Source organism: Cololabis saira, chromosome 14 (assembly GCF_033807715.1).
Source record: "Cololabis saira isolate AMF1-May2022 chromosome 14, fColSai1.1, whole genome shotgun sequence".
Taxonomy (NCBI): Eukaryota; Metazoa; Chordata; class Actinopteri; order Beloniformes; family Belonidae; genus Cololabis; species Cololabis saira.
This window is the reverse complement of record NC_084600.1, coordinates 32,794,978-33,021,503: the sequence shown is the minus strand read 5'-3', so window position 1 is coordinate 33,021,503 and position 226,526 is coordinate 32,794,978. Positions and strand designations below refer to the sequence as shown.

The 226,526-nt window shown below is 41.5% G+C and overlaps 9 protein-coding genes across 13 annotated transcripts; 5 read left to right on the top strand and 4 right to left on the bottom strand.

Moving 5' to 3' along the window:
• Window positions 1-1,012: 1,012 nt before the first annotated feature.
• On the top strand, window positions 1,013-61,730 carry LOC133460011 (A disintegrin and metalloproteinase with thrombospondin motifs 2-like). The gene is made up of 25 exons (XM_061740473.1): window positions 1,013-1,332; window positions 4,346-4,803; window positions 14,617-14,797; window positions 20,988-21,094; window positions 21,174-21,257; window positions 24,062-24,145; window positions 28,943-29,096; window positions 29,330-29,435; window positions 30,193-30,336; window positions 30,434-30,566; window positions 34,364-34,477; window positions 41,228-41,373; window positions 41,446-41,535; window positions 41,618-41,700; window positions 43,919-44,052; window positions 46,174-46,297; window positions 49,082-49,162; window positions 49,252-49,415; window positions 49,508-49,667; window positions 54,966-55,098; window positions 55,196-55,406; window positions 57,402-57,531; window positions 57,609-57,683; window positions 59,087-59,405; window positions 60,871-61,730. Exons 1-25 carry the CDS (start codon window positions 1,245-1,247, stop codon window positions 61,508-61,510), a joined length of 4,143 nt encoding a protein of 1,380 aa, XP_061596457.1. The 5' UTR covers window positions 1,013-1,244; the 3' UTR covers window positions 61,511-61,730.
• Window positions 61,731-65,703: 3,973 nt separating this feature from the next.
• ndufa2 (NADH:ubiquinone oxidoreductase subunit A2) lies at window positions 65,704-70,804 on the top strand. Its single transcript, XM_061740472.1, has 3 exons — window positions 65,704-65,861; window positions 69,965-70,071; window positions 70,660-70,804. Exons 1-3 carry the CDS (start codon window positions 65,758-65,760, stop codon window positions 70,749-70,751), a joined length of 303 nt encoding a protein of 100 aa, XP_061596456.1. The 5' UTR covers window positions 65,704-65,757; the 3' UTR covers window positions 70,752-70,804.
• A 2,379-nt stretch (window positions 70,805-73,183) lies between these two features.
• ik (IK cytokine) lies at window positions 73,184-87,319 on the top strand. Its single transcript, XM_061740468.1, has 20 exons — window positions 73,184-73,370; window positions 74,842-74,908; window positions 74,998-75,090; window positions 75,174-75,233; window positions 76,600-76,767; window positions 76,838-76,952; window positions 77,075-77,145; window positions 77,294-77,340; window positions 79,438-79,601; window positions 80,930-81,038; window positions 82,112-82,151; window positions 82,221-82,428; window positions 82,514-82,532; window positions 82,790-82,874; window positions 82,977-83,063; window positions 83,793-83,850; window positions 83,928-84,016; window positions 85,134-85,242; window positions 85,329-85,363; window positions 86,918-87,319. The coding sequence occupies exons 1-20, from the start codon at window positions 73,361-73,363 to the stop codon at window positions 86,943-86,945; spliced, it is 1,662 nt and encodes a 553-aa protein (XP_061596452.1). The 5' UTR covers window positions 73,184-73,360; the 3' UTR covers window positions 86,946-87,319.
• Window positions 87,320-89,219: 1,900 nt separating this feature from the next.
• On the bottom strand, window positions 89,220-107,085 carry dacha (dachshund a). The gene is made up of 13 exons (XM_061739261.1): window positions 107,047-107,085; window positions 105,667-105,745; window positions 105,320-105,611; window positions 101,592-101,701; window positions 97,500-97,619; window positions 95,757-95,905; window positions 94,440-94,572; window positions 94,063-94,107; window positions 92,977-93,134; window positions 91,711-91,858; window positions 91,084-91,209; window positions 90,869-90,955; window positions 89,220-89,912 (listed from the first exon to the last, which is right to left on the bottom strand). The coding sequence occupies exons 1-13, from the start codon at window positions 107,083-107,085 to the stop codon at window positions 89,878-89,880; spliced, it is 1,521 nt and encodes a 506-aa protein (XP_061595245.1). The 3' UTR covers window positions 89,220-89,877.
• Window positions 107,086-111,182: 4,097 nt separating this feature from the next.
• On the top strand, window positions 111,183-128,257 carry chm (CHM Rab escort protein). Its single transcript, XM_061740465.1, has 17 exons — window positions 111,183-111,234; window positions 113,908-113,974; window positions 114,652-114,724; window positions 114,909-115,033; window positions 115,131-115,237; window positions 115,350-115,408; window positions 115,500-115,646; window positions 116,900-117,016; window positions 117,173-117,284; window positions 118,248-118,470; window positions 120,164-120,241; window positions 121,845-121,952; window positions 122,519-122,582; window positions 123,735-123,831; window positions 125,232-125,330; window positions 127,340-127,503; window positions 127,855-128,257. The coding sequence occupies exons 1-17, from the start codon at window positions 111,183-111,185 to the stop codon at window positions 128,182-128,184; spliced, it is 2,022 nt and encodes a 673-aa protein (XP_061596449.1). The 3' UTR covers window positions 128,185-128,257.
• A 950-nt stretch (window positions 128,258-129,207) lies between these two features.
• Window positions 129,208-134,458, bottom strand: rps14 (ribosomal protein S14). 2 transcript variants are annotated; one of them, XM_061740466.1, is made up of 5 exons: window positions 134,361-134,458; window positions 132,138-132,288; window positions 131,891-132,052; window positions 129,439-129,515; window positions 129,208-129,308 (listed from the first exon to the last, which is right to left on the bottom strand). In XM_061740466.1, exons 2-5 carry the CDS (start codon window positions 132,284-132,286, stop codon window positions 129,241-129,243), a joined length of 456 nt encoding a protein of 151 aa, XP_061596450.1. In that variant the 5' UTR covers window positions 132,287-132,288; window positions 134,361-134,458; the 3' UTR covers window positions 129,208-129,240. The 2 variants fall into 2 exon arrangements, with proteins under 2 accessions (XP_061596450.1, XP_061596451.1); XM_061740467.1 differs by lacking the exon at window positions 134,361-134,458 and adding an exon at window positions 134,223-134,246.
• A 9,642-nt stretch (window positions 134,459-144,100) lies between these two features.
• On the bottom strand, window positions 144,101-197,363 carry camk2a (calcium/calmodulin-dependent protein kinase II alpha). 2 transcript variants are annotated; one of them, XM_061740470.1, is made up of 18 exons: window positions 196,956-197,361; window positions 194,128-194,222; window positions 186,319-186,378; window positions 170,020-170,074; window positions 169,871-169,936; window positions 169,704-169,776; window positions 168,130-168,232; window positions 166,239-166,322; window positions 166,054-166,148; window positions 164,836-164,958; window positions 164,610-164,693; window positions 161,036-161,078; window positions 155,119-155,159; window positions 154,123-154,171; window positions 153,856-153,931; window positions 150,234-150,328; window positions 149,915-150,143; window positions 144,101-146,587 (listed from the first exon to the last, which is right to left on the bottom strand). In XM_061740470.1, the coding sequence occupies exons 1-18, from the start codon at window positions 197,015-197,017 to the stop codon at window positions 146,584-146,586; spliced, it is 1,437 nt and encodes a 478-aa protein (XP_061596454.1). In that variant the 5' UTR covers window positions 197,018-197,361; the 3' UTR covers window positions 144,101-146,583. The 2 variants fall into 2 exon arrangements, with proteins under 2 accessions (XP_061596454.1, XP_061596453.1); XM_061740469.1 differs by having other exon boundaries at window positions 166,054-166,322; window positions 196,956-197,363.
• A 13,532-nt stretch (window positions 197,364-210,895) lies between these two features.
• Window positions 210,896-212,269, top strand: LOC133460003 (uncharacterized). The gene is made up of 2 exons (XM_061740461.1): window positions 210,896-210,963; window positions 211,298-212,269. Exons 1-2 carry the CDS (start codon window positions 210,932-210,934, stop codon window positions 212,160-212,162), a joined length of 897 nt encoding a protein of 298 aa, XP_061596445.1. The 5' UTR covers window positions 210,896-210,931; the 3' UTR covers window positions 212,163-212,269.
• A 3,549-nt stretch (window positions 212,270-215,818) lies between these two features.
• Window positions 215,819-222,657, bottom strand: sra1 (steroid receptor RNA activator 1). 3 transcript variants are annotated; one of them, XM_061740463.1, is made up of 6 exons: window positions 222,461-222,657; window positions 220,708-220,992; window positions 220,466-220,620; window positions 216,866-216,974; window positions 216,547-216,793; window positions 215,819-216,338 (listed from the first exon to the last, which is right to left on the bottom strand). In XM_061740463.1, the coding sequence occupies exons 1-5, from the start codon at window positions 222,483-222,485 to the stop codon at window positions 216,558-216,560; spliced, it is 810 nt and encodes a 269-aa protein (XP_061596447.1). In that variant the 5' UTR covers window positions 222,486-222,657; the 3' UTR covers window positions 215,819-216,338; window positions 216,547-216,557. The 3 variants fall into 3 exon arrangements, with proteins under 3 accessions (XP_061596447.1, XP_061596446.1, XP_061596448.1); XM_061740464.1 differs by having other exon boundaries at window positions 215,820-216,793; window positions 220,708-220,794; window positions 220,879-220,992; XM_061740462.1 differs by having other exon boundaries at window positions 215,819-216,793.
• Between the last annotated feature and the right edge of the window lie 3,869 nt (window positions 222,658-226,526).

The window sequence follows — 226,526 nt, the reverse complement described above, 5'->3', positions numbered from 1 at the left end:
TTTTACACCATATTCTAGTTGAATTATTGAAATAAGTTAACTTTTACACCATATTCTAGTTGAATTATTGAAATAAATTAACTTTTACACCATATTCTAGTTGAATTATTGAAATAAATTAACTTTTACACCATATTCTAGTTGAATTATTTAAATAAATTAACTTTTACACCATATTCTACTTGAATTATTGAAATAAATTAACTTTTACACCATATTCTAGTTGAATTATTGAAATAAGTTAACTTTTACACCATATTCTAGTTGAATTATTGAAATAAATTAACTTTTACACCATATTCTAGTTGAATTATTGAAATAAATTAACTTTTACACCATATTCTAGTTGAATTATTGAAATAAGTTAACTTTTACACCATATTCTAGTTGAATTATTGAAATAAATTAACTTTTACACCGTATTCTAGTTGAATTATTGAAATAAATTAACTTTTACACCATATTCTTCACCTGTAGGCTATATTATACATCTGGGCTGATGTGGACGTACAGAGCATAGGAGGATATTTCAGTTGCTAGTATGGTTGTCTGTCTGTACAGTCATGCAAGTTCAATGCTATTAAAGCACTTTAAACTTTAAATCAAAGCATTTAGTTTTTTCATATAAAATAAACACATTTTTATTCAGTTCAGAAGTTTTGGGGCTTTTTTTTTTGGCTCCTGTTCTGCTGAAATCAGGGCGTCCCTTATTTCTATTTCTGAAAGGTGGCAACCCTAAGTGTAACAGAACCTTCAAGGTTCTCTCAGGTGATTCAGTTTGGAGCGTTCACATGTTAGACACCAATCCTTACTTTGTTTGAACAGCTGAAGAGAATCAAGTCTGAAAACTCAAGTCTCTGGATCTACTCTAGATCTGCTCTGCATCTACTCTAGATCTGCTGTGAGTGCAGTTGTTGTCCAGCAGGTGGAGCTGCTGGATCTTCACAGACAGAGGAATAAATACTTTCTCCGGCTTCCACGTTGAACTTTAGACAGCAGCCGGACAGAGAGAAGGTCTTTGTCAAACATCTGTGTGAACCAGAAGACCGGCAGCAGGACCTCCAGTGCTACCTTCAGGACCATCAATGTTGCACTCAGGAACTCCAGTGCTGCCTTCCCTCCCTGCAGGACTGCAGACCGACCCACAGACGGACAGACGGAGGTTCAGAGGGAGGAGATAATGACAGAGTGGAGGAGTGTCTGGGTGTTCAGGCTACTCTCAGTTTGTCTGTCCGTCCGTCAGCATGGAGGAGTCTCGTCTTGGATTACTGATGCTGATGTTTGTGCTGCAGAGCGACTGCTGCCTGTCCGTCTACATCAGCAACCACGCAGGTGAGATTGACAGCTTTGACCTCTGACCCCTGTGTGTGTGTCCATGTGTGTGCATGTGCGTGTGTGTGTGTGTGTATGCGTGCAGCAGTTGGCCAATCAGAGAAGTTGCCGGGAGCGACTCATCAGTAAAACTCTGAGTTTTTTAGTTTTCAGGCGTTTGGGGAATGTGACCTATCCAGATCAGGTTTCAGTATAACCTTCCAGCCTGTGTTGTGTGTGTGTGCGTGTGTGTGTGTGTGTGTGTGTGTGTGTGTGTGTGTGTGTGTGTGTGTGTCTTAATCATATCAGATATGGTTGAAACACTTAATTATATTCTCCAGTTTAACATGTTTCTTTAATAGTTCTGTAGAACTTTGGAGATATTTTCAATAAAAACTGATCTGTAACATGAAAGTTTCCTTGAAAACCGTCCTAACAAAGTTCAACTTTGAGATTCCTGGTCCATCTGAAATGTTTGACCCCAAACTACAATCCTTTGAAGCTGGTCACTCATACTAGAACTATTCTGGCCTTAAATCAGATCTTGTATTAGAAGGTAAGAACTGAAGTTTACGGCTTTGTTCTAAGAACCTTTCAACCCTGTTGCTCAGGGATGTCCATGGTCCTCTTTATTGTATGAACTCCTTTGTACAATCATCTCCAGAGATTCCAGATCAGTCCCCAGAACAGAACCAGCCTTGTTCACCAGTTTTTTTCAGTTGCTGGTTCTGATTCTGCAGACTGCAGATGTGATTGAACTTTCCACAACTGACTTAGAGAAGATATTCAACATCTTGCTGCAAATGCTGAAAGACCTACGCTTCCTATAGAAATAAGGTCTTATCTGTCTTTTCTAAACAGCTTCAGTGTCATATCTCAAGTCCAGTCTGGTGTCCAGGTGAACATTGAGGTATCTATACTCCTCCACCACCTCCACTTCTTCCCCCTTGATGGAAAAACTATCTGACTTAGTCTTGGCTCTCCTAAAATCCACAATCATCTCCTTTGTCTTGTTCACATTCAAGATGAGATAATGGTTCCCACACTATGCCATAAAACGGTCCACCAGTTCCTTGTCCATCACTGATACACCCCACAACTTCAGAGTAATCTGGGTATTTTTTGCAGATGACAGGACTCCAACTTGTACTGGAAGTTTGAGGTACAGTCCCCAGTGGGGCTCCTGTGTTGCTGACCAACTGGTCAGACACAAACTGTGGTCTGTTTGTCAGATAGTCAGTATTCCAGGTGATTGTGGAGGCATCCACATGTGTCTTCTGGATGATCTTATGTAGTAATACAGGCTGGATGACATTAAATGCACTGGATAAATCAAAGAACATGGTTATTATTATTATTATTATATTTCTTTATTTGGTATGGACATCACAATAACATAGGACAAACCAAATGCACTGTTTGAGTGTTTTAGCATACATGCTAATTTGCAACACTTGTCCACAGGAGGCTTTTAAAAAAATAATATAAATACAATACAATAAGATATACAATAAAATTAGAGGATGACATAAGATATAAAGCAAAGACAACATTCAAGAGCAGAACCAGACCTGACCTATTCATGCAGGCACTGTTGTTTAGACTTGAGCCATAGTTTGAGTCCTCTGTTGAAAATATTGCCACACGTTTCTAATTTTAAATTAGTCGGTAAAGAATTCCAGAGTTTTGCACCCTTCACAGAAAAAACCGACTCACCAAAAGAGGCCTTATACTTTGGGATACGACAGTCACCATTGGTGCAGGCCCGTGTGGTTACTCTACCAGAGCTCTGATGCCTAATAACCACTTCAGAGAACAGGGGTGAAACATGATTATATAAACATTTAAAAACCAGTTTAAGACTACTAAAATTCACAAAGTTTTCAAAAGTTAAAAGGTTGTGTTTTCTTAAAATTTTACAGTGGTGCCATCTCATAGGTTTCTGATCCATAATTTTTATTGCCTGCTTGTATAATGATGGTATAGGTTTTAGAGTTGTTTGAGAGGCAAATGACCATGATGTGATGCAATATGACAAATGTGAAAAGATCATTGCATGCATGTATAATCGAGCAGTTTGACATGACAAATTCCTTCAAAAATAACTAAATTAATTTAGATTTGGTTTGTCCTTTTTGGAAATTTGCTTAACCTGACTGTTGAATTTTAAATTCTTGTCCAGAATAATGCCTAGGTACTTGACTTCAGTCACTACATCAATTTTTTCCTGGTCGATCCATACCTCAAATATGTCATTAGCAGCCCTATCACGTATAGAGAAACACATGGAGACAGTTTTCTTTACATTAAGAGTTAAATATGACAGCTCAAGCCATTTATGAATGTTTAGTAGTGCCTGCTTTGTCCAGATGACTGTGGGTTGGTTGAAGCAGGTATATGATGGAATCTTCAATTCCAACCCTACGATGATAAGTACCACTGCAGGTGGTCCTGGAAGGTTTGATTGAATGTTTAATTTGAAAAAAAAGTTTCAATGATCCTTGTGTTATTTTATCTTGTTACGTAACAAGAACTTGTTAGAAAAGAATAAACTATCAGTTTGGTATCCAGTAGGGCTGTTCGATTTTGCCCAAAAATAAAATCTCGATTTTTTTCTCTCAAAATCCGATTTTCGATTACGATTACGATTATTTTGGGAATTGACAAAAGGCAAAGAAATGATTTCAAATATGCTGTTTTTTTATTGAACATTTGCCCCAAAATGAATGAATAAAGTGCAAAACTCTGTAAAATAAGTTGAAAAAAAGTTTTGAAAAATATAATAAAATATAAAGTTTTATCTCTGAAAAAAAAATCAGCAAATCAGCACTTGCAAACATACAGTAAGTTATATTTCCAATAAAAAAAAAAAAAAAAAAAAAAAAGTGAAAAATCGATTTTACGAGTTTCACGTTTTAACATCGTTCTAATTACATAATCGCGATTACGATTTAAAATCGATTAATCGAACAGCCCTAGTATCCAGTAATGAAAGTAAAAAATTATGTTTATTTTTTCTCTTTCTGTCTCTCAGATTCTCTCCATCAAGTTCTGTCAGAGTTCAGTATCATTCGTCCAATCAGAACCAACTCAAATGGGCATTTCCTGTCAACGTCAACCTCTCCCCACCAGCTGCAGCGATGGAAAAGACATGCCCCTTCAACAGAGGACTCACCCATCATCCTGAACAATGACAGGACTCAAACAATCACACCCACAAAGCAACAGGCCCGACCAACACTGACGCCACCCTGGAGGAGGCAAGGCCAGAACATGGAGGCAGAGCTATACTACAATGTGACGGTCTTCGGTCAGGAGTTCCACCTACGTCTGCGTCCCAACGCTCACCTCGTTGCCCCAGCGGCCACCATGGAGTGGGAGGAGTTGGGACACCGTCACTCTGCCCCAATCGAAGACAGTGGCTGCTACTACACCGGAACGGTCTCTGACATGGAGAACACATCTGTTGCCATCAGCAACTGTGACGGACTGGTAGGTCTGACCCAGATAACATCTGAATCAGATCTTTCATCACACAGGTTCCAAACTGCGGACAGCAAAACATTTGTTCCTGGGTCACCTGAGGTCTGATGATTTTATGAGGTCTGGTGACTTTACTACATCTAATGGGTTTATGAGGTCTGTTGGTTTTATGAGGTCTAATGAGTTTATGAGGTCTAATGAGTTTATAAGGTCTGAGGGGTTTATAAGTTCTGAGGCGTTTATTTGGTCTGAGGTTATTACATCTGATGAGTTCATAGGTTCTGATGAGATTATGAGGTCTGAGGAAGATATGAGGTCTGATGAGTTTATAAGGTCTAATTACTTTATGAGGTCTGAGGAGTTAATAAGGTCCTTTTAGTTTTTGGGGTCTGAGAAATTTATAATATCTGAGAAATTTATGAGGTCTGATAAGTTTATGGGGTCTGAGGAGTTTATAATATCAGATACGTTAATGATGTCTGGTGGTTTTATTATGTCTAATGGGTAGGGATGGGCAATATTTTACCGTTCACAATAAACCGTCAAAAAAATTCCCCACGGTAAGAATTTGTCATCTCACGGTAAAAAAGATAAATTCCCGTTGATGACGTTTTTGTGTAAAGCGGATTTATTCTGTGTTAAATCCACGCACAACGTACGGGAAGGAAGGAAGGAAGGAAGGAAGGAAGGAAGGAAGGAAGGAAGGAAGGAAGGAAGGAAGGAAGGAAGGAAGGAAGGAAGGAAGGAAGGAAGGAAGGAAGGAAGGAAGGAAGGAAGGAAGGAAGGAAGGAAGGAAGGAAGATGGAAGATGGAGGAAGGAAGGAGGAAAGAGAAAGAAAGAAAGAAAGAAATGAGCCAGAAAGAAAGAAAGAAAGAAAGAAAGAAAGAAAGAAAGAAAGAAAGAAAGAAAGAAAGAAAGAAAGAAAGAAAGAAAGAAAGAAAGAAAGAAAGAAAGAAAGAAAGAAAGAAAGAAAGAAAGAAAGAAATGAGCCAGAAAGAAAGAAAGAAAAAAAGAAAGAAGGATAAATTCCCGTTGATGACGTTTTTGTGTAACAAACATGGCGGATCTGAGAGCGAGATAGATTTATAGTTACAAAGGTGGAGTTGAATTGGTATTCTTTTTATCGTCATTTTATCGTTATTGGGATAAATGCCAGAAATTATCGTGATACATTTTTTAGTCCATACCGCCCATCCCTACTAATGGGTTTAGTATGTCTGATGACTTTATGATATCTAATGGTTTTATGAGGTCTGATGGTTTTATGAGGTCTGATGAGTTTATAAAGTCTGACAAGTTTATGAGAAGTTTATAATGTTCATGAGGTCTCATACGTTTGTGGGGTTTGATGAGTTTTTAATTTCTGTGAGTTTATGAGGTCTGATGGTTGTATGATGTCACATGGCTTTATTATGTCTGATGGTTTTAAAATGTCTGATGACTTTTTGATATCTAGTGGTTTCATGAGGTCTGATGAGTTTATGAGTTCTGATGAGTTTATGAGATCTGAGATATTATACAAGTGAGCAAACCATAGGATCTTAGCTCACTGTTAAAATTCACATATCTGTTTGCTGAACCAAAAATGCAGAAAAAGGAAAGGAAGAGGTAGTCTTGTAAAAAATTATATTCTCATCATACGTACGAGAATAGTTTAATAGTATATTTAAAAAAACACTGCACAAAGCTAGAACAGCTTATTATTCGTCATTGATAGAAGATAATAAAAATAATCCATGTTTTTTTTCAGCGCTGTAGCCAGGCTGACAGAGTTAGTTGAGCCGTGTATTCCTGCAGTTCTCTGTAGTGAAGAGTTTATGTGATTATTTATCAGTAAAATCATCAGAATTAGAGAAGACATCAACTAGGCCCGCCTGGCAGTGGCTGTGCATGTTTCTTCAGCTCCAGTGAATCCCTTAGGTTGTGACCTGACTCTAGACTGTTTTGTTCCTGTAGACCTCCTTGAGATGACTTCAGTCGTCAATAAAGCTGAATCATCAACGTGTCTGTTAGACCAGCTCCACCACTCAAAAATGTTTTCTCCCTGCCCCCCCTACACGACTCACACACACATAGGTCCGAGGGGGCGGGGGGTCCGGGGCGTGGGGGACACTGTCCCACGTGCCCCGGTGCTCCCGGTGCACGATTCTAATAACATCTTAGACATTGCACACTCAACATTTAATAGATACACTTAACAAGAATATTTAGTGTCTTGGAAGGGGAGGTCATTGTCAAATATGATACCCTGACCTCCTCCTCCCTGTTTTTATTGCATTAGCCACATGCACTTATTATTATTATTATTATTATTATTATTATTATTATTATTATTATTATTATAACAAGGATGGTTATTAATATTATTGTTATTATCATTATTATTATTGTTAGTATACTATATTATTATTATTATAGAAATTGGATGGATAAATGAATGGGAAGCCTGGGTCTGGGGCCCTCCGTTGTTGGGCCCACGCGGGTTTCTCCTTGTTGGGGGTGTTCCCTCTCTCCAGGCCCGTCTCCGGTTCCCCCCTGCTGCCTCTGCGGCGGGGCGCCCCTCTGGTCCTGGAGGGCCGCTTTCGTAGGGGCGGGTGCACCTGCCCGCGTCGGCAGCCGGGGCGGCTCTGTCTCTCCGGGCAGGCTGGCCCCTCGCCGAGTGGGGGTCGTTGGACTGGGGGGTGTTGGCTGCATGTCCGGCCCGGGCCGGGTGGTCGGGGTTCACCTGGGTCCCGGTCCACCACCGTGGGTTCCCTGGCTGCCTCTTCCCGTGGTCGTGGGGGCCCCGCCCGCGGGTCCCCTCGGTCACCGCTGGGGGGGGTGGTGGGCCTCACTGGTGTGGGTTGCACCCGCCCTCTTCTCGCCCACTGTGGGGTTGCTGGTTTCCTGGGTTCCGGGTTCTTCCTTGTCGGCCTCTGGTCTCTCGGGTGGCGGGGTTGCGCCCCCCCCTCGTCCACTATAGATACAGTTCAGGTGGAGCATTGATAGGACTATTACACACACACGAACACACACACACATAGCCACACAGACATATACATCGTCCCGTTCACCGGCATGCTCGCTCTGTAGTTTTGGGGGTTAGTTAGTCGCGGTAGTTTAGCCTAGCAGTGATATTTTGAATTACCTTGTGTTGAATTGTGCTATATAAATAAATTTGCCTTGCCCGCCTTGCTTTGATTGGGTCTTGGGACCTGGGACGGTTGCTGCTCGTGTTTCTGCCGGTTCCGTGTCTCCTTCGTGTCTTTTTTTTTTTTTTTTTTTTTCCTCTGCTTTTTTTTTTTCTTTCTTGCAGATTTCCAGTGCTCGATGTGCGCCTCCATGTGTGTTATCGCGTCCTGGATTAGCAGCGGATGTCAACCCCCCCCCCTGTGTGCAACACGCAAAACAGGCAAAAATGTTATCACAGCAGAGGACAGTGAATCCCATCTAGTTGTGTCATGTCTGTGATCTGTAAAGTAAAAATTCCCTTTTCTGCCTCTTTCCCAGCGTAATTTTGGCAAGTGCGGTCCATGGACAAGTATCATGTTACAATGTCAGCCTATATCCAGCCCATATAGTAGGCTGTAATGATCTGATATTTTCAGGTGGTAAACATAAAGAAATAATCAATATTAAGCTTCTCAAAGAGACTTGTAAAGAAGTCCTGAACAGCAGAAGAACAACAACGAGACAAAGACACGTGTGGCTGCATCATGAATTACGAAACATTTTATCTCTCATCACAACACAAAACCTTTAGGGCTTCAAAAATAACTCTGGCTACATTTAAGTTTACTGTTGCTATGACAACTTAAAACCAAGATTGATACGCCTTTTTACGATTTTATCACATTGTCATAATGTGTCGTCTCTATAATCAAACTCTTGAGTGTCTGATCACGTGCTTTTAGCTCAATGTTCAGATTGAATGTTAAAAAAAAGATAATTGTTTAATAAAATGTAATTCCTCGACGTCACATCTTGGATCAATGCAAATCACGGTAAAACACAGACTTCACAGGAATGCATGGAACTAAATACAGATGTCGGCGGGGGATTTCAGAATGCAGGTCCAGAGGTAATTTTAGTCTAGTGCAGATTGGACATTAGACTAGAGCAGCTCCTCTTAAACTGAGCTTCATCCTAGATATGCTGCTATAGACCTGTGCTGCAAGGGGACACCAACATGATCCACTGACCTGCAATCCCTCCCTCTGACACCTCAGTGTCTGCTGTCTACACCTGTTTATATAGGTGTCTCTGTAATCAACCAAATAACCATGTATGAGTAATATGTAAATAGAACTCTTAGTTCTGCAGTTAAAGGAGCATGAGGCAGGATGGAGGCAGGATTTATGAAAATAATTCGTATACGTTTTAAGTTTTCTAGTAATAATGTCAGATGAAGCGTTCCAAACCAAAAAGAATGAGCCCTCTAGTGTATCTCTCCGTTCTCTTGAACAGGCTGTGTGCTGCAAAATGTGCTGCAATTCCGGGCCCAAATTTCCCGCGCTGTCCTCCGGATGTGACGTCACATGACGCTGCATGTGCATTCTCCCCGTTCTCCCGTGCCGGCTTCACTGTTGGCTGCAGTACCTCCGACGGCCGTCGTGGTGAAGGGTGGCGCTAGAGAGTCTCATTTCTTAAAAGGAGCCTCATGCTCCTTTAACAGATAATTGTTACTAATATATCTGTCGCTCATCTCTCTGTTCCTCATCCACTCTTTCCTGTCTTCTATCCGGTCTGATGAGTTAATGACATCTAATGAGAGAATGAGGTCTGATGGTTTTAGGAGATCTGAAGAGTGTATGGGGTTTGATAAGTTTTTGAGGTCTGATGGTTTACATGGTCTCAATGTCCAATATTACCAGATGATTAAGATTAGTGTTTTCATTTGTCCCTACCTTAATGAAGAGCTTTAGATGACATGTCTTTTCTTGAAACTGAGTTCTTTTTAGATGTTCTGCACATCAACTGCTCCAGAACCAGTTTATGGCTTTCTAGAAAAGGAACTTGCAATACCACATGAATCTCAAGAAAAGTGCCTCCAGATTAGCAAATGGAGGGGGTGGTGATCCTGGATCTATGCCAGGGTGCTGAAGTTGAGAGTCCAGTCCACATTCAAGGAAGAGCAATGTGGTTTCCATTCTGGTCTTTGAAGACCAAATCAGTTTTCTACTGTCTTCAGGGAGTAGAAAAGATGAGAAGAAATGAGAGAAGCTGGCTGGAGAAGACTGTTTGAAATTGTTGATGGTAAAATAACAGAAGCAAGAGTAAAAGGAAAGGTTTCCAGGCTTTGGAGCGATCAGGAGCTTCTCTACAGTTGGAGACAGCAGCACCGACCAAGAGACAGGAAGTAGAGCTGCAGGTGCAGACATGAAGATGTTCTTGTCTTGAGTTAAATTCATAGAGGGTGGACTGAGAAGGTCTGGAAACATGAAGAAGGAAGATAGTGAACATGTTGGTAAAACTATGCTGGAGATGAAGCTGCCAGATGGAAATTTCTGGATATGGTGGAAGAGGCAGGTTGTTGGTTTACCAGAGGGAGATGGAAATGGGTGGTCTGATGTGGAGACCCTGGAGTAAGGCCTAGGGCTTTTTGGGTGCACCTGAAAAGCTGGGCCTTGACACAGAGGGCCCACCTTCTGCAGAAGGACCTGTATGGCTAGGGCAGGGGTCGGCAACCCGCGGCTCTAGAGCCACATGCGGCTCTTTAGCGCCACCCTAGTGGCTCCTGGAGCTTTTTCAAAAATGTTTCACTTTTTTTTCCTTTTTTTCCCCTTTTTCTTCTTTTTTTTCTTCCTTTTTTTCTCTTTCTTTCTTTTTCTTTCTCTTTCTTTTCTCTTTTTTTTCTTTCTTTTCTTGTTTTTTTTTGCTTTTTTCTTCTTTTTTTCCCTTTTTTCTTCTTTTTTTCTTCCTTTTTTTCTCTTTCTTTGTCTTTATTTTCTCTTTTTTTCTCTTTTTTTCCTTTTTTTCTTTCTTTTCTTGTTTTTTTTCTTTCTTTTTTCTTCTTTCTTTCCTTTTTTTCCTCTTTTCTTTCTTCCTTTTTCCTTTCCTTTTTAATCTCAACATTTCGGCTTTTTTCTCGACATTTCGACTTTTTTCTCAACATTTTAACTTTTTTCTCGAGATTGTACTTCAACATTAATCTCAACATTTTGACTTTTTTCTCTAAATATTGACTTTTCGACATTTCTCCTTTCACCATTTGTCTTCATTCTAAGGTTTATACAAGACCTTTCATTTTTTGCGGCTCCAGACATATTCGTTTTTTGTGTTTTTGGTCCAATATGGCTCTTTCAACATTTTGGGTTGCCGACCCCTGGGCTAGGGTCATCTGTGGGACGGGTGGTAGCCAAAGGCAAAGACCTCTGTCTGGTTCCAAACCTCGATCACAGAAACCAAACCTCCACATCCAGGTCTGGATATCAAGGTACTGAAACTTCATCTGAAGTCCAGGTGTTGGACCCTGACTGATGTCACCTGAAGTGAAGACCAGGACCTGAGGGGACCTGGGATTGTAGATGTGGTTTCAGGAGCTTCCAGACCTTCATTCTCCTCTGTGAAGAAGATGCAGCTGCTGAGAAGTTTTGAGTCTCATCAAGTCCTGATTTCCCTCTCGAGGAGCAGTGGAGCTAGTCAGTTCCAGCAAGTCACATGTCAGAAAGGTGACTTAATGCAGAGCGACACAGAAAAAGGTTTCATCATGTCAAATCAGTCCAGATCTCAGCGGCAGTATCACAGAGGACTAGCAGAAACATGAGCAGGAAAGACTTCAAGCTGCAGATTCTTTCTCTCAGCGGCCATCACTTCCATCAGCATGGGTGGAGCTGCTGACTGGAACCAGATGTGGAGGAAAGATGAGAGGTGTTCAAAGAGGACAACAAGAGGAATGCTCTCCTGAAATGCTTCCAACGCAGTGGACTTAGAAGACCTGAGTAAACCGAGAGAAGAAAACCATCGGACTTGCTGCTGCTGGGTTGTTATGGATCAGTATCTGAAATGGTGACTCATGTTTGAGATTCTCGTGTTTGGGAAACTTGTATCTGAGAAACTTTGTCTTGTGTTTCAGAAAATGTAACTCGTGTTCTACAAATGCTGACTCTTGTTTGAGATTTTCATATTTGATAAACGCTGATTTTTCCAAAAAACGCTGGCTTGTATTTAAGAAACATTAACTTGTGTTTGAGGAAGACTGACTCGTGATTGAGAACTTTTAACTCATGTTCTTGAAACACTGACTAATGTCTGAGAAATGCTGACTCTTGTTTCAGAAAATGTAACTTGTGTTCTATAAACACTGACTTGTGGTCAGAGGGGGGACTGCAGGTCAGTGGATCATGTTCCCCCTGCAGCGTAGCTCTATAGCAGCATATCTAGGATGAAGCCAAATTTGTCAACACTAGTCCCTGATTTACCTGGAGTGCAGGGTCTATATCAGGGGTCGGCAACCCGCGGCTCCAGAGCCGCATGCGGCTCTTTAGCGCCGCCCTAGTGGCTCCTGGAGCTTTTTCAAAAATGTTTGACTTTTTTTTCTTCTTTTTTTTCTTTTTTTCCTTTTTTTCTTCTTTTTTCTTTTTTTCTTTTTTTTCTCTTTTTTCCTTTTTTCTCTTTTTTTCTTAATTTTTTTTCTTCTTTTCTTTCCTTTTTTTCTCTTTTTTTTCTTTTTTTCCTTTTTTTCCTTTTTCTCTTTTTTCTTTTTTCTTCCTTTTTCCTTTTTAATCTCAACATTTCGACTTTTTTCTCGAAATTTTGACTTTTTTCTCGACATTTCGACTTTTTTCTCAACTTTTTTCTCGTGATTTGAATTTCAACATTAATCTCGACATTTCGACTTTTTTCTCGAAATTTCGACTTTTTTCTCAACATTTTGACTTTTTTCTTGATATTTCGCCTTTCGCCATTTGCCTTTGTATTTAGGCTTATACATACAAGACTTTTCATTTTTTGTGGCTCCAGACATATTTCTTTTTTGTGTTTTTGGTCCAATATGGCTCTTTCAACATTTTGGGTTGCCGACCCCTGGTCTATATGCTTGTGGCTGGTGTGAAATGTATTGTTTGTTTATGAATACTGGCCTTGTTTGGTTGGGGGATGTATATACATTCCTGTGTTGCTGAGGGGGAATGAGAGCGTGTCACTGCTAGTGGATCGGATAGTGTGTGTGTGGGAGGGGAGCAGGAGTTATGTGTAATGTTGCTTTCTAAATATTGTATTTATCAATTTTTTTGCCTTTACTACTACGCCTTGTGTTCCTTCTGACAGGGGGACTGCCAATGGAAATTAGCCTTTTGGCTACAATTGGGTGCATTTACATTTTTTTTAAATGTTCATTAATGTACATCGTCCCTTTTTTTGAAAAAAAAAAAAAAAAAAAAAAAGCTCTGTTTAAGACCAGCTGGTCTAGTCTTTTCCTGTAGCTGCAGCTATGACTACTGGCCTTAACCCACTAGAGTTTACACTAAATATAGGCTTTACTAAACATAAATATTTGCTTTTAGAGATGGAGGTGGTGTCAGCCTCCTTAACCCAAACTGGAAGTTGGTTCCATAGTAACGGTGCCTGATAGCAGAAGACACGTCCTCCAGATCTACATTTGGATACTCTAGGAACTACGAGTAAACATGCATTCTGAAAACGAAGAGCTCTGTTACGAACACGAAGACCCATCAGGTCTTGGAGATAACCAGGTTTTTAGCTGTTTAGAATTTTATATGCAAGTAATACAATTTTTAATTGGATTCTAGAGCTGGGTATCATCACTGACCTCCCGATACGATACGATTCCGATACACTAGGTCCCAAGACGATACGATTTCCGATACGATACGATACGATTCGATATCGATATTCTGGTTACAATAAGGGAATAACATGATCCTTCCACGCACCACGTCCGGCCAGAGAAACCCCACCCTGCCTGGTGAAAAGAAGCAGCCTGCTCACTCCTCAAGTAAGGAGGAGACTTGAGCTCAGAGCAGGGCCTCCCAGGGTTGGTAGATGGAGCAATGCCCATGACTGACTTAGGTAGGAGCACTGGGTGATAAAAAAAATCGGGATTAAAAAAAAAAAAAAAAAAAAAAAAAAAAAAAAAAAAAATTAAATCGATACTTGGATTTATGAATCGATAATCGTTCCTACACATGCATATCGATAAAATATCGATATATCGATATTTTTAACCCACCCCTATTGGATTCTGAGTTTTACGGGGAGCCAAAAGAGTAACACAGGAGAGACGTGGTCTCTCTTGCTTGATTCCTGTCAACATTCACGCTGCTGTATGTTGGATCAGCTGGAGGATATTTGGGGAATTACACCCTGCTAATAATACATTACAGTAATCTCACCTAGACGTTACAGACGCATGAAATATTTTTTCAGCATCACTCTGGGAGAAGATTAGATTACTAGATTAGATACTAATCTTCTTCTCTGGCTTCAGAAACTACCTGAGTCTGTAGAAACACTGACAACATACAAAATGCAATGTTTAATTTATAATGCTGACTATATATATATATATATATATATATATATATATATATATATATATATATATATATATATATATATATATATATATATATATATATATATATATATATATATATATATATATATATATATATATACACACATCATGCTGACAGATCTTTTTTGTTTTATTCATTAAGGCTGATTCGAGTTATCAGCAGCTTACTCGGTCATACTATTTAATTTTGGTGACTCGTAAGTCAATAAGCCTGACTGGAATTCAACAATAGAAACTTCAACAGTAGCAACATCAACGACAGAAACAGTATAACCACAGTAGAATCCTTTTCTCGTGTTTCCAGGCGGGGGTGATCCAGACAGATCAGGATGAGTTCTTCATCGAGCCGTTGGATCAGTGGAGGTCAGGAAACGAGGAGGAGGGAGGACGACAGCACATTGTTTACCGCTCTTCAGCCATCAAGAAACATCCAGCTGTCAATCCAACTGAATCTGTCAGTCAAAGCCCTGATGACTGTCACCGAGGTGAGATGATGAAGCAGGCCTCCAAGCCTGGTCAGTGATCAGGCTGAACCAGAACCACACTTGGTTACTTCCACTAACATGGGGCCTCATGTACAAAAACTTCAGTGAACAAAAAACATGCGTGCACCTTTTTCCACGCACATGTCGGGATGGTCATAAATCGACTTTGTGTGGATTTATGCGTACAGGTCAATGTTGTCAGGTGACAGAACCCAACAATAAAGTAATGAAACTCGCTTTTATTCACCTAAATATGTTACGCTAGATCTTCTGAAGTAAAGAGGGATTTGAAAAAAATCTTTACATTTGAACACTTCTGATTTACACCTGAACAACAAAAGAAAACCACATCTAACCTCATTTCCCACAGAAATAACTTCAAGTGAGTTTTCTCACTTGAAGTTTTCTCTGTTTGTGTCTTGGAAAGATGTGAACACACATCAACGATCGGTTGTGAGGATCACAGACGTCCATCACATGAAATGAGATGAAGAAAACAGTGTTGATGATCAGATGAATTAAGAAAAAGTCAAATGAGATTAGTTACAAAATTACAAGGTTTGACAATTATATTTCCTATAAATGACTGTGTAAAGTTGCACGTAATTGTGCAACTGTGCAAGCTTTGGCACAACAAGAAAACATTAAAGAGATCAGAGGGAGCGAGTCTTCAGGGACCACGCTGAACTGCTGGTCCAGGATGAAGACTGGATCATCAGCTGATTTAAGTTACCAAGAGGATCCTTCTGGATCTGCTCAACTGGACCCAGTGACCCTCTGGTTCTGAGCCACACAAACCTTTCAGCGAGAGATGCTGACAGGTCGGACATTTCTCAGTCGCCATGACGACCGTATGGGACGACTACTCGAGATAAAATCCAAATCCTGAAATATCCCTGTGACTGAACAGACAAACATTAAAACACAATTTGCAGCAAATAACCGGTTCCTTAAAGTTGTTTTGTTAAATAAAACTAACACGTCACTGAAAGTTTGGTTGGTACAAACTGATTTTAGGCTACTTTAAGAGTCTTATATCTAGTCTGCTGCAGGTGTTGCAGGGCTCGCTGATAATGGAGGCCAGTCTCTCCTCCTGCGGTTGCAACAATCCGAATTGAAGCAACTCTCTTTCTTTATTCTTATTATTTTTCACGTTTCTTTTTTTTTGTTTTGATATTTTTATTAGGGGGTAAGGCACAGTTGAACAGGAATAAACAAAAAAAGATATACAGTCTACCTCCTTTTGTTTTTGTTTTTTTTGGATTAAGAACAGAACAAAAAATCCACACAAAACAATGACAAATACATGAAAATTATTATATTCTTATATATATATATATATATATATATATATATATATATATATATATATATATAAGTAATATTTAAGTATTAAAGCTAAACAGTATGAATTAAAAAATAGATGAATAAAAAGGGGGAGAAAAAAAAGAAAAAAAAGAGAAAAAGAAAAAAAAAACCAAAGCAAAAAAAAAAAAAAAAAAAACAACCCAAAAACAAAAGAAAAGTAAATAAAAAGATAAATAAAAAGGAGGAAGAAAGAGAGGAATGAGAGAAGAGAGGGGGGGGGATCCGTCAATCAGGAGGCAGGGACTGGAGAGAGTGGAAGAATGTAAGAAAAGGAAGCCACTTATTATAAAATTTGTTGCAACTACCCTTCAGTGAATATTTAATCTTTTCCAGCTTCAGAAAAAACATGGTGTCGTTGAGCCACTGGGTACTAGAAGGAGCCTTAGTCGACTTCCAGTGGAGAAGAAGGTGGCGTCTTGCCAGTAAGGAAGTAAAAGCCAAAATGTCTATTTGATTTGAAGTAAACCGGCCATGGTCCTCTGTGTTGATTTTCACATTGGCACAACTTGGCTTTATTTCTGCAGCGGAGAGGTATCAGATTGTGTTGCTTCAAAACGTAAACATAAAGTCACACATTGTTCATCTATGAGAGCGGTGACTATGGAAACGTCCTACTTGTGTTGTAAGATGCAGGACACCTGTATGTTTGTCCAGTTCTGTACCTTTATAATATAGATGAAGTTAACTGGAATGAGGACCGTTACAATTCGTTCCACAGCCTTCAGTTATGGTGTGATATGGTAGTATTTTTTTTATACTTAAAAACTTCATTTTTATAAGTCATAAGTATAAAAAAAATTAAAAAAAAACTACCATATCGCAAGTTTCGCGGAACTACAAACATGAAAAAAGAGTGAAATGATACGCCAACGCTAAACATAAACATTCACAAACCCGTAAGAACACAATAAACCCACAACTCTTCACGGAACACATCACAAAGCAAAGAACAACAACACCCATAACGCACTGCAGTCAACACAACTGCAGCATGTTACACTGTTTGTTTTTTAATACGGCTTAAATCAGAAGAAATGCCAGTAAATACAAATTTTTTCCTGGATTCAACTTCTGGCAGTAGTGCCTCCAGCTCACGGCCGATGTTTGTTATGTGGTTGTTTTTTTTACTTGCCTTTGCAAATTCCTTGTCTGGATAAGCGGTTTTCATGGATATTTATGCTCATTATCAATTTCAAACTGATCTACTTGAGGGAGCAATGTCATGCACATGTATTCGCTTTCAATTTCATGTTGATTGTGATGTTCAGATGAAGCGTGCATGGATTTGGGCGTACGTGCAGCTGATTCTTTTTTTTTGTGTGTTGGCAAAGATTTCTGAACAAGGATTTATAATGAAATCCACGCACTATTTGTACAGGGGGCCCCTGTTCTGGCATATTACATGAAGCCAAAAGTATGGCAAGCCAACAGGGTCATAATGCAGCGATTCTCGAACAGTTGAAAACACTGTTTTACAAACTAATAGAACATACATTTAAACTGGTGTCTTCTTGTAACTAGAATGTGTAGGGCAACTTCATATCATAATGACAAATCCACAACCTCCACAGACACGGAAGAAGCCAACTGTAGAAGTTATATACAAAAAACTCTCTTTTTACGTACCTAAAAATGCCATGCACAAGGCCTAATTGGGAGAAAGCCACAGAATACTAACTACTACTAAACGTGTTCCAAATGCAAGAAAGTGCTAGACTGTCTGGTAGAAGTTTTATCTTTTAGTAAAAAGAAAATGTCGGTTGTTTTTCCCAAGAACCCAACATTTTCTATAAACCTTCCTCCTGCAAATGACCTTGTTTTTCTGAGGGCTCAGGTTTCTGTTTTTTATAAACATTTCTCAGAGAAAATAAACAGATTTTTAAATTTGTTCTTGTTAAAGACTGCCGTTTTCTATATGTCCCCATTTAAAAGACCTGTTTTTATTCCACATTCAAGAAAACTGATAATAGATAAATAATGTGTCAAGAATTGCCAAGAAATAATGTGCCAAGAATTGGCTGATTTGTTTGCTCCTTTTTCCCACAACTTTTGAAACATTCATTTTTTTAAAGGCTTTTGTGCTGTTTTAAACACTTCTTTTCCCAGTTTTGTACCTTTTTTTTTTTACTATTTTGTAACAGACACGTTTAAGGGGTTGACATATTGTTTCCTTCTCGGTTTGCCTTAGCTGAACCAGTTAAGACAGTATTTTCAGATTTTTTTTTAAGTAGTTAATGTGAAACTAAAGGAAATCTGTTAACAAGCAGCCGGCAGATCTGAGATTGCCCCTAGGAACTGATTGGTAGAAGGAAGGTCACGTGACTGCATGAACGTAGCATGCAGTGGTGATGGTAAACACGCAGAAGCTCACTTCAGCTGCTAAAGATCTGCTGAAGGAAAGAACCGCAGAACGTGGACTCGTTCCAGGAAACTTTCACACACACACACACACACACACCAAGCCAGCTGCGACGTGGCAGTCCGAGTCTGCCGCCTCCGCTGGATCTGAGTTTACAGAGAGTTCAGCTCCTGAAAGTCAGTTTGTCTTCAGAGCAACAGATCCACCCCACCGACCCCCAAGTCTGATGCTGAACCCAGATCTCAGACACACACACACACACACGCACGCACGCACGCACACACACACACACACACACACACACACACACACACACACACACACACACACACACACACGCACACACACACACACGCGCGTTCATGATGGTATCAGACATGCGGATCTACGTGTTCACGCTGGTTTATTTTAGTTTGACTCATCGCAGCTAAAATCCACTGTGATTCCTCTAACAAACACTAGGGTCCAGATCCAGACCTGCAGTTCATCTGCTGACCACTAGGGTCTGGATCCATTGACCTCCATGTTGGAATGTTCAACTTTACAGCAGAAATCAACGTATTTACAGTCTGGAACAGAAACAGTTTTGGTCTTCAAAGTTACATTTCACATCCATTACAACTGTAAGGGGGAATATTATGAACACCAAAAGGTAAAATTATATAAAGCAATAAAGTGTCTGTCAGGACCCGGCTCTGACAAAGCCCTGGGACCCTAAGTCCGAGCATGTGAGCTGAGCATCGTCTCCTTGAGGGTTCTGCTAGAGCTGACCAGAGCTCGTACAGCCCTCATTTGAGATTCAGTCGCAGTTACATCAGAACCAGGAATGGACATGCTAGGCCCAATCCCAATTCAACTTCACTCGCCCTTCTTTTCTCCACTCGCACTTCTTTTCTTCCCTAACCCCTAAAAAAGAAGGGGGAGATTTTAGGGCACTTGAGATCTAGGGCACTTGGCCCAGGTGCCTGTCCCATTCCTCCTACTCCCCCTCGTTTTCATCCCTAACCTGTTCAGGAAGCTGAGAGCCAAAAGCTGTTTTAATTTCAGCTGTAGTGCTGTTAATATGGCACTTTATTAAGTTTTAATATTTTTTCAGGCATAATGGTAACCTTAAGATCCGCAACCTGGGCTCAGTTTATCCAAATAACGCCTGTTAAGAAATTTGACCCGATGTTTTCGGAGATGAGAAGAGCCACCGCCCCCGGGGAGCAGCCTCAGCTCACAGCCCGAAAACAGACGTGTCCGCCGGGTCAAGCTGCTCCGTCAGCCCCGGGAGAAAGTTTCTCTCCCGGGACGCAGCTCTGTGAGAATTCTCTGTGAGAATTACGCTGGCTGAAATAAATCATTTAGGAAGATGTTGGTTTAATAGATGAAATCTAACAGTTGTACCCACGCCTGTTAAGAAATTTGCTCCGAAAATTAGAGATTTCTGTCTGCCGGCTCCGGAGTTTGGGTCCGCGTTAAATCGATGCAGAGCCTACGGCGTAGGTTACGTAACCTACGCCGTAGGCTCTGTGTTGGTGTCACGCGGAACCATAAATCCCTTTATTCTGGCGTGATCTTCGGCAACTTTATCTGAAAGTGTGTAAATTACCCAGATAACAGCTGGATTACTTTGTGGTTTCTGAAAACTATTATATCAGAAACATCCAAAACAAATCTGACGAGTCACAGGATTATTTCTCTGTATTTCTCTGTATTTCTCTGAGACGAGTCTGCCTGTTTGCCTTCGGTCGGCGAGTCAAATCGATGCAGAGCCTACAGCAAAAGCATTCTGGGACATTTTCATACCCCCTCGCTCGCCAAGTCAGCATCTGAAATCCCTCGATCCGTAGGGGCTATTCTCAGCCCCTAGCCCTCGTTATGCCCCCTCCCCCTTGGTGAAAAGAGGAATTGGGACACCACTACCTTCACGGGAACGCGCAAAAGTTAGGGTTAGTGAAGAAAACGAGGGCGAGGGGGAGTATTGGGACGCAGCCGTCTCTGATTTTAGCCAAGTTAAAACTAGCTTGTGTAGCTTGTGTAGGAAGACACCCTAAATCCCCTAAAACAGTCTCTAGGGGGCGCGTTGAGGATATCACACATGTTTGGTCCTATTGTTTTTATAAGGGCCTTTAACAGCGCCGTCCATCTGTCTCTGAAAGTGGGTGTGGTGGGAGAAACTACTATTACAAGGGTTGATGATCCATCCACACCCGTCAGTAGTTTGAGTTTGGGTTGGGTTTTTTTTAGAACTGTCTGAAGATCCTGGTATGACTGATCTTTAATATTTTTACTGTTTAAAAAACTGTAAACAGTTTAATATCCTTCTGAACCTTCGAACATAGGAAAAAACAGAACATGGGACCTTTAAAACTTTAAACTTCTCCGTCTCACTGGAGTTTAACAGAAGAAGCCCTGGAACCGTCAAAATAGTGCTGAGCTCAAGCTGATCATCCTTAACCTGGTTCTGTTTGTCTGCAGGTCCTCTATTGGGCTCTCTGAACTTGACCCGCAGTACGGTCCCACCAGGATCTGGTTCTGGTCGCAGACGGCGTTACGCTGTGGAGGCTGAGCTCTTCAGCATCGAGGTAATGGAGCTGTTTGTCAGAGAGACGGATGAACTGTTGAGGCGAGGCTTCTCTGAGCGGTTTCTATCTCCTTCTGCAGGTCCTGCTGGCTGTGGACTACTCTGTTCTTCTGTTCCATGGTTACGAACACATCCAGAAGTATCTGCTAACGCTCATGAACATAGTAGGTGAAAAACCGGAGGTCTCAGTTTGGATATAACTGTAGGTGGATCATGAAATCTGATGACTTCCTCTTAGCTGGTGGCTTCCATGAGTCCCATCACCACTGTAATGCCTGATATACTTGCAGTTCAGATCGCTTACGCATCATGGCCGCCACGCGTATCCTGCGTTCATTTGACGCGTCGACGTACACGTTCTCAAAAAGACACTGAACGCGTACGCGACCTGCAGTTCTCACTCTGGTCGCGAGTGCCGCTGGTCCCGGTCAGATACCAGCTGGCCAAAAGTGACGAAGCGGAGGTCGCTGGCGCCGTTTCCTTTGCCGAGATCGCAACCAAAGCAATGTTATAATCTCCTACATCATCCAATGGTGTCATGTAAACTTGTTTGTTGTTCAAATCCGCTACTGCTACTACCGCTGCCAGGCCCGGGTCTACGAGGGTGCAAAAGCATGCATTGCACCCTCAGTTTATGTGTTTGCATGCTCAGTTGAAAAGACGAAAAGAGAACTGACAAATGCGCGCGCGTAAGCCTGATTTATGGTTCCGCGTTAAATCGACGGCGTAGCCTACGGCGTAGGATACGCGGCGACGCGCTCCATACGTTCACGTCACCGCGTATCCTACGCCGTAAGCTCTGCGTTGGTGCAACGCGGAACCATAAATCAGCCAGTGTCCGTCACTCATCTGCTTCCAGCAGTTTCCTGCACCAGCAGGACGCTGCTCTCTGCTGCTCCGTTAACACAAAGTAACGATGGATATTCGGAAGTGGTTCAAGCACAACGACGCAAGCAAGTTTACAGGATTGTCTCAGAAAATTTGAAAATATGATAAAGTCCTTTATTTTTCTGTAATGCAATTAAAAAAAAAGTTATACATTCTGGATTCATTACAAATTAACTGAAATATTGCAATCCTTTTATTATTTTAATATTGCTGATTATGGTTTACAGTTTAAAGGAGCCGTCTGTAAGAAATGGCCAAAACTGGTACTGCAGTCACTTTCAAAATATTGTTGAGCGGCGTGTACCCTCCCCCTCCTCCCCCGACCAGAGGTTGCCAGGTAGGCTGCAGAATGCAGCAGGAACGTAGGCTGCCATGGCTGCGATAATTAGAGCCGAGCTGGCAACCCGGATGCCGAAACAATACTGACTTGGTGATTGGAAGATAGGTGGAGGTGGAGCTTCAGAAACAATACTGACTTGGTGATTGGGAGATAGGTGGAGGGTGGAGCTTCAGAAACAATACTGACTTGGTGATTGGGAGATAGGTGGAGGGTGGAGCTTCAGGCCAAAACAAAAAATGACAACATAAACATCAGTTGAGGGCTGCAACTCCTCTTTTTAAACTGGAATATCCTGGCTTGAGTGCTGTTGTCAGTGACATAAGTATTTGAAATTAACATGATTTTTAAATGTCTGTTGACATATCGGGGTCATTTTATGATTCGTTTTATTATTGCTCTTACATACAGCTCCTTTAAGATTAAGATTCCCAGAATATTCTAATTTTTTGAGATAGGATATTTGAGTTTTCTTAAGCTGTAAACCATGATCAGCAATATTAAAATAATAAAAGGCTTGCAATATTTCAGTTGATTTGTAATGAATCCAGAATGTATGACATTTTTGCATTACAGAAAATAAAGGACATTATCACAATATTCTAATTTTCTGAGACAGTCTTGTATATTTATGGTTAAATGTATTTTTGTTGCTATGTTTTATTTTCTGTTGCTAGATTGTCTGATGGGTGAGGTAGTCCAGACTAAATGTATAGCATTTTCTTTGTTCTGCAGCGATATTGCTGCAAAAATGCACTTGAAATACACTTCAAATATTCTTGTTTTGCTATTATTATTCCGCTTGAAATTATGGGAAAATGCATAATTTAGTGTTGAATAACGTGCCAGGCATGTGCACCCCCTCTGATCTGAAATGCACCCCTAGTCATCATTTTCTAGAACCGGCCCTGACCGCTGCTACTACTGCTACTACTAAATATTTAATCACTTTTCCAACTGTTGCTCTGCTTACTGCCCCCAATCGGTCACCGCCGGTACGATGCACTCTCCTCGCGTACTACGCGAGCGACATTGCGGTTGAACGGACGTGAACGGACGCGAACGCAAGCACCAACAGCAAGTATATCTCAGGCTTAAGAGTCTTGTCTGGCCAAACAAACCAGAATCTGGTCCAGAGCATCTTGGAAGTCCAGATCTGAACCCCACAGGAATGTTGTGGAGTGAGCTCCAAAGAGACGTTCACTCCAGACATCTTCAGATGTGTCTGAAGGAGTTCTGGAAGGACAGATGATCCAGAATTCCTCCTGAACACTGAGCAGCTCTGCTCCAGAGATCCTGCAAGATCTTGTTGAAGTCACTGCTGCTGAAGGAGCTTCCACCAGCTGGTAATGCCAAAAGGTTCTGGTCACTTTTACCTCCAGAACTGAGCAAACAGACATAAACTCTAACAGTTTTGTGTTTTCAGCTTAAGCACAAAGTAATTCCAATGTAGATGAAGATCAAATCACTTTTATGGTGAAATCCAGTTAATTCAAAGTGCTTAACATAGTTTTTCTTGCTGGATGTGTACTGATGCTGATGGTTCAAGTTCCAGCCCTGCACATCCTCCTCAGTCTTCTCTGAACTCAGAGGAAGTCCTCAGTTTGTCAGGCTTCAACATTAGACTGAAGCCAGACCTGCATTTATCTCAGTGAAGCGTCTGTCTCTGGTCTGGAACACAGATCAGGAACCCTGGTGTCAGTTCTGGTGAGATTAATCTCAGATTTGTTTGTCTGTTTCCAGATTAACGAGATCTACCAGGATCATTCTCTGGGGGCCAACATGAACGTTGTCCTGGTCAAAATCATCCTGCTGTCTGCAGCAAAGGTACTTAACTCCAAACATACGGAGAGATTGTGGTCTGGAGGGACCAGTGTCGGTGAACTTCTGAGCAGGTCGATGGGGCTGCTTTCATCACATAATCTAAATCAAAACTTCAGAGCTTCAGACCTCAGAGGTGGTAGTTTTATTGACTATAGCACCTCAGAGCTTTTGCCACTGTACTGTCCATTTTTGTTGGTCAGAAGATAACAGAACAAAATACATGAGAATTATTTACAATAACCTACAATCATATAAACGAAACCAAACACCTGAGAAGGACATTCACAAGACCGGGATGGCCTAAAAGATCATCAGCAAGAATGAATTGTTTATTTCGGTTACATTACATTATTTGCAATTCAAACTGTGTGTGTGTGTGTGTGTGTGTGTGTGTGTGTGTGTGTGTGTGTGTGTGTGTGTGTGTGTGTGTGTGTGTGTGTGTGTGTGTGTGTGTGTGTGTGTGTGTGTGTGTGTAAATGACAAAACACTTTCATACAAGTTTACACTCATCAGTTTCACACAAAAAATAATAATAAACTCTGTAACCGAAAAAGGAATAGGCTGAAGCCAAAGCTTATATTTGCCTACCCTGTACTTTCCAACAGAAAACCCAGATTATCTGCAATATGAAAAGAAACAAAAAGAGAAATTTCCCTTTAAATTGTTCTGCTTAACCAAATTATACTCCAATCATTTAGCATTGTAATCCTTAATTATTTTACTTTTCAATATTTTTTTTAAATTCAACAGAGATTTACACAGTTTCACTTCAGCACTAAGTTGATTCCATAATTTGACTCCCAAAAATGAAACACATCTATATTTAACATTAGTCCTCACACGACATCTTTCAAAGACCCACAGCCTTCTTAAATTATAATTTGTTTCTCTTAATTTAAAGAAATGCTGAAAACAAGCAGGAAGGCTATTATTCAGACAAGAAGCTTGATGAGATGAAAACAACCGCTGATGGGATCATTCAAACATGGAAGTAATGCAAAACAACGTCAGTCGCCTCTGTCTGGAGTTCCATACATGATCTCATCTCCTAGGGATCACAATAAAGGTGAAGGATCTTCCCAGAACTACATAGGAAGAGCTGGTTGATGGACTGAAAAGCTGCAGCCTCTGCTAGGTCCTTCCACTCCAGGGGGCCCATAAACTGGTGCATCTGGAGGCTTGGAAGAGCATCCTCGATCAAATGGGGCCAAAATCAAGCTCTTACTATGTCTGGAGGAGATTAATTCTGACTATGACCCCAAGAAAACCATCCCCACTGTAAAACATGGAGGAGGAATTATTATGGTCTGGCCTTTTTCTCTGCTAAGATGACAGGACATCTTCACTGCATGGAGGGGTGAAGATCAGGGAGTGCCGTTTCTAGCTGTGTGGGGGCCCTAGATGCTCTCTGGGACCTTTGTTTACCAGACTATGATGGAGAGATTCCTAATCCAGTAGATGATCCATTAACATCACTTAAGTTATGACACCTCACGAGGAAAGCACGCCACAGGAATGGAAAGATTTTGCAGCGACACGCATTCCCAGACCCCAAAACAATAGTAAAATAAACAAACAAAGTGATCCGATTAAAATAATCCTGCAGAGAAGTTCTCCAGAACAGCAACCTTTCAAGAAACTAAAACTTGTTGACTCATATGTTTGTGTACATTTGACTGTCAAACCTCATAACAGCATTGGGGCACAAGCCCCTGATTTATGTTTTATGTTAAAAATAGTGATATGAATACTAAATATTGTGCTATAAAGCAGAACCCAGAAGGTTTTGGATCAGTCTGATTTGTCTCTTATGAACACAGGTTGGTGTCCTTCTGTTAAAGTGTGATTGGTGTTTGATAAATGTGTTGGTGTCCTTCTGTTAAAGAAAGGAAATCTCACAATGGTAACTGATATAACCTGAAACTGACAAAAGTAATAATAAATTATAATTTCTGACTAAAGAAAATCAGCAGAAAAGATGTGAACTAACACTTCCATGGTGACATGTTAAACTGAAGTGAGTCCTGTAATGAACATCTGTCTTCCGTCAGTCTGACTATTTAAAGGGTTAAAAGTGGTCCCTCTACTGTTTGGTATGATGGTGGCCACCACACTGAACATGGACCAGAGATAGTGAAAGAGACCAGACCAGAGATCAGGAGGAACATTCTAGACCAGCACGGGACTGTAGACAACCTTCCTGGACGTGGACACAAGAGGACAATTGATAAAAAACTAAAGAGACGGAAAATACTGATGAAGCATTGTTACAGTTTGGCCCCCCTGCAGGGACACAACGACGCCTTGCAGATTGCTCAAGCCTCATATACCCCTTAAGACATAGACATGCAGGTTCCAGTCCCTGAAGACCCCTGCCGGGACATTGTCACGCAAGGTCCGGCGTCTTGCATCCCCTGGCATCCCCCGTGGTCCCAAAGCTAAAGGGTCCCACCTCTGACTGGCTCTCACTGGGCTGGTTTATCCCTGTAACTTTTGTATAAAAGTCCTTTGACCAAACCAATCGGGGTCGACACACCAACTACAGACTCGATCTGTGCTGGTCATGTCCACCGCCGGCTTACTGATTAAAAACTCTCTATACCACGAGCGGACTTCTGAACTGGTTTTTGATAAATTCCTCAACAATTTGGTGCCGTGACCCGGATGACAATAGACCTTCGATGGAAACTCCTGTTCCAGAACAACGGCACAATCAGCGACTCTATCTCAAATTTTAGAGGTAAGGGATCCACTTACAAAATCCCAAATTATTGTTGCTGAGTTGTTGTCGAAAGTCTGTGAATTGGAGTGCCGGAGAATGGTTGACGTCATCCTGAAATTTTAGGTAAGTCCGCTGTGTGGTTGTGAGGGTTATTTTTTATTATTTTGTGTTATTGGGAACGTTATTGTAGAGATGTTTTTAGGAATGCTGGCAATTTCATAACACTTGAATTTGATTGTGTTCTGAGAATGCTCTGCTTCTCCTGCCTTAGAATCTGACTCGCTCTTCTAAAAAAAAAGGTTTAATATCTCGGGTAACATTAAGAGAGAGAAATGGCCAGAGCGCCATGGTTGGTCTGAGTCCAGTGGGACTTATGGAAAAGTCCGGTGGGACTAGCTCTCCCAAATACTTGGGGTATATTTAATTTCAGTAAGAATCGACTCGCTCTCCTTACATTAAGCCGAATGATTTGTATGCTCAAGTAGACTGATAGTTGGAAAGTTTTTGGGAAGTTTTTCAGTTCTTTAAATACATGTATGGTAATCACGGTACCAATAGTTTTATTTGTTAGTTTTGTTTGTTACTTAGTTAGTATTAAATATTGTTAGAATAACTAAAAGCATTTCAAACTCCCTCAGATCTTTGATGAAAGTAGACGCCGTAATGCAGAATCCCAAATAGCTTCGCTTACTGATTAAAAACTCTCTATACCACGAGCGGACTTCTGAACTGGTTTTTGATAAATTCCTCAACAATACAAACTGAAACCAAGGATTCCAGAACAACTTCCAAAGAGATTCAAGGTGGCCTCCAAGGTCCAGGTCCAGCAATATCAGACCATACCATCCATCACTGTTGGAACCGAAGTGGATAACCCAAGGAGGACTCCACGGTTGAAAGAACATCAGTCAGAAAATCATAGTGACAAACAACAAAGCTTCTGGGAGAATGTGTTTTGGACAGGTGAGACAAAACTGGAGATTTTTGACAAGTCACATGAGCTCCATGTTCACAGATTTAAAAAAAATGAATAATTCAAAGAAAAGACGACTGTAGCTGCTGTGAAACTTGGCTTGGTTTTGTTCTGGGGCTGCTTTTCTGCGTCTGATACAGGGAGTCCTGAATCTGTGCAGGTTCAATGAAATCTCAAGAACATCAAGACGTTCTGGAGACAAATGTGCTGCCAAGAGTCAGAAAACCTTGTCTCAGTCACAGGTCATGTGTCCTCCAGCAGGATAACAGTTGAAGTTGATACATGATGACTTACTTTAGTTTTGAAAATAAATTTGACGGACTTTCATTAACATGGACTACCTTTCAGAGAACTTACGGAGTGGAGTCAACGATGACCTATCGATAGTGTCAGTGTCCTCAGTAGAACCAAACCAAGGACTGGATTTATATTGATATTCCCTCACTGAAAAACCGGGATGGAGCAGTGCTCTCTCGCTCAGAATTTACCCTGAAATAAATCAAACCAACAACTACAAAAATAGGTTGTCTGCTATTCATACATTGTTTAGGGGTTGGTCCTAACGATGACCCTGCAGACAGGTAATGATGTGAACATTCAGCTTTGGAGCCTGCTGGTGGCTTGTGGAGCTCTAAGCATTTGCATAGTCCACGTGAATGGATGGGTATTCTAACCTGACGATTACCCAGGATATACCACCAAGCACATGAAGAAGGACATTAAGGTCATGGAGTAGCCGAGTCACTGTCCAGATCAACACCCTGGAGATGGACATGTCCCTCCTGGGATTTATGCAAACCTCCTGACCAGCATCTTCGGTTACCAACAAGAGGTTCCTAACCAGTTATTTCACTTGATCAAATACAAATTAATTTACAACCTTTATATAATGTGTTTTCTGTTCAAAGTTGTAGACCTTTTTTGTTTTGTTTTGTTTTTGGAGGCTAAACTCAATTTATGATTTCATCACTGTAGGTTTTATCATCACTGATCCAACAAAAGGTGGTTACTTTTTCCAACCATTAAGATTTACCATATTACACAGAGCATGTAAGAAAAGATGAAAATCAATTATATTTAAACGCCAATTTTTTCCCTCCATCAGTCCCAGGAGCTGATCTCTGTGGGGAATCCTCAGAAGAGTCTGGAGAACGTTTGTGGATGGTCGTATCTCCAGCACAGGGATTTAAGTCCCACTGAGCAGCACGACCACACCATCTACCTGACCAGGCAGGAGTTTGGCCCCTCAGGCATGCAGGGTACTACTGCTAATACTCTGATTACAACTACTAATGTAAATGTCCTGATTTGAAAGGCATTTGAGCATTTTGGCTTCTAAGGCACTACTATTACTATTAATACTACCACTAATAATAATATACTACCATTACTGCTCCAAACACAACTGCTAGCATTGTGTAGCGATATAACGAAAATGGTCCTGAAGATACAAACCTGCTCTGGTGAAATATTCTGCTATGTTTCTCTGCAGGTTACGCTCCGGTTACTGGAATGTGTCAGCTCCATCGGAGTTGTGCTCTTGTTCTAGAGGATGGATTTACCGCAGCTTTTGTAGCTGCACATGAAACAGCACATGTGTAAGATATAGAAACACAACATGCCAAACACATGCTACTGTTCTGGTAGTTCTAGTACCCAAAAATATCTAGAAACCACAACACCACAATCTTGACAGCAGCGATGGTAACATCTGCAAGGTGCCGGGTTCGAGTGAAACCAGGTTGGGCTTGGTTGGAGTTAAAAGGTGTCCATGAGCTATCTCCTAGCGGTCCATGCTAGGAGATAGCTTTGATGACTCTCAACTGTTCATCAAGAGACAAAAATGACACAGATGTCCATGAGATGACACTTGTGACTCCCAGGTGTCCATGAGGAAACATGAATGACTGCCAGGGGGTCATGAGGAGACATATGTGACTCCCAGGTGTCCATGAGGAGATATTCCTTCTTACCTGGCAACAGACATCACACCGCGACAGCAGACTCCAGCAATTCTGATGAAATCGCTCAACAAGCACACCAACCACAGCTGATTAATGCAGCTTTTTTAAATTATTTTATTCCACATTTCTTTTCAAGTGTATAAAGGATCCAGACAGAAAGGGGCTTCACTAGAACTTTTGAACTTTGAGATTCCAGGTGTCTATGCAGAAACTCTCCTCTTTTTATTGGAGTACAGGGATGACTTCCCAGTGTCTCTAGAGATCAAACAGTGTCTTAAAGGTTCTTACATGTTGCCAAATATTCAGACGATGACTGTTTAGAACATTCTCTGTTATTTAGTAAAGTTTGTCAGTGTTTTTCACGACCGTCCATTCCTCTGGCTTTCGTCAGGTTGGGTATGGAGCATGACGGTGAGGCGAATGACTGTGCTGACGACGTGGTGTTGGGAAGCATCATGTCCCCGCGGGTCCAGGCAACCTTCTATCGTTACCACTGGTCCAGGTGCAGCTGGAGGGAACTGCACAAATACCTACAGTGAGTACTACAAACAGTACAACCCATGGTACTGACCGGGGCCAGTCTGACAGGAGGCTTGACATGCTGTGTTACTTCCTGGTTGCTTTCTCTGCAGCACCTATGACTGTCTCCGTGACGACCCATTTGACCACAACTGGCCGGCACAGCCTCAGCTCCCGGGCTTCCAGTATTCTATGGACCAACAATGCCTCTTCAAGTTTGGGCCAGGATACAGTCTTTGCACAGCAGTGAGTCTTTCCAGGTGTCTCCAAACCTCCTGATGGTCACATGGTCCTGGTAACTCTTAATGTAGCTGGTCTTTCTTTTTTATTCATTTTTATTTTTCTAAGTGCTTTAGCTTTTATTTTATTTATTTACATATTATATTTTAGTTTTTACTGATAGGCAAAGTCGATCGTATAAAATTCCTTGATTCTTTACTTGTTACACCACACTCCCGTTGTAACCTGGTCTCTGTTGTAGCTGGGGTCTCATCTGGTGCTGCACACCTGGTTTTGTTGTTGCTGGGTTCTTCTCTTGTGCTGTAGACCAGGGATCTCATGTACAAAGTGCGCATGGATTTCGTCGTAAATCCTTGCGAAGAAATCTTGCCAATGCAAAAAGAGAAGAATAAAACTTTAAGTGACATGTTAGTTTTATTTTATTTTATGGAACCAGTTCTTCACTGCAATTTTGTTTAATGTTTTTTTCTGTTCAGACACAGTTATGGGATATTTTAAGGATCTGTTTATCTTGAATAGTCATCCCATATGGTCATCATGGCGAAAGAGAGATGTCCGACCTGTCAGCAGCTCCTGCTGAAAGGTTCATGTTGGTCTGAACCGGAGTGTCCATGGGTCCTATTCAGCCGAAAATCTTCTTCCGCTTTATCCAGAACCAGGTAGTGGGGGCAGAGGTCTCAATAGGGATTCCCAGACTTCCTTCACCCCAGACACTTCCTCCAGCTCCTCCGAGGGGAGTATGAGACGTTCCCAGGCCAGCCGAGAGACATCGTCTCTCCAGTGTGTCCTGGGTCTTCCCCGGGGTCTCCTCCCGGTGGGACATGCCTGGAACACCTCCCTAGGGAGGAGGGACATGCCTGGAACACCTCCCTAGGGAGGCGTCCAGGAGGCATCCGATACAGATGCCCGAGCCACCGTGGAAGACTCCTCTCAATGTGAAGAAGCAGCGGCTCGAATCCGAGCTCCTCCCGATTGACTGAGTTTCTCGCCCTATCTCTAAGGGAGCGTCCAGCCACCCTGGGGAGGAAACTCATCTTGGCCGCTTGTATCCGCGATCTTGTCCTTTCGGTCATTACCCTAAGTACATGACCATAGATGAGCTCCTTCTTCACCATGACGGCTCGGTACACCGACCACTGCAGACGCTGCACCAATCCGTCTGTCAATCTCATGCTCCATCTTTCCCTCACTTGTGAACAAGACCCTGAGATATTCAAACTCCTCCACTTGAGGCAGTACCTCTCCACCTACCTGCAGAGGGCACACCACCCTTTTCTGGCAGAGAACCATGGCCTCGGATTTGGAGGTGCTGATTCTCATCTCTGCCGCGTTGCACTTGGCTGCAAAGTGCCCCAAGAGATCTAGCAGAACATATTTAAGTGTATAAAAGTGAATTTCACTACTTTATTGTTGGATAATGTCAACTGACAACATTTGCGTGGTGGTACAACATTTTCACAGCAGTGAGTCAACCACCCCGCACATGTCTGAGCTGGGATGAAATTTCCCACTTATATTATATCTTAAAGTGATCACCACAATGCTAATTTTGAGATTTTGGAGCATCAATTAGCTCATGAAATGAATTATTATGGAATTATGGTTTATGGATGTTGTTCATTCATGTCTAAAAATGAAAGCTAAGCAGCCTAAAATTGGAAATATATGACAGTTTAAACTATTGTGAACCTTTGAGAGTTTGGAAAAGGGGGATATATTAGCTTTAGATATAATGAATCAAAGTGAGACTGAAATGATCTTGAACAGCAGAACAGCAACAGAAACAGAGAAGAATCGGCAAGAAGAAGCGAGTGTGTAGAAATCTGGTTTCCATCCTGATAAAAGCTCAGAAGAAATCTGATCCAGAAGGAAAATAATCTGAGGAAAACCTCGAGAAGCTGCTGACGTTGACAAGAATCACCGTGGTGTGAGACTTCAGAATCAGTTCAGGAAAACGGTCGTCAGTCAGATGAGATTAATCTGACCTGATGGTTTCTTTCATCGTGCTCTAGAGATGTTTCCTGCATGAGGTCACCTCTCTAACGTCCTGAACAGATGTTGGCTCCGCTCAGCCCACATCTGGTCTCATCACTGAAAACACAAGAAAAGCCAGTTGAAAGTTTTCCACTCAGAGTAAATCTCCTTGCATGCTGCCGGCCGTGGTGGAGTTTCAACTGCTTTTCACAGATCCGATGAGTGCTTTTAAAGTAATTTCTTGAACATTTTCACAGTCTGAAATCAGACGCACCACATGTTTCAGCAAAATCATTTCTCTGTTTTCCTATGAACAATGTTCATTTTTCATTCAAACTGGAAGTTTCGTTCTTTTTTTTAATTTAAGCTGAATTTTTTACCATTTTAAATTCTAGCTGAACTCTTTGAGGCGACAGGCTCTTGAGTCGTGCATGAGCAGCAGTTTTTTTGGTGTATCTTGAAAGTCAAATTTTACATTTCACATTTTATTTAACCCGGAGTACCCCGCAGTTCAGTCCTGGGACCTTGGGAGCAGGGTTCTCAACATTCTGTAGATGAAAAAAGTTTAAAAGTTCTCTAGAGGACCAGGGTTCTCACCTTTCTGTAAAGGAACATGGTTCTCAATGTTCTGTAGACGGACAGTGTTTAGAGTTATCTGGAGGATCAGAGTTGTCAAAGTTATGTAGAGGAGTAGGGTTGTCAACATTTTGTAGAGGAGCAGGGGTCTCAAAGTTCTGTAGAGGATAGGGTTTAGAAAGGTTCCTGCTAAAGTTAAGTTTTAATAGTTCCAGTCAGCCATCAGTTTGCTGTGGACACCAGCTGGTGTTTGTGAATCCTCTCTGCTGTTCTTACTGATCCATTAATGGCAGCTGGAGATACTTAATCTTCCAACAACCTTCAATCCTGAAGATCTTGTTCTCCCACCATGCATTGAGAAACCCCCACAGAAAGTCCATCTAGTCTGGTTAGTGATTGGCTTAGGTCATAAAGAAGAACTGATGATGGGTATCTTTTTATTTTTATTTTTTTTATTTAACCTTTATTTCACCAGGAAACAAAAAACTCGTTGAGATTAAAAATCTCTTTTACAAGAGGGTCCTGGCCAAGACAGGCAGCAACACAGTAACATGACATATGACACGACACATAACAAAACACAAAACACTGTTGACATTACTCATAGCATTTGCAGGCAGAATTGGACATTTCAAGATCTGTCAGGAGCGATTTAAAAGCATTAAGTGAGACCAGTTCTCTTAGATTCAAGGTGTTTTGCAGCTGGTTCCATGAGGAAGGCGCAGCATACCTGAAGGCCTTCTTTCCCAGCTCAGTATGCACTCTAAGGACAGATAGTAGCAGACGCTACTGAGAGCGTAGATGGTAGCCTCCTGATTCTTTACGGTCAATGTATGACTGTAAATATATTGGAATCAGACCAAGTATAGCCTTGTAGACGAAAATGTACCAGTGGTTGAGCCTGCAAGTGGACAAGGCCGACCAACCCACCCGGGCATACAATGTACAATGGTGAGTGAGAGCTCTCATATTCGTAATAAATCTCAATGCACCATAATAAACAGTGTCAAGCGAATGGAGGCATTGAGAAGATGCATGCATATACAGAATGTCACCGTAATCCAGCACAGACATAAAAGTGGCTGCAACCAACCTCTTCCTAGCATCAAATCAAAAGCATCTGGTATCTGTCGCGATCTTCATGGTCACACAATTAATCTGTGACTGAAAATAGACGTCTGAGACGGCAGCTGTTAAAAAGGTTTGTTTAACGAATGAACTCTTATCTACTGAATGTTGGTGTTTCTCTCCAGTACACGACCCCTGACCCCTGCAAGCTCCTGTGGTGCAGCGACTACATCAACCCGTTCTACTGTAAGACCGCCAAAGGGCCGCCATTGGACGGGACGAAGTGTGCACTTGGAAAGGTGAGAATATGGCTCTTTGATTTATTCCATGGACTGTTTTCAAGATTCCTGTTGGAACATTCCAGCATGGCTGGTTTCTGGTTCTAGTCCTCAGTCATAGTCATGGACCGTCATCGTGTATGGCTTCTGTTATCACTGATCTTCTAGTTTGTCAATGGTTTGTCTTGAACCTCTTTTTTTTATTTGATGCTTTTCTTTTATTATTTGTATAACTTTATTTTTTATTCTAAATCTGGCTTGTGTGAACAGGAACAGGTCAGGGTCAGGACAAACAGTACAGACATATTCTCAAATACCAAACTTCTGTGTTAGGAGTCTGTGTTTGTAGCAATCCAAATTTTCCCAGAATTACTCAGTTTTCCGTCTAAAGTTGCTGAGTGGAAGTCAGCGCTTTCGTGTTGTGAGTTGAGTCTTTAATATTTATAAAAAGTCTTGAGGTGGGAGCAAAGAATAATAAGGCTGAAGTGGGGAGGACACTGAAGAGGAGGAAGAGTGGGAAGACAGTTGGTCCTGATGATACAAACGTGGAGGTGTGGAAGTGTCCAGGAGAGGTGGCAGTAGACGTACTGACTAGGACATTCAACAAGATCTTAGAGAGTGAGAGGATGTCTGAGTAATGGAGAAGTGTGCTGGTGCTGATTTTTAAGAATGAGGGAGAAGTCCAGAGTTGTGACAACTCCAGAGGAATAAAGTTGATGAACCAAACAATGACGTCTTTCTTTTTTTTACAGCTATTTCCAACCTTTCTGACTGACCAATGATTATAGGTGGAGATTTTATATGGGGGTATTATTGTTCCAATATTATTTGTGTGTGCTTAGGCCTATCTCAATCTGTGTGTGCGTAAAAAGATTTATGTGTCTGTATTCAGATTTGTGTGTGGTAAAAAGATTTGTGTGTCTGTATTCATATTCATGTGTCCGCAAAAAATCAGCCGGGAGCTCTCGATTGGCTGTCTTTGTACACGTGGATTTTGACACACTTCTGCCGCGGCAAATCTGTAAAAAGATCCGTGTGTAAAACGATCCGTGTGTAAAACGATTTGTGCGTTGCTTTTCCTTTGCCCTGAGCTCGGACTCACAGGCTCACGCCAGGCTACAGTAGCAATACAGCCTTCACACCACTAGTCGGCGCGTAGCACTCAGTCGGATATTTAGTAATTGGGTTGCATATGGAGTAAGATATTATTTATTTTTAATACCAAAGAGCGAAATTACCGGAGTCAAATTCCTTGTTGGACAATGTTCGAACCTGGCCAATAAAGCTGATTCGGATTCTGATAACTTCCAAAAAGATGTGTCCATGTTATAACTATTCGTATTCGTAATGATAAACATTTGTATGTAAATAAAAAAGTTGTACCCCAAATTCTCCTGTCACACACAGGATAAAGTCTGATAGAGTCTGACAAATTATTAGGGTTAGGATTGTTTTTATGTGAGTGAGAAATTAGGTAAGAAATTTACCTTTTACGTCTTATTTATTCATTCACACACGCACTAATATATTTGGGAAACAGTTAGGCACCAAATATAATATATTTAATTTTCTATAAAGTTCTTATTTTTGCCATCTGAGAAAATTGTCGTACAAAGACAATCGTGTACAAAGACAGCCAATCGAGAGCTCCCGGCTGATTTTTTGGACACACATGAATATGAATACAGACACACAAATCTTTTTACACACACACAAATATGAATACAGACACACAGATCTTTTTACGCACAGATTGAGATACGCACACACAACTTTTTACGCACAGATTGAGATACGCACACACAAATAATATTGGAACAATAATACCCCCATAATTTTAATACAGTTCTTAATCCTGGAGAAATCCTGGAACTGCAGTAAAACGTATAACTACCAAGCTTCAGAAACTGTCAAACAGTTCCTGGCGGATTGTGGTCTTGGAGATGGTTGGAGGCTGAAACACCCCAAAGACAAAGAATTCTCTTATTTCTCACAAGTTTATCAATCTTATGCACATATAGACTATCACCTTATTAGTATTTCCATTATCTCCAAAGTGACTGACACTGTAATAAATCCCATCATTATTAGTGATCACGCACCAATCCTTCTGACCGTGAATAAAATAAATCTGCTAAAATCAGCAACAGGTGGTGATTTAATACATCGCTACTTCAGGATCCCAACTTTGATGATTATACTAAGAGAAACTGGGCATCCTTCCTTGAAATAAATGATTCAACAGAAATAGCTCCATTACTTCTTTGGGAAACAGCCAAAGCTGTGCTAAAAGGACAGATCATTTCATGTTCTTCCCATAAGAAAAAGGGAGAACAACCAGAAGAAATAAGCCTGGAAAGAAGATTAAAGAATATAGAATATAGAATATATAAAGAATAAAGAATATATATACACTATATATTTAATCACATGTACATGCTTGTATGTATTTTAAATTCATGCATAAGTATAGCTATTTCGACTAGTGTGCTATCATGAATTGTAATATAGTACACACTTTGACAGCTTTGCTACAAACACAAGCCTACATGCATCCCAAACAAACTGTACAAACACACATCACACATCAAATTTAAACAACTGTAAAGAAAACATTCCTCCCCTTCTCTCTGTCCTTCGTAAATCCCTGGTTGTCCTACATTTAAATGTCTCCTTTTACTCCACCATAACATGTTACACACTCAATCACACACACTACAACACATCACACACCAAACTGCAACCACTGTCTTGTCTTTTCAGTCCTTTCCTTCTCTTTCACGTCCCATAGTTGATATTAGCTTTCTTTGACATATTTTTTTATTCTTTTTCTTTTTCATCCATGGATCAAAAAAATATGGTAGACTATCAAGAGGGCTGGTAAAGGAAAAACACACACACATGCGCGCATGCACACACACACAAACCCCTCTATTGCAAGATTAAAATGCATATTTATGTGGCTTTTGGGTTTTACCAAACTTAGTATTAACCATTAATATATATGCAGACAAAGGGGGAAAAATGAAGTTATGGGAAAGAATTGTGGAAGCTAGACTAAGAGCAGAAGTGAACATTTGTGAGCAGCAGTATGGTTGCATACCAAAGAAAGGAATAGGCCTACTACAGATGTAATATTTGCTTTGAAGATGTTGATGAAAGACAGAGAAAGTCATGATAACCCAGGAGTTATGATATATGAGGATGTCTGGAGTAGCAGGGAAGTATGTCAGAGTAGTGCAGGACCTCTACGGGAGCTGCAAGACGGTGGGGAGGTGTGCTGTAGGTGTGACATAAGAGTTCAAAATGGAGTTGGGATCAGTTCTGAGCCCCTTCTTGGTTGCTATGGGGATAGACCGATTTATAATACATCCATGGGATAGACCATGGATAGACCTTTTTTTCCTTTTTTTCCCCTTTTTCTTCTTTTTTGCTTCTTTTTTGCTTCTTTTTTTCTTCCTTTTTTTCTCTTTCTTTTCTCTTTTTTTCCTTTTTTTCTTTCTTTTCTTGTTTTTTTTGCTTTTTTCTTCTTTTTTTCCCTTTTTTCTTCTTTTTTTCTTCCTTTTTTTCTCTTTCTTTGTCTTTATTTTCTCTTTTTTCTCTTTTTTTCCTTTTTTTTTCTTTCTTTTCTTGTTTTTTTTTCTTTTTCTTCTTTCTTTCCTTTTTTCCACTTTTTTTTCTTCCTTTTTCCTTTCCTTTTTAATCTCGACATTTCGACTTTTTTCTCAACATTTGGACTTTTTTCTCGACATTTCCACTTTTTTCTCAACATTTGAACTTTTTTCTCGAGATTGTACTTCAACATTAATCTCAACATTTTGACTTTTTTCTCTAAATTTTTACTTTTTTCTCCACATTTTGACTTTTTTTCGACATTTCTCCTTTCACCATTTGTCTTCATTCTAAGGCTGATACAAGACCTTTCATTTTTTACGGCTCCAGACATATTAGTTTTTTGTGTTTTTGGTCCAATGTGGCTCTTTCAACATTTTGGGTTGCCGACCCCTGGGATAGACAGACTGGCAGATTAGGCTAGACAGGAATCCCCATGGACCCTGATGTTTCCAGATGACACTGTGATCTGTACTGAAGGCAGGGAGCATGTGGAGGAAAATGTAGACAGGCGTAGGTATGCCCTGGAATGAATGTTGAGGTTCTCTGTGGGAGTGAAGACGATGGATAGGAACAGGAATGAGAACATTAGAGGGACAGCGCATGTTAGATGTTTTGGAGAGAAAGTCAGAGGGGCCAGGCTGAGATAGTTGAGATGTACAGAGGACGGGTAGATACCTGTAGAAGGATGATGAGGTCAATTAAGGTGGATGATTCACTGTGGTGACCAGAGGTGGACAGAGTAATCGACCCCAGTACTTGAGTAAGAGTAAAAATACTACTGGTCAAAATTTACTCCGTTACAAGTAAAAGTAGCTCAGTCAAAATATTACTTGAGTAAGAGTAGAAAAGTACTTGCTTTTAAAGGTACTTAAGTATCCAAAAGTAAATGCTTTTAAATTTACTTTAAGTAAAAGTAAGAGTAAGAGTAAGAGTAAATTTCTTATTTTCCACGTCAGTAAATTACTATATTTTTTCTAAATTAATTTAAGGATCTTTTAACTCTTGTTTCTGAGAATTAACTCTTTGAAACCAGCTGCACTGATGTGCTGCTTTTAGAACCACAATGTTATATAAAACCTGCAGAAACACCAAAAACAAATCAAATGAATGGGATCATAAGAGGACAGCAGATGATGCAGAGTTTATTAACTTTCTTCTCCTAACGCAGGCGTAGCCATTGTTGCGGCTCTGTCTTGACAAACGCAGGCTACTTTGGCGGTATCGTTTTGAGGAGGCTTGACGTATTTCCGCTTTACGTACATCCCAGTGGAGAGCGTGCACTGTGATAGGTCTCCTCCTTTGACAAAAACAGCTTGTGTCCAATAGGATTTTAGGGAAGAAGAAAAAAGAGCAGACCTGAAAGTAACAAGTACTTTTCAGCCTTCCTAGAAATTTACTTGAGTAAAAGTAAAAATATTTGTCTTGGAAATGTATTCAAGTAAGAGTAACAAGTACCAAAGAAATCTAATACTCAAGTAAAGTACAAATCCTCTGGATATGTACTTAAGTACTCAAGTAAATTTACTCCGTTACTGTCCACCACTGGTGGTGACATCAGAAGGAAACAATTGAAAAGATAAAGAAGGACTAAAAAGTATGAACATAGTCTACAGGAAACTCCCTCCAACAAAGCAACACTTATCTGTGAATTCGAATTCAGTTTCAGGGTATAAATAAAGAAATAAAACTCTTTCAGCAGAAATGTTCCCGTAGAAAAAGAAAAGAAAAAAAAGGTGTTTAGTGAATTCTTTCCCCTAATGCAGATCTGTTGAATTTCATTTGTGGGAATGAAACTTCTGTGAATGTTATGAATAATACCTTTTCTAGCTTGATTGTCATGAGCATTTCTAAATATCTTTATTGTACCTGACTTTTTATCTAGGTCAGGAGTCTTTATTTGTTTTATGTAAATAATGACACAATTCTTTACTTAGCTTACTGTAATAAACCTGACACGGTTCCTGAAAAGATTAGATTGCCATTTTTTTTACTATCCTTTATTAGTTTAATTTGAAAGTGCATTTCCCACCTATGTTCTGCTGTATTTCACCAGCTTTTGGTTGTAAGCAGAGTGCTGGGTGTCCTCCCCTTGCTAGTCTATTTGTTGTGCTTCCCTGATGTGCTCTTGATGAAATTGTTCCTGACAGTTTTGTTCTGCTTTGCATCCAGGACTTTTCCTTTATTTTTATTTCTTTTTGTATAATGGAGGACTTAACTTGTGCTCCTGTCTCTCTGGTCTCCATAAATACCTGACACCTGAGACCAGAGCCGGATTAAATAAATGGACTAAACTAAGCAGACTGTGATTTTTGGGCCCCCCTCCATCGATGTTATTTATGAATTGAAATCTTAAACTTACCAAAGTTACTAATAAAAGTTAATTCACATTTTACATAGCATAGTCATAGTCAAGTTGGTTCTTTGTATTCCAAAATAAGTCATGTGTTGTATATTAAACAGTCTATCAGACTATTTTTTGATTTTGATTATTTATACGTTATTACACCGCTCTATTAAATGCTATTAAATTATCGGTATCTTATCGATTGCGAGTATCATTGTTAAGGTATTAGTACCAGTAAATCCCCAATAGGTGTCAGCATTGCTATGTAAACAGAGTAAAATAAGATAAATGTTTTAAGTTATTGCATTTTGCAGAAAATCTTAATTAAATGTGTTGATTAAATTGAATAGTTAAATAAGAAGTAAAATCTACAAAGACCAATAAAATTTGCAGTAAGACAAAGTGTGCTGTAGTATGTATGTCTGTATGTGTATATGTATGTATGTGTATGCGTATCGTATGTATGCGTATATGCATACTAAATATAGTAATAATGCACATATATATATATATGCCTTAGGTTTTTACCGGCATGGTATCAACCATTAATATGTGTGCAGAAAAAAAAAAAAAAAAAAAATTGTCCCTCTGTCTGGGCCCCTCCCCTGTCAATTGGGCCCTAGGCACATGCCTAGTTTGCCTTTGCGTTAATCCGGCTCTGCTTGAGACAGCTACAGAAAAGCACAGACATCCACTGACCTTCAACTCCCTGGTCAAGCTGACCGTGAACAAGTTGTTGGTCTCACAGAAGCTGAATGTAAGTGCTAAACTAAGCTAACTTCTGTCTCCATGGCAACTGCCGCTGGTTGCAGCACTGCTTCAAAGGTTTCTGCATTAAGCTGACCCCAAACCTCCTGAGACAAGATGGCGGCTGGGGGACGTGGAGTCCGTACGGCAGCTGCTCTCGAACATGCGGAGGCGGGATCCAGTTCCGGACCAGACGATGCGACAACCCGCCGTCAGTGAGCCATCTGTCATCAGTGATGTCACACAGCACCGACAACACACACTGACCTCTCGTTGTTCACAGTCCGGCCAACGGGGGGCGCACCTGCTTCGGGAACAGCTACGAGTTCCAGTTGTGTAACCGGGAGGACTGTCCCCCTCTGACGGACTTCAGGTTGGTTCATACGCGTTTCTCCACGCCGTCTGTCCTAAGATTGACAGTAGATCAGCACATCTGAGGTGTGTTTGTGTTTCAGGGAGGAGCAGTGCAAAGTCTGGAATCCGATCTTTGAACATGAAGGACGGAAACACCACTGGCTGCCGTACCAGCATCCTGACCGTAAACACACAAACTCACACACACACACACACACACACACACACACACACACCTGAAACTAAGCACAGAATACATGTAAGCCAATGCTATCTAGTGTCATTGGTGGCATCATAGACTCTATTTTGAAGACCAGTTTTGAAGCCTGTTTTCCTTTGTATGGGGCGCAGCCATATTGCTAAGCAAGCTGATGGGAACACACCACCGTAGGTCAGTCAAAGTTAGCTCTGCAAAGCTGCCGTCAGACATTTCCAGCGGGATATACCATTAAACATGTCGACAAGGCGGCTACCAGATTCTACCAACATGGCCCTCTGCACTAAGACAAAACAGAAACCTGTGTGTGATGTCACAAGGGGTGTGTCCAGTTGTTTATTAGGGGTGTAACAATATATCGTGCCACGAAATTTCGCAATACAAAAACGTCACAATACGTGTCGTGGAGGTGACAAAGTGTATCGCGATATTGGGTTATTAATATTAATCTATTGTGTTGACTAGTAACGCGCATCAGACCATGACCGCATCTCGACCTGCGGACCAAAATCTTACTCCGCTCAGAAGAAACTAGTCCCATTTTGTGGTCCCGTTTTGAGGTCTGAACTTTTACTTATGTAAGGCTGGTGTAGAGTTAAGCCTTACCTTATTAAATTAAACCCTTTTTGGGTCGTGAGTAGGATAAACACGCGGGCAACTTCTGCGTGAGTTCGAGTGTACTTTAATGTCCGCTCAACAGCGTAGGATTTTAGAACATCAACACAGCACCTAGTGCTGTATCACTCCGCCCAATCTAAAACATATTAACAACTAAAGATAAACTGACTAGTGTAATTATAGTCCCTGATTTACACCAGAATATAAAGAATATATTTATAAAATAATGAACCCTGAATTACCAAAATAACCTTCTTAACAAAAATAAATCTCCTCTTACACTTATAAGGTGAGCATGAATCAATCTTTTTTATGATGTAAAATTGTATGTATTTATTTACTTTTATTTATTTATTTAATTTTAGTTGTTAAATTAGAAAGAAAAAAGTCAAATCATACATGAGAGAAACTATTCAGTTTGTGGCAAAATATTTTTACTTGTATGAAACTGAAGATGCATAATGCAAACCTGACATTTACTTTTAGTTCAGTTTGTGGAAAATGGTTGGCCTGGCTTTCTCTTTAAAACTTAAACAGTTATAAAGCATTACAAACTGTAACAATAGGACAAACACACAGTATTGTTTTGTATTTTGTGTCTTTCAAATAAAAGACAATTTTTTCCAGTCATATGTTCCTCATTCAAGGTTGTTAAAAAAAAATACTGCTATAATATCGTATATCGTACCGTATCGTGAGATTAGTGTATCGTTACACCCCTATTGTTTATACATGTTGAATTTTATACACGGTGCATGTCTGTCTGTCATGACTGAGTCGTCCGCCATGGTACCAGAAAGCTCGTTAGAATTCGGTTAATGAATGTGTTTGGTAATGTGACAGCCCTCTGGTACTTCCTGAGAATGTTTTCCTATCCAAGATGGCTGACAGGAAGTAAATGACTATTTGGGTTCACTGGCGTTGGACTGATAGGCAGCTGGCTGTTTAAGTTGGAGCAATCAGAAACCCAGGGCTCTCCTTCAGTTTCTCTTTCAGTAATGGCTGGGCTCTGCATTGGTTTTTGTTTATGAGCTGTATGTTAAATACATTTTTTGTTTAAATCTTATGTGTCTCCTGCCTTTGTGGCTGACAACAGAAATGATAAAGGTGTATGTGCTATCAGCTTAAAAACACTGTTTTTGAGACTTAAATGGTTAAATCAAAATAGTTGACATCATTTTTCTTGCAGTCAAACATCAATAAATGTTCTTACGAGGTAAAAGAAACAGATCTATTACGTCTTTGTGAACTTCAAACACACAGTTACATATCCGTCTTTGTCAGGACTGAAGAATTTTGTCTTTGGGGTGAATGTTCATGGTTCTGGTTAAAACCCAGGTTCAGGTCAGGGTTGATGTCCTGGAAAAGTGTTATGAAAGCGAAGGTCCTCACAGAGCCACAGAAATGCAGCAGCGTGTTTGTTCACATGTTAAAGTCATCAGACTGGAATTTTTGTTGGAAGGAAACCGGCTGCTCTCTCCTTTAACTCTTTACCCTCAAACGTCCAGTTCCACCTTAAATCTTCCACCTTAAGTCCCTCTAAGTGGGCGTGTCTGTGTGTCTGCAGCTGATGAGCGATGCCACCTTTACTGCCGGTCCCAGGATACACGGGCCGTGGTGTCCATGAAGAGAATGGTGCATGATGGGACGGCGTGCTCCTACGAGGACGCCCACAGCGTCTGCGTCCGAGGAGAGTGTGAGGTCTTTATTGTGCTGCAGTTTCCATCAAACATTAAACTCCAGCAGGATGAAAGCAGCTCTGGCTTCCACATCTCCTGCTTTTAGTTGGTTTCCTCTGTTTCTGTATTCATATTCACACTGGGTCTGACTTCTACACAGATGCAGCTAAAACTTGGACTCCCCTGTCTTAATCCGGTGAAGAAAACAATCATCTGATCATAGAACAACAACAACACCTTGACAACATTGATTTAACAAAAATTGAGCTCAAAAAGAAAAATAAAGATCCTGTCTCAACAAATACTGGACGTTGAGGCTGAACTTGGAGCTTGGAGCTCCCTGGTGGCTGCAGGATAAACTGTTAATCTGTTCAAATAGCTGCTCTACTGAAGATCCACCTTCAGCAGCAGGAAGTAGAAGTGTTTCCTTCAGCAACAGGAAGTAGAGGTAGATGTTTCCTTCAGCAGCAGGAACCCTCAGTAAATGTTTCCTGTCTCTGATCGTTCTGGAGGAATTCTGGTCCAGAGGTTTTTGGACATCCCACCACAGCATCTCAACCAGGTTCAGGTCTGGACCAGGTCATTAAAGAACCTGGATTCTTTTATTTTTCATCATTCTGATTAGGGCTGTTCGATTAATCGATTTTAAATCGTAATCGCGATTATGTAATTAGAACGATGTTAAAACGTGAAAATCGTAAAATCGATTTTTCACTTTTTTTTTTTTTACCTTGTCTGCACACATATTAATGATTGATACCATATTAATGATTGATGGAAATACCTCTCAATACGTGCGACAAGTGCCCCATGGGAGAGGCTCTTTAGTGTAGGAGGGGGCGTTGTAACATGCCACCGGGCATCCCTCAAGCCAGATGCGGTAGACCGGCTCGTGTTCCTTGCAAAAAACTTGCAAATGTGAATAGCAAATGTAATGACTGACATTACACACCTCTACCTCCTTCATGGGTTGCATTATTATTTAGCATGCAAAGACCCAGTTTAGTTTAATTAGAAAATGTCTTGTTTTATTTAATTGGAAATATAACTTACTGTATGTTTGCAAGGGCTGATTTGCTGATTTTTTTTTCAGAGATAAAACTTTATATTTTATTATATTTTTTAAAACCTTTTTTTCAACTTATTTTACAGAGTTTTGCACTTTATTCATTCATTTTTGGTTTAATAAGAGCAAAGTTTGCACTTAAAGCCCAATGGGGCAAATGTTCAATAAAAAAAACAGCATACCGGTATTTGAAATAATTTCTTTGCCTTTTGTCAATTCACAAAATAATCGTAATCGAAAATCGGATTTTGAGAGAAAAAAAATCAAGATTTTATTTTTGGGCAAAATCGAACAGCCTAATTCTGATGTAGATCTGCTGCTGTGTTTAGGGTCATTTCCTGTCACATGACCCTGCTTTATCTGTCAGACAGATGTCCTCACATTTGTTTGACATATATTTTATGTTCCAGCAGTTTCCCCCAAAGTTCCAGCAACATTTAACCAGCATTTCAGTGATGTTCCAGCAAAGTTCCCTAAGCGTTCCAGCAGTGTTCTAACAATGTTTTGGCAAAGTTCCCCCGATACTCCTGCAAAGTTTCACCAATATTCCAGCCAAGTTCCAACATCCTGCCAACAATGTTTTAGCAATGTTCCTGGAACCTTCCAGTGGTTATGAGATGTTTTTGCTGAAATGTTTGGTTCTCTGCAAATGTGATTCTGGACAATAAAACCAAACAACTCCACTTTGATCTGCAGCAACTGTAGCTTTTCTAAGAACATTGCTGATGTCTTTCCCTCTTGGCATTGTGTTAACACACACCAGAATGAGACCAAAGGAGCAAACATCTGCTTTTACAAAATCTGCTGATTATTAGGTTGTTTAATTCTTTGATCAGATGATTTTGCATGAAAAAAGAATTAAGTAAGTAAAGTATCCTTTATTTGTCAGTGGACATTTTTTACATCACACACCAAAATATGTCCTCTGCTTTTAATCCTTCACTGGTTAGACTAGGAGCAGTGGGCTGCCATTTCTCCTCCTTTCTCCTCTCTTCATGTCCCAATCTCTTTGTCTCCTCATCTTCGCACTTTTTCATCTCTTAACATCCTCATCTCCTTGTCTCCTCCCACCTGCAGCATGTCGGCTGTGACAGTCAGATCGCTTCGGACCAGGAGGAGGACCGATGTGGAGTGTGTGGAGGAGATAATTCCAGCTGTAAGATCGTCAAAGGAAATTTCACCCGCAGCACCAGGAAACAAGGTGATCTGAACTCCAAAGTTATCTGTTCCGACATTGGGTTAAAAAAAAAAAAAAAATCACTGGGTTTGTATGTGTATATTTATGTATGTGTACGCATATGTATGTACGACGGAGTATTAGGGCCAAACTAAGACAAAAAAAAAAGAAGGAAATTACGAGAATAAAATCGTAAAATTACGAGAATAAAGTCGTAATATTTTGAGAATAAAGTCATAATATTATATATATTATAAATATAACTTCACAAAATGCTCAATATTCCTCATTTTTACATAAATTATAAATTATATTCTCATAATATTACGACTTTATTCTCGTAATGTTACGACTTTATTCTCGTAATGTTACGACTTTATTCTCATAATATAACGACTTTATTCTCATAATACGACTTTATTCTATTACGACTTTATTCTCGTAATATTACGACTTTAATCTCATAATATTACGACTTTATTCTCGTAATATTACGACTTTAATCTCATAATATAACGACTTTATTCTCATAATACGACTTTATTCTATTACGACTTTATTCTCGTAATATTACGACTTTATTCTCGTAATATTACGACTTTAATCTCATAATATTACGACTTTATTCTATTACGACTTTATTCACGTAATTTTACGACTTTATTCTCATTATATTATGACTTTATTCTCGTAATTTCCAATTTTTTTTGTCTTAGTTTGGCCCTAATACTTGGCCCTAATAATGCACATATATATACCTTTGGTTTCTACCGTCATGGTATCAATCATTAATATGTGTGCAGACAAGGTAAAAAAAAAAAAAAAAAAGACATGTTGTTTGTTACCTTAACGGTTTCGACGATCAGCTATCGCCTTCTTCAAAAGCGTCTCACTGACAGCATGTGACGTGTTAGCCGGCTTGGCAGAGGGGTCAGGTCCGTGGGGCGAGGTACCACGTTGTGGGTGTGGTTGGCCCGGGGGACCTGACAGCTTTGGTGCTACTGTCTAAGTACATTTACTGTACATGCACTAAGAGAAAGTCGAATTATTGTCTTAATCCGACTGATATCGAAGTTTTAAAAGCCATGTATACACCTTGGTCGGGCTGTAGTCGAACCGAACTGGGGCTATTAGCCAGATAATGAGGTTCTAAGTCAAACTATTCCGGCATGAGCAGTGGTGGACAGTAACGGAGTAAATTTACTTGAGTACTGTACTTAAGTACATATCCAGAGGATTTGTACTTTACTTGAGTATTAGATTTCTTTGGTACTTATTACTCTTACTTGAATACATTTCCAAGACAAATATTTTTACTTTTACTCGAGTAAATTTCTAGGAAGGCTGAAAAGTACTCGTTACTTTCAGGTCTGCTCTTTTTTCTTCTTCCCTTAAATCCTGTTGGACACAAGCTGTTTTTGTCAAAGGAGGAGACCTATCACAGTGCACGCTCTCCACTGGGATGTACGTAAAGCGGAAATACGTCAAGCCTCCTCAAAAGGATACCGCCAAAGTAGCCTGCGTTTGTCAAGACAGAGTCAAGACAGAGCCGCAACAACGGCTACGCCTGCGTCAGGAGAAGAAAGACAATCCGCTGAGTCGTCTGAGTCTGATAATGAGCCGGACTCGGAGCAGGGACTTTCACAAAATCCTTGGCCGTATCTTAACTCAATGTTTGAGTTCGACCGAGTAAAAAACGAGGGCACAGACAAACCACAGACATTTACAACTTAAACTTTACAACTTAAATTAATTTAGAAAAAATATAGTAATTTACTGATGTGGAAAATAAGAAATTTACTCTTACTCTTACTCTTACTTTTACTTAAAGTAAATTTAAAAGCATTTACTTTTGGATACTTAAGTACCTTTAAAAGCAAGTACTTTTCTACTCTTACTCGAGTAATATTTTGACTGAGCTACTTTTACTTGTAACGGAGTAAATTTTGACCAGTAGTATTTGTACTCTTACTCAAGTACTGGGGTCGAGTACTCTGTCCACCTCTGGGCATGAATGCACAAACCACGGTTAACCGAGCTATTGACTGCCCTGGGACTCCCCCTTCCAGAAGTGACGAGACCGAGGAAATGGGAATAACAAGAGTCACGGCATCACAACAGCCCAGGAGCAGAAGAAGAATAGGAAGACTTTACGTGCATCACGATCAGGTTTAGTATGTATGAAATGTACAGAGCTGCTGCTGTTGTAGTCCTTCTATGTCTGCTTCCAATCCTGCTTGTTTACTAATTGTTCTAATGAACCGGAAGAATGCCAACACAAAAGGGCGTGTGGCTCCACCTGGCGTCTGCACAGTCGAATTCACCTCACTCAATAATTTGATTCTCTACCCACACATAAATATTTGGTTAGGAAACTTTGGTTAAATCCTCAGCTTGATTATTTGCCAATAGCTCGATGTAGATGTGCGTGTAACCGTACTGTCTGAGTAAGACTCATCTTATGAAGGCGACAGCTGATTGCCGAAACCGCCATGATAAAATCTCTTTTTTACCGAATGTCTGAACAAAAGGACAAACAACTTTAGTTTAACAACAAAACATGATTAACATATTTGAACTGATCTGAACTCCGCTGGAACTTCAGATCTGGTCCAATCTCCTCCCTGATCTAGTACTCACAGCAGTTCCAACACCAGAACTGATCTGGATCCAGAACGTATTCGTACTCAATATTTCTAATAATTCCATCACATTCTCCAGTTTCAGATTGGAACATGTTTCTCTCTACGTTGTAACTCTTTAATGAAGACTTGATTGTGGTTAATCCCAAACTTTATCATGCGTCAGGTTTCCTGAAAATCGTGGAGATCCCCAAAGGAGCTCGGCACCTCCTAATCCAGGAGTTCAAGGGGAGTCCTCATGTCTTGGGTATGAAAACATGAAGAGAAACCTGAACCATCCTGCAGCTCCTGGATTTCTAGGAAAAACGCTAGTTGTCCTGTTTTACTCTGTTGCAGCCGTTAAGAACCAGGAGACAGATCACCTTTTCTTCAACGACGAAGACGAGCTTCCTGAATCCCGAACGGTGATCGAGAAGGGAGTGGTCTGGGAGTACAACAATACTGGAGCGCAGGAATCCCTTGTGACTACCGGACCTCTCAAGTACAAGGTTCTGCTCATGGTGAGTCCACCTACACAAGACAAAGAACAGTTAGCAGCAGAATAGACAGTAAACAACAACATACACCGCCATTTCCTGTTTCTGCCCCTCAGGTCCGTTCACATGGCGACTCCAAGGTGACAGTCTCCTATAAATACATAATCCACGATCACCTCCGGTCCTCTCTAGAGTCCAACTTGGTGCAGGAAGACTCCATCTTCTATGAGTGGGCGCTGAAGAAGTGGTCACACTGTTCCAAGCCCTGCGGTGGAGGTAGCTGCTGGCTAACAGATAACAACCTGTTTGTCCATAAACAACATCTGGTTTCAGACCTGCAGTCCCTCTAATGACCATGAATGTCTGGATCCAGACTTAGGGCCCGATTTACTAAGATCCTAAATAAAGAGTACTAAATTGCGTGTGCACTGAAAAAGTTTGCGCGTGCTGTTGTTGTGTGTTTTGCGGGTGATCAACTAAGATTGCGTGCGCAATTGATAACAGGTGCAAACTGCAGTATTTAAATGAGGTGTTGCGTGTCTTACGGTTTGCGAGCGCAAACTTTGCGCCATGGAGAGTCTGGATGGAAAGCAGGATATAGTCGCAAGCGCAAAATGAAATTTGACGCGGTGGAGTTACAAATATTAGTGGAAGAGGCAAATAAACACATTCATGAACTACAGCAAAGACATTTAAACATTACCAAAAGAAACGCAAAATCGGAGAAAATCTGCGATAGAATAAATGCAGTTATAAGACAAAAAGAACAGCAGATGAGGTTAAAACAGAGTCGGCGGCAGAACAGATCTAATTGGGGGGCACATAATAACCAGCGATGTAAATGCTTAATATGAGTTTGCCATCAACGATCACAGCAAACCAGTTTCAATTACACAACATACTGCAAAATCTCTTTTTAATACACACACACACAAGTGTATTGTGCACCCAAACTGCAAAAAAACAAAAAACAACGACGTACAGGCCACGTCTCTCCCTCCCTCCCTCGCCCTCTCCATCTCTCTCTCATACAACGCATACACATAAAAATGTGAACGGTGAATCTCCAAATTTAATTTGACGAAATTAGACAGACCCAAACATTCCACATCGCCGTCGATTTAATGCAGAACCATAATTCAGGCGAAGCTGCAGTCTGTCTGCGCTGATCACACACACCGGGTCGGAGCGGATTTGGTCATGATGTTTAACCTGTGTTTTGTGATTAATAAGCACAGGTTTTAATTAAATGTAATTTACGAAGGATGATTTCACGTTCAATAAGATAAGTAATCAATAAAATACAAAAGTTTTGGCACAAAGGCTTGGCCTGCTTTTGGGCGAGTGGAGGGGGGCACATTAAAAGAAGGTGGCAAGATATAAGGCGGAGAACTAAAGAAAAAGTGGCCTTTAATAAAACTTGTGCAACCATTTTTAAAATAGCATGCAGCAGAATAAAGACTCTCTCGCTGCGTATTCTTTGATTTTGGATGTCGCCTCCTTGCCACAATAACAGCAGCAGCAGATAAGCACCTTCCTTTCGAACGTATTAAATTCAGACGCAATCACAATACGCGCAATTACTTTCCGGCTTGGTAAATCTCATTGCGCGTGGTAAATGGAGCAATTTGCATCTTCCCCTCCCAGTATTTAGGATTTCTGGCGGGTACGCCCCATATTGATTATTCATCAGGGCAAAAGTACTAAATGAATTGCGTGCGCTATTTTGCGCATTTGAGAGACGCAGTCCTCTTTGCACGCTGTTAGTAGATCAGCTGGCACATTGGTTTGCGGGTGCTGTCAAGTTTGCACACGTTTTTACACACGCAAACCTTTAGTAAATCAGGCCCTTAGAGTACAGGCCCGCACGCTTCACTGACCTGTGCCTGTTCCAACCTGTTTGTGGAAAACCAAGCAACTGCAGATCACAGTGGCACTCAGAAAGTCCTGGTTTACGGTTATACTCCTGGTTCTGGGTCAACTAGTCCTGGTTTCAGTTCTCCTACTTCTGGTTTAAATTTTACTAGTCCTAGTCTGAGCTTCCCTAGTTCTTTTTTCAGTTCTCCTAGTCGTGGTTTTAATACTAATAGTCCTGTCTGAGCCCCCCCAGTCTGGGTTTTAGTCCTACTAGTCCTGGTTTCAGAGGTTATTTCAGTAGAGAGAATAGAAACAAGGACGTTTGGGCAGATTTCATTTGGACTATTATAGGCTTACATTGGTTAGCATCATAGGTTAGCATGTGCACAGCCAGTTAAGCTTAAAGCAGCACTGAGGGGTCTGTATTGCCTTCACTGGCACTATTTAACTTCGAGGTGCATGGTAGGAACCCTTCCACACTAAAAATCTACAAATGTTTACGGCTTTGACTGCTTTACGGCATACGTCACTTCCCCCTCCTTCCCGATTCGTAGTCGAGACGAAAGCTGGGCGGGGCGTGGAGCGCAGAGCTCAGCAGAAGCTGGTATCATGGCCGAAGCAGCGAAAAAAACTGAAGAAAATAAAAGTTTTATCGGAGGAGGCGAAAAAAGAAAGCGGGAGAGTAACAAGCTAAATGCCCAGACAAGACTAAACATTGGCCCGGCGTTCACTCGCTGGCGTGGTTTTGGTAATTCTAAAATTACTGACAATATCAACAACAGACACATAGAATAATAATAGTGATCATAAAATTGTGTAATTCGCAATGCGAGGAAGCTTTATAAAATTATAATACAATTGAATAGAATTACAGCACTAGAGGAAAGAATGCAATGCAAAGAAAATGTATAGAACATTTCTAGTATTTTTCCTGAGGACTGTAAAATTGTGCAGGGCTGATCTGCAAAATATAAGGAATGGGCATTCAGTTATTCACAGGTTATAAAGTATTTTTTATTTTGTCATTAAGTATGTTGGACTAGCGTATGAGTTTGTAGGGCGCATTATCTCGCTGAAACAGGACGGGGGGGGCGGGGGTGACTTCACTAATAAAACCAAGTTGAACTTAGTGATTTTCAACATCGTCATATTATATTGTTTAGCCAAAAATAGATACATTACCTCTTCGCTATCCATCGTGCAAACGACCGCTGAAAACAGAAAAGTATTTTTTTTTATAGTCTGTCCCATTCATTCACTATAAAAACAAATGCACACGACGGGAGATCAGGATCTTTCTGGCACAACCTGATCTCACAAAAATCCGTGAAATGCCCACGACCTCTCACTACTATTTTCCGTGGTATATACATGGAAAATGGTATAATTCCGTGTGAGCACCACGGATATTGTACCATGCAAAGTCAATGGGATCCGTTGTCGTGATATATACACGGATTATGACATTATTATTATTTATATATTATTCTTTGTTATAGTGGGTAAATTATGAGTTTTTGTCGTGCAAGGTACTGTTTGTTACTGTCAGTTTGTAAAAGCATGTTTTTAACGCTGTTTTAGCTGTGTTTTATTGAGATTTTAATGGGAGCACCACGGATATGGTACTATGCGAAGTCAATGGGATCCGTGGTCGTGATATATACACGGATTATTACATTATTATTATGTATATATTATTCTTTATTATAGTGGCTAAGTTATACGTTTTTGATGCGCAAGGTACTGTTTGTTACTGTCAGTTTGTAAAAGCATGTTTTTAACGCTGTTTTAGCAGTGTTTTATTGAGGTTTTAATGGGAGCACCATGGATATAGTACTATGCGAAGTCAATGGGATCCGTCACCCGATTTGACTGCTGTCATACCATTGAATGAAGGACAAAATGATAACAATCATCCCATAGATACGGGCCAGTAGGGCCCTACTCTACCTACTAGTAGGCGCAGGAGGCTGTTATCGCCCTTTTCTATGGCTAACCCCATGTTATTAATGCTTGCTATGGAGCTCACACCTCATTATCGCCCCTTTCTGTGGCTAACCCCATGTTATTAATGCTCAGTAGGCACAGAAGTTTTGTTATGAAGCTTACACCTCACCTCCCTTTTTTATGTATTTAGCTAGAGTTTTAGAACCTGAACAATAGAATTCAATGTAAAATGCCGGATCTTGTCCATTAAAAACAATACTTTTTGGAACATAGTGTAACGACCACAGATAAGATAAGGCCTTGCCCGCCTGGGCAACACATCAGCATTTGGCCGACTGGTTAGTGCAGTTGACTGTGGTCTGGGAGACTGGGGTTCGAGACACGCTCTGGGCACGACTTGTTCGCCACAGTATTTCCCTCATTGTGTTATGGTTTTCTTTTAATATCTTTAACATTTCTAAACACAAAAACACGAAAGTGTCCTTGATAATTCAATAATACAATAGGTTCATGTTAAGGACATCCGTTTTAATTAGTTCTCCTTCGATTATGACATGTTATTAATGCTCAGTAGGCACAGGAGGTTTGTTATGTATTGTTATAGGTTTGCCTATGAGGCCTATTTCGTGTCTATTTTTGCACAGTTCACTAACGCTTTGAGCTAATTTAGCCACTATAACAAAGAATAATATGTAAATAATAATAATGTCATAATCCGTGTATATATCAAGACAATGGATCCCATTGACTTTGCATGGTACAATATCCTTGGTGCTCACACGGAATTATACCATTTTCCGTGTATATACCACGGAAAATAGTGGTGAGAGGTCGTGGGCATTTCACGGATTTTTGTGAGATCAGGTTGTTCTGGCAGTACACGCTGGTGCTCATGGGAAATGTAGTGTTCTTTCTGGTAAAGCACTACCACTTTTGTCCAAAGGAGCCGCCAAACTCGACAAAAGCTGAAAGTTACATTGTGCTGCTTTAAAAGGCTATGGAAATGTTTATTTCGACTTCCAGACCTGTTTGTCCTGCATCTCTACATATTTATGGATTAACCAGGGGTGGGTGGAGTCATGTCCTATCGTCAGGTTCCTGTGCGTTAAGATGACAAAGAAGCTGCAGGAGGTCTTTAGAAATATATGGTCTCTTCTTTGATCTCGTTTTCTCCTCCATGATCATTTTCTCGGGTCTCTTCATCTCCTCCACCATGATGTCCTCGGTAGCTCTGTAAGCTAGCTTCAGCGATGCAGATGTGGTGCATCGCGCTGCAACAACAGTCTTAAAGGAGCTTGAGGCTGGATTGTGGCAAGATTTATGAAAAAAATCTGTATACATTTTAAGTTTTCTAGTAATAATGTCAGATGAAGCGTTCCAAACCCAAAAGAATGAGCCCTCTAGTGTATCTCTCCTTTGCCTTGAACAGGCTGTGTGCTGCAAAATGTGCTGCAATTCGGTCCCGAATTTCCCGCGCTGTCCTGTGGATGTGACGTCACATAACGCTGCATGTGCGTTCTCCCCGTTCTCCTGTGCCGGCTTCACTGTTGACTGCAGTACCCCCAACGGCGGTGGTGAAGGGTGGCACTAGAGAGTCTCATTTCTTAAAAGGAGCCTCAAGCTCCTTTAAGTTACTCTGGCTGGTATTTGTAGATACCAGGGATGGAGGAGAGCCTAATCCTGAAAAAACACTAAAAGTAATCAAATACTCCTTCAAATGGACCAGAAAATGAAAACACTCCTTGTCGCTGCTTTGATCTCTGTTGCCAGGGAAACAGTACACCAGGTTTGGCTGCAGGAGGAAGGCTGATGGGAAAATGGTTCAGAGGACTTTCTGCTCCAACATCAGCAAACCAAGAGCTATCAGTCGCAAGTGCAATATAGAAACCTGCACGTCACCACGGTAACATACTGCAGCATGAAAACACACAGCAGGTTTCCATGGCAACGTATCAGGATTTTCAGAAAGCAGCAGACATGTCTGTGTTTGTGCTCCTCAGCTGGGAGAGTGGGGACTGGGGGGCCTGCAGCGCCTCCTGTGGTCAGACCGGATGGCGGCGACGCTGGGTGAGCTGTCAGCAGGAGTCCAGTGACGGGCAACAGCAACGCTCGGTCAACAGCAAGTTCTGTGGGCAGGACCGGCCAGAGTCCAAGCAAACGTGCAACCGTGTCCCCTGCCCTCCAACGTGGAGAACCGGACCCTGGACCCCTGTAAGACCTTGGTCTCCAGGATTCCTTTGCTCACTTCCTTCTCTATGAACCACCTCTGAACTTCTTACCCAACTCCTTCCTTATCATTCAAATCTGGTTTCTCACCTTCTGTCGAGAAGATCTCCGACCTACTTGTGTATGGACCTCCTCTTTTCTGGACAATCATGTCATTGTAATGTAATTTCCTTACAGGTCATTTCTAGTCATTAAGGTGTCCTGCACATGATTCTGGAGAGTTCAGACGCTGTAAGATTATCCGTGGTGACGCAGTAACCTGTTAGACTTTAAGAAGAAACCAGGATGGATTTAGTTAAATGAAAGTTCAAATTCAAACCGAGCAAGTTAACTAAACCTAGCTGGCAGAAATAAAGAAGCTTTTAGACTACAGGAGATGTTTAGGGTAGTAAAAAGAATTTGCAGTGAGGAAGAGAGGGGACCTAAGCGGATTAAAAACAAATGTACTTTATAAGTTTTCACATTTGCAAGAATAGCTTGACTTGACAGGCCTCACAGAACCCTGATTACTATTATCTTCATCATTCTGATGTAGATGTGCTGCTGTGTTTGGGATCATTTCCTGTCACATGACCCAGTCTTATCTGTCAGAAAGATATCCTCACATTTGTCTCTTAAGCACTATGGTCTCCAGAGGACTTCATGGTCCACTCAGTGATGGTGGGTATGAGTCCAGATCCCATTCCAGACAATCCGTATCTGAGTGATAAATTCAATTCTTAACAATCAAGAACCTAAATGTTCTTATTTAGGAGGCTACAAATGAAGACAGCTTATTTTATTTCTCCACGAATTCTGAATATTAAACTGGTAGATATGGGGGCTCTATGGTGGCTGCAGGAGCTCCAGATGAGAACATCTGGGCACTTTGCCTTTCAACAATGTCCCTGGCCCTTTTTATAGATGGCGGTTAATCCAACTCATGAGAAGTAGATCATGTGATTGCCGATTCCTAGAATGATGTAAGAAAACGTTCAGATATCAGGATGCAGACATGTAAGAGTTGTCATGTCCCATCACCAACCATGACCTCCCTTAATCTCCAGGTGGGAGAGAGGTGCAAACAACAACCAATCTAATGTCTTCCTGCTCGCTACACAGATGAACTGCATATGTTTAAACTGTCCAGCCCACAAGGATGGATGGATGGTTGATGGATGACAGATGAATGATGGATGGATGGATGGATGGATGGATGGATGGATGGATGGATGGATGGATGGATGGATGGATGGATGGATGGATGGATGGATGGATGGATGGATGGATGGATGGATGGATGGATGGATGGATGGATGGATGGATGGATGGATGGATGGATGGATGGATGGATGGATGGTTTGAACTTCAAACTTTAAAAATAATGTTCAAAGCAAAAAATAGATCGTTACCAGAACAGTTGCAAAATTTGTTCAGATTGGAGGATGAGGACAACAGACTTAAACACGATTTCAAACATACTTTTGCAAGGCTAAACATAAAACAAAGGTGTATTTCTGTTACAGGTGTAAAATTATGGCATGGACAAAGCAAGGAACTGAGAGGTTGCACAAGTTTGTATCAACTTAAGAAAATGTTTAAAAAAGAGAAGATAAGTGCCTACAAAAAAGAAGAAGGGGAAAGAGAAAAAGAATAGATAGAGTGGTATTTTCTGTTTGTTTTCATGTTATAAATATGTGATAGATAGATTGGTGTTCAGTAAGTCAACGTAACTGTATTTACAGAGAGGGGCAGGTATCATAAGTTTTCTTCTTCCTGCTCCTTTTCTTTCATGGTGATAATGTGTACTTCATGAAATTTTGTACAACATTATTGAGAATATATACCATGAATGGAATAAATGAAATGAAATGAAAAATGGATGGATGGATGGATGGATGGATGGATGGATGGATGGATGGATGGATGGATGGATGGATGGATGGATGGATGGATGGATGGATGCATGCATGCATGACTGGTCCTTCTTTGTGTCTGCAGTGTTCGGTCTCTTGTGGAAATGGGACTCAGGAGCGACAGGTTGCATGTTTAAATCCAGAAGGTGCTGCTGGAAATTGCCAGGAGCCTCAACCAATCACGACACGGCTTTGCCAGGCCCCGCCCTGCAGTGGTAGGCATCGGCCAATCCTGTTCTTTGTACTTAAAGGAAGGAGGGGCCTGTGATATTGTTGTTTGTATCCCCCGTAGATGACCCAAAGAGCGCCATCATCCTGTGGTTGTCCAGGTCCAACCCACACTTCCCAGCTCCACACGTCTCCTCCCGTAAGATCAACATTCATTCATGTACAGAGTTATTTCCTTTCTCTTCTTCAACCTCCTCTTCTCCTTCTTGCTTAAAGAGGATTCTTAGATGTTTCAAATGATTCAATTCAATTCAGCTTTATTTATACAGCACCAAATCATAATGAATGTCATCTCAAGGCACTTCAGCAACACAGTTCAACAGTTATTGCTATGGAAACCAACAGATTGCATCCAAACTTGTTTTGGATCCAATCCCCAGGTGACTGGAAGGACCGGAGGAACCTCTGACCGAATCCGACTCAGTTCGGACCTGTATCCACCTGGACCAGTTGGAAGTTGAGAAGACAGGAAAGAGGAGAGAACAAGAACAAGGATGAGCTCTTTTAGATATGATGGAGCTTGGCCATGAATAGCTTTATATGTGAGGAGAAGAAGTTTAACTTAATTCTGGATTTTATAGGTAGACAATGAAGAGAAGATAAAACTGGAGGAATATGGGCTCTCCTGCTGGTCCTCCTTAGAACCATGACTGCAGCATTTTGCATGAGCTGGAGTTTTTTGGACAACTCAATAATAAATAATTACAATAGTCCAATCCTGCAGTAACAAATACACAAATCAGTTTTTCTGTCAGTCTGAGACAGGATGTTTTAACAATATTACCAAGGTGGAAGAAAGCAGTCGTAGAAACCTGTTTAATATGTGAATCAAAGGAAAGATTCTGGTCAAAAACAACTCCCCGGTTCCTAAATATAGTACTTGTACTAAGGTAGTACTATCTAATGTACCACATAGCTGGACTTGTCCCTGAAGGACTCAGATCCAAATACAAATACAACCTTCAGTTTTATCTGAATTTATCTGGAGAAAGTTTGGAGTCATCCAGGTCTTTATGTCTTTAAGACATGTTTGTAGTCTGTCCAACTGGTTAGTGTCCCCTGGTTTCATGGACAGGTATAACTGAGTATCATTAGCATAGAAATGGACATTAATAACATGATGTCTAATGATATATCCCAATGGAACCAAATATAAGGAAGAAATAATCAGTCCTAACACAGAACTCTGTGGTATGTGAGGACGACTCTTCATTTATGTCAACAAATTGGATTCTGTCAGACAGCTACTATCTGATGATGATATTGAACAGTTCCAAAGTATTTTTGCTCTGGAGGGCTTGGAGAGGGTAATCAACATGAATGCAGTCAGTCTCAGCAGACACTTTAATAGGAAACTGAAATAAAAATATAACAAATTCAAAGATTGTGTTCGAGAGAGATCTTTCAGAGAGCAAATCCACTTCCTGTCACCTGGAGCTACCCTTTAGAATAAAAGATTCTTCTGCATACAAAGAATGTGAATGAAACCTTGGGGGCTTTGATTTTGATCTCCTCAGCCTGATCCTTCTCAACTGTTTCTAGGACAACGTTGCCGCAGCGACCGATCAGTCTTTTGTCGGATGGAGGTGTTGAATCGCTACTGCTCCATCGCTGGATATTGGCAGATGTGTTGCAAGTCCTGCAGCGAGAGAAACTCCAACAACTCCAGCAACTCTTTCAGCTTCAGTAACTTTGAAAACATCAGCAGCTCCGAGAACTTCAGCAGCTCCGAGAACTTCCGCAGCTCCGGGGACTTCAGCAGCTCCGAGAACTTCGGCAGCTCCGAGAACTTCAGCAGCTCCGGGGACTTCAGCAGCTCCGAGAACTTCAGTAGCAGAAACCCATCGTTGGGTAATAACAGGTCAGAAATCTAGAGGGGCAAACAAAAACCATCAGATTGAAATCTTATATTTAGAACTGAAAAGATTAAAGGTACTGTGACATAATTTTTAACATGCTTTTAACACCATTAAAAGTCTTGGCCAACATCCCTCAAATGTGTCTAAAAGAGTGTAACAAGAAAAACTTCACTCTAGTACTCCATTCCTGGCTTTTTATGACAGTGTTTTTTTGCGCCGTGAAAAACGCTTCCTTTTCCCCCTTTCCTGTCAATCATTGCGTCGCTCCTCCTCCAAACCTCCTCCAACCCAGCCATACGCACACAGCGGCGTCGGAGAGTTAAGCCGGGAGCGACAGGCGAAGCATGCACGGAAAAGCAGCAGGGCGAACCACAGCAAACAATCATAAAAATAAAGGCATGCAAGCAGCAGTGTCCCCTTATCTTAAGTCCAGTCAGTGGCCGCGGGTCTTCTTAGCAGTTTTCCTCCGGTGATGAGAACAGAGGGGGCTCTAAACAGCTCCGTGTTAAGCCTGATTTATGGTTCCGCGTTAAATCGACGCAGAGCTGCCGCCGTAGGGTTCAGCGTACGGTGCGCGTCGCCGCGTAACCCTACGCCGTAGGCTCTGCGTCGGTGTAACGCGGAACCATAAATCAGCCTTTATGGTGCGCTGGAGAGGAGAGGAGGCAGGGAGCTGGGTGGAGGGGGCGCCGTTTTTGCCAGGTGCGCCGTTTTTGCATAGTTATGCGGAAAATCCCAGAAAGCACACAATACACTGAATGTTAAAAGTTCGTTGTTTTTTGGGTGTAATTGATGTCAAGACACCCAACAAAACACAAAAAATCAAGAAAAATTTGTTTTTCATGTCACAATACCTTTAAGGTTTCATCTTTTTTACACAAAAAACTGTTTAAATTCAAACTCCCAGTAACTGCAAGTTGCTATCTCCAGTTCATACATATATACTGACTGGCTGGTTGGTTGGTTGGTTGGTTGGTTGGTTGGTTGGTTGGTTGGTTGGTTGGTTGACTGGCTGGTTGATTGAATAACTGACTGGTTGGTTGATTGAATAACTGACTGGTTGGTTGATTGAATAACTGACTGGCTGGTTGATTGAATAACTGACTGGTTGGTTGATTGAATAACTGACTGGTTGGTTGATTGAATAACTGACTGGTTGGTTGATTGAATAACTGACTGGCTGGTTGATTGAATAACTGACTGGTTGGTTGATTGAATAACTGACTGGTTGGTTGATTGAATAACTGACTGGTTGGTTGATTGAATAACTGACTGGTTGGTTGATTGAATAACTGACTGGTTGGTTGGTTGAATAACTGACTGGTTGGTTGGTTGGCTGAATGACTGGTTGCTTGACTGATTGGTTGGTTGATTGACACCCATGTTTCCAAAGATGTTCTAGCTTAAGAAGACAAACTGAAAACATGCAGAAGGTAAAAGCAGCTTGTTTGTGTTTTTGTCTCTTAGTTCTCTGATGGTAACCACGGAGACAATGACATCCATCGCCACCTCCCTCCACGTCAACAGTGATGTCACCACCATTCTACCACCCACTGTCAGTCTTACTCCGCCCCCCACCAGCGCCGACTTTGTGTATGTGGATTACGACGATTACTACGAGTTCTCCTCCTACGAGGATCCACCACTCCTCTCCGAGCTGGCCGACGTCAGCACCACTACCGTGACAACTACGACAGCAAGACGTCCAAGAAGAACGGCTGCACCGCTCCTGTTCAAGAGGAGGAATCCTAAAGTTCCATCAGCTACGGTTGCCATGGTAACTGTAACACCAGCACTAGCCACGACACCATCGGCATCATCAGGAGGGCAGAGCCTCGGCAGAAAGACCAGCCTCACAAAACCACCTTCGTCACCGCTCTCGAGGAAGAAGAAGAACAAGCCGGTGGAGGAGGTCCAGTACCGGATTGTGGGAGTGGATAGCGACGCCACCAGAGAGCAGCAGAACTACTTTGTGCCACGGATGCCACCTTTCCGCGAGCGGACGCAGAACAAAAGGATTCAACAACTCCTGAAGGAGAAACAGCTGCAGGACCTCCTGAACCGGCTGAACCGGACCAGAACAGGCCGGACAGGCCAAAGGAACTGAATCAGCGGAGTTACTGCTGCGTTCCTTCAAAACCGAGCGTGAAGCGCTGATGAACTCTGAGCAAGGAGCTCAAACTGTCTGGTTCAAGTCCAGAACTTTCGGAGACGGAGAGACTGGAAGTTGCACTTTAGCTTCAAAAACCTCCATGTCTGTTCTGGTTTCCTTTTCACCATGTTTGTATCAAATAATCCTGTTTCTAAATAAAGCAACGTGTCATTCAGCTGATGTCATTGTGACTCATGAACATCTGGATCACATCAGGCCAGGAACCTTCAGGTCTTCTCTGACCTGCTCTCTGAACACGTCTGCTTTCAAACATCTCATGTTTTACTTTACAGCGCTCGGGTCAGTCTGTTAACCCGTCCTAACTAGTCCTGAACTACACTGCCTGCTCTAACAGACGTGACTGCTCTAAAACCATGTTTGCTCTAAAATTACATGTTGCGTCTGATTTCCGTGCACTGCAGGTCCAGGACTAAATTAATAATAAATATAAGCAGAGCAAAGTAAATGACGGTGGAAAACAGAAGAATTATGATATAAATCGTCCGCCTTCTCTCTCTCTTTTTTTTTAAAGGACATATCTCAGGAATTGCTGGGTGGATGTTGATGATTGACAGCTTTATGGAACCTTCACAGCCAGAAGAAATTTCTGCTAGTTACTGAGAAAAGCTCTTTTCACACCAGACATGTCATTTCAGAGCTGGAACCTCAGAATCAGAGCTGGTTAGACAGAGGTCAAAGCTAAACCTTTAAATTCTTTACATTGTCTCTTATTCAAACTGATGTAAGACCAGAATCATCAAAATAAAATCCCTCCAAGAGTCTTTCTGAATTAAAGGGCTTCATTGTTCTGGCCATTGCTCTTCTAAACTGGTATTCCAGCAGGTTGAAGGTCCTTGTTTTTCATTTGTGATGTTCCCTGGATGAGGTCCCAGCATGGATGAACTACACCAGGGGTCGGCAACCCAAAATGTTGAAAGAGCCGTATTGGACCAAAAACACAAAAAACAAATATGTCTGGAGCCGCAAAAAATGAAAAGTCTTGTATCAGCCTTAGAATGAAGGCAACACATGCTGCATGTTTTTATATTAGTTAGAACTGGGGGAAGATTTCTTTTTTCATTATGCACTTCGAGAAAAATGTCGAAATGTCAAGAAAAAAGTCGAAATGTCAAGATTAATGTTGAAGTACAATCTTGAGAAAAAAGTCGAAATTTTGTGAAAAAAATTCAAAATGTTGAGAAAAAAGTCGAAATGTCGAGATTAATGTTGAAGTACAATCTCGAGAATTAAGTCAAGAAACAAGTCAAAATTTCGAGAAAAAAGTCGAAATGTCAAGAAAAAAGTCGAAATGTCAAGATTAATGTTGAAGTACAATCTTGAGAAAAAAGTCGAAATTTTGTGAAAAAAATTCAAAATGTTGAGAAAAAAGTCGAAATGTCGAGATTAATGTTGAAGTACAATCTCGAGAATTAAGTCAAGAAACAAGTCAAAATTTCGAGAAAAAAGTCGAAATGTCAAGAAAAAAGTCGAAATGTCAAGATTAATGTTGAAGTACAATCTTGAGAAAAATGTCGAAATGTTGAGAAAAAAGTCGAAATTTGTGAAAAAAATTCAAAATGTTGAGAAAAAAGTCGAAATGTTGAGAAAAAGTCGAAATGTTGAGAAAAAAATCGAAATTTCGAGAAAAAAGTTGAAATGTCGAGATTAAAAAGGAAAGGAAAAAGGAAGGAAAAAAGAGAAAAAAAGGAAAAAAGAAGAGTAAAAAAGAAAAAGGAAGGAAAAAAAGAAAAAAGAAGAAAAAAAGTAAAAAAGAAGAAAAAAAGGAAAAAAAAGGTCAAACATTTTTGAAAAAGCTCCAGGAGCCACTAGGGCGGCGCTAAAGAGCCACATGCGGCTCTAGAGCCGTGGGTTGCCGACCCCTGAACTACACCAACCTACTTTCATTGAAAACACTTTTGAATATTCTGCTTGCTGCCGTCTGTTTCCTCCTGGTGTTTCCATCAGCTCCAAACATCTTTAAGTCCTTCCATGAAATTCTACAAACAGACTCAAATACAATATCTGCAGTCAGGGGACATTTATTGTTTATTAGTTTCACGTCTGAACCACACTAGCCCAAACGTACCTGCAACTGGACACAATAACCCACATCTGGCTGCAGTTTCCCACCCTGCCTCAGTCAGATGAAGATGGCTCCTGAAAATTCTGGATCCTGACGTTGGTCTTGTAGATGTAGGTTGATCTGAGCACCTCCTAGTGGTTGCAGGAGAGCTAAACATCTGGAGGTCTGTGTCCTTTGGAAACGAATGTGGAACAAAGAAACCTGCAGATGTGGATCGTGTTATGATCAGATGTTCTGTGATATCAAACTCGTGCGTCCTGAAACAACCAAATCCCCTGAAGCTCAGTGGAGGATGAAACAGACACAGATTCATCAGTGATCCAGAACATCAGGAATCAGAACCAATGAACTTGTCTGCTCAGCTTTCAACCTCCACATTAAGAATTTACCATAAACAGCTTCATTTTAACCTTCTCATACAGAGATGGAGATGCTTAAAGCCATGTTTCTCAATTCCAGTCCTTAATCACCACTGGCCTGCATGTTTTAGATGTTTTCCTGCTCCACAACTGAATCAAATAAAGATGTAATTGACAGACTTATGCAGATTTTAATGCCAAGCAAAAGAGGTGATCCGTACATTTGAATCAGGTGTTTTGACACATAAACAGGGAAACACCTAAAACATGCAGGACATTGGTACAAGAGGACAGGAACTAATAAACACTTATTTGTTTATTTATTTGTTTATTTAAAAAGGATCCCCATTAGTCTTCACCATGGGAAGACTGTTCTTCCTGGCGTCCACACATAGACATACAAAAGAACAATAATACAATAATACAACTCAAAAAGGGTGAAAAACATTCACTAGAATTCCTGAAATAATAAATTGAAACAAAAATAAAAGATTAAGTAACCAACCAAAACCATCCACATCTTAAGTAACAATATTCGCTACTATCACCAGATCTGTATCCACTTTTGAGCAAAATAGTTTGCAACGACTTTATAATTTTGAATATACCTACACCACTATTTATATTAGTATAAATATAATATCATAATTTACTTATACATTATAATATACTTATACTACTATACTATATATACACTCATAGCCTACAGTAATTTAGAATATATTTACTATTAAATTCATAATATACTTACAAATTGCAAAATAATCACAATATATACCTAGGACCGATCATGACTTCCTTCTGAACCACAGCTGCTCCAGTCTCCTTTTAAAACTTGACACCTTGATTATTGCAACTAGACATGGGGGGAGATGGTTCCAGTGTGTTACTGCTCTATACATTAGATTACATTATTATATTATTATTACATTATCTACTGTTTTTTTTCCAATGCATTGGTTCTGGGCATAGGCAGAGAAAAGTAACTAGGAACTAAGGAACTAATGCTGCGTTCCATTTACCTCGGAAGTCGGAACTCGAAACTGGGAATGACGTCACAGCCGAGTTATCAGCGTTCCAGTTACGTAGGTAGTAGGTAAAGTAGGTAAACAAGTTTGTAGTTCGCATATACCACATGAAAAATGTAAATTACACTATAGCAGCATATATATGCTGAACAATACTTGTATACGACTGATTTAGTGTGACCAAAACTAGAATGAAGTGCTACGAATTTTTACAGAGCTCTCTGCTACTGTTTTACTTGTTATATAATAGATCCATGTTTACAACCGGGGCAGCCATCTTGGAATGTGAACTCGGGGGTGGTGAAGCTTCTCTTCTTATATAATACATCCATGAGCTTCTCCCACTTTCCCAGTGGGAAATCCCACTTCGAGGGGCGTTCCAGTTGAAAAATCCAACTGGGAACTGGGAAATCCCCACTTCCGAGGACAAATGGAACGCGGCTTTACGCACTTGCCGTGTTTGTTTTGCTGTGACGCCTGTGAGAGTAGAAATCATACGTTAACTGAAGTTTCTTCTGTTTTCCATGAAAAATAATAAAAACAGTGCACGTTTTATTCAGTAGAGTGGTTAATTACTTAATATTTAGTTCCTCCCCCTTTAAACGCGGTGTCTGTGGTCGATCGGCGCCTGCGAGGACAAACTCGGGGTTGACGTTCCAGTGAACAAAGATCCTGACAGTCATAACTGTGGGAGCAGCGACCCCAACAGTCGTCCTTGACGGTGACAGAAAGATGGCGGCCGCCACGGTGAGGAGTCTGGGCTCTGCTCTGGGGAAGAACCTGCGGGAGATCCGCCTGCACCTCTGCCAGACCTCCGCGGCCAGCAGCGGGGCCAGGTGAGCTCCCGGCCGGCGTCCCGGGACGGGGACGGCCGCTCATTCAGACACAAGAATAACTGCTAACACATCAATAAATAGTAAAACTTATTTCTTCCTAGATTCCTGAAGTAAATGTTGGAATAAAGAGACAAATGTTTGACACCAGCACGAGACCGAATTAACAACAAAAGAATATTCGGAAAACATCCAACACGAGAGCAAATAATGCGAGAGACTGCTGCAGAAGTGGAGCAGACTAATGACTGGAATAGTGATTACTGGGGTCAGAACAGAACCAGACTAAATACTGGAGTCAGAATAGAACCAGACTAAATACTGGAGTCAGAATAGAACCAGACTAAATACTGGAGTCAGAATAGAACCAGACTAAATACTGGAGTCAGAATAGAACCAGACTAAATACTGGAGTCAGAATAGAACCAGACTAAATACTGGAGTCAGAATACAACCAGACTAAATACTGGAGTCAGAATAGAACCAGAGTCAGGACTGCATTGAAACATTGGAGCCCAGATAGGACTAGACTAAGTACTGGAGACAGGTGTAATTTTTCCTCACATCATATCATATCATGTCATATCATCATATCTCAACCGGGACAAACCCGGACGGTTGTGTCAGGAAGGACATCCGAAGTAAAAACTTAAACCAGCGAATCCCAGTAACCATGAAGCCCAGACCGGATCAATAGAGCCGGGTTAGTTGACCTAGTTGACCTACAGGGAGCTGATGGAAGTTGGTCTACTGTTGGTGGAGAAGACGTGTCTGTAGACAGAGATAAGAGGAGGAGAAGGAAACTAGAGCTGAAGGAAGAGACTTTGAATGTTGGGACGTTGACAGGAAAAACTACAGAGTTGGTTGATATGGTGCAGAGGAGGAATTAGATTAGATTGTCCTTTATTTCTCCCTCAATGGGGAAATTCACTTAGAACAGCAGCAGTACACTCAACACACACATGCAGGTAGGAGTTAACAAAGTAAAAAATATATAATTACAAAATATAAACGGTATATAGATTGGAATGAAAATAAAAGTAATGCAGTACGAGAAAGAAAGAAAAACAGTGCAAAAAAGTAGGTAGGATGTGTATGAGGTTGACGGATATTGCACATGTTGTTGTTATTGCCGTTGCTACTGTGAGCAGGTTGTGGAGTCTGATGGCAGTGGGGAGGAAAGACCTGCGATGCCTCTCAGTGACGCATCGCAGGTGACGAAGCCGGTCGCTGACGGAGCTCTGACAGTCTCATGCAGGGGGTGGGAGACATTTTCCATGATGGATGACAGCTTTGCCACCATCCTCCTCTCCCCCGCCACCTGCACACGATCAACACTGCAGCCCAGGACAGAGCCAGGTTTCCTCACCACTTTGTCTAGTCCAGCGGTCGGCAACCCAAAATGTTTTAGAGCCATATTGGACCAAAAACAAATATGTCTGGAGCCGCAAAAAATTAAAAGTCTTGTATAAGCCTTAGAATGAAGGCAACACTTGCTGCATGTTTCTATATTAGTTCGTTTCTAATTAGTTATAACTTCGAGAAAAAAGTCGAAATGTTGAGAAAAAAAAGTCGAAATGTTGAGAAAAAAAGTCAAAATGTCGAGGAAATAGTAAAGATTTCGTGAAAAAAGTCGAAATGTCGAGGAAATAGTCAAAATTTCATGAAAAAAGTCGAAATTAAAAAGGAAAGGAAAAGAGATAAGAAAAAATGATAAAAAGAAAAGAAGAAAAATGGAAAAAAAAAAGGAATAAAAAAAATAAAAAAAGGTCAAACATTTTTAAAAAAGCTCCAGGAGCTACTAGGGTGACTCTAGAGCCGCGGGTTGCCGATCCCTGGTCTAGTCTCTTCCTCCCTGCTGCTCTCTGCTGAAGGTGGATGTGTGTTCAGGAGACCTGGTGTAAAAGTAGCAGGACTAGAAGTTTTGGAGCAGGGTTCAAGATGTTTTATCATGGCGTGGATGGGAGGAGACATTGAGTATGAGTTATCTTGATGGAGCAGCTTGTTAGGAATGTTCTGGGGGTGAAAAGAGTGTCAGAGTGATGAGTATGAAGGTATGTTAATGGTTGTGCTGGATGTGAGTTAGGGAGGAGGAGGAATCCTGGAATGAGTTAGATGAATTGATGGAGAGCATCCCCAGAGATGAGAGAGTGATGATTGGTGCAGACTTCAATAGACATGTTGGAGAAGACAACAGAGGTGATGAGGAAGTAGAAGACAGAGGAAGTCATGGACAGGATGATTGTAACCAACCACAACTATGCAACCGCCATATTTAAACAATCCCTGTGAGTTTAAAACACATTTCAGATTCTGGGTGCATTCATTACTGATTGAACCATGCCAGCAACAATACATCTACTGTACAGCAAACGTGACGCAAAAAGACTTCCTTTGGTCCTGAAACAGATGCTGCCGATGGTGGAAACTTGCACAAAGTCGTTTCCAGACTCCTAACAAGATTTTTAAGGCCAGGATCAGTGTGACTCTTATTGTCTTTGTCTCTGCTGCTACTGGCCATGTGTGTGTGCTGAATAACGGCCAAGGTGGACTGAGGGAAAGGTCTGGTTTATTCTGGGAGAAACATGGGAGGATACAACCACAGATGTTAGGAACAAGTTCTTTCAGTCTGCTCCCACAACCACAGCATGGATCGTTTGCTACTACCAAAGAAAAGCTACAGTGATCGTATAGTGGCATTAATTATGATATAAAATACAAATGTACACAAGATAAATCTATTAAATTGTCCAAATAATAAAACATCCACAATAAATCCACAATTTTGCATTCAGTTGCACTATATCTCCAATTTCACAGACCTAAACTCCTTTTGCATTTACATGTACAAAAGTGAAGTAACGCTGCCACCTAGTGGACGAAACAAACTAAACATGCTGCGCTCAACACAAATTAACACTCTACAGCACAATGAAATACAAAATAGAACATCCATACTCAAAATACACATACCTGCAAGAAACATTGTACATACAACCACAGATGTTCAGATGTGCAACTACAAAAGACACTTTTGCACTTTTGCACCACTTTCCCTCCTTTTTCAGCCATTAGCTGCTGATGGTTAGTGGTTAACTTAACATTGCATACTCATGTTTCTAAATCAAAGTCCCTTCACAAAGTAATAAAACTGCAATTCTGACAAACAGTTTATACATCAACACCAACATGTATTAGAACTCATACACATTGCAAATAGCATTCAAAATTAAAAAAAATAAAGGCTGTACTCTCAGTTTAACAGGAATTTAACAATAAAAGAAACAGGTTAATTATTTACGCTGTTACATAAGTGTCTGTACATAGTGAAATTAGATTTCCATTGTTGTTCTCAGAGATTGCACTCCTTTTTACAGATTTCCTGCTTCCACTTTGATATAGTGAATGACGTTGATTTTGGTTCGGCTCTCTGGCCATTGGTAAAGCAGGCCACTTCTTAGTAGATCCTGTTTGGAACCGGCTCTGGCGCCGGCCTAGCATGATCTGTAGGGAAAGCCGGGGCCAGGTGGAGGAGCATCTAGAGAGGTGGAGGTCTGCACCGGAAAGAAGAGGGAGGAAGGTTAGCTGCACAAAGACAGAGTACGTGGATGAGAGGAACCCAAGAGGAACAGCGATTTTACAGGGAGCAGAGATAAAGAAGATGGAGCATTTAAAGTACTTAGGATCAACAGTCCAGAGCAACAGAGGGTGTGGAAAAGAGGTGAAGAAGCATGTGCAAGTAGGTTGACATGTTTGGAGAAAAGTGTCAGAGGTGATATGTGATAAAAGTATCAGAAAGAATGAAAGGAAAGGTCTACAGGACGGTGGTGAGACCAGAGATGTTGTTTTGTCACTGTAGCAACCTCGTGCCACTTGGGGTCGACCGACAGGAAAGAGGACACGGGGTTTAGTGCAGAAATTGCCAGACAGGAATTAACAATCAGACAACATCTCTGAGTGAAGATTAAGACCAAGTTAAACGCTGGAGTCAACGGGGCGGGGCCGGGCTCAACGCTGTAGTCAGACGAAGAGGACCGGGTTTAGTGCTGGAAAATGGAGATGGAGCTGAAGGACATTAGATATAATTTCTTTTTCTGTGATTTCAGGGATTTTGTGGAGCAGAACTATGTGACCCTAAAGAAAGCGAACCCAGGATTTCCAATTCTGATCCGAGAATGTTCTGGAGTCCAGGCCCGAGTCTGGGCCAGATATGGTGAGTCCTGCTCACCTGTGGGACCATGGGAACTGCAGTGTGCTGGTTTTTAGACAGTCTTTTATGCTGATCATTTTGATTTTAATCTTGTTCCTTCTGTGACTTTAATTTTCCACAAATTTGTGACATTTGTTCGTGAAATATGCTATATAAATAAACTTGTACTTACTTATATTGAGTCCACACATGTGCAGGTGCTGCCTCCGATATAATAAATGCGGGTGTTGTGACTCAGATCAGCCATTCAGAGAAACACACTCTTGACTTGTTTCCAGCTGCGACTGCAGCCAAATTTGATTTAAAAATGCAACCTGTGGTACGAGTGGGTTTTCACCTGGCCAGGTGGAGAGTCTTCACACAAGAGGATGCAGAAAAATTCATTTAACTTTTCTATTTGTATAAACATTTTCGTAATTTAAATATTTTCTAAGTCAGTTGTTTCATTTTATCTGAGTAATTTTTGAAAAACAGGATGACAGATTGGAAGATGTCTGTGTTTGACTCATGGTGATGATGATGATGATGATGATGATGATGATGATGATTATGATGTGGACTGATCAGGGATTTCTGCTTCTGTCTGTACAGAGTTTGGTAAAGAGAGGAGCGTCTCTGTGGAGAACATGTCAGCTGATCAGGTCGCTGCTACTCTGCAGACTCTGGTTCAGTCCAAACCTTAAACCTTTTATCTGCTGTAAATGTGTTGATGTGAATAAATATGTTAAGAACCACTGCCTCCTGCTGCTTTACTGGTCCTCAGGAACTGGTTCTGCCTCCTTGATTAGTTTATCTAGTCTCTCCCTGTCTGCAGCTGATATGTTGCTGCTCCATCAGACTACTCTGAAAAAATAACTGATGCAGCCACCGTCTCAGAGCAGGTCCTCGGGAACCTGAAGTCCCCCGGTGGCAGAGCCCTGACTGCAGGTTGTGTCATTCAGCCTGGTCAGTGCTTGTACTGGTCAGTGCTTGTTAAAGTACTCCAAACCTTTGGTTGGTCCTGGGGAACCTCCAAGAAGAACAGTGTCTCTGAAGTTTGCATCCGATGAAGTGGAATAACATTTTAAAATATACATAACATGCATGGGGGGGGGATAAACATAACATGAGGTACTGCTACTGCGTTCAGTTTGTGCTTGGAAGTTGAAATGTCCAACCTCTGAACAAACTGACGTCTGAAATAGAACGTCAGCGATGCTGAAGTTGGTTTCTTATTCATCAGAAGGATTAAGGATTTTAGAGTAAGTAACCTCCTTAGACCAGGGGCCTCATACAAAACTTGTGTACGCCATTACAGTTAATAAACTGGACCTGGAAAGAGCCTTTAGCCTTCTCAATTGGAAACAGATTTCCAGCTGAAACTTCAGATTCACAATTTGGACATTGATTCCCATATATATTTTAACGTGCATTTCCCAGGAGTAGAATAATGTATACAAATATAAAATTAGATTCACAAAGAAAGAAAAAAACAATTGACAGTCAATAGAAATATTCACCCACTTAAAGTTATAACTGGAGCTACAGTTCCATCGACCCACAGTAATTTTGGACTTACAGGTGTTGGCAGTACTCGAGTTGTAAAAAAAAAAAAAAATCAGGGGGGATGGTTGATTTTATCATATGGGGACAGATAATTTGTGCTGATTACAAATAATATAATATATTACAAATAATAGCACTGACCAAAACACCTGCAGAAATACTGCAGGAATGACATAGCAGCAGTTAAATGCAGCCTTCTGTAAGCTTTAAATATCCACTGGGCTTACATCAAATACATCAAAACACAAAAATTAAAAACAGTTTTCTGAACGTATCAATATGATTCTGTCCTTCACAGGATAAGTAAAATGGATCACTGCAAAAACTCATAAGAATATTTGTCCTATTTCTAGTTAAAATGTCTCATTTTAGTAAAAAAATCTTATTACACTTAAAACAAGACTCGTCACTGGAAAAAACAACAATTTTCACCTGTTTCAAGTAGATTTTCACTTTTTTATTTATTTATTTATTTATTTCAATCATGTGCTCAATATGGTACACTCATTCATAACATGTCGTGTAATCATTTGGATCGAAAAGGAATAGGCTGAAGCTCTGAGCTTATAACCTTCCTTATAGCCTACCCTTTAACCTTCACATTATTATTATTTACACTTTCTATAACAAATTCTTTCTAGCATTTCCACCCAAAAAAGAAGCAAACACAAAACACAAAAAAAATATATGTAACAACAAAGAACCAGTAAGAAAAGAAAAAAGGAAAAATAAATAATAAATAGTCCCGATTAAAACTAGCACAAAAAGATCAGTAATTATTACTTGAAATAAGTAGAAAAATCTGCCAGTGGAACAAAATTTTTTTGCTTGTAATAAGAAGATACATCTTGTTCCACTGGCAGAAAATGTACTTGAAACAGGTGAAAATTGTCAAATAAGTTATTTTTCTGGTGTTATTTTTCTGGTGATGACTCTAAATGTTGAAATAGCAGTAAAACCACATTCATTGATGAAATGACATAAGGGATGGAAAGGGGGGATGGCAGTTTTACAGGGCGATGATTTTGACCATTTTTATTTCAGGGGGGGATGCCATCCCCCCTCATCCCCCCTCAACTCCAGTACTAGGTGTAATGCCGCGTTCCATTTGTCCTCGGAAGTGGGGATTTCCTAGTTCCCAGTTGGATTTTTCAACTGGAACGCCCCTAGAAGTGGGATTTCCCACTGGGAAAGTGGGAGAGTCTTCACCACCCCCGAGTTCACATTCCAAGATGGCTGTCCCGGTTGTAAACAGTAGAAGAGAGCTCTGTAAAAATTCGTAGCACTTCATTCTATTTTTGGTCACACTAAATCAGTCGTATACAAGTATTGTTCGGCATATATATGCTGCTATAGTGTAATTTACATTTTTCGTGTGGTATATGCGAACTACAAACTTGTTTACCTACTTTGTAACTGGAACGCTGATAACTCGGCTGTGACGTCATTCCCAGTTCCCAGTTCCGACTTCCGAGGTAAATGGAACGCAGCATCCAGTCTCCAGATGGAACCACAGCGGTGAGCGTTTCTCGTCGAGCCTCCTGCAGGGGGCGCTGTCAGCTGACCGGGGTCGACCAGAGGCGGAACTACGTCACACCGCCGCAGAGCTCCACATAAACACAGACGAAGGTCTGCAAATTCACCGTCTGAGGGAATTAGTGTTGTCAACTAGAGGAGAACCCCGAAAACCAGGCAAAGAACCAGGCAAAGACCCCGCAGCTGCACAGAGGAAGCAGCTGCCGCAGAGATGCCTGAAAGTAAGTCTCAGCTGGCCCTCACTAGTGTGCTAACTGGACCTGCACAGATGGAGCTCAGAGTTCATGTAAATTAAACTAAAGTTCCCGATTAATGTAGTAAAGATGCAGCAAGTAACAATTGTGGTGTCTGGCGTAGTAAACGACATGTTGGTGTATTTTCCACAACTGTATTCGACCGAGGACAGGCTCAGTTAGCTTAGCTCTTAGCCGTAGGAACGACACACCAGTCCCAGTGTGACTCCTCTTCTTCTTCTGCTACAAATTTGTTGTCATGCCATGACTGTTGTTATCACAAAGGAGAGTCCCAGAGCAGTCAATAGCTCGGCTAACCGTAGTTTGCGTACACATGCCAGAATTGCTCGTCTTCGAACCACATTATCTGGTTCTACTAGCTCAATTTCAAGAACCCAGGTGTAAACATGGCTTTTACAAAGTGGACATCAGGCGGACTAACAATAATTCGACTTTCTCTTAGTGCATGTAAATGTATTGTGTGACTCCATTTTCAGTCCCAGTTAACCCTTAAACAGGCAGGAGTGGAAAATGAGTTGTAAAAAATAATTTAACGTCACTACTCATTTGCCTCTAAGTAAAACATTTCCACAATTAAAATTTTTTTTTGTATATTTTAGATTTTATGAGTTGTATCTCCCAAGATACGTTGCTCTATTAAGGTTCTCTTTTCTCCCTAGCTGTCACCTGAATCCCTTGGCTTTTTCCCTCCTCCTCCTCCTCAGTAGAACTATCCTCACTTGCTGCCTGAAAATGATTTCCTCATCTTCATCACTGACTGAGTCTGAGTCTGAAGAGCTTGCAGGAATCTCCTCAATCAGTCTCATCCTCTCTCATTTTTGTACCTGCCTTTATTTTGCCATAAAAAGAACTAACTGTGATGCCCTGCAGGAAAATATATAGAACAAAATATATGGTTATACTGTCATAATGTACCTACATGTACATGATAATATCTGTTTTTGCAGTGAATATTAACACATCTTGCAGTTTTAAACTAAATTTTGAATAATACACATGACCAACTTTCTACCATTTCTACCCCTAATCTGGCAACGTATCTTGTGGGATACATACATTTCAAAAGTTGCTAAATAACACTACAAACACAGTTAGAACGTTTTTTCTTCACTAGCACATTATGACAACAGTCATAATTAGTTTTATGAATTTATATTATTTTTTTGTTGAAAATAACTATGATTAATATTTAATTACTTACCCTCTGGGAAGCAGGTCCTGCACCACTGGCAGCCATGATGATTTCTGATCAGGCTGACTAAATGATGACATATAACCTGAACCAAATCATGTGACCTACATACTAACACAAGACAAGACTTTTGATAAATGATAACTTCATTGGTGAAAACCTCCAATCAAGCCCCCTACAGGATGTTAAAGACTTTGTATCTCCTGGTGCACGATGTCTGTTTAATTAAACCTGTGTTTATTCCAGCCGACAGTTACTCCAACCCTCTGGCTCCTGAAGGCCACGATGTGGACGATCATCGAACGTCTGCTCAGTGAGTTCAGACCAACACACACATTGCGCGTGCGTGCGTGCTCTTCTGTCTGTGCGTGTATGTTAACTTTTCTGCGTGTTTGTTTCCAGGTCCAAACTGACCAACGATGACTTCAGGAAGCTGCTGATGACACCGAGGGCGACGCCCTCCTCGGCCCCGCCCACAAAGTCCAGACACCATGAGTGAGTGATCGTGGTAACAGGGAGGTGTGTTTATGTCATGTGACCAGTCCCAACAAACATTGAGATGTTTATTTACTTCCCAGAATGCCGAGGGACTACAACGAGGATGAAGATCCTGCAGCGAGGAGGAGGAAGAAGAAGAGGTCAGTCATGTGACCAGACATCTGAGCTGAATGTTGCTGTTTGAAAGACTATCAGACATTTTTGAGCCAAGCAATCCTGGAGGGCCGATCAGGTCAAACTGATCAGAGATCAATGACGGTCACACATTTCCTCTAAACATGACGAGCACTAGGGCTGGGCGATATGGACCAAAAGTCATATCTCTATATTTTTTTCTAGCTGAATGGCGATACTCGATATATATCGATATTTTTTCTGTGCCATAATTGGGTTTCCCCCAAAGCATTATAGCATAGCATCTCTGTTAGCTTCATGTTTTCTGAGGCAAACCCTTAAAAAAACAGTCAGTTTTAATACAAAGCCTCGTGCCAAATGTCACACAGGTTCCTTTATTAACAGGGGTCTGCACAATATCTAAATGTATAAAACAAATGAAATAAAAATAAACTGCCTGCATATATAGAATAAAAATGCTTCTTGAATAAAATAAAACAAATATCCCTTTTCTGCATAACAATTAAATTAAAATACACTGTACAATTAATACAATGTAGACAGTAACAGGCAGACTTTTCCACTGAGGTTGACAGTTGTGCAAATAACAAAACATTTGTGCAAATCTCAAATAAAACATTCAAGTCAATTTGTCACAAAATAAGCTATATCAAAATCATAAAAAAAAAAAAAAAAATTTAATCGATATAAATGATATTGTCTCGTACCATATCGCGTTTGAAAATATATCGATATATATTAAAATCTCGATATATCCCCCAGCCCTAACGAGCACTAACCTGAGCTGGTCCAGAAGCAGTTTGTCAACATAATCAACGTAGTCAACTACTCAGAACATTGGTTAGAAAAGTAAACGATTGCTTCCTGTAGCACTGGCTTGGCAGCACCTGTGTCCAACTGCACTCTGAGCAGCACTTATCCAGCTGGACCCTCCTGTGCGATTTCTTGCTTGTGGTGGTCTCGCAGATGTCGCTTTCGAAAATCAAATCAAAATTAGATTTACCATGACATTCTGAGTTCTTTTGATTTAAATGTGTACATTTGTGAATTAAAAATGTCATCTTAAGTTCATATCTACACATTTATATTAGATTATGAGGATTTTGCTGCCCATGCTCAGGGGGTTGTGTCAGCAAGGGTATCTGGCGTAAACCGCTCTGCTCGGAAAGATTAAGCTGAAATGGTTGATGAGAATATTTTTTATCGTCGTTGCTCATCTCACTCCAACAACGGCTCTGTTAACGACTTTAAACCAGTTTTTTAACTAGAACCTGAACTTCAGCTTTATAAATCAGTTTTTTTTTTCCCGAAAAAGCAACAGATGAGCGCATCACCGTCATTAACGGTGGGTTATTGATCATCTCCCTGTAGCTACTACGCCAAACTGCGTCAGCAGGAGATGGAGCGAGAACGAGAGCTCGCCGAGAAGTACCGTGACAGAGCACGAGAGAGACGAGACGGCGTCAACAAGGACTACGAGGAGACGGAGCTGATTAGCACCACGGCCAACTACCGAGCCGTCGGACCCACCGCTGAGGCGTGAGTACGCCTCAGATACCCCGGTTCTGCTCCGGGTGAGATGTTTGAAGTAACCGGTTCTGCTCCTCAGGGATAAGTCTGCAGCAGAGAAACGGCGACAGCTCATCCAGGAGTCTAAGTTTCTGGGAGGTGACATGGAGCATACTCACTTGGTGAAAGGTCTGGACTTCGCTCTGCTTCAGAAGGTCGGTCTGTTTGGACATACAGAAGAGATGTACACTCCTGAACTCACCCGAACTCTCCTGTACTTAACCGAAAACTCCTGAACCCACCTGAACTAACTCACATGTACGCCTGTTTATTTCAGGTAAGAGCTGAAATCACCAGCAAGGAGAAAGAAGAAGAAGATCTGATGGAGAAAGTGCAGAAAGAGATCAAGTATGAACCACCCACCCGTCTGTGTCTCTCCGTCCGTCCGTCCGTCTGTCTGTCCGTCTGTCCGTCTGTCCGTCTGTCCGTCTGTCTGTCTGTCTGTGTGTCTTTCTGTCCACACGTCTGACCATCCACCCACTTGTCTGTCTGACAGGAAGGACGTGGAGCCGGAGGAGAAGATGGAGTTTAAGACTCGTCTTGGTGAGTTCTGGTTGGCTGTTGGGGTTCAGTGTTTTGTTCTACATCAGGGGTCGGCAACCCACGGCTCTAGAGCCGCATGCGGCTCTTTAGCGCCGCCCTAGTGGCTCCTGGAGCTTTTTCAAAAATGTTTGACCTTTTTTTTCCTTTTTTTCTTCTTTTTTCCTTTTTTTCTTTTTTTCTTTTTTTCCTTCCTTTTTCTTTTTTACTCTTCTTTTTTCCTTTTTTTTCTCTTTTTTTCCTTCCTTTTTCCTTTCCTTTTTAATCTCGACATTTCGACTTTTTTCTCGACATTTCGACTTTTTTCTCGACATTTCGACTTTTTTCTCGACATTTCGACTTTTTTCTCGACATTTCGACTTTTTTCTCGACATTTCGACTTTTTTCTCGACATTTCGACTTTTTTCTCGACATTTCGACTTTCTTCTCGACATTTCGACTTTCTTCTCAACATTTCGACATTTTTCTCAAGATTGTACTTCAACATTAATCTCGACATTTCGACTTTTTTCTCAACATTTTGAATTTTTTCTCAAGATTGTACTTCAACATTAATCTTGACATTTCGACTTTTTTCTTGACATTTCGACATTTTTCTCGAAGTGCATAATGAAAAAAGAAATCTTCCCCCAGTTCTAACTAATATAGCTACATGCAGCATGTGTTGCCTTCATTCTAAGGCTGATACAAGACTTTTCATTTTTTGCGGCTCCAGACATATTAGTTTTTTGTGTTTTTGGTCCAATATGGCTCTTTCAACATTTTGGGTTGCCGACCCCTGATCTACATGAAGTAGCAGGGAATCAATAAGCTTGAAATTGTATTTACATCTTCTGGAAATTAGCTGGAGGCTATTCAGACCTTTTTTTTCTTCTCTACTATGCAGTTTGATTTCTCACTTATCAAGAAATTACCTGGAAATGAATTAATGAAAAGTATCAATTAATTTGAAAATTGTGTAGAAATTCTGTACAGATTTATCTGAAACTACCTTTAAATTATCCTGAGCTTGAAATTGATAATGATTCATTTGCTAGAAAACAAGTGAGAATAAATTAGCCAGAAATTAATTTGGAGTCAAATGAATAAACTGGATGTTATCTGTAAAATATTCAGAAATATTGTTGACACTTTCCAGTATTTCCTTTTCTAAAAACTTATTGTGAAAATGTGTAAAAATTATTTTTTAAAGAAGCCGAATATTCATTCCTGAACAGTGATTAGCTGTAAATGATGAAAAAACCGTGGAAATGTTCCAGTGAATCAGCAGAAATGTAGTGGTGGGAGGACGTGTTGAGGGTGAAAGTTCAGAGACACCGAGCAGCAGCTACTGAAGACTTGAAACTCTAAAATCATATGAAACATCTGGGGCCTCATGGACAAAGTGTGTGGTTCTTATCGCAAATCCTTGCGTGGAAATCTTGCATATGGAAAAAAAATTCAGATGTTTAAAACTGTATGTACACCCAAATCCACGTACGTTTCATTTGAACATTCACTATCAATTTGAAATTGAATGTGGATGCGGGAGCACGACTCTCCTCCATCAAGTAGATCAATTTGAATATGATAAGGATAAATATCCATGAAAAACCGCTCATCCTAACAAGGAAGTTACTAAAACTTGGAGGGGAAAAAACGTGTACCGATCTAGGTCCATCACCAAGTCGCCTAAACATTTAATAAAACGTTATTCATATATTGCTGAGTCACGTAAGTTCGTACTAACCAACCTTTCAGTGACATGTTAGTTTTATTTTAAAACACAACTTTAGGGAACTGGACTTCACTGCATCGCCCCTGAAAGTCACACGAACAAAACCGTAGAAATGAACATATGCAAACCATGATGTCTGCGTGAGGGACAGCAACTTTTTACGTTCATTTCACTTTTTGAACATCACACGGTGAGGTTGAAAAGTGCTGTGCATGTGTTTTTTGTGCGCCGCACTCTTTAAACATGAGGCCTCAGGAGTTTCCCCATCCTCGCTCTTACTCAACTCTTGTTTTTACTGTAACTGCCTGTTGGACGTTGACTCTGTCATTCCTGCATCACTTCGCACCGACACGTTTGTCTCCTCCCATCTCTCCTCGTCTCAGGTAGGAACATCTACCGTGTGGTGTTCAGGACCGGCGTTACCGAGAGGAATGAGCTCTTCCTGCCCGGCAGGATGGCCTACGTGGTGGACCTGGACGACGAGTTCACCGACACCGACATCCCCACGACGCTGATCCGCAGCAAGGCCGACTGTCCCAGTATGGAGGTAAAAACTGCCCCCGTCCCCATCCCTATCCCGGTCCCTGTCTGGACATGACCAGTTAGTATTCTAGTAATGATCTATAAATATGTGTGTGAAAGAAAATGATTTCTGATTAATGTGGAAGTTTCCAAAGATGGTCCATGTCTATGTGGAGATAATCTAGGATTTTTCAGTCAGCTAAAAGTGATCTAAAAATTAGTTGCAGGTTATCTAGAAATCCACTCGAAGTTATGTAGAATTTTTCTAGAAAGTACTTGAAGACTAGGGCTGGGGATCGATTCAAATATCAAGAATCGATTCGATTCCGATTCTTAAGATTCAGAATCGATTATCACGATCCGATTCGATCCGATATTGATTTGGGTTACTGTTAATAAAACTGTTTTTTCAGCTGTTCATGAATTATATGACTGTGTAGTTATGCAACATATTAATACTAGTATTATATTGAGATTCAACAGCAAGTATTGCAGCTAATGATGCTGTAAGGACCAATCAGCTCCCAAAATGCTGCTTTCAGAAACATTGTGGGTCAGAATTACCAAACAGATCCAGGGAGGAAACAGAGGACGAAAGAAATCACTTTTATTTTTCCCCATTTATGAGAATTTGGTTTTTAACATTTATGCAAATGTAACCCCAAGACAGTATATAAAGCAAAGAAATATAGACAATTTATGCAATTATAACTGAAAACTTTAATGTTTTCATACCTTTAAACATATTTAAAGGCAAAAAGATGGCACCAGTTATTCTCATGTCCAACAAAATATTCCTTTTTTGGGCATAAATAAAAAAGTACCAAAAGTTGTAATGTAACGATGAAAAAATTTTAGATGTATGAATCGATTTTTAGGAATTAATATGAGAATCGATTTAAAATCGGAGAATCGATTTTTTTCAACACAGGCCTATTGAAGACTGTGGTGAATATTTTCGGTTAAATGAGCAGTAGATTTCCCAGAAACCAGCATAAACGTACGCTGTGATGATTGAAAAACTAGTTGGACGTTATATCCAGAATATTAATGTAGGTACTGTAAGAAAATGTAGAAATAAGCAGGTTTTTTTTTAAGAATATCTCTAGAGATTCTTTTTCCCTGCAACTGGGTGTGGCTTAGAGCTACTCCGCCTCCTGCAGGTAAAGACAAAAAACTCTTGGACCTGGTTAAGGTCGAGGTCTGAGAGGCTCAATCAAGATACACCTGGAGCTGTGGACAGGTGTGAATGGAGCTGTCCGTTCAGGTTTTAGAAACAGCTGTAAACGGGGCCAAAGAAATCACAAGAATCTGATGGTCCGTTTCTGACTTCACCCCTCGCTCCTCCCACAGGCTCAGACCACTCTGACAACAAACGACATCGTCATCTCGAAGCTGACTCAGATCCTGTCCTACCTGAGACAGGGGACCCGCCACAAGAAGATGAAGAAGAGGGACAAAGGTAGGGGTGTAACAATATATAGTGCCACGAAATTTGGCGATACAAAAACTTCACAATACGTGTCGTGGAGGTGACAAACTGTATCGCGATATTTGGTTATTAGTATTAATCTATTGTGTTGACTAGTAACGGCCGCGCCTCGACCCGCGGACCAAAATCCTACTACGCTCAGAAGAAAGTAGGACCTTTTTGCGGTCCCGATCACGGGACTCTAGCGGGGTTTTGAGCTCTGAACTTTTAAGTCTGGTGTAGAGTTAAGCCTTACCTTATTAAATTAATCCTTTTTCGGGTCGTGAGTAGGATAAACACGGGAAAACTTCTTCCGAGTTCCAGTGTACTTTAATGTCCCTCAACAGCGTAGGATTTTAGAACATCAACACAGCACCTAGTGCTGTACTGTGGCGTATCACTCCGCCCAATCTAAAACATACTAATCACTACAGATAAACTGACTAGTGTAATTATAGTCCCTGATTTACATCAGAATATAAAGAATATATTTTTTAAAATAATGAACCCTGAATTACCAAAATAACCTTCTTAACAAAATAAATCTCCTCTTACACTTATAAGGTGAGCATGAATCAATCTTTTTTATGATGTAAAATTGTATCTAATTATTTACTTTTATTTATTTATTTATTTAATTTTAGTTTAGTAAGAAAAAAGTCAAATCATACATGAGAGAAACTATTCAGTTTGTGGCAAAATATTTTTATTGTATGAAACTGAAGATGCATAATGCAAACCTGACATTTACTTTTAGTTCAGTTTGTGGAAAATGGTTGGCCTGGCTTTCTCTTTAAAACTTAAACAGTTATAAAGCATTACAAACTGTAACAATAGGGTAAATGCACAGCATTGTTTTGTATTTTGTGTCTTTCAAATAAAATACATTTGTTAAAAAAAATACTGCTATAATATCGTATCGTTATCGTGACCTCAATATCGTGTATCGTACCGTATCGTGAGATTAGTGTATCGTTACACCCCTAGACAAAGGTAATGTGTAGAGCTGTTGACCTGCTCGAGTGGTCTTCGTCTCCACAGCTCACCTGTTGCTGTGTTTTCAGGTAAACTGGATGATAAGAAGGCTCCGGAAGCTGATCTCAGGTCAGTTCAACACAAACGTCACATTGGATCTGGGAGGAGTGTCGGTGTGTGACATCCGTTGTCTTTCAGCATCTTTGAGGACATTGGCGACTACATCCCGACCACCAACTCGTCCTCCAAGCCACCCAAAGAAAAGGAGCGACACCGGGAGCGGGACCGGGAGCGGGAGAGGGAGCGTGAACGTGAGCGTGAACGGGACCGGGAGCGTGAGCGGGAGGATGAGGGGAAGAGCAGGAAACACAGCTACTTCGAGAAACCTCGAGTTGACGAGCACCAGGTGAGACAGATGGGAGGAGGACAGGTGAGGATGAGGTTGAGCAGCTTCATGACGTCTGACTCCAACTCTGTCTGTGTTTGTGCAGGTGGTGGATGTGGACACGGGTAAGACTTCTTCTTTTACATAAACTTTATTTACACAAACGTCTCATTAACAGAACCCAAACATCACAAATGTCAGTGTGGTGGATCAGAAGAAGTGTTGAAATCTCAAGCTGGATTTGTGGAACGTATCTAGTAATGGGCTGAAAGTGGCATTTCCAGCTTTTTTGAATCATCGACGTAGAGAGTATTTAGGAATGATGTGGAGAAGCTTTCCAGAAATGATCTGGTTGTAATGTGGAGAACATCTGTCCTGGCAGGTCCTGGGTCGGTCAGAGATCAGATCAAGATGATCAACGAGAAGTTTGCAGGAGCTGCAGGCACCCAGTGGCAGAACCAAGAACCATATCCTTCTGCACGGTTGGATGTTCACGGGAAGGGACGGGGTTTGATGTGTTTTACCCTGACATGTCACAGATGTGGTTTCTTGCCTTAACCAGTTTGTACTGGTTCTGCGAGGAGAGAGTCCGGGAAAGAACAACTGGGAGATTTCTTCGGAGGATCCAACTCGTACGCTGAGTGTTACCCTGCAACGTAAGTTTCTCATGACACAGATAAGTCTGCAGGATCCTCATGTACACTTGAACCCCGACCTGAACCTGGTCTGGACCATCGATGGATCTCAGTGTTTCAGTGGTGCTGGAATATGGCAAGCCATGAGGGACATAAATCACCTGAAGCAGCAGGAAAATAACAATTAGGACATCAAAAATTATCAAGAACAACATTCTCTGTGGTCACTGAATGACGTTCGGTTTTTCTCATCACTGAGACTAAAATATGATCTAAGGCCAGAAATGTCCAGGTCTGATGACTCCTGGTGCTGCTGCCTCACATAATTTTGCAGTTTTTGTTTTTACCTTTTTAGCTGGAAATTATTAGGAGAATATCTAGAACTCTTCCTCTAGAGATGACCTGGAATCTGTAAGGATAGTATTTAGTTATCTAGAATTTATCTACTAATCCTTTAGGGATAATCTAAAGTTCTGGAAAGTATCTGTAGGTATTGTCTTCTTCTAGAAATGATGTTGAAAGCATCGGTCCTGACAGGTCCTGGGGCCATCGATGAGACATTTGCAACAATAAATGGTCTAAATAGGATTAAAAGTGTTGGTTCTGAGTGATGTTGTATTTTGTTTTGTGGTACTGACCCATTTGAGGTCAGGTAATTTTTAATCCTCCTGGCTTGCCGTACAGAAGCTTCTACATAAAGCAGAAGGTCTAAATACGTGTTTTAATCGGAGGTGAATCTGTTTCATGCAGGATGGACGACCTGGCTGTGGACAGCGATGAAGAGGTGGACTACAGTAAAATGGACCAGGTAACTACAACTCCCAGCATGCAGTGCAGCTCAGAGTCAGGTCACATGATGCAGCAACCTTCGTGTGTCTGTTTCAGGGTAACAAGAAGGGTCCGCTGGGTCGCTGGGATTTCGACACCCAGGAGGAATACTCGGACTACATGAACAACAAGGAGGCTCTGCCCAAGTGGGTCTACACTCGTCTGTCTTCTTTACTCACATTTCTCAAAAATCCGAGTGTTTCAGGAGCAACCAGGGAATCGGAGGTTAAAAGATTGTTACTTTAGCCCCGTAATCCTCAGATAGAAGGTCAAACATACATTTTCTTATACTAGCATCTTCTAGAAGCCTTTCAAGGTTGTATCAATGGATGTCGGTTCAACTCAATATCTATATAGCGTCTATTACAGTACAAGTTGTCTCTAGGATCTTTCCAGAGACCCAGATCATGACCCCTGATCAATTATTACATTAACAACAGCAGGTAAAAACTCCCCTTTTTAAGAGGGAAGTAACCTTGATCAGGACCTGGATCATAAGGGGGGACAATCCTGCTGGAGACCAGTCGGGTAGAGCAGGAAAAGAGAGATAGGAAAGAGAGGATGAAGAACAGAGAGGAGAGACACAGATATATTGTTAAAGGTACAAAATACAAGACGAATGAATTATTAACTAATTATTATCTGTTAACTAGGGAAATAAGAATTCTATGTACATATGACTGATACCTTGCTAGCTGGTGGACTACAGAGACTATACAGGACTGTCTCAGAAAATTAGAATATTGTGATTTTCTGTAATGCAATTACAAAAACAAAAATGTCATACATTCTGGATTCATTACAAATCAACTGAAATATTGCAAGCCTTTTATTATTTCAATATTGCTGATCATGGCTTACAGTTTAAGAAAACTCAAATATCCTATCTCAAAAAATTAAAATATTCTGGGAAATCTTAATCTTAAACTGTAAGCCATGATCAGCAATATTAAAATAATAAAAGGCTTGCAATATTGCAGTTGATTTGTAATGAATCCAGAATGTATGACTTTTTTTTTTTTAATGGCATTACAGAAAATAAGGAACTTTATCCCAATATTCTAATTTTCTGATACAGTCCTGTGTAGACAGCAGACACTGAGGTTGTTCAGAGCTGCTACAAAATTTGCTGGTAACACACTTTGATCCTGCTGCTCAGGAGGAAAAGATGAGCAGATTTTCACCAACAGGCAGCAGTGCATGATGGTCCGTGTTGCTCCCAAATGCAGCGCGTGTGTTCTAACTTTGACGTTTGTCCTGCAGAGCTGCTTTCCAGTATGGCATCAAGATGTCTGAAGGCAGGAAGACGCGACGCTTCAAGGAGACCAATGAGAAGGCAGAGCTTGATCGACAGTGGAAGAAGATCAGCGCGGTGAGGAAAGATGGCATCATCAACACAAACACCAACATTGATGCCGTTACTGTTAGTTTTAAAAACCACGACTGTCTCTGTTTCAGATCATTGAGAAGAGGAAGAAGATGGAGGCTGATGGGTAACTACTTCCTGTTGTACTCATTTTGGGTAGATTGGAACATGAATGAAAATAGATGATATATGAAAATATAGACCCGAATGCAGATGTGAATGTAGATTGGAAAACAGATAGGAACGTGGATGAATTAATAGATGGGAATGTAGACTGGAACACAGATGGTAATGTAGACAAAAATATAGACGGGAATGCAGACGAGACCATGGATGAAAATATAGACGTGACAAAGAAGACGAGGCAGGCGGGAACGCAGGCAAAAAGGTATAAGAAAATATTGTTAACGTGGACAAAAATATAAAGGAAAATGTAGACGTAACATAGATGGGAATGCAGAAAATATAGACTGGAACGAAGAGGAAAATGTAGACGGACAAACTGGATTTTAACGGTCATTTACAACTTGTTACCTTGGTCTGAAGAACACTGTTATTGACACAGCTACTTGTACCACGATGTCCTGAAGCAGGGAAAGAACTAAAACATGTAGGACTGCAGCCCGCGAGGACTAAAGTTGCCCATCCCTTAGTGCATTAACAGAAATGATGCTCGTGTCAGAACCAGAACACATTTAGTTAGCGTAGGAGCAGTAGTAATAGTAGTAGGAGTAGTAGTAGTAGGAGCAGTAGGAGCAGTAGTAATAGCAGCAGCAGCAGCAGCAGCAGCAGCAGCAGCAGTAGTACGGTAATAGCAGCATCGGTAGTAGCAGGAACAGCAGCAGTAATAGTAGTACCGTATTGACCCGAATATAAGACGGCGCTGATTATAAGACGACCCCCTCTTTTTCAAGACTCAAGTTTAAAAAAAGACTTTTTGAACACCAAATTCAATTTTTATACAGAAAATAATTACAGTACATCTGAAACAAATGATTATATAACAATATATTCGAGATAAAAAGCATGTAATTTTGCGTCATTCAAATCATCATCTTGAAGTTTGCGTCATAACTTCTCCTCAGCTGCCGGTTTACCTGCCGAACTTCCACCCACTTTTCTCCAGACTGTCGCTATGTTTCTCCTTTTTCTGTTATTTCTTCTCTTATTTTCTTCTCTTTTCTTTCTTAGCACTATTTTTTATTTTTCTTCTTCGTGTTACGGCTATTTTTATTTTTATTCTTCGTGACAGGGGTTCGCTTTGGCCTGGGGAATTAAGTTCAGCATTCGCTTTAAAGATATCTGGCGCCATCTAGCGTTGTGAATGGGTATAACGTCTAGACACCGAATGTAAGACGACGCCCACTTTTTCAGTCTTATTTCAATGCGAAAAACACCGTCTTATATTCGGGCCAATACGGTAATAGCAGCAGTAGTAGTAATAGCAGCAGCAGCAGTAGCAGTAGTAGTAATAGCAGCAGTAGTAGCAGTAGCAGCAGCAGCAGCATCGGTAGTAGCAGCAGCAGCAGTAGCAGTAATAACAGTAGTATTAGTAGTAGTAGCATTTGTAGTAGTAGTAGAAGCTGCAGCAGTAGTAGTACTAGTAATAATAGTTGTTGTTGTTGTTAGTATTATTTCATTTGCAGAGCCTAAACACTGTTATTGCTGTTTTATTTTTCAGGGTCGATGTGAAGAGACCAAAATACTGAAGACTTCCTGGATGTTCCTTCTGTGCTCCTTCCTTGGTCGTATTCCCTCCCCTCCTCCCCTGTTGCATTCTCTCCTCTCCTTCCCCCATCACCTTCCATGGTCCTCTCCCTCCGTTTCCTTCCCTTCTCTCCTTTCCTCCCCTGCAGGATCAATACTGATCCTTTTTTGTGTTTGATTTCACTCTTTGTTAGTAAACGGATCCTGTGATGTGACGGCTGTATTTTATCAGATCATTATTTCATGTTATTCCTCATCTGTAGCTGTTCAGTATTATTGATCGATTTTCTTGGATCATTAATCAATAAACACCTGTCCTCCCAGTAAAACCAGTTGTTTATTCGTCCAAACTGGATCAAAGCTTCAGAAGCACCACGTTTGTTGTTTAATAAAGCAGCGTCCTGTGTTTTTAACGATACTTCTGTAATAATTAGTGTTTGTTCTCGTTAAGGACGTAGTGTGTTTACACGCATCATTAAGCTCGTTAAGACAAAGCAGCTCGTTAAGAGATCAGACACCTTATCCAAAATTACCACAGAAGAAGGTAACGAGTATTTAATTACACTCCGAGTGTGTTTTTGCTGCTTTGAGGACACTAACGAGATGATACCGAGGCCTTGGAGCTCCGCCCTCCCGGCCATCCATCAGGAAGTTGATTGGGTTAAGCAAACATCAAAGACTGCTTCTGTCTTTAATGTTTTTATTTAAAACCGGGTTTGTTCAAAAATAACAAAAATTCCTTCAACAAGAAAACTCCAGTTTGATTAAAAGTGAATTTTAATGTGATGGATCATAATTAATAATTAAAGAAACAAGCAACGACAGAACTTTTAAACAGCAATTTAAATCAACTCAGGTGTGTTTTAAAGTTTACAGTCATGAGTAAACTTTTTTTTTTTTTTTCTTTTTAAGGATAAAACATTTGGGCTATAGTGCATTTTAGAGAACTATAACCTCAGACAAACAACAGATATAAAGATTCTAACCATTCCCTTATTTATTTAACCAAAAAAGACAAAAAAAATCATAAGCAACTTTAAGTACCTCTGAACTGCTTCCAGAGGATTTAAGAGGGGAAGATGCGGTCAGATTCTGCTGAGCATCATCATTGATCACCTCATTGGCAGCTGTGCAGACCAAAGCAGATGTTTTGGGTGTTTGTTGCTCTGGAAAGTTCAGGTGTCTGTTAGCACAACACTAAACAAGCTGACGGCTGTGGCAACATCAGCCATGAAGACATCTGGATCAGCGTTACTCTGCAGTGGGTTTCACTGTTGACATCACTGAAGGGTGGTCCCGTCTGTTGGTTAAACATCGGTACAGTAGTGGAGAAACAAAACCATCTGCCTTCATCTGTAGAAACTTAAATGAGAACTTTTAAAAATTTAAGAAACATTTAGGACTCAGATATGAACATAATCTTAGCATTTAGTCTGAGGCTGCGTGTGCTCAGTCCACACGCTGAGAAAAGACCAATCAAAACAGTTTGATTCATCAATTTCATGTTTCAAGTTAAACTGATGTTTTGATAGAATCTGATAGAATCAATACTTGAAAATATGAAAGTAACTGATTGAAGGAGCCAGTGAGAGGCCCGCACCAGTCACATGACCTGCATTAGCCACCTGGCCCAGGTCAGAGTCATAGGATCCACATCAGTCACATGCCATGGGTCAAAGATATATATAATAAAGGCTGGATTCTTTATGGCAGATATTGATTTAACACAAATAGCTTGTGTGGGTTTATTGCACCTATCTGTTTATTTTCATATGAAAGTCCATGGTTATCTGGTATCTTATAATCATTCATTAGTATGCAGTGTCATAACTACATCTCTGACGTTTATAACAAACCAAACCACTTGAAAATCGGTAAAACAAATCTAGAAAGTTATGGTTATTTAAAAATAAGGGTGTAACAATACACTAATCTCACGATACGGTACGATACACAATATTGAGGTCACGATAACGATACGATATTATAGCAGTATTTTTTTGTAACAACCTTGAATGAGGAACATATGACTGGAAAAAATGGTCTTTTATTTGAAAGACACAAAATACAAAACAATGCTGTGCATTTGCCCTATTGTTACAGTTTGTAATGCTTTATAACTGTTTAAGTTTTAAAGAGAAAGCCAGGCCAACCATTTTCCATAAACTGAACTAAAAGTAAATGTCAGGTTTGCATTATGCATCTTTAGTTTCATACAAGTACAAATATTTTCCCGGGATCGGGACCGCAAAAACGGTATTACTTTCTTCTGAGCGGAGTAAGATTTTGGTCCGCGGGTCGAGGGGCGGTCGGATGTGCGTTCCTAGTCAACACAATAGATTAATATTAATAACCCAATATTGCGATACAGTTTGTCACCTCCACGACACGTATTGTGACGTTTTTGTATCGCGAAATTTCGTGGCACGATATATTGTTACACCCCTATTTAAAAAGTTTGTGCACCACTAAAACAATGTCAGCAGTGATCGATCTGACTGACAAGTGCGGACGTTCGACTCCATTGGCCAGCGGCGCAGGTGAGTCATCTAGCCTTTATAATATATATCTTTGGTCAGAGTCATGATCCGCATCAGTCACATGACATGAGACCCTCCCCCGACCCCAATCACTCCTGACTGAACGTCAAGGGCTTCTGGTTCTCTCCACATTTCTCTAGGCAGAACCGCTTGAATAAAAAGGCTTCCAGTGAGTACAGGTCAAAGACACATCCATCAGGGTTCACGTGTGGCTCTGCCAGGTGTAGTTTCAGAAGAGGCCGGGGCCTGTAAGCTGATCAGGGAGAAATGTAAAATCTGAACAGAGGAGGAAGGAACAGACTGAGAACAGGTGCTGGTGGGAGTTTGAGTCCTTTGTGTTTGCTTGATCCTTCTATTCGTCTCCTCCTCATCCCTCCGTCCTTCAGATGAGTCCTCAGAAGAGAAGAGGTTTGATGAACGCTTGGTTTCCTTTGGACAACAATAGAAACAGTTACATTTTCTTTAATAATTTCACATTGTTGACGTACACAAAACTCACTGTATTTACACCAGACCGGGTTAATCCACTCTGAATGGACCAGAGGTGGTTTGTTCAGAAAGTCTGGTTCGTTTGGGGACGTGCAAACATGCTATCAGACTCTGATGCTGATCAAAGAAACAAACTGGTCCACCTGAAAGTGACTTGGTCGCCTTCAAGATAACCAAATGCAGGAAATGGACAACAATGTGGGGCATTGTGGGTAAACACAACCTAAACAAACGTGCAATTTCCAGGGGAAATGTTTCAATGTCAGATGTGGAGACAGGACGAGATAAAAGCTCTGATAGAAGAATGATCTGACAAAAAAATGATGACAATTACTGCAAACACAAGAAAAATGAAGTTTACAAACTAACTAGCGATGAATGAGAGCTGCATTAACATATAGATGAGAGGGTTCTCCTTCGTCTTTGTCTTGTCGCATCCTTCAGTAACGCTTGAGACAGCATCACCACAGACGAGGAGGAGACTACGTTATTCAGAGGGTTCGGTTTGTTTCACAAAGTTCAGTGTGAAAGCAAACCAGCTGAGTCCCCGATTTAACTAGTTATTCTAGTTAGAACTGAGTTCCAACTAGAACTGGGGACAGAGATCACATCTCACCAGTTCCAGCTTCATTACCTAGGCTTCTTTTTACGTTAATTATAATGTCATCTAATTCATTGCGGTAGTATGATATAAAATAAAAAGTTGTCCAATAAATAAATTAATAATATCCGTGCGTGCGTGCGTGCGTGCGTGCGTGCGTGCGTGCGTGCGTGCGTGCGTGCGTGCGTGCGTGCGTGCGTGCGTGTGTGTGTAAAAGCACCGTGGGGGGTTGTTGGACTAGAGAGGAACTACATAAGAACATAGTTGATGTTCTCGACTGCAGTGTCATCGTTACCGTGAGCTCCAGTGTTTTCCCGCTGATGGTTTTCTTGTTTCCTCTCAGGAGTCACTGCATCTGAAAACAAACATGCTTTTTTTACACCTGAAGAGTATTTAAAATAAGAGCCAATCACCTTCAGGTCTGCTGGACTGAAGATCTGGAAGGAACATGATGTAACTCGGAGACAAGGATAGCTGTTTAAGTGTGTTTTGTTAAATTGGTTTTCTGACCTGTGAAGGACTCAGACAGTTCAAGCGTTTGCTCCACCTCCTCTCTCCTCCTCGACTCGAAGTCCAGGGCCTCCTGCAGCCTCCTCTTAGCCCTCTTCTCCTTCTTCAGCCTCCTCTGCATCAACGCTGACAAATACAATCAGGACACAAATGGTTTCAGTCATGGTCCTGGATAAAGCTGCAGCCATGATTCTGGTGCAGCTGGGTCCTCCAGCAGAGCAATCCTACCTTTGACGATCAAGGGTCTTTCTAGGTTACTAAAAGGTCTACTATTTGGACAGATAGTGCCCCTCTGCAAACGATTACTGTTTGTTTGACTGTCTCTGCTGCTATTTGTTGTCACACTTTTGCCAAGTCAGCAACCTTAGCCACTAGATAACAGAGAAACCTCGGCTGTTAGATGACCAGGAAACCTCGTCTATTAGGCGACCCATAAAAATGTTGACTTATGGATCACAGAGGTCTAGATCTTCAGTCTGTTGTGGTCCTGGAGTGGCTCCAGCAGATTCTAGGAACTCTTCAATTCCTTGCATACTCAGAAACATCCAAGGTACTGGGTAGAACCTTGGAGCCTCCAGACCTGGAGGAAGATGACCAAGAGGAGTTTGAGTATCTGCAACATCTCACCTCGCGTCTGCAACTCGCTGCTCAGCTGTCTTTGAAGTGTCTGTCGGACATCTCGTTCTTGGTCCAACTCTAGTTTCAACTCAGCCCTCTCCAGCTGCTTCTGTTTGTTCTGGGAACGAGTGCAATCCATCGCTACCTTCAGGAGACTCTGAAGAACACCACAGAAAAATCACTCAGAACTGCATTATGGTATCTTCAGTCAAGACTTCAGCTTGCTGCCTCCTGTGCACCTCATGTAACTGATTTACCTGTAACCAGTACTCGAGTTGTAAAAAAAAAAATCAGGGGGGATGGTGGATTTTATCATATGGGGACAGATAATTTGTGCTGAATACAAATAATATAATATATTACAAATAATAGCAGTGACCAAAACACCTGCAGAAATACTGCAGGAATGACATAGCAGCAGTTAAATGCAGCCTTCTGTAAGCTTTAAATATCCACTGGGCTTACATCAAATACATCAAAACACAACAATAAAAAACAGTTTTCTGAACTTATCAATATGACTCTGTCCTTCACAGGATAAGTAACATGGATCACTGCAAAAACTCAAAATCTTAACAAGAATATTTGTCTTATTTCTAGTTAAAATGTCTCATTTTAGTAAAAGAAATTTCATTACACTTAAAACAAGACTTAGCACCCTCTTTAAATAATCATGTCTGCCTCACTCTGCTGCACCTCTCACTTTTGTATTTCTCTTGTATAATTTTTTTGTATTTTTTGTATAATTGTCTGTTAAAATTGTAAATAGGTTATACTTATTCCATTTTTATTCAGAACTGTCCTTCTCACTACCTCAAACTGCTACACCTTTAAAATGTTTATACTGTACATAGAAATACCACATTTGTTTATTGTTTATTTGTTTATTGTTTATTTTTATTACCAAAGAGCGAAATTACCGGAGTCAAATTCCTTGTTGGACAATGTTCGAACCTGGCCAATAAAGCTGATTCTGATTCTGATTCTGAAAATAAGTAGAAAAATCTGCCAGTGGAACAAGATTTTTTTTGCTTGTAATGAGAGTGAAAATTGTCAAATAAGTTATTTTTCTGGTGTTATTTTTCTGGTGATGACTAAATGTTGAAATAGCAATAAAACCACATTCATTGATGAAATGACATAAGGGATGGAAATGGGGGATGGCAGTTTTACAGGTGGATGATTTTGACCGTTTTTATTTCAGGGGGGATGCCATCCCCCCTCAACTCGAGTACTGCCTGTAACTAAATCATCTCAAGTAAGTAACGCCTTCACCTGTACGTTGGTCAGAAGTGTTTCCATGGACGACAGTCCCTCAGCCAGAAGCACCGGAGCGAACGTTGTATTTGTATTGTTGACCGAGGGTGATTGACACCTGCTAGGTAGCTTGTCATTGGTCAGTTTGAGGAGTGGGAGGGGCAAAATACAGTCATCTGGAGGTTGAAAAGGAAAATAAGACCCGTGGACACTTTTAAAATGTGATATTATTTCTATTCAGAAACAGCATTAATATTTTATAAAAATGTGCTTTTCTAAAACCTGCAGCTTATTTAGGTAATTCCCTTTTTCATGTCAAATATGAACTTTTAACATATGTAGGAAACTGTAGACCAGGGGCGGTGAACCCTGATCCTGGAGGGCCACAGGCCTGCATGTTTTAGACGTTTTCCTTGCTTCACCACACCTGAATCAACTGAACATATCATCATCAGCTAGCCATCAAGATCTGCACAAGTTTTTATGAAAAGGGTTTTTTAAGCTTTGACATCTTACTACAAAGCCACATGTTGGCAAGAACAGACTCCCCTCAACTACAGTTCATCTAAATTAGTAAACGGGCGGAATGAGAAAAATCTAGAAGCTGATGGGAACACGCCCACCATGTCTCAGTTACCTGCGTTATCTGATCAAATCTGCACGTTTGAAACCAGGACTAGTAGAACTAAAACCTGGACTAATTGAAAAAAGCCAGAACTAAAACCAGAACTAATAGAACTGAACCCAGGACTAGCAGATTTTAGGCATTTCCCTAGGAAATGCCCAAAATGTGAAACAATCTAAAGGAAACCTGTAATTCCTGGAGGAGACCAATAATATCAATAACCGTGCTTCATAAAGTGGTGCAGATGGGATCATGTTTCCAGTGTTTCCAGTGTTTCCAGTGCCTGCAGCTGTCATTAATTTTTTTTATATCAAGAATCTGATTTAACAAGAAGCTGAAGATGTCAGAAAAAAAACCGAAGAGGAGCGATGATGGAGACGACATCTCTTTTCATTTACATTAACAAAATATCTGAAGATCTGGGGTCTCTAAATGCCTCAAGATGTGTTCAAGTACCATCTCTTCACATAGACACACACCTTCATTGTTTTTATCCCTGTCGTCTGGCTCGGGTCTCTCACCATCTGTGGAGTGAAAAAATTAACTCTGAGTTTAGATTTAAAATTTTTGCAGCAACTCGTACGGTTACGTAATTCTCTGTTTATTCATTCTTGTTCAACTGGCACTGCGGGGACATTTGTCACATTGTGAGGACATTTGGCATTTTAGGCATTTTACAAAACAAACATCAAATCTGAAGGTGATGCACTTTCAACAGTATTCATCTGTTCAGATAATTAAACTTTAAAATGAAAAGACCCAACAATATTATTATAACAATCACTGTCCCCACGAAGTACTAACACAAGGAGATGTGTGTGTATTTGTCTGTTGGCATGTGTGTGTGTGTTCTGACCCAGTTCTTGTGTGTGTTCTGGAGCAGGTGATGAGGAGGAGGAGCATGAGGACTCTCTACAAGATGATTGGTTGGTTCGTTGCTGAGGGTGGAATCCACCTTCGCTGGGAGCGGGGTTTCTTGTGACGGAGTCCTGAGCTCCAAGAGTGGAGTTAGGATTAGCAGAACATTCAGCAATCCCCAACATAAATCATATGAAGACACTTCAGACAAAAAAAATTATTGAATGCAGCCCAATTTAGTAATTATCTGCTAAAGGTAATGTAAAGTAATTCAGTCCAAATATTTTTGAATTCAATTATATTCGTCTAAAGGTGGATTTCCATTTCACTTTTTTGCAAAATAAAATTGAAACTCTGAATCTGCAGTAAAGATACAAGATACCACTGGGGAGTTGGTGGATTAAGGTTAGGGTGTTTCCATTGAATGGTGTTTTCATGAGCATAACTCTTCTAGTTCTCAGTCGTATTTCTGTAACTCTCTGTATCTCCTCCTGCGAGACTTCTATTCAAAACAAAGAAGATCTCGAATTTTGAAGACGATTGACAGAAACCTCTTTAGTTTTTAACAAATTATTGTGATTGCCGCTACTGCTGTTTTAAACTAGCAGAGGATGTTCATTCACCTGATTATTCAGAGGTAAAGCCTTTATGTAATGCAGTAATGATTAAATAGTGATGAAGTACAACTATATCCTATTCATCCTTTGCTGCTATCCGAGCCTGCTTTTCAATAAAAAAGACAAGGTCCAGGATTCTAACTCTACGACTACGCTCCTCTTGCAGTTCGTAAGCTGTGCTAGTCTTTAAATTGGTGGTGGTGACGTATGACGCAAGAAGGCGGAGAGCAGCGACACTGTCATTGACAAATTGTAGGGGCAAAAACCTAAATATGAGTTTTCCATTAGCTCATTCATTCCTATTTGTTTGCCCCATGAGAAGGCTTTAACAGGTGTCAGACTCCCAGCTGTCCTTTAAACAATCCAAAAGAGCGTGTTGATTTATGCTTATTTATTGCAAAATAACAAAGTTCAAAGAAAAGGTGACATAGAGTCCTTGAGTTCTATCAGCAAATATCAGAGGCCATTCCCCTGCTCATCCTGCAGCCGCAGTCAATGACAGTGTCGCTGCTCTCCGCCTTCTTGCGTCATACGTCACCACCACCAATTTAAAGACTAGCGCCAGCCTCCCCACCTGAGGAGGGAGGAAGGCGCACACTTAATATTTTACTATTAAACAACACAAATTGTAAATAAACTTAAATGCGGCTCCTACAGCTAGCATTGATGCTCCTAACATTAGTGCTGCTAGAGGTCACCTTGGTCTCTTCTGTCTGTGGCGTGGCGGCCATGTTGGCCAAGCTTCTCAGTTGACTCATCTGGTCCATTGCCATGGCAACGCTGGCGGGGGGCAGGCCCACAGGAAGAAGTGGGTGTGACATTACCATAAAAGGAAGATCAGACAAACCTGCAGAAGCAGAGACAGAGACGGCATTGCTGATGCTGCGCTACAAAACAGTTAGAAATCAATGATCAATTATATTATTATCAGTGACAAGCTGTGATTCACAGTTGGCCAACAGCGAGCTGTGGTGCTGCAGAGCGCGGAGGGCGAGGGAACCGGCCTGGGGGGCAACAGCCAAAGAAGGAGCAGCCAGGAGGCACTGCTCCTCATTCCAGGTTCCTTCACTGCCTACCGAGGAGACGAGAAGATGAGGAGAGGAGGGAACAGGGAGAGGGTGTGAGGAGTTTCTGTTGTTCTAGGTCAGTGGTTCCCAACCTTTTTTCCATGGAGCCCCCCCTACTTGTGTCTAAGACCAGCCAGGCCCCCCGACCCGTACGTACTAGCACCAAAATAGTCTTTTAATTGATAAAATGAACATTAATTATGTTTTTCTGATACATTTCTCTTTGTTTTACTCTGTATACATATGACTTTGTTTTTCTCCAATGTCACCAATGTATAAAATACGCACAAAAGGACATAAAAGGACGTAAAAATATTTCTGAAAAATGTATTTTTTAATATGAGACCAACATTTTTTTACATTTTTCCTTTAACAACCTGTCGGAGTAGATTAAATGTTGAGTAATGATATAATAATAAGGAATTAAATCATTTCCTGTGTTTGTCACCAGTGTATAAAAAACACAAAAAATATTCAAGACATTCATAAATTATTCCTAACAATGTCTTATGAATGACTCATTCGCAAATATAATTTTTACAACTGCATAGGGCTGTTCGATTTTGCCCAAAAATAAAATCTCGATTTTTTTCTCTCAAAATCCGATTTTCGATTACGATTACGATTATTTTGTGAATTGACAAAAGGCAAAGAAATGATTTCAAATATGCTGTTTTTTTATTGAACATTTGCCCCATTGGGCTTTAAGTGCAAACTTTGCTCTTATTAAACCAAAAATGAATGAATAAAGTGCAAAACTCTGTAAAATAAGTTGAAAAAAAGTTTTATCTCTGGAAAAAAAAAATCAGCAAATCAGCACTTGCAAACATACAGTAAGTTATATTTCCAATTAAATAAAACAAGACATTTTCTAATTAAACTAAACTGGGTCTTTGCATGCTAAATAATAATCAACCCATGAAGGAGGTAGAGGTGTGTAATGTCAGTCATTACATTTGCTATTCACATTTGCAAGTTTTTTGCAAGGAACACGAGCCGGTCTACCGCATCTGGCTTGAGGGATGCCCGGTGGCATGTTACAACGCCCCCTCCTACACTAAAGAGCCTCTCCGATGGGGCACTTGTCGCAGGTATTGAGAGGTATTTCCATCAATCAATCATTAATATGTGTGCAGACAAGGTTAAAAAAAAAAAAAAAAAAAAAAAAGTGAAAAATCGATTTTACGATTTTCACGTTTTAACATCGTTCTAATTACATAATCGCGATTACGATTTAAAATCGATTAATCGAACAGCCCTACAACTGCATAATTTCAAAGCAGACAAATTTTCGCGCCCCCCCAGAGATCTCTGGCGCCCCCCCAGGGGGGGCCCGGACCCCAGGTTGAGAACCACTGATCTAGGTAATCAAACCTGCATCATCGTTCTCCGTCTCCGACTGCTGCTGAGTGTTGCTGCTGCCATGGAAATGCATCCTCATCCTCATTTTCTGCAGCTTCAGAGCCTCAGCCATGGCCACTGCCGCTGTCAGACCTGCAGACAGGACGACACATGGTCACCGGCCCACCAGAGTCTGCGTGTGTCCACAGGGGGGGCCACGTCAGCAGAAATCCAATCTGGAACAGGCTTTGGCCACAGATCAGGGCTATGTGGTTACACTTAAATAACCAGGTATTTATCAGTGAGCCAGTTTAATTCTTTTGGACATTTTTGTCCTTGAGGTTGGAGGAGTGGGGGTGGGTCTGGAGATAATGTTTCTAGGGACTTAATAACTGATCAATAATTAATCAGAGTATATCCAGTGCTGTCTCTCGGCCACCGCTCTGTCCCTGAAGCCATTTGGCCTCGTTAACTAGCATCTCTAATTAACTCGGATGGTATTAATGAGGGTCCGCTGCTAACGAGGGGGGCGGTCCTGCCTGTGGCTCGTTAACTGATGAATAAAACACAAGAAAAGTGTCTGTTCTCAGCTTCATCACCTGGTTTGATCTCACTTCATGAAACTGGGACACGGAATGTTGCTCTGAGTTTCAAACCAGTTTCTGACCAGTAAAACAAAACAATCACGGCTAATTCCAGCCTAGTAGCCTAGCGTGAACTAGCATTATATGTCCAAATAGTGCTGTCCGGATCCAGGCTTTTGGTTCGGTTTCTCTACCAACCACTATTACCATATTAAAATGTTTAACTTTACAGCAGAAATAAACATATTTACAGTCTGCTAAAACAACTGTTTGTGTAGTTAGACTTATGTACCTGGGGAATCTTTTATGCTCCTCGTAAGGTAAATCTAACTACAACTTAATGCATAATTAGGGGTTTGGTTTTCTGATTGACGCCAAGCTTAGCCAATGGCTTGTTTGCAGAGGTGTCAAGTAACAAAGTACAAATACTTTGTTACCTTACTTAAGTAGAAATGTTGGTTATCTATACTTCACTGGAGTAATTATTTTTCAGACGACTTTTTACTTTTACTCCTTACATTTTCACGCAATTATCTGTACTTTTTACTCCTTACATTTTAAAAACAGCCTTGTTACTCTATTTCATTTCGGCCTTTAAAAAAAAAAACTATCCAGTTAAATTGCTCCATCCGGATAGAGTGAATTTGGTTGTGGTTGTTTCAGATGTTCTTGTCCAGTTTTGTTCTTACATCCGTTCCCTCAGATTCCTGCAACTAAACTTGGATGTACATTCCAATAAAGGTTAGGATAAATGATAACATGTCTCTGAAGTTTGACTTTTTGCACCATTACAATACTTATAGGCAACTAGTCATCATATCTTCTGCTCTCTGAAACACATGTTAATGCTCAATAGTACACATATATGGTTCTTTAATATATTTGCATTATACTAAGATGCATTCATTTTCAATGGCTTTTGTCCTTAATGGCTTTTTTCCCCCTTACATTACTTTTACTTTTATACTTTAAGTAGTTTTGAAACCAGTACTTTTATACTTTTACTTGAGTAAAACACTTGAGTTGATACTTCAACTTCTACAGGAGTATTTTTAAACTCGAGTATCTATACTTCTACCTGAGTAATGAATGTGAATACTTTTGACACCTCTGCTTGTTTGTGGCCAATGCCCCCCCCCCAGCATAGGTAGCCAGAACCAAGAAGACTGGTAGTTGGATGGAACACACCCCTGTATGCTCATTCACCATGAGCTAGCCACTTTATCTTAGCTTTGCTTATCCTAACACATTAATGCCGATCATATCTGACAACACATCCTTATTTTAGACGGTGCTAATGAAACAACACCTGCATGGAGGACTGTTGGAGCTTCATCCAGGATCTGTTGGACCTGCTGCAGCCATTTGTTCATTCCACAACCACAAACCTGCCAGTTTAATGACACTTCACCTGCCAGCTCAGACGCTAGGGTGGGTTCAGTGCTAGGGCCAATCTTGTTCATTTTATACATGCAGCTCTTGGGAAGTATAATCCAGAATCAAATGCATACATTTTCATTTATTTTTTGGGATCCGTCCCCCAAACAGGACAGGTACAGACTGCAATGGATAGTAAGGTCTGCACAGAAATAGATATAATCAGAGATAAAGTCTGCCATATCAAATTCCTGGTATGTTTACACAGACCGGGATAATAAAGTTGATTCTGATTATGGAACATTGATGAAGCAGTGATGGACCATTGAAGGAGCATTTCAGTCTTCTAGATACAAATGTGAGGACATCTGTGTGACAGACAGATGGGACTTTTAAACCTCCTCCAGCAGCTCTGATCTAAACTATAATTAGAAACATTAATTGGCAGACATCAAGATGATTGACAGATGAGAGTCTGACCTGAAGCGTTTTTCTGTGTGTGTGTGTGTGTGTGTGTGTGTGTGTGTGTGTGTGTGTGTGTGTGTGTGTGTGTGTGTGTGTGTGTGTGTGTGTGTGTGTGTGTGTGTGTGTGTGTGTGTGTGTGTGTGTGTGTGTGTGTGTGTGTGTGTGTGTGTGTGTGTGTGTGTGTGAGAGAGAGAGATTAAACTGATCTCATGAGTGTAACCACATTCTTCCTGAGGCTGCACACTGACAGACACTCCCACACTGTTCCTGTGTGTTCTTCAACAACATCAATGCTTTCAGGTTTGTCGTGATGTGGTGAGAAGAGAAAATAACTTTGAATTAAAAAAAACATGGGGTGGAGCTTGGTAGGATGCATCTTTCTGCTTTTTGGTGTTTTTTGACATCTGACAGTGTGACAAGTTATCATCTAAGATGTGATTTTGCCTAAAAATAAAATCTCGATTTTTTTCTCTCAAAATCCGATTTTCGATTACGATTATTTTGTGAATTGACAAAAGGCAAAGAAATGATTTCAAATATGCTGTTTTTTTATTGAACATTTGCCCCATTGGGCTTTAAGTGCAAACTTTGCTCTTATTAAACCAAAAATGAATGAATAAAGTGCAAAACTCTGTAAAATAAGTTGAAAAAAAGTTTAAAAAAAATATAATAAAATATAAAGTTTTATCTCTGGAAAAAAAAATCAGCAAATCAGCACTTGCAAACATACAGTAAGTTATATTTCCAATTAAATAAAACAAGACATTTTCTAATTAAACTAAACTGGGTCTTTGCATGCTAAATAATAATGCAACCCATGAAGGAGGTAGAGGTGTGTAATGTCAGTCATTACATTTGCTATTCACATTTGCAAGTTTTTTGCAAGGAACACGAGTCTACCGCATCTGGCTTGAGGGATGCCCGGTGGCATGTTACAACGCCCCCTCCTACACTAAAGAGCCTCTCCGATGGGGCACTTGTCGCAGGTATTGAGAGGTATTTCCATCAATCATTAATATGTGTGCAAAATCGATTTTACGATTTTCACGTTTTAACATCGTTCTAATTACATAATCGCGATTACGATTTAAAATCGATTAATCGAACAGCCCTAGATCGGACAACATCTTCCTCTCATCCAGGTTCATGTCACGGTGGCAGCAGTCTAATCAGACAGGCCCAGGCTTTCTTCACTCCTCTAGATGTTCCAGGAGGACGATGGGGTCTTTCCAGACCAGCAGAGAAAGAGAGAATCTCTGCAGTGTGCAGAAGAAATTAACCCTGGACTACATGAACTAATCATAACGAGACATTTGGGTCCCACCTGGGTGTTCCTGTCAACAACAAACTGGATTGGACAAGACAACCACACGGTTTTATTTTTCTCACTGGTTCTTATTTCCCTGCTATATTTTTCATCCTGTCCTACCCTTTGGAGTGCAGGACCTTCTATGACACTAGGGTTGCATCATTAGCTGTGTTTCCACTAGTGGGGGTTGAGTACTCTGGCTGACAATAACGTAGAGAAAACTTGAAGTGACCTCCTCGGATTTTTAGAAATGTCTACAGTTTAGAAATGTAGTTTCTACTTATTTTTCCTTGTTTTATCTTTTGTTACAGTAAGAAGTTGGATTATTTGTTACACATGTATTTATGGACGCATAAAGGCTCTCCTTGTCTTTGTGCTTGTTTTACTCACCTGTCTGAGGAAGTAGGGCAGGGCTAAGCAGACTGTGTGGGAGAAGCCTGGAGCCATCGGTCAGGTTGGTCACCCCCAGCGTTCTCTTAGGAGGACGACCTGGACGAGAGCTGGAGACAGAATCAGAGTTACAAACACAGCAGGATGATGACCACCTCAACGACCAGGAGGATTTTCAGCTCAAAGACTTCAAACAGCTCTGAGATCAGCTTTAACGTTGCCTCCATGAATGAATCTGTTTAATCTCTCTCTCTCTGTCCTGAAGGCCTTCCATCATCATTGTCAATCATCCCCGACGATGAGACGCTCGTATTTTATCGCAAAGTGAAAAGGCAAAACAACACAGAAAACTCAGAGTTTATAACCAGACACACGACAATCAGCAAAAATCTTTGGACATAATCTCTTAAAATACAGATCTAATAAATTTATTTAAGTCAAAGGCAGCAGAGTAAATATCCAGCCATCCATCCGGCCATCATTCACTCCTCTATCCATCCATCCATCCATCCATCCATCCATCCATCCAACCATCATCCACCCCTCTATCTATCTGCCCATAATCCATCTTTCCATCCATCAACCTACAGTACCATTCCTTTATCATCTATCCATTCCTCCATCCATCCATCTTTCCATCATCCATTGACCCATCCATCATCTATCCCTCCATCCAGCTATCCATAATCCGTCCATCTATCACTGGGGTGGGCACTTGGTCCTCCAGGGCCGTGTCCTGGGTGTTTTAGATGTTTCCCTGCTTCAACACATCTGATTCCAATTAAAGGCCGTTATCAATACGTCATCAAGGGCTACAAAAGTCTGATAATGACACAGAAATATCTACCAATGTGTTCTTTTTTATATCGTTTTATGCTGCCTGCCGTTTGCAAACAGCAACAAAAAATGTGAATTACCACCACCTATTGATCGGCTGTGGTATTTTTCAATCAAAGGTTCTTCTCATTTTCAACTCTGCTTAGAGTAATCATATTTTTCCTGCAAAACTTTTCTCACATTTTGACTTTTTTCTCGAAATTTTGACTTTTTTCTCGACATTTTGAGTTTTTTCGTCAACATTTTGACTTTTTTCTTGAAATTTACTTTTTTCTTGAAATTTTGACTTTTTTCTCGAAATTTTGACTTTTTTCTCGACATTTTGAGTTTTTTCTTCAACATTTTGAGTTTTTTCCTCAACATTTTGAGTTTTTTCCTCAACATTTTAACTTTTTTCTCGAAATCTTGAGTTTTTACTCAACATTTTGACTTTTTTCTCGACATTTTGACTTTTTTCCTCGACATTTTGACTTTTTTTCGAAATTTTGACTTTTTTCTCGAAATTTTGACTTTTTTCTCGACATTTTGAGTTTTTTCCTCAACATTTTAACTTTTTTCTCGAAATTTTGACTTTTTTTTCAACATTTTGAGTTTTTTCCTCAACATTTTGACTTTTTTCTCGAAATTTTGACTTTTTTCTCTTTACCAGCAGAAACCCTAATCCAACAGCAATTTATTTCCAGCTGGTTCTATATGAAACCTGGTTCTATCTGGACTCTCGCTGTAACTGGACTCTGTATCTAAGTGGAGCCTGGCTTTAGCTGGACCCTGGTTCAGACTGGACTCTGTTTCTAACTGGACCCTAGTTTTAACTGGGGGGCACAGAGGTCAACTTTGATTGACGGCTCTGAGACTAAACTCCGTTCGCCAGTAAATTAAATTCCTCTGAACCACTCATGTGTCAATGTGTGTGTTTGGATCCTACATTTAATTAAACTGGGACAAGATGTCTTTTATCTCACAGATGCACACACACTCTGAACCCAGTTTGACCCAGCCAGAACCAGTCAGACCAGTCCTGCTCCAACTGAAAACCTGAACCCATCAACGAACCTATGACTGAAACTGAGAGGAGTTTGTGTGTGCAGTTTCACATTTATGTCAGGACAGCTGTCAATCACAGATCATGAGTTCATGTTCAGACTGTGTTCAGGATGTGTGACGGATGAAGGTCAAACACACACTTCTGTCAATCATGTAGACATGTGTGTGTCTGATTTACCGACCGTCTCCAGGTGAACATTCACACTGATCCAAGAAGGTGAAATATTCCAGACAGTCAGAAAGGATTCAGGGATTCCATATCGGTCCGGGACGTGCGTGCATCGGCCCAGGTCCTCCGAGCAACGGCCCGGGACCAATAACGTGTCTCCAACGTCGCTGCTCAGACTGTTTTATTCAGTTATTCTGAATAAACTCTAATGTACAACAACATGCTTTTATGGGTCCTCAAGGTGCTTTCACAATGTACGCACGCGCAGCATCACTGGTCACACGCACGCACGCACGCACGCACACACACACGCACAGACACACACACACACACACTCCTCCAGCTCAAGTTTTAATGAATAACGGGATTAAAGATGATTAACACAAATTTGATGTTAATTTTAAAGCTGGGATTTTCATTTCACATCTGTCACACATTAAACGAACACACATAATGTTGACACACACACACACACACACACACACACACACACACACACACACACACACACACACACACACACACACACACACACACACACACACACACACACACACACACACACACAGAGGCAAACCAAATATCAGTTTCCCCTCTCTGGCCTCCCTCCTGCAATATGTTTTCATTTATTTATTTGTGTATTTAAAGCCATAATATTCAATAATATCAATCGTTTTCTTTAGTCCATAATATGGAAAAAGGTTATTCAAACGTATTTTCAAATGAAAGAATAAAATAAGAGATTACTGTAAATAGGGCTGAAGATGTTTTCAGTTATTATTCACATTGAAGATGACCGATTATGTTATTTTGTTCAAATCAATTCATTAAACAGATAAAATCCTATTTTTTCTGTGTGTTTTAGATATTAAACAGTTTTAGATGTTAAACTCAGATTTGACTGTTTTGTTCATGAAATAATTCGTTTTAATTCTGAATTGATCACTTCAGAGGTTTTAGCTCTTTTATCAACAGTGAACAGCTTATTATTATCAACAGATTATCATTTTTTTGCATTTGCAGTTTGTTTCTGAAGCACTGACAAGATCATTTAAAAAAAGGAACTTGGTTGGTTTAAAACAAATTAAAAGAATCTTCAGGCATGAATATAGATTTATCTTGTTAATTTAAATTTTCATAGATAACATTTATTTGTTTATGGATTATTTTGTGTACTGTATTTTAATTTAATTTAATTTAATTTAATTTTTATTTATTCCGATACTGGAAATATGCAAACAAAAGAAATAAACAAGTAAAATGACAACACAATCAAAAGCAGGAAGAAGAAAATCTTATTATACCTGCCCCTCCCTCAAAACAAAATTGAACAATAATAACAGATGGTCTGCACAATTACTTAGTTAATATCACAAGGAAAGAAAAACAAAAAAATCAAAGATAGATTGTCTGTCTCCATACGCATATATTATAAATTCTGACTATTTCATCCATACATTGCTATTTTTTTCTCTTTAAATTTCTTTTAAAACTGAAATATGTTTATACAGACCTTTAAATCATAATGTAATGAATTCCATAACTAACTCATAATTCGAGCCTGTTTTTAGGTCTTTTGACGTTTTTTCCCTGCTTTGTCTTTAATCCTAAACCTCTCCCTGAGTCCCTGATCACGGTGCTCCCGCCGCCGTGCCTGAGCGCGGGTCCCGGGGCTCACCTGGCGGTGGCGCAGTCCTCGTACAGCGTGTGGAAGTCGGCCCTGCGGATGAGTTTGCAGCGGTTCACCCCGGGCTGGATGGCCCCGAGGCCGCGCAGCGCCCGCACCTGCTCCACCGTGCACACGGCGGGCCGGATGTCCAGCCGCTTCAGCTTGGTGTAGACGGTGTGCAGCCCGCCCACCAGGTGCTTCAGGAACAGCTCGAACACCTGCGGGAGGCAGATCAGCTCCGCGCCGTCCACCGTGAACGACGCCACGCTGGCGCCCTGCACGTCCACCAGCCGGCAGTCCGCGTGCCCGCCGGGCAGCGGGGGCGCGCCTCTGCCGGGCGGGTGAGGATGAGGGTGAGGATGAGGGTGAGGATGAGGAGGGTGAGGGTGAGGAGTGATGGGAGGGTCGAAGTGGAAGAGCGGGTCGGTGTGCGGGCTGGATGTTCGGGGTGAGGAGCCCGCCATGTCAGAGCAGAAACTACGGAGGAAGAAGAGACAGAGGAGGAGAAAGAGGGATGAGGTCCTCTTGTTTCTGCTTATCACTTTCAGCTACTCTCCTTTTCTTTTTCTACCCCCTCTCTCTCTCCCTCTCTCTCTCTCTTGCGGACAGGCTTTCCATTGGATGAAGGAGCTACTGGGGGCGGGGCTTCACACACTTCAAAGAGTTCATAAATGTGCAGCTTTTTTTTTTAATTCTCTTTTTATTTAGAACAGCAGGATTCCATCTTACACGTTTTTACATTCAATCTTTAACTTAAATGATTTTGTCCCTACTGTCCTCCAGGTGTTTTTTATGAACAGTGATCAGAAACAATAACAGAAAAAAAAAAAAAAAAAAAACCCAGAACCAGGGAGCGCACCCATGTTAACAACCATTACATCTATGGGGGTATTATTGTTCCAATATTATTTGTGTGTGCGTATCTCAATCTGTGTGTGTATAATAAGATTTGTGTGTATTCACATTTGTCTGTATTCACATTTGTGTGTGCGTAAAAAGATTCGTGTGTCTGTATTCACATTTATGTGTGCGTAAAAATCAGCCATGGAGCTCTTGATTGGCTGTCTTTGTACACATGGATTTTGACACACTTCTGCCGTGGCAAATCTGTAAATGGATCCGTGTGTAAAACGATTTGTCCGTAACGTTTCCTTTGCAAATAATATTGGAACAATAATACCCCCATATACATCACATTAAAAATAGTTCACATGAAATCAGATGTGATTGGTTTCACATACTCAGTCCATTTGGACCAGATCCTATAAAAGTTTTCTTTCTCAACCTTGAGATGGAGACATGTTATGCAGATCTTCTCCATAACATGTAGATCTCGTAGATGATCCCAATCCAGTCGTCGATAGTGGGGGGTTCTACTTTTAACCATTTCCTTGTAACACATTTCTTACTGGTTGACAACAAATGTGCAGCTTTTTAACTTTCTGATGCATTAATGTGTTTGAGGAAGAAAACAGGCCACAGGCACCTGCGTGAAGCTGGCCCCCCACCCCAGGCAAAACTCAGTGAAAATATTCTCAATCGTTTGTGCTGCGTTAGTGCTGGTTTGTGCAGAAAGACATTTCGTTTGTGCTGCTTTAGTTTTTAAGATATCACGTTATATTTCAAAGGTCATTCTAAGTGGACGTCACGCAGCCCCCCGACTTTGTTGATGTCTACAAGTAATTGAATGAATATATATCCCCATTCATTCAATTACTTCAATCACCCCGCTTCACCGTAGACATCAACAAAGTCGGGGGGCTGCTTGACGTCATCGTGTCATAATAAACCGGTTATATCTTCAAAACTAAAGTAGCACAAACGATAGGCCTATTTTTTCTCTGCACAAACCAGCACTAACGCAATACAAACAAACCATACCATTTTTGTTAATTTTGGACAAAGTGAGGGGGCTGCATGAACTTAGAATGACCTTTGAAATAGAACGTGATATCTTAAAAACTAAAGCAGCACAAACAAAATTTCTTTCTGCACAAACCAGCACTAACGCAGCCCGAATGATTGAGAATATTTTCACTGGGGGGGCATTGCTGCCTTGGTCCTCCGTCGCTGGGCGGGGGCCAAGTGCCCCTGCGGATGTGGGGACTCCGTGACCCTTGGGGTGTCCGCCGGGGTGGCCTCGGGGGGGGGGGGGGGGGGGGGGGCCGGGTCCGGGGATCGGGCCTCCCCTGACCGGGGGGTGCATGGGCGGGCGCGGCGGCGGGGTGGCGCCATTCCCAGGTATCTATGTCTTATGTTGTCAGTATGAATGGGAGGATGTTGGACCGTTTCCCCCTCCGTCTGGGGGCTCCGGCGGCTCCGGGGGCGCCCGTGGAGGTACGGTGGGGCCCTGGCCCGGCTCGGGGGGCCGGCCCCCGTCTACTGGATGGCCGGTGGGGGGACGCGGGTGTCTTATCAGGGCCGGCTTTGCTGGTCCTGCCTCCTGGCTTCGGCCTCCGCTCCCCCTCTTGCCCCCCCTACACGATTCATACGCACATAGGCGAAAGGCGGGGGGTCCGGGTCGTGGGGGGCACTGTCCCGCGTGGCCCGGCACTCCCCGCCTCACGGTTTTAACAGCAAACTAGACACTGCACATTCAACACTTTATAAATACACTTGACAAGGACACGTAGTTCGGGAGGGGGGGGGGTCGGTGTCAATCGATACTTGGCCCTCCCTCCTCCCTGTTTTTATGGCATTAATCACATGCACTCAACACAAGGGGCGGGAGGGGGTCCCACATCACCCGCGTTCCCTCACCGGCCTGGGCCTGGGACAGGTGGGTCGGGTTACCCGGGCCTGGCGGGGCCCGCCGTGCAGCCTGGGGTGCCTTCTGGCGGTGCTGGACCCCCCCGGGGAGGGGGAAACGGTGCGTGATTGTATGTCTGTGTCGGTGAGAATAAGGTATGGAAGGGTCCTGCCATGGAGGATTTGAGCCTCCATTGGCAGGACATCAAAAACTTAATAATTTATCAATATTATATTATACAAAGATGGTTATTATTATTATTATTATTAGTATTTTTATTAGTATTATTATTATTATTATTATGTATAGTATATTATATTATTATTAGTATAGGTATAGCCCCCTGCCGGGTGGGGGTCGTTGGCCTGAAGGGTGAGGGCCTCCTGGCCGCGTGTCCGGCCCGGACCGGGTGGCCGGGGATTGCCTGGGTCGCGGTCCGCCGCCGCGGGATCCCTGGCTGCTTCTTTCCGCGCCGTGGGGGCCCCGCCCGCGGGCCCCCTCGGCCGCCGCCGGGTGGGGGGGGGGGCCTCGCAGGCGGTGGGTTGCCTCCCTCCTACTTCTCCCCTCTGTGGGGTTGCCGGTGGCCTGGGTTCCGGGCTCTTCCTTGTCGGCCTCTGGTCTCACGGGTGGCGGGGTTGCTCCCCCCCCTCCCCCACTATAGATACACTTCAGGTGGAGCTTTGTTTGGTTTATTACACACACACACACACACACACACACACACACACACACACACACACACACACACACACACACACACACACACACACACACACACACACACACACATACACACATACACACATATAGTCATTTAGTCACATGCATACACACACACACACACACACACACACACACACACACACACACACACACACACACACACACACACACACACACGCATGATCATATACATACACACACACACACATAGACATACACACTGGCTTGTTCACCTGCATGCTGGCTCTCTAGTTTTTGGGTTTAGGTAGCGGTAGCGATAGCTTAGCTCAGACTGCGATCAGATCTCAAGATTTAGGTCGATTGCTGTTCGTGTTTTGGTTGGCTCCGTGCCGGTTTCGTGCTTTGTTTGTGGTTTTTTGTTGCAGATTTCCAGTGCTTGACGTGTGTCTCCGTGTGTTCCTGCTTCCTGGATTGGCAGTGGATGTCGTCACCCCCCCCCCCCACCCCCCCCCCACCCCCCCCCCCCCCCCCCAAAAAAAAAAAAAAAAAAAAAAACACTGGGTTTGTATGTGTATATTTATGTATGTGTACGCATATGTGTGCGTATATATATGTATATATTACATATAGTAATAATGCACATATATACACTTTTGGTTTCTACCGTCATGGTATCAATCAATAATATGTGTGCAGACAAGGTAAAAAAAAAAAAAAAAAAAAAAAAAGAGAATATTTTCACTGAGTTTTGCGTGGGGTTCACGCAGGTGCCACACGCTGGAATTATAGAAAGATCTCGAAATTTAAAGAGACAAAAGAGAATCTAGACAGATCTGCAGAGGGAAACCAATTTGCAATCCGACACTGACAGTGTCAGTGTCAGTCTGACACAAATGCTGACATCCCCCCCTGATCCAGATATTGATCCTGTGCCTGATCCAGATCTAGATCCTAATCCTTGTTCAGATCCTGATCCAGATCTATAGATCCTGATTCACGTCCAGATCCAGAACCTTATCCACATCTTGATGCAAAGTTATCATTTTAACTGTAGCAACACAGCACTTAAGTGGGTGTGTTTCATGTCAGGCTTTTTGTTCCTGCCAGTGTGTCCATTTATATCAACCAGTAAGACGGAGGTACTTCTTGCTATGATGCCTGACAGCTCTGCAAAAGGGGATAAAAAACCAGACTCACTGAAAAACAGCTGATAAATGACACATGACAGCTGTTAGATAACTGAAGACTGCAGCGACAGCTGAAGGAAAACTAAAACATCTTCTTTAATAATGTGCCAGATAAAAAGAAAATATATAAGTAATGAGTAGAGGAATGGCAGGTCTGGATCCAGAACCTAGTGGTCAGTAGGGAAACGTGTCTAAATTCAGACCCTAGTGGTCGGTAGGGGGACTGTAGGTCTGGATCCAGACTCAACTCAGCCCTGATAGAACCTCGCTAGAATGGTTACAGAAAAATGTATCGGCTTGGTGCGGCTCTACCCGTCTCAGCCCGAGTGCAAAAGCGCAAAACGGGGCCGTGGCGGGTAGAACCGAGGTGAAGCGAGACTAGTGCAAAAGGGCCATAGAGTACCCGAAGCTCCGGATCCAGACCATAGTGCTCAGTGGAGGAACTATTACTTTTCTTCACTTCTTGGACCGAGTCTGACTCGTAAACCGATTGTAGTTCCTTGGTTAGGAGTGATAAACCATGAACTCCCCATGACTTTCAACAACTCAGTAAAGTGACAGGATTTCAGAGTAAAGCTCACACCAACAATTTCAACTCCTTTACTCGTTTGTGAGTTGGTGCCATCCAGCATGAAGAAATATATGTTATACTGAGGTAATAAACGTTACAAAAAGAGGAAACAACAAAATAAAACCATAACACTGTTCTACTGTTGTTATTTGGATGGGTGGTCAGTTTAGTAGTTGTCATTCTGTAAATATAACTTCATTTTTATGTGAATAAATATTCAAAAATGTATAATATCACAAACCCCCTACATTTAACCTGTTTAAACAAACCTTGAATGACACTTTGCGTTTGGAACAACGCACGTACACTCTAAAAAATAAGGGGGATGTTTTTCTGAGAATATGGCAACCGCTTATGGATCTCTGACATTTATCCAGCATGGCTGGCCATGCCAGCCATGCATGTATGCACATATATGCACTGTGACCATGGTTTATTTGATTTGATTATTTATGTATTTGATTTACAAGTTGTCCTTTTACTTTAGGTAACAATTTCTTCTTTTATTCTTTTTGTTTTGATTTGTTGTTTTTGTCCTGTATGTCTTTAAAATGCTAAAAACAAATAAAAATATAATTGAAAAAAAAAATGTATAATATAATGTCTGATCGATCATCGGCCAATGATTGACAGCAGAGGGCGCCTCCCTTGGTCACGTGACTGTGTTCCACCACTAACAACATGGCCGCCGAGGACCTGCCATCGGAGTTTGACGTCGTCATTCTGGGGACAGGTAAAAAGACCTCAGTCTAGCTTTATCACGTGCTCTGGTCCAGGTATCCTATTTGAATGTGTCTTGACTCCCACCACCCAGTCCTGAAAATCCCGGAACCATGCTTTAAACTGGTCAAATCGGGGCAAAGCTTTACGTTAGCCTCAGCGTTAGCTTTGGGCTAGCACTCCATTCAGTTTCAACGGCAGCGGCTAGCAGCTAACGGTGAGCTGGAGTACCAGCTGCTGGAGCAATGAAGGGGTGTGACGCGGAGTAACACCAGCGTTATGACCACACGAAGAAGCTGAGGTTTGCAGGACTGTTGCTGGTTCATGGTAGTAATGTGATCCATAAACGACATCCCATTCAACGCTGAATCTGATCAGAGATCAATGAGTCCAGGATGGTTTTAAAACAGCTGTGGAAAGTTCCTGATGTAATCGATCAGCTGATCAGAGTGAAGAACAGCTGTTGGGTTGTGCTGCTTCCAGTAAAGAACCCCGGTCTCTGTTGTGGATCAGTCCCACAAACACCAGTGGGTTAGATTAGGTTTATGTTAGGTTGGGGTGGTTATCAGTACTCGAGTTGTAAAAAGAAATCAGGGGGGATGGTGGATTTTATCATATGGGGACAGATAATTTGTGCTGATTACAAATAATATAATATATTACAAATAATAGCACTGACCAAAACAGCTGCAGAAATACTGCAGGAATGACATAGCAGCAGTTAAATGCAGCCTTCTGTAAGCTTTAAATATCCACTGGGCTTACATCAAATACATCAAAACACAACAATAAAAAACACTTTTCTGAACTTCAATATGACTCTGTCCTTCACAGGATAAGTAAAATGGATCACTGCAAAAACTAAAAATCTTCAAGAATATTTGTCTTATTTCTAGTTAAAATGTCTCATTTTAGTAAAAAAAATCTCATTACACTTAAAACAAGACTCATCACTGGAAAAAACAACAATTTTCACCTGTTTCAAGTAGATTTTCACTTGAAATAAGTAGAAAAATCTGCCAGTGGAACAAGATTGTTATGCTTGTAATAAGAAGATAAATCTTGTCCCACTGGCAGATTTTCCTACTTATTTCAAGTGAAAATTTACCTGAAAAAGGTGAAAATTGTCACATTTTTCTGGTGATGACTCTAAATGTTGAAATAGCAGTAATAACACATTCATTGATGAAATGACATAAGGGATGGAAAGGGGGATGGCACAGGGGGGATGATTTTGACCGTTTTTATTTCAGGGGGGGATGCCATCCCCCCTCATCCCCCCTCAACTCCAGGACTGGTGGTTATATTGGTTTATGGCAGGAACGGTTTAGGTGTAGATTCGATTAGGTTTAGGGTTGATAGGTTCCCTAGTTTAGGTCAACCATGCTGGTCCCAATTAAACCTGTTATTTGGGAGTGTCTTTTGTTTTGGGGTTCCTCTTGGGTCTCATGTTTTTTTTTCATTGTATGACTGGAACATTCCCACCTGAATTCATTAACCTAAAGTTATCTAATTCAGTTAAGTTTAATTAACATGATAACCTTTGTTAAAAACTAATCAGAAATGTATTCTGATCAAGACTGTCCAGACATACTTATTTCAGGTGTTGCTATTGAAAGGGCATCATCATTGGCAGAGGTTTGTGGTTTTATATAATTTTACCTGATACGGTCCATAAAAATCCCCCTACAGAAATCAACTATGGACACCGTAACAGTTTTTTGTACCAAACTTTAAATATGTTTGTTATTGTAAAAATTTGCCATTTTTTCCCCAACAAATTTGAGTAAATTTTGAAAAAAAAAACATCCATCCATCCATTCCATGTCCCTACTGCCAGGGTTTTGGTCCAGGGATGGGGCTGCCGAGGCACCCCGCCACGACTGCCACCCAGACCACATTGCACCACATTTGGGCAAAATTATGAGAAACTGTGAACAGGTGTTGGTAGCAGCTGGTTCCTATAGCAATGGTTTTAATTTAAGTCAATTCACTTTTACTGACATAGACTCTATTACAGTACAAGTTGTCTCTAAGATCTTTCCACAGACCCAGATCATGATGATCAATTATAACAACAGCAGGTAAAACTCTCCTTTTAAGAGGGAAGAAACCTTGATCACGAGCTGGATCATAAGGAGGGACCCTCCTGCTGGAGACCTGCTGTGTAGAGCAGGAAAAGAGAAATAGGAAAAAGAGGATGGAAAACGGAGAGAGGAGAGACAGATATTTAAACAGGTGAAGACAGCAGACACTGAGGGCGGACTGCAGCTCCTAGGGCTCTGGCCTGCAAACATGTACAGAAGAGAGAAAGGTGGGGCAGACCACAACAACAAACTACAGGAAGAATGGAGTATAATTTTGCTAATGAGATACTTCTAATTATATAACTGTGATCTGAAGAAAGGAAAGAGAAGAAGAGGAGAGCATAAGGGTGAGGGGCAGCGCTCCGTAGATCATGTTGGGTCCCCCTGCAGCGTAGCTTTATAGCAGCACATCTAGGATAAAACTATGGTTAAAACAAGCTGCATTACATTAGTAATCTAGTCTAGAAGATACAAACCCGTGAATTATTGATCATGTGATCAGGATAAGCTCATTGTTTGTGATCTGTTTGTATAATTTCATCTCCTTGTTTTCTCAGTTATTGATCACTGATCAGTTTTGTCATTGATCGTGTGTTCAGGTCTCGTAGAGTCGGTGGTGGCGGCTGCTTGCTCCAGAGTGGGTCAGAAGGTTCTCCACGTGGACAGGTGAGTAGTCACTGATCAGTGATGATACTGATTTTTAGGACACAGTCAGGGATAAATAATACGTATATATACATTATCATAATGTTTTAAATTAAAGGTTGGAAGTAATTTTTTTAAATTATTATTGAGGAACCTTGTATATGATTGTTTATTTGTATTGATGATTGAGTAATCTTTAGTCAAAATTGTATTTGTTAAATATTGGGTATTTGTATGTTGTTGTTTTTTGTCACATTTTGAGTTTTTTCATAGAATTTAGTCTAAATTTGAGTTTTTAGCCAGAAATGTATTGTTTCACAAATTTGTGGGTTTTTAATCGGTACTCCCAGTGAGCCTCGTTCCCTTAAACATTTTCTAGTTTTTGTATCAAATCAATTGTTGGATTATTTTTCTTTTCAGTATTATTCATTAGATTTTTTTATTCCTTTTTATTTTTTATTATTGATTATTTGATTGATCAGTATTTTATCACAGACAGTGCTAGGTTCAAAACATCTTTGACAGTATAATCAGTGGATTATTTCTGTTATTAATCAATAATCTTATATTTTTTTCCTTATGTGTTCGAAATAAACAATTAAAAAAAATAAAAATAAAAAAAATAATCAAAAGAGCGCATTGAACTTTTATTGTGAAAGGTTTGCTCCTGAAGTACAGCTTCCTGCGTGTGTTTTCAGGAGGAGTTATTACGCGGCCAGCTGGGCCAGTTTTACCTTCAACGGCCTGCTCACCTGGATACAGCAGCAACAGGTGAATTCAGCTGTTGTTGATCACCAGTTATTGATCATGAATGACTGATCACCGGTTATTGGTCATGAATTACTGATCACCGGTTATTGGTCATGAATTACTGATCACCGGTTATTGGTCATGAATTACTGATCACCGGTTATTGGTTAGTCTGTCAGGTCCTGTTACCTGTGTGTGTTGGTAGGAGGGGTCTGACCCAGAGGAAGTCAAGGACTGGACGAGCTTGTTGGTGGAAGGGGAGGAGCTAATACAACTGTCCCATTCAGAGCCCGCCTCCATATCCAACCTGCAGGTATTCTGTTACACCAGGTAAACCCAGCCCCCCGATGGGATCTTATTTTACTAGTTTATGTGTCTACCTGGATGTAAAGGAGTTATTGTTCACACTGTCAATATTTCTCCTCAGTGAGGAAGACGAAGAGGACGACGCTCAGCGTTCTGATCCAATTATCACAGAAGAAGAAAAGACAGGTGATGAAGATGCTGTTAAAGAGACAGAGACGGTTTCTGCAGGTTTGTTAAGATCAATAAACTGTTGCTTTCTGGCCGAATGGGATTATTCATGTGTTTTATTGGCAAGGAAAATCAAGTCAGACTGGTTCAATAAGAAGGAAAACTCGTTCAGTTTCAGATTCCAAAGATGAAGAAGAAGATGCGACAGCAGATGGAGACAAGGAGGAGCAGGTGAGGAAGAGTACCTCAATAACACCAGCCCCCCCCGCCGCCACGCCTCTTTGATCAGCTGTTTATCAGCTCATGTGTCGTCCAATCCCAGGCTGTCAAAACACAGGGGGAGGAGTCAGACACGGGCCAGACACAGACCTCTGCTGCTCCAGTCCAATCAGAGCCAACCAGGAGGAAGATCAGCTACGCCCACCTGGTGAAGGAGGGACGCAGGTTCAACATTGACCTGATCTCCAAGGTACGAGTCACTGATAGAAACCAGAACATCAGAATAATGTTCAAACATTATACAGTTTTCAATAGTGATGCACCGAAATGAAAATTTGTGGCCGAAACCGAAAATAATAATAAACACTTGGCCGAATACCGAACATGGTTCTTCGCAGTTTTTCATTTATTTTGCCAATTTTTTCACCATGGCATAAATCAAATAAATTTGATTTAGGCATGCTTTTCAAAGAAAAAAATCTTTTACAAAATTACAAAGTAGAACATATTTATTGAACATAAAAAACTGAAAATTTTTTAATTTCCCAGCATTACGTTGTTTTGGTTCCACCTCCTGGTGAATGTTAGGTAAAATTCTTATGTGGTTACTTTTTGTGGTGTGGTTTGTACGTTTGTGGTGCGCAACCGTTACGGGAGCGGCCCATGGATGTATTATGGAGCGGCCAGTCTATTTCCTTATATTACAACACCGTAATTAATTGTTCGTTTTTTTTCCCACTTATTCCACCGAACACCGAAAGTGTTTTTTTGCCATTTTCGGCCGAACAATTTCGGTTACCGAACAATTTCGGTTACCGAACCACGGTGCATCACTTGTTTTCAATGAGATTAACAGGTTTTATAGGCAGAATTTCTTTTTTTGTTGAAAGATTAAACATTTTTAGTTTGTAAGTTTTTGCTGATACACTTCCCTGGTATTATTCAATATTTGGGTAAATGTGGGAGCTTTAAGTTTAAATTTGACTTTTGGCCATATTACAATATTTTTCATAAAACTTTGATTTGATTTTCATCAGTGGAGACGAGCTGCTACACCACTTTGTTCCACCAGAGGTGCACTTCGTTGGGTCTTATGCTACAGATGGGCAAGGTTTATGTGATGTGCTTGCCCCCATAGTGGTCAGAGCTGGTATTGCTGCATAGTGTGGCTTTAAAAGTTTGAGCATTTCTTTCCCTCAGCCCGCTGTGATATTTGTCCTCCAGGGTGCCTCATTCGCCCTCATGTCATCTCAACTAGTCTAAATTTGCATTGGTTAATCTTTTCTCTTCGATTGTAAGAGATTCATGCATCAACACAGACCTCAAAGGCTTTGAACTCATACATTATGCTGGAGTACCAAACAGACCTTGAACCCCCCACAATTTTGTTAGAACGATATTATACGTAACCCGTCTGACGGTAGATGAGATGTGCTAAACTGATGTTTGAAGAAACTCATCCAGAAACTGTCCAATCACTTTCTGGCTCCTCCTCTTTCTCAGCTCATGTTTTCTCGTGGCTCATTGATCGATCTACTGATCAAATCAAATGTCAGCCGCTACGCAGAGTTCAAGAACGTCACCCGGGTACTCACCTATCGCCATGGCAACGTGGAACAGGTCTGTACTGCTGTCTGTCTACCGGTCTGTTCACATCTCCCACAACTGCCCTCTCACCTTTCCTGACATTGGTGACACATATTCCCCATACCCCGCTTCTCACCTGTCCTCACGCCTGTTGTCTCACCTGTCCTCTCATCTGTCCTCATCTCCCAGGTTCCTTGCAGCCGAGCCGACGTGTTTGCAAGTCGTCAGCTGTCTGTGGTTGAAAAGAGGAAGTTGATGCGTTTCCTGACTTCCTGTATGGAGGAGGCAGAGGAGCATCAAGGTGAGCCTCACCATAGACATTATAAACGTAGACGCCCCGTCGAGTGTTCTTGCCCGCTGCTGCGATACGTCAACGTCGCCGCCATATTGGATGTGGCAAGACTGCGCTGTAAACTAATACGATTAATTAACTTATTTTCATAAAGCGCCTTTCTACAAAGAAATGTACGTCTCATTTATTCATTCACACACACACTAATATACTTGGGAAACAGTTAGGGACCAAATATAATATATTTAATTTTCTCAGATGGCAAAAATAAGAACTTTATTGATCCCACATAGGAGTAATTCATGTTATGTCAGCTATAGAGAACAAGGTAGTGCCGAAAAACAATATATCCCCCCCCTCACAAAAATAAGAAAAATAGAGAAACATATTTTTCTCATCAACAAAACAAAATTTTTCAAATAACAAAATAACATATTTGAACCATTTTTCAGACAATAAAAGAACTGAAAAAATCTGAAAATTGGTTCAAATATGTTATTTTGTTGCTTGAAAAATTTTAAATATGTTTATGTAAAATATGCTTTGTTGATGAGAAAATATGTTTCTCTATTTTTCTTATTTTTGTGAAGAGGGATATAGTTTTTCGGCACTACCTTGTTATGAATTACACTTATGTGGGATCAATAAAGTTCTTATTTTTGCCATCTGAGAAAATTAAATATGTTATATTTGGTGCCTAACTGTTTCCCAAGTATATTAGTGCGTGTGTGAATGAATAAATGAGACGTAAAACGTAAATTTCTTTGTATAAAAGGCGCTTTATGAAAATAAGTCCATTTACTTGTATTAGTTTACAGCGCAGTCTTGCCACATCCAATATGGCGGCAGCGTTGACGTACGGCTCAGCGCTCGATGGGCCGTCTACGTTTTTATGTCTATGAGCCTCACATGTCCACCTGCGAACATCCTCATAGTGTGGCATTGTGGGTAATAAAGGCTGCCGTCTATCAGCCTACAGCGGTCGGCCGTATTTGGAGTTCCTACGGGACCAGCAGCTTGGTGACAACTTGGAACACTTCCTGTTGCATTCCATCGCCATGGTGACAGAAAACACGCCCACTGAGGACGGGCTGGCCTCTACCCGTCACTTCCTGCGCTCCCTGGGTCGCTACGGTAACACCCCCTTCCTGTTTCCTGTGTACGGCCTCGGAGAGATCCCGCAGTGTTTCTGCAGGTGAGACATCTCTGTGAGTGACACCATGTTGGAGGAGCTGATTCCGCCCAACTCCCCTGAAACCAGGGCCAGTGAGCTGGTTAGAGCACGCCCACCTCACCTCTGAAACCACAAGATTCACCAGGTCCTGAGAGATATAGCTAACTAACTTTAAATGAAATCCATACTCATCAGATCGGTCCAAACGTCCTTGTTTTGTGCTGCCAGAACTGAAACCAGACCCTAATGTTCTGAAGAGCAGGTGCAGCTCTGGATCCATCCAGACCACGGTCGTCTGTAGAGCAACTGCAGGTCTGTGTCTTAGAGCAGTGTCTCCCAACCTGGGGCGCGAAACTTTATCTGCTTTGAGGATATGCAGTTGTAAAAATGATATTTACACATTTTAAATAAATAAAAAAATCATAATAAAACACCTAATGGAATACAGTAATCCAAGTCTGTATAAACCCACTTAGAAATATATTTTGGTCATTTTAAAATAGCTACTAAGTTATTTATCAGGATAAAAACTTAAAAATGTATTATTATATCATTGTTCAACATTTAATATACTACTACTCCGACAAGTTGTTAAAGGAAAAATGTTAAAAAAACTTTGCTCTCATATTAAAAGAGACATTTTTCAGAAATATTTTTATGTCCTTGCAATTATTTTTTGTGCGTATTTTATACATTGGTGACACAAAAGGAAGGTGAGAAAAACAAAGTACACGGTAAACCAAAGAGAAGTGTATCAAAAAAACATAATTAATGTTCTTTTTTTTTCAATTAAAGGTTTGTAACGAATAACTTTACTCTTTTGCTGCTACTACTTACGGGTCGGGGGGCCCGGCTGGTCTTAGACACAAGTAGGGGGGGCTCCAAGGAAAAAAGGTTGGGAACCACTGTCTTAGAGGATTGATTCAAACTAGCTAGTTGGATGTAGCCTGTGAAGATGAATATTTATGAGAAAGGCGTCGCCGAGGGCTCATTTGTATATTAGATGATCTTCAGCGGATATTACAGCACACAGAAGATTAATGCGCTGCTACTGAAAAGGTCATGTGATGGCTCGTTGACTCGGGCACTGACACACACACCTGATGCGTTTGAAGTCTAATTTCTGTCCCCTTTGTAGTTAATGTTTTGTTTTCTTTTAATCAGCTGTGTGTGTAAAGAAATGAGCACACACTATAATTATCTCATGGTGACAGATCGCTGCATTTAATGTGTTAACACTGCATGAAAGGTCAACACACCTACTGAGTGTTTGATGACAGATGGAAGTTTAATGAAAGGCTCTGATTTCATTTTGTTGGTGCTTTGATGAGGGGACGGAGCCAGACCACACTGTGAAATCTGGTTTTTGTGTTGAGTTCAAGAAGAAAGTAAGAAAACCTCTACAGTTCCCCTACCGACCAGTAGAGTTTGGATCCAGACCTGCAGTTCCTCTACTGACCACCAAAGGTCACTAGGGTCATATTTCTTTGCATTAAAGGTTAGAATATGGTAAATCAAGCAAGCTAAATTAGCCTACTTTGATATGAGGTGGGCGTGTCCAGTTCTGTAGTAAGCTCTCTGCTCTTTAATCTTTTGTTAACCTTTTATTCTGCATGTTGAAACCACATTAAAAACAATAGAACGCAGTAGTAAAAGCTGTCCTGGTTACCATGGTAACCTGCTGATTACATGTTTACACCTGTGTGTTTTCCAGGATGAGTGCTGTCTTCGGGGGGATCTACTGCCTCAGACACTCGGTTCACTGTCTGATCGTGGACAAAGACTCCAACAGGTATGGGCTGGTAGACCCGGGTCGTGGGTACACACTAGGGCTGGGCGATTTTGGACAAAAATAAAATCCCGATTTTTTTTCTCTGAAAACACGATTTTCAATTTCAATTTCGATTTTTTTGGTAAAACTACAAAAGACAATGGAATAAATTGTTTAAAATATTTTATCTTTATTTTTAAAGAAAAATAGCAAACAAATTTCCCTATTGGGAATGAAGTGCAATTGAAAGATACTGTAAATCCTCCTTGAGTTTAGTAAAGTGACAACATTTACAATTTTCTTGACCAAACAAAGATGACTAGACGAGCTCTGTCTGTAATGCAGCCAGCTGCAAAAAAGGAAAATCGATTTTCCGATTTTCCTTTTTTAACATCGATTTTGATTAATAAATCCGATTTAGATTTAAAATCGATTAATCGCACAGCCCTAGTACACACCGTTCTGATTATTGGATCTGGATAACGGGTATGCACGATTCTGCTTAGACCCGGGTTGGGTCAGTTTGCACCAGTCTAGGGTCGGCCACACATTTTAATGTGAAAATCCACAGGAAGTGATGAGTGAAACTCAGTTTTTATTGAGGAAAGTGCACGGGCAGTGCAGACGCGTGCATGTTTCACTGCTGATTTCACCTCTAAAGGTTATAGTACTAATACCTCCCTGCAGTCTGTAATTGATTTCCATGGCAACCGTGTGTGTGTGTGTATGTGTGTGTGTGACCTTCTCAGCTGTGATTGGATGATAATTTATGATCAGTAAAATATTCCATTTCTGGAAGGAAATGAACATCATAATTTAACGTGCGCTCCTCTTCACCTCCTCTCTGATGGATGACAACCCCCCCCCCCCTCCAGACCTCTCTCTGCCAGAGTCTCTTTATCATGGTTTGCTGCCTCATCAGCTTCCTGATCACATGATTGATTCGCATACACTGGTGTGTGTGAGGAAGGTCAAACAAACATCATTTGTCACATTTTGTCGTCATGGTGATGAAAGATGCTAGCCTGGTTCTTGTTCTGAGCTGCTTTAACCTGTGAAGTCCGGGTGTTTCCAGGAAATCCCTGCTGCTGGTTTCAGTTCAGGACACTAGGACTGAAGGAAAATAAAATCACTCAGATTCTCAGTAGAGTTCTTTTTAACTATGCAAAGTGGAGTGTTGAATTAAAGATACTAGTATTAATGAGATTGTCAGTGTAGTTCTGGACCAAGGAAACTAAAATCAAACATACAATAGACTTCTGAACCAAAGTTAAAATCACAGAAAGTATGTACAAACTAGGCCACCTGAATAAGCAGAAACTAAAATTGTGCTGATCTTCATTGGAGTTCTGAATGAAAGCTATTTTTTACTGTTTGTTTCTGTTGGATTCACTAAAGCAGTCTGAAGCAGCTGTGTGTGTCAGAGTTATGGATGAGCTCCGTGTGCATCGTTATTCCTGATAACGAGCAGATCTGCAGAAAGTATCAGAACCATCAGTCACATCTTCATCCTGACTTCCTTCATCATCATCACTGGCTCCAGAACATGATTGACTGCATTTCTCTTCTGGTGCTGAGGTGTACTTGTGTTTGTGACATCACGGCGTCTCATTTTCTGTTTCAGGTGTAAAGCAGTGATTGACAGCCGAGGACAGCGAATCAGCTGCGGCCATTTTGTGGTGGAGGACGGCTATGTGGCCAAAGAGAGGAAGAAGGTGGCCACACCCACCAGGTCAGAAGCCACCAATCATCTAGAACAGGGGTCGGCAACCCGCGGCTCTAGAGCCGCATGCGGCTCTTTAGCGCCGCCCTAGTGGCTCCTGGAGCTTTTTCAAAAATGTTTTACCTTTTTTTTTTTTTTTCCTTTTTTTTCTTTTTTTCCTTTTTCTTTTTTTCCTTTTTCCTTTTTCTTATTTTTTTCTTTTTTTCTTCCTTTCGCCTTTCCTTCTTAATCTCGACATTTCGACTTCTTTCTCGACATTTCGACTTTTTTCTCGAGACTGTACTTCAACATTAATCTCGACATTTCGACTTCTTTCTCGACATTTCGACATTTCGACATTTCGACAGAACACCGGGTCGTCCTCTGGTCCGGGTCTGTAGCTGCTACTTAGCTCAGCTGGACCTTTTCTGGCTTTTGCAGCTTGGTTTCCTTCACTGATCTCAGCATTTCATAGCTGCTCTAGCACCTCCAGCAATCTCTTAGAAACATCTCGGTTTTCTCCAGTTATCTTGCCAATTAGCTTATTTTCAGGTTTTCTTTGGCCATGACAATGAACAATGACGTTTGTGTTCCAGGTTTCTGAGCAGAGCTGTCCTCATCACAGACTCCTCCATCCTGGCCGGTGACTCGGAGCAGCAGGTAAACCACCTGGACTCACCTGAGTCCTTCAGGTCGTATCTGTGCTCTGCAGTGTTGGGGTAGTTACTCAAAAAAAGTAATCCATTACATATTACTAGTTACTTTTTAAAAAAGTAATCCCTTACTTACACTACTTAGTTACTGGTTGCCAAAAATAACTAGTTACATTACTTTTGGATGACTCCGCAATATCACCTGAGCTGCACCATAACTCGATTGCCAATGAACAACATATACAGGACTGTCTCAGAAAATTTGAATATTGTGATTTTCTGTAATGCAATTACAAAAATGTCATACATTCTGGATTCATTACAAATCAACTGAAATATTGCAAGTCTTTTATTTTAATATTGCTGATCATGGCTTACAGCTTAAGAAAACTCAAATATCCTATCTCAAAAAATTTGAATATTCTGGGAATCTTAATCTTAAACTGTAAGCCATAATCAGCAATATTAAAATAATAAAAGGCTTGCAATATTTCAGTTTGTAATGAATCCAGAATGTATGACATTTTTGTTTTTTTTAATTGCATTACAGAAAATAAAGAACTTTATCACAATATTCAAATTTTCTGAGACAGTCCTGTAGTTGGAACCTTATTATTGCAGTGCCCAGATCAGCAACAGAAGTCCCGTAAGATCACGTAAAATCACGTTAAAGGCTGATTTATGGTTCTGCGTTACACCAACGCAGAACTTACGGCGTAGGGTACGCGGCGACGCGCACTGTACGGTGCGCGGCGACGTGTACCCTACGCCGTAGGCTCTGCGTCGATTTAAGTGTTGCGCAACGTGTGAAGACGCATGAAAGGCAAGTTTGATTTTCTTTTCTGTTCTCCCGTTCTACATGTAGCTGAAAAGCTTAAAGTAACTAAAGTAACATATTTTTTTTGTCTTAGAGTAACTATAACGGGATTACCCAAATTACAACTGTAACGCGGTACATTACTGCGTTACTGGCGAATGTATTTCTCGTTACAGTAACGCGTTACACCCAACACTGGTGCTCTGATTACATCATCATCAGGCTCAAACAGCACGTCTTCTCTTCACTAGCGTTCTGCCGAGCTCCTGGTTAGGAGGAAGCTTTTCACATGACTTATGAAGGCGTGGCCTCCAACCTTGTCTGTCTGCCTCGTCTCTGCAGGTTTCCGTGGTAACGATTCCTCCAGAGGAGGCGGGGCATCCAGCAGTGAAGATGGTGGAGCTATGTTCGTCCACAATGACCTGCATCCCTGGAACATGTGAGCATCCTCCACCATTACCGAAAAAGCTATCAACATTACGAAAGACCTGGCCGGAACCGACCAGAGGAGACGGACCCAAAGACAAATACTTAAACATAAAAAATGAAAACTAGAAATAAAATCATATAAATCATACATATATACATACTCATTATCAGAGGTGGGTAGTAACGAGTTACATTTACTCCGTTACATTTACTTGAGTAAGTTTTGGGAAATTTTGTACTTTTAGGAGTAGTTTTGAATCACTATACTTTTTACTTTTACTTGAGTAGATTTGTGAAGAAGAAACTGTTACTCTTACTCCGCTACATTAGGCTACGTTGAGCTGTTACTTTTTTTTATCCCTTTTATCCACATACGCGTCAATCTCATGACATCACTTGGTGATTATTTGGGAAAAATGTTTGTTTTTGCATGTTTTGTCACATTTACACAGACTCAAACACACACACAGAGTTTCTATGAGTTCATGGGCTTGTTCTAGTTCTGCCTGGTTAAAAAAGAAAAGTACAAAGGCTTGAAATTGTGTGCTACTTGTGCTTAATTTATTTTTTTATTTTATTAATTTTATTAAAGTACTTGAATTTACTTTAAGATTATTTTAATTTAAGATATTTTTTATTAATTTTAATTAATTTTATTATTTTATTGATTTAATTTGCCTGAAGATGATTATTTTGTACTTTTGTCTGTTTGAATGGTTGTGTTAAAAAAAAAAATCAGACATTACTCAACAGTTACTCAGTTTTTTCACCAAGTACTTTTTTACTTTTACTCAAGTAATTATTTGGATGAATACTTTTTACTTCTACTTGAGTCAAATTATTCTGAAGTAACAGTACTTTTACTTGAGTACAATCTTTGGCTACTCTACCCAGCTCTGCTCATTATATAAAAAGCTTAAAGTAATTTTAAATGTGACACTGAAACCCTGGACGAGTCTACACACACTCACACACACAGTTTGACCTGCCCCCTTCACTGTTGAGCACTGATTGGTTACTGAATTGGTGGGTGTGGACAGTTTCAGGATGAAACTCCACCCATCATCAGTTTCAATGTTCACAAACCGAGCGGAGACGATCAATGAAGGATGTTCATACCGGTTCACATGCTGCTAAATCCAGTTTGTATGTATTTATACCCGTTTAAAGGATTTTCCATTCTTCCCTGAACTGGTTGTACTTTTTACTTCAGTGCTCTTGTGTGAGTTTTACTTCAACGATGAAGCTCTGACATGAATCCATGACCTGATCAATAACAGATCAGTATTCTGATCCCGAGGACACACTAAGCCCCACACACGCAGCAGATCCATCAGAAATCAGTTGATCAGTCTTTTGCTCTGTTAAACATTACAACTGTTGATGGTGACGTGGTTCTCTTTTCTGCAGATCTCCTCCACCTCACCTGTCAATCATCTGGCTCTGCCCATGACGATCTGTCGCCACTGGTAACCAGGATGTTCAACACAGGAGAGTCCGCACACAGAGGTAACATCACACACACACACACACACAGGTCACATGGATCCAGTTTGATTGACAGGTACAGGCCCCACCCTCTGGCATTCTGCCATCACTGAGCTGCTTATTGTTTTTTTCTGTTTATAAATATTTGATATATTTAGCCGCAGGTCATCGCTCCGTCGCTGGTTGTGTCGGTGATGGTTTAGCAATTACAGGGTTTATACAGCAATCCTTATGTTAAATTTAATACCAATTTAATACCTTTTTCACTACCTTCAGATTTTTAAAAAAAACTGTCAAAACATTAAGTGTTAATCACGGACTTTTTAACATTAATACAGATTTTGAATTATAGAACACTATACATAATCATCTTTGCTAGCAAGGTATCAGTCATATGTACATGTAACTCTTAGTTCTCCAGTTAACGGATAATTCATACTAATATATCTTGTATTTTGTACCTTTGACAATATATCTGTGCCTGTCCTCTCTCTTCGTCCTCTCTTACCATTTCTCTTTTCCTACTCTAACCAGCTGGTCTTCATCTTTGCTAGCAAGGAACAGATTTATAGACTCATTGATGTTGACCAGATGTTTCACATTTATTTCACTTTGTGAATGACAATAAAATAGACTGCTTAAAATGTAAAAGGTAAAAAATAATACCAATTTAAAAAAAAAATACCTCTGACAGTGAATTTAACACTTTTAATGGCCTTAAATTTGGCAATTTTCATTTATCACTTTTTAATACTTTTTAAAACCCTGCGGAAACCCTGAATTATTACAGTACAAGTTGTCTCTAGGATCTTTCCAGAGACCCAGAACATGACCCCCAATCTATTATTACATTAACATAAACCAGGGCAGGTTAAAACTTTTAAAGAGGAAAGAAATCTGGATCATAAGGCCATCCTGCTGAAGACCAGCTGGGTAGAGCAGGACAAGAGAAATGGTAAGAGAGGACGGAGAGAGAGGACAGGCACAGATATATTGTCAAAGGTACAAAATACAAGATATATTAGTATGAATTATCCGTTAACTGGAGAACTAAGAGTTACATGCAGAGCTGGGGAGAGTAGCCAAAAATTTTACTCAAGTAAAAGTACTGTTACTACTGAATAATATGACTCAAGTAGAAGTAAAAAGTAGCCATCCAAATAATTACTTGAGTAAAAGTAAAAAAGTACTTGGTGAAGAAACTACTCAAGTACTGAGTAACTGTTGAGTAACGTCTGATTTATTTTTTTAACACAACCATTCAAACAGACAAAAGTACAAAATAATCATCTTCAGGCAAATTAAATCAATAAAATAATAAAAAATAACTTAAATTAAAATAATCTTAAAGTAAATTCAAGTACTTTAATAAATAATAAAATAAATAAAAGAACAGAATAAAAAATAAATTAAGAACAAGTAGCACAAAATTTCAAGCCTTTGTACTTTTCTTTTTTAACCAGGCAGAACTAGAACAAACATGAACTCATAGAAACTCTGTGTGTGTTTGAGTCTGTGTAAATGTGACAAAACATGCAAAAACAAACATTTTTCCCAAAGAATCACCCAGTGATGTCAGGAGATTGACGCGTATGCGGAGGATTAAAAGAAAAGTAACAGCTCAACGTAGCCTAATGTAGCGGAGTAAGAGGAACAGTTTCTTCTTCACAAATCTACTCAAGTAAAAAGTATAGTGATTCAGAACTACTCCTAAAAGTACAAAATTTCCCAAAACTTACTCAAGTAAATGTAACGGAGTAAAAGTAACTCGTTACTACCCACCTCTGGTTACATGTACATATGACTGATACCTTGCTAGCTGGTGGACTACAAAGATGACTATGTATACAGGTGTAGACAGCAGACACTGGGGTGGTCAGAGGACGGGACTGCAGCTCTGGCCTGCAAATGTGTACAGAAGAGAAAAAGAGAGGGCAGAACAAACTACAAGAACATTGGAGCAAAATAATTTCAAAAATACATCAGGAATCCCAGAGCCGTGAGGATGAGTTTATTACGGTGTTTTTCAGGATCAGAGGAGCAGCTCACAGCTCGTCCGTCGGTCCTCTGGTGTCTCTACTTCAACATGGTGGACGGCTCGTCGCTGGTCGCTGAAGGTCACCGCCTCCCGTCGAATGTTCACCTGTGTTCCGGTCCAGATGGAAGTCTGAGTCACGAGCACGCCGTCAAGCAGGTGAGACGCACCTGACCCCAACCGCTGATTGACTGCATGAATAAAATGCCACTTTGTTCTTCTCTAAACAACAATTTTAAGTCATAAAACATTTTTAAACAAATGAGGAATCTCTTTTGCCATCACTGATCACTGATAAACTGATCAGTCCAATTGATCCGCCTCTGATCACTTGAAATTTTAAACTCTTCTTTACAAACATTTGGTCCAGTAAATGTTGAGTGGATTTCTAGTGTTTTACTACCTGAATCCAAACAAGATCAAAGTCCTCATTAGGAAGCTGATGAGAGCAAACAGGAAGCAGAAATAAGCTCCTGGAGTTAACAGTCTGACTTTTGTGTTTGTTTTCAGGCCGAGTCCATCTTCCAGAAGATTCTTCCTGACGAAGAGTTCTGTCCTCCAGCTCCGAACCCTGAAGACATTATTTACGATGCCGAGAACCTCGACTCCTCCACAGCAGACGAAGAACGGGAAGAGCAGAGCCCCCAGAAGGCTGATGTGGAGGGGCGGGGCCTCCAAGCAGAGGATGCTGAGGGGCGGGGCCTCCAAGCAGAGGATACGGAGGGGCGGGGCCTCCAAGCAGAGGATGCTGAGGGGCGGGGCCTCCAAGCAGAGGATGCTGAGGGGCGGGGCCTCCAAGCAGAGGATGCTGAGGGGCGGGGCCTCCAAGCAGAGGAGTGACATGCAGTCCTGAGATGCCTTGTTTGTTTCACTGTTGTATTTAAATGTTTGTTCTCATTAAAGTTGTAACGCCTGGTCCTATTGCTCTGACTGGCTGAGAGATTCATGACATTTCTGCAGTTTACCTTCCAAGTCTCGACATAATATTCAACAGATTCGGGATCTGCTGGAGTGTTTGTGGACATATCTTTATTCTGAAGATTCAAACTCTAGATCAGAACTTCATGATTCATGTAGATGTGATGACGCTCCATCAGTTTTCCAGTGTTGCTGCTTCCTTCTGATGGGAGAAACTGCAGCTGGAAGTGGTTACCGTGGTGATCTGACTGATAAACCTAGTTTGATTTGTACATGAAGATCAGGACCAAGACCCTGCATTCAGCCTGATTCACTCATCTGCAGTTGATCTCACGTGACAGAAGTGTTTGTTATAAGTTTACTACATTCATGAAGTTTTGTAGACATGTCCACATCGTTGCCTCTGATACTTGAACAGAAGTTCAGATCTCAATCACAGCTTAAAAATGAGCGTTTAATATAGCTGAAACAACCCAGCGAGATGTTGAAGGAAATTAAGTTATGACCACATGAAACGCTTCATCAGGTTAAAAGTACCCATCAAAAAAGTATTGTCAGGTTAAAAGTACTTGGATCCTCTAGTTGTCAGACGGGACTCTGGCTGTTACGTCAGCTGTGCATCAGGTGTGATGGTCATGTGACATGAGTTGGCATGTTAAAGGTCTGGATCAATAACTGGAGTATTGATTCCCATTACTAGTTTTTACACACAGATCTCAGGTCAGTCATTTGTCCATATTCGTTAGCTACAGCTGAGCACTGTCTTCAGTGTGATTGATCAATTCAAGAATGAAACCAGATCAATAACACTCGGCAGCCACTTCATTAGGTTCGACTGATTTACCAAATACAGTATTTTATTATCCGATAGGAAATCCCGGTCACAAACTGCTGATCACAGATGTTGATCGGAGGTATTGATCAGTGAAAACAACTCAGCCAGGACTTTGTTAACCTTTTATTGTGAAATCTGGTGAGTTACAGACGTCGGCCACGGCGACCGCCCTTCCTCCTGGTGGAGTCCGACGGGATCGGAGTGACATCCTCTGTAGAGAGAGAGACAGGTCAGGGAAGTGATGTCATAACAGATTCTAACCAGGTAAACACACCTGAGGCTAAAACCTCTGGACTGAACTACATTTCCCATCATGCTTTTTGCTTTTTGTGTGAACGTACCGATCCTTCCGATCTTCATGCCGGATCGAGCCAGAGCTCTGAGGGCAGACTGGGCTCCAGGTCCTGGAGTCTTTGTCCTGAGAAACACACACGTACATTAATCCGCATGACACGCGCCATCAACCCTGCATTTTAAAAGTTCTCATTGCTACAGATGTGTCTTTAGTAGGGCTGCAACAATTATCGATTACAAATAATGAACGAGGAATTTCTCCTGCCTCGAAGCTTCGTTTAATCAAGAAATAAATCTAAAGCTCATGTTTCGCATGGATTCGTTTAGTGACGTGCTTACGTGTATGCACCCCCTATAAAACAGAAGACAGGCTTTCACATCGTGTATGACGACTGGACCGAAAACAGCAACAATGAACAAGGCAGCAAAGCAAAAAAGACAAAATGTCAAAGGTGTGGGGTCATTTTAAATTAAAAATTAAGGTCCCGGTCCACAGCCAAGCATTTGTGTTTAAATGCATTGGTTCTGAAGGTGAAGTTACACAATTTAAAAGGAAGTGTTTAAGAATATTTATTTCACAAAGTATCAAAGTGGGAAACAATTTTATTTATTTGTATTTAATTTTGTGTCCCAGGAAATGTTAACTTTGAAGTGATTTCATTTATTTTAATTGGAAAATTTAAACTGTTTACATTACATGTAAATAAATGTCAACTTTTCTTATAAACAGGGTTTATACAGCAATCCTTATGTTAAATTTAATACCAATTTAATACCTTTTTCACTACCTTCAGATTTTTTTTTAAAACTGTCGCAACATTAAGTGTTAATCACTGACTTTTTAACATTAATACAGATTTTGAACTATAGAACACTATACAGAACAGATTTATAGACTCATAGATGTTGACCAGATGTTTCACATTTATTTCACTTTGTGAATGACAATAAAATAGACTGCTTAAAATGTAAAAAATAATACCAATTTAAAAAAAAATAATACCTCCAACAGTGAATTTAACACTTTTAATGGCCTTAAATTTGCCAATTTTCATTTATCACTTTTTAAAACCCCACGGAAACCCTGTATAAAGGGAACATATTGGTTATTTTTATTAAGTGATGTTTAGTTTTCTATTGTACAATTATAATTGGGCGCAAAAGTACGTTTTATCCAATTACTCGATGGAATATTTGACAGAATAACCGATTACCAAGGTATTCGATAGCTGCAGCCCTAGTCATACGACTTGGACTGCTTCTGTTCGTCTCCTTATTGATCTATGTTGATGCCGCCTCCTGAGGTGAAGCCAGGACAGATGAAATGTCAGCGATGCCAACATGAAACCAGAATTAATCTAGAAAATGAACCACGTAGACTTCTACATTCACGTCTGCTGACTTGGCAGTTTTATTGGACGGCCTGGTATTTTTGGTCGCAACCAGGCAGGTTCCTGTCTGAGCGTTGGCTTCCGGGAGGCGGTACCAACACGTGCAGAAGGAAAACCTCATATGCAGCTCTTAAGGACGAGCCTCCATCACATCTAATAGAGCTCGGCAGTTTACAAGCGGAACACCTCACTCAGACGGCTGGTTTACTTGTGGTTCCTACAACTAGAACGGGAGGTGGAACCTTCTGTTCTCAGGTTCCTCTGGAATGAAGGGACTGTTTGGGTGAATAAATAAAGCTGAATTGAACAAAGTTCAAGACATCTGGCTCCATAAAGCCAGACTGGTATATTTACGACAAATTAAAATTGATTAATTACTTTATGTTGGTTCCTCAAGTTTAGAGCCCACATAAATAACAGAACATGAATTGATCTAGATCAAAAACATTTCAAACAAGGGTTTTAAGTTGTTGTTCTGGTACATCCCGAGCATTTCACCTGCATGTGATGTAAACACCCTGAACATCTTTATTTATTTTAACATTTACCATCTTTACTGACTTTTATTGACAACAGTGAGGGTAAACAGAGCAGAAAGACGAGAAGACCTGCCGAAGGCGGACAGACCTGAACCTGGATTGGTTTCATGAGCTAACCAAGACCTGGACTCTGACCGTTCCATCACATTTATAACGTTCATACTTGCAAATGCGTGGCATTTCTTTGGGGTTCAACGTTTGAATCAAAACGGGGTTCGCGTTTGAAGAGCACCTTTACAAAAAAATCTTTGATGTAACATGTACAAATCAAATATTTTAAACCGTTTAAACTTCTTACTCTTAGTTCAGGTGCGTGCTGAAATAACAGACAGCACGAAACCTACATTTGTTCATGTGCTGAAACCTAATACTTGTGATTGGCTGAAAGACTTGCACGTTGGGTTCCAAAGATGCATTATTGTGAAGATGCTCTTTAGATCTATGATTTGCGTCAACGCTGGAATGTTTTGCGGGATAAACGTGGCACCTTTGTGCATATTAAAACAGTCTCATGAGGAGACACCGTAGAGCTCCCCTGGTGAAGGTCACATGACTGCAGGTGAGCATACCTGTTGCCCCCGGTGGCCCTCAGCTTGATGTGCAGAGCTGTGATTCCCAGCTCTTTGCAGCGCTGAGCAACGTCCTGGGCTGCCAACATGGCGGCGTACGGAGACGACTCGTCCCTGTCGGCCTTCACCTTCATCCCGCCGGTGACGCGGCAGATTGTTTCCCTGGAAGCACAAACAAACACACCGTCAGACACAGGCCCTTCACCTCCAGATTGATCAGCGACTGGCTCGTGATCGGTGTACTTACTTCCCAGAGAGGTCGGTGACGTGAACGAAGGTGTCGTTGAAGGAGGCGAAGATGTGGCAGACGCCAAAGACGTTCTCTCCTTCAGCCACCTGCGGACCCAGGCTGATGACCTGCTCCTCCTTCTTCTCCTTTCCTTTACGAGGAGCCATTTCTGAAGAGGAACCACAGAACCGTGAATGAGCGACTACTGGTTAATTTGCATTTCCAAGGCAACCACATCCTTCCTAGACACATACAATTGAAGCCACGTTTACACATAGCCATAGTGGAGTTACTTTTAAGTGGGACTTTAGAATATAAAACAGGTAAAATACAAGAAAATATTGACGGTGGCCAAACAAATTGTAAACACAGGTCGCACAAATGATGCTGGTGACGTTTCTGTTACATAATGTGACGTTCTGAAGCCTAAATCTCTGTTTCCCTCCGTTTACAAGCAAACGTTTTTGAAAATCTCCACTTTGGCCGGAGTTTTCAGAAATGATGGTTTTTGGTGACTTTGAGCTCCGTTTTCGTGTAAACGAACAGCCAAAACGCATGAAAACGCCACCGTTTTTGCTACGTGTAAAAGAGTTAAGATCTATTCTAGAAATTCAACGACACTTGTGAAGGTGTCTTCACAAACATGTTGAAATATACTGGAGCGTCAAGCACACAGCCACGTCGCCATCAATATTCAAGGCAAATTTATTTGTATAGCACAATTCGACACAAGGTAATTCAAAGTGCTTTACATTGACATTAAAAGCGGCAAGACATAAATAAGATTGAAAAAATTAAGAATGAGATAAGAAAAGTAAAATAATAAGCACAAGCTGTTAAAAATAAGGGCAGTAGAGTACAGCAGGTAAGTGTTTAATTTAGGAGTACGCTTGAGTAAACAGTAATGTTTTTAACCCTGATTTAAAGGAGCTGACAGTTGGAGCAGACCTCAGGTCTACAGGAAGTTTGTTCCACCGGTGAGGAGCAGAATAACTGAACGCTGCCTCACCTTGCTTGGTTCTGGTTCTGGAACCACAACAAACCAGATCCAGATGAACCTCAGGGGTCTGGGAGCTTCATAGGAACTAACAGATCAACCATGTATTTTGGTCCAAGACCATTAAGGTCTTTGTAGACCAGCAGTGAGATTTTAAACTCTATCCTTTGACTCACTGGAAGCCAGTGTAGTGATTTCATGACCGGTGTAATATGGTCCAGTTTCCTGGTGTTTGTAAGAACTCTGGCGGATCGTTCTGGATCAGCTGCCTGATAGATTTCTAGTTAAGGCCTGTAAAGATGCCATTTCAATAATCCAACCTAATGAAAATGAATGCATGAATAAGTTTTTCCATTTCTTGTTTAGACAGAAACCCCTTAATTCTATCAATGTTTTTTAGGTGGTAATAGGCAGATTTTGTGATAAACTTTAGATGGCTGTTGAAGTTCAGGGTCTGAGTCAATAATTACACCAAGATTTCTGATCCAAGATATTCAGAGCCCCATGTTACATTACACCTGAAATCCATCCTTCTCCAGATTTGTGTAGTAAAAAGACCAACCTGTAACTCTTAAATAAAAGCTTCTTACGCAGACACTGACCAACAAACTTTCCCTGAACAAGACTCCTGACTGATGTTTAACTTTTACACCAGCTGCTCGTCTTTAAACGGGATTATTTAAACAGGACCGCGCTGTCCGATAATGGGACTGTCAGATCCGGATCACGTGGTGACCGAAGCTGCAGCTCATTCACACACAAACACGACTCTCAAACAAACCTGAAAAAACACCTGTCTGGATGCTAAAACACGTGTCACTTCTGAACTTTCTCAACATTTAACAGAATACTCGCGTACTGAGCATGCGCACTTAGCAGCACCCTGGAGGCTATGTTAGCCTGTTAGCTTCCGCCAGAAGTCTCTTCTACCGGTTTAAAACTAGTTTTAAATCACCTGCTGCTTAAAACAAGGAGACAAACGGGGGCCTCCGGCTCACCTGTTCACGTAGTGCTTTAATCAAGCCAACAAAACTAGTGTGTGTTTTCCAGGACGAGGAGCCTCGGCGCGCAGCCGACACACGGAGACAAAACGATCAAAAACTCACATCTGATGTTTCGCAGAAACACAATTCAGACACCGACAGACGCTACAACTGCAGTGGGTTCAGCAGAGACGCGTTCAGACTGCAGATGGCTGAGTTTGAGGGAGATTTGTGGTGGATGGAGTCGGAGCGGGGACTCACCTCAGAGCGTCTCTTAGCCGAGCAGAAACAAGAAAGGAAGATCGTTCCGCTTCCGGGGCAGAACACGAGCTCCGGGGCGGGGGCGCGCTGCTGCCCCCTAGTGGCGGATATTATTATGATCATATTATCATATAATATCAAAGACATTCAATCATTTACAGGATTATAACCAGAGGTGTCAAAAGTATTCACATTCATTACTGAGCAGAAGTGTCAAGTAACGAAGTACAAATACTTTGTTACCTTACTTAAGAAGACATTTTGGTTATCTATACTTCACTGGAGTAATTATTGTTCAGACAACTTTTTAATTTTACTCCTTACATTTTCACGCATTTATCTGTACTTTTTACTCCTTACATTTTACAAACTGCCTCTATTTCATTTCGGCCTTTAAAAAAAACTGTTCAGTTAAATTGCGCCATCTGGATAGAGTGAATTTGGTTGTGGTTGTTTCAGATGTTCTTGTCCTGTTTTGTTCTTACATCCGTTCCCTCAGATTCCTGCAACTAAACTTGGATGTACATAAAGGTCAGGATAAATGATTACTCCATAATAATAATTACTCCAGTAACCAAAATTTCTACTTAAGTAAGGTAACGAAGTATTTGTACTTCGTTACTTGACACCTCTGATTATAACATTTTATTAGAAAATAAGATAAAATAAATTGTGTATGTTATTCACTTTGATTCGGCTAAAGTCTAAACACTCCAGTAGTCCAGTAGCTACCAGGCTGCCAACCGTCCCTTGAAAAACGGAATCGTCCCGTATTTATAAACTAAAGTACGTCCCGTATTGAGCTGAAAAGGGACGCACTTTGTCCCGTATTAGGCTACTGTGAGAGTCAAAAAATAATCATAAAATGGCAATGGAAAATGGCATTGAGCTTTTGAGTTCACAAGTTATTTTTTTCTGTTTTACTACAACCGTAGCCTACAGTCATGGCCTTTGAGGCACAAATATGTTTTCTACAGACTTTCTGTTCGCACTTTTGTTATTGCACTAAAAATGTGCATTATTACAGAATGGATGTTCTGCTTTCTTTCTATCATTTTATATTAATTTATACAATTTTAAGTTAAGCAGGACAGGTTTCTGTTTAAGTAAGATACTTATTTTAATCAGTTCATTTTGTTATTTTGTATTAAAGTGAATTGCTGGATAATAATTTGTTTTCCATGTGTTCATGGCATTCAAAAATATGCATTTAATTCAATTCAGGTTTGAGTCAAATAGTTCAAAAAATCCTTTCACTCACAAAAAAAGGGGCTAAAAAAATTCACCACGCCAGGAAGGGTGAAGGCAATCGTGTTGGCCGGCCCTGCCGATGAGGTGTCCCTTATTTATTTTTCAGGGAGTTGGTAACACTATCCAGTAGAGACTTTAGAAAATTACTTTAGAAAAGTACATTTTTAGATGTTTGTATCTTTTAGTGAACAACATTTAGATAGAAATATATCAGCTTTGCTGCATCGTTTGTGATCTGTACAGAGAAACTCCACTGCAGTTTATTTCACGCCTCACCAACCCTTTTTTGAACAATTTATCATATAAAAATAAACTGCAATAAATTACAAGTTGCAATAAACCAAACTGCAACCTCTTTCAAATAAAACAACATTCCACATTTTCAGTGTAATCATTTAAAGTGTAACTCCATCCATCCGTCCATCCATCTTCCACCGCTTATCCAGAACCGGGTCGCAGAGGCAGAGATGCCCAGACTTCCTTCACCCCAGACGCTTCCTCCAGCTCTTCCGAGGAGAGTCCGAGACGTTCCCAGGCCGTAGTCTCGATTAGACATAGTCACATTGAGAGGAGTCAGCTGAGGGGGCTTGGGGATCTGTATCGTACGCCTCCTGGACGCCTAAAGTGCAACTGTTTTTATTTAATTTGTATGTAACAGTATTCTTTGGTGTCAGTCTAATTATGTTCAGTGTAACAGTTTTCTTCTTCTTTTTTTTTACTGTGTTGCAATATTCAACATTGATATCATTACATTTTTCAAGAAATCCTTCTCTGTGCAAAATATGTTTAAAAACATGAACAACTCCTCGTCATAGAAGTCCCGTTAAAAACCTGTCCATTATGCTCAGAGGCGGTTCTATAGTCTCTTGGGGCCCTGAGCAAAAATTCACAGTGGGGGCCCTCCAACTAATTAATCAACCTCATTTAGTGAATAATCTGACACTAACGAAAAATATAAAATACATTTCTTCTTTGAAAAGTGCACATTTGTATTGTTTCAAAATAAAATATAAACACCACTGGCAGACAACACAATTATTTCCATCCATGGACCTTAATAGCTCAATAGAGATTTCTTGACAATCAATCCTTTAACTTAGCATTCTTACCTTGATAGTTAAGTTTAACTGGACACAGCTTTGATTCCACAGCTGAAGAATTAGTTTTATCCAACAGTTTTTTTTAATTTTCAGCTGCTAGATGAGTAAGCAAGTTGATTGCAGGTATCTTCACTGTGATGCTCAACATTAGCAGGACAGACTGAGCTGCTCTCAGCTCAACTAGCTTCTGTATCATCTGCTCTACTTACCACTTTCTACATGCTCTTTTGCTCCTCCAGCTTTATTATTTTGTTTCTTACTGCCAGATGGGTAGGCTCTCTTCAGACTCTCATCAGGGTTGATCATGTAAGAGGCAGCAGAGCGACGGGTAGAGGCGATGCCCCTTTAGGGAGTTTTCCGCTGGCCGACTATTGCCATTGGAAATTCTCCTCATTGTCACTACATTGTCACTACTACACATTTGCCTGGTTTGCCTGTTACAAGCGGTGCCTCTGATTATGCTAGCACTGTCCAAGCATTAATTATTTTAAATATTCATAGTCACACATCCCTTCTGTTTTATTGCATCATTTTTTTTCCAGTTTTCATCAAAATGCTTCTTCTGAAGACCCTGATTTTCTCTCCAAACCTGCTGGGTTTTCTCTCACTGGACGAAACAAAATAGACCAATCAGAGTACAGCATTTGACCAACTCCGTTTATTTACAGAAACACTTTCAACACGATGCAGAAGAAGTTACTCCAAAAACTACAAAAGAGGAAGATTAAAAACACACTCTTGCCCTTACACGCACACGCACACACACACGCACACACACACACACACACACACACACACACACACACACACACACACACACACACACACACACACACACACACACACACACACACACACACACACACAGAGCATGCAGCATTAATCCAGTTAATACATAACAACATCCATGAAAGTAGAAAAGATGATTATTGATTATTCTGCAGGAAACAGGAGGACGAGTGTTTGGGTCAGAAACTGATCAATAAAATCGGATATTAAACTCAGAAATCATGATTTTACTAATCCACTCATCCTGTATTACGTAAAAGGGATATTTGAACATTTTTTTCATTTTACCACCTCTCCAGGACTAAAACCGAACTGAATTTAAACTTTAAGTCTAAAAATGACCCAAAGCAGGAAAATGTGAAGAAATAAAACCGAAGAGTTTAACTGGAGTTTGTTGGATGGTTTCTGCTAGAGTTGGGCCCAGACCTGGCGTACATCTGCTGGTTCCTTAGTTGCTCAGTTTAGCCTGGATTGATGCAGATGACTGAGGATCCACCAGATGTGGACCAAATCCGAACCACGTGCTCAGGGCCACACCTGAGCCAGCCATACCAGAAATGAGCCAGGCTGTGTTTGTTTTGAGGCCGGCATCAGTAGTTTCTGCCAATGACGCGTCTGAGGTGCAGGTGCTCAGACGTCCTCCTGTTTCCCGTCCAGCTGAGGAGAGAAGCTGCGATGATGCTGATCTCGGATGATCTCAGACCTGCAGGTGCGGCTCCACATCAGGAACTGCCCACTTGCCTACGCTGACAAATCATAAGCCAGATTGTCATTGTCTCTACGAGCCACAGCTGGCAGCAAGGTGCCGCTCGATTGAGATCGCTGCTTTGGATTTGTTCAATTTAGGAGTGAAAATAGGAAGAGCAACAGAGATTCTCCTCGTGGGAATAAAGTGAAATCTAATCTAACACGAACTCTTGAGTTTCAGGCAAAAAACACCAAAATAGTTCTAAAAAATGACATCTGGGATATCTGCAGGGACACTTGCTGCACCTTCCACCACTAATAAAGACTTTTACGGTGGTAAAAGTTCAGAGTTCACTCTGGACGTGCCATTTGGAGTCCCGGCGGGAGCTCAGCATCGCCCCCGGAGGCTGCAGCCGGTACCTGCAGGAGAAAAGTCCTCTAGTTCTTACATGTTGACTCTATAAAAAGGCTTTTGTGATGTTTGACCGCTGCAGATGTTGACATTTGTCAACAGTGAGACTAAAGATTTAGATGTATCTTTTTCCACAAACTGTTTAATTTCAAAGGTGAGCTTAAAGAATTTCTGATCTTCATTATCATTGCGGCTTACAACATAAACACACGTTGTTACCGTGAATTTGAATTTAAATTTACATTTTAATTAAAAGTTTGCTGTTTTTGATAAACTTGTAATTCAAACAAACTTGCCCAGTTTTATGAAAAAGCTTTGATAATGTTGGCTCACTGTAATTTGATTATTACTACAAGTTTACAATGGCCAGCTAACTTTAACTAGATGAATATAACCAGTTTATCAGAGCAAGCTAACTTTAACTAGATTAAATAAACCCGTTTATCAAAGCTAGGTAACTTTAGTTAGATTAATATAATGCATCTATCAAAACCAGCTAACTACCTAGATCAATAGAACTAGTTTATCGGAGACACGTACTTTTAACTAAATTAATAATGTAGTTTTATCTGACCCATTTAACTTGAACTAGATTAATAGAATAAGTTTATCTGAGCCAGGTAACTTTAACTATATTAATACAAATGCACCTATGAAAATCAGCTGACTTGAACTATATTAACAGAACAAGTTTATCAGAGCCAACTAACTTTAACTGTTTTGGTATTTTGACTATTCTTGCTAACTTGCACTAACTTTGACCCTATCATTATCATTGTAAAGGAGCCAACCAACGCTAACTTAATAAACATTACAACTTAATCAGAGATGGCTAGCTTTAGCTAATTTTAGCTTGTTTAAATTGCAAGTTTTTAAAACCAGCATTTTTTAAAAAGAGTAATATCTGTAGTACTGGAATAAAAAAGTTACTTTTCTTTTGATTTTGACATATTTATGCCAGTTAAAAACAATTTTCAGGCAGGCCTTCATTACCTGCCGCTTCTGTGTGACGTAGTGTTGCCATCGAAATATCATATTTCTGTCTGCACAAGACCTGAAAGATCTAAAAGACACAAAAGTATTTTCAGCGTATTTTCACCTATTGTGGTTTGATTTTTGTCATTCCAGAAACTCTGACTCGTTTCTCTGAATTGGGTCGAACTGAAGCTGTGAAATTACGAATAATGTTTGGAGTCTAAAGCCGGTTTTTACTGTAGTCTTGCCTTTGCAGGGTCTGGTTACATTGATCTCAGAAAACGTTGACTCCACCACATCGGGATGGTTGTATGTTTGGAGTAGGCGTGGTCGGGGACAAAGCTACAGTATTATGCCGTGCCCTTCCCAGCGCTCTGCTGGTCTGAGACGCCAAATGGCACCTATTTGTCCGACAAACTGAAGCAGAAGAGACAAACACATTCAGCAGCCTCTAAACGAACTGGCGTCACGCTCTACAATCACATCACGGCAATCAAAGCCATAAAGCTAAAAGTACACGCGTGTTCTCTGCAGCGTGATCCACTCTGGCAGCTCTGGAAGTCCAGGTGGAACACTAAAAAGCTTTTAAATATACAAACGCCTCATATAGAAGTAATAATATCATCATTGTAAGAATCTGATTGTACAAAGTTCTACATTCTTTCGACGGTAAAAAGCTCATTAAAGTTTATCAGACGAACACAAAGGGTTAAAAGCGGCAGAATTTCAAAGTCGCCTGCATTTCGCTAGCTAGCAGCTAACAGGCACCTTTACTAACGAGGTTGAAGCTGCCTAAAAGCTGCAAGCACGCAAAACAGGGCGGAAGCCCAAACACGAAAACACAAAGTCCAGCATGCAGCAAATCACACAATCTGTACAGAAACACCATCACCAAAGAGGAAGAAGTACGAGCTCCATGCAGAACTCCAGAGAAAAACCCGACCGGTTAAAACTCCGCCAGCACCAGTAAACCGATGTCTGCTGCCAGAACAACCTCCAAACCAGCGCGCAGGTTTACATCACAAACATTTCATTTGTTTGAAGATCATGAAGCAGAAACAGAGATACAAGGTTCCACAGCCACGTCACCGCCCCACACTCCAAAGAGGTCACATTGTCCGAATATACAGAGTCCCATAAGAGTCAAAAACAGCTGACCGCATCAGTATTAGCTTTGTTTATATCAGCTAACCTGTTCAGGATGCATGCTGTTTAAAAGCTAGCCGTCCTTACTTAAGTGACTTTAGGTTGACCTGAACTCTTTCAGCCGCAGTAACGCCCAGACCTCCGCTGGGGTCCAGCTCTAAAAAGCCAGAAGATCCAAACTTCAAACAGCCAAATATCAATTGAACGAGGTCTTGTTGTTCCTAGGGTTGCCACCTTTCAGAAATAGAAATAAGGGACGCCCTGATTTCAGCAGCTCAGGAGCCAAAAAAAAAGCCCCAAAACTTCTAAACTGAATAAAAATGTGTTTATTTTATATGAAAAAACTAAATGCTTTGATTTAAAGTTTAAAGTGCTTTAATAGCATTGAACTTGCATGACTGTACAGACAGACAACCATACTAGCAACTGAAATATCCTCCTATGCTATGTTTGTCCACATCAGCCCAGATGTATAATATAGCCTACAGGTGAAGAATATGGTGTAAAAGTTAATTTGTTTCAATAATTCAACTAGAATATGGTGTAAAAGTTAATTTATTTCAATAATTCAACTAGAATATGGTGTAAAAGTTCATTTATTTCAATAATTCAACTAGAATATGGGGTAAAGGTTCATTTATTTCAATAATTCAACTAGAATATGGTGTAAAAGTTAATGAAAATACGGTACAAATCGTGTCCCGTATTAGTTCAATACGGGACGCAACATTTTTTTCTCAAATAAAGGACAATTCCGTATTTTACGGGACGGGTGGCAACCCTAGTTGTTCCTCAACTGGAGTTCTACCTGTTCTGGTTTCAGTGCTATTAGTCTTGGTTGGAGCTCTGCTGGTCCTGGTTTGAAATCTGCTAGCCCTGATTTCAGATCTACTAATCCTGGTTTCAGAACTACAAGTCCTCGTCCAGCTCTGCTAGTGCTGGTTTCAGATCTAATAGTCCTGGTTTCAGCTTTTCTGGTCCTGGTTTCAGTTCTGGTACTCCTGGCTTGAGATCTACTAGTTCTGGTTTCAGATCTACTGGCCCTGGTTTCAGGGTGTTAGGGAAGATTTGATCAGAATAAATCTAAACTAACATTAATTAGCATCCTAGGTTAGCATAAGCTATGCCAGCCAAGCTAAAATAGGTATTTTGCTCTTGCATTAGCTAAGGGTGGGCGGAGATATCTCCTACCAACATGGCGGCGTGTAGTAAGATGAAGCAGGGATTTAGAATCACTCATCAGAAACCTGTGGATGACATTACAGAGCCCGTCTCCAACTGAATCACTGGGAAGTTCAAAGTCCTTGTCACTTTAGGCATCACCCAATCAGAAGAAAGAAAGAATTAAATACTTGCTGAAAATGCTTCTCATTCTCATCATCAGGCTGTTTTTTTACACCTCTACTGCTAACGAAAACCATCGAGTGATCAGACCTGATCCTGATTCATCTCAGAGTCTTGTCATTCCATGAATCACAGAGGAGTTTCCAACTGGAATATGATGGTGAAATGCCAAAGTTATCATTTAAGTCATATGGTTTTTATCTAGACCTGGACAATGCTGATGTAATGTTTTGACTCTTCTGGAGCTCCATGGGTTTTGTGCTTGATGACTTTTGCAATGACTGGCAAGTTTGTCTGGGCCATCTGACTGGTCTGAGCATAGCTTTACTAAATTGATTGGGGATGAAAACAGCAAGGAGCCCATTTCTTCGTCTGGGCATTAACTGGCATCCTATAAACGAACTATGACCTCAACCAAACATTATTTTGTGGGCATGGATGTTTACCTTGACAAGAAATTTGTCTTGTTTAACATGACTGTCACCAGTGTGACCCGATATCAAGGTGTTTACATGGAAGACCAACGGTCAGAGAGCCATGAACCTTCTGATGGAAGTTTCTGATATGCATGTTGAGCTTCACAGACGAGTTGCTTCAACAATATTGTTTGAAGCAATCAAAAAACACCAAATTAGAAAGAGTTGGACCGATATGGAAATGATTCGGACATTTATCTTTTAAATCTGTGTATACAGAACATATATTATGTTATTATATTTTATGTTTCTCCTCATCATCTTCATTTCATTTGTTAATTTTTATCAATTTTTACAATTTAGACTTGCAACACATTCAGAAAAAAATATTAAATTCAGCACTAAGAAGGAGGTTTAAGTATAAAATAAAGACGATATTTCAGCAGGGGCTCAAAGACTCCAAACACAGTTCCACTTTTTAAAAGAAAATCACTGAAATATTTAAAAACAATGTTTCTCAAGGAAATATTGAAAGGGATTCTTAGTGCTGAAAGGATGTCCTCCTGCAGTGCAGAATTTCATTAAAGCATTCAAATAACCTGGTCAAATTTCACCATGTAAAAGACAAGAGTCTAATGGTAATCTCTTTGAGAGGAGACATCTCTGGACTCAGAGGTGTCTGGGATGAACCGTCACCATGGATACAAACTGAAGAGTACCACAAGGCTCGATGAAGACCTCTGCTTGTTTAATGCTACATGATAACAGTCTGCATCATCTGGTGTGATTAATTCAGGGAAATGTGTGTGGTCACCTCCAGAAATCACAGCCCCACCCTGCAACTAGACCTATTCTTCTGGTCCAACTTGTTCAAGCTCAGTCACTTAATCAAGCTGACTCTCCTGGGAAGATGCAGCTGATGAAGACTGTGTGGACAAGCTGCGTTACTTTAATCTAACAGTCAAAGTATAGGACAGAGGCAGAAGGTGAACGTGCACCAAGAGTAGGTACTGTAGGACGTACCTTCGGCAACTGAGCCCCAAGAAGAACAAAGAACTACAGTATACTATGTCTCTTGTACCTGACGATCAGTACTGGAGTTGAGGGGGGATGAGGGGGGACGGCATCCCCCCTGAAATAAAAACGGTCCAAATCATCCCCCCTGTAAAACTGCCATCCCCCCTTTCCATCCCTTACTGTATGTCATTTCATCAATGAATGTGGTTTTACTGCTATTTCAACATTTAGTGTCATCACCAGAAAAATAACACCAGAAAAATAACTTATTTGACAATTTTCACCTGTTTCAAGTAAATTTTCACTTGAAATAAGTAGGAAAATCTGCCAGTGGGACAAGATTTATCTTCTCATTACAAGCAAACAAATCTTGTTCCACTGGCAGATTTTTCTACTTATTTCAAGTGAAAATCTACTTGAAACAGGTGAAAACATTTTTGTTTTTTCCAGTGATGAGTCTTGTTTTAAGTGTAATGAGATTTTTTTACTAAAATGAGACATTTTAACTAGAAATAAGACAAATATTCTTGTTAAGATTTTGAGTTTTTGCAGTGATCCATTTTACTTATCCTGTGAAGGACAGAGTCATATTGATAAGTTCAGAAAACTGTTTTTTATTGTTGTGTTTTGATGTATTTGATGTAAGCCCAGTGGATATTTAAAGCTTACAGAAGGCTGCATTTAACTGCTGCTATGTCATTCCTGCAGTATTTCTGCAGGGGTTTTGGTCAGTGCTATTATTTGTAATATATTATATTATTTGTAATCAGCACAAATTATCTGTCCCCATATGATAAAATCCACCATCCCCCCTGATTTTTTTTTACAACTCGAGTACTGCTGACGATACATCTGTGTCTCTCCTCTCTCTGTTCTTCATCTCTCTTTCCTGTCTCTCAATTCACATAGATACCACCAGGACATCACCTGGACCCTACCTGGACCTCCACTTGATCCCACCTGGACTTTATCTGGACCCCAACTGGACTTCACCTTGATCCCCCCCTGGATCCCACCTGGACCTAACCTGGACGCTACCTGGACCCTTGATCTGGAGGTTTTATGTGTCCACCTGATAATCTCAGGGAATCTCTTTGGTCTTCCCTACCCTCTGTAAAAATATTATTTTTCCAAGGCTTTTCCTTTTCGTTCTTCCCCCATATTCCCTTAGGACCTGCGCTTCCCAGCAGCCATCTTCTGGCTTCATTCATATCAGAAGTTGTGCAAGGGATTGTAACTTTCAGAGCTTCTAAAGAATAAAATGTCAAAATGACACAGACTGATTCTGTCAGATTTTCTATTCCAGTATTCCAAATCTTATTCTGGAAGAAATGAGTGCGGTGTGCAATATCTGCTGCTTTCAAAACCTCATCTGTTCCAGGGATGTCCATGCAGTTTTCACCAAGATGAAGTAAAACCTCATTTTGGATACGTTATGAAGATATGACTGAGGAAGAAGAGGGTACAATACTGGACTGCTCTGTCTGGAGTCTTGATCTTGCCTCAGTAGAGATTGTTGGAGAAACTAATAAATGAGACAAAAAAGCAGCTGAAAAAATTATTCGTTGTTTGTTATCCTTAATATCAGAACACTTTCAGTGTTGAGAGAAGGAATGTAAAAAATTAAAATGAATTTGTTTATAGTTAAAATTTGTACTTGTCTTTCCAGAGCTCACAGCACCAATTTTGTCCAAAATAGCATCTGGAATAGTGATTGGGAACATAAATCACAGTATCATCTGCATTTAAACTCACATTTATATGAATTAAAACTAGATGATGCTGAGTGTTATAATGTAGAACTAAAGAAGTAGACTTCTTCATACAGAGCCTTGTGGTATTGTTCAGGTATTGTTGCAGGTCTGAAAACAAAAATAAATGAATATTAACCAACATGCAGAAATGTATTTATTACATTTCTTCTGAATTAACAACATATTTTTTTTTTCTAAAAATATTTTTTTCTGTTGTTTTTTAATTAATGAGATAAAATTTGATAAAACAGAACCTTTACTCTCTAACTGTATTTCTATAACTTGAAAACAAGTGTACCTCCCAACATCTAAAGCACAAAACAAAACCTGGATTAAACAAGCAAGACATGTCTAGTCAATCAGCCTGGCTTATATTATTATCAATTATTAAATCAATTATTAAATCCTAAAAAAAAGGGAAGGAATAAAATATTATATAAGAAAAAGTATGTTGTCAATTCAGAATAATCTAGCAAAAAGATATCTTGAGAAAGGAAACCATAAATTAAGAAAAACTTTTTTTTAAATTTCTGTGAATGCAATATACTACTGTACAATTGAAATAAAGTTGATGAGTAAAAAACCATGAAATATTTTGTTTTTGTAAGGTCATAAAGTGATGAAAGTTCAACAAACTTGAAGAATTATTGCCTTTTTTCTTGTATTTGAATTTTCCACATTGTTCCAACTTTTTCCTGATTTGGTTTTGGAGATAATTCTGGAGAATATGAATTCTGTAATAGTTGAGTTGACCAGCAGGTGGAACCCTTGTATCTCTGTCAGTCTGTCAGCTTCAGCTCTCTGATCAGGTGTTCAGCTAACAAGCTGTCTTAATTAAGAAAAGAGACACCGGAACTGACAGGTGGAGGTGAGACCCATACATACTGTATGCTCAGTAACATCCCTGGACCTGCTGAAGGGCGGGGCTAACACTTCCCCTCATACTGACATGATCTGTGTGGGCGGAGTATCACTCCTGTCAATCCTGAAGAACCGGAGATACAAGGTTTCCAAACGCAAGCACGACCTGCAATGTAGAGCTAAACTACACTGAGCAAGCTGATTGGTTAGCAGAGGGGCGTGGCTGGTATAAACTCCAAGCAGGCTGAGAGGAGGAAGTTGATTGGCTAATCCATGGATGCACTTATTGATTATGATGCAATCTGCTTGATGAGTCCGAGTGAAGTTTTTCCGGCTCCATTGTCTCCTCCTCCGACTCCTTAAAACAAAATCCTGAATGGTTGGTATTAGACGCCTGGCCTGCTGTCAATCAACCGGCTGCCAAGGCAACAGCGGCCCCATCAGCGACCTGCCCACTCTGGAGGTTGGAAGTTAGCTGCAAGACAAGAAACAGTCGTTTAGAAGTACCACCCTGTTTGTACTGCAGCGCCCCCTGCTGTCTGGAGGGCTGTGTTGCCTTGGAAACAGACAAATGCATTATTCCAGCCAGCTTGTCAGTGTGGTCTTCATATGGGCTAAAACTTGTGGCGCTTTTACACTAGTACCTACCTCGCCTCGCCTCGCCTCGACTCGACTCGACTTGCCCTAATTTCTTTTCAATACCCATATCAGAAGTAGGTGGGGTTGGAGCGAAGCTGCTGTGACGTACTCGATTGTGGGATTGGGCCAATCTCCTGACCAATCGGTGGCGTGTAGTGTGATGACGTCAGATGCAGACTCAACCCGCTTAAGGTGCTTTTCCACTAGTACCTACCGCCCGTGATTGCCCGGCGGCGGCTCAGTGACAAGACACCTGGGGCGGACGGGGAGACTCGGCCTCCCCGAGAAGGAGACGCATCTCCCGGGGGAGTTGCGCTGCAGAGGCGGGCCGGAAAGGCCGGAGGAACCGCTGTCGCGTCGAGGACCGTATTTTCTGGACTATAAGCCGCACCTGCATATAAGCCGCATTCGCTCTATTAAAAAAAAAGATATGCAGGCCGCAGATATTTGATATATGATGTACATGTTTGTACCTAAATAGATCCTTTCCTAACAGTGTCTTTTAACACGGCAGCAACTTTGCTGATTAAAACGGGACAGAACCAAGAGAAAATAACCGGTATTTATTTATCTATTTATCTGTTTGAAATCTGCTTCTACCTACTTCTATCTGCTAAAGAAGAAGTAGTGTATTCTTCTTTGCATTTATTTTGTCTTAGTTTTGATTCTAATTCCGGTTAGCGCTCCCCCGAGCGGTGGAAGAAAAATCCACAGAATAGCCGCACCTTTGTATAAGCTGTATGGTTGAAAACCTATGAAAAAAGTAGCGGCTTATAGTCCAGAAAATACGGTACTCAGCCCGACTCGGCTCGTCACGCCTCGTCCCGGCTCCATTGTTTTGTCCTCGTTTGTTTTTCCACAGCCAGGTGAGAAGTGGGCCGGTTGGGGTGAAGCTGCTGTGACGTACTCGATTGCGCAACCCCTTTGTTTGTGTCGGCGCTGATGAGAAATCAGCTGGAGCCGCGAGCGGCTGAGAGTAAAACAGGGCGCCTGTGGATCTGATCGTTCCTTATTGCCCGTCTACATCCCTTTTTTAATTCCCTCGTCAGCCACCAGGTTTATGAACATCTGCACCTCAGAGTTGGATCACCAAACAGACGTTTGCGCTGTATAATAAAATCGCCGCGAGCCGTGAGTCGCTCTCGCGCTGACTCCCCGCTTCCTGATTCAAACGTCTGACGGCCCCGCCCCCCGACCAATCAGTGGCATGGAGGGTGCTGACGTCAGATATAGTGCCGGCTCAGCCCGGATAGAACCTCGACAGAAAAGATACAGAAAAAGTATCTGCTTAGCACGGCTCCACCCGCCTTGGCCCGTAGTGGAAAAGCGCAAGACGGGGGCATGGCGAGTAGAAGCGAGCTGAGTAGGTACTAGTGGAAAAGCGCCATTAGAACCTGGCAGAGTAGTTACAGAAAAGTATCTACTCGGCACGTTAGACCCCTAGTGGAAAAGCGCCAAACGGAGGCGAGTCGAGTCGGGCTGAGTAGGTACTAGTGTAAAAGCGCCATTGGTTTCAAAATGGGTTCCAGGTGGGTTTGTCTCCAGGTTCCAGGTGCTCCTACCTGTGTTTGTCTACATGGGCTCTGAGTGGGATTTACCTGGTTTTTAGTTGTGACCCAGCTGATTCAAATATGGGGCATAGGTTACTGAAACTACATGGGACCCACAACATTTTACCCTCTGTTAGCACACATTTGACCACCCTGGACCGATGTAGCCCTATTTTAATCCTGATGGGGCCCACATGGACATATTGTGTGGGTTGCTGATGTCTTTCCCTCCTGGCATTGTGTTAACAAACACTTGAAGGTTTAAGACTAGCAAACATCTGCTGATGATCAGTTCAATGATGATTAAAAGGAACCCTGGTTATTAAGACTTGTAGTCCCTAATTAGCCACAATTGTTCTCTTATACTAAAATATGTTGTTAGAAACACATAAAATAATCTAATTGCTTTAAAAATCTACAATGTTTATCACATATTTTGACCTGCGGGAGGCGCCACGTTTTACCTGCGCAATGCATTCTGGGGGCGATGACGTAGAGCGGTGGCTCTGGGAAGATAAGCCGCGTTAGTTTAACTGGGACAGGTATCTAAAACATGGATGAGCAGCATCTCCCGGCCGTGGAGGCTGACGAGGGAGCCCATAAGACGTCTCGGTTCAGGCAAACTTGATCAAAGTTCTGTGATGCACGGGAGATCTGCAAAAATGATCAATGTCGTGCGCATCTTACTAGTGCATTAGGCTACGCCGTAGACGGCGTGGGCTCCTGCGTAGCCGGCGTAGCCGGGGCTTTAGAGCCTGCAGCGCACCGCCATCCGCTCTCCGCCATCCTCTCGCCGCCGCCGGGATGGAGACGCCGGTGGGCAGGATGCACTTTTGGGTGGACATAGCCCACCCCTCTCCCCCCTAAAACCCGGCCTCTGTGCTGTGTCCACCGTTTGATGACGGACCAGAGGCTGAGGGGACTGGCCCGGGACTTTGACGAAACGGGAGGCGCAGACTTCGCGTCAAATAGGCAAGAACATGTTTATTTAATTTAATGACGCCAGATCTGTCTCGGGTTTTTATTGTAGCATCGGCTATTTGCTGGTTGAAACGTGTGGTCTGTTAGTCTGTCTGAGTTTTATGGTGTTTTTATAGTTCATGCTTTTTGGTGCTGTACTTTTTTTTTTTTTTTTTTTACTTTTTTGTAGGTGCGCCGTCACCTGTTTAGCTGTGTTTTCATCTGTTTCTGGGTGTCAAAACAGTGTACGGGGGTTAGCAGGAGCCACCGTCTGACGTCACTACCCAGAATGTAAACAACAATGGCGACCTACTAGTTAAATTATATTTTCAAATTTTATAAAAACGAAGACATCAACAAGGTTTTTTATATCACATTGTTATAATTGATACCAACATTTATCTTTTAAGACCTACATGTCTTAATAGCCAGGGTTCCTTTTAAGGCTGTAATTTACCCTCTAAATCATGTAGATGCATTACGATCAGCTGATGTTTATTGTCAGTATCTTTTATACAGTAAAAAAACAACAAGAAATCCATCTCCACCATGTCCAGGATGTGAAATAAAGAAAATATTTAAAAAACTAGAGCATTAATGTTGCTGCCGCTTTTTCCTATCCCCCCATAAGCCAACCCCTGGCTCGTTCTCACTTGCTGAGTGTGGAGGCGCAGCCTGAGCGGTGGAAGTGGACGATCTGCCACTTGCCGTCCCGGCGGTGCCACACCCGGGTCTCCTCTGACTGGGCGGTGCGGGGTGTGCCGTTGGAGTCGATGTACTGCGTCACTCTGATGTAGGCGATGCAGGCGGCCTCTTCGCCCACCAGGTGGATGTGGGGGTTCAGGATGGTGGTGTGCACCGGCTTGCTGTTCTTGGACCACACTGGGACAGAGACACACACAGTTACTTGGACAGGTGAGCACCAGAGCTTTAACATCCAAGGAGGCACGTGGGATGTCTGGTTCAACTCACAGTTTTCAAAATAAAAGCGGTGGAAGTCCAGCCCTTCGACGAGGTTCCCCAATGCCTCGGGCTCGAACGCCGTCACAGCCGGGTCGCACATTTTACTGAGGGGAGAGAAATGTTTACTTAGAAGATGGTTTACTGATGACACTGTGCCTCAAGGGTCAATTCTTGGGCCCCTTCTGTTTCTAATTTTTATGAATGATTTTGCTGTAATGTCTGAGTCCTCTCTGCCCATTTTATTTGCGGACGATACCAACTTTGTCATGTCGCATTCTAATTTTGAATGTTTATTAAGAAATGCCAATACCATGTTGGAATATGCCTCAAGATGGTTTCTGACGAACAAGCTTTCCTTGAATATAAATAAATCAAATTATATTCTTTTTAGAAACAAAAACACATTTTTTCCTGAGCAGGGTTTAACGCTCCAAATTAATAATATTGAAATCCAACAAGTTTCATGTGTAAAATTTCTTGGTGTACTAGTGGATGAAAGATTGTCCTGGGGAAAACATATTGAGTATGTATGCAAAAAAATTATGAAATCCTATGGTATTATTAGAAGAGTTTCTTTCTTAGTTAATCAGTCCTGTCTCATGATATTATATTATAGTCTAATTTATCCATACTTGACGTATTGCAACATTGTTTGGGGCGCTTCTTATTCTTCGTACCTTAACCAATTATTTCTAATTCAGAAAAGATTCTTGAGAATGATTTCATTTTCTTCTCATCAAGCACCTTCTGCACCCTTATTTAGCAAATTTAAATTATTATCAATTTTTTCTATGAACAAGTTTCAAACATGCCTGTTTATGTTTAAGTTCATTCATTTCAAACAAGATATTCCAGGCACTTTTCATAATTTTTTTCTGTTATCATCAGATATTCATTCTTATTCAGTTAGAGGTGGGAAGAACTTTCATTTACCTCTTTGTCGTTCCTGCAGTCACCAATCCTTTATCAAATTCCATGGCCCTCAACTCTGGAACTGTTTAGATAGATCTCTTAAATTAGTGTCATCCTTAAAAATGTTTAGGACCAGCTTAGTGGGGTATCTTTTATATAGACAAAGTTAACAGGCTATTCGTACTGAAATAAAATTGCCATTTCATGGATATTTTTGTTTGGGTGTTTATTGTATTTTTCTTTGTTTCTTTTACCTTTTCTTTTTCCTTTCTATTCTTTCTCTATTGACTGATTTGTGTTGGTGATTTTGTATTGAGGGGGAGGATTTTTTATAAGCCCTTCGGGCTTCTTTTCCTCTCCTGCACAAATTATTTGTCCTTGTATGTTAAAAAAAAAAATACTGTTGTCATTGTGCAAATAGATAAATTAAAAAAATAAAAATAAAATAAAATGACACAAGGAGCAGTAGCTGATTAACGTGGTGCCATCTAAACCAGAACAGCTGAGCTCCTAGCAGAACAAAGACAGGATCAGCTGACACACGGGTAAACCGAGGTGCTCCACATCGTCAACATTGACCTGCAGAGTCAGCGCAGCTACATGAAATCAAACATCCGTGTTCAAAACTGATTTTACTTCCACTAAAATATTTCAGGTTCAAGACTTCTGCGGTTATACCTTATTTGCTTTTGATGAGGAAGCAAATAGCTTTATGAGCTCTATAAATCAATTTTTTTCTTTCGCTGATGAGCCTAAATGAGGGTTTACGTCATGTAGGCGTTTAACAAAGGTCAAAGTCTGCAATGCTAACCAAGCGACAGGGAGGTTGGCCCGGGACGTTTACAGAGTTCCTGAGTTTCTGACAAATTTAGGAGATTTTCGATACAAAATTGGGTTTTTGCACTCAAATTTACAAATTTGTAGTTACAATAAGTTTCAGTCATCAATTTGAACGTTTTCAAAGTTCAACTTTTTCCCCAGTAATTTGCAAGTTCTCAATCCAAATTAGCATATTCTCATCAATTTGTAGGTTTTAGCAAAAAAAAATTCTTAATAATCATCAGTATTTTATTTTTTAAAGGAACTTTATGTAACAGTACCACCTATGTGCACAGTCCCACACCATGGTGACTTGAATTTGAACCTTTATTTTTACTGAAATTAGGCCCCCAACAGGATCTTCTAAAGCAGGGGTTCTTAACCTTTCTGACCTTGGGGCCCAATTTTTTCAGTACAGAGTGGCCCGGGGCCCATTAAATATAAACACTGTATAGCAGGGGTATTCAACTTTAAGAGGTCCATTTAGAGAAAATTTACTCAAGCGAAGGTCCAGAACATCATAATATATATATATATATATATATATATATATATATATATATGTGTGTTTGTGTATATATATTCAAGTAGCCTCATAGTTGTATCAACATCTGCATCTGACTGTTATATTAAAAAAAGTACATATTTGCCAATTAACATGTTTAACTTGAATTAAACATATTTTTTTCTCTTAAAAATAAAGTAGATTTTATTTTATTTTTCAAATGCTATCTTATTTTATTTCTCTACCAGCAGTTTGAATTTCCCCTTTTCTTTGTTAATTGTCTCAACACATTTTTATACTAAATTAATATAAACACATCTTAACAATTTAAGGTTCAGGTTCAGGTTCTCATATGCATGTGGAGGTGCTCATTGATGAGCCTGAAACGATATTTAGTTTTAATTATGTTCACTGTGGAGAAAGCTGCTTCACAGCTGTATCTGGACCCAAACATGGGCAGGAAGTTTTAAGATGGTCAGTTTATTTTTCTGTGACTTCAGTTCAGACTTGAGTGGATATGTTTGATGAAAAACTTTGTGTTTTGTTTCAGTGGCGTTTCACTTTCGCACTTTGAACGCCACGGTCTCTCAACGTATGAGACACTGGTTTTGTCCCAGTGGGAAGACTGAACAGGATGAATTTGTCCATTCCGGGTTGCATATTTAAAAATACAGCGAGGACAAAACTTAGTTTGATTTTACTTTAAGTTATTTACATTAATAAGTTGTCAGGACTCAGTGTGTCGGGTTTCATCGGAGCCTGATCAGCTGCGACGGGCACAGCCCGCAACGCAGCTCTCTGGTCGCGCTGCAGCAGTTACTTTCCGATGCTTTTTCGAAAGCCCGAACAGTCCAGTCCAGCAGACACGACAGCCCACGCATCTACATCTACCATCCTTCAGTAGTAACGACGGAGCCACCGCCCGAGCGGCAGCCTCAGCCGACCTCCCCGGCCGCGGGGACGCGCCGGGATAAATTACCACGCCGTGCTCGCTCGCTCTGGGCGCAGACCCAAGTAATCGACCCCTGATCCTGGCGGATCTAAACGTACTCTGTGCAAAATGAAGGATTTACTCTGTAAATACACACCATTTCTCTTACTATTACACGTACAGCTAGCTGAGTGTCTTCTTCTCCTCATTTGGTCGGGAGTTGCTATGCAGTCCCGCGGCCCTCGCGGCCCACACGTACAAAACTGAATTTTTTTTGGCGGCCCACTAGATGGCGCTCGCGGCCCAAGTGTGGGCCGCGGCCCTATGGTTAAGAATCACTGTTCTAAAGGGCCCCCCAAAAACAAAAACAGCCCCTGACATCTCCTGCTTCCTGTTCAGATGACAACTTTCACAATAAGAGTCTAAGTGAGGGAATGAGAATGGCGGGGAAACGCATTACATACGTGTAGCTCTCAAAGTCTCCATTGCTGATGGCCTCAATGAGCTGCTCGGTCACTCTGATTATGTCCTGTTTCCTGACTACACACACACACACACACACACACACACACACACACACACACACACACACACACACACACACACACACACACACACACACACACACACACACACACACACACACACACACACACACACACACACACAGGTGAGTTATTTATGCGGCTGCTTCATCAGCATCGTGTCGTTTTTAGTGGTGAAGGCTTCACCTCTGGTATCCTCATCCTCGATGGTGGTGTTCGTGCTCTCAGACGACTCCTGCAACAACAACACAGGTGTCAATCACAACATCATCCCGCTCAGGAGTGTCCTGCTCATCACTTCTGGGCTTTTCAATAAACAAGAGTGTGCTGCTGATTTAAGTCTCTCATGTCATTACTGAAATTGAAACGGTTCTGATGAGGATTTGTTGATATTTCATATTTTTGCACAAAGGAGGTCAGGAGATCAATCAACACAGGTTCAGGTCACAGGCAGTAGGGAGCGCCAAGGTCTGGTTTTTCAGCAGCTGTGTTGCATCTTCTGCATCTTCAGGAGTGAAGGGCTTCCAAGTGCTGCCTCCTCAGCTGGATTTGTAACATTACAGGTTTAACCAAACGTTTCGAGTTCACGTGATAATCGTGCAGTAGTTTGCTCGTCTAAACATGAATAGCTCACCGTGACTATTTTATTTTGGAATTATTCAAATAAAGTGTCAAATAAAAAAAGCGTTTTAACTTCTGAACTGACACATCTCCTCATACGTGATTCAAATCTCTCCTAAAACCCTCTGACTCATTTACCCGCAGCCTCCGCATCCTAACGTAATGTCCATGTATGCGTCAACGCTGGGCGGCGCCGCTCATGATGTTTTATCTTGAATATTCTCCAGATTCTCTTCACCACTCTGATGACTGATAAATAAATAAATAATGTAACAGTAAAAAAAGTTTCATGTTGTTTATCTGTGTTTGTATTTGGCTGATATTAAGGCTCACTACCATCAAATTACATTTATTGCATTTTTACATCAAAATACGGCATTAAAACTGACTGTAAATAATCTTCTGAGTTGTATTTGTAGATTTGACTCACTACTGCAGACTTTGTATGACCTTTTTCCAGGCACACAGTTGAAACATATTCCTGACCTACATGATGAATGGAACATGCTTGTTGACATGCTTGTTTACAGCAGTAACCATGGGAACAATAAGAGGCGTTACCTTGACCCCATCAGTCTTCTTGTTGCTCCCACTTTTTCCTCCTGAACGAGGGATGAAGAGTAAGAGAAAGAGAAGCAGCAGGGTGAGGAAGAACGGTACAAATGCAGAGAAAAGGAGTGATGGCATCATATCGACAGCTGCTGCCGGTGTTCCCTTCAGCAAGGCTGTCAGAAGATTAAAACCTGGAGGAAGTCTGAACCTCCAGACAGATGGACGGATGGACGAATGGAAAGATGGGCGGAGGGGGGAGTCCCTGGCTTGACATGTGGGTCTGTCAGAGGCCAAATTTAGGACCAACTCCAGATAGCTGGAGAGCATACATTCCTGCATGAGCATGAAGAGGCAACACTTTCCTACATGGCAACAATGTTGTCCTGAACCCCTTAAACACTACGACTATTAAACTAGAGGTTTTGATGCAGCACCAGCCCCAGCTGTCTTCTCCCCACAAACCTGTAGACCTGCTGCTTTATCGCTGAACCATATATGGCAAGCCATCATGGATATAAAACCACTTTCATGTCATATTTTATAATAGAAATAACAGGAAAACTACTAACTTAACCATCACTGGGGAGCATTGCAATTTCGAATCCTATGTATAAACCTGTACACATGGTTTTGACAAATAAACTAACTTGAACTTGAACTTGATCACCATTTAATTGCCACTAACTACACTACTACTAACTACATCACCACCAACTACACAACCACTAACTAGACTACTACTAACTGCTTCATGACATTACCACTAACTACACCACCAACATCATTAACTACACCACTACTAACTACATGATCACTAACTATATCAACAACTAACTTTGCTGGTCTGTTCAAAGCTGTGATTTTACATTACTTGTGGTTGCAAACCAAAATACCTCGTAGACCTCGCTGTTGTAGCTGGTCAGATTGGGCAGCAGCTCAAAGCATCCATGGCCATGGTTACATTATGTTTTTTAATTCAGAATTAATTATTCCGAATTAAATAATTCTGAATTAAACTATTTTCCTTCGAGTTTACATGGAAATAGTAATTCCGAATTAAAGCTGCAAGCAGCGATGAACGGGCCCTCGCACTCACGGCCACCGCCCCCCATAAGCATATCAGACATGACACCACCCACGACTTCCTATGTCAAACCATTCAAAAGTTATAGCAGAAAAAAGGGACAACCAATCAGAAGAAGGGGCGGGGCTAATTCAAGCCAATGAAGGTCAAGGACTCCATACAGAGTCTGATGACACCACCCACGACTCTCTATGTCAAACCATTCAAAAGTTATAGCAGGAAATAGGGACAACCAAACAAAAGAAGGGGTGGGGATAATTTTCACTAATTATGGTCAAGGACTCAATACCGAGTCCCATGACACCACCCACGACTCTTTATGTCATACCATTCAAAAGTTATGGCAGAGAAAAGTTTTCCAGGTGGCGCTGTTGAGCCATTTTGCCACGCCCATTAATGCAAACCATGAAATATCAAATTTATTGCCAGGCCTGGCTTGCGTGCAAAATTTGGTGACTTTTGGAGAACTATCAAATATGGACCAATCAGATGAAGGGGGGCGCGCTTTTTGGCGTCTAGCGTCGCCACGGTAACGCTTTTGAAAGAGAAAAGTAATGCGTGTTGTCGCAGGATGGAGACGCACATTTTGATGTATAACACACCTGGGTGCACGTTACGGTTCGGGCCGTATTAACTGCCGAAGGAATGGCATAAATTGCACCAAAGTGACACGATTAATTCAAAATGGCCGACTTCCTGTTTGGTTTCGGGCATGACGCCAAGAGACTTTTCTTTAAGTTGTGTGCTGATACAGGTGTGTACCGATTTTCGTGCATGTACGTCAAACCGTATCGTGGGGCTTGAGGCACAAAGTTTTCAAGGGGGCGCTGTTGAGCCATTTTGCCACGCCCATTAATGTAAACCATTAAATATCAAATTTTTCACCAGGCCTGACTTGCATGCAAAATTTGGTGACTTTTTGGGCACGTTTAGGGGGGCATAAAGGCCTTTCCTTTTGTCAGAAGAAAAAGAAAAAGAAAAAGAAAAAGAAAAAGAAAAAAAAAAAAATTCCTACAGATACAATAGGGCCTTCGCACTGAAGGTGCTCGGGCCCTAATTAAGGTTTACATGGAAAACACATTTGATCTGCTTTATCCAATTCCGCTTAAAGGGGACCTATTATTGCATCTAATAACTATTTTAAACAGGCCTTGAATGTCTTGAAAACAAGCTTTTGATTGTTTTTGCTAAATAAATTAGAAATTCAGCCTCTGAGCCATGTCTGCAGGTTCCCATTCTCTAACCTCATTATCTATGAGGGATTCTGAGTGGGCGGGGCTATGATAATGAGGCTCTGTGCTGATTGAATGACACGATACACCGCTACGAAAAAATGGCGGAAGCTCCGGCCGGCGGAGTTAGTTGTGGGCGTGGTTTCACGCATCGGAGGCCAAACTATGTAAATCGCGCCCATCGTTACGTAACGGCGGGAGCAGAATCTGAACGGCTTGTAGAAGCCACATCACACTGGATGGATCATCCGGGCGGCTGTACAGACACTGCAGAATTTGGTTGCTTTCCTCCTTCTCTGAGTTGGCAGGCTGAGGGGAGACCACTTTATATATGTTAAAGCAAGAAAAAACGTGTTTTTCATAATAGGTCCCCTTTAAGGTCTGGGGGTTGGGAAGGGTTCTGATTGGATAGGGGGGCGGACCGGAAGTTACGTCTACCGGAAGAAAAACAAACTTAGCCGTTACAACTTTGAAAAGCTCACAATTTTTATGTTTCCTGTTTCCATCTGTTCTTTTAATTATTTCCAGGTCCTCTAAGCTATTTATTAAATAAATGGTCTCTGCTCTTGACCACCGTTTACTGCGTGCTGCCATCTTGAAACTTTGTTTGGAAAAGAAGCCCAGCCCGGAATATAAGCGTCATCACGACAGACGGGCAAGGGAACGAGCAGCGCAGAAAGAACGGAATTAATTTAAAGCGGAATGAGTGTATACATCATCGCAGAATTATTCTATTCGGATTTAAAATCGGAATAAACCAGCCACTTACTTCGGAATTAAGTTTAATTCGGAATGGCCATTTTCATTCGGAATTAGGTGTTTACATGGTAATTTTTACTCATTTTAAATCTGATTTAATTTTAATTCTTAATCAAAGAGAAATTAAACTTCCCATGTAAACGCACTGAATGTGTATCTGTAGGTGGTGGTTAAATCTTAACTCATATTTAAAACAGTTGTGGACCACATCTGGACTCTATGGGGCTCCAGAAACCCTCAACTGTGTCGAGCTGAAACCAGAGCTGGATTAACGCAAAGGCAGACTAGGCACGTGCCTAGGGCCCGACAGGGGGGGGGCCCAGACAGAGGGACAAAAAAAAAAAAAAAAAAAATTTTTTTTTTTTTTTTTTTTTGTCTTGTCTGCACACATATTAATGGTTGATAACATGCCGGTAAAAACCTAAGGCATATATATATGTGCATTATTACTATATTTAGTATACATACATATATATATACGCATACATACGCACAGGGCCGCCGTAAGGGATGTGCGAACCGTGCGACCGCACGGGGCCTGGCGCCCCAAGGGGCCTGGTGCTATGGACCGTTTTTTATTTTTTCCTCCAACTTTTTTTTTTTTTCCTTATAAATATCAACAGTCACGTTCCATTACAGACCTAAATGTGTACTAGTCTGTGCATATCAATAAATATATGTGCAATGATGACGCGTGTCTGTCGTTCAATACAACTGATCAGACCGAGCGCAGACACAAGCTAGTCTGATCCAGACGGTGGAGTTGGAACAAACTGTCACACAATGTCGAGAGAACGAGACAGATTCAGGAAATTTCCATCAGGGGATGAAAAAAGAAAAAAACTAAAGAAAATGGAAGAGTTTAATGCCTCTCTGAAAGGCACGTTTGATAAATTTGTTACAAAAATCACTGATCCGCCCGGGTCTCAAGCAGCCATGGGGCCCCGCGTCGAGGTAAGCCCAGATGATGATGATGCAGGGGAAGGTATCCAGTATTTTGCTAATTGGAGAGTTAAAATTGCGCATATAGACACCCGATCCGACCCGAAAAACCCAAAAATTTTGCGGGCCCCCCTGGCTATTTCACACAGGGCCTCGCAAACCTCTCAAACGGCTCTGCATACGCATACACATACATACATATACACATACAGACATACATACTACAGCACACTTTGTCTTACTGCAAATTCTATTGGTCTTTGTAGATTTGACTTCTTATTTAACTATTCAATTTAATCAACACATTTAATTAAGATTTTCTGCAAAATGCTCACAATCGATAAGATAAGGATAATTTAATAGCATTTAATAGAGCATTGTAATAACGTATAAATAATAAAAATCTAAAAATAGTCTGATAGACTGTTTAATATACAACACATGACTTATTTTGGAATACAAAGAACCAAGTTGACTATGACTTTGCTATGTAAAATGTGAATTAAGTTTTATTAGTAACTTTGGTAAGTTTAAGATTTCATAAATAACATCGATGGAGGGGGGCCCAAAAATCACAGGCTGCCTAGTGTAGTCCATTTATTTAATCCGGCTCTGGCTGAAACACTACTGAACATGTGCAGTGGGCTGCCAGCATTCTTGTGGACACACAGACAACTGCGTGTGTCGGCGGTTTCCTGCTATCTTTAGAGCGTTTAGAGAGTGTGAGTGAGAGTTCACAACAGCTGCTGCATAACCACACACACATACACATTATACACAGTGCTAACCTGGTAATTGTGAGTAAGCTGGCAGCTGATTGGTTGTTTTGTGTGTTAAACCTACTGCTACTGAAAAACAATCCATCCGGTCAAAGATCATCCTACAAGCAATATGACTTCCTGTCAGCCACTGGTGTATGGTCTCTAACATATACAACCTCATATAAGCAACAAAATATGATTCATTTAATAAAAATGAAGACAGAAAAGAAATATCTAAATACATCTTTCAGGTAATCCTAAGTACCCCCTTACTGCTTGCATAGGATTTAGGAGGGTTAGCTGCAGTGAGATGCTTCTTTTTCAAACAATTTGGAGTTTTACAGTGAGAAACTGGGAAACATTCAAGTCAGCTGCCAATCTTCCCAGAGGTGGACTTCATAGCAAATTTACCTTCCAAAAACTCAGAAGGTACACCTCAGAGAAAATTGTTTGGACTGAACAGCTCATACCTACTGTCAAGCACAATGGTGGAGGGATGATGGTATGGGTTTGTTTTTTAGCATTGTTATTTTAGAGAAAAAAATCCTCCACAAACATGTATGGGACTGATATAATCAGAAAGGTCTTTGTTTTTGTCTTTATTTTTGTATAAAATGCACAATACCACTTCAAGCTATACAATTTTTTCTAATATCATTGATTGGGAGTCGGCTCAGCCAATGGCTAGCCATTATCACTTCCTCATCCGTAATCGTCATGCTACTGCGCTTAGCGGTTTGTATTAACCCAGAGTCATGTTTGATTGAACCGTGAAGTCAACATGGTAAATGGTATATCCCACTGGAAATGTCTGATGGCAGAAGCGCCTTCAGAGGATCCCTGCAGAAATATCTGCAGGGATCCTCTGAAGGCGCTTGCAGCCACAGTCAATGTTAATTAACATATGGTGGGTGTATTCCATAGCAACATGGCGGCACCCCGTACCATAACCCACTCTCATTAAGTCACATGATCCAAAGGATCATGTGACTTAATGTGTCATCCATCTTTTTTTTACAGTCTATGAACAAAACTTTTCAGAATGATGAACTCCACCAGAGCTAACAGTCAATAGGAAACACATGTGACTCATGTGACTTCTGAGCTGGACGGAGATGGGCAGGGCAAAGAAGAGCTACAGAACTTACCGGAGAAATTCCTGGTGGCCAACATGGTAGTCAGGATGGCTCCCTGGAGGAAGAAGGAAAAGAAATTCTAGTAAAATGTGTAAAATGTTTTAATCATATGGAGGCAGTGTGTTCCTGCAGCCTCTGGGGGGCCTTCATTTGTGAATTTTATTGAAATGATCACTATGATCATTTCAATAATAGCAAATTTCACAAATAACAAAATAATGACATGAACAGCAGCTCGAATCACAGAAAGAGCAGATTTTTGTAAATAAAGTAAGTAAGTAAAGTTTATATATAGCACATTTCACAGACAGGGGAATGTCACAACATGAATAAACAGAAGAATAAACACAATGCAGTAAATGTCCATCCATCCATCGTCCACCGCTTTATCCGTTCCCGGGTCGCGGGGGCAGCAGCCTCAGCAGGGATGCCCAGACTTCCTTCACCCCAGACACTTCCTCCAGCTCCTCCGAGGGGAGTCCGAGGCGTTCCCAGGCCAGCCGAGAGACATAGTCTCTCCAGCGTGTCCTGGGTCTTCCCCGGGGTCTCCTCCCGGTGGGACATGCCTGGAACACCTCCCTAGGGAGACGTCCAGGAGGATCCGGTACAGATGCCCAAGCCACCTCAGCTGACTCCTCTCAACGTGAAGGAGCAGCGGCTCGACTCCGAGCTCCTCCCGGGTGACCGAACTCCTCACCCTATCTCTAAGGAAGCGTCCAGCCACCCTGCGGAGGAAACTCATCTTGGCCGCTTGTATCCGCGATCTTGTCCTTTCGGTCACTACCCAAAGTTCATGACCATAGGTGAGGGTAGGTGCGTAGATTGACCGGTAAATCGAGAGCTTCCCCTTTCGACTCAACTCCCTATTCACCACGACGGACCGGTACATCGACCGCATAACTACGGACCGACTGCACCGATCCGTCTGTCAACCTCCCGCTCCATTGTTCCCTCACTCGTGAACAAGATCCCGAGATACTTGAACTCCTCCACCTGAGGCAGGACTTCTCCACCCACCCGGAGAAGGCACGCCACCCTTTCCCGGTGGAGAACCATGGCCTCGGTTTTGGAGGTGCTGATTCTCATCCCTGCCGCGTCGCACTCGGCCGCAAACCGCCCCAGCACATGCTGGAGGTCCCGGTCTGATGAAGCCAACAGGACAATATAATCTGCAAAAAGCAGAGATGAAATCCTGAGGTTTCCAAACCGGAACCCCTCCGGCCCCTGGCTGCGCCTAGAAATCCTGTCCATAAAAATTATGAACAGGACCGGTGACAAAGGGCAGCCCTGCCGGAGTCCAACATGCACCGGGAACAAGTCTGACTTACTGCCGGCAATGCGAACCAGGCTCCTGCTCCGATCATACAGAGACCGGACAGCCCTTAGTAGAGGGCCCCGGACCCCATACTCACTGCCCCCCACAGAATGGCACGAGGGACACGGTCAAATGCCTTCTCCAGATCCACAAAACACATGTAGACTGGTTGGGCAAATTCCCATGAACCCTCGAGCACCCTGCGGAGGGTATAGAGCTGGTCCAGTGTTCCCCGACCGGGACGAAAACCGCATTGTTCCTCCTGAATCCGAGGTTCAACTATCGGCCGTAATCTCCTCTCCAGTACCCTGGCGTAGACTTTCCCCGGGAGGCTGAGAAGTGTGATCCCCCTGTAGTTGGAACACACTCTCCGGTCCCCCTTTTTAAACAGAGGGACCACCACCCCGGTTTGCCACTCCAGCGGTACTGTCAACCAAGACAGCCCTACGACATCCAGAGACTTGAGGTACTCAGAGCAAATCTCATCCACCCCCGGTGCCACTGAGGAGCTTACGAACCAACTCAGTGACCTCGGCTTGGGTGATGGATGAGCACGTCTCCGAGTCCCAACCCTCTGCTTCCTCAGTGGAAGGCATGTCAGTCGGGTTGAGGAGATCCTCGAAGTATTCCTTCCACCGTCCAACGATGTCCCCAGTCGAGGTCAACAGCTCCCCACCCACACCGTAAATGGTAAAATGGTAAATGTAAAATACAATAACACTGAAAAGATACAATAAAAACCTCATGGAGTAGAAATGTACATAAAATAAACAAGATGGTCATAAAACAACACTCTCACTACTGATGTTTAAAAGCTTGGAGAAACAGGTGGGTTTTAAGTTTGCTCTTAAAAGCGTTGATGGAGTCCAGCAAATAGAGACAGCAGGACATCGTTCCAGAGACTCGGTGCGACGGCCTGGAAGGAGCGGTCTCTTTGCATCTTAAAACAGGTGCGAGGGAGCGTTGTGGTTCAACGACCTCAGCCTCTGAGATTTACAGCTGGAATGGCATCATCAGGGCCAATCACCACCATCTCAGTTTTGAGTGCGTATCGAGCCATTTTTTTTTATTTGCACAAGGCACCTCATTAATCTCAGAGGCATTAAAAGAGCAGTATAACTGAATATCGTCTGCAAGTGATATGAAACATCAACAAATCCTGGCTTGTCTTTCCCAAGAGAACATACAACAATAATCAAAATTAGGCCCAAAACAGAACCCTGAGGTACTCCACAATGCAAATCTGCAGAGTCAGACAAGATCTGGTTTTTCTGAAACACTAAAGCTCCTACCTGACAAATAGGAAATGAACCACGATAGAACAGGTGCTGACATTCCAACCAAATCACGTAGTCTTGTTAACAAGATTTCATGATTAACAGTGTCAAATGCCGAGGATGGATCCAGCAAGACTAGAACAGTGCATTTTCCCAGACAAACCAGACTGAAAAGGGTAAAAAATGTTGCATGTCTCTAAAAAAGATGTAAGTTGTTCAGAGACCATCTTCTCTAAGACTTTGGACAGGAATGGAAGCTTGATATGGGCCTGAAACTAGTTGGATCGGTGGGATCCAGATTAGATTTTTTGAGAAGTAGTTCCACAAAGAGCTGGGGAAAACACCAGAAGACAATGAGGTATTTACCAGCTTGGTAACCCTGGGGCCAATGGCATCAAACACTTTGAAAAAGAGTTTACAGGGAAGAGCATCAGATGGACAACAGAGGGCTTCACTCTGGTTACCAAAGCTAAGATATCAGTTTGGTTACTGGATTAAAAGAGGACCAATTATGCAGTGCGACGCGGCGCAACCTGCGGCGTAGGCACGGCGTTGATTTGTTGCAGAACCATAATCCAGCCTTAAATAGCCTGAATTTTGTTAATAAAATACTTTAAAAATAAATTGCAAGCAGCTTTGCAAGAAACAGGTGTAGGAGGAGCAACAGCACACAAAATAGAATTCATGTTGTAAAAACACAACTTCAGATTTCTTCTTATGCAAAATTATCAGCTGACGAAAGTAGTCAGAATATGCTGGTACCACGGGGCATGGACTCAGTTAGCATCCAATTAAAAACTCAGGCTTTGAAATGTAATGGACCTTGTGAAAGAGGATGGAGTCTGATCGGGCCATTTAACTTGACCAATCAGAGATGAGTTGGCTGTTATTTGAGAGGGCGTGGCCTCCCGGTATCCGCAGCAGTGGTAAAGCCGTTTACAGTCACAACAAACATTTAATCAATGAATAAAAACGTTATTTTGAAAGGACTAACCTTGAGCTTCCTGCGAGCATTGAACTTCTTCAGACACTCGACTGTCTCCTGTCGGTGCATACAGGATGCCACCGTAGAGCGATGCTGAGAAAGGAAGGAAGGGCAAACATCACCTTATCTTCACAATCATGTTCTTCATCATCATCATCATCATCATCATCATCATCATCATCATCATCATCATCATCATCATTAGCTTCAACGGTGAGGAAGATGGAGGACTCACAGAGATCCAGGGGTGTTTGAGTGCCTCAGCGGCTGTGATCCGTTTGGCCGGATTGATTGTCAACATCTTATTGATCAGGTCTTTGGCTTCAGGCGTCACGGTGTCCCACTCTGGGGAAGGAAACTAAGAGGCGAGGAGAGGAAGGGTGAAGAGAGCAAGTGTGGAGGAAATAACCAGAGTGGATGAGAAGGGATAATAATGGAGACAAAGGGATTAAACAGCATTAGGCAACAAGAAGAGGAGGCAAGGACACAAAACAAGGAAAGAGTAGTCACTATTGGCACTTTTGCATTAGTACCGCCTTAACTCGGTTCTACCCACCACGGCCCCATTTTGCGCTTTTGCACTAGGGGCCGCTCCAAGCCGATACTATTTCTGTAACCATTCTGGTGAGGTTCTAATCAGGGCTGAGCAGGGACTATTTCTGACGTCACCACCCTCCACGCCACTGATTGGTCGGGGTGCGGGGCCGTCAAACGTTTGAATCAGGAAGCGGGAGTCAGCGCGAGAGCGACCCGCGGCTCGCAGCGATTTTATTATAAAGCGCAAAACGTCTGTTTGGTGATCCAACTCTGAGGTGCAGATGTTCATAAACCTGGTGACTGACGAGAGAATTAAAAAAGGGATGTAGACGGGTTTTTTTCTCAGCCGCTCGCGGCTCCAGCTGATTTTTGATCAGCGCCGACATGAACAAAGCGGTTGCGAGTACGTCACAGCAGCTTCACCCCAACCTGCCCACTTCTCCCCTGGCTGTGGAAAAACACACGGGGACAAACGGGAAAAGCCGCAACGAGCCGTGCGGAGCCGAGCCGGGCTAAGGCGGTACTAATGCAAAAGCGCCATAAAGGCCAATCCCAATACACCCCCTACTTTCTTCCACTAGCCCTACTTTCTACCACTAGCCCTCCCTCACTACCACTACCCCTAAAAAAGAAGCCACATATTTTAGGGCATTTGAAATCTTCCCAGGGGCCTGTCCCAATACTCCCACTACCCCTACTTTCATCACCACCCCTAAAATCAGGAAGCTGAGAGCCAAAAGCTGTTTTAATTTCAGCTGTAGCGCTGTTAATATGTCACTTTATTAAGTTTTAATATTTTTTCAGGCGTAAAAGTAACCGTTAAGATCCCCAACCTGGGCTCAGTTTATCCAAATAACGGCTGTTAAGAAATTTGATGTGATGTTTTCGTGACTATAAGTGGCCGTAAGTGACTCACGTCATATGCTCCAGCTTTGATCTGCTGGTAGAGACGATGTTGATCTTCATCCCAGAATGGAGGATAACCAACCAGCAGGATGTAGAGAATCACACCTGGGGAGCAAACATACAAACAAGTGAAGCAACAAATTCCAATTGAGTCCAGAGGAAACAAGTGAGCAGCAGAGCAGCATGGAACCTGACCGCAGGCCCAGAGGTCCACTGCCTTCCCGTATGGATCCTTCCTCAAAACTTCCGGAGACAGGTAACCAGGAGTCCCCGCAAAGCCTGGAAACGACAGCGTCACTGCATGAAGACATACCTGGAAATGCTGAATTGTCTGTATTTTAATTACATGTCTGCTCAAAAGTTAGTGAAATTTCAACTTGTGATGCATCACTGAGAGTGTCAGCCAGAGAAATGTTAATAATAAAAAGAATAAAACATTTTTAGATAGCTATGATAAAATATTTACTGTGCTACCTGACATTTGATGAAGTTTTTGATCAGATTATTTAATTTTGTATTTATTTATTAATTATTTATGTATTTGTTTTTGTTTATGAATTGTTGAAAATGAATTTTGTATACTACAATATTTACTATGCTGCCTGAAATTTGATGTTTTTGATGAAAGATTATTTAATTTTGTATTCACTTATTTATTCAGTATGTATTTATTTGTTTTTGTTTATGAACTGTTAAATGTATCTTGTACTGTTTATTAACTGTCTTTTTGTATTTGGTAAACAGCTCTCATTTATTGTGTGTATTAACGTATATGTTCAATGTTTGACATTGTTTGTAAATTAAATTAAAAAAAAAAAAAAATTACTGCTACACAGCTGGTGCTAGCAAGCAACACCCTACAGCAGGGCAAGGCAGGGCAGTGCATTTGTGTAGAAGCAGGAGATTTGATAGGTGGTTGGTTTGTATGTTAGTTTTCATTTGTGTCTCTGTAATTTCACCCCCAAACACCAGGTGTTTTGGGGGTTCTTCTCTTTAACATTGTAGCTAGCAGCGCTCCGCCTCGTTTGCGATATTTCCTGGATGCAAATCAGACACAACAAGACGACATTCAAGTGCTCGAGAAGTTAAAGACAGAAAGCACCTTTTCAACACCTTGAGATTAGAAAGGGACAATTCTGCTCTCATCCCAACTGGTAACTTGTTCCACCATCGAGAAACCGGGTTAAGAACAGTCTGGACTGAAATCTCCTTGTGTGACGTGAGGACAAGGCCAGTCTTTGATATTGTGAGGAAAGCAGTGATCATGAAGAGGTGTAAACCTACAACCGAGTTCATACTGGCAGGTGTGGACCACCTTGTAGACCAGTGACAGAAGTTGCATTTCCATGACACTTTTGTGCAAAAGAAAATCAAATCTCTGAAGTTGCGATAAAAGCAATGCTGCAGGAGATCTCAGCATTGAGTAAGATGGACACATTTTTGGTCTTTGACAAATTATTGCAATTGCTAATATACTAATACTAATACTGTTAAGAAAAAGTCAGATGATGAAGGCAGCGGATGATCATTTATGATTATCCAGAGGTAAAGCTCTTATGTTATGTATAGTGATTGAGTAGTAGGCCTATTACAGCATAACTATTAATGGAAGACAAATGTTTAGATGGATTTTTGCAATATTTTGTCATAGGCCTACCTGTGTGATTGAGGTTTTTCCAGCTAAAATCCAATAAAGCTGAATTTATTTTATATAAATGTCACTACATGTTTTAATTCTCTTCAACTTGAACAGTTTGGGGTTTGTTTGTATCAGTGAGCTCTTCAGGATGTTCTAGCGCCTTCTTGTGGAACAGCTGTGGAAAGGGAAGTTGTGTTTTTGTGGTTTAGTGAGTTTCTCTCAAGGTAGTCATCCCTACACCTTTACAATCTGTAGTCGTAACTTTAAACTGATAAAAAATACCTTCAACAAATCTTAAATTAATGAAAATAAGATAATATATAAATACATTTCAAATAGAAGGTAACTGAAATTAAATCAATTAAACACCAGCTAAAGACTGACACCCGCAGTACTACAGCACCACAGTCAGTAGTATCAACATTACTACCATCAGTCCTGTCTCACCAAACCAAGCCTGCTGATCTCCCTCCACCTCGATGGCAAGACCGAAGTCGGCCAGTTTCACCGCTGCTCCTTTGGACTTAGATGCCAGCAGCAGATTCTCGGGCTACAGAGACACAGTACACATGCTAACATGCTAACTCTGCCAACTGGTTTACATGAGACATGCTAACATGCTAACTCTGCCAACTGGTTTACATGAGACATGCTAACATGCTAACTCTGCCAACTGGTTTACATTAGACATGCTAACATGCTAACTCTGCCAACTGGTTTACATGAGACATGCTAACATGTTAACCTGTTCTCACATTAAACTGATGTGTTTTTATTCCAATCACAGATAATTAGATAGAGCAGAAACCTTTCTTAATCCCTGAAACACCTCATAAATGTTTAATTTGCTAGCTATTTTTTCTCCGACAAATAAATTTTAGGTTTTTTAATTACTGACATGTTTCGGCGATACTTTCACCTTCATCAGAGTCACAAGATGGTGTGTGTGACCCAACATTTATCAGCTGATGTTAAAAGGGGAGGCGTGACTCACCTGTCAGATTTGACAAGTGAGTCCCGCCCTCTGCTGTCCGTTTTCCCCCTCCAGGATGCTGCTCCAGGTGGGAGAGAGCATGGAGCATGCAGGACTTGAGGACCATCAACGAGGCTCCCTCGTCCCTGTTGATGGTCCTCGGGCCCCGCTCGCTCCATGCTCTTTCTTTATGGAGCCAAATCAAGGCCAAAAGTTTTGCTAATTTGAAAATAAAATTTGAACCTGAAAATTCTTTTTTACAGTTTCAATTTTTTTTTTCGGTATCAGATCTTTTTTTTTCAGTTTCAGAACTTTTTATTTCCACGCCACATCGGGGGCCAAAAGTCTGAAACTGAAAAAAAAATTTGAAACTGAAAAAAAAAGATTTGAAACTGAAAAAAAAATAATTGAAACTGAAAAAAAGATGTAAAACTGAAAAAAAAAGATCTGAAACTGAAAAAAAGATGTAAAACTGAAAAAAAAAGATCTGAAACTGAAAAAAAAAGTTCGGAAACTGAAAAAAAGATCTGGACAAATTCAGTTTCAGAACTTTTTATTTCCACGCCACATCGGGGGCCAAAAGTCTGAAACTGAAAAAAAAATTTGAAACTGAAAAAAAAAGATTTGAAACTGAAAAAAAAAGAATTGAAACTGAAAAAAAGATGTAAAACTGAAAAAAAAAGATCTGATACAAAAAAAAAAAAATTGAAACTGTAAAAAAGAATTTTCAGGTTCAAATTTTATTTTCAAATTAGCAAAACTTTTGGCCTTGATTTGGTTCCATATTCCTATAACATCAGCTGATAGATGACAGTTCAGACACACCATCTTGTGACTCGAACATGTCGGTAATTAAAAAAAACTAAAATGCATTTGTCAGACAAAAAGAATTAGTAATTTAAATTGTAAATCCATAGACAAAGTGAACTTTATTAAATCATCTCATAAATGTTTTTACATGTTCCTCCAATAGTTCAGAAAACATGATTTTCTGAGAAAAAAACTATCTCTTTAAATGCAGAGAGTGAGACATCAGTGCAGACGGTACCTTGAGATCTCTGTGGACCACACCCATCTGATGACAGTGAAGCACCGCTTCCAGAATCTGCTGGATGCAGTGGCTGTAGAGACACAAAGGTCATATGTTAGTGTGGAGGATGAGCAGCTAAACCTGGGACCAATCAGAGGAGGATGAAGGCATATGTGTGCTCCTACCTGGCGTCAGCTTCACTGTAGTATTCTCTGGCTACAATGTCTTCGAACAGCTCTCCACCTGTGACCCTGAGACACATAAAACTCCCATTAACACACACTTTCAGCTTGAACACACCCGGTGACACACCTGGCAATGTCATGTGACTCACAGGTCAAAGATGAGGTAATGATGAGCTTCCTCTGAAATGCTGTCATGGAGCCGAACTGAAAAAGAGGAAGCAGCTTTTATTCTTAAATACAACTTTATCGAAATGCTTTCATTGACCTGGTAGGCGGGGCTTGTTCTCAGTAGCCCGCCTCAAGTCCCACCAGCTTGGTTGTGCCAACCTGTGATGCAAAATAATGTTGCCTTGCATTCATTTTCATTAAATCTGTCCCCACCGTTGCTTCAGATATTGTTTTGGTTGTTATTGTAGGGTGTGGAAAGAATGCTAACCTATGATGTTAATATTTTTTTGTCAAATCTGTCCAGACATCCGTGTTTCAGATGACTTTTCTGTAGCTTTAAGTTGAACTTGTGATGGTGAATGTTGTGCAACAAAGGGAGCCCTCATTTAGCTATTAAAGGGTTATTAATAGTTGTCTGATGACAGTTATGAATAACATAAATAAATTATCAAAATAAATAAAACAAAATAGACAATCAGTCTCAAAATAAGTGTTATTCTATGCGTGCCAGCCTGTCACCAGAGGTGGTGCTATACAGTAACAGAAACAGAGGGAATCTGAGTAAAGGGCTTTAAAACAAGCAAATGATACAAAAATGTCTAAAATAACCACAAACTTCTCTCATTCAAATGAATTATAATTTAGTTACACAAGTGTGGAAGATGGTGAGATGTCGACACATGGAATAAAGTTCTGAAATCTAAACTACCCACAAACAACTAACTAAACGTGAAACGTCAGTCTGTATACATGAGTGTGTGTGTGTGTGTGTGTGTGTGTGTGTGTGTGTGTGTGTGTGTGTGTGTGTGTGTGTGTGTGTGTGTGTGTGTGCTTGAGTGAATGAAACAAGATGGCGGAAAATATTACGTGGTGTCCAAGTCTTAAGTGATTCAAAATGGTGGATGATATTTCGTCACACCCAATGAGAACAAAGGAAAAATCAGAGGCCAGATGGCCAAGATAAGAGTGCACTTGTGTATGAAGGTTAGTAAGAGAGGATGAGAGAAAGAAGAGAAGAGAGTAAAACCTGGGACAGTGCTGTGGCTACACAAACTGTAGTTGCCATTTCCTGGCAGCCAGATGCTTCTTCAGGCACGCAGATGGAGGAGGCAAGACTTTGTCTGGTAGCTCATCACGCTAAAATGAGAGCTCTGGCCTTCGCAGCTTACAGGTACAGCGGAGAAGAAGTCCTTGTTGGAGTTGTTGAAGGAAGATGTGTGAGAGAGCATTTGAGAGAGAGAAGAGACCCAGAAAAGTGGGAGCTGCTCTTTATAGCCGGTCTTGGGGTGCTGCGCATTAGCAGGGACCCCTGGAAGGTTTCTGGATCCATGTCCAATGAGAGACTCATTTCTTATCACTTAGGTATCATAAATCGAGCAAAGCCTGCTAGGATTTTGAGTCATTGTGATAATTTCATTGTTTCAAACCATGTGGTCAGGCTCTACAATTGATGTTAAGCTTTCTTTGTTCAATGCATGGCTGTGGCCCAACACCCACCTTTTCTCTCCTGCTTGGTACGTTTTCTCCTTGCAGAAGTCAAAGTTTGCTTGTTTGGTAAAGTAGGGTTGTAACGAGGTTTACCACTAGTACCTACTTGGCTTAGTTCTGCTTGACTCTACTCTTTTTTAAGGGTTTTTCACTAGGTGATAATAACAGCTAGTACCTCCTTTTACTAATGTGACCGGATCCCTAACCGAGCTGAGTCGGTCTGAAAATACAACATAATGAAGCTGCAGGCCACTGACTGGCTAGAGAGTAACATCTATGATGAGTCTTGAGAGCAACTCCTTCATAGCCACCATATTTAAAACTCGACGACCGCCGTATTTACTTTACAACTAAACCTTGGTACAATGAGTCAAGGCAAATTGAGTTGAGGCAAGGCCAGGCCAGGCCAGGCCAGGCCAGGCCAGGCAAGGCAAGTCAAATACAGTCAAGGCAAGGCAAGGTGAGACAAGCCGAGTCAAGTAGAGTCAAGGTGATATGAGGCAAGTTGTGTCGAGTTGTGTCGAGTTGTGTCGAGGCAAGTTGAGTAGAGTCAAGGCAAGTTAAGGTGAGGCGAGAAAAGTAGAGTCAAAATCAGTTAAAGTGAGTCAAGGTGAGTCGAGTAAAGGCGAGGTGACAGCTAGGCAAGTAGAGGCAAGGCGAGGTGGGACAATGCTAGTGGAGTCAAGGTGAGTGGAGGCGAGTCTGGTCAAGGCAAGTTGAGTAGAGTCAAGTAGAGTCAAGGCTCTAGGCTCACCTAGGTGAGCCTAGGTGGGTCAAGGCAAGGTGAAGTTGCTTGAGTCAAGGTGAGTCAAGTAGAGCCCAGTCGAGGCGAGTTGAGTAGAGTCAGGGCAAGTTGAGACGATTTGAGGCGAGTTGAGGCAAGTTGAGGCAAGTTGAGGCAAGTCAAGATGCGTAGAGTCAAGTTGAGTCGAGACAGGTCGAGTAAAGGTGAGGTGAGACAAGGCATGGCAAGCCAAAGCAAGCCCAGGTAAGCCAAGTAGAGTCAAGTCAAGGCGAGGTGAGACAAGGTGAGTCGAGTAGAGTCAAGGTGAGGTGAGGTGAGCCAAGTCGAGTAGAGTCACGGTGATAGGAGGCAAGTTGTGTCGAGGCAAGTTGAGTAGAGTCAAGGTGAGCATAGGTAACTCAAGGCAAGGTGAGTCAAGTAGAGCCCAGTTGAGGCGAGTTGAGTAGAGTAAAGGCAAATTGAGGGCGAGTTGAGGCGAGTCAAGGCGAGTCGTGACGCATAAATTCAAGTTGAGTTGAGGCGGGTTGAGTAAAGGTGAGGTGACACGAGGCAAGGCAAAGCAAGGTCAGGCAAAGCAAGGCCAGGCAACAGTCGAGTAGAGTCAAGGTGAGGGGAGGTGAGGTGAGGTGAGGCGAGCCAAGTCGAGTAGAGTCACGATGAGGTAAGGCGAGTAGAAAAGAGTCAAGGCGAGTAGAGTCACGATGAGGTAAGGCGAGTAGAAAAGAGTCAAGGCGAGGCAAGGTGAGTCGACTTGAGGTGAGTCAAGTCAAGGCTTTGTCATGTGGAGGCAAGGGGAATTAAGGCGAGGCAAGTCAAGGCTTTGTCGCGTTGAGTGGAGTAGTCTGATTTGAAACTTGCACCAACATTTTCCAAAAATGATCCTGACACATTTTTCTGATTAAGAAGTTGGTTGAGATTAGGGTTGGACTCAGAGAAAATGCTGCTTTTGCTGTGTTTTGTTACCGGAAAAGTTCAGGGAGCTTTTTCTGCTTTGACTATGTCCAATAGGGAGAATTATCAAAAGGTTAAAACTTCTGTTTTGACGGCTTATGAACTGGTCCCAGAAGCTCATTAGCAGAAATTCTGAGAATCCAGGAAGCTGTAGAAGCTGATTCATGTTGAGTTTGATTGAGATGACAACTCTTTGTAATCACTGGTGGGTCGCGTCTGGAGTTGAGACATTGCCACAGCTGTGAGCTTCTTGTGTTGGAACAGTCCAGATCTGCTATTCGCAATCGTGTCTCCACTTATCTGAATTAGTGAAAAGGTCTTCTGATGCAGCAGTTCTGGCAGATTAATTTGTTCTTATGCCTCGGGAAAATGGTAACTGGCATCATGCAAGTTCTTCTGGTAACCAGATGGGAACATTTCCACCACATCAGTATTCCTCCTTTCAGCCTGGTTATAGTCAACCTAGTCACGAGGAAAGTAATACCTGTATCTACTGTCTGGGATGAGGTCATTGCTAAAAGGAGGTGCTTTAAAAGGTAATGAACTGTTTCTAGGAACCCATTCAAGAAAACCTGCTGCGTTGACTCCTCCTATTTACCAGAAGAAAAGAGCTGAGGCTAAAGCTATGACGCAGAGGCACACTGAGCCCATCTTTGCAACTGTGGAGCTTGAGCTCTCCGGTCTCAGCTGGTTTACCTGGGTTAAAGCCTGTATGTTACTGGGGGTGTTGTGTCTCTAGTTGGAAGTGATCATAAAGTCCTTGTGAACGCTCTTAGGGACTCTGGTGCTTTAAGCTCTTTCATTTTGGCATCTGTCGGGCCTTTTTTACTGGAACTTAACTAGTACCAGGTAGCCCTGTAACCTAACTGGTACTTTTGCTACAGGTCCAGGGAATGTAATGGCTTTCATTGGAGCTCATGTGTGGTGATGTTGTTTTGGAGTTTTCTTCCTACTTGTCCATTTGGGTGATTCAGGTAACTTTGGATATTGTTTTACATCTTTTTCATGTGAACTTGTTAAAACTTTACTACACCCGTCCATCTGTGAGTGATGAAGATGGGATGGGACTTCCGCTCAAGTTCAGTGCTTAATGAACCACTCACACAGACAACCGAAAACAGGCATCAGCACACATATGGGCGTCGCAGCATTTTAAAGTAGTCTGATGCTATGCCACAGCAGTGGCTCATCAGAATTTGGGTCACCTGGGTTGTGGGCGCCGCTACAGCCTATAAAGGTATGCTTCCTCCAGCACGCTGGGCTGCCGCATTCTCTGGGTAGCCTCCTCTGAGCAACATGCTCCCCACAGGTCGATGCTGTTTTCTTTGCAGCTCGGAGTATTTGGATTTTCAAAAAAAAACTCTAATCACAAATACAGATATTTCTGTGTGGACCTCTTTGTTACTAACTAGGTAATGCTCACCTCAGATGCTGACTGACATCACATTAAGCTCACTCTGCCTGCAGCCTCTTAAACCCCATTAAAGCAGTTACAAGGTACTTTGTATTGCCACATGATGATTGTCAATACTGTCAAAAAAGAGGCCGTTATTACTTTTACAGAAGATGCTCAGCTGACGTCTGTTTTATCTCTGGAACCTCTTTTACTGCAGTAACGCCAATAAAACCCACTCTGATGGAGTCTGATGTTTCAATGAAGGCGTCTGTGTCTGCATTATTGTATAAGAGACACATTAGAGCAGAGGAAGAGAAGCTGCTGCCCACACACACGCACACACACGCACATATGCACACACGCACACACACACACACACACACACACACACACACACACACACACACACACACACACACACACACACACACACACACACACACACACACACACACACACACACACACACACACACACGCACACACGCACACACGCACACACGCACACACGGGCACACACGCACTTGAATGCACACACACATATTAAATCCCGATGCTGTACTGTGTAGGAGTGTTTCAAGAGAAACCTGATTATTTCTTTTTGAGTGCTTGCACACAGGTGTGTGCGTGTGTGTGTGTTTGTGTATGTGTGTGTAGGAGGATAGATGATTTTGATGCCTTCACCTATGGGCACTGTTGCCTAGCAACACACACACAGAATTGCGTAACACTTCTCATATCTGTGGAGCATCGCATGCCCACACAGCGCTCTCATTGGCCAGTAAAACAGCCACAGGCTGCTGATTGGTTGCTCAGGTACACGTGTGGTGGGATTTGAACATCTGAGTGTGGTTTAGTCTGTTTGTTTTCTCTGTGACTTTCACCAGATTCATTTGGAAGCCTGAAGTGAGCAAAAAACTGACTCGACTCACAGGGAAACAGCCGTTCAGCTGTGCAGGGCTTTTATTGTGAAATTTTCTCCAACTCCCATCGGAACAAAATGGTATAATTACCAATAAAGTGGAGCAAAATATTTTGGACCAGACTTGGGTTTGGTTCTTCAGTAGGGTCCTGCAAAACTGCTTGGTGGAGGTGGCGCTGACTTTGTTGTTTTTATGTGCTGTGAACAGCAGATGATGCTGTTTGTCATCTCAGTGTTGCATTTTGAGTTTGAGGTGTTTCAGTATACCAATCAACTCAACTCCTTCCATGATGATCTTAATGCTCTATGTTTTCTTTTTCTTTTTTTATCAGCCCATCCATCCATCCATCCATCCATCCATCCATCCATCCATCCATCCATCCATCCATCCATCCATCCATCCATCCATCCATCCATCCATCCATCCATCCATCCATCCATCCATCCATCCATTTTTTTCCACTTATCCAAGTGCGGGTTGTGGGGGCAGTAACCTAAGCAGAATAACCCAAACTTTCCTCCTCGCTGCCACTTTGTCCAGTTCATCAGGGGTGATCCCAAGGTGTTCCCAGGCCAGCCGAGGGACATAATACTACAGAATGTCTTGTCCAAGTCCACAAAACACATGTAGACTGGTTGAGCAAACTTCCAAGACCTGATGCAATGAATGCATCAGGTCCGTTCAGGACCAGGGGCGGCTGGTGTCATTTTTTATAGGGGTGCTATACCAAACTCCAAAAGGGATCTATACCAAAAATCTGGCAAATAATGTACTAAAGTATCTCATCAGTGTATCTGAATAAATTCAATTACTAATAGCAACATTATCATATTCCAATGGGTCTACTTGAGGGAAGAGACATGGAGGAGTGCTATGCTCCCGCATGTGCACTATGTTCCACGTCAATTGTGATGTTCAAAGAAACGTGCGTGGATTTGGGCGTACGCACAGTTTTGAACATCAGGATTTTTTTTTGCGTACGCACAGATTCACGTTCAAATCCACACACTCTTTGTACATGAGGCCCCAGTACTCCTGAAAAGAACTCACCAGGAAGGCTGAGGAGTGTGATCCCTCTATAATTGGAGGACACCCTTCTGTCTCCCTTCTTAAAGCAGGGGACCACCACCCCATTCTGGTGATCCAGAGGCACTGTCCCAGATGTCCACACGATGTTGCACAGGTGCATCAACAAAGACAGAGCCACAACATCCAGAGCCTTAAGGATCTCAGCGCAGATCTCATTAGCCCTGGTGCCTTGCCACCCAGACCACTCACACTTAACCACCTTGGTGACCTCAGCCCCAGAGATAGGAGAGCCCACCTCCAAGTTCGAAGGCTCTGCTTTACTCAAAGGACCGCATGTTGTTGGGATTGAGGAGGCCCTCAAAGTATTCCTCCCACTGTCTCACAATGTCCCTAGCAAAAGTCAGCAGCGCACCATCCCCGCTACACACAGTACTGGTGGGTCACCAGTTCCCCCTCCTGAGCTGTTGCATGTTGGACCAGAATCTCATTGAGCCATCTGGAAGTCACTCTCCATGGCCTCCCCAAACTCCTGCCATGTACTGGTTTTTTCTTCGGCAAATCACCAACGCCACATTCTGCTTGCCCTGCCGGTACTTTTCTGCTGCCCTTGGCCCACATGCCAAAAAGCCCTATAGGATCCCTATAGTATGCATACACTTGGTGGATACTGAATGACAATAAAAGTCTGTCTAAGTCTAAGTCTTATACCAACCTCTAAATATGTTTATTCTTGCTGTAAAGTAGAACATTTTAACATGGAGGTCAATGGATCAAGACCCTAGTGGTCAGTAGAGGAACTGCAGGTCTGGACCCAGACCCTGGTGGTCAGTAGAGGAACTGCAACTTTTCTTACTCCCATTTTAAGTTGAATGCGGAGAAATGTCACCCTCCCAGTGTGTCAACTCAATGTGTGAGACTTGAGAGCCCTGGTAAAAGGCTGTTTTGGTTCTGATCATTATTATCAGGGATCATTACTTCAGGATAAATTGTGCAGATGTCCACAGTTCCCACTACTGTCCAACACAAAGATTTCCCCACGAACCACATTAAGTTAGTTTAACTTTGGCTCTGGAGATCATATCTCCTGTCATTAACAGGTTTCAGCTGTAGGTTAAGTCAAACAATCAGCAGTCAGACAGCTAAGTTGACGGGTCTGAAGGACCAATGATTGTTTGATGGAGTATGTTACAGGTTTATTATATTAGTTTATGTTTGTTAGTTTAAGTTTAGTTTATGTTGCTTGTTTATGTTTGTTAGTTTATGTTACTATTTTATATTACTAGTTTAGGTTATTAGTTTATATTATTAGTTTATGATACTAGTTTTCTGTTAGAATATTAAAGACCTGGAAGAGCACCTGAGGAAGACCTCCTCTGACAATCGGAGGCATGAGCCAGTCACCATCCTGAACAATATGCCACCAATACATGCACCTGAACACCAGATGGACATAAGGCCCCCTACATGGAGCAAAGTGGAGGAGACTGTGAAACAGGCAAGATCAGCATCAGCGCCCAATGGTGTCCCCTATAGGATCTATAAGAACACCCCAGGAGCCCTTAAATACCTCTGGAAGCGGATGAAGGTAGCATGGTAAAAGGGAAAGATACCAAAGGCATGACGAAGAGCAGGAGGCATCCTGATCCCCAAAGAAAAGAGACCATTACCCAGTTTTGCCAGATCAGCCTGCTTAATGTAGAGGGAAAGATCTTCAGCATGCTTGCTCAAAAGCTCTCTACATCTCTACTTCAAAGAAACAACTTCATTGATACATCGGTGCAGAAGGCCGGGATCCGGGGGTTCTCAGGATGTCTGGAACATGCCAACGTAATCTGGAACCAGATGCAGACTGCCAAAGAGGAACAGAGAGACCTTTATGTGGTTTTCTCAGACCTTGCCCACGCCTTTGGATCAATCCTGCATAATATGCTCAACTTCTTTGGTGTACCAAACCACATCACAGATTTGGTCAAGAGCTATTTTCAGGATCTTAAGCTCTGTGTAACAGCTGAGAACAACAACACTGCCTGGCAGCATCTTGAAGTTGGGATCATGGCAGGCTGCACAATTTCCCCTCTGGCATTCGTCATGGCAATGGAGCTGATCGTACGGGCATCTCGTTGGGTGGTGGGAGGTGAAAGGGTCAAGGATGGCCTGCACCTTCCACCTATCAGAGCCTACATGGAAAACATGACCATCATCGCAACAACAAAACCATGCACTAGACGCTTGCTGCAAAAACTCAAAAAAACATCCAGTGGGCACGAATGGAATTTAAACCAAGCAAGTCACGCAGCATCTCCATCGTCAAAGGCCAACTTTCCAGCGAGCGGTTCAACATCAGTGAAGAACCAATCCCAACAGTTTCAGAGAAGACCATCAAGAGTCTAGGACAATGGTATAATGCAGACCTCAAAGACACCCAGCAACTTGAACAACTCCAGCAGGACACGGCTAACGATCTCAGGCAGATCAACAACACTGCATTACCATGAAAATTGAAGCTCTGGTGCTTCCAGTTTGGGCTGCTACCCAGACTCCTGTGGCTGTTGACCATATACGAGGTCTCGCTAAGCCATGCCAATCGATTGGAAAGCCTAGTGAACTCCCATGTGAGAAAGTGGCTCGGACTTCCCAAATGCCTCAGCAGCGTTGGACTCTACAGCAACGGAGCCCTGTCACTGCCAATTTCTAGCCTGGTTCAAGAGTTCAAGTGTGCCAAGGTGAGGCTGGACATGTCCCTCACTGACCCCCGGGACCCCGTGGTGAGAGGCTCCACTCCTACCCTGGTGACGGGGAAGAAGTGGACCCCAGCCACAGCTGTGCTGCAGGCCAAATCACCTCTCTTCCATCGTGACATAGTGGGCCACGTCCAACAAGGTAGGGTAGGCTTCTGCCTTGGAGCTTCAACACCTCTCTGGCAAAAGGCATTGGCAACCGAACAGCGAACCATGGTGGTAGAGGAGGTGCACCGACAGGAGGAAGCAGCCAGATGTTCCAAAGCCGTAGCAACAGCCAAACAGGGATGAGGGGGAAGGTGTTGAGAAGACTCTGTTTAGTAAAGCCTATAGTTAGTGTTTAGTAAACCTCTAGCTGGTGTTGGTAAATCTCTAGGTAGTGTAAACTCTAGTGTGTTAGAGTCGCTCCTGTAGTTTCTTGTGCTGGCCCCCCCTTTTCTTCTCTTTTTTTCCCTTTTGTACATGGTGCAGCATCCTCTGCCGGTGGCAAAGAGCATCTCTGAATGCACAACACCGGAACCTGCAGCGTGAGAGTGAGAGGGGCAGGGTAATGGCCCCTTTCAGGTGGGGGAGAAGGTTTGTCCCTCAAGACTCCTCTCCCTGGCCCTGCCCCTTCTCAACCTTTCCCCGGCCCTGCACCCCAACCTGGGACTTGCTGATTGGGCCGGAGCTTCAGGATCTCAATGCTGGCCTGCGGTCCCCACCCCTGGTCATCCCGTTGCTGCTTCCACCTGCCTGCTGTGCTGTTGACGTCCCCGACCCCCAGTCTGGCCCTCGGCAGGAGGGTCCCCCCTTATGAGCCTGGTCCTGCTCAAGGTTTCTTCCCTCCTAAAGAGGAGTTTTTCCTTGCCACTGTTTGGCTTAAGGTTTTTCTCCCAATAGGGGAGTTTTTACCTGCCATTGTTTATGTAATAATTGCTCGGGGGTCATGTTCTGGGTCTCTGGAAAGCGTCTAGAGACAACTTTTGTTGTATTAGACGCTATATAAATAAAATGTAATTGAATTGAATTGAATAGAAGAGGAAACTCACATGGAGCGAACTCTGAAGCATGGAGTCCAATAGACTGAGCTTCAGCATCCAAGCTACATATGATGTGCGTCCCTCTCCAGTAAATCTGCAGCTTTGGCTTGGAATGGACCCATCCTGCCCCCTGTGTACAACCCCATCAACACTCAAGCACATCCTGGTTGGCTGTAGGACCAGCCTCACTCAAGGCAGATACACATGGAGACATAACCAGGTCCTCAGGTGTCTGGCTGATAAACTGGAGCGTAAGAGGGTATCCATCAACACCCAACTCTTCAGCAACCAGGAGGTGCACCGACACCCACCATCATTTGTTCGGGAAGGGGTCAAGCTGAGCTCTGGCACCTCAACCCCTGATCTGGGCCCACTGAACTCAGCCACAGACTGGAAGATGCGAGTCAACTTAGATCAGAGGCTTACCTTCCCCCGGAGATTGCAATGAGACCAGACTTCGTCCTCTGGTCTAAGTCCCGCCAGCTAGTCTACATCATCGAACTAACGGTTCCTTGGGAGGACACCATCGACGAAGCGTTTGAGCGGAAAAAGCTGTGGTATGCCAACCTAACAGCCGAGGACAGAGGCTGGAAGGTAAAGGTGTGCCTGTTGGAGGTGGGGTGTAGGGGCTTTGTAGCCAGCACAACGGTAAAGCTCCTTAGGGAAGTTGGAATCAGGGGACAGGAGTACAGAAAGACCATCAAAGAGCTGGCCAACACTGCCAAGAGGACGAGCCATTAGCTCTGGCTGAAGAGGAGTGACACCATCTGGGCTGCTAGGGGACCCTAACCACGAGACACAAACCCAGGCTTGATCAACCTGTGGTGGGCCTGCCTCAGTGGAGGGTGCCTTGTGGTAAATGGCCGAAAGGTACACAACTGACGAAGTGTCCCGTTGGTAAAGCCTCATAGCAGCCATCTTTAAACTCCCCTGGGAAATCAGAAGTGGTGCAAACACTAGGGATTCTAAGATTTAGTCCTTTAAATGAATCATGTTAGTTTATGTTACTAATTTATATTACAAGTTTATGTTATTAGTTTATGTTACTAGTTTGTTTGTTAGTTTATGTTACTACTTTATAATACTAGTTTATGTTACTTGTTTGTTATTAGTTTATGTTTGTTAGTTTATGATACTAGTTTTCTGTTTTTATGTTGCTAGTTTATGTTTGTTAGTTTATGTTACTACGTTATATTACTAGTTTATGTTATTTATATTATGTTATATGAAGTGTGCTGTAATACTTGTACTTTTGTCAGAGGCTGATATGCTGCACCTGGTCACAGATCAGACTATAGGAGGGAGGATGTTCTTTTCCTCAGTCGTTTCCATGGTGACCACATCTTCCCAATAATGACTTATTAATTGTTACACTCTAGTTACCGCTAGCAACACCAGGACCTGCCTCTCCCTCTTCCTCTTCCTCCTCCTTATCATCGATATTGTAAATGAACATCATCTGATCACCACTGTCCTAACATATCCTCAAGTTGTGAATCCTCAGTTCTGAGTAACAGATTTAGCTAGTGTCACATTCAGATTAAAAAGGTTTGTTGATTTCATTCCAAATGACACTACATGGAGGTGTTATACTAAAACAACAACAAAGAGCTGTTCACAACACAAATATTGTCAGGTTAGGAAGATGAGTAGATTTAAAGGAGACCAACACATTGTAGCAATCCTTGCTGAAGAGAACGAGCACTTAGCTTTCAGACTGAATAAATGCTTGTACATATGTAAAAACACCAATATGAAGTTTTAAACATGCAATTGTACACATAACCCTATATCCATTTGTATCCATTTGAAGTATAGCCTGACCTACACCACACAATATGATATCTAAATAAATGATAAACCTACCATGAGTATGTACTCTCAAATAAGACACTTTTTTTTGTCTTTATTGAGGACTGCAGAATTTTTTAACCATGAATTAATATGATATATAATTATATACTATACTATATATAATTATATATGATATATATATATATATATATATATATATATATATATATATACATATACATATATATATATATATCTATATATATATATATACATATACACATATATATATATATCTATATATATATATATATATATATATATATATATATATATATATATATATATATATATATATATATATATATATCATATTAATTCATGGTTAAAAAATTCTGCAGTCCTCAATAAAGACAAAAAAAAGTGTCTTATTTGAGAGTACATACTCATGGTAGGTTTATCATTTATTTAGATATCATATTGTGTGGTGTAGGTCAGGCTATACTTTATAACAATTTATGGTTAGCATACTATTATAAATAGTTACATTTACATATGAATATAAATTAAGTAGAAATTACATATAAAGTACATGTATAAACCCCCCCCCCCCTCCGATCCTGCACCACTGCTAACCAGAAGCCCAGGCAGGACAAGGGCCATGATGAGGCTGCCCCAGCCCCAGGGCCCACAACCCCATTTCCCCCCATCATGGCAACAGCACCACCAAGGGCCACCAGCCCAGCAGACTTCGGCCCAACGCAGCCCAGCAGCAGTGGCAGCAACACCACTTCCATTGCTCATCCGCTGCCAATCACACAAAGAGAGAAGATGGTGAAGAAGGAGTGATGCGACCAACCCCAGAAGGACCAGGACAGCCACCAACCTTGGCCCACCACCTGCACACAACCAGCAGCTGCACAAGGGGAGGGAGAGTTGACACCTAAAGATGGCACTGGGCAAGCCACATGGCCCCTTACGTCACGCCAAGAATGTGCCCAGTTAGTGACTACACAACACACCATCTCCCCAGAAGGCCCCTCCATAGGGTCGCCAATGCACCAGATCCACCAGCCGAGCCGTACCCTGGACCTGCTGTAGTCCCAAAGGTCTCGCCACTGGCGCATTCCTGAATAGCAGGGTCGCACACCAGACAATCCAAGCACCCACAGACCAAACCTGACTGGTAAGGTAAAGTAAGGTAGACTTTATTCATCCCCAAGGGAAAATTCCTTTGCCACAGCAGCATCACACAGAACAGAAATCAACAGGACAGACGAATAATAAATAAATTACATAAAAAACATAGAAAGACTGTAATCTGCTTGCTGGATAAAAAAAAATTAAGAAACGCTCAGTCAAAAAAAAAGATATAAAAACAGTAAAAGTGCAGTGGTTTAAATTGCTTTTCTTTTGCAGTAATGTCATGCGACTGTCACTAGATAATGACAGCAACAACTACAACAACACCATTAAAAACTATATGGAACTGTTAAAAAGTCTGACTGACATAGGGATAAAAGACTTCCGGAAAATCTCTGTTTTGCACTGGGGGTGTTTCAGTCTGCCACTGCGGGAGCTTTTCAGGGCGCTCACCGTCACATGCAGGGGTGCGAGGAGTTGTCCATTATAGATGTCAGTTTCTGCAACATTCTCAACATTCTCACCCACCTGCTCAACAGACTCGAGGGCCTGCCAGGACAGAACTAGCTTTTTTGATCAGCTTATTCATTTTTTTCTTGTCCCTTTCTGAGCTCCCCCCTCTCCAACACACAACAGAATAAAAAGAAACTGATGCAACAATACTATCATAAAAGGTGTTTAAAAGTGGTCTACAGACCCCAAATGACCTCAGTCTCGGCGACGTGGGCCCGCCTCCCTGAAGGCTCACCACCCGCAGGAAGGACGATGACAGGCTGGTGCAATATGGTCTGGGTAGCAGTCTTGGCGGGGTGCCTTGACGATCAAATCCCTGGAACAAAACCTTTGCAGTAGGGACATGGAATGTCACCTCACTGGGGGGGAAGGAGCCGAAGCTTGTGCGGGAGGTTGAGAGATACTGGCTAGAGATTGTCGGGCTCATCATCCACACATAGCTTGGGCTCTGGAACCCAGCTCCTTGAAAGGAGCTGGACCCTCCACTACTCTGGAGTTTCCCAGGGTGAGAGGTGGTGAGCTGGTGTGGGCTTGTTTATAGCACCCCAGCTCAGCTGCAATGTGTTGGAGTTAACCCGGTGAACGAGAGGGTCGTTTCCCTGCGCCTTCGGGTAGGGAAAAGGTCTCTCACTTTATTTTGTGCCTACAGCCTCCCCGATCTGAACCCAAGTGCTGCTCTGTTATTGGACTTCTGTGCCAGTCACAGTTTGTCCATAACGAACACCATGTTCAAGCATAAGGGTGTCCATCAGTGCACGTGGCACAGGACACCCTAGGCCGGTGGTCAATGACTTTGTCGTCGTTTCATCTGATCTTCGGCCGTATGTATTGGACACTCGGGCAAGGAGAGAGGCTGAGCTGTCAACTGATCACCACCTGGTGGTGAGTTGGATGCGCTGCCGGAGAAGGAAGTTAGACAAACCGGGCAAACCCAAACATATTGTGAGGGTCTTTTGGGAACATCTGGCTGAGCCCTCTGTCAGGGAAGTCTTCAACTCTCATCTCTGAGAGAACTTCTCACAAATTCAGAGGGAGGCTGGGGACATTGAGTCCGAGTGGACCATGTTCTCTGCCTCCATTGTTGACGTGGCAGCTTGAAGTTGTGGACGCAAAGTCTATGGTGCGTGTTGTGGCGGCAACCCCAGAACTCGGTGGTGGGACACTAAAAGTAAGGGATGCTGTCAGGCTGAAAAAGGAGTCCTACCAGGCCATGTTGGCCTGTGAGACTCCTGATGCAGTAGATAGGTACCGGCAGGCCAAGCAAGCCTCGGCTTGGGTAGTCCTGGAGGGAAAATCTCGGGTCTGGAGTTCATTGAGGCCATGGAGGAAGACTTTCCGTCTGCCTCGAGGAAATTTTGGCAAACCGTTCGGCGCCTCAGTAAGGGGAAGCAGTACTCTGGCAACACTGTTTATGGTGCAGGTGGGGAAATGTTGACCTCGACTGGGGACATCGTTGGACGGTGAAAGGAATACTTCGAGGATCTCCTCAATTCGACTGGCATGCCTTCCATTGAGGAAGCAGAGAGTGTGGACTCTGGGATGTGCTCATCCATCACCCAAGCCGAGGTCACTGAGGTGGTTCGTAAGCTCCTCAGTAGCAGGGAACCGGGGGTGGATGAGATCCGCCCTGAGTACCTCAAGTCTCTGGATGTCATAGGGCTGTCTTGGTTAACACGCCTCTGCAACATTGCATGGAAAAAGGGGGGATTGCTGCTGGAGTGGCAAACCGGGGTGGTGGTCCCTCTTTTTAAAAAGTGGGACCCACTTTCACCTATGGTCATGAACTTTGGGTAATGACCGAAAGGACAAAATCATGGATACAAGAAGCCGAGATGAGTTTCCTCTGCAGGCTGGCTGAAGCTCAGTCACTCCGGAGGAGATCGGAATCGAGCCGTTGCTCCTTCACATTGAGAGGAGTCAGCTGAGGTGGCTTGGGCATCTCTATCGGATGCTTCCTGGAAGCCTCCTTAGAGAAGTGTTCCAGGCATGTCCCACCGGGAACAGACCCCGGGGAAGACCCAGGACACGCTGGAGAGACTATGTCTCTCGGCTGGCCTGGGAACATCTCGGACTCCCCTCGGAAGGGCTGGAGGAAGTGTCTGGGGTGAGGGAAGTCTGATCATCTTTGCTAAGACTGCTGCCCCCACTACCCGGTTCTAGATAAAGCGGAAGAAAATGGATGGATGGATGGATGGATGGATGGATGTTGTCTCTTTTGTGAGTCAATCCCTATTATTACGACCCGCCCTTGTGGAAGTGGTGCCCCAATGAGATAATTATTCATTTTTTAGGCTTATGAATATATAGGGATGCTATAAGGCCATTCATAGGTCAGTTTTACTATCAGGCTACTGGGGTCGGGGGTTGTTCTGGAAGTACCTTTAAAGAGTTGGATGTGGCATCTCTAGTAACTACACAAGTATGGAAAGGAACAGCAGCTGTAATACTAGTACTAACATAGTGTATTACCAGAACTAACATGCTGTAGTATCAGTACTAGCATGCAGTAGTATCAGTACTAAAATACTGTAGTACTCACCAATGTTGGGGTGTTTCAGTAACCGACAGATTCGAGCTTCACGGTCCAACTTCTGGTGATCTGACAATACAAACACAGTGACCAGATGAGGATCAACCGAACAGGACATGCTTTACATTTACAAAAATAAACAGATTGTTTTAAAACAGCAGGGCATTAAGACAATATTTAATGCATAAAAGCACAACAAGAATAAATAAGCAGTAAAACATCAAACAGTGCAGTCTGGGTCTCGCTTAGCTTAACTAAGTTGTTGCAGCTGATCAAACGTAGAGACGGCGGGTTCCAGGTCCCTAAATGAGCTGCAGAAGTTCTCTGCTCTGCAGGGACTGGATGCCTGTGCCGGAGTCATGTGATCACAATGATTTTGTGTCAGTTCTTAGACAAGCTGCTGTGTCTACAAACAAAACCACGCCAGGGTTCTATTCGTTCAGATGAAGAGAGTTGGGCTTCATTCAGGTTTTAAGATCCCTGAAACAGTTTAATCTAGGTTTCAGGTGTCTGCTCTTCAGTTTAAAGGGGAAGGAAATATGTTTCCTGCATATGTTGCCCTGAGGAACCCCATGATTACAAATAAACAGTAAAATCAGTAAAACAGCAGTCCACAGACAAAAGGAGGTAGATAAAACCAGAAAATTTGTTTCTGACTTAAAACCCAACTAAAACTGTTCACTGATGTCGGACTTCTCCTGATCAATACTTGATCACCCCTGATGGTCAGTACTGATCAGGTGATAAAAACATGGTTATTAACTTTGATATTATTGATTGGACACCAGTCAATCATCAGCTGTGACTCTGAGCCAATAAAAGCTGAACTGACACCAGTACCACTCTATCAGTGAAGGTTTCTGAGCTGGATTTTGATCCAGTGTGTTATCGTTCGGGACTGCACACCCGAACCGAGGGCCTGCTCTGCTCACTGATCCCAGACCAGCCGCCGCTCGCTGATGCTCAGAGAGAAGGAGAGATAATGCTGCCAACAGTCAATCTGCTGAGGAAGGTTTCCAACCGAGCAGCAGCTCCGAGGCTACAACACACACATGCACACACACGAACGCACACACACGGGCATGCACGCGTGCAGACACGCACACAAGCTCATAAAGCTATCCTCATTAGGACATTGCACGGAATTCTATTTATTCTGTAAAAACAAACCCAAACTGGCACAGCTCCGTAGCTCCACAGAGTTTAGCACTTGAAATCCAGAGGAGATCTGGTACAAAGAGTCTTTGTTTCTGTTCTGTATGTTGCAGTGGACCTTCAGGAGGTCCTGAAGTTACTGTCAGGGGACTGGAGAAGAAGAACAGGACAAGCTCTTCTTTTTTGTACTCCAGGCTGCCATCCTGGTGGTGGGTGGATCAGGCAGGGAGCTGGGACATGCCCACCTTAGTTCAGCCTACACAAGTTAGCAGTTTCAGCTTTGACGGCTTCACTCAGGCTAACACGCATTAACTAATGTTACCTTACATTTATTCTGATCAAATATGTTGGTTTGAATCTTGCTCCAGAAATAAATTCTGAAAGGAGAACTAGTGGAGCTCCACTGGAACCTCCTACTGCTCGCTGGTCAACCAAGCTTTGAAATCTAGGCGACTGACTACCCGCTTGTAGTGGTCCAGTTAGTTAATGTGAGGTCCTGAAATGATCCAAGGTTAAGGTCTATGGACTGAAGATCCAGCTGCTGCCAGAGCCAGGTAATGATGATCTGCAGGCAGTTCACCTGCTGGCTAACAGTTTTCAACCTCCAAACCCTTCCAGACCCACCCAGAGCCCCCCAGATCCACGAGAACCCATCTCAGTGGTCTCTTAGTCCACTGAACTCAAGTGATGAAACCTAACTGTTTGACACCATAAATGGTCCTTCAAAAGACCACACCCCTAACTTTACATACATTTGTGGTTTCATATAATTTTACCTGATGAGGGACATGAAATGCCTCCCCACAGCTGTCAGTTGTTAGTTATCGTAAGCTAACAGGACCTAAGCCAAAACATGTAGCATGTGATGACAGAACACATGTAACTGCCAGGGTCCGTCGCTCTGCCCTTTTACACATTTTTGTATTAACCAGAGTTACACAGAGTCACATCGTGACATTCAGAGGTCTAAGAAACACGGCGAGTCAGACAACTCAGAGGCGAAGTCAGAGATGACAAACGTCGATCTAGTTATTCCAAATCAAATTGTAAATCAATCAAATTTTGTGATGAAATTTATTTTTCACCAAATACAAGTTGTTAACTCTTGTTTTGTGGTTTATTGACCGTTATCGAGTGTCAATCGGCTTTTATGAATGGATGGAATATAGATGACCTTACCAGACTGATTCTTGACATGTTGGACCATGTTTGACTCGTTGGTGCATCGTTTTATTACAGAAACTTTAAAATGTAGGGGATTTAGGTTGAAATTTGTGAGCCTCTAAAGGAGGAAATGGGTACAGAAAATTGATGGATGGATGGATGACTAGGTGTCCGTTGTCTGAGCCTGGGTCTGGGGCCCTCTGCTGCCGGGTCTACCGGGTGGCTCCTTGTCGGGGGGGTTCCCGCGCTCCGGGCCCGTCTCCGCTCCCCCTCGCTGCCCTTGCAGCTGGGCGCGCCTTTGGCTCTGGGGTTCCCACTTTCGTAGGGTGCACCTGCCTGCGTCGACGGTCCTTGTTGCCCCGTCTCTCCAGGCGGGCTGGCCTCTCATCGGTTGGGGGTTGTGGGTCTGGAGGGTGTGGACCTCCTGGCCGCATGATCGGCCTATGTCGGGTGGTTGGTGCTCGGCTGGGTCCTGGTCCATCACTGTGGGTTTCCTGGCTGCCTCCTCCAGTGGTCATGGGGGCTTCCCTCTGTCGCCTGCGGGGGGGACGGGCCTTGCTGGCGGGGGGTTCCTCCCACCCTCTTCTGGCCCTCCGTGGGGGGCTGGTGGCCTGGGTTTGGGATTTTTCCTTGTCGACTTCTGGTCTCTCTGGTGGCGTGGTTGTGCCCTCCCTCCTCCACTGTAGTTGCAGTTCAGGTAAAGCCTTGTTTTCACTTTACACACACACAGTTACACAGACCTACACACCCGCTCACTCACCTACATACTCACTCCGCAGTTTTGGGAGACAGATAATCGCAGTAGCCTAGTCTTGATTCAGTCTCAGAGACCTGAAATGGTTGCTGTTTGTGTCTCTGACTGTTCCTGTTTCTGTTTGTTTGTTTTCTCTATTACAGATTTCAAAGGCTTGTGTGCCCGTTTTTTTTTTATTATTTCTTTTAATTCTATGTTATATATAAAATTGGTTCTAAATTAAAATGCATTTAAATGTCCTATAGGTTTTTACCAACTTGGTATTAACCATTAATCTGTATGCAGACAAAAAGAAAGAAAAAATAAAGCTGGCATTCAACATGGCCGTCTGATTAACTGAAATTATTTATGTGGACAATTCAAATGCTTACTTTGATAATCATTAAAAATTCTAATTGAAATGGTATTTGCATTTTTTATTAAGAATTTACAATAAGCCTGTTTGCAGACGATAAGGCCATTTTTTGGAAGGATAAAACCATGGCTGACATAGTATTAAATTCATTTCACTTTTTTCTGGTGCCTTCAGTCAAAGAATTTAGTAATATCAAGAAATGAGGACTGCTCGCGGTCCACTCTTGTTCTGAGACATCTGCTGCCTCCATTATAGACAAGACAGAGAGAAAATATCTGGGAATAACAATTTCAAAGAATATTGTTGTCTTTTTTATCTCTATATTTTAATTATTTTATTTATCACAAACACTTTTTGCATTTTTTGGGAAAATTATATTCGCTCATAACTTTACCCTGCATGGATCTTTGTTGTGGAATAACGGAACAATACTAGTAAACAGGAAATCAGTCTTTAAAGATGAATGGTGTTTAAAAAGTATTCTGTCACTTACTCCATGGATAAGAGTGGTGCTTTGTTACCTCATGAAGAATTTGTTGACGAATTCAGTCTTTGGATTGTGCTGCTGAGAATATCAGAAAATGTATAAAGCTATTCCTGTTTCTCTAATCCATCTTCTCCAAAGCACTCTAATGTACTCTAATGTCACTCCAACTTTACTCAAATTAGTAGTAGGAGACTGCAACTTAACTGATAATAAGTGCAACAATCTTGATCTCACGTACTATGCTTTTAAATGTAAATTGCTTAACGATTATATTGGAAGGATGTCAGCAGCAGCAGACTACTGTGAATACATATGGCTCATTTTAAAATCTGTCATTAAATATTCCCGGTAGCCGCAGTTTGACATAAACAATTAAAATTTGATCTGACAGGTCGTGAAGCCTCGGCCAGTCAAGCAACGAAACTTAGTCCCACATGAGAATCAACCTAGAAATGAGATGTTTGGCGCTTGCTCCTATCAGGTGATGGTTTCCTCAGAAACTCTTATGTGAGATGTTCAGATGAGCTGCAGGCTGCAGCAGTTATAACTTCCTGCTGATGATGGCTCATCTAATTTGCGCTCATTAGGAGCTCGTTAACGTCAGTAGAAGGCTCGTTTATGAAAACAGTTAATATTCAGACAGTCTCACTTGACCCTGCTTGAGATTTTTTTGTTCTAGTATCTTAATCATCTAAAGTTGTTGTTTCAGGACTTTACGGATCTGTTTTTATATTGTAAAACAACGGTTCTGATGTCCAAGTAAGGTCTGACTGATGTTGAGCAGGTTTTTGTTCCCACTTGAGGTTTCTTTTCCCTCCAGCAGCAGAGAAAAGACAGATTCTGGAGTTGGTGGTTGGTTCTGTATAATAATTCCCAGGGGCTGCATGTAAACTGAACAAGATTGGCCTTAGCACTGAACCCTGCAGAACACCATAGCAGATCCTCGTCTGTACTGAGGAAACCTGATGAACATGAAGGAACTGGAATCTGTCAGATAGATAGGATTTAAACTAACCTAAAGCTGTCATTTTAATCCCAACAACATGCTCTAACCTGTGCAGTAAAATGCTGATCTAAAAAGCAGCACTGAGGTCCAGTAGAACCAGTATGGAGACTAATCCCTTATCTGAGGCCATAAGAAGGTCATTTGTGATTCAAACCAATGTCGTTTCTTTGCTATGATGCATTCTGAACCGTGACTGAAAAACTTCAAACAGATCATTTCTATACAAATGGTCACATGACTGGCTTGCAATCACCTTTTCCAGAATTTTGGAAACAAATGGAAGGTTGGAAATTGGTCTATAACAGGGGTCGGCAACCCAAAATGTTGAAAGAGCCATATTGGACCAAAAACACAAAAAACAAATATGTCTGGAGCCGCAAAAAATGAAAAGTTTTGTATCAGCCTTAGAATGAAGGCAACACATGCTGCATGTTTCTATATTATTTATAACTGGGTCCTCGGCTGCAAATGTAGCATGTTAATGTCTTTCCACATCTCTTTTTGTTACGTGAATCTATGGAAGAGTATTAGGGCCAGGCAGGAGAAAAATAAAAAGAATATTTTAGAGGAGGAAGATTTTTTTTTCTTTATGCACCTCGAGAAAAAAGGCGTAATGTTGAGAAAAAAGTTGAAATGTCGAGAAAAAAAGTCGAGATTAATGTTGAAGTACAATCTCGAGAACAAAGTCGAAATGTTGAGAAAAAGTCGAAATGTCGAGAAAAAAGTCGAAATGTCGAGAAAATAGTCAAAATTTCGTGAAAAAAGTCAAAATGTTGGGAAAAAAGTCAAAATGCCGAGAAAAAAGTCGAAATGTTGAGAAAAAAGTCAAAATATCGGGGAAAAAAGTTGAAATGTCGAGATTAAAAAGGAAAGGAAAAAGGAAGAAAAAAAGGAAAAAAGATGAAAAAATAAAAAAAGAAAAAAAAGGAAAAAAAGAAGAAGAAAAAAATAAAAAAGAGATAAAAAGGAAAAGAAAAGAAAAAAGAAATAAAAGAAAAAAAAGAGAAAAAAAGGAAAAGAAAAGAAAAAAGAAATAAAAGAAAAAAAGAGAAAAAAAGGAAAAGAAAAGAAAAAAGAAATAAATAAAAGAAGAAAAAAAGAGAAAAAAAGAAAAAAAAGAGAAAAAAAGGAAAAAAAAGAAGAAAAAAGGTCAAACATTTTTGAAAAAGCTCCAGGAGCCACTAGGACGGCGCTAAAGAGCCGCATGCGGCTCTAGAGCCCCGGGTTGCCGACCCCTGGTCTATAATTAGCTAAAATGTCTGGGTCAAAAGAGGGTTTTTTTCTCTCTTTATTTAATAAGAGAGAAAACATTTTTGAGTAGTGAGAAGTATGAGTTGGTATGGTTTCTAACAGACATGGATGATTTAGATTTATTGACGACCGGGGTCAGCTCTGGAAGGTCTACAGGAACGAAACAGTCTAGAGTTAGGTCAGAACATACAGTAGGCCCTGAAGCTTCTTAAACCTGACTCAAGAGTCAGACCAGAACCAAATTTGTTTACAGGACTGCTGTCAGGTTTGGTTCCACATCATGACACAAAAACAGCACACACAGTCTTTATCAACATTACAGCCTGTTGCTAAGCAACCAAAGGAAATCTCAAAACCAGAATAGTGTTAAAAAAAAACAGCACAGAAGAATCCACAGCTTCACTGATTCTCTCAGTTTTATCTCCATGTAGGAATGTGTGGGAGGAAGACAAGAGGAGGAGGAGGAGGAGGGAGGAAGAGGAGAGCATAAGGATAGAAGGAAGGAAGAGAAAAATGGGAGAAGCAGGGGGGAAGGTGTGATGGCATGAGAAGAAATAGTTGAGGAGGGGAGGGGAACTAGAAGAAAAATGGGAGGGAAAATATGAGGAGAGGGTGAAGAAGGCAAAGGTTTTCATCCGAGGAGCGACCTCTGGTTTTCCTTGTGAGGAGCAAAACTTAACGTTGTTTAATTACGGACCACTAGGAGGTCCACATGTTTCCACTGACCTCCATGTTTAATTACTGACCACTAGGAGATCTACAAGTCTCCACTGACCTCAGTGAGTTGGTCTGGAAAGGTCCAGGGATGAAAGTAGTTATATGCATCAACAAACAAACCTGAAGTATCACCTGTTTTCATCTTTTTAGGGATTTTTGGTCCTGGTTCCTGGTGGTAGGGCCAGGATGAAACCAGAGCAGGCTTGATGTTGATTTGGGTATTTATTTAATTGGTGATTTGCTTAGATTTTTTAAGGATGAAGGTAACATGTAGACTGCACCTTTATTTTAAAAATCTTTTTTATTTTTTGAGGAATGTTTGTTATCCCTACAGAGGCAATTTGTTTTACGGACAGTCTTTCTCTTACCTTTTGCTTTTATTTTATTAATTTAATTACGGTAATCTTTTTGAGGGTAGGCAAATAATAAGCTTTGCTTCAGCCTACCCCTTTTTCGGTCTAGATGTTATTTGTTTATTTGTATACTGGAAACTTTTTTGTTATGTTTTCTTTGAACAATTGAACGTTTTCTTGTTGTCAGTTTTATTCTTGGTTTTTATTTTTTATTTTTTTGTGTCATGACCGAAATAAACTAAACTAACCAGAGCAGCTGGACTCACATGGCTCCAGGAACACAGCAATTATAGGGGCTTATATACTGGCATTTCTTTGTGGAACATTTTCCCCTTATTTGAATCTGAATTTGATTGACCCCGTCTGTCTCGTTTCACTCACACGACGGGGAGTCGCACTTTGATTCTGGAATGCCAGTTTTGGCATTTGGCATTTGCGGTATTTTCCTCTCTTCCTTGGACCAGGATGTAAAGGCCAATGGAGTGAAATTGGTCGACCACTTTTACTGAAATGTTACAGAGTGCCAGTATGTAAGTGTCTTATGACACCTGTGGACACCTGTCCTCTCATTCTTACCTCTGGCAGACAGCTTCTTGGTGTTGATGATCTTGGCAGCATATTCCTGACCCGACAGAACCTTCACACAGCGGCGCACCACAGAGAAGGCTCCCCTGGAAAGGCAGCAGGAGGAACCAATCAGAAGACCCAGAGATGAATGGATAGATGGATGGATGGGTGGAAAGATGGATGGACATTGTGGGTAATACTAACTACGCCTACGTCCATCAGGCTCAGGTTGTGGAGAAATTCTGGTCCATTCATTTTTCCAACGTTGCTTCAGGTTTTTGAGGTTTTTGGACGTTCCTTTCTCCACAGCTCTCTGAAGGTCCCACTAAAGCAGGGGTCCGCAACCCGCGGCTCTAGAGCCGCATGCGGCTCTTTAGCGCCACCCTAGTGGCTCCTGGAGCTTTTTCAAAAATGTTTCACCTTTTTTTCCTTTTTTTCCCCTTTTTCTTCTTTTTTTATTCCTTTTTTTCTCTTTTTTTCTCTTTCTTTTCTCTTTTTTCTCTTTTTTTTCATTTTTTTCTTTCTTTTCTTGTTTTTTTTTTTTGCTTTTTTCTTCTTTTTTCCCTTTTTTCTTCTTTTTTTCTTCCTTTTTTCTCTTTCTTTGTCTTTATTTTCTCTTTTTTTCTCTTTTTTTTCTTTTTTTCCTTTTTTTCTTTCTTTTCTTGTTTTTTTTTTCTTTTTTCTTCTTTCTTTCCTTTTTTTCCTCTTTTTTTCTTCCTTTTTTCCTTTCCTTTTTAATCTCGACATTTCGGCTTTTTTCTCGACATTTCGACTTTTTTCTCAACATTTGAACTTTTTTCTCGAGATTGTACTTCAACATTAATCTCCACATTTTGACTTTTTTTTCGACATTTCTCCTTTCACCATTTGTCTTCATTCTAAGGCTTATACAAGACTTTTCATTTTTTGCGGCTCCAGACATATTTGTTTTTTGTGTTTTTGGTCCAATATGGCTCTTTCAACATTTTGGGTTGCCGACCCCTGCACTAAAGCATCTCAATCGGGTTCAGGTCTGGACTTGGATCAGGTCATATCAAAACTCTGTTTGAGATCATTTCTTGTCACATGACCCAGTTTCAGTTTCAGCAACCCAAGCTTCCTCTGTAGACCGGATGTCCTCACATTTGTTGCTTGAAAACTCTGATCTACAGTGTTCATGGTCCACTTATTGACTGACAGGTCCCAGACCATCATCTCTGGTTTTAGAAATCTTCCCAGACTGATGTCAGGCTTATCCAAATTGACTGCTGATGTCTCTCCCTCTTTGCATTGTGTTAACACAGGCTTGAAGGCTCCAGAGCAGCAAACTGATAAACCATCCACTTTTCTAGAGGTCTGCACACCCTGGATGATCAGTTCATCAAAGCTGATGATCAGCAGCTCCTGGCTGAAGAAAAACCTCTGCACCCCTCTGATGGGAGTGAGGGGGATCTTAGGATCAGCCACATTCTCTTTCTTTTGTCCTAATTTATGTTAAATAAATAAAGACCCGTTTAACAAAGAATGGTTTGTGTGTTGAGTCTGTATTTGCAGATATGAGCAGATGATCTTACTTCTGCTTTTGCACGATTAAAGGAGGGACAGTCTTCTTTGGTCTCCTGAAGGTTTCCAGTGAATCTGCAGTTCCAGCAGAAAATCTTTCTGTTTCTTCTGAAAGCTGCTGCCACCCACCATCCCATTATGTAAGAGACCTGCCATTATCTGTGTGTGTGTGCGTGTGGGTGGGTGGTGCTGAGTGGGATGGGGTCAGAAAGGTGCTTCACTCATCCTTCCATCCATCTCTACCTTCATCCAGCCATCCGTCACTGACTGATCAGCAGCGCCATCAATAATCTATAAATGATGATCTGATCAATAATCAATATTGATTATCAGTCAGGTACCATGTTAGTGGAGTCATAGAACGTCAGGTGTTATTTTAAGATTTTAAAGTACCATTACTAAAAGTGGACAACGGTCCAACTAGAATCCCTGCTTAATAAATATATATATATTGATAATAAAAATATATGTCGATTAAATACACAAAAATGAAAGAAACTGATTCATAAAAAAACGTTAAGAAAATACATTAGAAAAATAAATACACTTAAATAAATAAATACACTGATATCAGTTTTCCAAAGATATGAAAAAAAATTAACACTGTTTTAGCGTCAGTTAAAAGTAAAAACAAATGTTCATTTTATTAAAACAAATCAAAAAATATATGTATAAAATGTATAAAATACAAAAACAAAATGAAGGAACATACACTAAATAAATAGCATGGAACATTGTTAAACTACATGCACACTCAATAATTAAAATAAATTAAAAATGGTAGATTAAAATAAATGATATAAAAAAGTAAAATAATTGTAAAATAAATACAAAAGTAAATATAGAAGATAAAAAACTTCTAAAAATACAATCAAATTGTATAATTTTAATATTATCAAATAAAATACTATTTCAGAAAATTGAACAAGTGCTTTTATTGTATTTGTGTGCAGTTTATGTTTAAAGAAAGATATAAATGTATTTGTGTTATATAAATTTGGACAAATCAAACAGTCTTACAGTCTAAGATTAAAAAATCTGTACAGTTAAAAATGTCGCAGGGAGAAATGTTTCACTTTACTGATTGTTTTTGCAAATATATAATACTGTTATGTATAAAAATATTGATGAAGGTGAGGATGATGAAGATGAGGCTGAGATGATGAGAGTGAGGATGATGAGGGTGATGAAGTTGAGGCTAAGGATGATGAAGGTAGGGATGATTGCGTGAGGATGATGAAGGGGAGGCTGAGGATGATGAAGGTGAGGACAGGGAAGATGAAGGCAATACTCACTTCCCCAACTCCTCATACAGCTGATACTCCTCTGTGAAGCGAGTGCAGATGACCGTTGCCATGGTGACCTGGCGGGGCGAGGGTCAGGGGTCTCTGTGGTCTTCCTCTGAGGATGATGATGGTGGAGAAGAAGATGAAGGGTCAAAGCCGTCTGTCAGTGGGATGAAGGAGAAAAAGAGAGGAAAAAGGCGGAGAATGAAGATTTCAGCTCTGGATGGAGGAAGAGGAGAGATGGAGGGATGAAGAGAGCAGTGAGGAAGAGGAGTTACTCTCGTCTCTCAGCTGATCTACAGCTCAGAGGGAGAGAGAGTGAAGCTTTACAGGCTAGGACGGCCCGCCCATTGGTCCAACAGCCAATCACAGGCCAATGCGCACACACACACACACACACACACACACACACACACACACACACACACACACACACACACACACACACACACACACACACACACACACACACACACACACACACACACACACACACACACACACACACAGAGAGCGTCTCCATGGCAACTAGACCCTCCGACCGACGACGGGTGAAAAAAAACTACAGTAAAAAATTTCATTACTAAAAGTACTACAGTAGATACTACCAGTAGTACTAGAGCAGAAACTATCAACAATACTACAAGAGATAATACTAGGGATACTCAGTGATGAGGAACACACAACCCCATCACCGAGCAGCTTAAACCATCATTATAGCAACCAGCTGCCATGTCCTACCAACACTAGCCTGTTAGCGGTATAAAGCTAAGACTCCACAGATTGTAAAGGTATCAAGATGCACACTAACAAATACCTAATTAACTGAATTCAGTCTGATCTTGTGGTGTCCACCATCTCAAACCAGATTCCAGTGGACTAGACTTATGGATTCACAAGACTCTGAGAGAAATCTTCATTGACTTCTGATCATTTCTGTTAGCTGCAGGAGAGTACAAACGACTAATGACAACAACTTTGAGGAAATGTTCAATCTTTCCTTCATTCAGGCTGGATAATGCCTGAAGTAGATTAATGGACTGTCCATTGAGTCTATTCGCTGTAAAATATTCCAAAGAGGAGTTGATCAATGGTCAGTAGAGGAACCGCAGGTTTGCATCAGTTCATGACCTGGTAGTAGCTCCTCTTGCAGGACAGGTCATGTAGGTTATGCTACATGGAGGTTTAAATCATGCTTTAGGTCTCTAGAGAAGTTGGACTATGGTAAAGCCTGGATAAATCGGTCCCTGGGAGTCCGAAAGAGTAGGCTATGTCCTCCAGCTGATGTAATCTTCAAATCAGGTCGGATCAGCTTGGAGGACAGGTTCAGTAACTTGAAGCAAAACTTTTTCACTTGGTTTAAAAACTGATCAGTAGTACTTTGTAGTTGGCTAATTGATCACTTGACAGCAGATATATTGATAATTGATCAATGAGCGCCCGAGTGACCTATCGTTTATGTCTTTGAGTGATGAGATCAGGTGGACCTTCATCATTACCCTGTTTGATCAGGTGATTGATCAGTCTCTTGGTCTCTGTGATGGTCCAGCAGCTGCAGACTTTTCTCATCCTTCCTTGGGTTTATTTTTAGGTTTGTCTGTCTCCGTGGGGACCAGCTCTCTTCCTTCTCTCCATCTCTCTGTCACTCATCTTTTTTGCTTGGTTTCCTCTCCTCTTCCTCCTCCTCCTCTTCTCCTCCCCCAGGGATGATGTGGAGAGAGCTTCCGATTGGTCAGCAGAGTTCAGACTCCAACACTTTTCTCCCGGGTCTGACAACAGTCCTGATTCTGGGAGGTTCTTATGAAGACCCGGGCGCCCAGCCAGAGGGTCAGGGGCTCCAGTAGGACTCCCTCAGATGAGACCCCTCCCTTCGTCAAACAGGAGTCTGCAGCGTCCACGTTCAGAAGGAATTTAAAGGTTTTAACTAATTTTATGACTGTTATAAGAGAAGGCCGTTGCCATGGCAACATCCATATATGGATGGATATGCCACATGAATTTTACTGCAAAGAGCAAGAAATTCTTAACAGCAGATTCATACACACCCAAAGCCCATCATGATATCACAAATCATAAATTCTGTACAATCAGAGTTAGATAGACTTTATTTGTCATTTCGGATTTGCATCGGAAATTACATTTTGAATCAATGACAATGTAGCACAACAGTGAATATGGCATATTTACAGTTTAGATAAATAAGATAGAGAGATAAATATATTTACATAATCAATTATAGCTGTTTGAAGATCACAATATAATCAATACTTGTAATATATAATAGTTATTGAGGTTTCAACCCTTATCTAATTATCTAGTGATCCTTTGATCTGTTACATTCAAAGGGCTACAAGTAAAGTGCAGTTCCTCTACTGACCACTTGGGTCTGGATCCAGAGCTGCACTTGCTCTACTGTACTAAACTGGTGTAATGTACTTAGATAACAGGAAGTAACAGGTAATTTCACATCTGAGTAGACAAGAATTACATGTGTTCCCCAAGGTTCCATCCTGGGACCTCTTCTTTTTAATATCTACACGCTCCCACTGACACAGATTATAAAGAACAATAAAATAAACTATGACAAAGATATCATCAACACTTTTTTCTTTATCTCATCTCGTGTGATGGACGTTTGTGTTCCTCACAACTGATCATTGATGTGTGTTCATATGTTCATGTGACACAAACACACTAAACTCACCAGTTTACATGATTTAGGTCGGAATAGTTTTAGTTATAATATATGTGGAGAATTAGGTTTTATTTCGTTGTTCAGGTGTAAATCAAGTGTTCAAACGCTTGAAGATATTTTTTTCAAATCCTTCCTGACTTCAGAAGTAGAGAAACATGTTTTGTTCTATAAAAGCAAGTTTCACTACTTTATAGTTGGGAAGCTTATGTGGCGGTAAAAATGGCATACGTACGTTTTTTTACGCGCCACACTTTTTGTACACGAGGAACCAAGCCCGTTTTAGTATCTTGATTTTATTTATTTATTTATTTATTTATTTATTTATTTATTTATTTATTTATTTATTTATTTAACCTTTATTTAACCAGGTAAGTCAATTGAGAACAGTTTCTCATTTTCAGAACCGTAATCACATGCTGGATCCAGAGGACCGGGAACAAATGCTGGAAATAGAGAACCAGTAACACACCCTGGACCCAGATGACCTGAACCAAACACTGGATTCAGAGGACTGGGAAGACACGCTGGAACCAGAGGCCACATTCAGACCTGGGATTAAAACGTGTTTTGAGAGATACGATCACGATGAAAAGCCGGACATCATTCCAGGAAGGATCAGATCTGATCACTCAGGACTCATTTGGAGATGGTTGGTAGTCGGGACCTGTGAGTTCACCTTCTTTTGAAAGTCTGAACATGAAAACATTCTGGGACAGATTCAGGGACCTTCTAGTAAACTATCATCAACTGAGACAGAAGAAAGGGTCAGATAGGAGACCATGATTCATGATGATGGCCTTTAAAGGGAGAATCTGAAAGCAAAAGAAGAAAATGGCTTTGTGGTTTTCTTTTGTTCAGACAAGGATAAGAGGTCTTACCTTAAAACATTTCTGACAGTTTCGGCAGAACTTCCGCCTTCTTCAGAGAGTGTCATGTGATGGAATGTGACACGTCTTATCAGCTGTTGTTACTATGAGGGCGTAAGCAACCTATCAGATTTGACAGGTCGGTCACGCCCCCCTCTGTATATTCTGTATATATTGTATATCAACCCCCACCGCACTATTGTATGCACTGTTATAATTTTATATAGGATTTTAATTACTGCTCATACATAGCAACTTATATTCATGCACACATTTTTATATTCATGCCATGGGATCCCCCAGGTGGGCTGGACGAAGTGGTCGGGGAGAGGGAAGTCTGGGATTCCCTGCTTAGGCTGTTGCCCCCACGACCTAAGTAAGTGGACGAAGATGGATCGACATTTAGATATTGTATATACCTGCACCTTTGTGTTTATCATATATACTTATTATACAGTTATGGCTAATTCAAGCATCAGATGTAATCTCTATTTTGTTTCAAATGTGACACCCAGACTAGTGATCAGTAACAAGAACTCAGCTGGTTTACAGGAAGATGGTCTGTGGGAATTCCCATGAAGCACATAAGACACGATTAGATAACAAACCTGTTCCATGACTCGTAAACAGACCATTAAACAAGGTTGGTCAAGTTGAACAGTAAAAGGAACTTCTTTGATCCTCGTGGCTTATCAGAATCAAAATCAGAATCAGAATCATGTTTATATGCCCAAGTCAGGTCAAACAAGACAGGGTTTTGACTTGGTTATTTTCGCTCACTGTACAGTAATTAGGCAAATGACAGCTCTTATTAACATATATACAATTTAAAAAAGTTAAAGGTGCAGCAGTATGAGGTAGACATGGTTATTGAAAGGTGCATTGTTGTGGTTATAAGGGCCCGAGCACTTACAGTGCGAAGGCCCTATTGTATCTGTAGGAATTTTTCTTTCTTTATTCTTCTTTCTTCTGACGAAAGGAGGGCCTTTTTGCCCCCCTAAACGTGCCCCAAAAGTCACCAAATTTTGCATGCGAGCCAGGCCTGGCGAAAAATTTGATATTTAATGGTTTGCATTAATGGGCGTGGCAAAATGGCTCAACAGCGCCCCCTAGAAAACTTTGTGCCTCAAGCCCCACAATACGGTTACCGTGGCGACGATAGACGCCAAAAAGCGCGCCCCCCTTTCATCTGGTTGGTCCATATTTGATAGTTCCTACTTTCTGCCATAACCTTTGAATGGTTTGACATAAAGACTCGTGGGTGGTGTCATCGGACATGGTTTTGAGTCCTTGAACATAATTGGTGCAAATTAGCCCCGCTTCTTCTGATTGGTCGATATTTGATAGTCCCTATTTTCTGGCATAACTTTTGAATGGTTTGACATAAAGAGTCGTGGGTGGTGTCATCGGACTCGGTATTGAATACTTGACCTTCATTGGCCTGAATTAGCCCCGCTCCTTCTTCTGATTGGTCAATATTTGATAGTCCCTATTTTCTGGGATAACTTTTGAATGGTTTCCCACAGAGAATCGTTGGTGGTGTAATCTGACTCGGTTTTGACTCCTTCACCTATCAATGGTTTGTAGAGAGTCGTGGGTGGTGTCATCCGCGAAATGTCCAGGCCTGAAGAATCTACATGCAAGTCATACAAGCGCTTCCACTGCAGCCTGAACGTGCACAAGGGTGCGAGGGCCCGTTCATCGCTGCTTGCAGCTTTAATTATTATTATTATTGCACAGTGAGTGATTATTCTGAGACTCTATGAGTGATGAGAGTTCATCAGAGCAGCTTGGGGGAAGAAACTGTCTCTGAGTCTGGAGGTTTTGGTGTACAGAGCTCTGTAGCGCCGTCCAGAGGGGAGGAGTTCAAACAGTCTGTGTCCTGGGTGTGAGGGGTCTGCAGAGATGATACCTGCCCGTAACAGCAGAACAGACTGTATGATGGCAGTGTAGAAGGTGATCATCAGCTGCTGTGGCAGGTTAAACTTCCTGAGCTGGCGCAGGAAGTACAAACTCAGCTGGGCCTTCTTCCTGACAGAGTTAATAGGGGTGGACCACTTCAGGTCCTGGGAGATTGTGGATCCCAGGAACCTGAAGGTGTCTGTGGTGGAGACAGTGCTGGTGGAGATGGTGTGTGTGGGGGGGGGGGGGGGGTCCTGAAGTCCACTGTCATCTCCACAGTTTTGACCTGATTTACCACAGACCTTTTACCTGATGATCTTCATGTGTGGTGTCAGAGCTCAAGGACGCTTGCAGTTAGTAGTTAGCGGTAGTTTGTTCCAGATCTTTGGAGCATAAAAGCTGAACGATACTTCTCTGTGTTTAGTTCTGGTTCTGGGCACACAGAGCAGACTGGAACCAGAAGACCTGAGCGGTCTGGACGGTTGCTGTGGCAACAAGTCTCTGATGTATTTTGGTCCTAAACTATCCAGTGATTTATAAACCAACAGAAGTATTTTAAAGTCTGTTCTCTGAGGTACTGGAGTGATGTGATCCAATTCCTTAGTTCTGGTGAGAACCTGGGCAGCAGCATTCTGGATCAGCTGTAGCTGTCTGATTGTCTTTCTATGCAGACCTGTGAAGACACAGTTGCAGTAATCAAGTCCACTGAAGATAAACACATGGATGAGATTTTCATAGTCCTGCTGAGACATTAGTCCTTTGATCCTGGAGTCATGTCAGTCACGTTTCCAGGACCTCGTCCAAAGAACTGGTGGTGGATTTCCGCAGGTGTAATAAATCCCCCCCGACACCGGTGAACATCCAGGGAAAGGACATTGAGATGGTGACATCTTATAAGTACCTGGGTGTTCACCTCAACAATAAACTGGACTGGACTACTTATTTCTCTGCACTCCACAAAAAATGCCAGAGCAGACTCTATCTGCTCAGAAGACTGAGGGCTTTTGGTGTGCAGGAGAAACTCCTGAAAACATTTTACGACACTGTGGTGGCATCAGCCATTTTTTACGGAGTGGTCTGCTGGGGCAGCAACATCACAGCTGCAGACTGCAGGAGGCTGGATAAAACCATCAAAAGGGCCGGCTCTGTCGTGGGCTGCTCTCTGGACACAGTACAGGTGGTGGGAGAGAGGAGGATGATGGTTAAGCTGCCATCCATGATGGAGAAGGACTCCCACCCCATGAAGGACCATCAGAGCGCTGGAGAGCTCCTTCAGCGACAGGCTCCTTCACCCTAAATGTGTGAAGGAGCTACAGAAGGTCCTTCCTCCCTGCAGCTGTGAGACTACACAACCAGCACTGCTCACAGTAGACCACATACAACCTGACAATAAATGTACACAAGGGAAATAATGTGCAATATCTTTCACTCACTACAACGTGCAATTATGTAAATATCCATCTGTAAATATCCATCAGTTATCTTCTTTTATATACTAGTATTTCTTATTATTGATCTTTCTTATTAGGGCCCGAGCACCTTCAGTGCGAAGGCCCTATTGTATCTGTAGGAATTTTTTTTCTTTCTTTCTTTCTTTCTTTTTTCTTCTGACAAAAGGAGGGCCTTTTTGCCCCCCTAAACGTGCCCAAAAAGTCACCAAATTTTGCATGCAAGTCAGGCCTGGCGAAAAATTTGATATTTAATGGTTTACATTAATTGGCGTGGCAAAATGGCTCAACAGCGCCCCCTTGAAAACTTTGTGCCTCAAGCCCCACGATACGGTTTGACGTACATGCACGAAAATCGCTACACACCTGTATCAGTACACAACTTAAAGAAAAGTCTCTTGGCGACATGGCCGAAACCGAACAGGAAGTCAGCCATTTTGAATTAATCGTGTCACTTTGGCGCAATTTATGCCATTCCTTCGGCAGTTAATACGGCCCGAACCGTAACGTGCCCCCAAGTGTGTTATACAACAAAATGTGCGTCCCCATGCTGCGACAACACGCATTACTTTTCTCTTTCAAAAGCGTTACAGTGGCGGCGCTAGACGCCAAAAAGCGCGCCCACCCTTCATCTGGTTGGTTCAGACAGAAAAAACTTTGCGCCTCAAGCCCCATAATACGGTTTGACGTACATGAACGAAAATTGGTACACTCCTGTATCATCTCGCAACTAAAAGAAAAGTCTCTTGGCGCCATGGCCGAAACCGAACAGGAAGTCGAACATTTTGAACATTCTGAATTAATGGCGTTATTTTGGAGCAATACATGCAATTCCTTCGAGAGTTAATTCATCCCGAACCGTAACGTGCACCCAGATGTGTTATACATCAAAATGTGCGTCTCCATCCTGCGACTACACGCATTACTTTTCTCTTTCAAAAGTGTTACCGTGGCGACGCTAGACGCCAACAAGCGCACCCCCTCTTCATCTGATTGGTCCATATTTGATAGTTCCCCAAAAGGCACCAAATTTGGCATGCAAGCCAGGCCTGGCGATAAATTTGATATTTCATGGTTTGCATTAATGGGCGTGGAAAAAAGGCTCAACAGCGCCCCCCGGAAAACTTTGTGCCTCAAGCCCCACAATACGGTTTGACGTACATGCACGAAAATCGCTACACACCTGTATCATGGCAAAACTTAAAGAAAAGTCTCTTGGAGCCATGGCCGAAACCGAACAGGATGTCGGCCATTTTGAATAAATTGTGTCATTTTGGCGAAATTTATGCCATTCCTTCGGCAGTTAATTCAGCCCGAACCGTAACGTGCACCCAGGTGTGTTATACATCAAAATGTGCGTCTACATCCTGCGACTACACGCATTACTTTTCTCTTTCAAAAGTGTTACCGTGGCGACGCTAGACACCAAAAGGCGCGCCCCCACTTCATGTGATTGGTACATATTTGATAGTTCTCCAAAAGTCACCAAATTTTGCATGCAAGCCAGACTTGGCAATAAATGTGATATTTCATGGTTTGCATTAATGGGCGTGGCCTAACGGCTCAACAGCGCCCCCTGGAATACTTTTATCTGCCATAACTTTTGAATGGTTTGACATAGAGAGTTGTGGGTGGTGTCATGGGACTCTGTAATGAGTCCTTAAGCTTCGTTGGCCTAAATTAGCCCCGCCCCTTCTTCTGATTGGTTGTCCCGATTTTCTGCTATAACTTTTTAATGGTTTGACTCCCGCTTCCTGATTCAAACTTCTGCCGGCCCCGCCCCCCGACCAATCAGTGGCGAGTAGGGTGATGACGGCCCCGCCCCCCGACCGATCAGCTGTTGTAATGTGGTGACGTCAGAAATAGTCCCGTGCTCAGCCCGGTTAGAACCTCGGTTGAATGGTTACAGAGAGAGTAATACATAAAATAGTAGTGTTTTACTAATATTTATACCTTACAAATATTTAAAAAATTAGGAAAAAAAGTTCCAGACATTTTATTGCTATGTTGGTCTGTCTAAGCCAGTAAGTCAAAGAGACAGGAACGGCTGAGACGTAGCTCAGCCAGAGCATATCGGTCTTTGGTGCCAGAGGTCGGGAGTTCGAGCCTGGCTGTACGCCGAAAAATTTTTTTACATCATAATGTGCGTCTCTGTCCTGCGACGACGCACGTTACTTTTCTCTTTCAAAAGTGTTACCGTGGCGACGCTAGACGCAAAAAAGCGCTCGTCCCCTTCATCTGATTGGCCCATATTTGATAGTTCTCCAAAAGTCACCAAATTTTGTATGCAAGCCAGGCCTGGTGATAAATTTGATATTTCATGGTTTGCATTAATGGGCGTGGCCTAACGGCTCAACAGCGCCCCCTAGAATACTTTTCTCTGCCATAACTTTTGAATGGTTTGACATAGGAAGTTGTGGGTGGTGTCATGGGACTCTGTAATGAGTTCTTAAGCTTCGTTGGCCTTAATTAGCCCCGCCCCTTCTTCTGATTGGTTGTCCCGATTTTCTGCTATAACATTGGAATGGTTTGACATAGAGAGTCCTGGGTGGTGTCATCAGATTCTTTATGGAGTCCTTGACCTTCATTGGCCTGAATTAGCCCCGCCCCTTCTTCTGATTGGTTGTCCCTTTTTTCTGCTATAAAATTTTAATTGTTTGACATAGGAAGTCGTGGGTGGTGTCATGGGACTCTGTAATGAGTTCTTGAGCTTCGTTGGCCTTAATTAGCCCCGCCCCTTCTTCTGATTGGTTGTCCCGATTTTCTGCTATAACTTTTGAATGGCTTGACATAGGAAGTCGTGGGTGGTGTCTTTTCTGATATGCTTATGGGGGGCGGTGGCCGTGAGTGCGAGGGCCCGTTCATCGCTGCTTGCAGCTTTAATTATTGTTAGTTTTAACTATGTACTGGCTCTGTGGCACTCTGAGATTATTGGATGAAGAGTGCCTTACAAATAGAATGCATCATTATTATTAGGGCCCGAGCACCTTCAGTGCGAAGGCCCTATTGTATCTGTAGGAATTTTTATTAGGGCCCGAGCACCTTCAGTGCGAAGGCCCTATTGTATTTGCAGGAATTTTTATTATTATTATTATTTTCCTGACAAAGTGAAGGCCTTTTTGCCCCCCTTAACATGCCCAAAAAGTCACCAAATTTTGCACCCTAGTCAGGCCTGGCGAAAAATTTGATATTTAAAGGTTTGCATTAATGGGCGTGGCAAAATGGCTCAACAGCGCCCCCTTGAAAACTTTGTGCCTCAAGCCCCACGATACGGTTTGACGTACATGCACGAAGATCGGTACACACCTGTATCATGGCGCAACTGAAAGAAAAGTCTCTTGGCGTCATGCCCGAAACCGAACAGGAAGTCGGCCATTTTGAATTAGTCGTGTCATTTTGGCGAAATTTATGCCATTCCTTCCAAAGTTAATTCAGCCCGAACCGTAACGTGCACCCAGGTGTGTTATACATCAAAATGTGCGTCTCCATCCTCCGACACCACGCATTACTTTTCTCTTTCAAAAGCGTTACCGTGGCGACGCTAGACGCCAAAAAGCGTGCCCACCCTTAATCTGATTGGTTCAGACAGAAAAAACTTTGCGCCTCAAGCCCCATAATACGCTTTGACGTACATGAACGAAAATCGGTACACACCTGTATCATGTCGCAACTTAAAGAAAAGTCTCTTGGCGCCATGGCCGAAACTGAACAGGAAGTCGGCCATTTTGAACATTCTGAATTAATCGCGTAATTTTGGAGCAATATGAGCCATTCCTTCGAGAGTTAATTCAGCCCGAACCGTAACGTGCACCCAGGTGTGTTATACATCAAAATGTGCGTCTCCATCCTGCGACACCACGCATTACTTTTCTCTTTCAAAAGCGTTACCGTGGCGACGCTAGACGCCAAAAGGCGCGCCCCCCCTTCATGTGATTGGTCCATATTTGATAGTTCTCCAAAAGTCACCAAATTTTGCATGCAAGCCAGGCCTGGCGATAAATTTGATATTTCATGGTTTGCAATTAATGGGCGTGGCTAACGGTTCAACAGCGCCCCCTAGAATACTTTTCTCTGCCATAACTTTTGAATGGTTTGACATAGAGAGTTGTGGGTGGTGTCATGGGACTCTGTAATGAGTCCTTAAGCTTCGTTGGCCTTAATTAGCCCCGCCCCTTCTTCTGATTGGTTGGCCCGATTTTCTGCTATAACTTTTGAATGGTTTGACATAGAGAGTCGTGGGTGGTGTCATCAGACTCTGTATGGAGTCCTTGACCTTCATTGGCCTGAATTAGCCCTGCCCCTTCTTCTGATTGGTTGTTCCTTTTTTCTGCTATAACTTTTGAATGGTTTGACATAGGAGGTCGTGGGTGGTGTCATTTCTGATATGCTTATGGGGGCGGTGGCCGTGAGTGCGAGGGCCCGTTCATCGCTGCTTGCAGCTTTAATTATTATTATTATTGTATACCAGTTTACTGTTTATAGTGTGTTATTATTATTACTGTGTTATTACTTTTTCTATTGATGCCTCTTGTTTTTGCACTATCCCCTTTGCTGCTGTAAACTGCAAATGTCCCCTCTGTGGGACTATTAAAGGTTTATCTTATCTTATCTTATCTTCAGGCACACTATCTGCGTTTCTGAGTTTTTTTAGGGAATTCCAGAGTTGACTTTTCCAGAGGGACTTTTCCTTCTACAGGCTTTCACTTTCACTGAATCAGCCAATCACAGACCAGATAATACGTCATGTAACTACTACTAAAGTACTACTGAACTGTCATTCGGAAATCATTTTTGCATCAATCTCATCTGCAACGCTTCCAAACAGGTAAGATCCCTTATTCACATATATACATTATATATACATTATATATATATATATATATATATATATATATATATATATATATATATATATATATAGCAGGGGCCTTTCTGTGTAGAGTTTGCATGTTCTCCCCGTGCTTGCGTGGGTTTCCTCCGGGTACTCCGGCTTCCTCCCACAGTCCAAAAACATGCATATTAGGTTAATTGGTGATTCTAAATTGCCCGTAGGTGTGAGCATGAGTGTGGTTGTGAGCATGGTTTGTGTGTTTATATGTGGCCTTGTGATGGACTGGTGACCTGTCCAGGGTGTAACCCCTGCCTCTCACCTGTAATGAGCTGGGATAGGCTCCAGCAGACCCCCGTGACCCCGCAAGCGTCACGGGTGTCTGTATGTATATATATATATACATATATATATATATATATACATATATATATATATATATATATATATATATATATATATATATGTATGTATATATATATATATATATACACATATATGCATGTGTGTGTGCATGTGTTTATATACACACACATGCACTCTGGGAGTCGCTGAGTTTTTCCTGGTACTTTCCTTTAACTTTCACTTTGTTTTATATGACTTAATCCACTAATAACAAACCAGATAACACGGGTCATTTGAGGACACAAGTAACGATAGATTCGATATCTTAAAACTTAATAAAGCGTGAGTTTTACCTGCCTCAGAGAATGTAACTACCAGAACTCTGTAACTCACAAGTATAAACGTCCAAACAGACACAAAACAAAGAATGTTGTAGAAGCCCTGAATTAGGCTTTTGTTTAAATCTCAGTGCTGTGCCTTCATTCTTTTACAACTAAAAGATATAACAAACATTGCTGTGTTCCTCTGTTCCCTGGGACATAAATATCCTACAATGATTGACATCCGTCAAATGATGTTCAAAGAGGAAGCCAGACTTGGAAGGTAGTATGACCAAAATTAGATGAGTTCTCTGTGTATCCTCACTGTTACAGTGACTCAATGGTTTCTCTCTTCACTGTTACAGCTAAAAATACTAAATACTAAAAGACATTTAGTATTTTAGTATTGAGAACTAATTTTTGATTAGTTCTCAAAAATGAAAGAAGAGGGAAATATGGTGTTGTTTTATTTTATTTTTATCTTTTTCTTAGAAAGGTCATATACAGTATGAATGTTATGGCCGTCATCTCTCACCAAACTCATAAATGAGATCGGCTGGGAGAAAGAGAAGCTCAGCTGAATTCACAGTATTTACCATAACTGTTTAAGGGCTAAAAGGATCAGCTTCTATATTGGATTTTCAAAATAAAAGCATATGGAACTTACAGAAAGTTTATATATCATTAGAAAGTATGATGTTATGGGAAAAAAATCAGATGTCAGTTGAAAAAAGGGTCTGAAACATGATAGATTTTCAAAATAAAAGCCCACACGTGGAATTTAGATCACCGTCATCTCTGAACAAAGGTCATAAAGAAGATGGGACAAAAGGAGAAATAGTTTACTCATATTGTTTTTAATCATTTAGATTAGGACAAATCTAAGGTAAAACTGTATGAATGTCTTTAGACATTTAGTTCGTCAAAAGCTTTTAAGTGATTTTAAAGTATTCAAAAACATTTGAATGTTGTCATGCAACTTAAGCACCATATTTTCTCCCCCGGTTCTACCTTTTGGCTGCTCAGGTGTCACGATTTCAAATTATTTAGCAAATAGAAAGGCTTTCCAACTTCTTATGTTTCAACAATTATGTTTTATTTTAATTTTATTAAATATTATGTACATAGCATCTATTACAAAACAAAATATTTGTGGGTGTTTGAGGACCCCAGAACATGAGCCCCAAGCAAATATTGAAGGAACACTATTTCAACACAAGCTTAGATAACAGTTCTTCCACTTATGTTTTTTAGTCATGCGGTCATTTCTGATAAACCTTCGGCTAACAGCTATGAATTAGAAGATTATTCAAATGTTTGAACTCACGTTCTATAATTTCAGCAGCATTTTCAGCAGTTCAGTTCTCAGCATTCACACATGCATTTTTAATGGGAATGTTGTTTGTCTAGTTTAGTTCACCTTCTGGAGGCTCAGCTGATTGACATCAGCTGATGACAGACTGGTGTGAACCTGAGGTGTTGATATGTGTTCACCACGTCTTCATCTTCTGATCAGCAGCTTTCCTTTGTTGTCATTCTACAGGTTGTAGTCTGCTTCCAGTTCCTGGTGATCAACCAATCATGAGCGACCTCCAGCCTCTATTTCAATGCCTGTGAGTGACTTCATTCATGTTTGAAAAACGTTTCCAGATGTTTTGATTTTTGCTGATGTTCAGGGTGGAAGCTGAAACCTAAGTGCACAGTTTTTCTGATACATGAACCTGTCGGAAGTGACATCTCTGATTTCAAACTGGGAGTTTGTGTGATTTAGAGACTGTTGTCATTGCTTGGTTTTATCCAGGATTCTGGGTAAAATACTTTACTTACTTCAAATACTTATAAAGTGTTTTCATGCTGCGATCCTCCCATTTCTGTCAGTACCTCAGCAACCCGCTACTGACTGTTCGCTCATACTAAATTAATTCCTCTGTGTTCTTTCTCCATCAGCAAACGGGAAAGGCAGTTACTCCTTAAAATCCTCCCAAGCTCAGAAAGAGGGCGGTTGATGAAGCTTGCAATGATAAACTGTACCGATCAAACCGTTCGGAAGTGGCTCGGAGAGAATTCAGAGTCCAGCACCTTCACCGAGCTGGTGGACATTTACCTATTCCTGAAAAAACGCATCGATGAGGAAGAGAAGAAGGATCACGACAACACTGTGGACATCACCTTTGCAGCTCATGGGTCAATCAGAGAGCCCATGATGCCGGCCTGCTGTTTGATGCCTCTGTCCTCCATCAAGGACGTGGTTCTCTACGCTCCCTGGAACTCTGCCACAAGTGGGGTAGCCTACGGTATCGCTACAGGGAGGATTAGACCTGAGCACAGAGTATTTTACTGCAAAAGTAAGGACAGCTGTAAAGTTCCTGATGAAAAGCATCGACCCATGAAGCTGCCGGACCACTGGAACTCAATGAAAAATGCTAGAAGACAGATGATCCCAAACATCACACTCAGTCCTCTTAAACCAGAGGATGGTATTTGGAAATATGTTGAGACTCGCATAAATAAGTACGGTCCAGTTGGAAGGAACCGCATCATCATCCCGTTCATCCTCCCAGACGGGGAGAGCCCGAGTGTCCCGTTCTGTGTGATCACCCTGGCTTTGTCTCTGGTGCTCCTCCAGTCCAGGTTCAAGGCCACCGTCCACCTCGATACCTGTCTGAGAGACATATCTACACGATCCAAGTCCGACAGAGAGTATCTGGAGAAGCAATATGCTTACGCCGCTGATGACACGCTAATGAAGTGTTCAGAAGCAGCATATATGAAACCCTTAGAAAACTTATTCCCAACTTTAGCTAGATGTTAGCTAGATACCGTACTCTCTTTCATTAGAGACTGACGAACACTGGATGTTAAAATTAACTCAGGTTATAATTCACATTAAAAAATAACAGTAGTGTCAGAGCTGTCCCTGATTGTCTGCAGACGCTACACTTCTGGAAACAGAAATAGTTTGTATTAAGTTTGATTTCAGACGTCTTTGGACGTGTTTTTGAGTCAGCTGTTCGTGGACAAACAACAATAAGGGTCCTCAACATCGTTTTCTCGGTTTGGATGGTGAACAGCGACATCTGGTGGCAGACTGGAGTTACAGCAGCCGTTTCACCGTGTCCCCAAACCCAGCTGTTTGCCGTAAAACTCAAACACTTAAAAGCTGAGTGTTCCCGAAACATATTTGAAGATGTACATAAACTTTACTGGTTACGTTTCTGTTTACGTTTCTCTTTGTACAGCAATATAAGCAAATATCAGACAAAAATATAACACCACATGTTCATCGTTGGATTTGATATTTAGTGAGAGAACATAAAGTGAGAGAAACACTATAATTCCCAGGCTGCAGAGGTTTACTAGCACAACTTCTGAGCGGTAAATTTTGTATTAAGATAGTTTCAGACTGTTATTGATTAATACTCAGAGATCAAGTATGTTTTTGTGCTGTTAGTGATGTGTAATTCTTATGAAACAAGTCTGCTGTTTACACCTCTGTAGTCCACCAACTAATCATTTATCAGTCAAATGTACAAAGGACTCTTAGTTCTCCAGTTAAGGGATCATAATACTTACATATCTTGTCTTTTGTACCTTTGACAATGCATTTGTCTCCCCTCTCTCCGTTTTTCATCCTCTCAGTGAAGAAAGGATGTATAACACAAAGTGCTTAGAAGATGTACGTCCAAAGACGTAAACGTTCATGCTTAAAGGTGCCTGTAAGATACAAGTTCAGAACAGAAGAGATAGGATGTAATCACGCTGAGGACATAACCGGGGGCCTCATCTATAAAGCTTGCTTGCGCACAAAGAGGGCCTGAAAGATGGGCAAGCCACCTTCTACGCAAAGGCTGGGATCTAAAAAGAAAAAACTAACCGAAAAATCTGCGTATCCCTACGGCAACCCTGACCCTCCCGTAGGAACTTACTTAAGACATGGGGAACTGGCGACGCAGGCTGTGAGGTGGTGAAATGAAGCCAGATTCATGTCATACTCTTAATAATGTCATCACATATCACAACATATATCAGACTTATAATAAAATAGCACTGATCGTGTCCCTCTGTGTTTGAACCTCAGCGTCAGTCAGGACTCTGCTGCAGCCGCGGTGCAGGACACGCCTCCTCTTCACCCACCGCTTTAGGGCAGAACAAATGAGGGGCTCCGTCAGAGCCCCTAAAGGGACACAGATTTTTTTTTCATATATATAATGAGTTTTACGCGCGCGTGAAACCTTTACGTGCAGGTGTAAGCCTAAATTATGGTTCCGCGTTAAAACGACGCAGAGCCTACGGCGTAGGATACGCGGTGACGCGCACCTACGCCGTAGGCTCTGCGTTGCTGTGACGCGGAACCATAAATCAGCCCTGAGCAGCTCTGAGGGGAGGGGAGCGGGGCTACCGGGCTGCTCTCGCATCACCTTCGCACAGGGTGTCTTGATGATTTGTAATTACAGGCTGAGCCTACCGTTAGTTTTTAAACTGTAAAAAGTGGGGGGGATAAAAACATGATTTTGAAAAGACGGGGGGACATGTCCCCCCTCCTGCGCCGGGGCACTCACGGCATTTAGCGCAGCAACGGCGTGCTGCCACTCACTCGCTTTATTTTATACTATTTATATAGGCCTACTTTTTCTACTTTTACTGTGACCACCAAATCATGTCGTTTTCCTGTCCTCCACCTCATCTACAACATCTCGATCTCAGATCTCAGTGAAATTCAGTGGCACGGTGGCTCGACACGTTCATTCATTCTGACGCCAAACAGGCTGCAGGAAGCCACTGCGCATGCTCAGCAGGCTCATTCATATGCAAATACTACTTTGCATTACCCTTTTAAGGTAAAAAGTGGGTGTGTAGAGGGCGGGATATGAGGCGGATTCAGCTGCGCAGCCTTCCAGCTGGACTGTGATTTATAAAGCGAACATTGCATGCAAGTGTGCGTGCACATGGTTTTATAGATCCGGATTTTCTTTTGCGCCTGCCACTTTCGGCTTTTGGGTGTACGTGCACTTTTAGTATGAATCCTACGCACTCCATTTTAAATGAGGCCCCTGGTCTGTTTCTGAGGTTCCCGCTTTAAAACCACATCTGATCTCCACCAGAATCATTATGTGAATAAATCTGGTGTCTACCTAAAGGAAACAGGTGAGACTCCACCAGAAGAGTAAAATCAAGTATAAATACCATCAGATGAGAATAAATGAAGATAAACAGCAGAAGTTTGAGTAAATCTTCCACTTTTAGAGCTCATATATCTTTGGATTCATGCATTTTAAACCAAAACACTCTAGAAATCCATCTATAACATCTCACCTTCAACCGGACCAAGAGTGATGTTCCTGATGTGGAACAGAGAGATTTTAGAGGTTCTTTGTAGATTAATGTTTTGGTACATTTGGTCATACTTGTGTCATTGAGGTTTTTCAGGTAACAAATTATAAAACTGCTTTTTTTTTAAATATAAATGTAGTCATTCCCTTCATCTAGAACAGCTTTGGATCTGTTTGCATCAGTGACATCTTCAGGATTTTCTAGCGTCTCCATGTGGAACAGTTGCTGAGCTGTGAATGTTTGTAGGACATATCTCAGGAACATCTGGATAACTGACACATGTGGCTCTACTTCAACCAATAGAATTAATGGACAGTTTATAAATATACGTAATTTCAGCGATCATCCAATCAGAATGAAGAGAAGATTGGACGGCTCCAAGATGCCAGTCTGGTACTGGCTGCTGATCAGAAACTGATCCTGATTTGTCTGAGAACAATGTCCTGGTTCTACAAAGTTCCCACCTTAAGTATGATGATTCTGCTGCTTTTATTTGTATCTAATGGTTTTGTTGCATTTATAATTGACCTGTGCTTATTAAAGTTTATAGTTTTGATTGATTGATTGATTGATTGTGACGCTTGTGTACTGCAGAAACTGTCTAGTTCTGGAAACGTTCTCACCAGCTTTGATGTCACCTGACGTCATTTCAACTAGAGTTTGTTTCTCCAGAGGAAATTTCAGGTTCATTTAAATGGACAGAACAGTCGGTGTGGTTTTCATGTTCTCGTCACACGTGTTGGTTCTGAACGTTAACAGCTGTCCGATGGTCCGTGCAGCTTCATCACTTCAATCCAGATGCATGGAAGGAGCTTCCGGAAGTCTAATCTCCGAGTCCCACCGGTCGTGGCAACGCCTTGAAACGTCTGCGTAGCACTTGCTGCCGTCAATCACAACCGCTCTGGTCAGAAACCGGTTAGGAAGCAGAAGCCACCGGCTCCTCTACTCGTCCAGTCGGTTCTAGACTGATGCTTAACCTGTTCTGTTTACACGCAGCAGACGGAGCAGGAAGTCCCACATGAGGTTGCTAGAGAATCTGGTGAATTTTCAAAATAAAACGCCACCAGCAGGTGCGACCTGAACCTGTGGAGGCCGATGAGAAACGATTCAGAGGGAAGAGACGTGAACCACGCAGGAAACCAGAAAAAGTTTAAATTAGTAGTAGAAACCCTCATTTTATTTTGACACCACTCATCCTTTTATATTTATATTTCTACAAAGACAAAGTCGTGGAGAGATATACAACTTCAAACGGGATGATTCGAGCTCGACTGTCACCAAACCTCGAAAACCTTCCTGTTACAATGTAATCTCGCACCTCCAGGCTAACAAGGAGCGCTCCGAAGGGCTCCGTCTCTGAAATGATGGGTTTTGAGGACGGAGAAGAAGCACAGCAGAACCGGACCGCAGTATTCTGGTTTTTAACTCTGAACCAAATTACGATCATGAGTCTGCAGTCCAGAGGTCTTAAAGACCCCCGTTTCCAGAGGTCACGGTACAATTTCAAGTCCAGATTCCAAAACACAAGGCTCCACATTCTGCAGTCATGAGTGTCCAGATTCCCAAGTCAAGAGTTTTTGGGGTTTAATCAGAGGGTTCTTCCAGACGTCAGAATCCGTCCTGTTGGTCCAAGTCCAGTTGCAAGTTCACATCCAGTCTGAATAAAACCAAAACCATTAAGTCCACACTCCTAAGTTACTGTCCAAACTTCAGAGTCCAAACGCAGTTAAGAAAACAGAACTGAAGGGTATCAGTGTCTCTGGAGAAACTGCTGACAACCCCAACCCGACCCAGACCCAGTTTAAGAAGTACTTTAACATGAGATTAATCAGCACAAGGAGAGAAATTGAAAGAGAAGAGAAAACCTGGTGTAAAGTCAGGACTGGGAATCTGGGTCCTGGACTGGTTTTGTAGTGTCGTCGACTGCTCCTACAGGGTCCTGGACTGGTCCTGTTGCAATCTTGAGGCTTCCTAAATGTTCTGGACTCAGATTTCGAGTCTCAGCAATGAGTCGTTTAACGCCGACCATCCACTGGCTGACCTCGGTCACATGATCAACCATCAGGGAGCGATGGATCTCATCAGCTGAATCCCAGTGAGCTGAATGAACCTCTGGGAGAAAGAAAGGTGTTCAGACAGATAGGCAGCTGCACAGGTGTGTAATATGGCAGTCAGACTGGTTACCTAGAGACAGGGTCTCCATGCGTCTCCTGACAGGTAAGCTGAGTCTACCTGACCTCCAGCTGTCTTCCAGGAGGCGGAGCCGCTTGGCCACATCTTTGCACACCTGATCCTGCAGACAGGTTGATGACAAATGTGTTAACAGCGTATCAGTCTCCAGTGGTCACCTGAGCTACACCAAGAAAAGCATCAACTCTAAATCAATACAGGCTTTGTGCTTAAGAGCTGTAGCTCAAGTCTGAAATGATATGATTCAGTCAGATAAACACCAATAAGAGAACAGGTCAGAGCCCACGTTGAGTGCTGAGCTGAGCCCGACTACAAATAGTCGCCACTTCTGAACTTCACGTACAAACCCAGGTTGTTTTCCCTCCAGTAGCGAGTTAATTAATCTCTTAAAAAGTCTGTGGGCCACTAGGTGGCGCAGTGGGTTAAGCAGCGGCTCATATACTGAGGCTACAGTCCTCCTCCTGCAGCGGTCGCAGGTTCGAATCCTGGCCTGCGCACCGTTGCTGCGTGTCGTCCCCATTCTCTCTCTACCCCTTTCCAGTCTGCATCTTCAATAAAGGGCCACTAGAGCCCCAAAAAATCTTTAAAAAAAAAAGTTATTCTGTAATGTTTGAGAGGTAGCAAGATTTGAAAGTGGCACCTCCTCTAAGCCCCGCCCCCTCCTCCCCCTCCCGTCAGCGCTCCGTCCAAAGCCACGTCCCCACAAACTTTGGGGAACGCGCATTTGCAGGAGTCCAGTTTTCCAGGACATTTTGGACAGCACATTTTCAACAAAACTACCCCATGTCTCATTCACCTGTAAGCGAGGCCGGTTATAGGGGGGGGCAGGGGTGGGTTGTGCCCACCCAAACGTGCGTCCTGCCCACCCAATCAAAGTTATGGGGGATCCTTCATTTTTTTTATAATTTTATTTTTTACAAATTAAAAAAAAATATCACAGAATATCTGTACCGTTTCTGATTGGGTGAGCACTGCGCATCATTTTTAGACACAACAATGAATGCATACCGTAAAAGTTGTGTCTCGGCGGAGGGACCCGACGTCCCAGCAAAACGAAGTTCAGAACAGCACACAGAGCACACACTGAAGGCTGATTTATGGTTCCGCGTTACACCAACGCAGAATGGTGCGCGTCCCTGCGTGCCCTACGCTGTAGGCTACGCCGTACCCTACGGCGTAGCCGTGGCAACAGAGCCTGCACGGCACCGCAGCGCACCGCCACCCGCACCGGCGCTCTGCGCCCTCGCCGGGATGGAGACGCCTCCATCCCCACGGACCCCCATACTGGGGAGGTGGTATTTTTGGCTGCGTTTTTTCGTTTTCTGCGGCATTCTTCAGCAAACGTGACTCGATTGTGTGAAGTTTTCCGGCAAGATTTTCAACGTGACGAGTGCGCGCATGGGACAGAGGGGGGCGTGGGCGGGACTTAAAATGAAGGCATCTGATTGGTTCTTTCCCCCCTGCCAATCCTCTGGTCCTCTGACCAATCCGTGCCACTCGGACCGCAAAAAACAGATTGGTCAGAGTTTTTACAGGATTAAAGCTGTCAGAGAGGTCGGATTTTTTTCTTTCCTTTTTCTGAACACATTATTCACTGGCTACTCTCAGGATGGAAGGACCATTTCACCCAGTATAACAATAAATGTTTTTGAATACGATTACAGACTATACCTTTAAGAACTAGTTCTGGCAACAAGGAGCTGGAAGGCCCGCGCCTTCACCTGCCTCCCATAATGCATTGTCCATATGCATACATGTCTACAATCGTACATGTCACTGCGAGCTAATGCTGAATAAGCATCGGAAGAGCTGTTCTGCACAATCAGTCGGCATATGTACAGCAATCCAGAGGTGATCGTGGCCAGAGACTTAACCACATCGAGTTCAAGGCAGTTTTCCTGAAAGTCCATCATTTCATAGGATTTCCAACGAGAGACAGTAACATCCGTGGAGCATGCAGGACGGTTGCAGCGTCACTCCCGGGCATGTCGGACCACATCTTTGTAAATCTGATCCCAGAGTAGAAACCTACTGAGCTGCAGCTGAAGACTGACCAGCAGAACTGTAGAGGTATGGACTGAGGAGACGTCTTTACATTACAGGACGTCTTTGAGTGCACTGACTGGGGAGTGATGCTGATCCAACAAGGACCATCAAGGTTTTACCAAACCACAAACCATGACTAGAGAGCACAGTTAAACTCTTACTCATCAGGTCAGGTGACAAGCTGGCTGACAGGACTCCCCAGAAACTCCTGAAAAGGGGCATTCAGGTAGCAAAATGCAGGCACAAATGGCGTATTGAGGAGCATTTTGAAAACAACCCAGATAGTATGTGGAGAGGCATCAGGACCATAACGGATTATAAGTGCGCTGATTGGCTAGTTAACCATGATTCAAAACAGTCATTGTGTGCAGACCATCTGGCAGGAGATTTTTGTCTGGCCCATCCCCCCGGACCCTACCTGGGGACCCTGGCTGGAGAAACAGCCCCAACAACATGGGATATCATGTCAGAGAATCTCCATCATATCACTCTTTTAAAGTTGATGCAAAGGACTGGCTTGTTGACTCACAAAGATGTGAGCACTAGTAGTACTACTACTAGTAGTAGTGCTAGTGGCTCTCTTTAATACAAGCTATTATTTTACCTGTATGTTGGAATTATTATTGTAGTAAGTTATCATGCTCGCTATTAACAGAACGTATGATAATTTGCTTACGCCTGTGACACACTGATAAAACAATGCTGTGTTAAGTGATTAAAAAGTGCTGCATAAGAAGTTTCCTGATTGTCAGCATAAAGCAGAAATCTGCAGAGAAGAGGAAACTTCTTGTTGCTAAACAAGAACAATCTATACCTGTTCATTGACTGTCGACTGACTGCGACCACTCCCTTTCCCCCTCCCTTTAGGGGCGCAGTCAGCTCTGTAAACTAGGGTACACCCAGAGTGAATAAAAGCAAGGAAGCAGCAGAGACAAATCAGAGTATGTTGGAGATCTTACACGTCTCGACTGCTCTCCTTGCGCAAGTCATTTAACTGTTGTTGTGTCTCTTTTTGTCTCCAGAAAGTTTGATGATACAAATGTTAAGTGTATAAACCTAACACTGTGAAGTGTGAATAAATGTTATTTAAAACTGTATGCTAGCCAATTTGGCTGGTTTTAAGATGATTGTACTGTACTTTTATTCATTTGTTTTATTCTATTCTGTTTTTGCACTGTATCTGTCTTTGTTGTGATATGTCATGCATGCTGTATTTGTGTTTATGTCTATTGCGCATTTTTTATTTTATTTTTCAAAAAAAGTCTATTAACATCTGGCGAAGGGACTGCCAATGAAAATTAGACTTTCGGCTAACTCGGGTACATTTACGATCAATGTCACTGTCCCTTTTTAAAAATAAAGAATTATTATTATTATTATTATTATTATTATTATTATTATTAAGGTGGAAAATTAAGGAGGACAGACTTTAGGAGATTATTGTTTCTTCAGTCCAGCACCAGTTTCCAGTCCATCATCATAACCACACATCTGTGGGCTCGGCACTGTAACGGCGCCCCCTGTTGCTGTGCAAGGATTTACACTCACTTTAACTGAGTTTCTGCAGGCGTCAAGCGCTCGGTTCAGCACTGACATCACAGCCTCTACGTCAGGCTCTGATTGGTTGCTGTCAGCCTCGTCCTGAGTCCTCATTGATCCAAAACGAGGAGGAGGCGTGGCCACTCCGTCAGCTGGACGTTGAGCTTTAATGAAGGTATTTAAGCTGTCAGTCATGCTTATTGTCATAGCAACAAGCCTGTGTTTCTCATGGAATACTTTTTACCTCTTACCTGGCAGGGATGGAGGCGGCGTTATACCACATGGAGGCGGTACCAGCGGGCTGGAGGAGGGAGGGGGTGTGGCTGGGGCTCCTGCACCTGAGGAGCAATCAGAAGCGGGATGGTTAATGTATTTGGGTTGTTTTAGCTGACCGTCAGGTGTTCGTGACGTAGGTTTCATACATGAGGCTGTGGGCGGAGCTACTCTCTTGTTCAGGAGGTTCCTCTGTGGTCCCTGGGCCTTCTGAAGGCCGTACGAGAACTGGGGCGGGTCGTTCCAGCCCCGCTCCTGGTTACCTTGGTTACAGAAACAGAAGTTTATGAACAGTACTGGACAGAGGTGTCAAAAGTATTCACATTCATTACTCAGGTAGAAGTATAGATACTAGAGTTTAAAAATACTCCTGTAGAAGTTGAAGTATCAACTCAAGTTTTTTACTCGAGTAAAAGTATAAAAGTACTGGTTTCAAAACTACTTAAAGTATAAAAGTAAAAGTAATGTAAGGGGGAAAAAAGCCATTAAGGACAAAAGCCATTGAAAATGAATGCATCTTAGTATAATACAAATATATTAAAGAACCATATATGTGTACTATTGAGCACTAACGTGTGTTTCAGAGAGCAGAAGATATGATGACTAGTTGCCTATAAGTATTATAAATGGTGCAAAAAGTCAAACTTCAGAGGCGTGTTATCTTTTATCCTAACCTTTATTGGAATGTACATCCAAGTTTAGTTGCAGGAATCTGAGGGAACGGATGTAAGAACAAAACTGGACAAGAACATCTGAAACAACCACAACCAAATTCACTCTATCCGGATGGAGCAATTTAACTGCATAGTTTTTATTTAAAGGCCGAAATGAAATAGAGTAACGAGGCTGTTTTTAAAATGTAAGCAGTAAAAAGTAGATAATTGCATGAAAATGTAAGGAGTAAAAGTAAAAAGTTGTCTGAAAAATAATTATTCCAGTGAAGTATAGATAACCAAAATTTCTACTTAAGTAAGGTAACAAAGTATTTGTACTTCGTTACTTGACACCTCTGGTACTGGAAAAGAATAATTAACGATTAAATCAGTTAACACCTCAACAACTGAGGATAAAAAAGTGATTTAATTAAATCATTTTTGTTTCATTTCATTTTTTCAAACATATTGATAACCAAAAAAACACTGCTCTTCATTACATTGACGACTGCTTGGAGCCATTATGAAGATTATTATTTCAGTTTTCTGATCCAACAGTCTATCTAGTGAACTTTTTAATTACTGACAGATTTACAGCATAAATGATCAAAGTACAGATTAGTTCAAAATGAACAAGTAGATGAAAACAAGGAAAAAAAAGATGCTAAATGAAAAGAAAATGGGCACAATGTTTTAGGTTTTATTTGAGTTTGAGCTTCATAACATTATTTTATTTTTAATGAAAAGTAAAGACGCAGTTTATTAAAATCATAAACATTGGACATAGATATGAATAAGATATTTAATGAATATTAATTATGAATTTGACGTAGATTCATGTCCTTTATTTGTCCCTCAATGGCTACAGTTCCAATTTTGTAGCTATTCAAACTTTTAATTTGACCTTTAATTTGATTTTAGGAGACGACACATATGTGGAATATGAGATTAGACAAACACACCAGTCATTAAACAAACAAACTGTCTGGTCCTGATCTCGCTGACTTCATTAATTAATCATTAAAACGCTTCATTAACGTCGTATTTGCTGCAGGAGCGTCTGGTCGGACTAACTCACCGGGCTTCACGTACTGGTCCTCCATGATCGATCACTGATCGATAGGTCTGAGCTAACAGCTAGGCTACCCGGAAGAGCTGAAACTAAAGCCCTCGGGAGGTTTAATCTTAATAAACCACCGTGTCGATGAACATATCCTGAAAAGTTTCGCTACGTGACGTGTTGTGTTTGTTTAGTCACAAGAACCGGCCTCAAGTAAAATAAAGACCGAAAAATAGTCAAAAACATGGTATCCGGTCAGATTTTCAAAACAAGAGCAGCTACCAGTCAGAGGCGCTTCCTGATCATTTATCAAGTCCTCAGTAAAATGACCTCACCCCTCATTGCAATACATAAATTACAAATTCTAACTCTAATAATCATTCCTGGCATTATCATGATATATTGTTTCATAGTGTATTATTATATTAAGTGAAATCTCATGGGATGTTAAACTATAGTATTAATATATTGTTATATATTATAGTATGGTGATATCATTTGGTTATATGTTTTAATATTTTATGAAAATTATGTTATATTAGGATATTACTATATTATTATGCTATATTTATATTATATCGTACAACGGAGTATTAGGGCCAAACTAAAAAAGGAAATTACAAGAATAAATAATATAATAATAATAATAATAATAATATGAGAATACAGTCGTAAAATTATGAGAATAAAGTTGTAAAATCACGAGAATAAAGTCATAATGTTGCGAGAATAAAGTCGTAATTGAATAAAGTCGTAACATTATGAGAATAAAGTCGGAATATTACGAGAATAAAGTCGTCATATTATGAGAATAAAGTGGTAATTTATGAGAATAAAGTCGTAATATTACAAGAATAAAGTGGTAATTTATGAGAATAAAGTCGTAACATTACGAGAATAAAGTCGTAATATTACGAGAATAAAGTCGTAACATTACAAGAATAAAGTCGGAATATAATGAGAATAAAGTCGTAAAATCACGAGGATAAAGTCATAATGTTGCGAGAATAAAGTCGTAATTGAATAAAGTCGTAACATTATGAGAATAAAGTCGGAATATTACGAGAATAAAGTCGTAATATTATGAGAATAAAGTGGTAATTTATGAGAATAAAGTTGTAATATTATGAGAATAAAGTGGTAATTTATGAGAATAAAGTCGTAATATTACAAGAATAAAGTGATAATTTATGAGAATAAAGTCGTAACATTACGAGAATAAAGTCGTCATATTACGAGAATAAAGTCTTAATTTATGAGAATAAAGTCGTAATATTACAAGAATAAAGTGGTAATTAACTTATTAACTTATAACTTAACTAATTTACTCTCAAATTAATATTCTCAATTTATGTATCATCATACATTTTCGCAAAACAAAGGCAACAATTCTGAAAACGTGCAGCTGCAGGGAGGCCAGTGCTTTAATAAAGAGGAAGAAGATCTTGACTTCCTAGAAGATGGATAGAAACAAAACTGTGACTGCCACTGTTGCAAAGATAATCAACAGAAGATGAAGGCAGCAGATGATCATTCAAGCGATTAATCAAAGGCAAAGTTTATATACCGTATGAATAATGATTAACTAGTGTAACAGTTGGAAACTATAAGTTGATGACTTTAGATTGGCAACGTCACATGCAGCACTGTCAGAGACGTACAAAGCAGGGGCGGATCTATGGGTGGGCCTGGATGGGCACAGGCCCACCCAGATTGACAGCTTGCCCACCCAGTAAGATTCATGGAAAAAAAAAAAAAAAAAAAAAAAAAAAAAAAAAATCATAATAATTCATGATCAGTTACCATTGTGTCTGCCTTAAAAGTGTAACTGTGTAACTATTTTCTTGTTAACATTTAGAATTTAAAATAAAAATATATAAAAACGAACTTCCCGGATTTTTTTACACAATATTATTTGTACGCACATCTGAACTTATAAAAAATCAGGCCCACCCAAATTTTTGCAGGCCCACCCATTAGCTACATTCTGGCTCCGCCACTGGTACAAAGGCACAACAATATTTTTTCCATTACACTTTTTTGATAAACTGGTGTGGGACTGGTGTGTGGGAGGCTTTGTGGGCATACTAACATTTGTATTTACAAAATACCATAAACAGCATTGTTATGAACTAGTGTGGCTAACACTGGCTAGATACAGCAGCTAGTTTCATGTTTTGAACAGTTTATGACATTCAAGTGTCATTTTATTTTTAGATCATACAACTAAAAAAGTGATATAAATGCTTATTGATAATGAAGACAAATTAGACATTTTAATATAGTTATTTCATCCAACACTCTCTCTCGAATAGCAATTTGGGTCCTTTATTTTGAAAAGATTCATGTTTGCACTTCCCGCTAAAGTTTTCGCTTTACATGTTTCAAGCTTCCTGGACACGTGGCCACGGTGTCAGGACCGTTGAAGATACGATCCATACCATAATACTTTTAATAATCCCACTTGTGGGACGCTGCTGTGATAGCAGCCGCTAAAAAAATAGATAAAGACATTATGGAAAGTAGGATAACATACAAAGTACAAATAAGTATTGTTGTATGGTGGGTGGGGTCTGTTGAAGAAGAGATTCCATTGGTTGGTCAATTCTGGCCCCGCCCACTGTCCTTGCTGTGTCCATAGATGGTTTTAGGACGTCTCCTTCCTGTATCTCCTTACTGACAGGTTCAGCTGAAGCTGCTGCTCCGGCTCCTCACATCAACATCAGCTCAAAAGCTGATTGACTGTAAATTATGTTCAACAGGAAGAAAATAAAAACAACTAATTCCTCAACAGAGAAAAAGGAGCCATCAAATGTGTGAAGAAGCGACATGCACAGATTTAAAAAATAAATGATATGTCCTCCTCAAATGGAGAATCAAACTAAGTTTATGTATTTATTTGTCCATCTTTGTCGGGAGAGTTAAAATTATTAGTGAAACCATCTCTGACAACATCTGCAGGCTTTCTAAGGAGAGCTTTTGATACCCAGAGGTGTCAAGTAACGAAGTATAAATACTTTGTTATCTTACTTAAGTAGAAATTTTGGTCATCTATACTTCACTGGAGTAATTATTTTTCAGACGACTTTTTACTTTTACTCCTTACATTTTCAGGCAATTATCTGTACTTTTTACTCCTTACATTTTAAAAACAGCCTCGTCACTCTATTTCATTTCGGCCTTTAAAAAAAACTATCCAGTTAAATTGCTCCATCCGGATAGAGTGAATTTGGTTGTGGTTGTTTCAGATGTTCTTGTCCAGTTTTGTTCTTACATCCGTTCCCTCAGATTCCTGCAACTAAACTTGGATGTACATTCCAATAAAGGTTAGGATAAATGATAACATGCCTCTGAAGTTTGACTTTTTTCACCATTACAATACTTATAGGCAACTAGTCATCATATCTCCTGCTCTCTGAAACACATGTTAATGCTCAATAGTACACATATATGGTTCTTTAATATATTTGCATTATACTAAGATGCATTCATTTTCAATGGCTTTTGTCCTTAATGGCTTTTTCCCCCTTACATTACTTTTACTTTTATACTTTAAGTAGTTTTGAAACCAGTACTTTTATACTTTTACTTGAGTAAAAAACTTCAGTTGATACTTCAACTTCTACAGGAGTATTTTTAAACTCTAGTATCTATACTTCTACCTGAGTAATGAATGTGAATACTTTTGACACCTCTGTTGATACCTGTTTTTCAGGGATTCTGGGTGAACGGTTTTGGCAGGAGCTGACTTCACTTCACCCAACCACTACAGGTACTGCAGGAACTGATCCAGACCCTAGTGGTCAGTACAGGAACTGCATGTCCGGATCCAGACCCTAGTGGTCAGTGCAGGACCGTTATTTCTGTCCAGATCCGTGCCAGGACAGCTGTTTTACGAGGGAGGAGCTAATTTAGCTTCCTAACCTGTATTTTATTTATTTATTTGCACAATGATAACAGTAATTTTTTTATCATACAAGGACAAATAAATTGTGCAGGAGAGGAAAAGAAGCCCGAAGGGCTTATAAAAAATCCTCCCCCTCAATACAAAATCACCAAAACAAATCAATCAATAGAAAAAGAA

What these genes read in the sequence shown, in the direction of transcription:
- LOC133460011 (XM_061740473.1), top strand. Translation starts at nt 1,245, where the DNA reads ATGGAGGAGTCTCGTCTTGGATTACTGATGCTGATGTTTGTGCTGCAG. An exon ending in TCCTGCTGTCTGCAGCAAAG is followed by an intron (nt 24,146 to 28,942) that starts GTACTTAACTCC and finishes TCCCTCCATCAG; the next exon opens with TCCCAGGAGCTGATCTCTGT. An exon ending in GCGTCCGAGGAGAGTGTGAG is followed by an intron (nt 44,053 to 46,173) that starts GTCTTTATTGTG and finishes TCCCACCTGCAG; the next exon opens with CATGTCGGCTGTGACAGTCA.
- ndufa2 (XM_061740472.1), top strand. Translation starts at nt 65,758, where the DNA reads ATGGCGGCCGCCACGGTGAGGAGTCTGGGCTCTGCTCTGGGGAAGAAC. An exon ending in GCGGCCAGCAGCGGGGCCAG is followed by an intron (nt 65,862 to 69,964) that starts GTGAGCTCCCGG and finishes CTGTGATTTCAG; the next exon opens with GGATTTTGTGGAGCAGAACT. An exon ending in CCGAGTCTGGGCCAGATATG is followed by an intron (nt 70,072 to 70,659) that starts GTGAGTCCTGCT and finishes CTGTCTGTACAG; the next exon opens with AGTTTGGTAAAGAGAGGAGC.
- ik (XM_061740468.1), top strand. An exon ending in GATCATCGAACGTCTGCTCA is followed by an intron (nt 74,909 to 74,997) that starts GTGAGTTCAGAC and finishes GTTTGTTTCCAG; the next exon opens with GTCCAAACTGACCAACGATG. An exon ending in ACAAAGTCCAGACACCATGA is followed by an intron (nt 75,091 to 75,173) that starts GTGAGTGATCGT and finishes TTTACTTCCCAG; the next exon opens with AATGCCGAGGGACTACAACG.
- dacha (XM_061739261.1), bottom strand. Translation starts at nt 107,085, where the DNA reads ATGACGTCAAGCAGCCCCCCGACTTTGTTGATGTCTACG. An exon ending in CACTTCTGACCAACGTACAG is followed by an intron (nt 91,859 to 92,976) that starts GTGAAGGCGTTA and finishes GGTGTTCTTCAG; the next exon opens with AGTCTCCTGAAGGTAGCGAT. An exon ending in GGAAAACACTGGAGCTCACG is followed by an intron (nt 89,913 to 90,868) that starts GTAACGATGACA and finishes TGTTGTCCAAAG; the next exon opens with GAAACCAAGCGTTCATCAAA.
- chm (XM_061740465.1), top strand. Translation starts at nt 111,183, where the DNA reads ATGGCCGCCGAGGACCTGCCATCGGAGTTTGACGTCGTCATTCTGGGG. An exon ending in GACAGAGACGGTTTCTGCAG is followed by an intron (nt 115,238 to 115,349) that starts GTTTGTTAAGAT and finishes AAACTCGTTCAG; the next exon opens with TTTCAGATTCCAAAGATGAA. An exon ending in ACATTGACCTGATCTCCAAG is followed by an intron (nt 115,647 to 116,899) that starts GTACGAGTCACT and finishes CCTCTTTCTCAG; the next exon opens with CTCATGTTTTCTCGTGGCTC.
- rps14 (XM_061740466.1), bottom strand. Translation starts at nt 132,286, where the DNA reads ATGGCTCCTCGTAAAGGAAAGGAGAAGAAGGAGGAGCAGGTCATCAGC. An exon ending in GTCACCGACCTCTCTGGGAA is followed by an intron (nt 132,053 to 132,137) that starts GTAAGTACACCG and finishes TTGTGCTTCCAG; the next exon opens with GGAAACAATCTGCCGCGTCA. An exon ending in AGGGCCACCGGGGGCAACAG is followed by an intron (nt 129,516 to 131,890) that starts GTATGCTCACCT and finishes TGTGTTTCTCAG; the next exon opens with GACAAAGACTCCAGGACCTG.
- camk2a (XM_061740469.1), bottom strand. Translation starts at nt 197,017, where the DNA reads ATGGCAACGGTCATCTGCACTCGCTTCACAGAGGAGTATCAGCTGTAT. An exon ending in TACAGTGAAGCTGACGCCAG is followed by an intron (nt 169,777 to 169,870) that starts GTAGGAGCACAC and finishes GTGTCTCTACAG; the next exon opens with CCACTGCATCCAGCAGATTC. An exon ending in CCGCTTTTATTTTGAAAACT is followed by an intron (nt 150,144 to 150,233) that starts GTGAGTTGAACC and finishes TCTCTGTCCCAG; the next exon opens with TGTGGTCCAAGAACAGCAAG.
- LOC133460003 (XM_061740461.1), top strand. Translation starts at nt 210,932, where the DNA reads ATGAGCGACCTCCAGCCTCTATTTCAATGCCT. An exon ending in CAGCCTCTATTTCAATGCCT is followed by an intron (nt 210,964 to 211,297) that starts GTGAGTGACTTC and finishes TTTCTCCATCAG; the next exon opens with CAAACGGGAAAGGCAGTTAC.
- sra1 (XM_061740462.1), bottom strand. Translation starts at nt 222,485, where the DNA reads ATGGAGGACCAGTACGTGAAGCCCG. An exon ending in CCTGCAGAAACTCAGTTAAA is followed by an intron (nt 216,975 to 220,465) that starts GTGAGTGTAAAT and finishes ACCTGTCTGCAG; the next exon opens with GATCAGGTGTGCAAAGATGT. An exon ending in CATGGAGACCCTGTCTCTAG is followed by an intron (nt 216,794 to 216,865) that starts GTAACCAGTCTG and finishes TCTTTCTCCCAG; the next exon opens with AGGTTCATTCAGCTCACTGG.